We start from the raw sequence: 246,048 nt of genomic DNA, 5'->3' as shown, positions 1-246,048 counted from the left end.
CTGCTATAATTATAATTTGCTTGATAGCCAGGAAGTCTTTCCTGCACTGCAGCTAATTTGCTGCTCTTCGAGGATGTTAATTTCAGATTTGCTGAATTCTCAGTCAATACTGTCTCGATTGTTAAGAAAAGTTTTTTTTTTCAGACCATTAACACCTCTGAAGACCCAGTATGAATTGCTACATTTTGCATATAACTAGGTCAGTTACCTACTTGAGTGGGTGCACAGATTACAATCTTAGAATACCCTGAGTTGGAAAGGACCTAGAAGGATCACTGAGTCCAGCTCCTGCCCCTGCACAGGACAGCCCCAAGAGTCTCACCATGAGCCTGAGAATGTTGTCCAAACACTTGAACTCTGACCTGTTCCAGTGCCCAACCACTTTCTGGGTGAAGAACCATTTCCTAATATCCCACTTGAAACTCCCCTGACACAATTTCATGCCATTCCCTCAGGTCCTGTCCCTGGTCACTGGGGAGATTGGTGCCTGTCCTTACCCTCTTGAGGAAGCTGTAGGCAGCTATCAGGTCTTCCCTCAGTCTCCTCCAGGCTGAACACACCAAGTGACCTCAGCTGCTTCTTGTATGGCTTCCCCTCAACCCTCCACCATCTTCATGGACCTCCTTTGGACGCTCTCAAACAGCTTTAGATGCTTTTTATATTGTGGTGCCCAAAACTGCCACAATATTCAAGGTGAGACCACCCCAGTGCAGAGCAGAGCGGGACAATCCCCTCCCTTGACTGTCTGGTGATGCTGTGCCTGATGCCCCCCAGGACACGGTTGGCCCTCCTGGCTGCCAGGGCTCTGCTGACTCATGTTCCACTTGCCATCGAACAGGACCCCCAGGTCCCTTTCTGTGGCACTGCTTTCCAGCATCTCATTCCCCAGTCTGTCTGTACATCTGGGGTTGCCTCATCCCAGGTGCAGAACCCAGCACTTGCCTTTGTTAAAATTAATATGGTTGGTATTGATTAATTTGTGTTAATTATTAATTCTAAAGTGGGAGGAGTTAACTATCTTTTTCTTAGTGTCACATTGGTTACTTCCAGACATGGGGCACTTCCCTATGTCCATTTAAAATTCAGATTAGATTTGTGGTTTGACAACATATGCAGCAGGGCACTTGCATCAGAATAAATTGCTATGGTACTAGATTTTTAGATTATAATTATTAATATTAATATCTCTGTGTACTGCTTTGTATACACTAGCAAAATTAAAAGTACTAATAAGAAAATACAGGCTTACTGTCTTGAGGCAGAGAATCTTTGATTGATATTGAAGAAAAAAAAATTGTGAGAATTGAGAAGCAGATGCTAAATATTTTTCACAGATCAGTCCAAGTAGAATGGGGGGTTTTTCTAGGGACATATGTAATCAGTAGAATATACAATTCTTTTGTTCATTTAAGTAGTCTGAAAAAGAAAAAAAGTACTATAGGAAGTATTTTATTCTGTCAAGATCATATTGAATTTTTCTGCTGACTTATATTAAAAAGAAATCATACCATCTAAATGTAATATTCCACCTAGGTTTTCTGAATGAATAAGCTATGAAACTCCCACAGAGAAACTTCATCAAGGTAAAAACCTACGCCTAAATATTACTTTCCCCTCAACCAGTCTGGAAGTTCAATAGGCAAAAGAAGAAATTTCCCGAGGATTTTATTTCTATGGTAAATTAATTCTCCCCTCCTTAACTGCTGAAGGGATTATTCCTCTTCTTGGTGTAGGCAAGTCCTTAGATTAGCAATGAAAATCTGTGGCGATGATGTTTCGCTTGTGTAGCAGCGTGAAGGAGTTCTGCTGTCCGAACTGCAGTGGGAGAAACAGTGTGTAATCAGGTTAGTGTGAGAGAGGGGAGAAGTTGCCTTCGGAGTAGCAATAACTTCATAAAAGCCCTTTGCCTCAAATTCTTCCCCTCCCACCTAGTACTTGCTGACCACAAAAAAAAAAAAAAAAAAAAAATAAGAAAAGGCAAAGGTTTTGGCTGCACAAAAAATAAAATGACAAACCATTGTACCATGTGGGAGTTTTGTCCCCCCAACCCCTTGTGATTTTTCAAGAAGAAGTTGGACATGTGCTATAAATCCAGGATGGATGAAGGCCAGGATATTGTTTCTTATTAGACCTCTCCTCCAGAAATGGAGCTTAAAGTATTCCTCAAGAAAGTTCTGTTCCCAAGGGATTTAGCTGGCCCTTCCTTGGGCTGGCAGGAGATGGGGAGAGGAGTGTTGCAGACTGATAGTTTTTGGAAACGAAATACCAGGAAAATGTACTCTGGAAGTATGCAGGACAACTAGCTAATATTTGTGATGGGGGAAAAAAAAAGCAACAACAAAAACCCCCCAACTTTCAAGCATCTTCAAGCCTTCAGAAATGGTTTCCAAAGGGTCTTTGTGTGGTCTGCTTCATAGTGGTGCTACCTGCTTACAGAGGTTTTTGAAAGGAGGGGAACAAAAGGAGTTAAATTGAGAGCAAACCTGTGAAGGCCCTGCAGACGGGATCCTGGGCTAAAGTGGAATGAGAACCACCTGTTAGTTACAAATCAGAAATTAGTGTTGTGTTAGACTCCGCGACATAGTTGACTGTTTTCTGTTGAAGATCAGTGTCACTGGCCCTTCCGTAATTTAGAAATCCTGTCTATTGTTGACGGGAGTAGGGAGCAGCAGCGAGCTTTGACACACAGTTTACCACTTCCCCACCTGGTCAGGAAAAGGCAGTTTGCAAAGGCAGCAAGGTGCTGCCACTCCCCCGGGTGATGATTTGAAGCCTGGCTTCCCTCCGGGCAGCGCTGGCTTCAGCTGTCTGCAAAGGGCAGGAGAACTGCATACCGGTCGTTTGGGCTGCCCAAAGGGATGCTCAAGAGGTAAAACACAAAAGCCTTCAAGTTCCTAATGTCTGTGCCGATGTTGGCTGTGGTAGAGTTAATTTTCTTCACAGCAGCTCCTGCGGAGTTGTGTTTTGGATTCGTGCGAAAGAGTTCCCGGGGTGAAAGCTCGGGGGCTGGTTTGTTGGTGCCGGACGGCGCCGCCGCCGCGCCCGCTCTCGGTCTGCAGGTGGTGCTGCGGGCGCGGGGAGCAGCGGGTTGGCCTTGAGCGAGAAATTGGGTTCTGAGAGGGGGGGGAAAATCAGCTCTTCGCTATCCAGAGTATTCTGGTAGCAGCTGGGGGAGGAGAAATGCATAGAAATGGTAGAACTGCTGCGCAGTAGCTACTCTGTGCTTCCCAATCAGAAACCAGTTTCTGTTGTTCTGAGTAAATTCTGTTACTCTAAAAGTTGCTTTTCAGACGCACTGTCCTGTGTGCTTGCCTGCTTAGACATACGCTCTCTTTTTACATGCACTTTGCCTAGAGATTGTTTCCAAAAGCCAGTTTTTAAGTACAGTCAATGTTTCCTGGGCTGTTTTTGCCCCCTGGGGACACTTGTGACCAGAGCACAGAGCCAGGACCCCTGAGATCTGGGTTCTTGTCTCTGCTCTATCACAGACCTGCTTGAACAGCCTCAGGTAAGTCTCTGCCCATTCCCAAAGCCTTCCTACACAGGCTCTTGCTTGCAGCCGTGTTGTTGTGCTTTGTTATAAATTAGATTAGATTAGAGATTAGATTAGTTTAGAAGAAGCAGACTGGAAAGAGAACCTCCTTTCTCCTCTTTATGCTCCTTATTTCCAATAGAAAAGTGTTCTTTAGGGCCGGATTCCCTCCCTTAAAGGGCCAAGCAAATGAAATTCTCACACTTCAGCTGTTACCTCAGCTTTCAACTTGAATGTTTTAAGTAATTTTATTTTCAAAGGTGGTAAAAATTTCTGGGTAGAGGGGAAATTTACATTGATCCAAAAACCACATGGAAATCTTAAGCAGACATAGAGAGATCATTTTAATGTTGATTTCAAGGGATCTAAGCTCCTGCTTTTGAATTGTGTGCACTGCAGATGCAAAATTAATTCAATGTTAAATTAAAAAATGCAAATAGATCTGATTTCAATAGTTTTTACAAAATCCCCTGCAGAATGGAAAAATGGAAGAGGTATAAAAAAAAAAATTGAAAAGATACCCAAATGGAGATTCTTTTTTTCAGGATGCTGTTGGTTTGCTAGCTTGAAAGACGTCTTAGTGCAAATTTTGCAAACCAAAACTCTTTCAGAAGAGCTTCAAAATGCCAAAGTGCAGCCACTGTGCAGGATCACATCCAGGGATCTGTGGTTAGTGGAAGGTTGTGCACCTAATGCAAGGTAAATTATACTTTTCTCTGCTTTCCTTACCCCTGCTAATTACACAAAGCACAAGAAGATAATCTTGTTAACTGTGATTATTCTGACTGGGAGTAGCTAGTAAGCACATTAATTAATAATAAGAGCAATTTATAGGCAGCAATTACAGAGAGGGAGAATTTTCTTCAGGTCTGTTTGGCTTTCTAGAACTTCAGACCATGTGGTCATCACAAGGTCTTTAATTATCTGGACTATACTTGTTTCTCAGTGCCTTTTACCCTGACCAAACGGGGAACATTTTTAAGCAAAATCATCTTTACCTGCTAGTGATAGAAAAAGAGCACTGCTCTGATGAATGCCTTACACCAGCAAACATCAGTAATGTTGCATTCAGATGTCTGGGTGACTGCTTCACACACAAGAGCAGGGGATTTCAAGGAAGCTCAGCAAGTAGATGGAAGGAAGATGATGGAAGTGGGGAAGGATTTTTGCAGAAACCTCAGAGAGGGAAGAAAGAAAATTAAAGAGATGGTGCAAGGAAAGTAGCCAGGTGAAGGAAAGAAGAAAAAACTCAGATAAGAAATGGAAGTCCATTGGCAGATAAGGGTTGATGGGTACACTTAGCATTTGCTGTGTCTTGACTAACTGGATAATTGTCCTTTTATGACATAAGCCTTTTTTGAGAGGGTGAAGAAGGGGAGAAAATTATCCTTGCAGGTATTTTAGATTATACGATGTTACAATATTCTGAAATACTTAGAGCGCTTAGGGCTTTGGTTTCCAAGTGGTTGTGGATTCTACTACCAGCCCCTCTGGGGAAGAGTTATGGGGTAGCACACCCAGCTTCTCTCCTTTCTGCAGGGCAGCTGCCCCTCTGGGTGCTTCAGCATCCCCTTTGTGCACTCAGCCAGCTCAGCAAAGCATGGCTGGGCACTTAAGGGTCTTGCCTCATGCAAAGTATTTGCATCTGTGTTTTGGTTTTGGTGTGGGTTTTTTGTTTGTTTGTTTGTTTGTTTTTGTAATTAGCGCAGTCAGGCCTTGATTTTTTTTGTCACACCAAATACTACTAATTGCAACACTTACTGATGAGGGGTCACCTCCTCTGCTGTGGCTCCTGTTGCTAGACTTCTGCCTGAGAAGCTGAGACTCGCAAGAGGGTTTTTCTCTGTGTCACGTGTTTTGAGGCTGAACAAGCCTTCATTTTAGGTGCTTACAGAGGTTGTGGTGCTGGGTGGTTACCAAGTGTCTTGGTGAACTTCAACAGCTACGTCATCCAGCTCTGCTCCTGGGTAGCAAGGAGAGCGTTGAGGTGGATGTGCACCAAAAGCCATTTGCAGGGTATCATGCTCCTTGCACGCTCCTTGCACGCTCCTTGCACGCTCCTTGCATGCTCCTTGCACACATCACACACCAGGTTACACTCAGAGTAACCTGGCTTGCCCCGCTGTGGTCCAAGTCACCGTAGGGGGAATTAAGTACCAGTCCTTAGTTTCTTGTTGCTGCCTGGGCTCGAGCAAACAGCAGCTTGCTGGGAGACAGCTGCCATTAGCAGGGCTCTCCACGGGTTCCAGACAAGGCTTAGAGCCTGTAAATGGTCACTCTTAGGAAAGCACAGGTTTAATCCTCTGGTTTAAGGTCAAAAGTGTTGAGTAAACCTGCAAAAAAATGATCAACTCACAATTGGTAATGCCAAATCATCTCAGTGCATGTGTGAAGGTACTACCTGAAATATTTCTTACAGTTTTACAGTCCATACCGTAAAATGTCACCCAAATAAATGAAGCCTGTAGATAGAAGAAAAATTCTTGAAATGTTATCTTTATGACTGTTTAGCATTTGCACTGCAAGGCATTTTGTCATGTGCTTACAGTCCTAATCAAACCTGTATTTGTGGATCCAGATAAAGACTAATGCAATTTTGAAACCACAACAGCACTGCTTGATGAGCTCTCATCTAATTCACAGTTTACAACTGCCAACGGAAAATCCTGGGCTGGTTCTCAGGCTGTGTGTGCACGTCCCTTGGAATCAGTGGGCTGGTAGAGTGTGAACTGGTGAAAGAAGTCACTCTGCTGCTTCTCTCTTACTGCTGTTGTTAAAAAATGAAACCGTGGGAGATGGGAGTACACCAATTCAAATTGGCATACCTGACCTCAGGATCTAAATCAGACTTAGATGGCTTATAAATAATTAAAGACAGCAAAATGTAGTCAGAGTCTCAGTTTTGAGCTATTTTTCATCTGGCACTGATGGGCATGTAACCTCTCTCATGCAGGTACCATGGGTGCGTAGCTCCTGCCCAAATTCACTCCAGTACTCTTTACCTGGACCTCAGCTGTTAGACACACTGACTACTTACAATCTTCCCATAAGCGAGGTAGCAATAAAATACATAGGTGTGTGATTTATCTGTGGAGACTGTGTCCCAGGCTTATGTCTTCCTCTTCATGATCTGAGCAGAGCCTTGAGTCTCTCCTCTGGCTGCCCTAGCAAATGCTCTAAGATTAGACACAGTTCTCTGCATGCAGAGCCAAGCCTCAGTTGCGAGCCATTTTGCATTGTTTGGTGGGTCCTGTTACTAGTTAGTGTGATTTATGTTTTACTATCGCTCCTGTGAGAGCGGCATCATTGTATGGAGCATATTTACAATGGAAAGAGATTCCTGTGGCTTCACGGAGGTGGTGGTGGATTCCGTTCCCCGTTTATCTTAACTATTTTTATCAGACACTCTGGAGTGGGTTTCTGTCTCTACAGCTACCATGATGCATTCTAACATGGCAATGATTATGATCCATAAGTTACTTTCAGCATCCAGTGCCTCAAAAAGGAAACCTAGGTCCCATCCCCACCCAAAGAAATCTTTCTTGTATGCAAGAGCACTCATTTTCAAGCCAATTGCTTCTCCTGGGACAAGTATAGATGAATGGGCCCTTTTTTCTCCGATGATAACTGCAGTCTGACGACTGTGGCGTCTCCACTGGATGCCGGAGGCAGGCAAGGGTGGGATCTCTTCCCGCTGGAATTCCATCTCTTATGATGAGAACCCACTGGCAGAGCTTCCCCTCCAGTTTCTCTAATTTCGATCTGTAGTTCTTGTGCCTGTCTACACACAGAAGAATAGACTGTGCTGCTTCTAATTAAGAAGATCATTTCGAAATATCTCTTGAACCCTTGACCTTCAGGATTCCCTCAGACAACACCCCTCTGATTTAGGTAAAGCTCTCTCATGGGTAGCCACTCTTCATGTGAAAATAGGTAGGGTGTAGTATTTATACAGTTCACTTCTGGGTAGTTGAAACTGCTCTTAATTGCTCATGATTTCAATCCAGACAGCTGGTTTGTTTTTCTGCACCACTCCCACAGGAGAAGCTGCATTGCTCCATGCCTCAAACCCCCAAAGGCCTGCTGGTTTGCATAGCATATTGTCTATCTACCACATTCTCAGTAACACTTGACTGAGTAGTAAAAGCCACCATGGTTTGTTCCAGGCATTGAGATGGAGAATAGACAATATGTAAAGCTTTTTGGCTTTGAAAATTTGGGAATGATTGCACTGGGAGCTGAATGAGCACGAAGAGGGGAGGAAGCAGAGCTGTCTTCTGGGGCTCTGAGCAACACGGCAGACCTTGTTAGGAGGGTAGATGTTATAAAACCTCTTAAATGGTAATCTGAGGTTAATAAGAATTCACCTTAGACTCAGACTAACTCTCTGAAGGTCAGAATAGATATACTTCATTGCTGCAGAGCACACTTCACCAGAAAATTATGTATGAGTAGGTAGATCCCAATGAACAGCTAGCAAGCAGGAATGGCACGAGAAAGGGAATGACAGGAAATGTGGTTAATACTTTTCCTGAGAGACTGTAAGAGAGAGTGTTAGAAGCAACAATAGACCAGGTAATCACAAGAATGTTGTAAACAATCAGAGGCCAGGTAATTACAAGGATGTTGCAAACAACTTAAACACAGCAAAGAAGAAAAAGACAGACAAAAGGAAAAAGAATCTGCTCTGTACACATATCTATATGAGTGTGTGTGTGTATGGCCTTGTATATAATAAACCTGAGTAGAGGACCAGTAAAAGCAGCAGTACTCTTGAAAGGAAAAGATTGATGAGTTGGATATTGCTGTGGAACTGAATGTCTCATTACAGACAGTGAATGAAAAATGGTCTCTGAAAATGGGAAAAAAAATGAGAAGGAACTGAAGTAAGATCCAGGCAGCAGGAAATTCAAAGCACCTACATATAAGTGGAGAAAATACTCCAGCTGAATCTGTGGGACCACAGCACTGGGCAATAGCCTCCTCCTGCTCCATGACCCTCGCTGTGGGAGCAGCCTCTTACACATAGCTGAGCTTGGGCCCAGGAGGAAGGTCTGGACCGGGCTGCAACAGAGGTGGATGTGGGCCATTGCATTCAACATGCAGCATCAAGCAACCACAACCACAGAGCTGCTGCCTCCACTGCTTTCTGAGAGTTTCACTCCCAGACCCTTGTTTTCTTAAGATCAGGCAAGATGAAGCTGGAGGCAGTGTGTGATGGAGTCTTCCAAAGGATAGTCAGTCATACTTGGTTGACCTGATGACTTCCTTGGGCTTTATGTTAGGACTTCATTTTGCAGGCAGGGTGAGCCAGGAGGGCTTAATCTCCCCCCTTCACAAGAGGGCTTTACTAGCCCTGTCTGTTCAGCAAACCTGGCAGCTCCCAGCCCTCAGCCAGCTCCCACTCCCTCAGCTGTGTCTGGGGAAACAAGGCACAAGGAATAATTAGGGCACAAGGAATAATTCAAATCAAGCAAGACCTAAGTAGTCTACAGCAGGAACCAGCAGTGTGGGACCTTTCAGTTAATTTGTAAGTGAAGGAATATCTGTCTCTAGGGCAGACCCAAAGTCCCTGACAGCAAGAGAAGATGCCCAGTAGTTTGAGCTTTTGGCTGTGCACTCCTTGTGGGTGCACAAACTTTGGTGCATTGTGGTGTCTAAGGCACATACTAAATGTGGCATACATGATGTCTCTTTGGACGGCTGATTTTGAGATGCATTTACGAGAAACTTAGTGGGTTAAACTGGGAAAAAAAAAAGTCAATGCAGAAAAAGGACTATGTCTAAAAGAAGCTGGGAAAAAAACCTGACAGATCAACAGTAATGTTAATAAGTTTTAAATGTAACACATAGGAAAGCAATGGAATGAAAATGCTTTAGATAGAAAAGGAGTTTATTTGGATCATTCTTCTAATACCTATCCTATGCCTTTTATGTTTGATTTATTATACAAGGTGAAATGTCCTCATTTAATTTTTTAAAAATGGCTTCATGCACATGAATTGTACCATCCACCCATTTTTTAAAAAATAAAAAAAAGTCTTTTGTAGCTAGTGGTTCTATTAATTTCGGAAAGATGATGGGAGTTAGGGGAAAAGGCAAATACATACATCTGCTGTGTATGAAAATCATTGTGTTGTCCATTTCTTATTTATTGCCATCTAACACTGTCTTTAATGGCAAATGCTCATGACTGCACAACTACAGAAAATACCAAGGAGACAGAGTACACTCAGTAAGACCCTCCAGCCAAACTGAAACTCCCCATAAGATCTCCACTAATTAAAATCTCTACAGATGGGTTCCCTTAATTGTAGGAAGTGGAATACAATCCCTATAATTAACTCTTCACTCAAAGGCTTTTTTTTTTTTCCCTCAGCATCTGGGAAGAGCAGCAGTGATTATTCAGCACCTTGTTGCTGGAGTCCGTGATTGAGTTTCCAAAGCGACCCACTTCCCAGGGCCCCACACCAAAACCAGCCTCATCCCTTCACTCAGACTCCCCCAGAAACTGCACCACGCTGCACTGAAAGGTTTTTGTCTTCGCATGGATCACAACACCAGTATCCACTATCACAATGCCCATTTCTCTTTGTCTTGGAGGGAAATGTTGTTTCTTCTCTAAAGTATTTTCTGCCCTAGAGAGCTGGAGGGTGAGCAACTCTTCTGTGCTGCAGTGCAGGGAGAGATGCCAAGATGTGGAGAAAGTGATACTGAGGGACAACCGAAGGAAGCTTGCTGTCCCCCTTGGAGCAGCAGGTGGTCCTTCGGCAGACCTTGCCTTATGATGGGTTTGTGGAGCATCTTACAGTGTGGTACCACCAGTCCATAAGGACTGCCAGCCAGTCCTGTGAGAATTTATGCCTCTGTTTCCAGGGCTTATTGTCTCTTCTAGTAGAGCTCTTGCATTTTCTCTCTGCTCCTGTACTTAAAAACCTTTGTCCAGATCCCACAGCATTTTATGTCCTGGTTACTACCTCCTTCTCCTCTTCCATCCCACTATCCTCTTGTTACCACCCTTATTTGTGCACTCTAAGTTCTATAATTGCTTCAGCCTTTCTTGTTCAGAGAGTTGTTTTCCTCCATTAGCTGATCCACTATGCAGCATTGAATCCCATCTGCTGTCCTGCCTTTTCTTCTTCCATCTCTTTGAGTCAGTGTGCCAGAGCAGGGCACAAAATGACCTCTTCCCTTTGGCAGCTGTAAAACTGTGGGTCTTTTTTTTTCTTTTTTTTTCCTTTCTGCTGCAGTGACACAGTGAAGAAAACTTCCTAAGAAATGCAAGGTGGTGCCAGACAAACTGAAAATTATGTGCTCTGGCTCCAGGCTGCCCAGCATCCTTGATCTTCTGGGACAGTTTGTGTGCACTGATGTTGGTAATGCAAACAACCAAGACATTGGGTATGGACAGCCCCAGTCCCTAAGAGTATGGTAACTAGTACCAGGAGCAGCTGCTACAGTGAGTATTTACACACATGCCTTATCCTAGGGTTAAATTGTCACCACTGGTGTTAAATGTCCTTGGTCTCTGCCATAGATGAGCCACAAGTATGGAAGAAGCAGTGGCACTTTGCACATGGTGATTTTCAGCACTGAAGCAACGTATTTCTGGCCATGGATCAACTCGCCTGAGGAGGACCTCTGCCACTTTTTGGGAAAGCAAGGAGACAGCATCTGGAGAGAGGTAACATGGTAAGGGAGTTTTGAGGGACCCGTGGGCCTGGAAGTAAAGCAGGAGTCACTCTGCAGATTTCAGCCCTTCCTAATATTGGTGTTGTGGACATTGGAGGATCCATGTCTCCTGAATAAAGAGTAGCTCTTTAGAGGCCACGTTCCTCTTAGAGCTACTTTCTGACTGCTATGACTAGTGTGGCTTCTGATGTCTTGCCTTGGAGGATCTTCCACAGAGACCCTTGTTCTTGGGGCTCACAAGTGTGTCAGAGGTGCTCTCCAGGGAGCTATGGGAGTGTGGGACCAGCTGCAAGGCTTATGTGCATGGTGGCTGCAAAGGCTTCCTTGGAGAGTTGCAGCTTTTCCACAAAAGGAGCTCAGAGGGCTGCCTTCCTCTCTTCCAAAATTTCTAAGATGAAGGTCTGCTGGAAGTTCAGAGCACATCTAGGTCACAAGGGCATGTGTCACAGACAAACAATTCAGGAGAAGACACGGTCTTCTACCTAAGGTAGGGGCTGCAAAACAACATAGAGTCTTGCCCATGGACTTGACTAAGAAAATGTATCTCATGCAACGGCGGCTCTCTGAGCCAGCCCTGACCAAGAGCAGCACATTCAAAAGGGAAGAATATGTACAGGCAGAGGGGCACTACAAAAAAACCAGCAGATTTCCCTTTCTACCACTCAGTATTTCTTTTACTGCAGTGTGTGAGTACAAATCACTTCACACTTCTGCTGAAGGCATTCCCATGTTGTGCAGCACAGCACTGTACAAGGCAGATGGTTAACTGCTGCTTCTCATGCTTATCAGGAAAGAAAGCCAGTAATTGAAATAATGATTGTTTAATTGCTCATACACTTTCACTTTGGTCTGCAACAGCATTGTCAGAGTTTTCTATCTATGGTAGTTGTTTTCCTCCTGATCTTTAGGATGAGTTAGTGTTAGGAACCCAAGTCTGCTTTTAATTAGTGTTTTAAAAAATGCTTGGGTTTTTTTCTTGGAAATAACTCAAGCTTTGGTATCACTGGAGTCGCTTGCTCCCCGGAGATGAGCTGTCAGCAGCTGTGAAATGCTAGGGTCTGCTGGCTACTGTGCAGCCAGTTTCAGGCATTAAAGAATTGCACATTTTGCTCATTGTAGCCAAGGAAGATATATTTCAAACCACAAAGATTCACCTTTGGACCAGACAGTGCCTTTTTGAATGTGGAGCAGGATCCCTGTGCTTGTGCCCACATAAGGCACTAACCTGCAACTCACGGGCCTGAGCCTGGTTCTACACATTCACATATTCAAGAGCAATTCAGTCCACATAAAATTTTCAGAAATTATGAAGGAGGCCTCAGACTGCATCCTCAAAAATTACATAGCTACTGTACAAGCCTTTCACTGCAATTCAATTTTGAAAATGGGATATGCCTTAGAAAATAAGGAAAGGTAAGCATATTTGTGCCTTGTAAAGCCATGGGGCATCATGCCCCATCATCACACTCCTTGAAGATGGTGTACCCATCCCTTTTGCTCTTGTGCACAGTATTGTGGCTGTATAGAATTCTTTATACCTAGTTTTTGGGCAACAGAATTTATATTCTGCTCTGCTATCAGCTTCTCTGAGGTGATGACTCTTGTTCCTTCCCTCTGAGAGCCTGTAGGAATAGCAGTCCAAACCATTGCTTCTGAATCCAATGTTCTTAACAAAAAGAGTTCATTTGTTGGGCAGAGGGATTTGTAGAGAAATGCAAAACAATCTTTAGGGTTCAGCAGAACACCCAGGTGTACAACTTAGTAGAGAGAAATCTAAGAATGTGTTTAAGTGCACTGCTGGGTTGCTGCTATAACCCCTCAGTCACCAACAGACATGCAGATAGGGAGGCACCTGTCTTAATTGCACAGAATATAGGATAAACAAGACAAAAATCCCCCAGTTTTTGCTCCCTAGCACTGGGCTGGCTGTAAGCTGAGTCTCACACTGCTTCCTGTGGTCTGCAGCAGTCCAAATGTGCCATAGCCTTCTATCCTCCACATTAAGCCAGAAGTGGTGTAGAGGCACAGGTTACCTCCCTCCAGCAGGCAAACCCTGGTGCCACTGGAAGCCCTGTTCTCTGAAGGGCTTGAACTGCTTAAAGGGCAGGACTTGGGTCAGACTTGCTTCTCCCTGACCTAAACAATGCTTCTGAACATGCTTAAAGTTGGGCACATGGCTAGAGAGTATTTTTCTTCATTCACTGCTTGAAAGAAGACTGACACAATTTTTTGAAAAGCTTCTTCTTCTACCAAGTCTATTTAATCTGCAGGGATACACCCAGCAAGCGATTTTTCTTTATAGAGTTCTGCTAGCTATTTCAAGAGATTGCTTCATGCAGATTGCTACCTCAGTGAAGTTACCTTGCAAATCTTTGTGATGATCTAATTAATTTTGCTGAAATCACTTTAGAAGAAGCATTTTCTACATAAAGGCAAGGTACCCACTGTCACCCAATGAATTTTTAAATGTTTTTTCGTTTTGCTTCAACGGTCTTTGTTGTTGGGCCATCAGATAACATGATTGGAATACAAACTTTTCTCTCTACTGCATGTGTAAGAGTGTAAAACTAAAAGTATTGATTCAATTGTACACTCAGCTTGTGAGAGGCTGTCTGGTAGCTGCTGCTTTTCTACTGCTTACCAAGTGAAAAGCAATTCTGCTTAGCTCTTCCTGCAGAAAGCATCCTGCTGGCTTTTCACACCACAGGCTTGTTCCCATGTCTCCAGAGTCAACAGGGGGTTCATGATTGATTTAATTTTTTTCTTAACTCCTTATTTTGTAAGGTATGTTGTAGGCAGTAAGGTGATGCAGAATCTGATCCTGTTTGTACTAAAGTCAGTATACAATGCTAGTGGATTTTGATGTCACTGGATTGACTGATGCAACTAATATATTAGTTACATGAGTTATATTGTACCTATATTTGCAGGCTGGTGTAGACCATGAAACACATCTGTCATACTTGCCCTGGCATAAGCATAGACACAGATTCTAGTCTGAAATCCTTAGTCATAATCATGTGGGAAATCACTAGGCACTGACATACCAACTCCATGAAACCAAAGCACAGCCTGGCAGTTCTCCTGACATCAGTAATTCAAGGAGTGACCTGTGAATACCCAGGCATCTCCACCCAGAATTATTTCTTAGGTGTAAAACTGCAGGCTGAAACCATCCTATATGAAAGAAAATATGGTGCATGAAAACGTGATGATCTTTGGACATTTAACTTATCAGCTTTTGGGGTGGATACTTGCCCTTTCTACTGATCTCTCAGGGGAATGGAAACTCTTGGGTTTTTTTCCCAGCTTTGTCCAAGTCAGTGCTGTAGTCAAAGGTAAAGATAAGTTATCTGAATGTATTCACTTCTCATTTGAGCAATGTCAACTTTAATTGTTTTTCGTATACCAAATTCATTTTATATATTTAACTCTGCTTTCTGTTTTGCTTTCTACCATTGATGTATTGCAGCAGATATGAGCCTGACATAGAAATGCAAGAAGGAAAAGCCTTCAAGGGGTTGGTCCTTCTGAATAGTTTGATTTGTTGACATCGTTCTTTATCTTGACTTGCCCTCCCCTGACAGCACCCAATCTCTCATATGAGACTTGTTCCTTTTTATATTCCTGTTGGGGAGAACTGTGTGCAATGGCAATTTTTTTACGAGGGCACTTTAAAAAATGTTCATGTACACTAAATGAGCTCTTCTCAAGCACAGACCATTTGGTCTGGAAGGGGAGTTTAGGCTGGGAAAGAAGAAATGAGACTAGAAACATTGGAGAACAGCAGTACTTGCCACTAACTAAATGTAGCTGGAAAGATAAAATGGTTTGTGGAAGTAACTCCACTCTATTTACCCTTTTTTCAAAACTCCTGGGGCCAAATCTGACCCATTAATATTTTTAAATTTGTGAACTTCCAGTGGAAATATTGATGCACCAGGAAGGCAGAGACTGACAGTCAGTGACTCATCAGTGTTATTTTATAGATTGCCTCTCCTCTTAGCTCTTCTAATTAAATATTCATTTCTTGGAAATGCCCTCCCAGTGCATCCTTGCTGGTTAATTATAATTCCTTCACCTTGACTCTGAAATGTCTCCCACAGATCAAAGGCAGTGGACTGCTGCACCTTACCCAGGAAAATCTTCCACCAGCTCCCTGGGCTCGTGGAGGGTGACATTGTGCCCCTGAGGTTCTGCCCACTGGGTCCTGCTCAGACTCTGCTGGTTTTGCTGTCAGCTGCAGGGAAACCACAGCAGCCTCTGCTTGGAGGAGACCCTCTGTCTTCATCAGTGCTCAGACTCTCAACCTGCAAACTCAGTGAAAGCTGTTGTAATTGGAAGAGGATTAATCTTCTGTTAGTGTGAACTGGAGCAATGGCGTTTAATTAAAACCCAAACAAACAAAAACCCAAACCACAAACAAAATCAATCCACATGTCTTCTCCAGCTCTGCTTATATCTTTCCATGTGAGCCTAGGTCAAATGTAAGCAAAGTCCACACAGATTACATCTATCACTTTTCTCTGATCAAGTCAAGCAGATACCCAAACAATCTTAGTCTGATGCGATCTGTCTTTCTAAAATTACATTGCATTTTTATCTCCTTTCATTTCTGCATCTTGATTATTATTTCCTCCAATATCTGTTTGAAAAAGTTGTACATGATAGAGGTCAGACTATTGAACTGTACTTTTCAAACTATTTCTTTCCCCAGCTCAAGATGTGCCCCCAAAGTCTTTCAAACCCTTTCAGTCATCTAAGTGCCTGCACAATTTTCACTACTTCTTATATGTTAACAACGTTGCAATACTTATGGAAGATATGCATAACCTTGAACTGCCAGTATACACAGACTTTCTGGCTGTTCAACATCAAATTAAGTTTTTAAGAAATTGGACATGATGCATTTAAGGCTTTCTCTATTACCATCCTTACATTTGTGCTTACATTGTACTGCCATTTAATCAATAGTTAACTAACATAGGCAAAAATTTTAATCTGTTTCATTTACTCGAGTCTCTCAGATCAATAGAAAGGATCTCCTGTTTTTTTACTTTCCTATGCAAAAATGTCATCACTTATTAATCAAAGGAGACTAGATTTCATTGAATATCTGACTTCCTGCATTACGATAGAATATGCTTAAATGTTAAAGATGCACTCTTTCTTAAAAAGCATGCTAGAGTAGCTTTTAATTGCAATATGAAATGGATCTGCTGGTAAAGCCTAGATGAGTGTAGGCATGAAAAGTGGGCTGCAATGCTTTGACATGCAAAGAGCTTTAGCATAAGCACCAGAAATGTGCAGAACAGCAGGCTACACAAATGTCCTGTTGGACTTCAGCAGAAAGCCTGGAGGATTTCTCTGCTCCTCTGGGGTGCACAGCGGGGACGGTCACCACTGTGCAAAGGGCAAACAGACTCCAAATCCAGATCATTTTTGGAAGAAGAAGTGGGGGGATGACAAAAGCTGAATTTCAAGGCTGAGCGTTTCTTTCCTGCAGACATCTCTGGTACCCCTCACCCTGGCTAGCAAAGAGGTCCTGGGAATCCTCAGCCTGCCGGGGCTATGCCAGGGCTGGGGCTGCGGGGGGGAAATGGGGATGTTTGCCAGACTGGGACTCAGACCTTGCCTCAACTTTCAGCAAGCAGCTTCCAGTATTTATTTTAAAGCTCTGTTGGCTTAGTTAAAGCCATGCCTGTCATGATCATTATGTTCAAAGGCAAGCTAAAATGACTTAAAGACACATTTAGGAGGACCATGAACCCTGTCAGAATCGATAACTAAGGCCTTGCTTTCTTCATTATTTTCACATGCTCAATTTATTGAATATGTACAAAGAATGAATTGGAAACAAAGTGCTGTATTTGTGAGACATTTAAATTATGTATTAGTAGCCCGAGACACTGTGGTTAGCCATTAAATAAATAATTGTAAACAGACCAATTCAGAATGATCCATTTCTATATTTACATTTGTGGCCTAAGAGAGGAAATGGATGCTTTTCACAGAGGAAAAAACATTCATCATGGGGTCTTCCAACTAAGGTATTCAAGTGCTTGTAAAAATGGAATTTGAAACATAGTATCAAATGGGTTTTCAGCATCCGCTAGAAGTGGAAGGCATCCAAATTTCTTTGTGTTACCTTTTTGGTTTTTATATGATGTATGTATTAATTTTGAGAGAACTGTAAGGACAGTTTGTTGTCTGGGCTTTTTTTTTTTTTTTTAACAAAATGGTTTTCTGTTAATTAAATTGGAATTCATCCCATTGAAACTCACCTGCCACAGAGCTCAGCAGGCAGGAAAAGGCAGTCCTGCTGGTCTTGGAAACAGTAGCAATGTTCCAATTAATTGCCGTTGGACCAGAAAAAATGGCATTTCTCACAACAACCTCATGGTTTCAGTGTGTGCACTCAAGTGTTTGTGCATTTCTTTTTACAGCTGCAGCTCCTCCTGGAGTCGTGAGAGTCCTGCTGCATTTCAGTTGTCCTTTTCAGAAAGAAAAGAGAGGAAAAGTTTCTGCCTCTAATTGTGGATGAGATTGAAAAAGGGAACCCTTAGAACTCAGGCATGAGGACGTAAGTAGAGAGGTAAGTAGACTCATCTCATAAATGCTTTTTTGAGTCCTTGTCTCATAAATTTGAGAGACAGGTTGGTTGTAGTGCAGCAGAATCAGGCCCTGTTGTTTGGAGCTCTAAGGTCAGTTATGCAGGTGACTTTCACAGCTGATGAGAAGTTAAATGCACACCTGAAATGTATCTGCCTCAAGCACGTGACTGAAACAAGACCTAACTACTTTGGAGTATCCTATCCCAGGGTCTGTTTTGGCAAAACATTGCGTCTTAAAGAACATCTTAATGTAAGCAAAACCTAAGTTAGCAAAGTTGACACAATTTTCGGGATCCTGCTCTGCTTTTTCGTGATTTCATCATTTATCTAATTTACATCTTAGTTGGGTTGAGAAAAGTAAAATTCAGAATTCAGTTTCTTTTTTTTTTTTTCAGAGTTTCTGGTTAATTTTGAATTTTCATCTGCATCCCTTAGCACAGTGCTGTAATAGCAGCAAGTGCTCTAAGGGAGTCCTTGGCCCAGGGGTTTACTTTCCTAGGGGAATATGTACATAAAAGAAACATCTTTATTGTTTAAAGAAAAGAATCTTAACCTGCTAACTTCCCTCCAATCTTACATGCTGACCTCACTGGCTTACATCAGCTGAAATCTGAACTCATGTGGGAAACCTGAGAAGCTGTATCTAAGCCTCAGAAATAGGTCCTCCTATATTAATACCTTGTAAATAGGGAAACAAGCTGTTCTTTGGATGGAAGAAAAATTGCAGAGTTCTGTATGTGAATGATGGATCTGTTACACTTGCACAATTTCAGTAAAGATTCTCCTGGCAAGAAAAATGCTCTGGGAAAGCATCCCTAAAAAATCCAACACTGCCAATAGTGTCAGCCATTCAAACACCACCTCTGTGTATGTCACCGTATGTAAATCCGGCATAAATGTTTAACTGAATATTTCTGCTATTTCCCTCTCACCCCAAGAGCTGTTTGCATTAGCAAACAAAGTCTGATGTTTATGTACACAGTCACCCACTCTGTCTCGCTCCATCATTTAGCTTTTATTCTGGAGAATTACCCTTTTCAGGGATGTGAGGCTGCAACGCTGCTGTAATAGCTCCGCCGAGGGATCCAGCCTCCCAAAAGAGAGCTGTACCAGTGGGGTTAGTCAATAAAAGCTGGGTCAGTGCACTTTAACGGATACTTAAAGTTCTTTTAATCAAAAGCAAAAGGCACTGCCGTGGTCTCTCTGTGATTGGAAGAGACAAGGACAAGGACAGAAAGCAGGTCTCTCACTCTCTCTGCAGGTTAATCCAGGTAGAACTAGAATTGCCTTTACAAGAGAGGAAAAACATACTGCAATTAGGCACTTGGCATCCATGCAGTCCTGGTGAGCAGAGAAGTCCACAGTGGCTCATGCAGGTGGGTACTGTGTTTGTTCCTGGGGGCAAAGCCATGGCATTGAGGTGAGAGGTTTCTTCAAGGCTGGAGAGATTCTGGAGTAGAAGAGGGGAGAAAAAGGAGGTTTTTGTGATGCTGCACTTGTTGCTGTGTCCCCTGGAGCCCTGCACATGGAACCAAGGAAACCGCGCGACACGGATGGAATCTTCAACAATTTTCTCCTCTCTCTGGCTTGTGAGTACTGTTGTTAAAGTAGACTCTTTCCAGCCATCTTACTCATTGCTCCTACAAACACAACAGTAAAAGTAGCAGGATTTGCCTTCCTCTGTCTTGGAGTTACTAGGAAACTTTATTTGTTCCCTTGAATTACTGTCCAGTCTTTTGTTGCTTATAAATCATGTTCCTTGACACCAAAGGGGAACAGTTTATTGGGGCTCCAGTGTGCACCATGTATAGTCCTGTGCTCAGATGTTACAGTGATGGGCCATATTTTATGACTCAATGGATAGAAGGAGCAGGCCATATAAATATGTAAGAAAACCTGCAGAGTATGTCTGTTGTTCTTCACTGAGTTAGGGCTGTTTGCAGGGCAGTGCTTCCTTACTGTGGGATGTTGTACTTTGTGCAGAAGGATATGCAACATGGAGGGTGGGGGGTGGTGTCCATCAGATTTTGCTAGGAAAGGCTCACCTTGGTGTGGTTGGCAATGAATGGATGATGAACCTTCCACAGAGACCTTCATGCAACCATCAGCAGGCAAGCTGTGAAGAGGAAAAAGCAGTCATTTGAGGGTGGCACCTAACACGAATAGGTGTCCACGCAGCCTTTGGCCCTGCCTTGCTCCAGTCTGGTTTTGGGGGTTGAAGCATACGATGGAAACCAGCCCAGTGGCAGCTCAGGCTATGGCAAGGGCCGTCTCATCCCTAGATAAGAAAACCCACCAAGGCAAAGTCCCTGTGGGCACGAGCATAAGTGGTTTTACATGACGGGCACCCCGTGGGGTGGCAGGGTGCTGGGGGAGTCAGCAAGGTGGCCGTGTGTGCCTGGCAGTGGGAAGCCAGCTCTCTTGGAGCTGGGCAGTTTTGCCACTGATTTCAGCAGAGCTGGGATTTTGGCACTGGCAGTGCTGCACAAAGGAGCACACTCCTGATCTACACAAGCTCAGCTACTCTGAGAGACGGGTGTCCTACCCTGGTTTAGAGTAAAAATTTGGGGTCTGGAGACAGCAGACAAAGCACAGAGCCATGGTGAAACAGAGCTCTGTTCTTCCATCTCTAGACAAACAAAAGTCCCATTGAAAGCAGTAAGACATTGAGTCCTCTGATTGAAATATATATATATAAATACATGTAAAAATTTGATGTATTACTGTTTCAGCTCTACGTTTTCCCTTGATTTTAATTTTCTGTGTGGAGTTGAAATACAGAATGCTCCTTCACAGCTTATTTTCAAAGCCTTTTTTTGACTTTCATATTTAAACTTATTTAAGGCCCTTAGATTTTTCTCCCAGCTGTGGAAGGCAATGACAGGGAGAGACAGAGAGATACAGAAAAGTCAAAGACTCTTTTACAAAACTGAAACCTTTAAAGAGCATCCTTGAAATATAGAAAAAACCCACAATAAATAATGCTTCATTTTTTTAAAAAGAAGTTATCTTTTTGAGTGAAGCTGTTTCCCATTTTAAGAGTATGAAATAATCAAAGTGTGTGCATGCATAATTATGCTTTGTCTCTACACCTGCAAGTCTTATGGGGATTTTTTCCTGACTTTTGCTCCTATTTTCTCTCTTAAATTACCAATCAGGCCCTGCTTCTCAAGCAGGTACCCTTGGAAAGGAGAAATGCCTGAGCTTATGCCAGAATCACTGTCCTTGTTCTTTGGCAAAATCAGGTTTCTGACATGTGCCCCAGGCAGCACATGCCCTGCCTAGGCAGTTGACTATCTTGGGGACTTTGTCCAGCAAGGGTGGGTGTTGCTCTCTGGGGTTTTATTTCCTTCCTTCCTTCCCTGTAACTGATGTGACTGCTTCACGTTTTCTTGTTGGGAGAAAATAGCCAGGTTTGTGCATTCAAGCAAATTTGTGCAGAAACAAGCAGTGTGCATTCAGATACCTCTTGGACATCTGAGCATCTCTGGGTGACTGAAGCTCTCTCATTAATGGGGCTGCAGTCCTGCTCTCACCCCTTTGCAGGTCTGGGGAGCCCAAAATGCCTGGACCAGCTTCTTGAGCACAGCTGGCGGAGGCAGGTTGCAGATGCAGCAGCTTGTGCAGCATTTTTTGGGCTTTAAATCTGAGACTGGGTGGGGGGAGGCTCCTGAGAGCCCTTTGAAGACTGTGAGGTGAGGGAGTCATGACGACTAGCGACCTCTGGCAGCCTGGAGATCATCTCCCCTCTGTAATCTATATTGCTGTAAGATGCTGATTCACTGAAACTCTTTGCAGACATTTGTCTGTTTTAGTAACTGTTCACTTGAGTGACCAGTCATGAGAGGACTCAGCCCTGACCTGTATTGTGCAGACCATGATTTCACCCTCCAAACCCCACGCCCAGGTAAGGTTTTGCTTGCTCTCCTGAATGCCTCAAGAATTTTGAATGTGCCAGATATCATCCTGGGTAGGGATTGGCAATGTCTGAAATTACACATTTCTTTTTCCCTCTCAGAAAGCAAAGTTTCATTTCTTTATTTGCCAAAGAAATAGGGATTTTTTGTATTGCAAAACTTAATTCATTGTATCACATTTCTCCTCTACTGTTCTTCCTCCTCCAAAAGCCTCTTTCTGTGTAGCTTTTCAGAGGACTCACTATATTAATGTCACTGTCTGTGCTAGATTTGTAAGCTCAGTGGTCAGAGAAAAAGGCAGGGAAAGAGGCCACATTCCTCCAGAATGGACACAAAGCAGGCTGGTGCTGGGGCCACTCATCCTTACAGGGTGGACTCTCTCCTGAAACGCGTTTCAAATGCTGGAAGCTTTGTGCTCCAGCAGCAGCAGTTTGGTTTACTTTTTCAAGAGTAAAGAAAGAAGCTATTAAGAACTCTGGGGGGTGTCTCTTAAATATTGAGGTGCAAGTGTATCGATCAGACAACCTAGGGAGTGTGGAGGTCATCCTGGATGGTCACTTCCAAGGCCAGTTGTTCATAGACCCTTCTCAGCCTGCATAACAGGGAGATTTTATTCCCTTGGAGGAAGCTCCTTTAGCTGAAGCTGAGAAGGACAGCTTTCCACTGAGAAAGCTTGGAGCATCACGAAAGGCTACTTGGGACCTCCTGCCAGCAGCTGTGTAGCCTCCAGGTCAAACACAGGTGACTTTGTTGGGTGTCTTTCCTGAAGCTTGGGGGCATAGCCAGGGATACTGTGTTTGTAAAACACCGTGATAATACAGGTGGGGAGGGTGGTGAGTTCATGTCTTCCTCCTTTATTTTCTCTGTATGAAACATTTATTTGTGCAGTATAATTAGTGGGGGTGCATGCAGGTGTCTACAATCTGGAGCACACCCAATTAAGTTAAGAGACTCAAAAATGGGCTGTGAGACTCACAGAAAGCAGGTAAGGGAAGGGCGAAATGACTGGGAATAGCACCCCAAAAAAGATCCCCACTGACATCCACTGCTCACAGATTGCCGAGTCCTCCTTGCCTCCCAGAAATACTCTGTTGCAGTAGCAGTGTAACACACTGTATGAGGAGAGGCAGTACGAGATAAAGGCTAGTGGGCACCATGGAGGAGTTTGCCCCTCACTCATGGAATGGACACCTTTTCTGGTCCCCGGTGTCAGGGCAGTGACCCTTAGCTGTTTTCCACTACCGTTAAACTTTGATCCCACTGGCCAAACCTATCAGAGTTTGAGATAAATTCAGGAGCCTCAAAGTTAATTCTATATTCTCATCAGATTTATGAAGAGTCTCATTAAATCAAGGAGTTGGGCCCAGCCAGGGATCCACTAAGGGCTCCATGCTCATAGCTCAGTCCACCTGATGCTGATCCAGCATCTTGCCCATCCCTATGGCAGTGGAAGCAGAGGGTAGGAGCTGATTATTGCTGGGATGATGAAGATTGTTGGGAAATAAAAAACGCAAGTCTAAAGAAACACAGACTCCATTAATTTCACTGCTTTTTAAATGAGGGTAGGAGAGAAGGGGGAAGAGCAATCATTAGTGGGATGCCTGTGGTTATTAGGACAAATACACTAGAGCCACGAAATTAATATTCTTAATTGTGTTAAGTCTCTGGATGTTCCTATTCAGAAGTCACTTTTTTTTACTCTCAGATCTTTTGCTAGATTGTTAAAAAATAATTAGAGGGGCCCAGCTAGAGCTCAAGGTGGTCAACCATGTGAATAGGACTGTACATGAGCAGGAGCTCATCAGGTAAAAGCTGAAAAACTAGGAGAAAAATCTCAGACAGGTCTAAAGAAAGTGTTTCCAGAGCCCAGGAAAGGAAGAGAAGCTGAATTTTCTGCCTATATATGAAATACATCTCTCCAGCTAGATCTTTCACACAGATTACCCTGGAGGGGCTGTTGTAACTTTATTTCTTAAGTGTGTCAGAGAGACTCTTCTAAGATAGTACTTGTATTTCCATTCCCTTTTGTGACAGTTGCAGATTCTCAGCATTGCTTGTTATGAAGTCTTGTTCTCAAGTGTCTTTTAAAGAAAGCCATAGAGCCACACTTATCTCAATTTCTATGGGGACTTGATAGATTTTCTGCATGCTATACAACTCTCAGCATCTCATGAACAACTCGAGTATTTTCAATTTAAAAATGGCACAAACGCGCTTCCCAAATCAGAGATTGAGACATGACATTGAAGGAGTCAATAAAAAGTTTGGGTTTTATTTTTTGAAAAAAGTAAACGTGCTCTGCTAATTCAGGCCATTCAGCTCTGCCTAGACTGTAGGTTACAGGACAGGGCATGGAACCCATTTGTCTCTTTGAGACAGGTATTAGGGTCTTTTTCCAGATCACTTTAAGCTGGGATCACTTGTAATCTTTTGTGTAACAGCACATCAGGGCTCCATTTGAAATTGGGCTTCCTTGGAAGCACTGTCGCACAGCCTCGTAGGCACTCTCTGCCTTGAGGATCTTCTCCCACAGAAGTATAAGGCAAAGGATGTCAGGGGTAAGGAAGGACCCACCATGTAGCTGGTGAGCCTGGGTAGCTGAGGCAGGGATAACATCAGGAACTTCCTGAGTACCAGCCTGACATCTCTGCCAGCGCTACCCTCTAGCAGAGCCCCCATATCACTGTGGTTGAGCTGGTGGTGGCAGACACAGGAGCTTTTGCTCAGCTGCTTGCTGGTAGAAAGTTGCTCTTTCTGCAAGACTTTGCTGCTCAGGCAGAAGGGGCTGACTTGCTGATTTGGAGAGCATTGCTTTTGCTGATGGACATGCCCCGGGAGCAGCTCAGCTGATGGTGCTTGCTTCCCTCAGTCAATCTAAAGCAACATAAAACACTGTGCCAAGCTGCCAAAACACTGCACATCTGCCAGGTATTATAATTAGAAGTAATCAGGCACTGGAGAGGTTCTGCTGCCTGCATCACAGCATGCTGCAGAAGGCACTGGTATCCATCCACACCAGCTGCCCATTTGGGGCACTGCTTTGCTGCCAGAACAGCTAAAGTTAACCCTTGATTGTAATGTTGTCCAGGCAGCAATAGTGCACAGACTGGGCAATCAGGCAGTGAATCCCATCAGTTGCATGGGTGTTGCCCATGATGCACTGGATTTAATATCTTGCCATAAGGTCTTTTTGGTGCATTTTGGTGAGGTGAAATTAATGGGTATAGAAAACATCGCAGTCAATCCCAAAGGATTGAAAGCAAAAGCCCGTGCAAGCCAGAGCAAACATGTCATGTTGCCAAAAGCTGTTTTGATATAAGAGTCCTTGGTGCTTCTGGTTCTGTATGCAGCAAGCCTACAGCTCCTTTGGTCTCTTTGTTTGTTGGATGAGCACGTGCTGGCCTCGTTACCTGGCACCATTGTGACTGCTGGAGGAGCTCTTGTTGCATTTGATAAATGACATACTGAAATACGACTCCGTTGTTCCATGCGCTTTCATAGTAAAAAGGTGTGATTTTCAATTCTTGGGCAACTTTCTGTATCCCTACAGGAAGAAAAAAAATCAGGGAGCTGATTTTCCACAAATCCTGAAACAAATCAGGAGTCTTCCTTCTGTACAAAGTGTAGTAAAAGTGCTGTAAGACAGAATTCAGTCAGAGTCCCTTGGGGCTTACTTGGCAAGTGGTGTGCTAGAGAAATCCCCCTGAGCCAACCACTGCTTCTTGGAATAGGAAGGGGAATTTAAATGGCATTCGTGAAAATGTTTCATTTGCACTTTCAGTTTCAAGCTGCTGCTCATTGTCATGCCATCTCAACCTCCTTACTGATGGTCTCTTCTTTCCTTCATGCCCTTATCTCTGAAATTGTTTGGTCAATTAGCTATTTATTGTAACCTTTAGTCCTTTTTCTTAAAATTGGAGTGTTAGATATTTGTAAGTACTTGTGCATTGCTCCTTCTCATCTTTTCCTTGCTCTGAAGGCATTTCTTAGCTCTGTCTCGCACTCAGACTCACTTGCTTTGTAACGCTGGAATACAGCTAATGAGCACTATGATTTTTATCCAAAATAGTGTAAGTCATTATTATTTATTTTTCCCACTCCTACTGTAATTTTTGAGCTAACAATCATGATACTATAGTTATAATCGAGGTTTAGTTTACATATAATGTTCTTTTATGAAAAATACAATTTGTCTTCTACAAACTTTGCAACATTTACTCACTGAATAGAAACAGCACTTTTTTTTTTTTTGAGAATTTTCAAATATATCTTTTAATTAGCTTGGAGTTAAAATTAGTTATAGGTTTTGCCCTTTAAGAAAGTTAGTACTTGTGCCAAATCTTTTACTGTGAGTACTCCTGATGTCCGAGTAGCACAGATAACTCACACTCTCCATACAAAAAAATGAAATCTTGGGCCCGGGTAACACTGAAAAATATTAGGTTGTAAATATCCTAATTATTAAAAATTGCATGTAATCACTATAATTATAGCAGGTTAAAAATGGTCAGCTTAGATAACTCTTAGGTGAGGCCATTTGAGACATCAATACTAAAGTCACCTTCCACCGTCCCGTGCGTACAGCTGATTGGTGTGATCTGACTCAGACATCTGTAATGAGGAAAGTATTTGGGTGAGCAGGGACCCATGGACCCAGGAGTTACATGAAGTAGCTCTGTTGATCTGAGAAGCTTTGTGGCAGCGTGCTGGCACACAGGCTTGCCCTGTATTGGTACCCCATGGTCAGAGATGCCAGAGCAGGGGCTGAGCAAAGGGTACCCCAAAGCCCTGAATGGAGAGTTTGCAAGGCAGCTGTCATATCATGCACAGACAGGGCCATGGTTGGGTACCCAACCATGCTGGCAGAGGCACTTCTGCTTCAGGTTGGTAGCTTGTGGCCGGCATTGTGTTGGGCTTTTCTTAATGACCATCCCTGAAGGTGAATTCCTGGACTGTGCAAGATTTGAGCTCTGTTTTGTCCTCTGCCTCTGAGCAGGTGAATCCCCATCTCCCACTTCTAAGATGGAACTCTTCCTTACCCTGCTGAAGGCTAGTCCCCCAGCCAAACTTGTCTTGCTTTACACAAATACTGCCATATTCCCTGTGGCCCACAGAAAAAAACCCCAAGTTCCTAGGGTGAGGATTAAGATCTTCCATCCAAGGTAAAGAGGAGTGCGATTGTTTTCATTCTCTATTCCTGCAGATGGTTACTTATTTTATCTTGAGTATTTACAAAAACAAGGGCTGGAGTCCCATTTCTGCACTGTCACTGGCCTGGGAATGTGAAGGTTTTCCATGCTGAGGGATGCAGCTTTAAGCCATGATGGGGGAGCTCAGCCTGTTGGGAAGCTTGTGCTGAGCTCCCAGGCATTGGGGATGGTATCCAGACCACCCCCATCCAGCAGGGGTGTCCTCTGAAGTACAGCAGTGTCAGATGAAAAGGGAAAGGCATTGCAGCACTTCCCCTGGAGTCCACACGGCCCTCCCTTGATGCCTGAGGGCTGCCAGAGATGAAAGTGCAAACTGTTGCTTTAAGGTGATTGGTATGAAATATAAAAGGATTAGTAAAATTATTTTGTAAGAGAAATTATTGTTGACTTTCAAAATGGTGGATTAAAATCAGCAGCAAAAAGGCAAGGCTTGCCAGAGAGTGATGTTAACTGGATAAAACCATCACAAGACAAACAAGGTACAATTTAGAGAGCCCATGTGATGCCTAGGCAAGAGATCACACTGTCATGGGACAAAAAACAGTGGCTCTGTATGAATGGGTCACTTGATATGTCATTGAGCCACTCTGGTTTTCATTGTGTACCTGTGGTTATTGTAGCCATCTGAGCTACTTGTGTAGGTAGTGTAAAATCATAATAGTGTTAACAACAACAGTTGAGATGTTGTTTTATGTGATGAAAGATGCACATAGCTCAGTGATCCTTATGTAGGTCATCATCTGATCGAACCATAGGTCTCTCTATGTAAATTGATCCATAAATTCCAGATGCTGTATGCTAGGATTTGTTACTAAGAAATGTCCCAATCCTGCAGGGTGAGAATGTACCCAGTGTGGCTGTGTGCAAAGGTGGCATGATTTTGGGAGCACAGATGCTGACCTTGCTGGGGCCAGGGAGGGAGAGGATCTCTGCTGTAGGCTGCAATAGAAACAAGTACAGTGGCCTTCTCTTCCCTGCCTTGTCTTTACTGGCAGTGTGAACTCATTCAAATTGTTTTCCCAGTTAAACTGAACAATAAGAATTAATATTAATAATAATCTAGAAGGACTGTAATTACTTCTCCTGCTCTTCCTCAAAGTTAGGAGTCTTGCTAGCCATGTTTACCTCAAAGCATTCAGATTTCTTTTTTGCACCTCAGTAAAAGTGCACAGACAACCACGTCTCTGTTCTGGCATGACAATGCAATGAGAAAATTGTATCTTTAAATACCAACTTAATCTAATCTGGGACAAAAACAATAAAAGGCTTTAATCATAATTGCATGGTGCCTGCAGGCTGTCACCAGAGGGCAGAGACAAGGTTGTTCATTGCCACGTGTGGATAGTTTAGAAATTAAATCCCCTTTTCACAAAGGCAATAAATTCTGTTCTCACTTGTGTCCTTTCCAAATATTTCAGCTCTGTAACCAGATAGCTCATTTCATCAGCATCTGTCAGAGACTTGCTCTTGCTTCTGTCAAGCTATGTACAAAGGGGCAAGGAGAAATGTCTTTATAAAACTACACACGCTTGACTTTGTAACATCACAACTTACATGTAACACTAGCTCTAAATATAAACAGGAGACTAACTTTTCCTTCACAGGGATTTTTCCACTGTTTTGTACTTGTGGTGTGCAGACTCTGAGGATTCATCTCACCCTGGGTACCCACAGCAAGTACAGGGTGGGGGTTTTACTGGGAATGTATCTTTGAGCAAGAACTGCTCTCATACAGTATGTGTAGGAAACTGTGTTATGGTTTCAAATGAAAAGAATAAAGGTTTTAATTCCCAAACCAGTAAGGTACAATTTGTACACTGCCTACCCCATGTAGGAAAGGCAGATTCTAAGAACTTCTCTATTTTCCATTTCCTAAGTTGGAAAGACAGCAAAGATTTTGAGAGCATCAGTGGCAGCCTATGAATGCATTTTTGTTCTGGTGCATATAATGAGGTTTTTGGCACCAGAAAACCAGCTCAGTCTTAGACACTGAAACAAGGCACACCAACCTTGAGGAACCCCACCCCAGCAAAGCCCTGGCAGCATCTGGTAGTCATTGACTTGAAATAGCTCTGTCAATGTTTCTGCTTGAGGACTGGCACGTGGAAAATCCTAGTACAGAGGGGATGGGCAGAAGTGCCTCGGACTGACAGAGAAAGAGAAATGCCTTCCACCAAGGAATAGGTACTCTCTGGAGTAAGAGGCAGAAGTAGGAGACTTGGAGTCCCTGGGTTTCCTGCAAATATCAGGGGCCTAATGGCAGCATGGGTACCTGGTGGCAGGGAGATGTGCTCAGCATTCTCCTTTTCTACAGTTGAACACCTCCTTACTCCTTACTCCTTACTTACACCTCCTCCTTGTGATCTACAAGTAACTTGGTTTTGTTTAGGAAGAGGTTTTTAAAAGTTTTGCAAACCTCCCTGGTTGTCTGGATAGTTAAACTGCAAACAAACATCTAAGGACTTGCATCTTGGAGAGGCTGGAGGTCCTGGATCAGATGATGCCAGGCAGGAAACATGTATAAGAGACCAGGATTACATACAGGATCTGAGTGGTGCTCATAGCCTTGGAAGGAACAAGGCAGGCTGGCTCCTAGGGACAGCATGGGAGTAAAAGAGGAATTAATGAATCCTAGAGCACAGATTAAGTAAATGTAATGTAATGTATCCTTTGTTTTAGCATAAAATAAAACACTCAGCTCTGTGTGTATTCCTCTCTGAAGAGGGAAAAAAGATTGGAAAAATCCACAGGTTAGAAAGGATTTCCCCTGTGTCTGAACTCCAGTGATGCAGAAAGATGCTTGATGCTATTTGCAGTGTATGAGGTTTGCAGTATTCCCAGATCTTAAAATCCACTGCTATGCACAATGAAAACAAAGCAGCTAAACTGAAATAGGACAATGCCCTAAATGTGACACAGAGGTCTCATAGGAGGCTAAGTGGGTATGCAGCAAGCAGATTCAGCATCACCAATGACAACCATGTTGTTATAGCTCTGTGATCAGCTTTTCTTGACATCAAATTCCCTCTTGCTCCTGTCTCCTGCAGGTTTGATGATGGGCGAAGGCGTCAGCCTGTGCAGAAGCTCAGTGCACAGAGGAGCTTGGCTAGAAGGCACTGCAGCAAAAGAGCAAGAGAACTGTGGCTCTTTCAGCATGTCTGGTTTTAGGGAGCTACTGGTGCAGGATGCACTGAGAAGCTGAGAGAAAAGAGCAATACTTGCACTCTTGCAATTCAGGTACTGATGTTTCCCTCTCCTTCCTGTCTCCACGCTGCTGCTGGCCATGGCACTAATGCCATCACCAGAGGGTGTGTTTTTCCATGCTACCAGCTTCCAGATAACTCCATAGAGGGGAGTTGGTCCAAGTAAGATGCAGAGGCTTGATCCTGCTCTCTACTTTCCATTGATCCCATTGTTCAAATAGCTAATATGATGAGGGATCAAATACTTACATGTTTCTGATCTTAAATTTGTGATCAGGAACAGAATAAAATATATATGTAAACTTACTCTTTAATCCATACTCCTTTTTGGTCTCCTATGGACTTAATCAGAATACAGTCTTTCCCCACCTTACACAAGGATATTTTATTCTTTAATTACAAAAATATTTATACACTAGCTCAGGCAATAGAACGAGGGAAGAGGCAAAAGTCTTGTTAAAGCAGGTTACAAATATATTGTAGGATAATGCTGGTTTGTCCTGCCAACTCATGTTCAGACTCTGCATTTATTTATTAATTTTTACATCTTAAACCTTAAATTTTTGTAAGATAATCAAACTATAACACTCTAATCATACATACATGCCCACAGTTTTAGATTATTTCACAGTCATGATATTTAATCACCTTAGAACAGAGGCAAGATAGTTTGACTGCAAGTAACTATTTACTTCAGTGCTCAGCCAGGCTTGCATTATTTCTCAGTGCATTTTTCATGCCAAACGTTTCGTGCTTAGATTTTGGATTATTGCAATGTCTGTAGTTTTTACCCCAAAATGCTGTCTCCCTTTAACTATACCTTAGTGCAGCTTTTGTTTGGGGAAAGCTATGTTACACAGAGCAGGGCTGATGATGAACTGCAAGGAGACTGAAGAATGCTGCTTATTTTGTTGTTGCTTATTTTAGCAGAACTGAGCCCAGTTTATCTCTTCTTGATTATAGACTGAATTTCTGCTCCCACACTCTTGGGACACCCAATGCTTCCAGAAAGTTGCTATCTGTCTTCTGAGGTGGATCCAGAGAGGTAGGCAGCAGACACCTGCTGCCAATGAAGTTGGTTTGTGCCAGGTACCACTAAACAACCAGGTTTGGTATTTATAATTGATCTGTTGGGTCTGCTGTTCATCACTTCAGTGCAAGGGCTTAGCTGGAGTTAAACCTTCACTCAGCAAGTGTGGAAACACTTCTAATCAGAAGCAGGAATCATTAGACCAGCTTGCCAGATCAGATTAGGAGCAGTTTATATGACTATTGTAAGTATCATAAAGTGCCTGGACATGGGAAACATCACTACATAAACAAGATACCCCTGATTTTTTTATTATTTTGGCCTGCAACAGTGAAAAGCATTTGAAAGTCCAGATCCTTTGTAGTGCTAAATATCCTCAACTCCAGTTGCACTCCCTGAAAGCCAACATGCTCAGTGCCTCCCCAGGAGGTCCATCTGTGGGGTAAGAGCCCCTCACTGCTTTCTCTGCCAGTGAGAAGCCACTACCACCCCAAGGATGGAAATTAAAAGAGCAACCTGACTCCATCAAGAACAGCAAGACATTCCTTGTATGTGAAGTTACTTCATATTCAAGATTTCTACATAGCTGTGCTGCCACTTACAGAAACATGTTTTCACAGCTTAAATGCATTAACTCCTGCTGAACCTCAGATCTCTATGTAGGGTTTGACATGTCTTCAGGAAATCTTCAGAACCCGTACAGGAATATATGTGAACTAAGCAGTGACAGGAAGAAAAAAAAACACTCCTTGAAATTAAAAAATAACTGAATTTAGATCAAACACATGGAAAATCTGGCTTTTGCCCTAGAAGGTTAATCACTATTTGGAATTTTTTGCCGTGGGAGATTCCTTGTGTGATTGTTGAAATGCGAGATCAAAACCTAACATCATCTTTTGAGTGCCAGTGTCGCGCCTGGATAAAAACAAGCTAGATCAGCCCTAATGATATTTGCTCCCAGACATGCTGCTGAAGCTCTGGCTACATTTGGGATAGGAAGGAATTTCCTCATGTGGCGAACTGGCAAAACCTTGGAGTTTGTCTCGTTCTTGTGCATTGCTCAAGGACCATTTTTTGGAGTCTTGTTTCACATTCTTTGACTTTCTGCAGCCTTGTGATCAGAGCTGAACACTCGCCTTTTCCCGTCACTGGGCCCTGCTTTATTTCTAGCTGTTTCCCTTGCTTTACCAAACAGGTATGGATGGATCTGATTTTTCTGCTTTACAGAGATACTCTAGCAATGGCAAAAATAATCTGCATTATTGCCTATCTGGAAATAAACTGGAGAGAAAGGAAGAGGGCAAAGAGAATAATAAACTGCACAGTCAGCTGCAGCCTTTGACTTCATTCTCTGGAAAACAAATGAATTGCAGGATGCTCTAGTGTGCAGAAGTATGGTCTTCTGCACCCATGGTATTGGGGCAGCACTACATGTAAGGAGCAACCTTCTGCTTTTGTGTGTGACTAAATCATTGCCAGGCCTATGAAACTAAGGAAATATATGCTAAACCTCACGGTTAATGACAAAATTCCTTTATTATTCCCTTGCTGTTACGTTGATGAAAATTGTCTGTAAGTCTGATAGGTTCTTACAGCACACTTGATTATTCTTTTTATTTTAGGCACGTTACTTCCAGGCCTTTATGAACAGCCCTAGTGCTTTCTTTCAGTGTTCTCTAGCAACCTGCATATACTTCAGCCTGGCTTGAAGCCAACATGAGACTTGGTACTGGACTCACTGAGAGTGAGCTTTGACTTGGGTCGAGTAGAGCTGACAACTCAACCCAACAACAGCTACTCGAGCCTATGTTTCTCTAGCTGTTTTTTCTCTTCTGGAAAAGGAAGCTTATTTTAAATAGTAGTCTCTGGCTTGTTGTACACCTCTTTCACAATCCTGGTGGTGATTTGGTAGGTGACTTGAAACCTACCAAAACTAGACAGCTATGTGAAGCTTGTCTTATGAGCATGTGAGAAAAGTGAAAATTGGAGCCCAAAGAGAAGGGTAAATTGAGTAATTCCTCCCAAAGCGATATTCACTTTGGCATGTTGTAATAGTAAGCAACATTTACATTAGTTTAACACCTAATTCCGTTAGTTACAGTTACACTGAGGGGTGTGTGGGGAGTTTTCCCAGATAGGGCACTGCCGTCCTCCCTTCGCTCTGTCGCCTTGGCCGTGCATGTTTGAGTTTAATGTCTTCGTTGTTCACGGGCCACCCTGTGGATCAGAGGCCGATGAGGATGCCGGTGCAAGATAGTAGCCCCCCCACACATCCAGCAGGCACAACTGCAGCTATGCCACCAACAAAGTGCTCATTGCTGCTGTCGGCTCCACCGTCACTTGGCAGGGAAAGATTAAAGGGCTCTTTTACAGGGCTCAGCTGATCATACCTAAATCCCTTTCACTTAGCTCTGTCCTGCTGCTGCTGCTGAAGGCAGTAGCACAAGTGCTTTGCCTTCAGTCTTGCTGGAGTATGTCCTGCTTGGTCAAAAAAAGGTGTAGGCTGTGATGGTGCATGAGGCAAGTGGAGAGGCAGGAGATACTGCTCCTTTCATTGTTGTTGTATTATTGCTCATCATTTATCATAACTGCTGTTTCACTGTTAATTGCTGTTCATCTGAGGAATGTGCATGGAGCACATTTCCTATTTGAAACAGAGAGAGAGGGAGCATCTCAAAAACCCCTGAGGATTTTTGAGATCACAAACCTCAGAAAGATAACAAAATTAGCCCACATAATTCCCCTTGATTTTCTTTATGCCTGCAGACAAGGTTAGCAGCAGCCCTTGTTTCTGAGAGCCTGCTTTGTCTCCTCTACCAAGGAACCTGGAATGGTAAGTATTAGGTCTGATTTATTATTGTATATCTTGTTTTTCTTATGGAAAAGGTGGTGAAATTAGAAACTATTTACATGAAAACATCATAAATTACAAAGACTGGATACTGAGGGAAATTAATAAAAAACAACTGCTTTTTCTTCATCGTTAACTAAAAGTGTGACCTGAAGACTGTCCCTAACTGACTCCTTTTTAATACATCTCCCCTGTAACTTGAGTTGGGTGGATGGCTTAGGCAGCTCCCTTGTGAGGTGAACAGTGAAGCCCAAGCTCGGTGAAACTGCACAGTGTGGTCTCTGAGTGTGGTCTGTAATACAGAGTTGGTGGCTGAGCCACACTGTCTGTCCTCAGACGAGTTCCTCTTGAGTTATGGTAACTCAAGCAATTCCGACCCTTTCCTAGATGCCAGCTCTCATCTATTCCTGGAATTAAATTCTAGACTAGTAGCATACACTTCATTATAAAAACATCTATTTGATCTCCAGTTTTTTCATTCTCATAAAGACATGTGAATTTCTCTAATTTCTGTTTGATTTTTCCCATGCACCCCCTGCTTCTCCCACACGTTCTGACTTGTGACAGAGGCACTTCTGTGATGAAAGAAAGTAGGACCTCTTCATTGGAAAAGGCAGGCATGATCTGGATGCTTCAGAGGATCATCTTGTAAGTAGCTTGTCTTTATTGTCTCATTATGAACATGAGTCCCTGTCCTTGTTAATCTGGTTGATTCAAGAGTTAGGAATGGGGTGCAGTGATATCGATGGGTTATCCCTAGGGCTGAGGAATGAGACTACCCATTACTTATATTTGAAAATCTCAGTTACTTATGTTCTTAGCAAAAGCTCCTAATTTTCTCAGCTATTTCTGTATACTCAGCATAAAAGGATTGCATAATGGACCCAGCGACTCCCACAACTATTGTTTACATCTGTCAGCTAATCCTTTCTGTGAGTCAGGCGTGCCTACTGGGTTGGGCACTTGATTTGGATTAGAAACTCATTATGATGATGATGCATATTGCTCAGCTGCCTGGAGGCTTCAGCAGGATTATGGCCACCTTGTGCTAGGCAGCATGCAAACCTATAGCTTGTAGTCTACTGTTAGAGCACCTTCACCCTAGTTCTGGATTTGACCCTATTTCTCCTCATGGCCCTTGGGGTAAGATATCTAATCCTGTTCTGTTTCCATATCTTTTCAGGGGAGATGATAATTCATTTCCTACTGTCAGTCAATGCCTGTAACCACCTGCTTTTGGAGGAGAATGCCAGGATGATGTCACCCAAAGGCCATAGGGAAATACTGCAGCGCAACTGGGAAATACCATTTCCCCTGTTCAAGTGCTTCAGTGAAATGGGTTTTGCAATGGGAATTTGTGCCTTTTCCAGCAGTGCTGCTGCACCCAGAGAATATGCAAGATGAAAACCACAGCAAGTCTTGAGTTGCACCAAGGCTGTTAGCAGCTGTGGAGCTGCTCGCTGAGCACAGTAAGTGCTGTTACAGCTTCTCTCCTCACTGGGCTCCATGTGGCCCTTGTTGGATAGCAGGCAGACTTCTCCTCCCTGTCCTTTCAGGGTCTAGGTGTTCCCACTGCTGCTGTGCCAGGTGCCAGAACACCCTGTCTGTACTCCATCTCTGCACTGCCGTGGCCACACATCTGTGTCTGCAGTTAAGCCTGAGCCTTGCTTATGCCTGCCATTCAATCACTGGGGGCTACAGCCCTACGATATCGCTCAAGTGTGAACCTTGAGAGGGATCAGCTGTCTTTCCTTATAGTTTCAGGCTGGGGCGAACTGGACTGGATTTTATCACCCCATAGAAGTGGTGCTACTTCTTGTCTGTCCTGGGTGCTTTGCTGAGGTAGCCATACAAATAGCTTGGGACAATGGAGCTGAGTCACGTACAGATGAGCCCTTTGAGGGTTCCCTGCTACCCCATTTCCCTTGCTGGGTATAGTGCTGGTCAGTGGGGCTACACTGCAAGATGCTCCTAAAGAGGAACAAAGATGTTTTAGGCATTTTTCAAAGACAGCAGCATTCCTCAAATAGAGGAGCAAGTCTGGTGCTTGCTGAGGAACTCTTGAACAGCTTCAGCTTTGTTTTCCTCTTTTCTAAGCCTGGATCCTTTGTCTACAAGTTAATAACAATGTGCTGGCATTGTCAGAGCCATCACAGGCTGGAACTGGCACTCACTGGGTTATCTGGTGTTGTGAACTTTTTTCTCTCATGGGAAATTTGAGACTTTAACACTTATTATTATGTACCTCCTTATGTGAAACTGCCCGGTCTGAATCACTTTTGATAAACTATCAGTAGGAGTCTCAACCATAGTTAAGCTCTAATCAGTTTAATTAAAGTAGATCACTGGATAGAGAACCTCTGTGAAATGCTCCCATAGAGTAGAAAGCTACATTGTGAGTGCTCCCCTGAGTAATCACCAAAAGCTGCTATCAGCAGTGTAATCAGAAATGACTGAAAAGCTTAACCTGAAAGTCAGACATCAACACGTGGCAAAGAACAGATGAGACAAGAGTTACCGAGAACTAATCGCATCCACAATACTGTGAGAGTAACTGAAAAGTAAATAGAGAAGGCACTGTAAGGTGGTCCTAGGCACAGGTCTGTAGGAAACTGGGCTTCATTAGGTTTTTTTTGTACAATATGGTTAAGGTTTTTAGATACTAGTTCTATGCTATTATAGGCATGAGGTCAGTCAGTTAGTAAAAACTTTGTTAGCCAAAGCAAAATTATATTTAAAGACTTTCTGTAGCTATTCCATTCTACTTCTGTCCTGCAGTAGCTTTTGAGCAGTACCACATGAATGAGGGTGGATATGAGAAGCTGGAAAGAGATGGTGGGGAGAAGAAACCAATTAGGGTCAGCATGGAGTTTACTTCTTGCTTCTCTTACACTGGTGTTTTAATGGTGCTGGTCACAGTGGTACGGACTACACCAGGTCACCTTTGGGGACCCAAACACATTTGATAGATTGATTTTCTATCTTCTATAGTTTTCATTTTGTCTTCACAAATTAGTGTTTATAGAAACTAACCAGAGATTAGATTAGTGCATTGCTCCCATGGGATGCAGACTTCAGGGTTTAGGCAATGCTCTGTGGCTAACAAGAGCCAACAAGTTATACCTGAGTCATTCCCGTGGGAGAAACATGTCCTTGACCAATGACGACAGAAGCCAGCCAAGCATCCTCACAGGAGATGACAAGTGTCGACACAAGCACAGTCATCTCCCATTGTGTTTAACCAAGCAGAACTTGCAGTGAAAAAGCCTCAACTGAGGGGATCAATCTTAACATTTCTCCTAGTGGTCATATCAGGCTGCCAATGAGATTAGAAGGATGACACTTAATGTAGCCTTTTGGTAGCCGAGCAAGACTTATATTCTTAGCATAAGCTTCTCAGGAAAAGCTTCTTTTATTTAGCATTTATCAGTTTGATAGTGATGTTTTATTACATTGATAGCCATCCCCAAAAAAATGTTTTAATGTCCTTACCTGTTTCATACATAGACATATTCCCAGAACAAGACTGGAGACAAACTGAGTTATACCTACTTAATTACGCTGACATAAACTTAGTGCAGCTTCCTTTTTGACCAACAAAACAGGACCTATTTTGCTTTCTGAAATGCTGTGTTTCTTTCTTCTGGAAGCATATGGTGACCACAGATCTGTGGACTTTACTCAGGAGAAGCTCACGGTAAGCCTAGCAGGATTTCTGGCTTGACCAAGAAATTCCAAATTTGATCATGTAGGGTAAAACACACTGCATTTCCTCAAACATGTGTTTGGTCCACTCCCTTCCCTCCCAGATGAGCCAAGCCAGACACATTCCTTCTAGGTGAAATAGCCTTTTGTAAACTTTGGGGTTTTGCCCCACAAGATTCTCAGGTATACAACAGGATAATGCAGTGTAAGCACCCTAACGGTGCCTGTAACGTGCACTATGCAGAAGAGTCTCAGGGTGTTGTACAATGAAATTCTACAATAATCTTAGTAACGAAGAGCAATTAAGAGCAGCAGTTAACCTATATTTTTCTACCCTACTTTAGGTGTCAGCTTACACCCAGGATTGCAAATACTAGTTGGAAGTGCATCACACTGTCCAGAGGCATAATTACAAAAAGCTGTAGTTGTCTTTATCACAAAGTTTTAATTAGCAGGACACATTAAATAACCAGCTGATACAGATCTTAATGAATCATTTATAGGCCTACATCTAAGATAATTATATGTAGCTAGTCACACATAATCACTCACATACTTCTGGGCTCATGTGAAATGGAATATGCATTGTCCTCATGTGAGGTAAAGGTGAAAGGGACAAAGACAAAACTGGGGCAACAGCCTACTTTATCCAAACAGCTTGTGCCTGGACCATTGCTGACAAGACTGGGAAGGAAATACAGATGCTTAGCTTCAAAAAAAATCCACCTTGAAGAAAGGCAGGAGCTATGAGTTCTTGAATTGTTGACTGGTTTTGGTTTTGTGTTTTTAAATCAAGGTGGTTGTCCCAGCTGGGCCCTTTATGTGGTGCTGCTCAGGAATGAGAAGAGGACAGATCCACACTGTGTTGAGGACATGGTTTCTAGGGCAAGCTGGGACTGGTGTCTGCAAGCCATGTCATGCTGTGGCTCCCTGGCAGCCTAACCTGCCCTAGATGTGTTCCTTTTTTCTCCAGCTGCACTGCTTGCCCTGGAGCATGGAGAAGCTCCTCCAGACCAATCACCACCCCAGCAATCAGGTCTCTGGTTTTACCAGCTTTCTTGCTGCTTAGTATGTCTAGATGAAAAAGTGGGAAACGTGCCTAAACATCCAATTGCTCCAGGGCTAATTTTTGCTCTGAGATTTTCATGGCGTTTGTTTGTGACTGCTCCTTGATAACAAAAAAGAAGTATATGTTGCCTATGTGGCCAAGTGAAGGAGGCATGGGAGCAGTTGGCTGTGAATTTGTCATTGCTGATTTCTGTAGAGCTTGGTAAGCATATGCACATAGCATGGTTAAAGACACATAAACAAAGAAAGTTGTGGCGTAAGAGGTGTAACACACCCCTCTTCCTCCCTTTTGCCTAGAAGATGCAGGTTGCTCTCCTTAATCAGACCCAGTGGCAGGATAGTTAACTGATGGAGCATTGCTCATGGAACTTGTTATTAGGGGAAGTTTGCCAGGCTCTGGGATGCATATATGGGGCATGGTGCCAGTCCTGTATACTTCAGCGGGTTTCTCCCTCCCATCTGCTGTGCTGAGCTCTCTCGTGTACTTGCTTCTCCTCTCCCTGCCCTGTGGGCTGCCTTGGTATCCATCTCAAGTCCTTGAACAACTTCGAGATGTTGGTTTCTTCTCCTGGTTTTTATCAAATAGTACTTCAGTGACAGATTGTATTAATACACTATACTCAAAACTACCCCTGAAAAAAACCCCAAACTTCCTGCACTAAGTAGACATATTTGTCCATGGTCTTTCTTGCCATGTCTGACTTGGCTTACTCTGCTTAGTTGAAGCTCCAGTTGAAGCAAAGCCTATGTTTGTCTGATTGCAAGGCAAAACCTAGCAATAAACAAACCATTGCAAATGTATATTTGAAAAGATTAGGAGAAAAGTATTACCAGCCCATGCAATATTGTAATCCAAAGTACTTTAAAAGCAGCATTGAATAATTTTCTCAATTATGTGCAAAGTCTGCTTTTAACAGGTTTCCCTGGTTCCCTAGCATCAGAGAAACTCTGCTGATCTCTGCAAAACTTCTTTCAGTTTAAGTACAGAGTTCCCCTTAAAATTAGAGGGCTTTTAAGAGTTAATATGTTAGTCTCCTGATGCACCACAGCAGGCGTCTGGAATACATCTTACTAGACTGTTTACACTGTGCTTCCTTTCAGGGTGGTTAGAGGCAAGGGAGCACTTGTGGCAAGAACTGATGTGGTGAAGGTTTTGACAGCATCTTTCCACACCTAGTTGTTGCCTTTGTGGAGGAGGGAGGAGCAGAGGCTTCCAGTATGGCTCTCAGTATTGCTTCTCAGCTACTTCCCATCAGGGGAGGAGTCTGTTGCAGAGCAGGGTGTGAGCCCATGCTCAGTTTTACATGGCATGTCCAAGGTGGCAGAGGTTTCCTTTGCTGCCTTCTCCTGGAAGAAAATAAGAAACCTGGTGAAAGAGGTTTACTTCTTCTCTCTCTGAGGCAGAATATAGTTTGTATGAGGTTCAACTCTCTGAGCCTAGAGGCACCTATACCAGAGAAGCATGCCACATGCTCCATCCAACAAGGCAGCTGCTGGGAATTCTCTCAGTGTCATGTCTGACAGCAGCCTACGTGCTAAAGCTGACAGTCACTCTGGACGGATGGTTGTAATAACTTTGTGCTTTCTGGCTGTCACTGTTTTTATCCTCCCAGCCCCTCCGGGAGGTAGGGAAGTGCTGTTAGTCATTTTATGGGGAGAAATTGAGCCGTGGAGTGATGAGGCCACACAGAGAGTCAGCGGCAGAGCCACTCTGCTATCAGACCCTCCTCTCCTTCCTTATCAGCTCTGCCTGATCCGTGTGCATAAGTAGAATATGTGGAAATGGCTCCTGAGTGACTGTGAAGAGTGGGAAGGGGCCAGGGAAATGGGATGAGCAGTGCCTGCTCCTGACACCAAAACTGGGCTGCCTGAAAGCCCTCGGTACACTGAAAGATGACATATTTGCTCCAGGACCATGTTTTCAGTGGAACAGATTTTTTACCAGTTCTCTTGTTAGACTTTCAGTATTGGTTTTGTAGCCACTGCCAACTCTGTCTGGGAACAGGTCCATGTTTACTCTAGATCCACAGCCAGAAATATGGTGATCTCTGGTTCATGCTAGTGTGTGGTTGTGCTGAATGCATCAAAATGCGTCATCAAGAGTCACCAGCTACATAAAGTATGAGCTGTGGCAGGGAAATCAGAGAGTATATAACATAATATTGAGGAGAGTAAGAGCACTAGAAGCAAGAAACTCACTTCAAACACTCTGAATTTTAAAATCACTGTATCAGAAGGACACTTCTTAAAGTAAAATGCCTTTTTGTGTGTGTGTGTGTGAGCTGTGTTTTGATTTCTGAGCTGGATCAGAAGTACAGTTTATTTTACCAAAGCCAATGGTACCAATTACAGCCTGAGACTTTCAGAGTGGCACGCGGGACTCAACCACACATCTTCCATTAATTATCTCTTGGCCAAGTTAACTCTGCGCAAGTAATATGTCACAAGCTTTTTTTCTGTCATTAAAATCAGCAGATATGACCTTGATCCTTGCTGGGAGCACATCTTCTCAGTAAGAAGATGCTGTTTTATCGGAGGCATTTTTCAAAGAATGCCATTTTAATGTCAGGTTGTGCTGAAGGAGAGTCCAGCTCCTGCCTTTTCAACCTCCTGAAGCAGGAAAGAACTAAGAGCCCGCACTAGCCCTCTTATCAGTTCAGAGCCTGGACTAAGGATGTCTTTGCTGACCTTCTCCTCCTCTTGGTAAAACAAAGAAATTACCTTAGTTTCAAAAATCTGACAGGTAGGTACAGCTGGTAGGTATTAGCACTTCAGTTGTATATTGATAGAAGGCAAATAATTTGGCAGCTGTGGTTTTACTTGCTCGACTCCTGGTGTATATGTTCATAAAGTTCTGGGAGCAAGTACCCTGGATTCCAAATCCAGTATTTTGGCCTCCATGGTAAGGCAGCTTCGCCCTGGAAAAGGGTGTCCTTTGCCCCTACGGCCACAGTATGGGATCAGAGTATTGAACAAGGACTTGCCACTGTTGTCCACCTTCAGAAATTGTTTCAGCTTTTGATGCTCCTTTTCCCCTCTCACATCCTTCCATATAAACTTGCGGGGCCAACAGGCACCTATTTCCAGTGCCCACCTCTATGCATTAAAAACTAACAATGCATTAACTGCTAGTAATGACAGTTTGTGCAGCAACTTGCTCCACCACATTTTGATTCTGAGAAGGAGAAATAAAAAATGCTCAATTTGGAGTAAACCCATAACATATGTGAGGTTGCCATTTTAAAAAGAAAAGGTGGAAAAACCCCATCCACTGGTGTTGGCCATATCCTTCTCTTACCCTTCACAAAAAGCAGTGCTGACAGAGTGCAGTGTCAAATAGATGTGTGCATCCCTCAGTCCATCTGGCTGTCCAGTGCCTCTAAAGACAACAGCTGGCCTGAAAGTGGGAAGGAGGTAACCTGCTGAGTGAAGGTGTCCAGATAATAAATTAGCCCCTCAAAAAACTGAAAACAAGAAAGAAATTACACTGTCCAAAAATATAAGATAAAGGGGAGAGAATTGCACCATGTTAAGCAGCCCCTTCTTTGCGCAATTATTACCAGGCATCAGCAGCAACACAGCAGGTTTTCACCATCTCCTGGGTGGTGCTCCAGCAGGATGGACATGGAGACTGTGAAGCAGTGAGAAATACCTGAGCCTCAGCATTTTAGAGGTGATTGTACCTGTGTGGGTTTGTCCTAACAGACACCAGCTGGAGAAGGTGCCATGTGGCTCAGGTGGGGTCTGCAATCCTGTTGGGTTGCTGTGCTCATTCAGGCAATATTGGTGGAAGGCTGCAGTCAGAATTTCTTTTTGTGAATACCAATGGGTTTATTATTTTTTTATTATTATTATTATTGGAATAGACACTGAGAAAGTCTGTTGGGTTTTTTTTACAGCAGCTATTCTGAGACTATGGAAAAGTTGACTTGGAATATTTGCTCCCCTGGCTGTGCAGGCACTGACGTGGGCCTTACCCAAGAAGAGCTTCATGCAGACAGAAGCCAGCTGAAGTCAGAGCAGCTGTGTGTAAGTGTGGAGTTTCTTCCTCTCCTGGAGTCACAGTAAGATCAGAGGTGGAATTGTGTGCCAGTGCCTGCAACCTATAAACATGCCTTGGACCGTTGTGTGTATCTGTGTGGCACAGGGACTCTGAATTGCTTTCAGTCCAGAGGATCTCTATCCCTACACTCATCCACAGCTACAGGCACAGAAAAACTATCAATATTTTGGATTGACAAAACTGCAGAAGCCAAAAGCTTCTGTTTCAAGGCTGTCAAGGATGCATTTTGCACTTCCTCCACACGCTGCAGAGCCTTTCCTAGAAGGGCTCTGTGATCTGCTGCAGCAACACTCTGGGACTGGTTTCCCACTCGATGCCACAGGCATAAATGTGAGTGCAGATGAGCAAAGGCTGATAATGTCTTAACTAAACCCACAGGTGAAGAAATAACTATTTGGCAGGAGTGTCTTAAAGCAGAATACAGTAAATATTCTGGTGAGGTGAAACACTACAGCAGTGGGAACTGTATACATTTGCTGTATCCAGTGAGAATTACAAGAAAGTAAAGATTTGGGGAATAAGAGGAAACTGTTTTTAAGCTGATTTCTAATAAAATAAGGCTTACGCAGTCATATGATCTGTCTCTCTGTGCCCGCTTATACCCTCCCTCTTCTCCTCACTAACTTTTGCCTCCATCAGGGTCACTGTTCACTATCAAAGACAGCAATGATCCTACGAGGTCTGTAAACACCAGCAGTGCATGGGGGGAGAGATTTGGGGAAATGCTGCCTGTGGACGGTCAGCATTCACACAGTTCCAAGTTCTGCTAGAGCCAGTCCTGGCCACGGCCGACCTCCCTTCAGTTGCCCCAGCTGCTGGCTGATATAAGGGCTGATATAAGCTTCCAGTGATGGTTTTCTACCTTTTCCCAGGGGAATAGCCTCTGGTTTTCTCTGCTTCCTTGTGAATCATAGAATAATCTTCAAAGTCTAAGACATAAGTTGGTTTCATAGATGACTTCCAGGCTTATCTTAGTGTCTGTTTTAATCCAGGGGAAATATTGGTAGAGTCTGAGGCTGACGTGGTCTCGCCTGGCTCTCATGCTCTCAGGAAACCAGTTATCAGACAGAATTTTAATGTCTCTTATAGGTCATATGAAAGACTAGAGATATCAGAGGGAATTCTTAAACGGACTTGTTTTGAGTTTTACACTGTGTATTTTTTTGCCTGCTTTAGAAATGTAAGCCCTTGCATGCTGCAAACCAGTTTGGCTGATGGATGCTATAGGAAGATCGTGCTGGGACAAGCTACCTCCACTGCTGTTTCTTCCCAAGGGGTGGGTTTGCATTTGCTGCCTGTGCCATTAACCTGACTCATGGGTTGTGCTCCTTTTCTGTGAAGGAAAGGGCTGCACATGGCACTCACTACCCCTTGTCCTCCTGGATGGAGCCGTCTCTGGATTTCTGGCTTAAAAGCCGAGTGCTGGCAAGGGGACAGAGGAAGGTCAATGATTAGTAAGGGGATAAGTAAGACAGTAGCTTAAGGTAAAGCTCCAGAGAGCTCACAGTCACCATTACGAGGGACAAGCAGTGATGTCTTATTGACATATCTCATTAGAAATTGCTGGGAGCTACTGGACTGGACAGTCTCTTCAAATGCCAGCAACCCTGGGGGAGCTGGATGTAAATGTTGTAATTGATATAAGGATGGAAGCTGCTCCACTGCAAAGTGACATTTCAGATATTGTGGGAATGGATGATCTGAAACATCCTCAGTGAGATCTGTTTCCCTCAACTCTTTTGACTCCTGTCAGAGGTGCATGTTTGAGCTTTTCTCTGGGCAGATGGCTTCTGCAAATAGAACTGGCTTTGAAATATAAAGTTTTGCTGAATTCATTATATGCCTTCTGACTTCAAAGCTTTGTACTTTCCTCTTTAGTTTTAAATAGAGTCACTTGGCTGCCTTCAGGACTGCTACATTTGAGGTGGGTGCTGCAGTGGATGTCACTGGTGAAGTGCAGCAGCAGTGTTTGGTTATTCAGAGTGCCCTGAGCAGCTGTGTGCCTGTCCAGGCCTGCATCTCACCTCTGCCCATATCCAGCCAGGAGGTACGTGATTCCTAAAGCTACATGGGTCTTAGGGAGCCCTCCCTTTCTGGGACTTTCTTGTTTTGCCCATTCCTCGAGAGGGGTGGCTGCACTAGCCTGACCCTGCACCTCCATCTCTCCCAGGGTGCAGGGCGCTGTGCAAGGAGGAGGATGAGATGAAGTGGGGGCAGTGTTTGCAGCAGCAATTGTTCTGCCCAGCTGGGCATAAATTCTCTTCATTGAGGACTTCACAAGAAGCTGCTCTCCAGGAAGGGAGGATCTTTATGAATTAATCTTTATAGAACCTTATATTGAATTGACCTGGAGCGTGATGGTTTTCCACCTCAGATCAGCAAGTGGATACCACTAGTCAGAAATTACTGTAAGTATAAAGTGGTCATCATGACTTTGCTTTCACTATATGTACTTCACTTCAACTGAAGTGATGAGTTTTGGGTGTCACGTCTCATTTACACTTTTGAGAAGTATTGGAGCCACTCAAAGGGATACAAATGGGAGAACTTTCTCTTTGTATCTGTTTGCTACACAGAGAGATGACATTTTGATGGCCAAAGGTTTTCTGGGAAAGAAAATGTTACTTTGGAAACTGAAATGTCAGCTTAGTCAAATTGTTCATAAGCACAAAAGGGGGGAGAAACAAGCACCCAAACTTCAAAGCAGCTGAACCATTCTTTTCGACACCTTCTGACTTGCCACAACTTTATATCAAAATTTTTCAGGTACAGTTTGAGTTTTGAACACTCAAAGCCAAAATGTTCAGACAATACAAAATGTTTGCTTCACCCACAAACTACTTTTGTCATAACTTTTTTTTTTAGAGCTAGCGTCAAACTAAAAATCTATTATTCACCTGCTCTGGTTGACCAAGTTGGAGACAAAACTTTCTAAACAGAAAAGTGTTTAAGCAGAAAAAAAAGTTCTTCATCAGAACCTCATCTCTCAGCAGCTGGATCCTTTGTGGATGATCTAAAAGAGCAGAGTATTACAACTTCCACCATTCCTCCATATACTCTTGAACTGAGAAGCTTTTGTGGCCTTTTTGTCTTATCATCAGTACATTATAAAAAATGTCAACTCTTTCCAAACCTTTATTGTTTTATTGGAAGGATTATACTAAATTTCAGCCCTGGAGTCAGTTTATGTGTGGTTTGATCATCTGTTCCTCCTTTCATACAGATGCTATCAACATGGACAGCAAAGCTGCCCTGTCACACAGGATTAATGGCAGAGTGTGGTGTTGCCTGTGGAACAGTAATATCGTACCATATGAACAAACACCAAAATTGGAATAATTTTTCTAAATGTTTCAGCATTCTAAGTACAAAGTAATAACCCTGTCATGAACAATATTTACTGCTCTCTCTTCTGGCTGTGATGGAATTAGTGGCAGTCTCCTGGGAAGAATTGCAGGTATGTCAGTGGTGGAAACACAGCATGTGCTTGTATTAAAGCAAAAAGCAAACAATTCCCTTGGTTGCAGTACAGGGAGAGAAACTTAATACTGCTTGGGAAATCAGTACTGCTTTGAATATAGCATTTGTTTTGTTTTCCTCATGAGAAGGATAATGCAAAAATGGGAGATATATATATATATATATGTATGCATATGTATTTGTATAACAGACAAAGCATGTCGTAGAATCCAGTAGAAGATGAAAATCAGAGTCTGTGAAATCTAGAATTAGGGCAGGAACAAACAGTGGATGGTGAGGAAAGTCTTATTGAGTACTCTCTGCCTTAATACAAAATCAAGGAGGAGCCTCAATGAAGGATGAGGCATTACCAGGGTATGGGGAGGTTACTCAGCCATTTTTCAAATTTGTTAAACTATTTGCCTCTAGGTTTCCATGTGTGTTTGTTTTTAGAGACATCAGCCAAAAGACGTTTGATGCTGAGAAAACTGTAAAAAATCTAGCTCTTCCTAGCTGCCCCAAGGTCACTGCTTACACTGTTTAAATTTTGGAAATGTCAGGTCGAGACACTTGCATAGAAAAAAATAGATGCGCAATTACACTGTTTATCCTATCTACTCAAAAACATGTGGAGCTCTAGTCATCTTTGAAATAAAATCTTCCTCCACAACATATTGCTGCCCAGTAGCATGTGTTACAGAGCATATTTAAGACTTCTTTGGAAGAAGCCAAGATCAGACACTGCCAGAAATCAGATATTCAATTAAACGGTCTCATGCTTCAAGCCAGTATGACAAGGGTACCTCTTCGTGAAAAAACTGCTGCCGTGGGAACAACTGGGAATAAATGATTGCAGAGAGAAAATTTTTACATTAGCAATGTGGTCACTTGCACATACGTAATGTGCGGATCTGAAAAGCACAGACGTGAATGTGTGCAATGCTTCCCTTGAACACTCTTCTCTTCCAGCCTCCAACCATGATCTAGCCTGACCTGGGAAAATCAGAGGAGATGCAAAAAGTGGCTGTATTGAGATGACAGCTTTGCAAAAAGCAGCTGTGCTCCAGCTATGGCTTTCCAAGGAGCGGCTGTGCTGGAGCCATGACTTTGAGTGTTGTTTTTGACAACAACGCAGGTTTGTGCCTTCACTGCTTCCCCACCCTTCTCCTCATGTAGCTATACCCACAGCTGACCCAGCATTGAACTGTATCATGGAGCAGAGCTCATGCCCTGCCCTTCCTCTTTTGCTTTCTCAGAGTTGTTTTGCCCACCAGCTCAGCTTCCTGGTGCCATTTGTGGCGCAACCAGTGTCCCCCGTGTGGCTGGGGATTACTGTGCTGGGGCAGGGACATACCCCAGGGAACAGAACATTTTCTGTGCCTGTGGGTGGATGTGTGAAGCACTGGTTATTTTATTTGCCTTTGGATCTAACTTTCTTGGTTTAGCTATTGTCAAACAACTGAAAGGACTGACATTAGCCGCCTGGTTCCCATTAGCAAAGCCACTGTTAAATCCTGTCGCAATCACTTTGTTTTCTAACATGTAACTAAAGGCCTTTTTACCACTTCTTTACATGACTTTCTACAATCCCAGCCATGCAAACAGAAATCAGGCATATGCATCTTGCTGATACTGGTATTTTGAAACCCTTTCCAAATACTTTTGCCAGTGACTGCAGAAAAGCTTTTATACCAGTAAGAATGTGTATACTGGGCTTTCTTACAGAAGCTGTGAGAGGGACACAATATGTGCTGCCGGGATTATTCTACCAACTGAATAAATGTCATCTCTTTTCCAAATAAGAAACTTGGGCTATGGTAGGAGATTTGTTTCAGTGTTTAAATATATTCTACACATCCTAAGTGGGAACTTGGTTCCTTCGTGGGGAGAAATGCTGGGATATATGCAGACAAAACACTCCAGTATTTTTTTTATGTGGCAGGTTTTGACTGTCCAATATTGTGCATGCTTTTTCCTTGCATGAATTGCCTTTTAAAAAAAAACAGAAGCTGAGACCAAGGGGAAGATGTGAGGCCTTTACAAAATCTCAGGCTGGACCTCCGATTTTGAGCCACATGACTGAAACTCTGAATCCTGGACTTTTACCCCCACACACCCTGTTGTTCAGGAGGATGATTGGGCTGTTTGAGATGATGGGTTATTGAAACCAAAAGCCTCACTGAGATACATAGTACTTCTATCTGCTGGTGTGTCATTGGGGTATTTTTCCTTCATAAGATGAAAATGTACCAGGAATGACAGGTTTCCACAAAAAATGCCCTGGGAAGGACTGTAATAACTACCTTGGCACTTAGGAACCAGCCTGTGGCAAGCTTTGAGTGTTCCCTGAAGTGCAACGTCGCGTGGACCCTGATGAGCTTGTCCTTCGAGACAGCTACCATGCCCACCTCGCTGTGCCTGGTGCAGTTACCACAGATGTACTCTACAGATGGTGAACCCAGGGAGTCCATCTCCTACATGCAGATCCGGATGCCTGAGCCAATGGGGCTGTGCAGCGAGTGCAACATCCTGTGATTGCAGAGACTGTGCAGCAAGATTCTCCACTGGTCTCTTTATAGAAGAAAATATCCATATAAACCTACTCCTCTTCTTCCTCAGTGTAGGACTTTGAAAAAGACAGAGTAGTGTCTGCCATCCCTCTAGCTCTGTGCCTCCTGGGATGGGAGCTGGGCAGTGCAGGGTCATCACAGATGCTGGTACTCACCACCTGGGGCGAGCCTGTGGCAACTGCTCTCTGCTCACCAGTGGGTGAAGCACGTCTGTCGCACACTCTTGTTAAAAATGCAAGAGTTGGGACATTGGAAGAATGAAATCAATGCATTTCTGTTTGAGTACAGTAAGTGTCTTTTGCTTCTGTGGGTAGCTCCTCTAAGGCTTTAATTGGCGTTGACAGGTGATGACTGTGGTGTAGAGCGAGGGCCGGAAGCAGACAGTTTCTCAGCCACAAAGTAGTAAGTGGATTTGGACTGGCTTTTAGCACAGCAGAGAGTTAAGCTGGTTTCTCCTGAAGTTTTCCTAGAAAAACCTTGAATTCATTGTCCAGTTTGCCTCTTTGCTTAATGAAGTACAGAAGATGTTTGTTTGAGCTTGTATGGAGGTTAGTTTGAGATTTTTCTTTTCCATTGTCAGCAAACAGGACAGTGCTTTTCTTCCTAGACAATTTTTAATTTTTAAAACTGATGAGTGCCTCATTTTGACAGAGTGTTAAACATTTACATGTGCTGGTAGGGTGCCTTCTTCATATCAAACTCAGATGGCTCATCTGCAAAAATAATCTCCAAAACAAACTGAAAACTATTCTCTTCATATGCAGAAAACTTGGTCAAAATAACTTTTTCCCTTCTGTGATCAAAGCAGAAACTATGTAGTCTGGTTTGTGCAGCGGGGTTAGATATTTTTTTCCTCCCTGTAACATAGCTTCAGACAGTTGTCAGCCAAGAGATATGTTTGGATTTTTCATCTCCGTGTGGATTTGTGGGAACACATGCTAGGAGACCAGATCAACATTGTAATAGTGCCTGCATTGATCTAACACAGTGTTTATGTGGACTCCAGCCATCATTCATTTCTTCTCTAGCATACAGATGCTATAATGGATTATTTTGTGCAATAATCATGATAGTACTTAGCTGTTGTCTAGCATTTGCAAGGCATTTTATGAAGAAGGTCAATATAATTATCTCCATTTACAGCTGGAAAGCAAAGGCACAGAGACATGAAGCACCACGAGGTGCGAGGGTTCAGGGACTTCTTAACACTAAGCCAAAATTAAGATATGAACTCAGATGTAGGAGGTGGGCTGTCACCAACACCACAGAGCTTCTGTGCTTGGGGGTAACAAACTTCACCCATTGTAAGTCTGTGGAGAGCTTATCTCACTGCATTAAACTCAGCTGAAGAAAATCACAGGATTAGTCTTTAAACCATCTGTGCTTACAAACTGGGCCCCACCTAACTTGTGCAGCATATGTTTAGCAGCCACTTATGGGCACTTTCCTGCACACAAGCCCTGCCTGCAGGGGACAGGAGCGCAGGCAGAGCATGTCATTAGCTTTTCCCTTACACAGTTCTTGTAACTACAGGATAAAACTGTGTGTGCTTAACCCACACCTCCTCCCAGGCCGGGAGTAGACTCTGTCCTGTATTTACAGTCTCCTCCAAGCATCCAGCAGCTGTCAAGTGTGAGCCCTTCCCAGGTTTCAGGTACTGGAAATGTTATTTTACCTTTGCAGCTGACAATACTGTATGCCGAGCGTTGAGGTATATCAAGATATACAACAGAGAACTCTGAAAGGAGAAGTTGCTTGTTTGGACAGGTATTTCAACAGGTTTCTAAATAAAATACAGGTCATTTGACAGCTTGTGATGTGAAGCAAAAACGGTTCCCAGCCTTTCCCCCTGCTTCTGCAGTGCTTGCCTCCTGAGCCTTTAGGCATCTGCAAATGCAAGAAATACTTGAAATTACAAAAATCGGAAGAGGCAGTTTGGTATCTCATATTTCTTAAAGTACACAAACCTCCAGTAGGTAGCTGGCTGGATAAAGTGGATAAAGCATAATCCCTGTGGACAACATAAATAGTTTGTCTACTCCTAGTAATGGAATGGAAAGAGGGAGAGAGGGTGGAGAAAGCAAGAATTATGGGTCAGTTAAAGGGAGGGATTTCCCACAAACATTTTATGATTTGCTCACAGCTTCACCATGTGTGAAATCAGGAGTCTATAATAACTTTCCAATTCTGAAAATATAGCTATTCAGAAGCCACAGTGAGTTCACAGGAGATGTCTGCTCCCATGTGGAGCCCACTGCCCTTGTGGGGTGAGTCCTCAGTTTTATGAAACCAATCATAACCTCATGCAACTGCATTCCCCAAAGCGGATAGCTGGCCTTTCCCTTTCCATCTTTCTGTACCCCTAATTTCTGATTCGCGAAGTCAGGGCCCTGCGTGACGATTAAACAGGTGATGAAACACACCTCATGGCAGAGTTCAGAAACGTAAACTTCCAGCAAGAATGTTCCCTTGTCTCTCCCATGTATCAAGATACAGTTTGTTGTTGAACCTGGTGGTGATGCAATATCTGTCTTCAAGGAAAAGCATTGACAGCAATATGAGTATTTCTGGAGTTAGCTATTATTAGATTTGAGGCAAGTTGGGTGGAGGTTTTTTCATAATTTATTTATAGGCATTTCAGCAATACTTTTGGTCAGTGAAAGAATGAACAGAATGCTGGAATGTTAAAAAAAAAGGAGTTTTGATCAACTTTTGAGGGGAACTGCGAGGAAAACATGCAAAAGAAGTAAATGCTGGGACAAAGGAAAGGGATTGGTACAACACTGTTCAGTTCCTCAAATGTTATTTTATGCCAAAATGCCTAGGTTTTGTTTTCTTATTTTTTAAGAAAAAAAGCCACCAACGAAACTTCATATTAAAGTGACTTCTTCTGTGTGTTTTTCTTGGGATTTGCCTACAACAGAAATATCAGGGAACTCAATATCAGGGAATAATTAGTCTCTCATCTTAATCATGCTTTGCAATTGTGTAGGCCTGCAGCTCACTAATGCTTTCCGCAGTTATTGCAGAGGGAAGGGGAAAAAAATCGTTGCCTGTTTATATAAGAAAGGAGTGGTGTTGGGATCCTGTGTGGAAATACAGCAAGCATGGTTGCACTGTGAGGATGAACTCCTGCAAACAGCCAACAGGTCTGAGCACTCTGTACCTTGAGGAGACAAACTGTCATTCCTGAACTACCAAGTAGGAAGAGCATTTCATTAGTGAGAGACAGAGGGAAGCAATTACTTAAAATAGTAGAGTAACTTAAAACATTTTTATGCTGGACATCCTCCCAAATGAAGACTAAAGGGCTGGCTAACTTGACAGTCACTGCTGATCTCAAGCATGTTTGTCACTTTAGATTTCACCTTCAAATTGTTCTCTCATATACCCGTGCATATATCCCTCAGGCAGGTTTGTTGTGTCTTGGGTGGGAATAAAAATTACCACTGGCTGAACAGACTCTTATGTCTCTAGCCTCTGGAAAGCCTGCTATTCCTGTTTCTTTTAGTTCTGATCAAAACATAGTATGTATGTATAATCTTACTGCACATAAAGCATGCAAACACTGTTATGCTTTTTGGAGTGGTGTAGTGCATTGTGAGAAGAACCTATATTTGCTTGCTGGGGGCTACCTGCATATGTATTCTGCTTGGCTCTATATATGCTTTTAATACTACCTAAGAGTAAGCAAGACAGAGATGCCAGTCCAGTCCACCAAAAAGGTTTGGTAGCATCTTTGTATTCTTTGAATTTGCAGCAAAGTAAAGGTTAGGTTAGTGTTAGGGAAGCTATTTCAAGCAATAAGACTATTTGGATTGAAAACAGACCATCCAGGAGAGTTGTAGAGTCTTTGTCATGGATGGTTTCAAGAAAAGAAGAGTTTTAAAACCCCTGGCACAATTCATATAGAGGTTGCAGTCGATCCTCCCTTAGAACAAAGGACAAGATCCAACACCTTGTAAAGACAGTAAATACTTCTGTGTTGGCTGTGCAGAACCAAGCTGCGCTTCTGGTGGTAATGCCCTTGGCTGGTGTGGAAGTAAGGGTTTAAACTGAGGGACTGCCTTGGGGACTCTGGTCCTGTCTCTGCAGTGCAGTATCTCATCTTGCATAGCCACTGATGACAGACCCATGAGTAACCAAGAGATTACAAAGTCCTCTGTCCCTCAGCATAATCTCCACATTTGTGGCAAACAGCTGTTGAGAAACTTTCCGAGATGAAGATTGCACATGCACCATTGTGTTTAATAGTTACCAGTGTCCTTATCCTCCAGGAATTTGTCAGATCTCTTTCTGAAATTATTTGTGCTCTTGGCCTCCAAAATGTACCACGGCCATGGGCTCCACAGCTTCATTATATGAGGTGAGATTTGGTTTTGGCTGGCAGTTTCTCTGAGCATATTCAGCTAGTGTCTTCTGAGAAATCCCAAGTAATTGCTCCCCTCCATGTCAGGCACAAGTCTACATATCTCTTACAGACTCCCAGTACACAGAGGCATTGGGACTGCAGGAAGAAAGTTGGGAAGCGTTTTTGAGCTCAGTGGGAAGTTGAAGGTGCTGCTTTTGCACAGCAGAGGAATACAGCTGGGTGGTTGCCCTTGGCTAAGCAATAGTCAGCTGAAATATAGGGGCAGCCCTTTTTTTTGGTGTTTGCAAGAGGAGAAGCTGATTAGCTGAATCTTGCCTCTCTGTGGGGCAAGAGCTCCTGCTAAGTCCTTGCCAGGGGTCCTAATTCAGCTTGTTGCTGAAATCAGCAGGATGGAGCTGATGAGGGAAAAAGCGGGTGATGTGGCATCCGGCTGCCACGTGTTCTTCCCTCCCACTCATGCTGGAGGCACCACCAGTGCCTCCCTTCTAGCTGGCAAGCCGGTGGCCTCATTGCATCACTCATTCCCACTGCTTTTAGAGTTGTATGTGTTTGAGGAGCAACACCAGAGTCATCTCCCTGAGCCTGCTTGTCTAAACAGTTGGCAGCAGTCTCCCAGTGGCCCTGCAGGGACGATGCTACCTGATGCCAGCGCTCTGTTCCTTCTTTGACGGGTGTCTCCTTTGCAGCAGGCTGTACACATGGTGCAGCCCCAAAGGCTCCTGTGCCAGGGATGTGCATTTCACATCTGCTTTACTGGTACAGGATTACAGCCTTGCTTTGTAAATTAGCCCCCTGTGATTAGAAACATTAGTACTCCGACTTCCCCAGCAATATAAGCAAGGCCCTCAAAAGGCTTGCAGCTTGTTCCTAGCATTTGGAGATAGCACTGGGAGATCCTGCGAGTGCTGCTTTTGATCTGAGCTGTTATTGCAGCGAAGCACACTGAATTTTGAATAGAGAAATTGCATGGAGTGGCCTGATCCTAAGCACACTCCTGTTCTGTCTGGCAGCCTGTTTGCTGTCATGTTTTTCCCTACTGCTGTCAAGAAGATGCAATTTGCAGGCAGTTGACAGGGCAGGGAAGGAAAGAATTTCGGAACTTAGTGCTCTCCCCATAAAAATGCCAACTTCCCATTCACTTAAATTTGCCCTAAGCACCTTTTTAAAGTGTGGCTTAATTTCCTCCTTTTAAACTTTTTTTTCTGGCACGTATCATCCCACTATGGTACTTAATCAGTCGCTGTCTGAATTGTCTGTAAGGATAATTGATGTCCCTGTCTCCAACAAGCTGAAAATTGTTTCCACCCAGCCTTTGACATATAAAGGGACTTTGTTTTCTGCAGTGGGTGTTCTTGTCTAATAGGCAAATGACCCTGGCTGTAAGGCTTGCAGAGTGAAGTACAGCTGCAGACACCTGTCTTTCCTCCCAGGCCAGGAGAGGTGTGGTGACCTTTCCGGATTAAAGTTAAAGACTGTCTCCACAGCTCATCCCATGCAGGCACTGGACAAGTTGCAGGGGTGCATTTTCCTCCAAACTGTTTGATCCTGTATTTTCCCAGGGCAGTTTAAAGAATGAAGTCACCCTGTCCAAGAAGCACTTTCCAAATAATGCTGAAACTCACTTCAGAATGCAACAGCCAGGGTATCTGCACCTGAAAGGTGAAATCCTTCAGGTACCAAAAGATTATCGGAGATCCAGGTTGGTCATGTTGAACTGATTTGAACTTCTAGCCCTTTCAATGAGAAGGTAATTAGTCTTTTGAACAAATGAGTCAGAAGTTCTCACTGCCACTTTTGAAAGTTTAAACCAGCCTGATGCTGCTGACATGCCTGTGGTGTGCCCATGTGTTGCAACATCTTCTAAACTGGTAGTGTGACTGGGAATCAAACTGCCATGTGCAAGGTTGCTACTACAAAATAAATCTCTAGTAAGGCCCAATGAGGTTTTGCTTTCTGAATTAAAATAATAAAAAAACCCCAACCTCTTTTGAAGTATAAACTGTCACTGAGTCAGCAATATGAATGTCTGAGTCTGCAAGGAGCCCGAGACAACTGTCCACTTCTCATTTATCCTCTGCATCTCAATGCGTGGTTTATGTTGTAGCCTAAAAGTGATGCAGCATCTAAGACTGATGCTGACCTCGGGAGCACCGGTATTTACAAAGGCTGGTGAACAAACAAACCACCCAGCTCACTTGTTCCATTCTCCTTGAATGCCCACCTTATGTTTATGTTAAGCCCTACAAACCAATTACTGGAAAATTTCCCAAACTTGAACTTTCTCCAAGTTTGACCTGCTGTCTGTCTCGTATACTCAGCATACACAGTTGTGGCATTTTGTGAGAGCATAAGGACAGAGTCAGATGAATGGAGTTTGTCAGAAAAATAACTATCCCCAGGGGTTTAGTCCTGATGGTGCCTTCCTTCTCCTACCAAACTGAAAGGGGAATTTTGAGCAGTCACTGCACTGAGGTGCTGAAGACACCAGAGGGCTCTACTGCGAGATGTACAGCTGGATCGCCACGAAGTCCACAGGATTTTGCTCTCGAGGTATGCTCTCGTTTTTGATGAGCCACCCTTCAAGGCTGGCTGTTGCCGGCAGTGTGGGCCTCAGTGTCTTGCTTGGGACACGACAGTGGCTCAAGTTGTTCTTGTCCTCAGCTCTGCTATCTTTTATCAGGGTATGATGGTGTTTGGGAAATCTGTGGAAACCTGTTGTGCATAGCGCATCTTGTGGAAGGCCCAGGGCTATGCTGAGAAACAAGTTTTTGACAACACTTGATTTCATTTGGAAAGCAACCCCTTCTTGATGTTTTTGGTGGTGTCATAGTTCTCCTCAACCTGTTTGACAAATGAGCCTACCTGTAGTTGTGTTTGTGCCTTTCCTGTAGGAAACTGATGTTGGAGGAGTGCCAGGCTTACTTGGACAGGGAAATCTCTTACACGACTTGCCTTGTCTGCTCAAAAATTTTGGCTGCCTCTCATTGGCATGATAAAGGAATGTGTTTGCTAGGCTTTTATCCTTAAAGGGATAGAATTTCACTGGTATTTTACGCTTAAAAGGATATAAGATTTCTTCATAACCAGAGCACACAAACATATACATTCTCAGTCTGTTGCCTGGGATCTTAGGCAACTCCTAATAAAGCTAAAGGCTTGAAATGTAAGATTAAAATACATTAGTCAGGGATACATTGTTTTATATTGCACAAAAAAAAATCTTAGTATGGATAGGAAACGTGCCCTAAGCCCAGTACAAATCTTACTTGTCAAAGCCTTCATGATACTTAATGGGTTAACGTCAAGAATGTCTAAGGGCTTTATTGTACTTGTTTTAATTACTTGGAAATTGCTCTTCCTGACTCCAGCGATGGCTGGGATTCTTACGTGGCAGTTTCTGCTCGATTTCAAAGCATCTTGACTGTCTGATGAGATGCGTGCAGTGCCTGCGCTCCCTGTCATTTGTTTGTAGCGATATCAGGGATCTACTAATGTGAAAACCCAGTGCGGGCTGGAGCGGGACTGCAGTTCGTGCGCGTGAGGAACAGCGGGGAGATGTAACAGAGACGTGCTTCACACCGTGCTCTTTCCAGCCGCGGGGACAGAGGACGCGGTGTGTGGGGACACAGCTGGCCGCGCTCCTCCGGCTGCCGGAGGGGCCAGGGCCGGAGTGCCGTATCCCCGCTCCGGAGCGCGCACAGTCCCGCCCCGGGGCGCTGCCCGCGGCCCCGCAGCCCCCGCGGGACGCGCCGGACGGGGCCGCGCCCCCTCGCGGCCCGCGCGGCCCCGCGGAGCCGAGGGGCGGGGCGGCCGGGCAGGACGCCGTCCCATTGGCCGCCGAGTGCTGTGCTTTGCATGTCCCCGCCTCCACGCCGCCCCATTGGCTGCGAGCCGGCGGCGCTTTGCATAGCCCCGCCCCCCCGCGCCGCTGGCCGGCGCTGCGCTGCGGTGTCGGGCCGGCGGCGCAGTGCAGGAGCCGGAGTGCGAGCGGGAGCCGGGCCGGGAGCGGGGCTCGGCCGGCGGCAGCAGCAGAGCAGCACCGCCGCTTCGCTGCCGTCTGGCGGAACGGGGCGAAGCGAAGCGGCCGGCGGGTCACGCCGCGCCCCCTCGCTGGTCTGTCCCTCCCGCGTTCCCGTGAGCCGCTCCCCGCCCGGGTCCCGCGGGTGCAGCATGAAGTGCGGCGATGGCCCGGAGAGGTAAGACGGCGGTGAGGACGCTGGAAGACCTGACGCTGGACTCCGGGTATGGTGGCGCGGCGGACTCGGTGCGCTCCTCCAACTTGTCGCTGTGCTGCTCGGATTCGCACCCCGCGTACCCCTATGGAGGAAGCTGCTGGCCGCACCTAACTGACTCCATGCACAGTCGGCACAACAGCTTCGACACCGTCAACACCGTCCTAGCGGAAGACTCCGAGGTGCTGGACTGCGCGGGGCAGCAGTGCTCCCGGCTCCTGCCCGACCTTGAGGAGGTCCCCTGGAGCCTGGAGGAGGTGGAGGCACTGCTGCTGCCGCCGCCGCCGCGCCGGGAGCCGCGGGCGCCGGGCGCCGCCAGCCCCGGGAGCCGGGATGCGGCGGCGCGGCTCTCGACGCTGGTGAGCCGGGCGCTGGTGCGCATCGCCCGGGAGGCGCAGCGGCTGAGCCTCCGCTTCGCCAAGTGCACCAAGCACGAGGTGCGGAGCGCCATGGAGATCGTCCTGGGCTGGACGCTGGCGGCCCGCTGCACGGCGGCCGCCCTGGGCGCCCTCTCCCTCTACAACATGAGCAGCAGCGGCGGCGACCGCTTCAGCCGCGGCAAGTCGGCCCGGTGCGGACTGGCCTTCTCCGTGGGCAAGTTCTACCGCTGGATGGTGGACAGCCGCGTGGCCCTGCGCATCCACGAGCACGCCGCCATCTACCTCACGGCGGGCACCGAGAGCCTGTTCCGCGACATCCACGCGCGGGTCCTGGCCGGCCCTGCCGCCCCGCTCCCGCCGCCCGGTCGCCCTCCGGCCGCGGCCGCCGCCGCCCCGGCCGAGAAGGAGAAGGAGGGCGGCGAGGCGCCCCGCTTCACCCTGGAGGCGCTGGAGCAGACGGTCAACAACGACCCCGAGCTCTGGGGCTTGCTGCAGCCCTACCAGCACCTCATCTGCGGAAAGAATGCCAGCGGTGAGTGAGCGCGGCCGCCGGGCGGGACCGGGCGCCACCGACCACCTGTTGCGCCGGGCGGGCCCCCGGGCGCTGGGCGGGCCCCGCCGCCGCACCTGCCGCCGGGGATGGGGTGGCCGCGGAGGCAGGAGCGGGCACCGCGGCGCGGCTGCCCCTGCACGGCGGTGCCCGACGCGGGCAGGATGGAGGGGAGCTGCCGAGCATCCCCCGCCTGGCTCTGCCGGGGCTGCCCGGCCGCCCGCCCGCCGCGGAGGGATGCGTGTGGGTGTAGGGGGCAGCTGGCCGGCGTGCCGGCGAGGGCTGGGTGAGAGACAGTGGTTCAGAGCTTCAGTTTTCCACAGGAAACGGCAGAAGCGCAGCTGAGCGCTCGCAGGCGAGATCAAACTTTGTTACATATGCAGTGGTTTGGCCAGCGATTGCGCGGTTGGCGCTGAAATGCAGTCTTTCTGGACAGATTTCATTCATGTTGCTGCATGTTTACCCAGAGCCTGACACAGATGCAACACGGTGATGCATCAACTTCCTGGACATTTTTTTCCCTTCGCTTTTTAAGCGAAGAATCCAATATTTTTAATAAGTTATCTTTCGATAGAGCAGCATTCCAAAGTTGACGTTTCTTGTTTCAGCTCCCTCTGTTTGTCAGGAAAGGGAAAATGGAACGAGCCGAGTCTCGGGGAGGCAGAGTTAAAATCGGGTGGTTTTTTTCTTACCTTCTCATAAGCGTACAGAGGCACATGCAAACACTTTTATTAAGCTTAAATTCAAAATACCTGTCAAGCTGAGATGCAAATACTGGAGAAGGGGAGAGGAAGGAAACTGGGAGAACAAGGATAACTGGAAACCTAGATCAGGTCTACAGATAAGCCTTGTTAAGTTGTTATAGCCACAGAGGATGCATTACAGCTAATTATCTATTGTCTTAAGACACCTTCTATGCCATAAGAGACCCAAAGGAGGATGCCAAGTGGGAGTGAAAGAAAAGGGCAGATTCTTCTCCCTGGTGTAAATAGACGTGGTTTTGTTATACTCCTCTGGTGGTTTTACCCCAGCAGTGGATGTCCTCCCCAGAGGCTTCCCTGAACCTCCCCTCCAAACGCATCCGCAATCAGGGGCTTGTGTTGTGGGACCCTCGTGTGTTATTCCAGCGCTGTCGCAGGCAGGCATGGCTTCCCAAGGAGTGCCACCGTTGTTTTTTTCCTTGAGTCCTGCTACTGTGCCTGTAGGTTTCAGATGGCACTGTGTTGCGTTTCTGACATTGCAGCACTGGCTGTGCAGGCTCCTACTGAGCCTTTCATTTTGTTTTGCGGCTCTCTCTAACTCCCTCTGTATCAGCTCAGTGGATTTAAATGAACTTCATTCTGACCCTCATTTATCTCACTTCTAGGGGCTCAATACACAGTTTTCATCTCCATTTTGTTGTAGCTTTACCTGCCATGAATCTCCTTGGTAGCTTAGTCCTGACTCGAGCAAATAGCATTTTTTAAAATTTTTGAATCAGACTCTAGCAAGTTGTCCATTTTGTTTTGCCTCTCTCCCTGTGTCTCCCTCTTCTCATGCAAATGACTGTAATTTTGTTTTGCTTTTTATCATCTTATACAATGAAGTTTGGCATCCTGTTAAATATATTTAGAGTTACAGGTGCAAGCAAGAGCCAGGCCATTTTTTACTGCTGTTTATGTTTATTTAGATTTAATCCAAGGGCGTGTTGCATGCTCTTAAGTACTTTCATGGCAACTAAACCAGCCATTAGAAACCTTCAAACACACCAGCCTGTTTCTTTGCCAGTGAGATATATATCTGTTTATATAGTCCTCACCATTTTGATGTCTCGAGTGCTCCCTGGTTAGTTGCAAACGTTTCCTTCTCAGGCACTTAAAAAAGGTGGGCAAGTCTGATGTGAGAGATTATTTGACCTGCTTGAAACTATTGGGGCAGTCTGTGGTAGGAGGCTTGGACTGCTGGAAGCTACATCTCAGTATAGTGGCTTAATCACAAGCTCATCCTTCCTCTGTACTCAGTACTTGAAACACCATGATAACGCAACTTAATAGGTAACAGACGTCTCACATCTATCTACTTCAGGAGAAGAGACAGGTCTTGTACTCTGGAGGTTCAGTAAATGGGGATGTCATTGCCCAGCTGGGTGGCACGTGAACACACAAGCACTGAAATCAGTGTGTTTGGTCCATCAGGTATGAACGAGAAGTGATGGTGGGTCCTTTCTGGAGGTACCATGGCTGGTATGAATTGAGCGAAAGTGGGGGATGGAAAGCAGTGCAAAAGCAGATTCCCTAGCAGTACCTTGTCTGCAGGCAGGTTTCTGGGGGGAGAGGTGCTGTTTCTCTGGGAGGCAAACGTCAAACCTTTAATAATTTTCCAGGCTAAATCCAGCACCTTAAAGTCCACCCAGACAGTGAAACAGGCAACCCGTGAAGATCATGGGATGCAAGTATGTGAGGAACATGAGTTTGCGCGTGATGTAGTTCAAGATTGCTTTAATACAGTCTGTGAACACGAGTGTTGGGGAAGATGGTCTGAGAATCTGCAAGACACAAACCAGCCTTTCAGGGCTTCCTTGTAAGTTGTGGAGAGCGTTTAGTGGTTTCGGGTGAGGTTTTTTAGCCTGATGTCATACTCGGTCATCTGGGAAGCTGCTGAATAAGAACAGTATTGCAAGATAACCTTCTCCTTCCTGTAAATGATGGTCATGCTCCTTCAGATAAAGATGTCTGAGCTGGTTCTTTCCATGAGCCCTTGAGCCTGTGGGTCTTCTTTTGGGTACATCTGGCCCGAACTTGTACAACTGCCTCAACGGGAGCCCTGCTCTCCGACAGGAGCCTGCTCATTCCTCTTGCAGGCTTGAAAGCCTGTGGATGAAGGTAGTGGCACTTCTTCATGTGTTGCAGGCAGCAGGACACATCTCCTTGATACGCCTCTTGATAACCTCTTGTGTGGGACAAGGAATAGGGGTGACAAAGGAGAAGCAGGCAGTGCTGTGGCAGCAGTCCGCTGCGGTATGCCATCAGCTGCTGGCATATTGACTGAGCTTATCTTTCCGATTATTATATCTTAAAGAATAGACCTTAAAAGCACTCTGAGGTACTAATTTACACTCCACTCCCCCCCCCCCCCCCCCCAGATTTTAACATCATGGTTGAATGAAAATTAAAAACTTCACGTTTGGGATTTCACTGACACTTAAATGTTTCAATTACGAGCTCTGTCTGAACAGCACGGTACACGTTTTACATCCTATAACAGTTGCACAGAGTGTTATTTCCCTTGGAACAGTGGGAGCAAAATACTATGTGCTCAATGAAAGGCAGTAAAAGCTGGCACCTCTGTGGTTTAAGCAATATTATTTTAGTTTCTTTATTGCTCATCAAACTCTTAGCCAGATCTAAGAATTGCTTTGAAATGAATGGGGAGTTTCCACAGGTCTTGGATTCAGTGCCAATCACAGGAGTAAGTCCATCTATGTTGTTTTAACAGGAAATGGCAAGTCCAAGTAGCACAAAGTCACCTACACTGTATTATGAAGGTCCTTTTTACCAGGAGGAGGAATGGATTAGACAACACTTAGAGTTAAGAAAATGGGGTTTTCCTGTTTCAGTCTTAGGAGTCTCCTTATCTTATGTGGCAGGACTCATGGTGGGAAGGGCAGAGGTCTGGAGGGGCACAGACAGGGAGGTGGGGATCACGGAGAGGAATTTTCTGTGTAGCAGCCAGCATGCACAACTCTGCCTTGTCTGTTTGTGTACAGTTTCTAAAAATAGTTATTTGGAACCCAACTGTGTCACTGTGGTTTCTTCCCCTTCTTAATATTATTTAGAGAAGAAGACAAAACAACTAGTAAGAAACCCAGGATTAGATCTGGCTCGGTTGACACGTGTCAGCTAACCTCAGTTTAACCTCAACCTCTTCTAATCCAGGCAAATTTCAGGGACTCTGAGCAAATGAGCAATACTAATATCTTAGCACAGCTTAACCAAATCAGTAAATGCTTTTAAGTTTTGATACATATGTATACGTATGTGTGTGTATATAGAGACCATACCCTTCTTTTACTGGAGAGCATACTGTTACCTGTTACTTCTCTGCTTTCTGTTGTAATTGTACCATTCAGGATGCCATTGTGGCTTTAGGGGCAATGTAAAAATCAATCTAAAACTTATTTCAGCGATGATGATAGAGGAATATTTGTGCATGAAATGGAATTTTATGCCTTCTTCTTGGGCTTTGTTTAAACTGTGATTTCAAGAATATCCTTCCCCCCCCATTATATTGCGATCATATTTTTTGCTGGTAAGAAAATAAAAAAAGAATACAGTTAAAGTTTCTTATATGTGCCAGTATGTTATACTTGGAGGTCTTTGCTGTTAACATTTTTCCCATCTGTTCCAGGGCACTTGAATCCCTTGCCAAGAGGTTGACATAAGTGGTGGTGCAACAAACAATGTGTATTTTTTACTTGATTCTCTTATCTGTTAACCTCCCAAGCAAACTTCCACAACCTCTCTGAACAGGTTGAGAATTTGCTCCCTCCCTGCTCCAAACTGTAGAAGGTTGTGCCTTGTTTGTGATTTGTGACTGCTGATGCTGGTGAGCTGGGATGGCAGTGGGAAAACTGTGTTCCTTCTCTGTAATGGGGTGAGTTGCTTGAACAGCTGGTGTTGGCAGAAGCGGGACAGAAGGATAATCAGCTCGTTGAAGACCTCCGTTGCCTTGAGAGGACACCTTGAGAAGGAGCAGTGTTGGGATGGGGAAATAGAGACCCAGTGGGAGGTTGAGGTTTGACTGACTGGCTGATGAATGTTTGTTTCCCTCTGGATGTTTTGATTCATATAATTGTTTCAGTTATGAGTATAACATAAAAAAAAAATAAAAATCCCAGAAATGGTTATACTAGAAGCACCCAGAATAATCATAAAGCTGATGTTTGCAATATGATTATTCTCTTTGTCATGTTGGAAAGTACCTTAATAGCATTTATAGCCTTGGCCACGCCAGGGAGTTTTTGGGCTGCAGCTACACATTGCTTAGTTTCTGATGTAAATGAGGTTTTGGAATAATGGTTGGGAAATGTGACTGTGTGTATAAGGAGCGTGTTAGGAGAATAATAGTGTAATTTTAGCAGTATATTGGGTTCCTGGCTTCTTTGCTGAATGCTGACAGGCTTCATGTAGTCTTTCAGCTGTCCTGTGAGCCTGATGACAAAAGGCAAAGGTGAGCATAAGGGACAACTTTGGTCCTTTTCCTAATGCTACTGCAAATGCTCTTTCTTCTGTCACTGCTCAAAGTTAATATAAATGAAGAAGACACTATACTTAGTGTGTTGGTGTTTCTGCAGTGCATGACATACCAAGCAGATGGTTATCAGTCATTAATCTTTGATGTTGTCCAGAGTAAATACCCAGTAATGCAGTGGCTGGGGACATCTACTGCCTGAACCTTTTCTTCCTTGTTCTGGTTCTGGTTCTAGGGACTGGGTTCTCCTAGCTCAGAAGTTGGAAGAAAAACTTTATGGTCTTCCTCTCAGCTTTCCCCTATTAAGGTGTGAAAGGAGATAGCCCTGCTTGATTAGATGACACCAGAGGAGGAGGGAGCTGTTTCCTGTAGCTGATTTTTTCCAATGCTCTCATCTCCCAAACCTGTTGTATGATCTTCATTGTGTGCATCAGTGCCTGTTCACTTTCCCAGTCTCATTCTAGTTTCAGTGTTTTCCTGCTGCCTTTCTCTGTCTCCCGGGGGGACTGTCTTGTCCACCCTCAGCAGCGGTGCTGTCCCGCCCATCCCTCCATCCCAGCACTCCCACTCATGGTTGTGTCTGCAGGATGTTTTCTTTTGTCCAGAGCATAGGATGCTTCAGCAAGGCATAAGGAAGAGGTAGGGATTGCTTTCTTTTTTTTGCTCTTGTCCTTGTCTACTTCCTGACTGAAAACATATTGCACCATCCCCATATAAATCAGTAATTGTAATTGTTATTCATCTGGTAAGTATTTCAAAGGTTTTAAAAGATGTACAGATGAAGTCAAAATGACCCCAGGGCTTGTGTGGCCAGCTTAACCTTTGGTTACCTCTCCAGAGGTGTTCAACTGGGCAGCCTGAAAAAGACCACGGACACTATAAAGGACTATGCCTGCCAAAGCCTCACATGGGGCTCTTGGTCCATCTTCACTTTCAGGGATTTCCTGCAACAAAGAGTTTATATCAGTGACCACATTTGTCTGGCAGCACGTAAGCTTCCCATTTTTCTCAGAAGGTAATATAGCAATCCTGCTGTTGTGGGCTGTGAGGAGATACAATCTGATGGCCAGTCACTCTTGGCCATCAGATTAGGCCAGGAGGCTGCATCTCTCCCCTTTAGAAGCAGAAGAGAGGAGGCTGTTGGTCAGGTGAAATGAGTCAGTGAGAAGGCAGCTGTCAGCTCATTCTGACAGCAGGAGTAAGGGGCATGTTTCTGGGAGCAGCTGAAGAACAAGGAACCATCTTTGATGTGGATCAGTTCAGCAGCTTAGATGGGGCACAGGCACTTGTGCTGACACCTTACTGAGGCTTGTCTCAATTATTTTAATTAATTTAACCTGATATGCTCAACTCATCCTTTTGATCCTTACCATGGCAGTTTGTGGTTGAGGAAAAAGTTGTACAGCATGGCTTACAGGACATGACCATTTCTTGGGCTCTGTTGAAGAGGTGCCTGTTATCTTGATGGTATTTTATTCTCTTCCTTGATTTCTAGGCTGAATTCATAGTAAGCAGTACCATTTTTTGGTGTAATCATTCCTGGAAACAACCCAGGAGGTTTTATAATATGGTAAGAGGGCTGTTGGCATCCTGCAGTTAACTACATGGACCAGCTGAAATGGTGCTCAGGACATCTGAAGTTTCCCACGGTGATTATCTTGGCTCATCACTGATAAGGAAAAGAAATTGGCTTTGACTCGATTTAAACAATACTGAATTGGTAATAAGGAACAGGAAGAAAATTAGACCCCATGTACCAACAGACCTCAGGATGGGTGATCGTTCCCCTGATATGAATGAAGCTGGCAGAGGTGGATAAGGGAGGAAGGACTTGTTCACCCCAGTTGATTCAAGGCCATTTAAAAGCACTGTGTTAAACCTGGTGTAAATCCACATGTGTTGGTGGTGTGTGGCTGACTTGTCGGTGAGTCTGACAGGTCTGCCTGGTGGGGACTTCGTTGGTGTCATACTTGGGGACTGGGTTCTTCTGACTGTTGTGCTTTAGGCAGGGATGGATGTTGATCCTTGAAAAGATACATGGAAGCACAGGAGACAGGTATAAATTTCTCTGGTGTGGTAAGGCAGCTGAAAGTGAAAGTACAGGGAGGGATCAGTGCTGCAGGATGTGTGGGAGGCCGGGATGCTCGCCAGGAGATAGGAGCACACGGAGGCGTTGCAGCTGAGCTGTGAGGGACTGGTAATACCTCTGGGTCAGCAAATTCACAGCCTTACGTGGCTTTTCCAGAGCTCTTACGTGGATAGAACTTGCTCATGTGAATAGCACATGGACTTCACGCAGCCATAAAGGTCTTGGGACAGACTGGTGAGTGAGCAGAAGAACAGGAACCCCCAAAGATTAGAGAAGAGGCCTCTTCAAGGATGCAATTTCTGTCCTCGAGTGCTGTGGAGTAGCACCTGGGCCTGCAAGAGTCCGAGGCTTTAAAATTAATAAAACCACCCTGTTTTTAAATTTCACTGCTGTGAAATATTGCTCCCAGGTGGGGGAAGTGAACAGGACCAGGGTTGCAGCAGAGGTATGGTGAATGCATTTGCATTTTCGAGTTGGTCAAATTATTGAAGGAAACTTTGCATCCCGCAGTGTTTTGCAGTTTCTCTGGCCCTGTGGTAGCTTTGGATAAACACTGTTGGGCTGTAGTGCCTTTGCTTTTATGTATTGTGTTTGGCTGTGAACAAGGAGTGCTTTTTCTTGCAAAGAGCTGAGCAAGTCTTGCAATCCCCTCTCTGGGATGTTACCTGGCAGGGGTTTGAAAAAATAGAGATCGTGGGGCTGTGGGCCATATGCACTCCTCACACTGCAGGTCCTTCACCCCAGATGAAGCATCTTCACTTCTCTGTCACCTGTAAGCAGTGAAAGTGGCTGGCAGCAAGGCAAGCTGCTGCCAGGCAGGTGGACCAGATGCCTGGGAACCGATGCTGGACCCCCAGCCCTTCAGTGGGAAGTGCTGCCAGCAGAAATGAGAGATTTCAGAGGTTGGAGTCATTTTGGGTACCTACTGAGATGCTTTTTTTGTGGAGAATGCTAAGAAGATTTATTTTCTGTAATTCAGGGGCATTTCTTTGCATGCCAGCATATCACAGAAATTAGCTTGACTGAATCAATCATTCACTGTAAGTCTGGATAGTAGATTATTTTACTCTGGGTTGCAGTATGGAAAGACCACTGCTAGGGTCTAGGTGCAGCTATTTCTGATGCTGCTGTTTCCCTTGATTCTTATAAAATAAGGATCATAAAACTCAATACTTCAGAAAAAGTATCTTTGTCCTACTTCTGTTATTTCTCTAGTGTACATTTTGTGCAGAGCAATGTATGATACAAGGTGTTCCAAAGGTACTGGCAAACTCATTCCTGTAGTCCTTGCTTGGGCAACATTCCCGCTGACTTTGGTGGTAAGGACAACCTGTCAAACACCAGGATAAGCTCTTGCATTTGGTAACAAATTAAAGAAACTTCTGAGTCAAAGCTGTAGGCCCAGATTTAGTTTTGCTTAAGATAAGCTCTTCCAAAATTGAAGATGAGTATCAGTACTTCAGTGCAGATAGTTATTCCTAATTTGAGAGGATTTTTTTCCCATTGTTTTACTGATTAATGGTGTTCAGCTTTAAAGACTGCTCAGCGCAGCCTGTGAGGCCCTGTGCTACCTGGCTAGCCTATTTCCGCTGGCCCACATAAGAAAAATCCTAAAAATAGTCCAACAGTGTAGGATTTCAAAAGTAAATTAGATTTTAAAAATAAGATGTTCAGTTTAATTATCTGACATGCTCTCAGTAAGAAGCAGGAGGAGTTTCAAAATATGCACGGAAAAAAACCCAATCCCAAACATAGCTGTCCCTCAGTAGTTAGGACCTGCTGTTGCTTTGCTGTTGTGCTTTACCTGTTAACTAGGTCTTCATTATACAATGTGCTCACAAAAGGATTGACTTATGCATCAAATGTTTTTGGAGAGTGAAAACAGTTTTGCAAACTGAGAGAGTACAGGGGCAGACACCAGTAACGTGCAGACTATTTTTAATGAAAAGTTCCTGCCTGCGTGAATGCATACGACGCCTTGCTTCCATCTTAAAGAGCATGTTTGGTAAACGATGGGTAAGACAAGGAGGAGTAGTTTCAAATGTTTTACAGGTTTAAATGTAGGAATGAGATAAACACCTGTATAATGTAGAGGATGCCAAACTTAGGTAGCAATGTTCTCGCAGCAGAAAGCTGGGAGCCAAGATAAGTAAGTCGGTGACGCTGTCTGTCTGACATGCATCAGCAGTTAAAATGTGGTGGCTGAATGCTTCTAAAGCAAGATTAAATACAAGAGAAAAATACCTTAGCCAAAGCTTATTCTCCCTTAAGCGTACAGATAGTCTAATTGATCTTCAGGAAGGATATGGGCTGTCACCTCTCTTCAGCCCATAGAAACTGCATATGCGTGGGATAATTGGCAGGTTTTATAAGGAGACCTGTGGTGATGAGAGCTCTCAAACCACCAGAGCAGATGGGGATGCTGATGTCTGCTGACTCTGCCTCCTCTCTGCTGACCAGGATGTCATGGGGAGAGAAAGGCATGAGATGGAGCTTGAGGTTGTGGAGAGACTCGAAGTTATCAGATGGATGGAAGAACACTGCCTTATCAGGGCTGGTGAGGTTCTAATTACAGACTTCATGAGGTGTGAGGCAGGAGCTGGTGAGTCACAAAGTGTTTTCTAAGGTTTTGGGCTGGCCTTGGACGGTAAGGCGTCAGCCACTATTGCAGATGACTTCTTTCATTTGGAGGGAGAAGGCACAGCCAAGGCAAGGTTTTGTTTTGGATGTCATCCTGTAACCCTTACCCCTGCCTTTGTCACCTTGAGATTAGACAGCTCTGATTTGCCCAGCCTAGGGCTATGCTTTGGGACTCCCTGGAGTTTGCCTGGAGTGCTGCTGTCTGCTTAATAGCTGCTCCTCCTGCAAACAGTGCAAACACACCCAAACTGTGAAACTGGCTACAAAACTGGCTGCTGAGCAGATTTAGACCTGTACCATTGATTGCTTGCACAATCCACGTTGCATGCTTCTGACAGTGCTGGCAAGATATTCCTGTCTGGAGTGAGAAGGTGGTGTGGGCACACGGGGGTCTTTAGGGTTGGGATTCACACATTTTGTGGTGTGATAGAGTCTGAGTTGGATGTGCCTCTGGAGAAAACATCCTTTTTGGGAGCAAGAACAGCATTTAGAGGGAAGAGGGGTTAGGAAAATGAGGACTTATTAGTTTGCTCCATCCCTTGACTGTGACTTGAGAACCATCACTGGGATGAGTTCTGATCTTTGTACCTGTGAAGATTTGTAGTGCTGCTGGCATTGCATACACGCTGAAATAGTTGTTGATATTTAAACACATGAATGTTGGCCACAGCATAAGGAAAAATGAGAACAGTTCCCTGCATCCTCTGAGCCTGGAGTAATTTGTTCAGTTTTAGTAGCCTGATTTCCAGAAAGAACAGAACAAATAGTGGAAAAGATAATGAAATTTGGGGGGCCCCAAGGGGACCGTTTCTCTATGTTGATAGTCAACTGGAGTGGTGTTATTCGGCCCAGAAAGAAGGCACCCAGGGGGAAGCTATGATTGCACCATGCAAGGGAGTGAGTGGCAAAGTGGAAACTGAGCAGCTACTGAATTTTTTGCAGAGAGCCAGGATGCAACACTGAAGGAGTAAATATAAAGTAACTCTTCTTTTCACAACATGTATTGGGGGTTTGTGGAGCTGTATACTGCGTGGAGTGATTGGGAAACAACGTGCTGGGATTATGCACATGGAGACTGTTTCTAAAGATAATATTAATACTCCATCTTAATAATTGCAGAGGAAGTACTGGTTCATGTTTTAGCCAAAGCTTTGCTTGGACAGCTTTCCCAGGCATTCTGGAAGATGTGGTGGATGTTTCTGGCCTCTGTGCTTCAGAGCCATTTGCTGCTGATGGGCACTCTATAAACTGAGGCTACTTCGTGCAGTATCCCACAAATAAACTTTATTCCTTTCAGTAGTCCTGTGGATGAGTAAGAGCTCACTGTTCTGAGCTTCTTTCATTATAACTTCTCTAGGATTTCGTTTGCAATTTTGGCATGGGCAAATCTTCCTTCCCTGGGTTTCATATGTGCTCTCTTCGTTAGGAGTGGTGACCTTCTGGATACAGCTCCTTTTCTTTCCCCTTAACTTCAAAGAAGTTCAGTATTTATGTAAGCTGCTTGCTTGCTAATTTACTACTTTCTGGCATAATCTCTCTCGAATGCCTTTCTGAAAATAGTCTGTCCAGATGAAGTAAAAATATTCACAGTTGAAGTTGAATATTTAGAAATAGCTGTAATTTTAAGTTGTATCAAATAGAAACCCACGCCTTTGCATGTGATTAGGGACAGGTGTTTTAACTTTTTGTGCAACTGTTTTTTAGGTTAACTGGAATTTTTGACCTACTGGGAAAAAAACCCAAACAACCAAACAAACAACAAAGCCACTGAATTTGGCATCAGGGCTATAGTGCTGTGAACTTGGTGTAAAGCAGAAAGAAGAATGCAAGGCACCACTTCATTACACTGGATTGTTGCATCAATAATGTAGTAATGTAATGTCTTGGAGGGAAAATAATGGGCTCTAATGATGTAACCAGTGTGTTCACTGATACTGTAGCACAATTAATTGTGGCTTTCTTGCAGTTAAGTGCTGCAAACAGTTTCTGTTAAAAGTGGATGCAGGGCATTTGAGCTTAACTTCCTCCGTCCAAGGAGATCATCCCCACTCTGTGGGTCTCATCATTGAAAATGATGGGAGTGAGTTTCCTTGTTCATCATGTAATGGCTAGTGCATCATAGGCTGGTGCTTTGCTTTCTTAGACCTGTGTTTTGTGCCTCTCTGATGACAGTGGGGACTGAGGTGGGGGAGAAGTGCCATGGAGGGGCTGTGGACTTCAAGGCTTTGCTCCCGTGTCTCTCCCGATGGGATTGTGGTTAACCTGGACTGAGATCTTGGTTGGAGGTCTGTCATCTTTCCAACATCACTGAATTTGTCTGAGAGGCTGGTGGTGCTTGCCTGAGCACTGTGCACTCTGGGAAGGGTTTGATCTCACTGAGAAAGGCAAGTGGTGGCCCCTTCTGTGGTACCCAGACATGGTGTGGGGAGAAGGCCCCGAGGGAAGGCTGAGCAAGCCATGAGGCAGGATGGACTACTGAGACAGTGAGTAGACTCCACCCTTTATTCAGTTGTGGCCAAAACTCAGGGGTGGAGGATGGTTTCATGTTTGGGTTGGGTTGATGAGTGCTGTTTCTTTGCATCATTCAACACACTCCTGTGTTGCTTCTCCAATGTGTGACAAAAGTTCAGCTTGCTACCAGTCTTCCCTTCCATGGGGCAAAATGATATAACCTCTCCTAAATCTCTGGTTTCCATAACACTTGCAGTTGTCAGTGACCATCCCTTGTGCTGTAGTCCTTGACCAGAACTGGTGGAAAGCTACCCTTCAGCTGGAAGGTTGCTGGGGGATAGTGGAGGAACTGGCAGGCACATGCAAAAATATATGAATGTATTTGCTTAGAAACTAGGTAAGAAGTGGAACTTCCAATTTTGCAAGAATTTTGAGAAATAGGTCTGCATGTGCTCATTCATATTTTTTGTGAACTCATCGAACAGTCATGCTCTTGTCATGTACGGGACACACAGACTTACAGGAACTGCAGCTCTGGCTCCTGACATCGTGGTTTATAGGCACCCCCAAGGATCCTGATGTCTTTGGCAGACAAAGCTTTTGCTGGTTTTGTATTGGTGGACTCCGAGATGTTTTCCTACTTTCTTTGCTATATATTATTGGGGGGTGGGGTGGATACAGAATAGGAAGCAATAAATTGCTTAATGTACTTTATAGTGGACTTTTGTCTCCCACTTTGAAACTGATTAGAATGTTCATGAAGAGATTTTAAGTGACAGTTTTTTGTTGGAAGATTTCTTTCTTGATATGAAATGAAAGAATGGTTCAGTTTTATCTTTTAATTTGTTATAAAAGAGCCCAGATGATACGTTTAATCATCTTATAACCACACACTTTCAAAACTGTGTTTATCTGATCTTTTTGCCACAGAGAATAATTGGTTTATACAAAACTAAGTATTTTCTGGTAGCAGGTTACTTGCTTTTAAATATGTATGTAGCAGGTTTTCTTTAAAAAAGATTGTGCCAGAGAGAGGTCATACTTCAGTTCACGCAAGTGACAGCGAGCGTTTAAAAAGTGGGACACTGCAAGTAGCATAGAGAAACAGTCCTAGGTATCCATGTGGTTTGACTGGGACTTACTGGGAAGTTTCACCATTTACTTACCTGAGAAGAGGAGCTCTCCCTTTCATGGGGATGTGCAGTAATTTTGCTGGTAGCACTTTCTGTTAATAAACGTTTACCTCATTACCTGAAGGTGCTATGTACAGACAGACATTTAGTGTATTGTAGACTACTTGTAGCCATAAGTCCCCAAGGGAATGGCAAACTAATGGTGGTGGTGAAGCTTCCTCCCTGAGAACAAGGGGGAGCTTCTTATGTGCTTGGGCCATGGGCCAGGCTTATTTTTTCTTAGATTGGCTACATGAATTTGGTGTCAGCTTTCTTCCAAAGAGTACAAAAATCATAATTTATTTTATTTATAGAGCTGTGTGATTTATACCCTGAGATATGTCTCAGTGGTTTCAAATTACAGAGAAGGATGGAAATACTGGCTGATTTTTCCCTTGCCCTGTCTATAGATTTTTAGCAGCAGGTCCGAGCCTAAAACTCTGCAGCTGGTAATGAAAGCACAGTTTAATTTCATGACCTCAAGTATTGCTGTAAACCTTTTTGAAATTTCTGCTTCCTAATATCTGATGAGGACATCCTGCAGTGATCTTCCTTAGGCTTATCATTACTGTGAGAGAAAGTGTTCTTCAGTTTCATTTAGGTCAAATATATCATTAGGCAGATCTGGTTGTTGAAGAGTGGAAAAGTTCCACTGAAGTCAATATAACTGTGTTTTTAAAAAAAGGGGAAAAAAAAGAACAAAAAAAAAAAGAACAAAAGAAAAAATCAATCCACCAAATGAGTCTGTGACCTGGTATCTTCTCAAGTTATTGAGGGCTGACCTAGAAAAGATGTGTACATACTTGTGCTAATCCCCATGTTTTACTGTGGTTTCTATTCCTGAAGTTGCTTGTTGGAGAAAAACATATTTGAACTTCTCTTCTTAGACAGTTTTCAGCGATACCAGCCTTTCTGTCTGAAGCTCTGCTGTTGATGGAAGCTGTCCCTACAACACATATGCTTGAAATGCCTCAAAATGAATGGCTGGTGGGGACATGAGCAGGTAGTATGTCACTGCTTTGCCATGCCACCCATTTGTCAGGGCAGCTTAAGGGATGGTATCCAGATCTAGCAAATATGCTACAGCCTGTTGCCATCAGGTTGCCCAGTGCCTTCTCCTGGTGAATGCGGGCAGTTCTCTGGCAGGGAATCGCTTCAGGCAGTCTTGCTGCCTCTGGGTGCTGGATAAGCTGTCAGCTAGTGCAAATTTGCTTCTTTTTTACATGTGTAAATGTGCTGTTGGGAAACACCACCTCCCTTGAGTATGCAGGAGCCAACCTTTTACTTGCGGAGGTATTTCAGTCTGGGAATGTTGAGATCTGCTGTCAACTCACTCTTCATACAGGAGAACACCAGTGGGCAGGTGCTGGAGGTAGTTTGATGCTGCTTGTTTTGGTGTACCATCAGCTGCCTGACTGTGGGAGCTTTTTCCCCAACTCTTGGGAAGTTGGAAGGGATGTAAAGTAGGGGTGGGTACTGCCTTCACATATGGAAATGGTACATCTCCTGGCATGCCCGGCCTGGCTCAGTGCCCTGCACCAGCCCTGGGCTCTGCCAGGTGGAAACCGTGCAGAGATGCTAGGGAGTTGTTGGGGTCTCTGTGCTCCCCTTTTTCTTAGCTGTGAGTCTGGGGATGCCAGTGGGCTGTTAAGGAGATGCTCTGGTTGGTGTCTAGCTCTCTGTGAGCAGAATGCCCAGCTTTAATATTTTCAAGGACAGCATCATGAAAGCCTAGTAGAAAGCAAAAGTTTAAGTGCTTTGACTTTTTGATCTCCCTTGCAGAGCCAGACTGCTCCTTTCAGCCCCATGTACTGAGTCTACAGTCACTTCTGAAGCCTAGTTGCTTCCAAAGACCTGGAGCCAAGAAGAGGGTCTTTAGAAGCCTTTCTGCTCAGGGGTGGCCTTTGCTGCCAGCACCGTCTCCTCCTGCTTGGCAGTGCTGGGAGGCTGTTACAGTCCTCTGGGAGGTTCTCTCAGGAGGTGCATGAACTCTGAATGTTTTCTGAGACTGTAGCAGGGCCTCTGTGCAGCAGCTGGTCACATTCGGAAACTCTGCACCTTTTTATGGCAGCAGAGGGAACCAGAAGGCTTAACAAGTCCTGTTGGCTCCTCCAGAGAAGGAAGGAGGGATTTATGGTCTTTATATAGAAATAATAAAAAGCCAGATATGTTTTCTGACTTGTGCAAAGTGAATGTCTGAACTTGGTGGAAACTGAGGAGAGATTTGTCTGCTAGCATTGTCTGCTATCCTGCATGCACATAAGTAATTCCTTGAGAGAAAGTAAGAGTTAGGGGAAGTGGCAAAGGGTAGATCCCTGCAGGAGTAGCAATTTACTGCTCTGGAAACATGAATCACTGCCCCTTCTGTTCTTGCACACATACACTGAATGTTGAAAGACACCTGGAATTTGAACAACATTTCAAGCCACGATGTCTATCCAGAGAAAAATACATAGACAAGAGGGAATAACCTTGCTCTCCTGAGAAGGTGCCATTTGGGTGTCAGGATCAATACCAGTTCCTGAAGCAAAACAGACAGACAGACTCTTCCCTTGCAACATTTCCTCTCTGGAAAGGGCATGTGCCTGTGAAGGTACAATGTTTGCATTGCATGGATATGAATTTGACTGAAATTTAAATGTCCACATTTGTATTTGATTGATTGCTGTCTGCTAGCCAGCAGCACTGTGGAAATTAAGAGATCTGTTTGACCAACTAAATTTAATCTCAGGTTTGGTTGCTCAGGAACGCTGCTGTGAATGGCTTCCATACCCACTCAGCACCCCCCCAAAATGTGGTTAGCAGATGTCTGAGATCACATCTTCAGTGGGGCCAGCTGTTGATATGCCTCAAAGGAAAGTACGCAGTTGTTAGTTGCATGGGTTTGGCAAATGATACTGTGCTGCCTGCATTTGAAAACCTGGATCAGCCTCTGCCTCCATGGTTTGCTTGCAAGGTGTTGATGGTACCTGAGGCAGTGCTGCTCCACCCCCCTGTGGGGTATGAGCTGGTACAGCTTCAATGAGTACAGAGTCAGGCCTGTAGCAAATACAATTGTCAGCAAGCAGTGAGGGTGTACTGTGAATTTGGAATAATTCGGTCCTTGCAGTATTTCAATGACGTGCCTGTAATTGTTTCTTTAGTCGTTGTAGATGTCTGTGTGATTTGTGATCTGTAACAAAAGACAAGGGAAGCAGGAAGGAGTGAATAATGTTCCTGTGACAAAAGTACTGGCTGAATTCCTGTGTGGAGTGAGTTCTGGAGGCTCCTTGCAGTCCTCTTCTGTCACCCTGCCCCAACTGAATTCCATGGGAATTATTTTCCCTCTGTCTTGCTGTTCCTCAAGTAGTGGCTGTATCTTGAGTCAGATAATCCCATGTTTCTTGTTAGGATGGTTATGGGCCAACTACAGGTCTGCAGTTGAGGTTAGAGTAGGTGATATGATATTAGGTGCTGCCCTCTGCCCTGTTCACTCCTGCCTCATCTTCGTCCTCAAGGATAGATTGATTTTGAGATTGAAACCCAGAACAGGGGAGGATAAAACCCTTCCACCCATATATAATATAATCTCTGTAGAGCAGTACAGTCAAAACACACAGTGTATCTGCTGCATGGTTCTCCTCCCACTCCTGTAAGGCTGCCTGGAGGAAAGGATCAGGGTTGTGTGGTGCCCTGGGAGGTTGTAGCAAATCTGTTCACTGAGAGCTTCACCAGTTCTCAAGGCTGGTTGCTTATTTTTACCCATATGTTACAGGAAAACAAGAAGGTTGGCTTCTGAAAGGCAGGCATTTCTACAAGTGAATTGTCTTCCCAGCACCCCTCTCTTACTTCAATGCGTAAATAGTGGAGGCGAAAGCAGTGTTGAAAAGCTATCAGTGGGTGCAGAAAACATATAAAAGTGCTTTCCTCTGTACTCAACAGTAACAGGAGCTGGAGTGCATTTGACTGGAAGTGATAGCGGCAGCTGCCTCTCCCAGTGCTCCTGTTGCGATGTCCCTTCTGCAGTCAGTCATCCAAGGCACGCTGTGACACAACCTTTTGCCTGCATCAGTGTTATATACCTTCCTAGTGATGTCCAAGGCAGTACTCCCAGGCTCTCCCACCGAGCAGCTTCTTCAGAAGGTTTCTGCTTTACTTTAGTTTTGGATTGTGAGGTTTCATTTAAAATCCACAGAAGTAGTGGAGCAGATTTGGGGTTTTTGCCTGAGATGTAACATCCAGCCTGGATGTTCCTCAACTGTCACCGTGATGCATCCTTCAAATAAATTTCTTAAACTAAACCCGTTGCATTGGGAGGTCCAACCTTGTGCCTCTTTCACCAAACAAGAGGTTGCTGGAGTGACAGAGTCACATACCACATGTGGTGCAGCATGTTACAAATTATTGTGCATGAGCACAGGCTGCCCCATTCCATACATTTATTTTCATTTGTTACTAATTAGGAATTATCGTGCTGCTGGTGGTCTGTGGTGCTCCACATGTATCATCCATAGTGTAAGCATCTGTCAGAAGGTGATGTTCAAAGTAGAGCTGATCTCCCATCCTATCTCCCCCCCCACCTCCCTGCAATTCCCCCAAATTTGCAGACTTCCCTGGCATGTAAAATGCCTACAGGCATAGCTGTGGAGAGTTACAGGTAGCCAGTGTTGCTGTGATTCATAACCTGATGCAAAGGAAAGCTGAGAATGCCAGGCTGTGCTGTTCAGTCCAATCAAGAAGTAGAAGATGGTTTGAAAATGGAAAGCGAGCATGGGTATACATGGTGAATTCTTGAAGAGGACCTGTAAAGTGCTTTAAAAATGGAGCTGTCCCTTTAACAATATGCAAACAGCAACAGGAAAGGGAATATTTAGCCATGCACTTCATTTATTTATTTATTTATACCTCCGAAGCTCTCCAAAACAGCAGCAGTGGGCTGTCCCTGCTGTGCTGTGGTGCCCCAGGATGCTCTGATGTCCCTGGTACCCCACTGGGTGATTGATCTACCCCATACAAGTTCTGTATGGTGGCAACTGCATATTATGAGAGGGCACAGCTTAACATGGGCTATGATAATACTATTCTGTATCCTTTTGAGATAATATATACAGAAATGTTCTTAGAAATTTTGAAGTGTTACTCTTTCTAAGCAGTATTTTTCCGTCTTTCCAAATCCATCCTTTTTCTAGTGAGTGGAGAGGTGAAATGATTGGAAATAATTGTCTTAGCCATATGGACCGACAAGCCAAGAGGATGCACTCCATGGGCTGGTACTTTAATTTCTGGGTTCCTATCAGTGCCACTGAAAATAATTTTCTCTTTAGAGGCCCTTGGTTCTGCTGCTTTGGGATGACATAAAATGTGTCTGTAGCATTTAGTAGCTTTTAGCTTTTGCAGTTTCTTTTGATGATTGAGTTGCCGTCATTTTCTCTTGATACCTCTTCTCATCTTTCAGCTGGGAAGAAACGTGTGTTGTGTAGAGGCAGGGGAGAAGCCATAAAAGTTCTTTCCTAACTGGGACCACAAAACTTCTGATAAATTAGATCTATTGAGCATGATCATATGGGTTAGACTAGCTATTAACATCTATTAACATCTGACTAAGCTGGGGAGGTGAAGGGAAAAAGCAGATCACTGCTGCAGCACCCGTGGAGGGCATGAAAATGATCTGGGATGAGTGGTTTTTGTCTCTGCTTTGACTCACTTCTATGCTTCATGAACGATTGTCAAATATGTATTGTGCACCAAGTTTCTTCAAAACGTCATCACACCTTGTGGCTGGCTAAAAGGGCACAGTGACCATCCTGAAAGTCTGTGTACTGTCACTGAAAGATACACGCTGATACAGGCTCAAACTTATTAAAACCATATTTCCAAAGACTTTCCCTTCTTCTTAGTGCCCTGCTTTCCCAGTTTGTGGCCTGCAAGAGCCTCCAGTCTTAACCAGAGCTGCGGCAAATTGCAAAGACGTAGGATGTCGAGATCGATGGAGCGGAGCGGGGGTACCCTCCCCCTGCAGGTCGTTTTGTGATGTGACTGGTAGGACAGCCAGTGCCGAGGTCCCTGTCACCAAAGGACCTGGCTTTTGGAATCCTTGTGCAGAGATTTCTTAATAACATGTGTCCAGTGTCTCCCAGTGCATCACCTGATGTTGTTTCTAAGCCTGCATTGCCTGGCTTTCTGGGAAAAGCGCTTGTTCTTTGTTCTTGGAGAAGCAGAAGGAGTCCCAGGGACTTCACTGGGAGTGGAGATAGGCAACTAAAAAGGGACGTGGGGAACAGCCCAGCTTTTGATAATCCCTGATTAAGCTACTTGGCACCAGGCTTATTGTCTGAGTTGCTGATACAACAGTTGGAAATAAGCCTCTGTAAGGCCTGGGACTTCCCAAGAAGTCAGGTTAAGCGTAGAAGTGCTGCAAATACACCCCCTCAGCCATCACTCTGGAAATGCCTGTCATCTCCAAGCAGTGGGGTGGGAGATGAAGGTATTTTCACGAGGGCCATGAACTCTGTAAAGAATGGGTGAGTCTGAATAAACTTGTTTTCCCATTCCTGTCTTGACAAGGTAAGCTCCCTTTTAAAAACACAGAGTATACAACAGGCACTTGTAGTTACTTCTCCAGAGAACAGAAAGGACTGTGTTGTGGGCCCTTTGATTGACGGCTGCTGTGGCAGCCCTGGTCTGGTTTTGAAATCCCCTGTAGCTTGCTGGAGCTATTGAGCAGGTCATGCATAAACTCTGGGAAATGCCAGGTGTTGATCTTGCAGGCAGTGTGTCCCTTCAAAGCCAAGGGCATGGTAGTGTGGAGGAGCAGTCCCCTCTCATGTGTGTTACACACCAGCTGTGAGGCAGAGGGACAAGTTGGGTGTGATGGGGAGTTTCCTGAAGTGAACAGTTCTTAATTACAGGATTATAGGATAGTATGGTTTGGAAGGAACCTTAAAGATCATCTGTTTTAAGGGATAATAATAATAATAATAATGTTGCAGGGAGCTGTTGCTTGCTGATATGTTATTAGAATTGGTTTATTTACAAAGTACCTCTGCAGGCAGCGCAGGCAATGTCAAATCAGAAGCAATTTTGAGGTAGGGTGCCAACAGAGAAGCTGTTTGGGCAGGTGCCAGGAGGCCCAAACTCTGGCAGTTTGGTCTGGTACTGTTTTACCATAACCTATAGAAATATTTATTTGAAGCTGCTTAAGACTTTTCATCTACTGTGTTTTATTCCCCCCAGCCTTGCTGCTATATATTGCTATTTTTCAATTATGTGTAAATTGTCTCTACTTCCTCTTCTCTCCCTGAACTATAAATGTCCTCAAAGCCCCCCTACCTCCTGAACTTGCTGATCCTCTTGGTGGCATCTCCTCAGTTGTGCATCTCTTCCCCTCTCACCCCCAAGCCTGCAGCCTTTGCCACAAATATGCACCTTTTGGAAGGTTTTATCCTTCTTGAGTATATGTGTCTCCCTGGTCTCCAGGTTTATTGCATGGTTTCTCTCAGCCTTCCCCCATGTTGGTGGTTCTCCATCACCTGGTGACCTCCTTCAGACTCATCACAGTGAAGTGGGTTTTCTTACCAGACTGTAAGAGGAGGTCTGGAACAGATGCACATCAGCTCCTTTTCCTGCTATCAGGTGCTGTTTGCTATGTTTTTAAAATATGATTCGATCATGACATTTGCTTCTGGTCTTTAATTTTTGTTTTATGAAAACATCCTGTGTCAGTGTTCTTCATATGATAGCATTTAGAGATCTAGTGGTTCTGTGTCAAGGTTGTGCTGTAGGAACTTCTTCCTTTTCTATCAATATTGTAAATAAAAATTTTGTATTTTGTGAAAATATATAAATGTTCTAAGTTGTCAGCTGGCTAGTTAGCCCACGTTTCTGATACATCTGGGTTATTTAATCACACTAACAGAAGATGAAGATGTGGATCTGCAATTTGTGTAGGTGACTGAAAATCTCCAGGCGCGTTCCTGGTAGGAATGCTGGTCTCCAGTGGAGAGAGTTGGCGTTCTGAATTTGGTTTGGTGTTCATCTGAATCAGTCTTCATAACTCTCTTCAGTCTGGCAACTTGAGTTCTGACCATGCTCAGTGATTTATTTATGGCTCCTCTGGCATGAGTGGCAGTTTGCTTTCCAGGATGAGCCATAGTCATTCTTGTGTGTTAAGTCAGCACCTTTCCTAAGAGCATTCATTCACAGTGGGAAGGGATGAATCCAAGGCTGGTTCAGCCTTGGGTTGCAGCTCCACTGAGCTAAATACATGGCAGCAGGTTGAATGTTATCCAGATTTACACCAGCATGGTTGAGTGTAGACTCTGACATAGGTCTTTCCCATTCCCTCATATTTGTGGGATTATTGTTGAAATCTATTCTTCAATGTTTGTTTCTAATCTCATAAGAATAAGAAGTAAAGATTGCTTAATTAATCTAGGATTCATTCTCTCCAAGACACTTTCATGTCTGGAAGGCATTCAGGTTTCTCTGAACTTTTCTTCTACTCTTTCTGTTGGTTTATGTTGTGAATTTTATTTCTTCTAATACAGCAGCTGACTGGAATTTCCTAACTCTGTGTCTTATCCCATCCCTGTGTCATACCTCTTTTTCTATCAGCTGTTTATCTCCAGACTACTTGTATCTTGCTAGTTCCATATGAGCTTCAAGACTGCTCAACAGCAGTTTTATCGTCTTGGTATATATTTGGTTTCTTTAGATCCCTTCTGTGCATGTCATTTGGTCTTACTGAGTTATAAAATGGTAGGCTAAATTTATCCCTTAAGTCGATTGACTTCGGTCATAGACGTTTGCTATAGAAAGAACTTGGAACATTGATTAAATGGATATACTTTCACATTTCTTCTTACTTTTTTTCCCAGGCTTCTCTAGATTATGAATTTTATCTCCTGTTAAATACTTTTGTGTCCTTTGTACAGAACATGTAGGGAAATAACTACTGAGTGCTTCATCCATCTGGATTCTTGTTATATGATCCCCCTGCCTTGTTGAACAATAGACCCATTCTCTTGCCTACATTTTCTTTGGTTATATTTATAAAAACATATACCTGTTTCCCATTACTCTTTCAAGCTAAAAGCAAAACAAACCTCGTACTGTTTGTCCCCTTAACATTATACCTCATTTTACCTGCAGCAGATATTCAGACTTCATAACTTCTTTTCTTTCCTTTCCTCTCATTTCTTTTCTCATTTGAGGAATGAGCTTGCTTCATGTCAAGAGGCAGAGGAGCCATTTATTTTGACCCACTTGTTTCTCTCTAGCAATGGAATTGCTTTCACATATATCTCTTCTAGATTACCCTTCAGGATATCCCAGCCTTTGCATTTTGAAATGCAGGTCACTGTTTTCACAATTTTTTAGTTGACAATAAATTTGTTTTTCCAAATAGAGATAGTAAGTCCCTTCCTTAGTACTTGCAGAAGGGTCACTAAGATTTTTCTTCTAGGTTTTTAGTAAACACTTCCCTTCTAGCACCAAATTAGCATTACCTCATGTCTCATTGCATTTCCCCTTGAAATGTGTTATCGTTACCTTCACAGTTCTCAAAGTCCTCTGACCTATATATTACAGAATGGCAGGTCTTTTCCAAGAGCTAGCTCAGCAATTAAAATTTCCCACTGGCACAGATGGTTATGATAATAGGACATCATATACTTATATATAGAGAAAGTGAGAGAGGAGAAAGAGCACTCCTACGTTTTTCAAAGCAGTTTACAAACATTAGCTAATTAACCCTAATAACAGCTCTGCAAGGAAATTAAATGTGATTATTTCCATTTTATAGATGGATAAACTCAGGAAAGTAGACTAAGTGACATGCCAGAGGCCAACCAGCATAAGATGTCATTAATGAGGGGTGGGATGAGATCTGAGGACCAAGAGCCATCCTGGCACAGCCGCTGTTCAGTCCAGCAGGCTGTCGAATGCCAAGTGAGATCTTTCCTGAAATCCAGCTGGTTCATACCTTTTGTATGGCTTCAAATTGTCCCCGGTGTGCTCGTTTATTTAAGAGAGAGTTAAAATTATTACTTTCAGAGCTTGTCCTTGTCTGCACGGCTTGCATTTGTCATTACCCTGAAGTCAGAAGAGGTGATTGGTGCTGGAAGTTTATTTTCTATCCACGTTTTTTTGGTGATGAAAACAGGCACATTCGTATTGTGGCTGCATTGAGGACATCGATCTGATTTCAGTGCAGGGAGTTCCAGTACCATTTTCTACACTTGGCTGCTGTTGGAGTGGAAGTGCAATCACTGAGGTTGTTGTCTGAGGCTTTGACCTGCTTGAAAAAATGTTTAAGTAGTTGAGCTGTGAATTTTTATTTAGTTTGAGTGACTTTTTGGTCATTTCATCCACTTCACCCATGTGGAGGAGGTGTGTGTCCCAGCCTGTGAGTGGAAATTGTGCTCTAGGCATAGTGCTCATCCCGTAGCAGTGCAGGGGGCTGTACCCTGGACACCTGCTCTCAGCACCTCGTTGAAGCAGTGGGGCAGCAGCCTGCTTCCTCTGGGAGGTGTGAACAAGGGGCTCAGCTATTTAACACCTAGCAGTTTCCAGGCCTGCCTGTGCCTTAGTGTATCCTCAGCTTAACAGGGCTGCAGATTAGTAACTCATCGAGTCTTGTGGCTTTTGTTGAAGTTCCTTTATACAGGGGGAGTTTGAGGTGATGTCAATATCAGATTCAAGTGGGCAGTGCCTTGAGGCTGTGATGACTCTTTGACATTTGGATAGTTCCTAGGATTTGAATATAGATCTTGCATTTGGTCTACCTAATGAAATAAAATGTGTAATCCAGTTGCACTTTCTTAATCTTTTCTCACCTTGCCTGTGAGTTTTGTATTGTGAGAGGTGGATAGAAGTGTTGCATCGTGTTATCAGCTGCTATTTTTAACCTGCGCAAGCAGCACCGTTAATAACCTGTACACTTGCAACGTTCCCTGGAATGTAAGTCTTTCAAATAACCTTCATCTCAAGAAGCACATGCAAAGTCAGATGCAGAGGTCACAAACATTTTGGAAAAAGGTGGTGGAGTTTTAAATGTTGGTTGCTTTTTAATTTCAGGTAACCATCTGGCTGAACACTTGAAAGTGGGGTAGTACGGTGTTAATTCTTTCATTATCAGTCTCTGTCAATAGCAATAGTGAAACTTTTCCTTGGGGAGTTGTCCTGGTGAGGGCACAGCACGAGCATTTGAATTGGAAATGGTTGTGCTAGCTGAATTTTTCTGTGCCTAATGGAAACTACAGCAGGGAGGCAGGGAGCTGGAGGAATAAAAAACAACACACATTTCTTTCTCTGCAATGCCACTGTTATAACTTAAAATGTTACGCAGCCCAGTCTCTCTCTCCTTGGCTTTCCACCCAGAAAACAGGGAGCAGTGCAAAGCTGTGCTGGGTGATGAAGGGCTCTTGCTCACTGTCCCACCCCTCTGCACAATAGAAATGCTTTCTTACCAGCAGGCATCTGCAAAACCCAAAATCCTTCCTAAAGCAAGCACTTTTCCTGTGCCAAGGAGCCAAAAACTGTGTGTGGCTGCATATGCTTGGGACATGTCCACGGGCTTCCCTCAGTCCCTGCTGCTGGGGGAAACCCATCTTGCCTCCTTGCCATTTCCCTGGGAGCAGGGAAAGCTTTGTTTTTGTCCTGTGTTTTAGAAGGAGGAGAATGTTTCTGGGAGTCGGGAGCAGGGGAACAGAGGTGGAGACTGTGCTCCCCATGAGCTTGGGAGAGGGCCGGGGGCTGAAGACGCCTTTAAGAGGAAAGTCCACCTTGTGTTAATGATCCTTGCTTTGTGCTGGTCTCCTTTGTTTAAATGCCTTTGGCATAGGGGTAGAATTGGACTTGATAAGGCTGAACATGGATTTGGTTCATGAAGGAACGTAAATCTAGCAATGCTGCTTTCAGAGGAGCCTCTTTTGGAAAGAGATTTCCTTACACCTGACTGTGTTTTAGTTTGTTTGGTTTATTATTTCTCAAAATTCAGCATCTGAAGTTATTTGCATGTATTAGGAACTACGTGTCTGCTGGCTGGTGGCAAGGTCCTGGAATGATGTTACCCTTCTGGGTGAGCTCTGTGTGGTGAGCTGGCCTTGTGAGATGGTTGTACCACCTGAGTCAAAGTTTTTCATCATTTTCGAAGAGCAGTATCATGTGCAAATCCCTGCTTGCTTTACCTGTGGTTTTAGCACATGCCCTAAAGCTTCCCTATGTGCCTGATCCCTGGGGAGCTGAATGTCCGGCTGGGAGTGGTTCAGCGTGCTGCAGCAAATGGATATGTAGAGGCTATGAAAGAGCAACGTGCTACAAAGCGGCATCACAAGAATACACGGGATTAGAAATGGTCTCTGGAGTTGCTGTTTATGTGCTGAGCTAAATTAAGGTTTCTGAAATTCGGAGCCAAGAGGGAAAGGGGTTTACTGGAAGGTGTAGCTCAGAAAAGCTCATTACAGAAGTCTCAGTAAAAAGGCTCTTAGGAATCTGGTGGAGTGGTTATATAAAATATTGAGGAAAACCAGACAGTATTCTCAATTTTGCCCTTAAATATGCTCCTGTCTTCATTAAAGTCAGCAGCAACGTTGCATATACATCTGAGGTCAGGGTTTCACATATTAAAAGAAGCAGGCTTAGACTGTTTATTGTTGGTGTGCAGATTGACTCTGCAGGGGATAAATGCAGTTTATTTTCCTGTGGTGTAGGGCAAGAATGCTTCAAGGAATTGCATACACCAGCAGGGGCTTAAAGGAAAATCTGAAAAAATACTCACATACTTAAAAAATTAAAGTACAAATAATAATTTTATTTCAAGATTAGCATTACATTTTTCATTCTGCAGAAAATTAAGATTAAAAAATTGCTTTTGGAGTGGCAGTAATGGATTGGTTACATAGTTTGAGCAGATCTATGCTCAAGCTGTGAAAAATCTTGAGACGTGGCTGTATAGTGTGAAAGAATGTTGACACACTCTGTGAAGTTTTCCATGCGTTAACAAGCGGTTGAAGGAAGAGTAAAGTGTACAATACCCAGTTATCTGAAGATGGCAAATTGGGCATGCTTTTCACATGGTGGCAGCAACTGTGAGATGGAAAGTGCAGGAAGACCAGGAGAATGAAGAAGAATGGGCAGCTGCTTGCGATGTTGGAATTAGCATAGGTGTGTGGAGTTACTAATACATTTTGGGTGAAAATAACTATCAGACAGAAATTAAAAAGAGATTATTAAAATGCAGAGGAGCGGAGAAAGCCTGAGGATACCTCACATAACTAGCTAATCAAATGCAAATATTCAGTTTGATGTGCTGCAGAAAGCAAATGTTATTTGCCTTCCAGGACTACAAGAGAGTATGTCCAAGAGCAAATAATGCATTCTTAAGTGGACCTGCTTAGCATTCCTGTCCGCTGGGGTAAAATAAGCTGGTTTGTACTTGAGGCAGCCTGAGAAGGAAACTGAGGTCCTTTCTTGGTATCGGTTATGCCAGTAGGAACAAGCTTTGGCTGGAAGTCACACTTAAGCTGACTGTACGTTCTTCTGTCATGCAAGCAGCATAAAACTGAAATCACTTTGGCAATGGTATTTTTCTTAAATATATGCCATTTTCAAAGCACTTGGGAAAGCAGAGGAGGAAATGATGTAAGGTGTCTTGATTCCGAGCTGAGGGAGCACCCTGCTGATCCGTTGCTTTGGTGCTTGGGTGTGCTCCCAGCTTTAACAGACCCTTCTCAACACGTTCCCACCCCTGTCATGGATGGGTTAATTCCTACTGCTATTGCATGAATGACCTGATAAGGGAAGCTTTGCTGCCCTTTTTTTTTTTTTTCCCCCTGCTATGCTCACAGGGCAAAAAACCTAAGAGGTCCTCTATCTACCCATCAATGGCGTGGAGAGACAAGTGCTAAGCCCAGAAAGTAGGGCTTTTGAGGGTTGTGACCAGAGTGCCAGCAAAGGCTTGTTATTTTTCTTTTCAAACAACCTCACATTTTGGGTGCATTTGCTGATAGTATGTGCCCTATGGCCCCTCCAGTCATTCCTCCATGCTTGCATCCTGTAAAGGTCACATCCCCTCTTCCAGGGTGTTCACAGCTGGTGAAGATTAAGTTATGAGTGAGTTGTTCTTGGAAAAGAGTTATCTCAAGCCCAGTAGTCATTTCCAGCAGGGGTTAACAGAGTTTGTAGGCTTCCTATTTGAATCTGGTAGCATCTGCCTTTTCACACATGCCAAACAGGTAGGTTTACTCTCTGATTTTATTCACACTATAAAGTAGCCCAACCCTTTGGTTTATGTCTTACACTGGAAACTAAAAGCGAGTGGTGCCTCTAGGAGGTTCCTGTAAAGATAGGTTGATAGTGTGGGATTTTGCTTACTCATTTATGATATTGCAAAATGTTTTGAATGAAATGTCAATGAAGATATTAGTAAATACCTGTAATACTGTTGCTTTGTTGATTTGCAGTTAGCCAGTTATTTCAGCAAACCCACTGACTGGAGGAAGGAGGTTTTTGTCTCAAAAAGCAGTTTGAATGTGTCTATATGGGTAAGTGAGCGAGTGAGATGTGATCAGCTGTTTGATTTGTATTCTTCTCTGCTATCAACCCATCTTGCCAGTATTGCCCTCCATGAGCACTGGCCAGGCTGGCTGTGACACGGGGGGGAATTTGGTGGTGCATAAGGAGCAGGAGGGACCATTGTTTTTCCCCTGGTAGTACCACTAGGAACAGCATAACCTTCAACCGTGTGAGACAACTACTGCCAGTCCCTTTCTTTGTGCCTCCTAAGCTGAAAACCTGTCTGGGATGCATGCCTAGTCCTCCTATCCTCAAGATGGCCAAAATAGCTGCTGTGTGCTATGCTGCCTGCTGAAGCCTGGCTGCTGCTGGCAGGACGGGTGATCGCTCACCAGCAGAGATGGATGGACACGGTGTTTCTGGTGATATAGAAGAGTCAGGGCAAACCTGTGTGTGTAGGAAAGTGGTCTTCATGAAATTAGGGAACATCATCTTCCTGCTGAGACCAAGTGTACCAGGGTGAATTTATGCTGATACTTTTGGTCTGTGTTTGGCTCTGCCACCTGTGAAAGCTTTGCTCTTTCCCTGCCAAGTTATGGGAAAACAAGCACTGATAAACGGGAAAGTTGTCCTTGAAGAGAGCTTCTTGTATAAACTGTTTTAATTGGTATTCTGTGATTGGCTAGTTGTCCTCCAAGGTCACTTGAAGGAGAGATTGAGGAGGAGGAGGATGAAGGACGCCTCCAGACTCATTTGGAAAAGATCCCCCTGAGTACAGTACCCAGGTGCAGGGAAAGCCACGTGTGTGCAGAAGAGATGCACTTACATAACCGGGAGGTGGGACTGAGGGCCTCGGGCTGGGCAGTGCTGGCCACACCTGGGAGGTTGTGGTCACTCAATTAATTGTATGAAAAGCAGATAGTGCTTTCTTGGAGGGGAGCTAACTTCACACCAAGGACAACGTTGCCTTTTGGCGGGGACGCCTGCCAGTTTGTGAACTGAACTTACTGACTCTCCAAGGATGCAGCTTCTGCTATGGGTAATTATAGGCATGCTAGGTTGGTAAGATAACTTTATGGGCAACAGCTGGGTAACTGGGGAGGTTGTGCTGGGGGCTTATTTCTCTCCTCCTTCCTCCCTTTTGGGTTTGTTCATTTTGTTGGCCACCTCTTGGTAATAAATATTGGGTTTTGTTAAGCTTTTAACGGTGTCATGTTTTCAAGATTCAGTATGGTTTTGAACCCTCCCTAATATTCAGGTCTACACCAAGGATAAAAACATGTGGACATAGAAACTGTAAGATTGATTTTTTTTTTTTTTTTTTCCCTCTCTCTTTTCTCTCCCTCAATCAGCTACTGTGAGAATGTCTTTTTGCTTAGTCTCTTTTAACCCCTCACCCACCCCACAAAAAACAAACAAACAAACCCCAGAACAAAACAAACAAACCCTTTCCCTCCTCCCAGCAACAGCAGACAAACTTCAAGTCAGCTGTGGGGCTTTCTTCTGCTGTAAGATGAACTTTCTTGCTGGGCAGCTTTTGTCAGGCACCTTGAGACTCTTTCAGGTTCACCTGGTGCTGGGGATTGGCTCTTCATCCAGTCTCCACGTTACATTGCTTCTCAACATTTTCTCCAGTTGCAAGGAATATTTCTATCTGTTATCATCTTCATAAGCTCCTTCATCTTATCTTCAAGCAAAGCACAGGATTGGCATCCCTGTTAGACTGAAGGTTTTTGTAGGACACAAAGATGAAGACTTTTCTGAGATACTGAGGCCTGATGCATTCGCAGAGCACTCTGTGTTTTGAGCTATAGAGACCAGACTTGCAGGACGTTGGTGTGATGGAGCACCCACCTTGAGTTCCTCAGGGTTCAAGTAGGGTCCACTGGAAATCACATTTTATTTTCCTTGCAGTGGGGTGCTTCTCTCCTTCCTCCCACAGCCCTAAGTTTAAATCCTGCCCTCAGAGCCTACTGCAGTGGCAACAGCTGAAACATAATTAAAGAATATTTATTCAAGAAAGCCTTTCAGGGACATAGAAAAACATTTGAGGTGACTCGCTTCCTTTTCAATAATTATGTGTGAGTGTTTTCACGTATATTGAGGAATGCTCTCTGCAAGAGGCTGAAACCACTGCTGACAGCTCTATCCTCTGTATTCTGATGCAGTGTTCAGATAACTCCCTCTACTTCGAAGCAGATTGCATCCCGAGAGAAAATCTCTCTGGAAATGAAATCGGGCAGCTTGACTGTATCATTTTATATTGTCATTTGAAAGAATCGTTTCTCTGCAGCTGGGACTGTTCCTCTGAAAGTAGTGGAGGTTATAATTTACTTAGCTCCAGCAGGGCAGGGGATGCTGCACAGCCATACGCACAGTCTTATTGTTTTCACAGCGTTGAGCAGCACCATCTTCTCAAATTCAGAGCCTAGGGTTTAATACAGATTATGAGAAATGGCAACTTTGGCAAGAAAAATAGAATAAAAATGTTAATATGTGTGCCTTTATAATTCCCACTTGAAACAAAAATTAACCTCCTTCCGCTTTGCAGGAAAAAATTTACCAAGAGAGGATCTGAAGAAAAGATTGTTTTATTTTTACTTAATATGCTATGGTACATTTAATTTCTTGTTATCAGTAACTGAAACTGAATTGCAGTTGTCAAAACAGGCGGAGCTTGTTTCGGATACATATAGAAGGGTGTCTGTGTCTATTGAGTTAGTGCTTGGTCTTGGGTGGTCATGACTGACCACCAAAAGTCCATCTATTCCTCCAGCCTCCATGGACAGCATTCATGGTCACTCGTAGTCCAAGCCAGCTCCTGGATATGTCACTGGAAAAGCTCTTGTTGACTTAATTTGGAGCTGGCTTGGGCCCCACATTTTAAAGATGCTGCAGGGTTACTTGCATGCGGGGAGGGATGGGTCCTGATACTCCGTGCTGAAAGGAACTATTTTAGTTTGACATCCAAAACCGTGCTGCACGCTTCATTCTTGAGGGTGATGGGAAGTATTTTTCTCACTGGCAGTGCACTGGGGCCGGGGAAACATTCCTGCCCTTCCTGCAACAACTGGCAGAGGAAAGCACCTGCTGGGGATCCCATTGCCTGGCGTGCTGTTACTCCTGCTTTAGTCTGTCAGCTGTTGTAACAGAAGTTACGCTTACTCGCTGCTGATGCTGTGGGATGGGATCAGATTGCTTCTTACGGGCTAGAAGACTCGAATGCATTGGTAGATGCTCCCATATATAGTGTACTTTCTGCTTGATAGATAAGTGTCCCAGCAAGGTTACCAAAATAGTGCAAGAGTGGAAGGTACGCAACCAATGTGCCAATGTGGAATGTGATGGCTCCGGAGATGAGTGCAACCATGCCTTGTCGGAAAAGTCAATTAGAGGTCAAGGGAGAAGGACCCAGGTATGAAGAGCTGGGAATATATGCCGTACTGCAGCTCTGCAGGCAAGGCCTCTGGGCCAGAGAAGTGGTTTTTGATGGACATATGGAGAGGATGCAGCTTGGCAGAAGTCAGGCGCTGAATCAGATGAACCCCAGAGGCCTAATCTCCAAGGAGCATGCCATGGCCATTGTCAAACTCTTTCTCTTTGCAGAACCAAGGACAATCGACAGATGAAAAAGTACCACAGGAGCTAGATAATACTTTCAGTTCCAAAAAATTAATTTTTACACAGGTTTACATTCAACAGGCTGATATGTGTAGAATTTGAGTACAAAGTTTTTTTGCAATGAAAGATAGGGTTGTTGTGATCTGATTTTCTTACTTTTCTTCTTTTTTTTTTTTTTTTTTTGTTTTGTTTGATTTTTGTATTTGACACAAGTTGGCTTTTGTATGAAATGACTGACCCATTGCAAGGGTTCTGAAAATGCAGGTATGGGTAGACATAAGCATCCCTAACATACTTACATAAAAAATACAGTAAATACATGTGCATGCATAAAAATGTTCATAGTAACACATATTTATGTCAATTTAGGAAATTGTGACAGTAAATTCTGTACATTATTAAAAAAGTGTGTTGTTTCCAGTTCCAGCTGGCTAAATGCAGTGTTATTTTTTTCTGGCTGAACTGCTCTGGACTTAAGTCCAATATTTACACACATTGCTAATGCTAGAAATGATACAATCCTATTTCAGAGCAGTTTAGTCATTGATACCAGTGTAGGTTCACAGAGGTTAGATGATGCAAACATAAATCAGCAGAAGCTGGGCTCCACTGAGAGTTTAAGTTTTCAAAGCCCTGGAAGGCACTGGCAGTCATCTTAATGTGGAAAACTAACACACAGACCATAAATATGCTGAGTGCAGTGCTTTTTGTGGCCATGAGCAAAGCATATATTTCTTTCTTTTTAAAAAGGAACTACTTGTATATGGTTGTGCAGCATTTTATGTTGTCACTGCCAATCTAGCTTCCCTCTGTCCTCCTTCTAAGCTGTAATAAATCCACCTCTCTGTTCCCCCATTCGCTCACTTGATCTTTTTGGGGGACCCAAATATCATCGTACTGTGCTTAGCGGAGGTAAATACCTGTTTTGAAATGAAGCAGCAGCTTAGGAGACATGTCATTCAGCTACAGCTTGTATGATGTGTTTGCACGATCTTCTGAGCATGGTTTTCTCCCATCTATCCAGCTCGCTTTCCCCTCCTGTGGTTTCATAGCCCTCCAGAACTAGTAGGAAGTAGTTACACGTATCCCAAGTAACCATAAGTGATTTCTCCACTTTTTTTTCCCTGTGCTTTCCGCCTGAAGCACATTTTTCTGTGTAGATTTTTGGGTTTTGGGCTTTTAGCCTGGTTAGGGGTAGGCTTGCTCCTATTCTAATTTAAGTAAGCTCAACCCATGCTGTCATTGATATGCTCTCAAATCAGACCTTGTAATCTCTTGGCTGTCTTTGGGCCACATCATGAAGTTTACACTGAGGATGAAATCGATAGGCATTTGCCCAGAGGAAAACCTCAGGGTAAAGTTTTTGCAGGGTGAGCTTGTCATAGAATTTTTTAGGGTGGAAAAGACCTTTAAGGTCGTCAAGTCCAACTGTTAACCTAGTACTGCCAAGTCTCTTGCTAAACCGTGTCCCTAAGTGCCACAGCTACATGGCTTTTAAATACCTCAAGGATAGTGACTCGACCAGTTCCCTGCGCAGCCTGGTCTGATGCTTGACAGCCTTTTTCTTGATGAAATTTTTCCTGATACTAATTTAAACCTCCTTTGGTGCAACTTGAGGCTGTTTCCTCTTGTCCTGTTGCTTCTTACTTGGGAGAAGAGACTGACCCTCACCTGGCTACAGCCTCCTTTCAGGTAGTTGCAGAGAGTGAGAGGGTCCCCCACGAACCTCCTTTTTTCCAGGCTGAACAAACCCAGCTCCCCCTCAGCCACTACTTATTAAGACTAGTGCTCCAGACTCTTCACCAGCTTTGCCCTTCTTTGGACACACTTTAGCAACTCAATGTCTTTCTTGAAGTGAGGGGCCCAAAACTGAACATTTTTGGACTTGAGCTGCAGCCTCACCAATGCCAAGTACAGGAGGACAATCATTGCCCTGGTCCTGCTGGCCACACTGTTTCTGATATAGGCCAGAATGCCATTGGCCACCTTGGCCTCGTCCCATCAATCCAGCCTGTCCCAATCCTTTGTGGAGCCTTCGTGCCCTCCAGCAGATCAACGTTCCTGCCCAACTTGGCATTGTTTGTAAACCTTCCTGCACATCCTCCCACGTGAAGTGCCACACCATGCCCTGTTTGCCTGCGCTCCGTAAAAGCTTCTTCTATACCTGAGGAGGGAAGGATGGGGGGCTTGACCACCATTCCCTCTGCCCCACTCAGGTCCTGTAGATTGCTGTCACACAAGCTTATGGGCTCCCAGGGACTCTCTCAGCAACCTCCGAGGTTTCCCTTGTTTAGAAAACCCCTCTGTGTGCAGATAGTGCAGCAATAGAGCTGCTCACCTTGTCATATCATGTGTAGGAATTGAACCCTTCCTTTTAAGACAGTAATCACGCTTTTGTGATTTGAACCAAGTGTTTGTCCTTGCCTTCTAGTGCTTTCTTTTTTCTGTTACAGAGGCTTTTGATTGAATCCTGACTGCTACACTTGTGTGTGACCAGGAGGGTCTGTCTATTGTAGTGCCTCACCGTGGTACCTAATGCCCTCTCTGTCCAATATCTTTAATTCAGGACTGAAGACATTACATTTATCTGCCTTAGCCTTTGGCTACTGAGGTGTCAGACCCTCTCTTAAAAACTGGAAAGAAGACAGACAGCCTCTATAAAAGTGCTGTGATGCACTTACACACCATGGTACTCCAAATAAATCAATGTAAGAGCATAAAAACTGGGCTCTGTATCATAAATGTGTTTTGGAGACAAACTCATTAGATGGGCAATCATCTTCTCTTCTGTTTTTTGGTTGTGGGGTTCCTTTTTGGTGTGGGTGGTATTTTTTGGTTGGTTGGTTTGTTGTAGTTGTTGTTGTTATTTTTATTTTTTCCTTTTTCTTTTTTCCTCAAAAGTTGTTGAAGTAGCAGTGTGTTTGTAGGCCTTTTGAAATACCGGTACTTATGAGCCAAGAGAAAAGATTATGTGGTGTGCTTCAGTAATAAGTAGCTCTGACAGAAAGATGTAATTGTGCTGGGGCTTCTGGTGACCTCATGAACCATATGAGTGGGCTTGGGGTGGCTTCTCACCACATGCCTCACATGGGAGGCACTTCGATTTCACAGTTGTATTTGAGAATTAAACCAACTGTACTTCGATCACTTCAGCTCAATTTTTGTCCTGCTTCTTACTTGCAGTTGTCTCAAACCTTCCCCTTCTTCCATCCAAGGGTGATTTGAAAGTGTGCTGTATTTCAGTATCAGGAGACAAACCTGTACACTGTGGGTCTTCAGCTACTGTTTTCTCTTGGCAAAGCCATTTCTGTCGTGATGGCCCATCTTGTTTTCTTCACCAAGCCCTCTGTCTGTTGTCCCTGTGCTTCCAGTTACACTCCTTTTTTTGCATTTGCACTGCTGTGCATCCAGATGCTCTGGCAGCATCCTTTGACCCTTTGATCTAATACAGTTTGTGAGTGACAAATAAGATTAGTTTTTTTGACTTTTGGGAGAGCCAGTGAATGGCTGCCACTGAGAAAAGAGATCGTGGCACAAGGCTTCATGACAGTGAAAATCAATGGGCATCCCTTTCTGTAGGCTGCCAGGTGTGAGAAATGTGGTTTTATGCTCTTCTTGCATACCAAGCCTCTGCTGTTACCTGCAGATGGAGCGGGTTGGTGTAGTAGTAGCTCAGCTGGAAGCAGTTCCATACATAAGACTTGCCCAGGGATGGGGTTGGGCTGGTGGGCTTCTGTGTGGGATTTCCACCAAGGTCAGTGGGATTGCTGGGGTGCCCCGGTGGGAGCTGGTTCCTACCCCAGGTTATATCTGGTTAACCAAAAATATGACTTCAAACCAGTTAAATTTGAATGTGAGTATTCCTGGGCTGACTGAGGGCTGCCCAGACCAGGAGATTTGTATCACCTGAGCTAAAGTGGTCCCTTTTGCTGGTTGCCTTGAATTTGGACACAAATTATGTGTAAACCTAGTGATGGGAATGCACATGGGGGGTTATGGTCCAGGGTGCCAATTTCTATGGAACTTCCACCGCATTCAGTATGCTACCCAGTAGGTTGGGTGCAGCTTTTGTGTGGTACTTAACAGAGCTGATAGCATTGACTGCCTTCACTTTTTGCACTTCCCTCCCTTGTTTAGAGGGAGAAATGGCAACTGTGAGCTGATATATATTACTTTGCTTGAGTAATGGCAAATACTGGTCTGCATACAATCTGTGCTTTGTTCCTTGGTTCAAAATTTCCATTTTTCCCCCCAAGGTCTACTGATTTGTAATGCGAGTTGTGGCCCTTACTGTAAGCTGCCTCCCTGTCAGGAAGAACCCTGGTAAGCAGATGCCTGCTGCTCTCAGCTCTACCAGCTGTTGCGCAGGCTGACAGCTAAGGATATGTTTTGCATCTTCCATGGTGAGCATTTCATGTTGGGGCGTAATTAGCATTAATAATAATTAAAGTTGGGTAAAGATAATTTATACGTCTACAATGCATTTATTTTGAGAATCTCAAAATACATGTAGTTGCGGGCTAGCAACCTGGAATAAATCTTGATGCAGCTGGAGTTGATGGCTTTAACCCTGCTGTTCCCTAATAAAAAGCGTGGGAAAGCTGGAAATAGGAGCCTGACAATTCTGCTCCTCAGCAGCAGCAAGTTCTGGGTAGCACCCCTTCTACCCCTACAAGGTTGCTTGGTATGGATCTTATTTGATATGTATTATAAAAGCTCTTGTGAGGATCAGTGGAGATCCATTGCACTTCCTGCCGAGCACAGCTTGGGCAGGAGGTGATGGCAGCCCCAAGCAGCCCCAGTCCCAGCAGCCGTGTGGGACTGCCCTGGTGTGTGCCCGCCCTGGTGTGTGCCCCTGCCAGCAGCCAGTGCCGGCACCCCCCTTGTGAACGCCCGCAGGCTGCCTGCAGAAGTGGGTGCTGCTTGGTGGGATGGCAGTGGTGGAGGGATGAAAGCGAGTGGGGGGCCATGGTGGGGGCTGCTCAGGAAGAGGACAGTATTGGCAGTGATCAAACCCAGTGCTGCCTGTCACAGCAGGGACAAAGCTGGTGTGCTCAGCCTGGTTCCTGCCACGGGCTGTGGGCTGTGGGCTGTGAGCTTGGTGGAGAGTATGCAGAGCAGAGCTGTCACAGCCTCGTTTTGTTTAATGAGCGAAGCCTTGTGAAGGCAGAGATTCTTTTATTGGATCTGTTCTCTGTGGTTTTTTCCTAGCACGTAGCTGTGCTTTACGTGTTACTTGGAAGGCTGAAAAGCAGGATCGTGTCTATTTATTAATCTCTGCCTAATAAAGATGACTACCAGATATGTTCTTTGGCCTTAACAAAGAGGTATAATTAGTGATGAGATTAGACATGACCCAAGAGGAGGTGCTTTGCCTAGGAAAATATTCAGTGATGGCATATAATACAGTCTGTCTGAGGCACCACATCCTCCCTGGGGGCCTCGTCTCGAGCTGAGCAGTGACCCTTCCCAGCACTTTGGTGCCGTAGGAAACACAGGAAGAATATTAATGATAAAGGGATACACAAAGCAAGCTTTGCCTCAGTCAAACAACGCACTGCCAACCTAAAATTATTCAGCAGAAGTTTAGTTGGCAAAGTTAATAATTTATGGCTCTGGCTGATAGCACCCCGTGCAATAGCAGTGTGTTCAGCAGCCCCAGCCCTGATTAAATATGCATAGACTCATTGGATGCAATTTCAGTGCAATTAGTATATGAAGCCAGAAGGAGCTGTATCATTTCTAGAATTGTACTAAAAGACTCTGCTAGTTATTTCATGATAACATTTTACAGGGTAGTAGTTGTTCCACATCAACTGTATTTAAGTACAGTGGTTTAAGGAGCGGCTGCCTGCCGTGTTATGTGCTATATGAGAAGACAAGTACTCTGCATGTCACTAGGCACAGAGACTGCTTGGAAATACTAAACTAGTTCAGGGCTAGAGAAAACTTCTTGCAGTACATCTTCTATCCTTGTGCACTGGATTTGTGTGTGCTGGCAGGGGTGAGCACAGCCTGAGGAAAGGTTAGATCAGAGAATATCATCGGTCTTGTTTCTTTTTCCTTTCTTTGCTGTAAAAACGCATGTATCATCCTCATCACAGACTTCTGAGTGCCAGGTGTAGGGGCTTAAATACTTGTGGAAACTGTTTAAATAAGAAAGGGGAGAAAATGGCACTGGACATTCCACAGTCGGCGTTGGCAGCATCTGGGTGTGTGTCCTGGCGAAACACCAGCTGCCCCAACAGCTTTCCTTCTGGAGCCACATCACCGACAGTTCAGATTCATCCATCCCCAGCACAGCCAGCTCTGCAGATGGAGACAAGTCTGACCAGTTTGTGCCAATTGACAGTCTGGCTTATTCTGTCTAGTGACCGAGGAAAATCTTTCCTCTTCTCTGCAGTTTCCTTCATTCTTTTCTCGTCTCTCTCCCTTTGTTCCATTGTTGTTACCCCTTCTCAGCACTGGCTCCCTTTTGCCTTCCTTCTGGCTATGTGCTCTTCAGTCTGGTGAGCCACGTTGCCTGAAGCTACTCCAGCTTTCTGTGTTTGTGGTGCGTGTGTTACTGTTCTCCAAACTACATAATTTTACTAGCTTTTCACCTAATGGTGACTTAAGATAACCCTCAGAAGGGTTGGATTGTGTTTAGGTGTGGAGAGTCACTTGCACAAGCAGTTCCCTATAAGCAGGTTAAGGGAGAATGTGGGCTCAGCAGCTCAAGACTAGAAAGGAGCATGAAGGGAGGTGTGGGCTATGGATGGGTGCATGTTTTGTAGCCTTGGACTCTAAACCTTGCAAATCACCAGGGCCAAAAGCACTCCAGTGCTGTGGCAGGGAAAGCCAGAGAAGAAGTGGGCTTTGAAGATTCGAAGACTGCAGGAGAGCATCTAGTCCAAGACCTGGCTCGAGGCAAGACTGTCTTCAAATTTAGGTCAGTTTGCTAAAGGGCTGTCCAGTCAAGTGTGTTAAATTGAAAGAGCATGAAAAAGAACCTGTGTTCCTGCTCTGCAAATAAATGTGTAATTCAGCTGTTCTGGCCAGTGTAGGTAAATTGTTCAGGCCATGGGAAGAGCTTTCATATTTTGGTTGGGTAAAAATTCTGAAGATGTGCAACCTATATTTACTGGTATGAGTTCAGACAGGTGTCTGCTCACCTGCTTGTTTGATCTTGGTGCCTTGTTGTGTCTGTCCGGTAGAGGCCTGGATTTGTGTTATTTTTTGCAGTGTAATGATGTGGAGAGAGGACAGCTGTATGGTCCTGAGCACCAGGCTGAAGCTGGGGGCTCTTCGTGCAGAAATTTGGTGCTTGCATTCTTGTGTCTAGGTACATAGATAACCTGGAAATTTAGGGTAGCTGAATGCCACCCTTAATGCCTCTTGGTCCCCTTGAATATTCAAACCTCCAGCTTCATCCCTTGGCTTCCCTGTGAGTAATTTGAGGATAACAGAGGTGTCTGTGTCTCAGAAGTGCTGGCAGAATTAATGGGTGAGTGTTCGGGAAGTGCTTTGAAGAGGAATGCATGAGAGTGGTGGTGGTGTTGCGGGGTGGCAACTGGTATTGGCTCTGAATGTGCAGAGGTTTAGGATGACTTGAGCCCCCTCTGGCAAAACTGCAGTCCCACTAATGTACAGAATCATCTGTGCCGCCTCAAAATAAGCATGTGCCCCATTTTCCACACCTTTTACTAGCCTTGCAAGTGCAAATGTGACTGCTGACACAAGTTGCTTCTCTGCCTGCAGTGGCCTTCTGATGGGTTACAGGCACCAAGAATGGGTTCAGGAATGGTACACGTGCCAAACTGGTACTCAGTCTAGTTTTTGGAGCCCAGGAAATGCAAGACCCTTGTGGTAGTGCTGGAGTTTAACATATGATGTCTAAGTCAGCTGAAAACACCTGCAGAACCCCAAGGAGTCACTGTGTTGCTGGTGCTTTGGAGAAAGGCCGTGCAGGTAGTTTGTTTCACCACGGCCACAGTGGCATTGACCTTCATCAAGCATTTAGTGCTTTTCACCGTAGAAGGTGTTATTCTCAGCTGCAAAACAACCTCCTTTGAAGGAGGGAGGTGTTGCTAGGAAGATGCAGAGCCCAGGCACTAGCCAGTCTATTGGGAATTGCATGGAAACGCTGCAGGAGCGCTTGAAGCTAATCCTGTGTATCTGCCTGCTGGGCTCATCTTCACTTCCCCCTTTGCCCCCTTGGTCTTTGTTGAGAGACAGAAAATGGAGTGATAACTTGAGTCTGTCCCCTTTGGGTGTCAACTCTCAAGTTCAATGATGGAGTTTGCGAGTGGCTGATGGTACAGTGAAGACAAATCAAAGGAGAAGTTTGGAGCACAGGAAAGGGGAATGAAGAGGCAGGCCAAAGGAAGGCAGAAAGGGAATGATGGTGCAGGACTGAATGTCTTTTTGCTCATTTATGTCAAAGAGTGACCCTTATAAATCCATGTGGCAGGATGTTGGCTGCCACTTACACATTAGGTCTGTGAGGGGAGTCTCAAGCAAGGAGGTAGAAGGAAAACCATGGCCTGATGAAGAGAAAGAGAATTTGTCAGAAAGCCAAAAAGAAAAAAAAAAAAGCACATCTTAAAAGTTTGGGCTAGAACATTTGAAGCTCATGGGAAATTTTAATTAATGCATCTGTTTTTTTTTTTAATTTATAGTGATTGGCTTTTGGTATCTTAAAAAATGTCATTTGTATTCAGTCTATATTTTCTACTGCATGTGTGTTTTGTTCACATTCCAAAAAACAATTTAAACCTGTACATTATGAAAAACAACTAGATTCAGCTTTGCATCTCTCTGTCAATTATTACTTTTTTATTTTCCCTTAGGAAAAGATTTCCCATACTTTATTTTTCCATGCTGCTACTTCTAGAGAATCAGATCTTTAAAAAAAATTAGCTATTGCACATCTGGCCATCAGTAGCACTTGTGTGGTTGTTGGGTTCTTCCCCAACACAGGAATTTCCTTGAGTTGTAACCGAATGAAATCAGTGTGAATTTTGTGTGTAAAGCTAGTTTACAGATACTAAGTATTCTATTTGTTGTTTTTGCTCTAAACTACTACTTTAGATATTCTTACATTTTCAGAAAGGTCCTTCCTTGAAGGAGAAATCATAAATAATGAGGATTTCATGGGTGTTGAATGAATGGAGACTCTTGAAGTAAGGAGAATCCTGTATAGAATTCCCTCGTTTTCCTCCTGCGGGAATAAGTTGCTTTTTTTTGCATGAAGGATGGGAGGTTACAGAAATAGATTGCCCAAAAGGGTGGGTAGGGAGTTAGCTGCTCCATTGCTTTACAAAGCATTTAATAGCAATTTGTAAAGCTGAACAGTATTTCTCTTTGCAGTGTTTTTTTGTGGCAAAATTCTCTGGTTCAAAATAGCCTGAGAGTTTTCCTGAACATTTTTATAAAAATTAATTATTGCAATTATTCATTAGGCGAGGCATTCAGTAACAGAATGAAGTATATATGTAGGGAACAGATTATTGCCTTTAAGGCAAAGATATGTTCATATTAAGTTTTGCATAAACATAAATTGATATATAATCAAGTAGACCAGTCTGTTGAGGTTCTGCATATTCAACAGCTCTGAAAGAGAGGCTGGTTCCTGTCTTCCATCAGTCTTCAACAATGGAAGCATGTAAATCATTTTTCCATGAAAATTAAAATTAGAGTTGCAACATTATTAATCTAGTTATTTAAAACAACTTTTCTCAAAAGCAAGGATAAACCAAGGAGCTATTAGTTAAATACTTGCCTTCAAAATCAAACCAAAACAAAAAGCAGATTTTTTTTTTCCAGTGGAAAGCATTGGTTAGTTGGGGCCATGGGAACTGTTTATTTAATGATGTAACTTTTAATATAGTGGTGGTTTAAAAGCATTGTGTAGGAAGGATTTAAATACCTTTTTATTTCTAGACTATCAGCTGATAACTTGAGTGTAAACAGGAAAATTTGAGTTCTTTGTCCACCCAAAATTACACCATCGTGTAACTAAAGTGGGGTTATTGTGGATTGCAAGCAGGAATGGTAGATTTAAAAAAAAACAAACCACCACTGTTAGCGTTTTTTTAATTCCAAACCGCAGGGTGTTTTTGATTAACCAGTTATTCCTGGCCTCTCAAGGGAGAGCTGGAAATTCAGAGAGAGAAGAAATAGCTAAACAGATGGAAGAGATTGACATTGTTCTGTTTCACATCATCTGAATGGTGTTGGGGACAGAACTAGTGTAATTGAAAATGTGACCGCAAACTCTTTCTTTGACTGTAGATTTTAAACCTGCTTTCCTTTTGGGCAGAGGAAGCAGCATTGAAAGCATGCTGCTGTTGGTATGTAAACTACGGGTTTTTTTTCTTTTTCAGTGCTGTTTGATGATGAGGATTGTAAAGCTCCCAGTTTAGTGATGTAGTTCTTCTGTCCCTCTTGAATAGTGACACTACTGCGAGCCTCTGTGATTTTATTGCTAGTGTTTTGGGGACTGTTTCCTTACTCCCTGTAAAGCCTCAGCTACTGCTGTGGGATTTCAGAAGAATTGCTGGTTTCATTTCGTTTTCTTCCTTTCCTCGAAATCCATCCCTACTACACATGCCAGTTTTTACATGCTGTGGCAGTGCAAAAGATCTCAAAAATATGAAGCATATGTGCTCCAGAGGCTTAGAAAGCTGACAGCAAATAAAAAGAGTTATGGTTTGAAAATATATACACTGGGCTTTTTCATCCAGTTGCACATTAAGGGGAAAGAGGGTGGCTGGCAGATGAAGTCTAAAACTTTGCAGTCAGCTGATCTGAGCCCCTTGACCCCAGGTGATGGTTGTGCACGTCAGAAAAACTTTGACCAGGCAAATACAGCATGTTGGAAGAGGTGCTGGGGAACATGTTAAGCATGAACTTCACATTTTGCTATAAATGCAGTTTAAACCATCTTTTATTCAAATAATAACCCTTAGCCACAGGTGCCTCTAAAACATAAGCTTTGCCCAAGGATTAACTAATCAAAATGTACTGGACTATCATCTAGTTTATTCAAGCAGGTTCTCCAGGTCATGGAGAAAATGTATGGAGGGATATGGCAGGACATTTCTGCTTGTGCTGTAAATGCTGAATGGATTTTACACTGGTCTCAGCCTGGAGAGGCTGTCAAGACCTTGCTGTCTTGGGTGTTCTCAGGACCAAACCTGTGCAGAAGCTTTCTTTGTCACATCACCCCAAGATGTGGGTACCCATTTTTCCCTCATATGTCAGTGATAAATTCATGCTGGTGGAAACAGCTGACAGAAAGATTCACGTGCCATTTAAACTCTTACTGGAAATATCAAAACACAACTTGATGTTCTTGGTGTGTATGGGTGCATTTGTCACTTACTCCCTTTTTCTCCCATATTCTTGTTAAGTGAGAAGCAGCAGTAGCTGGTAATCAAAGACATGAGAGACATTTGTTATTTGAAGACTAACAACCTGCTGTACAAACCAGTGTCTTGAGTCTGCAAATAAAGGAATCTTAGGAGCTGCCAGGATATCATACAGCACTCTTAAAGTGCTTTTACCTGGAACTTGACCTTATTTAAAACAAACAAGGTCATTGCTGGTAAAAAGGATGGAGACAAGTCTGCCAAAGGAAATGAGCGTTTTCTACCTGTCACGATTGCTAAAAATACACAAGTAAGTTGTGGGAAAACTGCATTTAGGCAATAAAGGGTCTGTAGAAAATTGTCGTTTATCTACAATATTCACTTAAAGGGGAGACTCAGTGATAGAAAAAGTACCCTAATAAGCCTTTCTGGACTGCAGTTCCTCAAGACATCTCTAGGGTTACTTTGACATGGTGTTGGCTTTGCTTGCTGTCTCTGAGTCAGGCTGTTCTCCACCTTACATCTTAACACAATGTTGTAACAGCTTTGTGATACTGTGGCCCTGGGTGCCAGGGCTTTTGAGCTTTGCTGGCAGCTTGGTGGGATTAGCCAGCAGAGGCACCGCTTCTTCGGATTTATTGATTGAATGTGGATACAGTGGCATTGCTTTGGGAGAAGCATGTTATTGCAACTTTTTGGCAGAGACTGTGTGCAGTATCCACTCGTAAGGTCTCATTTGGGTGAACAAATAGGTCCTGCCTCCTCCTGGCACACGAAAGGATTCCCTGGTACTTGTGGTTTTGCATAGTGTTGAGGTCCTCCAGAATGGCACTGTGTCTGTAGATCTGTGTGGTACATATACGCAGCACATGTTGATTTACTCCAAGAGAATGTGGTCCTTAGCATGATGCTTTCTGCTTTGGAAATAACATATTATCTGTAGTCTGTGTTGCGATTTTGGGTGTGTGCTTGTGTTTCCGAGTAAACATGTTTCTTTTCCTCATGGCTACAGGGAAGAGGTACTATTTTTGTCTTTCTGTAAGGCTCTTTGCCCATCCCACCATGACATTCTTCTTCTATCAACACTGGTGAGGGGGTCTCTTTAAATTCAGATTTTCCCAGATATGTCCCCTTTTTTTGGATTCGTGCTCAATTTGAGAACTGTAAGAGTCGTGCTCAGTTTGAGAACTGTAAATCTGTCCTTTTTCCTGACACTCTCGGGCATGTTCTGATGCTTGGAATTGTCTCTTGTATGTGCTGAGACCATCTCCGTAGCTTATGCAGAGAAGTTACAGTGGATACATAGAATATACAGTGCATGTGTGTTGTACTGCATATCTGTGAGTGTTGGACGTGAAGCATTCAGTGGTGTGGGCACACAGCACACTCAGAGCTTCCCAGGAGCGTGGGACTTGCTGTGCTTGTGTGGGGTAGTACTGCCCCTGCAGGGATGCATGATTTGGTGAAAGTTGACCTGGGATGTAAAAATACCAAATCACAGCAGAGGTTGGTATAAGGGCTTTGGTTGTAAGTCAAACAAAGAGCAAAGGAATGAATTTCCCTTCCACATTTATGGTCTGTACATTGGCTTGCCAGTTTGTCCACACTGTGCTCAGTGAGGGTAAAGGGAGCCCTTGGTCTTCAAACTGGAGAAAAACTTCATTGAATAAGGATGGACTTCGGTCCATGCAAAATAGTGAGTTAGCTCTGAGTAACCTGGGCAGTCCTGAAAGGGGCCTGTATTCTACCAAATGTGTTTTAGAAATTAAAAAGGTGCTTGTTGATAGTGTTTAAAATGAATTCTATTGTGGAGTGACTGGACAAATAGCTCAAAACTGGTGAAGGAGTGAGCAAAGAAACAGCATGATTCAGGCAGGAGGAAATATTTAAACATATGGAGTATGAAGGCATGTTAAGTACAGAGTTAGAGACCCAGAGAAGAGTCACAGGCTGAGGATGGGTTGCCCAAGTGTTCCTGTGGTGTGGTTCTCAGAGAGGACTGAGGCTTGAACCTCCATCTCCAGCTGTGAGAAGTCTCCTTAAAATAACCAGTTGGGTTGTTTTTTTTTTGTTTTTATTTCAGAAGTGGTCCTTGATACTGCATACTTCTTGAGTAAAAAACACCCTGTACATCAAGGAGATGATGTATTATGCTTCTTGAAAGCCCAACCTCTCCCAGTTCCCTTGGAGTTGGCATCCCAAGCCACAGGTCTCCAGTGAGTAGCAGGCAACTGCATGTCAGATGCAAAGCAGGGTAATTTATTGTGCTTGCTTCCAAAAATGCTGCTTCAGTGCTATATTAACTTATGGATACCATTGTTAATCTAAATGGATATTCTAGAAAATAGTCAGAGGGGATCAACAAAAAAATGACATTAAAAAATATTTGGAAGCAGAAAACTTGCAATAAAAAAAGCTGAGGATGAGCTTTGTGCAAAGAGACAACTGAGGAGAGACACAGTACCTACAAGCACATAAAGAACAGTTTTAGAGCGGGCAGGGATCAATTATTTGCAGTCAGTTGGGACATAAATAGTGATGAATGAAGTGGCAAGAGAAAAAATAGGTGGAATGAATGGTAAAAAGATGGAAATGGCTTCAGGAAACGCCACGGGGCCTCCACCATAGATGCTGTAGACTTCTTGAGGCAGGGGTTGCCTTTTGCAGGACACAGCCAGTGGGTACCTCCCTAGGTGGCCCAGTGGTAGAAATTATTTTAAGCCCAGGTATTGAGGAAACACTTGGGCACTTGCTGGGCTTGAGTGCTGGAGTCTCACTGGTGGCAGCAGGAGCTCAGTACCTGGTTTCCTGAGTCATGGCCCAGTGACATTCATCCAGAAATGTAACTCTTCAATTTTTGTAAGTTTAGATAATTTCAAAGTGAGTTTTTAAATGGTAAAATGAACCCAGAGCACTGAAGGAGATGTTTGCAGTGGCAGCTGGAGCTTGAGGCATTAGTTCCATGTCAGGAGCTGTGTATTTAAAGACCCTCAAGCTGGGCTGACCTTGTAGTCAGTGGAGGAGCGCAAGAGTTGGAAGTTGTTTTCTAATGTGTCTGGAATCAATCTTTGGGTGCCATGGATATAAGTAGTTACTGAGATGGTGACTTGGTCAGTGGTGAGGAAATGCTAGCGATAGAGAAAAATTAGTGGTTTCATTTATAATTTTTGAGTGTTTCTTTTTCTTCTGTAAGCATGGCTCCCACAAGCACGCCATCATCTGAAAGAGCCAAAAAGGTCTTTATGGGCTGGGGACCAGAAGAGGTAGGAGCCATGCTCTCTGCAAACAGGTACACAGATTTTTGTTTTTTGGTGGTTTGTTTTTTTTGAAAGTTCAGTTTGCTTTTAGAAATGAATGTTGCTCCCTCAGAAACCTGTCCACCAGCTCTTCCCACAGGGCTCTTGCCTCTTGTCAAGGAAAGCACAGCACCTTAATGCTGCTCTAAACTAAAGTTGCCAGCAATGTAGGTGTTGACTTCACCTTAAGCTGGATGTTACTCAGGTCATGCCTTTGGTAAGAGTAGGTTTTCCAGTAGACATCTGACTTGAAAAGGTGTTAGCTATTATCCTAGACATGCATTTGCTTGTGGATAGACTTTTTATTTTGTTGGTACCTGCCATGCTAAAAGCCGGGTTTTGCTTGCGGAAGAGTTTGTGAGCTTGTGGGGCCAGTTGGAGTTTCATGGTGTACATGTCTTTAGGAGCATGTAGCCATGCATGTTCGAACAAACAGCCCTGCTCAGACAAAGATGTCCCTCTGCATCGTGCTTCTTCTGGGGAGGAGAACAAATGGGTGAGAGATGGTAGTAATTCAGCTTCAGCAAACACAAGAGTAGAGCGCCTCATGTCAGAAATCGCTACAGATTGGTGTGTTTATCAGTATTGACCCAGTACGTTCACGGCTGCACCCAGACTTCATGCCTGTGGCAATTACCAATCATCTCCCCTTGTTCTTCTGTTTCATTGTGAGCTGCAAGAACCAAGACTCAATACCTGATCACTGTTGTAGAAGGCAAGCTTGTACTCTTTAGCATTTCTCATCCAAATGCAGTTATTCTGATTGCCACATTTCAACCTTGATGCAGGTGGTATTCCTTCTCTGCAGAGCCTTTTAAATCCCCTCAGCGCTGTGGCTCATGTTCCTATGGGGTAGTCCCTTGATTTTGAATTTTTCCCATCAAAGGAAGCCCTGGGCTGAGTGAAGGTCTTTCAGAGTCTAAGCTATTCAAACTTAAGCATGTGCCTTTGTCCATTGACTTCGGTATAGCATAAAATCACGTGCTTTGACACCCAGGAAGACCCAATCATTTCCTTGGTGAAGATGCAGCATAGCCTCGAGGTGACAGAGCTCAGGAAAATGGAAATTACAGCATCCATGCTGCTTTCATTCCTTTTATTTTGTATCTGTTTTCCTTGACACTACAAATACTCAAAACTTCATTATATTGGAAACAAAACAAACCAACCTATTCTTTATTCATGAACTGATGTCTGTTTGAAATCTCATGGGAGAAGATTTAAAAAAAACCCAGACCCATCAATTCCTTTATTTTCTTGCTGGGTGCTTTTTTACTACTGGTGCTGCTGGTAGAAATTCCACAATAGGCACTGTAAGGAAAACATGTTTCGGGAGATTTCCCAATTTAGCACTGTGATTCAGCAGGATCCTAGAGCAGGGGCCTTGGTGCATGGTGGAATTAGAGCTAAAATCAGACAGAAGGGAAAAACACCAGCAGAGCCTCACTCAAATTGAAAGCAAAGTAATTTGTGATTAGTTGTTAAAAGCAGCTTTCTCAATGGATTTGTGTATGCCTGTGTTACCCACGCAAAGAAATCCCAAATCTCTCCTTGACAACCCCCCTGTGTCCCCTATTTGTCCCTGTGTCCCCAGGCTCCTTCCAGCCCCCTCCTGTCCTCTGCGCTGCAGGCAGGCGAGAGGCAGTGTGCCCGCTGGCTCCTTCTGACCCTGTGTCTCATTGTCAATTTTCATTCATTTTGGGGGAGCCTTGACGTTTTGGAAACCTTGTTCTGTCCCTCGGACGGGGCTGAGGGTGGTCATGGGTTCAGAAGGGACCTCAGGGGAGCCGGGAGGTGTGAGACTCCCTACCCTGGGAGAGCAGGCTGCCGTTGAGGGGCACAGCCTGGGTAAAGAAGGGGAAGACCATTTGGGAAAATTCCTGTTAGGATTGAGAGGCAATGATTAAGCTAATGCAGTCAGCTAACCATATTACATTTCCAAGAAGGAAGTGGAAAATTAAAACGTGAGCTTTTCTGTCCTGTATTGCAAAATGTGGTACAGAATTATAAACAGTAAAATTTCACGTGAGAAAAAACATCTGAAAGTGAGAGATTCAGCTATCAACGCTGATTATTTTTCATTTTCTATTCTCTGAAATTATGTCTAATAAAATTTTTTAATTACCTTTTCAATATTGTGCTTTACATAATAGTTTTACTTTTGAGGCCATTCTATGTTTTTCCGCTTAAAAATTATCTCTTCCTTAAATTTTTCTCTTCCCTCATGTTTATTAGGTGCTGTTGAGTCAAGCATCCAAAAACTATTTATTTGTTTGTTTGGTTATTATAGAAATTATGTAATTCAATGTCAGATACTCTGTATGCATATGAAATAGAACTAAGTAATTTCATCCTTCGGGGATATAACTGTTCCTCTGGAAATGAAGAGAGATGGTTGTTACATTGCACAGTTAGCCTGCATGCCTTGATCCTACAGCAGCCACAGAAGCTTGAACATCCAGCACCTTACGGGGTTGCTCAGGATCTGGCAGCACAGGAGCCTGACACTGCTGCCTTTTGCTCTAAGCATAAGGTATTGCTCACTGTTGGAGGCAGAAATACCAACCCAGTGACCTGCTGTGTTAAAGTGAAGCACAAACTTCTTTTTATTTGCTAGACAGTTTCTTACATGTTTATAGCGACCGTGCTGCCTCTGCCTCTATAATTTCACAATGGAGTAGGCAGTGCAGGTAGCAAACTCTGCAAATCAACTCCTTTGACTGACTTCTTTGTGCTTTGGGAGTTTGTAAACTGTTAGCAGATTGCCAAATTGTAATCTCTGTGCTGAAATTTCCCAAGAAGGTCAACCAAACCGATTTTATTTTTGCGTATTTTATTTATTTTGAAGTGGGAGGGAGTACATCCAAAATAGCTAAAATATTTCCAAGAGTGAAATTAAGAGGAAATAGGTTCCCTGGCCCAGGTGAGATATTTTGGAAATAAGGATTTGGGTCTGGCAGAGAAGCTGCCTGTAGCAGCCACGCCTCCTCCCCATCCTCCTAAGGATCTGCACAAAGTAGGTGAATTGCAAAGCCTTGGAAAAATGTTATGCTGGGAATGGACCAGGATTTGGCCGCTAGCTTCTCCCCTAATCAGTGTCTCTCTTTCTCCACTCTGCTGTGCAGTGGTCATCCCTGCTGGGGGCAGCCCTTGCTGCTGGGCTTCTGGTGCCTGGGGCTGGCAGGTGCCTTGCCTTACTCCTCAGCTCTTGATGTCAGTGTCACAGAATTGCCTGTGCGGTGTCACAGGCTATGGTGGAGCTGCCCCTGATGGGATCACCAGGCTGCTGGGTGGTGCTTCCATTCTCCCTGAACTCCTGTTTCTGAGCTCTTGTGGGTTTTAACAGATGTATGAAGTAACACACAAACGTTGCATGCCTTTTGAGGCAAATTGATCCTTACTTAGGTAACCTGGGAAAGCCATTATTTATATCCACAAACCTTTCATGCGTTGTCTGCCTCAAGTGCATTTCTCGTTCAGAGCTTTCTCCGTTTCAGGGCTCAGGTGTCTGGAGTTCCCCTCTGGCTGCTGCAGTCATGGCCAGCGGGTCAGGAGCTCCTATCCCTGAGCAACTCGCTTTGCCCTTGGCGTGGCTCGTGATCAAACAGCTGTTCTGCCTGCTAAGAAAGGATGTTTTTATTTGTAGCCTCCTTGTGCAGCCTGCTCTCATACCTGCCCTATAGTCTCTGAGTGTGATCAGCAAATTGGGCAACCCCTGCTAGGGCGGTGCTGTTCCCAGCTACTGAGCTACTGCAGAATCCCGTCACAGCACTGTCTCTGCTGGATTAGTTTTCTTCCTGCAAGAGAGATTTTTGATATGTGTCTGTTGTCTATTTCACGGTCCTGTTCTCTTGTGCTTCAGCTGAGAAGTGCAGTTACTTTGCTTCTGCAGTTTTCAATAACTGAGCGATAGGTTTGGTTTTGCGGGTAAATTTAATTTTAGTGTACTGGCCTAGTTACATAAGTGATACGAATCCCTCTGGATCTCTCTTGCGGTTGCTTGTATTTACTACTCCCTTCAGTTTCATGTCATCAGCAATTAGCAATTTTACAGCTGGTTTCTCCAAGTAATTTATAGACACTATGAACAGGGCGGAATAGATACTGAAAATTTGCTGCATAGATTCCCACTGACTTTAAATGTACTACTTTTTCAGGAGCATAGAGTAGTTGACTGAGAGGTAATAGCAATATTCCCGTCTCAGGCAGCGTGTGCATGCTGATAATCGGGAGGTAGTCCAGCCATAAATTTTAGTGCAAGCACTGGGGAGTTTGGTATTGATGCTTCTGAATGTTTCCAGCTGAGTATCTATGCTGTTATATATATACACACATAAGCTATTGCAGCTGAATTAACTGCAGACACTATTGTCAACATCACCTTGTAGGATGCTTGCAGCGAGATACTTGCTTAATTCCTTCCTTTGGGAGATAGAGGTATTTCTTCTGCTGCTCCTTTGGAAGGAGCACTTAGGGCAAGGATGCTGTATCTGTGTTCTCCACAAATAAGAAAGGAGCAGAGATCCTGAGAACCACCACTTTGAGAACCACTCAAAGTCTTGAGTTTGGCAGCATGAGGAATTAAAAAAGAGGTGGAGGGACATTTGTATGGAACTGCTTGGACATGTCTCCTGTAGCCAAAGCTCTGGGGAGCAGAACCTGCTGAGGACTAGGCTGTTCTTCCACAGAGTGCCATAGCTGCTGATCCCTTAGAGAATACATCACATGAGCAAGCTCTGTCCCCCAGGAAAGTCCAACCCCGAGTTGTTTTGCATCATTGCATGTAAAATCCACGACATTGCTGACCTCAAGGCTGTGATGGCGGATGTGAAACTGGGGAGATGACTCACTCCATCTGGTAATTCAGGCTGAAAGCTGGTGTTCCCCAACCTTTCTTTGACATTTAAGAGTGTCCCCCTTCCCCTCTGACGAAAAGTAAACTCAGAGTGCCTCAGCCAGTCTCACTATTGCTGTCGTGTCAAGGACTTTCTTTATACCGCAGGCACCAAGGACTCAGTTAAGACACTAAAAGCTGAGGGTGGAAAATAGTGGGAGGGCAGGTCCCTGCCCAACTACTCACTCTTCTTCTTCAGAGGGCAACCTGTGCTTAGGGAGATTGTACTGCAAGCCTTTATTCTGAAGGGCAACAAAACATATCCGTTCTTGTGGGGAATATTAAATGTTGACATTAAGCAATAATTTAACAGATGTTAGAAGTTTTTAGTGAATAATACATGGCTTCCCCAGTGAGCCTCAGATTATCTAGGGACAAAACTCTTGCCTCCTCTCTTGGTGAGAATGAGATGCATCTTGGGTGTTGGATACATCAGTAGAGACGCAACTGGGTACTTGCCGATGGAGAGCAGCAGCCTGCCCTCTGTATCCAGTGGGAAAGCGTTATGAGCATGACAAAATTTGTTTTGAATGTTGGCAAATTTGTCTTGGCCCTACCACCATTCAAAAGGAAAAAAAAAATATCACACAGACCTGCTCTTTGAATGCAGTGTGGATATTAGATAGTTCTAATTGCTTTTCTCTGCAGTATGAAAATAGTGCCCTCCCTACCAAACACACCTGTTATCACTGGTATTTTCTTTTTGCTTATCTGTGCATAACTGTGCTGTGTTTTCCTGGTGACATTTCATACCTGCTTTTGAGATTCTTTTGTTTTTCTGCTTTTGCTTTACTTCTCAAAAGGGATGAGAAAAATTCAACCTTCCAAGGTACAGATAAGCCTCTTAGCATCATAGTATCAAAAGAGTGATTAAAGGAGATTTTCAGGTTCTTTTTCTGGTTGATTTTCAGGTCCTTTTCCAGTTTTCCATTTGCCTAAGTAATTTCTCGATCGTAGAGTTGATTCTCTTGAGTTCTCAATTGATTGGAGCACTGCTGAAACAAAGAGCAAGACTGGCAAAATTGGTCTGTGAAAAAGCACCCTGATAATTTAATAAATAGCATAGGTGGAGTGTTATTTGAAACCCAGCACACATTTAGTTCCTCATAAGCTTCAAACAGCTGTATCAGTGGTGGTTTTGGCCATTTAGTCCAGGAAATTCAGGCACAGGCACAGTCAGTGGTAGCAGTGAGGAAAACGTCTATAAATGTATAAAAACACATTTATATATGGTTGCCAATACTTTTAAGGCAACAAATGTCTAGTTTCCGAGGTTTCTCTCCGAAGTGTGGGCTCAATAGCCTGCCTTGTCAGACGTATGCAGATTTACTTGTCCTGTATTCATTATCGCATCCTGCCAGTTAATGGGTCACCTCGGAGGTGCTGGAATGTCCTGCCTGAAGACCATTAGCGAGGAGCACACGTGCCTCTCAGCCCCACACACCTGCTTCTGCCCAAAACCTTCCCTGAAGCAACGCTGGCTGCACCCGTCAGATGTCAAGCACTAACGTGGGACTTATTAGTGTATAAACCCTGCACCTCTTTAGGGTTCCCCCGCCACCCTGCTCCCCCTTAGTTTTACGTGACCTGTGGGAGGCTGAATGCAAACAGGGCCAGACCTGCCAGGGGTCAAAGGAACTAGGCAATCAAGAAGACAGAGTTTTCCCGAGGGGTGTGGACTTGCTGGCTGACAGCTGGGATAATGAAACTGCTGGGGAGAAATGTCAGCTTAAATGAGAATGTGTAAAAAACCAGTTATTGCAGCAGGACTAGCGGGCCATGGCCCTTTGCAGGACAACACGCTGGTTTGGTCTCGCCAGGGTTCGTAATGGTTACAGGGATGATTGCTTGCCAATGTAAATAGTTAGATAAACAAACGTATAGGAGAGTGACTGTGGATGTGAATAACCCCCTCTTTATTTAGAGGATGTGAGAATGTGTAGCTCTAATCACATTTGCTGGGGAAGTGACCGCAGGGGAGATTTGGGTGTGATGAGGAAATGGAAATGTTTGCCTGGAGGAGAAGAGCAGCTGAGCACCATGGCACAGGAGCAGGAGACCCTGCCAGAGGGTAGTGCCTAGATCCGTGGGGCCGAAGGGCTTTGAGGCAGTTGTCTCCATGTTGCTCCCAGGGCTGAGGCTGTGGGGGCAGAGCAGTGGTTTTCGTGACTGCAGGCAGCCCTGGGGACCCAGCTGGCGAACAAGGGGAGGGGTTATTTTTTTGCTTTCCTTCCCCTAGCAGCCTGGCCAACCTTTACCAAGCCGTGGGGGTTCTGTGGAGCCTCCTCCCATTGCCTTTCCCACCACTTGCCCACAAGGGTGATGTGGGGTGAAGCATCGGATTAGGACGCTTTTCTGCAAGACTGGTTGAAAATCAAGGGCAAGCTGAAGCTCAGCCAAAAACTTAGCAGTTGTGTGCTAAATTTGTAACCACTAGGAGTAAGGGTGCTTTAATTCAGTGAGTCATCACTTGTTCTTATTAAAGAGTCTGTGGGGACAGCTTTTCTGGCACATGTGGCAGGGTTGAGGTACAAAGGGGAGCTGCTGTGGTCTGTAGCCAAAGAACTGGTCCTGAAGGTATTGCACTAACTGGTGGAGCTTGGAAAGGCATTTTCTCGCAAAAGGCCATTGATAACCCAGGACCAAACAAGGGAGACCTTGTCAGGAACTATGGGGTTGTCTTAGGAAGGTCTTGTCTGCAGGCTAGTGCAGGGAACAGATCTATCCTGACTGGGCGTCCTGTGGGGCAGGAACTAGGGTGCCGCAGCTGTGGGATATGGGAACACAGGCAGGATGGGTGTGCTGGTGGCTGCATATCTTTCTCTTCCAATTTCCCGTGCTAAGACAGGAAAACACAGGTTTTCAAATCAGAACATGCTTTCCAGTCATCTTTTTCTCCCCTCACCATGGCAAGCAGAAGCTTGTAATTTACTTTCTAGAGTTGATGCCCAAGTGTGTATAAATAGATGGTGTCTGAAGGGAAGAGCTTTAGAGAACAGTGTTAGCTGTGCTTTTTGAGAAGTTAGCTACTGTTGAAATACCTGGCATTATCTAAGTGCAGTTCAAGTTTTTGATGATGGGTAGTATTCTCCAGACTGCAGAATTAGCAATAAGATGTGCTGTGGGCATTACCAGTCTCTTGCTGGTGGTGGTGTTGGTTTTGTGTGTGACATTGCAGAGCAACCCTGCTGAAGTTGAGGTGCAGTTCCATAATGTTCAGTGCAGGTGTCATACGAAACACAGACCTTCTCTAAGTAGCTTATGCTGTTGATTTATTAAATTAAGAGTAATGATTCTCTTTTGTCCTGTTTTTGGCTTTGCAGCTTCTTGATATAAAACCCATTGCTGAGTTATGTTTTCTTAGGGTCTGAAATCTTGTTGTCTGTGTTGTTATTTTCAGTTGTGAGAGAATAGCCAAGAAAATCACTGAGCAAAGCTCTTGAAAAATTGGTGCCATCTGACTCTAGTCTGTACTTTAGTTGACTTATTTCAGGTCTAGAGGTTTGGTAGGAGACATCTTCAAATAGACATTTAACATAGATAGTTGCATTCAAAATAAGCAAATGTTTGCCTGAGCACTGAGTAAAGCTGTATTAGATAAGTGAAAAGCAAGGTGCAACACTGTGCAAGATGATCTAAAGGAGGCATTATTATAGACTTATCTTTTTATCCAGTAACATTTTGCATGAAAATTAATTACATGTAACTACATAAAAAGCTAAACTGATACTCACCTAATCTTCATTGCTAGTTGGAACTCCAGATAACTGTATTATGTTTGGTAACAGATTGATTGACCTGATCAAGGCTTATGTATCTCTAGGATAGAGGCAACTGAATTGTCATTTGTAAAAATGCCAATATGATTATATCATATCCCATAGTTCATAGGTGATTTCTTCAGTGTATTGCCTTTCATTTTCCATGGCTAGCAGTAGGCACAGTATTAATGTGTCCATAGTTATAATACAGCCTTTATAGGTGTAGGAGTAGGTTCAGGAGTCACCACATTCTGTACTGCAAGTCAGACTCGGAGAAATGATCCAGTCCATCAGAGTGAGCAATGAAAACCTGAACTAAATTAGCTGTCAACTTATTTTCTTTTTTTAATGTTGAGTTGATGTCTAAAACCAGCACATATAACAGCAGTATCCTTAGGAAGATGAGCAAGAATGATGGAAAACACAAACTTGTACATAAATTTCTTGGATTCAGCGTATGCTTGCAACTGAGAGGAAGTGAAAAGCCACAGGGCACAAAGTGCCACATCTTTGTAGGTGGTCCAGAGCTGCAGTATTCAGACAGGCACTCAGGTGCTTTTTTGTTAATCATTTTCCTGTAGAAAAGTTTAAAGATTTCAGGTACACAGAGTAAAGAGCTCTGGAAGTTCCTTAGCAAAGGCAGCTGCAAGAGGATGATAGAACTGAGTCTAATTAGAATGTTTTTGGCACTTTTCCTCTAAATAATTAATGATACTTAAGCTGAGCCATTTTGCTGAGATGTTTTTATCTCAGGAGCATTATATTAGATTCTGAGATTCAAGATGGCCTCTCTCATCATCTACCACCTCATCACTTGTAAGGAGGAGCTAAGAAGTGTACTGGGATGAGGAAGGAAAGAAAAAGGGAAAGAAGTAGAAAATATATTCTGTACTGTCTGTTGTGTCCCATGTTGAGTTTCCCTGCTGCTGGTTGTGCCTGTACAGCTTCCAACTTACCAGACGCAGAAAGATCCCAAAAAGGTAAACTAAATTTAATTCTCAGCTTGCAAAAAAGTATTTTTCCTGGGGAAAAAAAGAATTCTAATAAGCAGCTGCTCCATCTTAGCCAGCTTAGAAACCTTGGGAACTGCCTTGAAGGATAGTATAGATGTATCTATATCCAGTGGTTTGACAGGAAAACGTCTTTTACCATGTTGGCAGGAGTGATCCCTTGGGTAAGAAGAGGAAAGCTAAGAGAAATCCATATTTTGTGGCTATGTTTTTCCAAATAATGCAGCACGCAGTAAAATCTTACGAGGTCAGAGAAAGTTTTAGATAAATATGTTGCCAGATAACTCCAGCAGCTAAAACAGGCACAAAAATAACAGCTCTGTGGGCAATCTGGGGATTGAAACATATTGAAGGTTTCTTCAGATGGCTAATCTGAAGACATAACAGGCATGCTTATAAAATAAGACATCAGAGGCTAAACCTTCAAGGATAAAAACAGGGGAGCAATCTGTCTGCATTTGAGAGCCTGCTGCTGAAAGGTGGTGCCAAGGAATGCTGGACCAGAAAGCTGGTTGCCTAGAAGGATGGTGGTCATGTTGCATACAGAGACTTGGATGGAGTAGCTGCATGAGAGTTTGTTGGTAGGTGGCAGGACCCCGAGAACTGGGATCCTGCCAAAACCTGTGTTCAAAACCATAGAGGAAAGTGGTACCCAGTGTGAGCAAGTGACGTCTTCCAGGAAAAGCCCAGAGCTGAGCATCGTCACACAATGCATGCATGGCATGCTGCTAAGTCTTTGACAAACCTAATACACTGGTTCAGTGTTTCTTTAGCACAGTGTATATAAAGCTTTTGGTGACAAGGCTCATACCTTGGGTTCATCTGGAAAGTGTTCTTAAGCAGAAAGCCACATCTGGCAGTGAGTGACCTTGGCTTATAACAACTGGCTTTCAAAAGGTCTTTTTAAAAGTGTTGCTAGTGTGCAGGGAGTGATTTTTTTTCTTTTTTTAGTCCAACATATTTCATAAACTTGGAAATGAGGCTCCAGAAATAAATATTCTTTTTGAGCTGTCAGAAAGTTTCAATAGTTGGTTTATCAAATCTGTACCAGCTCTATAGTGAGCCTGAGAAATGATGATTTGGGGTGTTATCTCCTTTCCCAAGCCTCCATTTGCACTGGAGCAGTATTGTCTTGTTCTCTGGGGACAGCAAACAACATGAGCACGTGCTTGGAGCAGATGCTACTGCAAAGGTAACTGCACTGTCATTCCTTTCACCTGGAAATGTACTTGTGATTTTAGGATTAAATTTGGGTGTAAATGTTACTTGACCTCTTTATAATACGCCTACATGGCAAATTCTTCTTCATTTTTCATTTTATTTATTTAAAAATAGATGTCCTCTAATACAAAATAGAGAGCAGGCAGAAGTAGCTGAAACGTTGCTCATATCATCCCATGGTTATAAAAAAAAAAAATCCTTAGTTCCCGTGTTCATGAATGGTAGCTTTCTAGTCTTCTAAACACACATTTTTAGTGGAAAAAACCAAGACACAGACGTATGGATCTGGAAGCTTCTGGCAGCCACTTCAGGTCTTCTGTCAGATAATTTCAGACCCATGTTTTTCCTCAGTGAGTTATTTTTCAATCCTTTGGAATCTTTGCTATTCTTCAGTTTAGGTAAGATGCTCTGTGACCTCAGGTAGTCATTAAGAAGTCAGTGATTTATATCAGCTGGAAATCTCATGGCAGTTAAAATAGTGTTGGGAGGATGGGAAGATTGCGAACACTTTCTCTGAGGTGTCTGTACCTCCCATCACCACGACCTGACTACAGGCAGAAAACCAAGCTCTGTCCGCCTCACTTCTCTGTGTAAAGTGGGGATGTCACCACCTGCATTGGGAGCCTGGTTGATGTACTTTGAGGTCCTGAGGCATAAGGACACTTTTGTCTGTGTATTTGTCAAAATCTTGTTCGCATTCTTTCACCAATATTATGTTTGTGTTTAGCACTAAACAAGCAATGCATATTTTGTGGCTAACCATTTATGTGATAATGGAGTCATGAGTTTGCCATCTTGAGTCTAAGCAATACCAACCAATGAGAGTGTTGAAGGCAAATTGTGTCCTTCCAAACTTCAGTCAGCATTGCCCTCCCTCCTGTCCTCACCCACAAACGGGAGGAACTCCTCTATTCTTGATAATGGCATTCACCACTTCTCAGTCCAGGAATCTGTCATAAACTCATAAGAATAGCTCAGGGAATTATTTCAGAAGTCTACCCCCTTACACCCACTGGGCTATCTTTGCCATATCTGACACCGTTTGCGTAAAAGTCTTCACTGTGGGAAATTCCACAGGCTTCCTCAGCAAACCTGCCAGGTGTTATCTTTACCACTGGAAAAAAGCCTTCCCTAATGCCTAAATTAGATCTTCTTTGCTGCAGTTTGAGTCCATAAGTTCCTGTTCTGTGTACTGTCATTGTGAAGAACAAATCGGTTTGTGTCTTATTTGTGGCAACCTTTGGTGCGTTTGCTGACCTCAGAGCAAATCTGATCGCTTCACTTGTCACTTGCAGGTCCAGATCTTTGATAATTCTTGTCTTCATCAAAATATTTTCTTCAGTTACCTGACTTTTTTGTTCCAAGTGCAGGTGGCACAGATTTGGGGTTTTTTGGGTAACACTGGTTTGTTAGATATGTATGAGTTCTATTAAAGAGTGTGTTTGGTTGACTGAAGTAAGTCGTGAGTCTTGAAAACTTTCTTTTGTAGACTTGGTACTATCAGTTGCCATTCTACTAATTCCTTATGTCCTTATTTTACAGTCCTGCTTTAAGAAATCAGGCTCTTATTTTTGAAGGTCAAAGCTTTTAGGAATATCGGTGATCACTTGTTTCCTTTTGAGATAAATTCTGTGTTTTGTTTCCAGTTTCAGATGACAGCAGTTCATCGGCAGGGGCGTAACAGTATTCATGCATAAAAATAAAGGGCGTGGGGGAAAATCCTAAATGTCCAAACATCTCATGATCCGGTAAACTCTGGATTCTCCTTCAAAGTCCATGGTAGTCAGACGTTAACCTGACCTGTCCCCCAGGGGATTTACTTGAATGGTTGCTTTGCTTCCCAACCCATTTGTGCGGTAATTTCCAAACTGTCTTTTGCAGTTTACAGTGTATTACCTGTGAGGTCTCTGCAAATGCTCGTGGGCATTCAACTGAACTGTGCACCTGTCCTGTCACTGGAAAGCTTTTAGGAACTGCAGAACATGAAAGGGTTAAAACTACCCTTCTGTTGCCCCAAAACTCCCTCCTTTTTCTGAAGTACACAAATGCTGCTCATATTCTGTAGTTCTAAGCATCTTTCTTGGAGAAGCACTTCATCATCAGACAAAAACCCAGTTTTAGATATGTTGATTGTGATAGATCAGTTGGGATGGCTATTGTTATTTAAGTTCTTTAATGTTCACAATGGACAACATCTGATAACTTTATTGTTAGCTGTTCATTAGATGGGGTAGTAAGGCCCAGAGTATTTTGTGGGATGAGATTTTTTTCAAGAGCAAATGTAGCCATGATTAAAAATAATTTTTTTTCTCCTGTATTTTTTTTCTCTTCTGAAAAGGAAAGACGTTTTAACAATAAGCATACATTTAAAAATAATGCCACGTGAAGACCACTGATATGTGTGTGGAGTTGCACTTAAATCATTTACCAGACTATGCAGGTCATAAATGACTCCCTGTCGCTCTGAAAAGCTGGTTTTCAACATCCTACAATAAAATTATTCACAAGGTCACAGAACATTTGCAAATACTCACAAGGTACCATTCATACAGAATGGCAGGTGAAAAAGGAGTAATAAATAATTACGGGCTCTTTTCTCTGCCTTGGTGAGTTTGGGATTGAGACATGGCAGCTAGCTGGCAGATGTAAACTGAGCTAAAAATATTTGCATAAACGATTTGTTTCATGGCCCTGAATGTTGAATACACTGGGAAAATGTACAGCCTCTTTGAAGATCATTTGAAGCACATAAGAATAAATATTAAGGTAAATAATGTGCAGCTAGCAATTGGACAAGATTTAGGTTTTGCAGCTCTAAGAGGCAAGTGCTTAAATATCCTTTTAATGTGCAGATGAAAAATCTTGACTTATAGTACAAATTTTGAAAGAGTGAGGAGGTTTGTTGAGCCTTTAGGAAGTCTTGTAAATCTCCAGTAACAGGGGGCTTGCCACAACACTAACAAAAAGACATCAACATGTCCAGGTGCATTTATAGAGTGTTTTTATAAGGAACGAGTTCTCACTTGACAGAAATGAGGGGGAAGTTACTCGGGCAGAGGAGACACAGTGGTTTTCTTCTCTCCCTGTCAAGACAGAATTGATGTCAGAAGCCACAGTGGAGAGTGTTCAAAACCCAGTTGCATTCTCCTAATTTGCTTGCCTAATTTAGCTACAGGTAGTGGTATCTCGGTGCTAGGACAGGAGAGATGGGGCCTCCCAGACATCTGCAGGTTCCTACCCCACCTTTGGCAGCACAGCTGAATTTTAAGCATGAGGGAAGTGCCTTGCTGAATCCCAGGGACTTGCTGTCCTGGCATATGGGGAGGTGAGTTGGAAAGAACTCTTGTAGTGACACTCAAAACCAGCAGCTGCTGTTTGGCAGTCAGTATTTATTTGCAAACCCTGAAAAGCTGTTATTTATCCTGATTTATTTTTCTTTTTTAATTTTAAATCCTGCCCTGTGAAACTGATGGCTTTCAAGAGCAGTCAATAATAGTTAGATGCATTGGCTAGGGGGGTGTTTGATGTTTTTTTAAGAGTGATGAGGGTAAACAGATGGATATGAAAGTTGTCTATAGAGAAACTTCAAAGTTTTTCTTTGTAGGAACGAAATCTGCAAGCTGGCACTGGAATTAATCACCTTTTTTTTTTTTTAATTTTTTTGTACAATTCTTATAAGCAGACTGTGACTGCAGGAATGCTTTGGTATTCTTTTGGGATGCTGTTTTTGTTGTTGTTTGGGAATTAAAGTTTCCATACCTGTAACTGACTTCTAAACATGTAATTTCAAAGAATACCATAAATTTCTTTGCCTGTTGGTATTGCAGGATTGAGGAAGGATTCAACATGAAGTTTTATTAACTGTAGCCTTAGCAATTTCAAAGACACCGGTTGTGCTGGAAGCTTTTCTGACAGGTCTTATTCATAATGGCCTGAATGTGTCCAAGACAGCGTGATCTATAGCTTTTAATCAGCTAATGGATTGAACCTCACAGTGAAACTTGGCTATATTCAGACGGGTTAGAACAGAAAGGATTTTGCAGTTTTACAATTTTCAGTCTGGGGCAAGTTTCTGAGGGAAGCAGCAGCATCATTCCTGGCGCTGGTGAATGACAAAGCGATGTTATAACACAGAATAAAAGATGGTGTTTAGCTCAGCTTCAGCAAAGCCTTTGCCCTTGTCCTGGTTTAGGGTTTTGGATCTTTATATGGCTGTATTTTGGTCTGGCTATGGGTAAGAGCAATTAAGGCAGAGCAGAGGGAGATTACCACAACTAAGGCATAGATTTCCATGTCAAGCTTTATAGTCTGTGCTTTTCTCCTGGACTGCAAGTTCAAACAGGTACAAAAGGCCTTGTAGAGAAATAGGCAGTGATTGAGGTTGCCACATTTTGTCCTGGTGCTGTAGCACCAGGGACAATGTGCTGTCAGGGAAGTCCAGCTGTGGGAGATTAAGGTATGTGGGATGCATGGCCAGGAATGGCACCTTTGAATTCAAATCCAGGCGTGTGAAGTGTAGGCCCCTTGAGACCATTCAGTATCCATCGGATGTCTGAAGCAGTGTACTGGAGTCTGTACAAGTCCCCTTGTCAGAACTTCTTCATGTCTGAGAGCTCTTCATGTTGATTAACGAGGTTGCACGTTTCCATATTTAGTTCTTATGTCAACTGTTTCCTTTTGTCTTTTTGTTCAAACTGCCAAGTCTAGGAAAAAGAAAAAGTAAAGAAGAAAAAAAGGAAGAAAAGAAAAATAAAAATCATACAAGTTGATTTAGGTCTTGAGGAGTAGGAGTTACTAAGTGATATAGAGGAGGAGTCATTGTGTTCTGAGCAGAATAAGAAAATGAAAATTGTCCTGTAAATATGAATTCACTGTCTATAACGAGTGTGTGATGTGGGTGCCAAGCTCTGTGCCAGTAGTTACAAGGTAAGATGAACCTTTCTCTCTTTTTTTTTTTTGTTTCCCTCCTTCCAAAAAATAAGTAAGGTACTGACCTCAGTATTGGCCAGCACCACCGCAGGAGATGCCCTGGGTGGAGATGATGCTGTTCCCAGTGACACTGGTGTAGACTGAAGCTGACTTACCTGCCCTTCCAAATTCTGTGCATGTAGGATAAAACAGACTAACTATTAAGTGTGATACTCATACCTGTCACTGCACAGTGATTTTTTTGTCTTTTGTTTTGTTTTGTTTGTTCGATTTTTGGTTTGGGGTTTGTGGGGGGGTTTTTTAAGTTTTTTTGGTTTGGTTGTTGGGGTTTGTTTGTTTGTTTGTTTGTGTTTTTTAAAGAGAGAAAAAGTTCCATTCCTTGTTAATACTATTTTATTTTCTTTAAATACTGGGTGGTTTATTTATTTATTTTTTAAGAAGAAGTTCATCAGTCTCTGCAGAGTGGGGTGCTGAGATGACTTACACAGGCCTGTCCAGCACCCAGACATCCCATTTAAGTCACAGGGAACGGTGTGGTGTTGCTGATGGGAGTGGGAGCATCCTGACCAACTCCCCTTCCTGTCAGGAGCGAGGTGGCTCTGTGCAGTAGCCTTCTGGGGGTGATGTCCTTCTCCCTACTCATCCCAGTGTGCAAAGCTGGACTGAAGCTGTAGCAGAGGTGGAAGCAAGAGGAGTTGGTTCCCAGGGTCTCCCAAGGGGTTGGTTCTCTGAGCTTCCTCTGTACCTGGGGAGGCTACCGCAGCACAGGACAGTCCCTGACGTGAAACAAGCAGAGGGAGGGTGCTATGGGGACAGGGCTGATCCCCTCCTCACTCCCAGCCTGCCTGTCATCCCCCTGCATTTTGGCAGGTGATGCAGGAGAAGGGATAGGTCGTGTGGGGAGCTATGGCAGTGCAGACCCTTACTCTCCCGGTCCCACTGCTGCGCCGGGGTAGGTGCCATGAGCCGGTGTTTAAAGGGGTTATTTTACACACTGTTGCTGTACAAGCTGGAACATGATTGAGCCCTTAATTAAAATACCATAGTTGGGGGCCGTCTGCTTGTAGCAGCCCCGTTTTCCCGCATAAGAAAGGCTCATACTAGAGCTTTGCAGGGAAACCACCCAGAAAGACGGATTTTAAGCTGTCGTGGAGAAACTTGTCTTTGCAGATCATTGTCTGTGAGCCGAGGTAACCTGTGCTTGAGGACCAGCCCTGCCGCCAGCAGGGCTATACTGAGCCTCACGTATTATATGGGCAGGCTTTTTTGAAATGATGGGTGGAGAAGGAAAAAGAGCAGGAATAATAAAGTCTTTTTCCACACAGGACAGGAGTGAGTCACAGCCCACCTTTGTTGCTGCTGTGACTGAGCATTTGCCTGGCCTAGGAGGTATGTCACAAGGAAGTGAAGTCACTGTATCAATGAGCTTCAGATAAAATGCAAAGGGAGGGAGCACTGGTGGGTAGCAGGGAGAAGGTGGTATTTCATGGCATTGCAAATATGAGACCCATGACCAGTGGACGTAACAGTGTCACATTCAAAGGCTGCAGCAGATCCGACATGAACTCTCTCTGCCTTCAACAAATTATCTTCTGTAGAAGAGAAGCAGTGTTTGATGAAGTGGCTCTTTGATTTTGAATGAGAGTGAGCAAGTGTCTATTTTATGAAGAAATTAAAAAATTGTCCGGTATAAAATTCTCTTGAGTGGAATGGGTATCACTCATTGTGGATGAGCTTTCATGAGAATAAGGTTTGTTGCGCTTGGTGGAGTTGAGTGATTATTATGGATCTCCAACTTGATGTGGCACAGGGTGGGGAGACCTGTTTGCATCTCTTGTGTTGGGAGAACTAGTATACCTGGGCTGGCTAGCCACTGTTTTCTTAGGAAGCCATATGTAGAAAAACTTGATTATGTTTTGATTTTAGCTTGTTCTTGCTTGTCTCAGAAAACTGTACATCAGAAGCTCTGCAGAGTTTGGCAGTGGTAGGGGTTGGGTGAGCCCGGGGAACCTCTGCTGATGGAGAGGTAGTCGAGGACCAGCTCACACCTTGAGTCCAAGGAAGCCCTCGTGCCCCCACAGTGAGGGGATGGCTGTGGTGGGACTATACACTGTCACAGGCTGAGCCCAGTGTACTCATGGGTTAGAGTGCAGCAGGTTTGGGTAGGAGCGAACCTGCTAAAATCCCACATTGCGCAGCTGCTGTAGCTGCACCTGAGCATGAACGCCTGCTGCTCCCAGCATCCAGGCTCGAGCTCCTAGTTTGTAGTTTGGAGGTTTCCCAGCATCCCCCATCCCCTTGCTGGATTCGCCCCAGCTCTGTGCGCTTCTTAGCGAGAAAGTTAATCTCCTGGTGAACTGAGAAGCAACTGAGCAGGGTGGAGGGCTGCAGAAAGCTGCATGGGTGCAGGCTGAGCGTAGCAGATGTGTTACTGGCCCTTTGACAGTGTGGGAAAAAGCCTACTCGTCCATCAGGAACAGGTGGGTGTGTGTCACCTGCAGCCGCTGAGGCTGGTGTGCATGGGGGTGCCTGTGCTGCCTGTGTGTCTGCCATCTCTCTGCTACAGGCAGATGGACAGTGAACCCTCATCCTCAGGTGTAGCAGTTCTCCCATCTTTGTACACGCCACCCACCTATGAGAGATCACACTGGCAGGCAGATAAGGCTTGAATATTCACACTTCATGGGAGAGACTGGTCAGGGAAGTGGGTGGGTGTGTGTGTCCCAAGGAGTGTATCAAAGGTACTGCTCTTCTAGAGGATGGTTCTGAAAGTGGAGATTTCGGCAGACCCTCTCACTACTCGTCTCTGTAGGCTCCAGCTGTCCTGTTACCATTATCTTCAAGGAGTGGCGTGCTGGGGAGGTGACAGAAAATCCTTTACCTTGGGAAATTAGCAGGGGTGGGATTTGTACCAGGGCCACAGGACAGCTGGACTCTTCCTTAACCACTCCCAGAACTCATTTAACACCAGGTGCTTTCCCTTATGGAGATAAATGAGATCTAAAGGTAGCTTTCCTAGCTCTGATTTTTGCATATGGGGACCTTATTATTAACATTGAGTTGCTGTGGGTCTGTATTTGTGTGCATGTTTGCTAACCATCTGTTAGCATGGCTGGTTTTGTGGGCACTAGGAACAGTTTTTAGGTCCTGAACTGATATAAATGTGTAACCCCCCAGTGTTTTTATTGGGAAGATGGTGCCTGAAATATATGGGTGGAAAGTGAGCTGTGGGGTCAGGGAGTGCTGGAGAAACCTCCAGGGTGTTGCAGGAAAGTGCAATGGGTGAGCAGAGTTGGATAGAACATCCCTTTGACTAAGGGTAGGGTTGGGCTTGAGTAGACAGTTGTGGAGTCGTCCAAGGTTGCCTGTTCAATCTTCAGCGCAAACACTGAGATTTGCCCCATTCGAGTTCAGGCGCTTGACCACAGCTTTGGAAGGAGGAAGTGAATTTTCTACCACCATCTCTGTGAGAAGCAGCAAGGTTCAAGCCCATCTCTGGAGATGGCTTCATCCAGCCTTCGTCCTGCCACAGAGTGAGTGTCTTCCTCAGAAGAAGGTGCGCTCTGGGGAAACCAGGGCTGTGGTGGAGCAGATGCCTTGGGGCTTCGCCCTGCAGATGGCAGAGGAGCTGTGGTGGATGTGTTTTCAGGTTGCTCCCTTCCCTGGGGGCTTGGGAGGAAGACAGAAGCTTGAGCCTGACAGAGGTAGGTGGAGCAATTATTGGAAGTACTGTTAATCTTTCTTTAATTAGAAGACATGCTAAATTAAAAGGCCCAGGAGTGATCCCACAGATGTCGGCTTACTGAGAGATAATAATTGATGTGAGAATCTAATGTTTTACTAAGCTTCGGATCTGCATTTGATAGCATTGTTATGCTTTTACATACTTAACTGAAACTGAGAGAAGCTTGACCCAAATAGAGAGCTCAAGCTTTGTGTTCTGTCTTCTTCAGGACTTACTGGGTGGGTTTACTCAAACAATGATGATGATCATAACAAAAAGGAGAAGTATCATGATCATCTGTCGTCTGTAAGCTTGGAGAAAATAACAGCTAGATTTAGAAACCTCTGGAGAACAAATCTATTTTTGATGGCAACTGTGGACTTAAACTTTTGACTGCAGCATCTGTGGGTAAATTTCCAGGAGGATAAATCCAAGCTGTGGAGGCAAGATGTGTTTGCACAGAGCAGACAGCCCCTTGCTTTGGGCATCACTCAGCAGAGATGCCCTGGCTCCACTCAGCAGCAGTCAGGAAAATCTGCTATCTCCTTTTCAAAGCACATCAAGAAGTTTTTCTCATTCTGTTCTGGTGTGGTTTAGAAAATTCCTCTCCTGCTTTGGAGGTGGGGGCTGACTGTTAATCCCAGGCTTTGTCAAATCCTTTGTCAGTCCTTCAGGATGACTCACTGCTGCAGTCCCATCCCAGTGCCTCACCATGTTCTCTTGCTGTGGGACCTCAGCATAGCTCTGAGTTTATCCAAGTGCAGTGTGGGGCATCATTAGCACACAGCAAGAAGCAAGCATCAGGTCCTGATTTGGGGACTTGCCTTTTATATAAAAAAAATTAAGTCATCTATTTTTGAGCATGGGAAAGGACCTGTGCTTTCCTTACAGTTAGTAGGGAAAATCAGCTCTTCCTTTATGGGATGTTGGTGAGGCTGTCCCTTAAGCAGAAGAAATCTCTTCATATACAAAAGAAGAGTCTCTGTGACTATCTGTAGAGAAAATAGGAGAAGCACTTCCATTTCTCTTGAGGAGAAGCACAAAGCTGGGAGAAGATGATGGTGTTCATGCTGAGGATCTCTCAGGGTGCTGGATATGTTACAGCTAGTGATGTCGTCAGCCTGGATGTTATGCAGAAGTAAAGCTTGTGGTACATGAGAAGGAAGCTTGTGTATTTTTATGGGCCTTTGAATTTGACTTGAAAGCGCTTTCTATTACAGTATGAACCTGAGGAATGATGCTAGAGCAAATAAAGATAATCATGGCAATTTTATTGTTACAAGGAAATAAAGACTTTTCTTTGAAACCAGCTTTTCAATATAGTAACACATTCAACCCAGTGCTTTTTCCAACTTAAACCAATTTTATACTAAGTATACATCAACTGTGATGGAATTATTCCCAGTTTACATTGGTAAGTGAGAGGAAAATCAATTGCAGTGTATCGACCTTGAAATGCACTAATTACTTGCTGTGTCGAGCTGGGTGCAGCAAAGAGCTGCTCTCTGTCCCACAGAACTTGCTTCCTTACCCCTCCTCTCATGGCAGCCATGGACGTCTGTGGTTTAACTGCTAAACCAAAGTTTTTCTGCCCATTCAGATGAAGATCCTGACCCTGGAGCTCTTCTTTGGCAGTTGGCACCATGACAAAGGGCAGGTGCTGCTTTCACAGGCATCGGCATGGCCGGGTCGAACATCCCAGGGAAAGAAAAGTCTGAGAGTTGCTGTTGGCATCTTCCATTTGCCGTGCAGCCCCAAAGAGGAGAGTCCTGGCGGAGCTGAGAGCCAGGACAGAAGGGTGATGAGTGGTACCTGACTGGTCCTGCAGCTGCCACAAAATGAACTGGAAAACTCTGAGGCTCCTAGGGCCTCATCCCAACCTCAGAAACACCACCGTAATTGTTCGGCTCTGGCAGCACATGCACATCCCTTGCTTTCTCCCACTCACCTTTATTTAAATTTATTTTTCCTAGAGAGAGGGAGAATATCTGACAGTTTGGGTTCTATTTTTTTAGAGTTGCTCTTAATCTCACTCAAGCATGATGTGAAACCTGAGGTTGTATCCAATGTTACATAAATAGTTAACCCTTCTCTCACATGCCTGTTTCTGTGTATGGTATATCTTCAGGTTGCAGAAGGGTGTTTTTTCTCTCCATGTTCAGGGGCATATGGTCTGGGTCAGACACAGGGTTAGATACAAGAAAAAAGAGATCAAACATCAATTCAGTAAAGCATTGCATTTAATCCTGTGCCTCCCCTTGATGACAACAACAGCAACAATTCTTGTAGTGTGACTATAATCAGTATTTACCATCTGAAATTTAAGTGCATACTTTTGTTCTTGGCTGAGTCAATGCCCGATTTTATAGGTGTGTAGCGGAAGGGGAGGAGTGCTGACTGAAGAGCAAATATTGCAGACACTCTCTTACCTCATCGAGACCTTTACATCTGTGTGCTCACACTAACTGGGGTCTCACCAGCCTTTCACCCACGCAGCCGGGTGGCTCTGACAGCAACATGCCACCCTGCTGAGGGTCAGGGGGTGGTTTCGCGATGCTCTGCTGGGTGGTGGGGACCACGCACCTCGACAAGGTGGTTGCTTGCAGAAACTGGTTTGTGTTTGCTTTGCACTGGCCTGTGCTGTGGTGACAGATCTGAGGCACAGAGCAAAAGCATTCCAGCAAATAAAGGGCAGCTTCTTTTAAAAAGCCTTCAAGAAAAACTGTTGTTGGTAACCATATAGCCTCTAGAACAAGAACCACATTCACCTTGTGTTTACAGCAAAGGCTGCTTGGCTATCTGGAAAGTACGTCTTCCCTTTTCATCTCAAACACAAGGAAGTCCTTTCAGTGTGTCGGTTGAGAAAGAAAACCACAGAAGTTTCCTCTTCTTTCAATGTACCCTGCCCAAAACACACTTTCAGGAAATGCTTGTTCCTGCCTGAGAGAGTGCTGGAAGCTCTGCAGTTTGTAGCACAAAACACATGAGGCTAGATCATTTTGCAGGCTGTCCTAATGCAACCCTCAGTAGTCCTAAAATGAGGAAATTGAGGCTAAATAACATCGAGTAGCTGACAATAGTAATTTAAAGAAGACATACCAATAAGCAAGTTTTCCATCAAACCCATTCAGCTAATTAAAACATTGTTAGTCTTGCTAATTTTAGGAATGCCAGCCTGCAACTTCTCGCTCTTTGTGTAATCTGTAGAGCCTTGTTGTATCCATTTAAAAATATTCATTACCTGTATTTGTATTCACAGCTTTTTCTTTGCTCTTCCTTGGGAGAAGAGTGCAGGTTTTCTGTAAGTAAAACAAACTTTCAGGTTTTCACATGTTTTTTAGGGAGGCATCTGCTGGCCTGGCTTTCCACCAGCAGCACTGAAGAAAAGAATTAACTGGTAAATTAATGTATTTTCTCCCGTGGTCAGAGACCCTTTATCTAACTTTGACTAGAGCACTGACTCTCCATCAGTTTATTTTAAAGCCTTTCAGCATTTCACATTCAGTGAAAAGTCTTGTGTTAAGTAACATAAACCAACATCTCCTTTTCCAGTCAGCCATGCGATTCGATTGTTTTGTGTAAGTTCTGTTGCAAATGTCAACATTACGAATTGATGGCGCTTTGCTTGTCCGTGACTGATGATGATTGATGTGTTTGGCGCACTGTATTTGTTCATAATTCATGAACTTGCCTTTCTGCCTGGGTTCATATGTGGGCCAGAAGTTTACAGCTGTGTAATAAGGTGGCACTTGAGCAGTTGCCATCCCTACTGACCTTCTCTGTTAGAGACAAGTTAACTCCTTCTGTTAGAGTTAGAGACAAGTTAAGATTGTCTCATCTCGTTTACAGATGTGACATTCGCATCACCATGGGGCAGGAAGAAGGTGCTTCTGATGGAGATGTGGTTTGTGATTGCTCACCTGTTTGCGTTTGAATTTGTACCCAACCCAGGTGGCAGAGCGGTTGAAGCCGGGGTCAGATGTGGATGTCAACAGGCAGCGCTCTGCCAGCCTCTGCTTTCCAACAGATCTGCAGCGTGTTTTATACACAGGCAGGCTCAGCAGTGAAAGAAAGGAGTGTTTCTGCATTACAGAGCCCATTTCTGCTCTTGTTCTCATTGCAAGATCTATACTGATGGTAAGCAGAGTATACTGATTTTAGCAGAGTTTTCTCGCTTTTAACCCAGCTAGTGACCTTCAGAGTGCCCTAATCCACACAGTACGATCTCTGTGCAATATTCTAGCCAAATTACTCATCACGGTGGTACAGTCCCCAAAAGGCTTTAAATGATGCATTAAGCAATGCAGTAGCATCTGCCACATGTGGTTCTTCCTCTTGGGGATGTTTGTGGACGGACAGCTCTTTGTTTTGCTTTGTGCTTTGGAAGGACGGGGATGTCCGTGTGCATGTCAGTGAGAGAGAAGTGCATGTCACTTGTGTTTTCATGGCTGGTGGTAAAGAGGTGTGCTGGGTGTCAGAGTTGCAGTGTTGACCTGGCAAAGATTTTAAACTCCTAAAGTGTGAATAGCAGTGGAGAGTTCAAGGAGGCACCTTAAGCATCTACCTGGGTGACAACCTGATTACTCAGCGCCTTTTGGGTCTGAACCTCAGCAGCAGAGTTGTGGAGATCTGTGGGTGCTGAAAGCAGTGGAAGTGAAGCAGTGTTTCTTGTGCAGCCTCTAGCAAGGAATAAACATGGCAAAGGGTCAGTGGACATCCAGAGCAAGGTCTTCATCCTGTAGACGTTTAATGCTCCATGGAGCCCTGCTGGAGCCTGTTGGGCTGTTCTTTGGAGGCGACTGGAGAAGGAGGAGCTTGCAGCAGAGGAGGGGCACAGCCACCATGCTCTCCGTGCCTCCCCACTTGCTGTGCACCTGGCCATGCAGCATGATCCTACAGTACCACAGCCTGGGTCCCACATCTGGTGTGGGAAGGGAAGGGAAGAGTAAAGCCACTGAAACCATCTGAGCTGCAGCGAGGCTTTCCTCTGGTGACATGCAGGAATGTTGATGTGACAGTGTGGGCATGCATTACCCTCCTGGTTCACCTGTGAAGTGAACACAGTGTCACCCTGTGACATTGTGGGCATGCATTACTCTCCTGGTTCACCTGTGAGTGAACACAGTGTCACCCTGTGACATTGTGAAGGCTGCCCTGGCATTGCTATGGACCTTGTGAAGGACTGCACAGCGCCCAGGGGGATGTGAGCGCTTGTGCTGTGCAGTGTGACAGCTACACGTCTGTGTAGACAACTTGCTATTAATATATAGTCTTGTGTGCAAACACCTCTTTAAGAACTGTTATCCTTAATCAGCAAGGAGGTTAATAGCACTGAAGGTGCTTGGTCTGGAAGAAAAGCAAGGTGCAATTATGTCGTTAGTGACAGAGGGAGATTTGTGAAGATCAAGGTTTGCCTTAGCAAATTCACACCTGGAGCACGGGTGGTATTTGCTTGAACCATCGGTGTCCAGGATGCTGCGATAAAGAGCTGTGATTTTGACTTGTACCTGGGGAATCATAGAATGGTTTGGGTTGGAAGGGACCTTACAGATAATCTCATTCCAACCCCCTGCCATGGGCAGGGACACCTTCCACTAGACCAGGTTGCTCAGCGCCCCATCCAACCTGGCCTTGAACATTTCCAGGGATGGGACATCCACAGCTTCTCTGGGCAACCTCTTCCAGTGTCCCACCAATAACACTGACAATAGCCCATATACCAACTGAACCTTGGTTCTAGTGTGACAATCACTGATTTTATTATAATGTTATCGAGAAGGTTCTGCTGCTGGTTGCATTACAGTAGGTACATTTTTTGCATTGAGAAAGACTAGCCCCTTTCTGTAAAAGCCCAGTATCTTGTGGGCAGATATGGAGTGGGAGAAGACTGGAGATTGGACATTCCCACAGCTGCGTTGTCCAGGGCCCCTTGAGTTGGTAGAAGTGGACCCCAGTTTTTCCCATTTCAGGCCAGTGCCTGAATACTGAGATGATGTTTTTTAATGAGAAAGCAAAATGTAACGGCTCATGGAAAAGCATATCATGTCTAATACTGACAGATGGATTGCAGTAGTTGTTGGGATCCAGGGCTTGATATTTCCTTGAGGATAAAGAACCTGAGTGAGTTCCTTGATGAGATTAACATCTCTGAATCAAACCTGTGTACAGCAGGAAAAAATACAGATTGCCAGTTATTCTTGCTGAGATTAATACGTCTGAATCAACCTGGTGTGCAGCAGAAAAAATACATATTGCCAATTATTCTAGAACAGAGACAATATTTCAAGGCCGATTTGGAACACCATCCAAATAATTAGTCGAGTGTTTCTGGGTCTCTGCATCCCTCCTGGAGAGCAAGGAATAGCAAAACAACCCTCTGAAAAGGAGCAAGGTGGTATAACCTCTGCATCAGTGAGCTTGACTGGTTTACCTCAGTTCAGCCCATTACCACTTCAGTGGCTGCATTTCCCGCAGTGGTGGATATGAGAGAGACCTGTGGGAGGTGCTGCAATGCAGAAATGTTTAGCAGGGAGGGGGTAAAAAAGGGCTGTATTTCTTCTTTTTTTAGCCAAGGGAGAGAGAAGTACTTTTATAAGGTTATGCCATTTTCTTCAGTATTTGAGTTTCAAAAAATCATTATCCTCTTGGAAGAAAACTCAAGGTAGCTCCGTCAAGAGCTGGAAAATTCAAAGACCAAAGGAAAAATTTAACTTTATCCAGATGTATAATTCCTTGTGCAAGGGCCATCACAATGACCTGTGTCCCTCCTTTATCTTGGTGGAGCAGCTTCCTTGAGTGCAGGTGACATAACTGCTGAACTGCCTTCTCAGTATACGTTCCTTTGTATTATCATAATCTTGAGAAAAATGATGAAGACAAGGCAAAACATGCTGGCTAACCCAGACACAGTTAATGCACTGCCATGGAATTGTGTCACAAACTGAGTGATTCTGAGGTTATGTTGTAGTCCATTGTGGAGATATTTAAAACCCCGTTGGTGGCAATGCTGGGAGAAATAAAGGGTTTAGAAAACAGAATATAGCTTCATTTGGCATGGAGTAGGTGTGAGCCATATGGAGTCCAGATGTTCCCTATGCCTTCTGAAAAAGTAACAAATCCAGAGTCACTGAAGGAGGAATTTCAGACTAAACAAATGAGAAAAATATGTGGCCGAACACAACAGAGCTTTTGAGCACAGCAGTCTCTCCTGGCTCTCTCACCTCTTTGCCATCACCCCATTTTGGTGCCTTCTGTGGGAATTTTTTAATATAATGTAGTGAAAACCACGTCTTGATAGGCAGAATAGCGTCTCAGCATCTCTCTGCAGACTGAAGTTGGCAAACAAGGTGAGGTGCTCCATTTTGAGGAATAATAAATAGAAAATGTAAAAGATTTAAAAAAATCTGTAATTTTCTCACTCCTTTCTTTCAGCCTCACTATTTTCTCTTTATATCCTCCGTGCTGAATGGAAACTTTTTATCAATAATACATAATTTGCATTTGCAGCACATTACCTCATTTGCATTTTACTTGTCAAGCAACTTGAATACAAAGAGATAGAGGTCCCAGCTCTGCAAACATCTATATGTATGAATAACAGTTCAATTAAGCAAAGATATACATATGCATGTGTTTTCAGGGCAGAAACCTGTTTGCTCCTCCTGAGGTTAATTTTGGAAGTTTAGGGTTTATTCATGTAGAGAATAGAGTCCCTGTCTACACCTAAAGCCATTCTTCATGAAGTGAATCTGCTTTGTGTTTGCATAGAAAACAGGTTTCCTGATAATTTCAGCTGCTTTTCTGTACATGAAAAAAAAACAAAGGATGATGGAAATACCTGTGACAGGTGGTGTTTAGGCATTCAGGACCATATTCCTCAAAACCCTACACCATTGTTGCCTAGTTCTGTGTCAGCTGTACTTTTCTGCTAAAATTACCAGATCCTTAAACTTTGTGTTACCTCTGGCTGTACCTCTATTACCTTTGTGTTACCTGTGCCAGTAGAAGCCCCTCACATAAGTGCAGATATAAAGGCAAATTATGTCTGTTGTCAGGGTAATTATTTTGGTTTGGGTGTACAAGGGGCTAAAAGAGAGGTGGAAATGTAAAATTGTTCTCTGGTTGATTGAGATAATCTGAGTGTTAGGAAAAGCTCATTTCTGTAAGCTGTGTACTAGGAAGATGCCCCCGTTGCTCACCTGCTCTAGGAGTGTGTCTGGTGTTGGATGTACCTTGTAGTATATTTCACCTTCCCCTGACCTTCTTCTGAGGGAAGAATAAACCTAATCTGCTGGAAAATGAGTGAGGTCTCCTGGAGTGGACTCCCTGTAAAAGTAGCAGCCTCAAGTTTAAAGCTAGCAGCCTCCATCTGCCCTAAGTGTATATGTATGACAAAGTATAACTGCAGTATCTTCTTGTCAGGTTCACCTTGTCCAAATTAAGAGAAGAAATTGGTTTTCTTGAGGCACGCTCCCAGCATTTACTCTAATTAGACTTCCTGCTAATGTGAATGCTCAGCAGTGTTTTGCCTTTGCAGATTACAAAGCTAATGGGTGGACGCTGCAGCTAATGAATGGCCTCCTCAGTCTTCTGTGAGCTGAGGAAACCACCACTCAACTTGGAGGATTTGGCCTGCCTTGCAACATTTTGCACTTCTGGATAGCTCCTGAAGCACAGGTACCGCCAGGGGCCAGCTGCTCCCCTGGTGTCAGTGCCACCACATGCGGTCGGGAGAAAATGACCTTGGACCCGTGAATGCAGGCAGTCACGGCCAGGGTGGTGGCTACCTACTGTGAGGGTCAAGCCATCGGCAGAAGTCCTTTCCCTGTGCCAACTGCCCTGGTGTTTTCACAGCACCTTGCCAGAAATGCCCCCCCCCCGGCAGAGCTGTTGATCGCCTGGCTGGCCTGCCCCCTCCCCAGCCCCTGCGAGCTGCAGAGCCTGGCCATTTGCACGGCTGGGTGACTCCGTCTCCATCCAGGAGCCGTCATGAGCAGATGGAGACAGACTGGTGCGGTTGGGCTGTTGGGGACACAGCTGGAGCCTGGAGAGGATGAACAGTTTTCTCAGCCGGAGGGAGGGATGGAAAACATCTGGGGTATTCGCTCTTGTGTGCTGTTGAGGTGCAAAAAGACCAGTGATGTAGGTAATTCTCTCTAAGGCTGAACCACTCATGTTCCTTTTGTTCTCTCTGAATCAAACAGAAAACAGCAAAAGAAAGCAAGGTGTCGTAAAAGATGAGGGTCAAAGTACATCTTCTAGAAAACAAGTAGCTTTCAAAGAGGTGCTTCTAAGGTTTAAAACATTTTGCTTTTTCATATGTCTGTGCTGCTTTATTAAGATGCTTTTAATCTCAAGCTGGAGTTTTAAGTTATGCTTCCTCGTCTAGTTAAGCAAGGTGTTGTTTTATTTGTACTTTCAAAGCTGTTGGTGTCAGTTTTGGCTTTTTTGATGTCCTGATGCATGTGTGCCAGAATTGGAGCAGTATTCAGCTGCTGTTCTGCCAGGAAACTGGACTCCAGAAATTCCTTTGTACTCCAGGAATTCAATCAACAGTTTTTCTGATATTTAGGCTGTTTGTTTACTACATGCATGCTCTAAATACATCCACAGAAGTCTATTGTAGTGTAAGCACCTTTTGGTCTGGAAGCATTTACCTTCTAAAGGTTATGAAGCCTTAAATATTCACTTGGTCTGTTTTTGGTATTTAGTTGAGAGTTCCTGAGCTTGCAACTACACGTGGAAATATGTGGAAGGTGATCAGAAGGTCAGTTTAATGTCTATTGCCTTTGAAACTACAGTTGGGGCCCTGTTTTCTGCATTGGTGGCATTCAGGAAAAGAAATACCATTAGGACATTCTTTTCTCTTGTCTTGCACCTTCTCGGATTTTTGTTCGTTAGTTGTTTCGGCAAGGTGAACTTGTGCCATTGATCGTATGGGAAGGTCAGAGAGGATCATTAAATGAGTGAAGAATTGCCACTGAGGACGCAAACACCAGTCTAGATTCAGTCACCCTACTTCTGACCTCAAACACGAGATTTGGGATGGATGGACCCACAGGTGGTTCTTCAGGTGTTAAAAGATTGCCACAGCAGTACTGTAATGCTCATCACCCTTTTCTCTTGGTGACCCTCATCCTTGAAACTTGTGCTCTCTGTGCTTTGTAAAGGTCCTCTTAAATAACTTGTAATAACGCAAACATTTTTACCTGGGATTAGAAGGAGTCAGCAAGCTCCTTCAGAGGATTTTAGCAGGAGAACTGTGTCATGTGATTCAAGGAACCGAATTCATAGTCACTGGGAAGTGCTAATGATGGTGACAGTGAAAGACAGTGCTTTCCCTTGGAGATTTAATGATGGAGAGAACAAACCGAAGGCTCCCAACCTCATGCTGTCAGGGTCCTTAGAGACGGCAGACAAATCTTTACTCAGTGCAGCAAAGAAAAAGCTCTTGGACATCAACTGTCCCTGAATTCTCCAGGGTTTTGTGCTGCCTGTTAGAGCAGAAACTTGCACAATGACCCAGATGGGCTATTTAATGAGGTGTTCCTCTAATGAGGGGTTATCGTTTTAAAGCTGAGCAAATAAAGTGTGAGATGCAGTTTCAGATGGTTCCTTTTTTGGGTTGTACTGGGTATTTGACTGTCCTATAGTTGAACAGGGGAAAAAAAAGTGAAGAAAAACTCTGGCATTGCCGAGCAGTATTTCACAAAAGCAGATTTGTTGTGTGTTTCCAGAGTCCCTGGAATATTACCTGTTATAGATGGAAAATATGAGGGGGGGGAGTTTGTCCCAGGAGAAGGTACCGCTCTGTAGATGTTCAGCCAGAGAAAAGGTGGCTGACTGTACATCGGAAACACTTGGATGTGAAGCCATCCATCTCAGTGACAGGAGGACAAGGAAACACAGCAGGTGTTTGGGTTTCTTTTTCTTTCTTTGTTATTGTTTTTCTCTAGAATGATGGACTAATCGCTGTAGTCTCCTGTTATTTCTGTTTTCCTTCCAACTTTCTAGTAGTTTTTGCAGGTCTCTCTTAGCTTTGTGTGTATGAGGGGAAACAAACAAACCACCAAAAAACCACCCCAAAAAAGCCCCTGAATCAAAACCAAACCCAACCCCCAGAAAACTAGTAGTGGAATAAAACTGTGTGGCAGTGTGCATGCACAAGAGAACAAAATTATGATTACAGTAGTAAATTTAATCTGGCAGTTCCTAATTTTAGAATACATGACTTTGTGACTTTAATTTTCTTTGGTGTGGTTTGGGCATACAGTTAAGTATGTTGTTGCAAAAAATTATGTTTTCTGATGGAACTGTGTGTGGAGTATGAGTTTTTGAATTATCAACCAAAAGTATTAATTGGTTTCTGTAGTTTGTTACCTATATATTGATGAGTAGAATTGTTTTCCTGCATGTGTGTGTCTTTTGAGTTTTTAGGATTCTTTGATTTGTATATAGTGCATACGTTAAAATATGTGCAATTTTTGTCAGCCATGTAATAGTGGGCTGTGAAGTTTAATTTTAGTCCAGGTCATGCTCACACTGGTCACTTAAACACTAGTGGATTGTTAGTAGATGCAGTATATTATAAGGTGTAGACTGCCTTTGCTGTATAGGGAGACGTACATTGCTTTAAAAATTCACTCTTTTTTTAAAGTTAGCCTTTATATTTTACAACCTTACAATAAAGGCAGATGGTATGTGTATGTAAAATATTTATAGAAACATAAAAATTGTAAGAAACAGAAAAGAAGGAATCCCTTCACATCACATCTCATTTCTAGTTGGTAAGTGTCTCATGACTTTTAAGTATCCCTCAATTTGTAGTGTAGCTCTGTAAAACCTTTGGTTGAGCCAAGATCAGTTACATGAGGGGACAGAATTATTGCTATTCCTCCGTGTGCTTGATTGTGGGCAGTTTTTTTATGAGCAGTGGTTCCAGGGGTGCAAGATGGGGCTGTATTTTCGCACGTGCGATGGCACAGTGGCTGCCCCTGATTGCTTGGGACAAGGTGTAGGGCAGGGCCGAAGCTGTGTTGGTGCTGCCAGGTCCTGCTGGTGGGGCTGTCAGCTGGCAAAGCCTGACCAGCAAAAAGCCCCAAGGGTAGATTCCATTACACAAGCAAAATTACAACTTTTTGGTGTCGGTATTTCTGTGGCCAGGATCTAACGATGCAGCTATCTATATGCTTGTGTAGTTGAAGATCAGGAGGAACTACTCCAAAAAGCCACCTGTGCTTGCAGAACTTCCAGTGTAATTTCCACTCCTTCCAGGGTTCCCCCCTTGCCCCCTGCTGTCTTCTGCTTAATTCCTACCTCACTTGCAAAACGTTTCTACGCTCTTTTCTGAGTAACTCTACAGATAAGAGACAGCCTTGGAGTAAATCCTTCTATCTTATTAATTCGTTTTATGCTATACGCAGGTTTTTCTGATACATTTGCTCCTAACATCATTGGTCTGTCTGTATCATTCACAGATTTACAGCTTTCTTGCCTGTATATCAAGGCAGGAATAACATTTTGAGTTGAAGACTTGTAGTCTTCAAGAGTTTGAGCCGTAGATAATTTTTTAAATTAGTGAATCCTATTTAAGATGCTGAGCACAAAAATCCTCTTTTCAGTTGGTGAAATTATTCCAGTTGACTGTGAATTACAGCCAATTACTGTATAAACTGCATCATTTCTTCTAAGATGGAAGTTGTGTTTTAATCACATTTTTTCCTCTGCAGGAGTCTGCTAACCTCATTGTCCTCCAGTGTTGAATCCAACTGTTGGCCTTAGTTGGTCTTGCATTTTGAGTAGGATACCCTTGGAAGACTCGGGGACATCAGCAATGGCTGATGGATTTTTAAGGGGACAATTGTTAAATCATATATTGTTCCATTTATGTTTGTTTTCCTAATATTAGCAGTCAATTGCAGTGCCCAGCTACACAAGTGTGTGATTTCTTGCTGATCTGACACCAGCCTTTGTGTTGAACCCTGTACTTAAATCTACAGTTACTTTAAGTATTCAAGCTGTAGCTTGGTATAAAGGCTTGATGATGTAATTATTTTTGTTGGCAAGCCTAACACTTCAAGATGTTCCAGAGTGAATAGTGATGGAGTCTGTCAAGTGTGTTCTTGAAATCTCTGAAGTTTATGATGAGTGAATTTTGCCATTCGGTGCTTTCTTCAGTGATTAGCCTTACAGTGCAAATCTGGTCAACACATGAGCTTTCAGGTCAAATTGTTCTCTCCCTTTGTCTTTCAGTTTATCATGGATATATTTCTTTCATGTTTTTTGCTAAAATGAGTTCCTTGAGTTAATAAAATAAAATAAAAGTTTACGAAACTTGATATAAAGTTCACATGAAATGACAGAGAAAAGCATTTCTGAAAAAAAATTACCAGCAAACTGCATTAAAGCTTGCCATGGAAAATCTTGCCAGCCTTTTGTGTTATCAGGAGTACCTGTCACTGAGACTGGGCATGGCTGCCAAATGTTGTTTCCAGCAAAGTCTAACAATCCCCAGATGAATTTTAGGTTAAATTACTTGTAAATGCTTGTCTTCCACATGTATTTTCAGCTGGAGTGGTTAAACAAAGGCTTTGCAGAGATAAGTGTGTTCTGCTGTGAGGTCTTGTTTGGAGGGGCTGCACATCTTCTGAACGGCTCCCTTTGCATCTGCTGCTTCCCGTTGGGATTTAGGAAGTGAGTCATTAGCAAGTTGCTGAGGAGTTCTAGTTCTATCAAAAAAAGGAGAAAGGGGACTGGATTTTCCTGAGCGTTTTGCTCAGTGGTCAGCTCAAGTGACTCTGTTGGTGTTATTGTCATTTTCACTGTAATGATGGAGAACTTGTACATTATTTTTATGGTAGAATTTTGAAAAACCAAAAACTAGATGAGCTGACAATAAAAAAGTCCTGCCACGTCTGATCTTTATTGTGCTGATGATAAAATCAGTATGTGTTTTGCCTTGTCTGAAACCTGTTTCCTGTGGGCTTCATCTGGTTAAGAATATTCTGCTAAATCAGTGGTTGGGTTAAAGTCATTTATCACTGTCTCGTGGTGGTTTTATTAAACTTCTCTTAAGAATGAGCCGGTGATGCGTTTACATTTTTAGAAAAAGCTGAAACCAAGGAAATGCTGTGACATCCAAACCCAAATTTTGAAATTGCAGTGCTGTGTATTAAATTTAAAATCACCATGTTTTACACAGTCATTAATTTCTACTAAGTTTCTTGTGGCATGTTTGCATTCAAGGCGTGACCTAGATAGGTGGTTCTGCAAAGCACTGGGGCTTGCCAGTCCCACCAGCCAGCTCTGGTGGTGAGGGGTGGTGGGACTGTGCTCCAGCACTTGGCCCGCAGCCCCTGTGGTTCTGCCTCTGTCCCCAGACCTGCAGGGATCTCTCTGTGTTCATACCCATAAAGCTCAAAGTGTTGGAGAGATTTAAGAAATAATGGTGAAGTCATGGAACAACTTGCAAAAAATGATCTCTTGTCTTGAGACTGTTGCATGAATTATATTTTCATATTTCTATAATCTCTGTCAATACAGATGCCTTTTGGTAGTGCTGAATTATTTTCACTGTCTTCTCTTTCACTGGCAGAGGCCTCAAGCTTTTCTTTGTTGTTCTTCTTTAACTTTTTTTTTCTTTTTTCCCCCCACAAAAGATGAAAGACAAGCAGAAGGCTTTGATAGATTTAGTACCTGTAAATCTATGAAAGGTGCTACTAAAAATCTCAGACTGAATGGCTGAGATACCAGTGAGGATCCAGTTAAAAACCATGACTGATGTGGTCAGTAAAGGTCTCTGTCTGTTTGATGGTTTTCCTAAAGCTGCAGCTCCTAGGAGCCTGGGTTTTCTTGAGAACTTTTCCACTGACATACAGGAGAATGTAATTTCTGTTTTTCTCATTTGAAGAGATAAGTTTGACAACATGACTAGAGCAGAGCGTGTATTGAAAGCTGTGGAAATAAAGCAGCAAATAAAAGAACTCCAGTTTTACTCATAAAAATTTATTTATTTTTAAGCCAATTTTGGGGCTTTTTGACATTTGGATTTCCCAATAATGAAATGTTTTAAAGTATCTTTAAGACTGTTAAACAGTTCTACTCAGCTACTTCATAACGTTTCACTGCCCTTCAATATTTGCTCTGTCTGATTTGAAATGTCTGTACTTTGGTTTTGGGGGTTCCCCCCCCTCTCCTTTAACTCTCCCAGATGAGCTGTGCAGTTTGGTGAGCTCTTTAATGAATATAAAGTGTGCTTTTGTCCTTACCGCCTTCTTTTTTTTTTTTTTTTTTTTTTTTAACAAGACACAGTTTAAAGAATTGAAATATTAGACATCTGGATTTATTAAAGTCACAGTGTTGGGTGAGGGGAGCATTTTTTTTAAGAGCACTTCATTTTCACCTCTGGATAGCCAAGTTGTCTTTGAAATGTCCCTGAGGAGCAGAGTGTGTTACCTTGTGCTACCAAGGCCAAGTCCTCTGCTCGTATTTTAGTAAGCCACCATGAAGAAGCTCCCATTTTCCAGTTTCAGTGTTTCTTTTGAGAACTGATTTGTTGACAAACCTATTGAGGGAGCTGTTTACGTGGCATAGTGCTTCTCAAGTTGCTTTCCAAATGTCACTGAAACAAGCTTCCGTGGCATCGCTGCTTTTACTGAGGGATAAACAGGGGTATGTGTTGGTCTTTTCGAAGGCCAGGCAGGCATCCGTGGCAGGCTGTGACTGGAGGTGGGAGTCCGTCTCCCAGCTCATTTTGGAGAGGTGCTGTGGGGGCTTGTGCTCACTGTAGAAGGTCACTGGACCTGGCAAAAGAGCAAATTCCCTGTGGGAGCAAAGCTTCTCTTCCCGACCCCAGTGCTCCTGTGCAGTATGCTGCTCTGGATAGTTCTCATTCTTCATCACTATAAGTGTTTTGGGCTCATAGTTAGGGCTGATTTGGAACCATCTGTGATGTAAATAAGGGGCAGTGCCCCCAGTTGCAGTGTACAGCCAGGGTGAAGCCACTTTGTGTGGCATCAAGCCAGAGCATTGAATGAACCTTCTGTGCGTTAAAGGCTCACTGGGTGCATGCTGTGGGCTCCCAGTGGTTGTGGAGGTGGGCCTTGTCTTGCTGCCTTTGCCCAGGGACTGCCTCACACTCAGCTCTGTCCTGCTGCCAACTCTTCTACTTCTTATAGAGAAGGGCATTTGGGCTGGTGGATTAAGACCTCTGAGCTCTGGTTTCGTTGCAGATACTGATACCTCTGCTCCTGTTCAAGGCAGCAGATTTGAAGCATTGCACCTTAATTGTGTAAACTGAGAGAGGTCTAACCGTTCCCACTGGAGTCATGGAGGCCTGAGGAAAATTAACGCTCTAATATTAGTTAATGGCTTTCAAGATATATATTGAAAATAAGAGTTCTAAGTATCTTGGTAAATATTGTTTCCTTTATTACAGCAATGTATCTCATTTTATGGGAGTCATTTGCTGTAGCATTTAGTTTGTGGTGATAAAGCAAACCCATCAATGTGCTTTACAAACTCCTGCCGGCACAGGGCTGGTTTGCACTGATGGCTCTTCAAAGCCAGAGGATGCTCACCCACACGCACAGCTACACGAGCGAAAACCGAGCCCATTTCCGTGCCTGCTGCAGCCACAGCCTGCAAACCACACAGCACCTACAGATGTCACGTACGTCCCTCGGCGGGACGGAGCACATTGTTCTGTTCTCACAGGCTGCAGTTGCTGCAGAGCCCTCCTGAAGTGATGAGGAGCCAGCCCCACTCAGCAGCGGTGCTGGTTTCCCTGTTCTTGGACTGGCAGTGGTGCGGCTGTGTCATCGATCTCCATGCTGTTCCCCGGCTGCCCTCACAGATTCCCGGCTGTAGGCTACAGCATGTGGAGATTTGGTCAGCAGCCAAGATAAACCAGTGGAGGGAATTGAATAAAGAACGTGTGTTGGCATATGCACAACAGCAGCACATACCGGTGGGGAGGTGTCCCTGTAACAGGATTTCCACGGGCAGCCGGCTCATTGGTGTTTGCCATCAGCCAAGTCCCAGCACAGCAGGCAGTTTGCATGCCTATGGAGTCACCTTCCACATCCAAACCTCCCCAGACTGCTCAGCTCAGTGGCAGCTTTTCCAGTGTGTACCACGGGAATCTGCATTCAATACCAAAACAGGATATTAGCTGAACAATTACTTGTTATTAGTCAAGTATCTTGCACCATGGGGTTGTTAATTCAGGGGGAAGTGTGGCATGGGGTTGTTAATTCAGGGGGAAGTGTGGTCGCTTAAGTGTTTGCCAGAGCTTGTGTGGCTGAGATGATGTGCTGCACAAGCTGGGGCTTGGCGGGCCCTGAAGACTTCACGGTCAGTAGATGAACTGCCCTTATCCAGCTGAGGGGTGACAAAAATGTGTTTGTTTCCACCTAGTCTAGGATCATGGATTGGAAGGGACCTTAAAAGCCCATGTAGTCCAATCCCTCTCTAATGAGCAGAGACATGTTCAACTTGATCAGATTGCTCAAAGCTCCATCCAACTTGACCCTGAATGTTTCCAGGGACATACACCACCTCTCCGGTCAACCTGTGCCGGTGTTTTACCTCTCGTTGTAAAAAAATTTTTATCTTTATATCTAACCTAAATCAACCCTCCTTCAGTTTAAAATCATTCCCCTTTGTCTCACCAGACCCTTCTCTTCTCCAGACTGCACAACCGAACTTTCTCTCTGTCTTCATAGGAGAGGAGCTTCAGCTCTCCGATCATCTTCGTGACCTCATCTGGATCTGTTTCAGCATGTCCACGTCTTTCCTGTACTGAGGACCCCAGAGCTGGATGTACTACATCTCTGTTAATATTTTTCTTGTCTTTGGACAAAATGTTGTCTTAGTTGTTGTCTTGAATGTTGTCTTCATCCAGATAAGATCTGTGTGTTCTAAATGCCCCCAAGATGTGTAATCTGTCTCTGCTGTAGTATTACGTATTTTGAATGTCTCTCCTTGCTTTGCTTCAGAGAAATTTCTTGGTCAATCAGCTTTTGAAGCGCCCAAATCAAGGTTTGCTGTACGGTTAAAATGAAGTGCAAACTGATGTTTGTTTCAACAGACACTTTATGTGGTGCTGCCAGACACAGCAGTCTGTTGCTATTGACTCATAAAAGCAAAGAGGATGGTAGATCACATGAATGTTATCGCACACTCAGCTGTCAGTTCATTCCCCAAAAACATGCAGAGTGGCTTAGTGTAAGGATTATTTTCCATCATTTATATTTTTATTGTTTTCCTTCTCTATTGCTGCTTGCATTAATCTTGTATGTTGTATCAGTAAACCACAGTTCACGAGCTCCTTATCTCTCTTGTCTACATCATATTGGTCTGTGCTGACTCTTGAGTTCTTGTGCCTAAGGACATTTTAATCATACTTTCACGGCACATAAAAGCTGTTGCTTCATCTTGCATAATTCCTATGATTCTGAAGTCACCATAAAAATATTTTACTCTTTTTCTCCTGAGAGTTGCAAGCATTGTGTGTATCAGTCATATTTTTCTTCATCCCTTGCCATGATGTACAGGCCCCAGAATGTATTTTTCAGATTGTGAAGATCAGGGCTGTGGATGCTGAGAAATCAGTTCAGGGCAGTTGGTGTCTACATCTGCATCTTGTTCCCTTCTCAGAGCATGCTGGGGAAAACCATGCTGCTGGACTTGTCCTTTCTGAGTCAGATCCCTTCTGAAACATTTTTTTGCTTAAGAACTCCAGTGGTTGGAATTTGCAAGTGGCAGCCTTATGAGCAATTAATAACCAAAACCAAAGGATAGTTTCCAGTTCCTCTTTCCAGCTCTCTCTGAAGAAGAAAAACTTGTCTCAAAATTTCCAGTTTCCATCATGATCAGGGTCATGTCCAGGTTACTTGGGGATCTTTAAATATGAACTGGTAGAAATTTAATCTTTATGGGGTTGAATGTAGGCTAAAACCTGTATTCACAATGTTTGTAATTTTGAGAACTGGTTTAGAAGGCTTTCAAATTGTCACATTGTCATTGCTTTTGCTGAGATTGTTACGTTCTTCTCTTTAAATCATTAGAGTTGGAGGCTTTTTTTTGTCTGTTGACACTAAAGTTTGTTTTGAATTCAAAGTTGCAAATAGTGGCTGTTTAAGCAGAGGTGGCAAGAGAACATATTGTCATATGATAAGTCAGAATGAGTGGCATGTACACACGCAATTGATTTCAGAAACCAAATAGTAACATGTCAGACTCCCTAGATAAGTTTAATGGGCCAAGAATACCACCTGAGTGCTGAACAAAGATGAAACTGTCTGAGGCGGGAACTCAGATATATGAAATGATAAAGTTTCATTGCTTTCATGTGCTCTGGAAATACCAAGAATAACAATTCCACATGGAAAAAGAAAAGATGCTCGCCTTTTTTGTCAAAATTACTCTTAATTAAATGTGGTCTTTAAGTTCTCATACTGAAGGCTTTGCCCACTGCAGCCATGTTCATGGTGGCCTGCATATTTTGGAATATTACCATTACAGTACCATACTTCTCCACTGGCGGATGTGGGGAGGAGTGAGGTTGCTTCTACATCTACCAGAGTAAGAAGCAACTTTCTTACACAATAAACCATTTTGAGTGTTCACTAAATCCGTTGCTAGTCACCTAGAGACATGATTAATGTAAAGAATTTGGCCAAAAGAGCTGTCTTTCTTCATTATACAAACCTCCCATCAGAAAAGATGACCCATGTGTGACATGTCTTTCACGTGTGGTATCTATGTAACTTATATCTATAATGGTTCAAGACAAAATGATAATTTCCAATTTAAATGAACAGTTTATCTTTGCCTGTGCATAGACTAGTTAGGCAGTATATTTTGGTCTCTGAGTGCTTTAAAACTTAGTGTAAAAGACTATAGCAATAAGAGAAATTGCGCTGATTTATTTAGTGCAGTATTTTCTTGCTGATGGGTTGATGCTCTGTGCACTATGTTGAGTGGCTGTCAGATGCCTGTGTGGCAGCGTCCTAAGCCCTGTACTGTGGCTTAGCCCCCTCTCAAAACCAGATGCTTTTAGAAGAAGAGTTAAATCCTATTGCCTGTTAACTTTGGAGATGAAATGAAAGCATAGATAAACAGGGGACAGGCATCATAACTTGGTTTTTTGCATGTTGTCTGTTGGCTCCACCAAGCATCCACCAAAAGGGGTCTCTGTGTGGAGGTGGCCCTGCAGGTATCTTGCTCCACAGCCAAGTCTAACACCTATTCCAACTCTTAGCAGGGAGAATTACTTCCTTGATTACATATTTCTGGGCAAATGAGCACAAAATAAGTGACAATTTTCCAACAGAGGGTACTCTCTGGGAAGTCGGGTGTATACAAATGCCTGCTTTAATTTCACATTGTGTGTGTGTGTGTGCGCGTGCGTATATCTATCTGTATATATATATATATATATATATATGAAGTCTATTTAAATCTGTTAATGAAGCTCATAGATCATTCTTAGCCTGCCGTAAGCAGTCCCTGTGACCAGAGTCAATGGTAATGTGTTGTCTGCTCATGGCTAGAGACCACAAATCTACAAACTATTTAAATTGCAGAGTTCTGCCTTTTCACTAGAATAGAATTAAAATAATTAATTACAAATTTATTTTCTTTTTGAACTCAAAATTTAGTCCATTTTTGTTCCTTTTCCTCATGACATGCAGCTGAGGCAATGAAAACTTGCTTATAGTTCTTGTAGTGTTGTGCACTGCAATTAAATTCCATGGTGTGTTTTTATGCTGCGAAATAGTAGTTTTCATTGAATCTATGTCTTTTCCAAATATTATGAACTTCATAATTCTCTTGTAACTCCCTATGGTTCATATAATTGTTAATATTAAGAAATCTAAACCAGGGAGCATTTTGTAACGTTTATTCATAGAAAATGTAATTGGAATAGGTACTACTTCAGTTAGTTTAGGAGCTGTAACCACCTACTGGAAGCAGTGGCTTCTAGGCTGAACCATGGGTTTAGTTTGTTGCATATGTCCGTTGTAGCCCTGGAGAAGATGCTCAGGAATGAGTCCCAGGGATGCTGAGAGCAGGTGGCTGTCATGAGCCTGGATGATAAAAAATGAAGTGGAGGTCTGTATGCAAGCGAGATGAGAGAAGACATGATGCCACGAACAGGCAGCTATTTGGGGACTGTACTTGAGTGAAGGAAATGGAGTTTGTTTGACTGTTGGGAAAATGGAGTTTGTACTGGTTTATTATTTGGGGATTTTTCCTCTCTAGTCTTTTGACTTAAATCAATTTTGAAGATTTATATTCAATTTCTGTGTCCTTCATTGCATATATTGCTGCTTAGTCAGCTAATCAGTTATATAATGCTGACCCACTGAAGCCCTGTCTGGAAGTTTCCAAATACCATTTGGTTTCTTTCAGTCTGCTTAAAAGAGAAAAGGCTAAATAAAATCAGATGAGATGTAGCTGGCGAGGCAGTTACGGCTACCTGCTGATGATCATTGTACATCCCTGATTTCAGTTGCTTCTGCTATGTGCCAGCAGTATTTAGATTTTTCTAGGGCAGTCAGTTTCCCCCAGATGATTTTAAAACACTTTTTTTTTTTTTTAAATTTCAGCAGAGTTATCTCAGCTGTTTCTAAGACCAAGGCTGTGGGGGCAAAACTAGTCTGTGGTTTGTTCTTCAGCCTAGTTTTGGTGCTTGAGTATTTGGTGAAGCTGTGCTTTGAGGTGAAGCAGCTCCACAGGGCAGCCGAGGCACTGCTGAGGATTTGTCTCAGTCCCTGCAAGGGCACCAGTGGGAAGATGTGAGCCCACAGGGAATAGAATTTATTCAAAGCAGAGGATGGATAAGATGCGGTCATGTCAAAGTCATGCCGAAAACCACACTGAACCACAAAGATAAAATAGCGAGTGTGTTTATTCATTAACTACTGTCTGTTCAGTGCACTGGAGAAGGGTCTGACACAGAAATGATCATATTCCTTTACTGCAGGGTTTTTGGTGTTTGTTGATCTGTGAGTGTCCTAGTGTCCTAGGTGAAATAGTGGAGATTAATAATGCAGAGGTTCAAATCTTCAGATTATGCAGAAAAGAAAACTAGGTTTGACCTTTAACCACTCTGAGAATAAATGTGCAGCCATTTCTGTCTGGGAAAAGTAATAGAAGGCATAATTTTAAAAAAATGTATGAGATACTTTAGGAATTAACTGTAATCTTTATATAAAATTCAAAATGTACAAATGCATACTCTGCATGGATTAAAAAGAAGTATTAAACCTCTGTGAAATAATTTTTAAGTCTTTTTTCAGACAAAATGGTAGCTATGTAATGAGCTTAGTCACATGAACACAGTTTATATTGTAGCTGGGTGGGGAAGAGTGTGTCCATCAGTTCATCCAATTCAGTAAAACCTGAATTATTTGAAATGGGTTCAGCCAGCCAATCTGTAGGTCAAGTGATCATAAATGTGTGCTAGCAGTATAGTCTAACCTCTCTTCTTGTAAATTATTTTCATTGTCTGTAATGATTTTGCCATATATATATGTATATAGGTTAACCTTTGCTGGTCAGAACTGATTTATTGTTGTAGGTGTCGATATCAAAGGTCTGAATGGTGAAATATGTGCAATTAACAGGCCATTTCTACTTAGTGAGCCAAGTAAAATTCTGGAAGAACGTAAAGGTTACTTTTAGAAAGGACTGTCATCTGGCTGGCATCCAGGGTTTCCAGTCAGTGAAATTTTTAGGTGAATATTTGACTTTAAATATGTGGCAAAAATCCATTGAAGCACATGCTGAAGGCAGAAGGTTACTCCTTTACTTGAGGGTGGGAGATGGGTATCTTGGTCCCATGCAGGTCACAGCTGTCAGTCCCTGAACTCAGGTGTTTGCCGGTGAAGACATCTCGCCTGCTAGGGATACCCCAAGTAATGTACCAGACCTGGCTGTGAGGGATGGAGGAGGCTGTGGGGCACGTCCTGCTGTGGGGTAGTAGACAGTTCAGGAGATTGCCATATACTTCGTGAGCAGGTGGTTTTTATCCTGCTGTGATAATCAGTTTGCGTAATGCCATCCTTAGCAGGGTGGGAGGGAGCATAGTAAATTCTTGTAGTTATGGGATACTACCCTAAAGCCAGTAAATAGCAGTTTGTGTTTCTAAACCATCTTATCATTCTTTACTTTCATTAAGCACGGGCTTTCATGGTGAGGGTGGAGTGGCTAATCTGATATTCATCTGTTCAAGCAGTTGAAAGGAAATCCTGATTAACCTTTACTGTGGTCTCCGAATGCTCCAATTTACCCAAAAGTTACTCCTTGGGGGGCTAAAATCCCGACTTTTACTAAATCAGTAAGAGTTCTGCCAGAGCTGCCTGCATTGTCCTGCTGAAGCATGGCAACGTGCAGCAGTGCTGCAATTTCATCCCTATGTATCCATTGGCTCAGGGGTTTCATTGCAGTGCCTACATGTCCTGTGTTTTTGGCTTTAATGCTCTGCTGACTGCAGACTAACTAATTTTATTTGTTTTATATTTATTTTACTAAAACACATACCTTAATACCTTCCCAGAAATTTCTGGGGCTGATAGTTTAGTTGTTCAAAATTGAAGGGTGGTGATGATTTTAGCTGCTTTTTGATACTGTGGTAGCATTGCCTGGACCAGAGTCCAAGGTTTTGGCATTCATGGAAGGTGACAAACAGCAAGCACCCAGCTCTGCAGAAACAGGTGTCATTCTCCCATCAACTGGTCACCTCACCCTTGTATGGTCAGGTGTTTCAGCAGTTTGAATTGCAAACCATCCTTATCTCCTGCAGGTATGGTTTTTGTAAGCTTTTGCATGCGTAATTGGCTCTCAAGTGCAAGGCAGTGAGTGCTCCATAGACCACAGGCTCCCTGTCACACTCCCCTCCATCTAGTTTCCAGCTGCTTCCACTTGTGAAATGCAAAGGGTGCCATTGGTAACTACGCTGAGAATGCCCCGTGCTCAGTCTCAGCACAGGGCATCTGCTCGGCCGTGTATTATTCATGCAGTTTTGTATATGCTGATGGTGTTCCAAAGTGAAAGGAGGAATTTTTGGCAAGCAATTCCTTCTCCTGTAAAAATCATACTGATCTTTGCAAATATGGAAGCAAATGGAGGAGGTGTTTTTTAGGGCATTCGAAATATTCTTGCTAAGTGTATTGTTTAGTATCGGTGCAACTGCTCAGAAATGGAAGCGCATCAGTGGTTTTGAGATGATGTGTCTCACCCTCAGAAGCATCTGATGCATGGTGCCTATGGCAAAGGAATGGTGGCACACAGAGAGAGCAACGGAAAATATTCTCTTTTGGATAAGGCATTTTGCACTGCTTTACTATATCTGCAGTACCTTGAACAGGAGCCTGTTTGGATTGTAGGTCTCGCAAAAACGGGGGATTACGTTCTTGCGTGGGGTTACTCATTTGCAATTTAACACTCAGTCTCTCTTCTCAAGAAGTCCAAACCAGTATCGTTATAAGAAGCTTACTGCTCATATGTGAGAATGTCTAATTAGCTGCTGCTGTTTTGTGTATCAAGTACTGGCGGAGACTGGACTGGGTTAGGAGAGATGCCGGATCAGCACTGCTGGGCTTTCGGGCTGTGCCCACGTCACAGCTGCTGAACAGGAGTCTTCTGTCATGGCTGGGCACTTCAGGGGCCTGACGGTAATGAATAAAGGAAATTACAGGCTCTGGGAAAGCATATTAAACTGTGAATCACCGAATCCTCTTGTTTTGCTGCTATCAGCTGACTGGTCTTCTTCCATAAAATAAAACTCATTAACACATTCTTAGTCATTTTTGGTGACTCAAAGGTGTAGACCTTCTTTGAACTCTGTCTAACAGGGAATTGTGCTTGTTTTTAGCCAAACCTGTTTTTGCGTGAGTTTGTACTCTTGTGCATGCCCAGAGTCCGTGTTTATACCAGAGCACATCCTTTCCTCCTTGAGTATGTGTCTTCTGTCTTGCTGCAAGAGGGCATCTCACGGTTAGACTGGGTACTGCCAAATCCACATTTGTCTGAGCTTTCTCATTTGCTGCCAACATATTCATCATGCTCTTTTCTTCCATCAGATTCCCCATGACCTCTCAACTTCTTCTTGGGTCAAGACACTGGGGGCTGCATGTGTTATATTTATTTGCATGTAGCAGAGAAGATGATACGGCATTTTTAAATTTTATTTTTTGTGTCTGGATGCCTCCTATCAAAGAGTGATAGAAAGCCTTTCTCAGACACATTGCTAGTTCCGGGGCAGCATAGCTTAGATCAGGGTAATCTCAAGATGATGGGTACTCAACATGAAATAAATGCACTGTGTCAGCTCTAACATCTCTCTGCCAAAAAAATCACAACTCTCACTGAAAGTTTTATGGTCACTGTGACAGTGGAACAACGTGACTGAGCAGAGTGTGTGCTGTTGTGCAGTTTTCCTATTGTGAAGTTGATAAAATGCTTCTTCGTGGCCAACAGGGAGAGCAGTGGTGAAAATCACAGGTAGGTGAAGGCGTAGGGTGCACATCAGTCCCCTCACTGGGGAACAGGAGGGGAATACGGCTCTTGCATCAGCTGCAGCTTGCTGTGTCATCACAGTGTGTTGTTTGTCCATCCCATGGATGCACTCTGGAAAGCAACATCTTCTGCTGCTTTGCCCTATGGCAGTACAACGAAGACCACTTAAGGGAATGGGGAGAGACCTGGGGATGAGCATGAGGAGATGGATCTCCATTTTTTCTTTTGCTTGAGGAGTGTCTTACTTCATGTTCACTGTTTTTGTAGTTTATTTTTGCGGCGGTTTTGAGGATTTTGAAGTTTAGCAATTAATTTTGGCAGGACTAAGACTTTGTTTTCTCTATATCCTAAGAAAAATAAATGTAAAGCTGTAGTTGGTGATTTAGGAGCTCAGTTTCCATGTTTAGAGGGATCTAATAGTCTTGATTCTTTTCTGTTTTGTAATATGTAGCCTAAACAATCAAATCCATCCTGTGTTCCACTTGGTTGTGCACCATTTAACTGCTTGGTGCTAGCAGAATATATCCTAATTTACTTGAATTGTTGTTACTTGTATGCCATTTTAAGCAGCAGTGATTGCCACTCATTATCATTAGGCAAAAACTATTGCCTTTGGAAGGATCCTAATAAGGAGGATGTCCCAGTTAAGTAGAATATGTTGTGCTAAGAAACTTGGTTACAAGAAAAGATGTCACAGTCACATGTTGTAATATAATTCTATTATCTCGTCTTCCTGTAGCATCTGCTCTCATATCTCATGAAGGTGCTCTTTGCTTTGGATGATTTAGTTCGGCTCTCAGTTCTTTAATTTGTAAGCATTATTCATTTGCTCTTCTACTGATTTTTTCCAGGAGAGAAAGGGTGATCTCTTGTGGTTAAAATGCATAGCCAGAGGCCTTATGGTCTTTTCCTGGTTTTCTCTAACATTTCTTATTTCACCTTGAATTAGTTAGTAAACTCTCTAATGCTTTACTTTCACTTTATCTACAAGTTAGATGTGAATATTACCTTATCTGCATAACGCCAGTGTCTTGAGGCAAAGTGCAAAGCTGGTAATGCCTATTAATGTCTTTGGGTAGTAGGCGTTAAAAGACACACAAAGTAGTGTCCCTTTAGTCTCTTGGGTCTGATTCCTATGCTTGTTCCGCCCTTCCTTGTTTGGGCTGCTCTGCCTACTTTAAGGCTCCAATTCCGGAAGCTTTACCTCACCACCTGGCTTTCCCAAGTGCTTTGCATTTTCTCCATGCAAAGCCACTCCCTGTTATTTAACTGGGTTGGAATGTGTGGAAAGAAGACACTTTGTGCTCCTCGCCTTGAATGCTTTCCAGATCTTCCCTTAACTGAAAGCACTGGCTGATATGATTAGCTTTAAAATTTTCCCTTTAGTCTCATTTCTGTAAGGAGAAGTCAAGATGTTTTCCATCTGCCTTGCCAGTCAAGTTGACAGGCTGAGCCCAGGGATGATGGTGCAGGTTGTTTTAAGAAATGGAGACTGTAGAGTTTCTTTCCAAGTTTGAGCCTTGACATAGTAGTTTGCATCCCTTTCGGTTCACCAGGTCCTGTGCATTGGAGCTGGGATGTTGAGCTCATGGTGCTGGTGATTCCATACTGTCCCACAAAATTTGCTGTGTATCTGGATGCTACATCATCCTCACATATTCGTGGTTGCCACAATCACAAAGTATGGGGTCAGGAGAGGTTTTCTGCATGTTGGAATACCAACCATGTGGGGCTTGCACCTAGTTAAAGTGCTTTGCTGTTGCAAAGGCAGCTGGCAATACTTTTGACCCTTTTATTTTTTTCCCATAGACCTTTCCGTTGTAGATCTCAAGAATGCTCCCTGATGTTGGGAACTACTTTGCTACATGACCTCGTGGAAGAAAAGGTTTTTTTTTTTTTTGATTGGATGTTTTGTGAGCTCTTGAACTTCACATGGATATTTATGAGAGCAGGAGACTAAAGATTTTCTAGTCTGATGTTCCTGTGTAAAAAATAAAAAAAATATGATGACTGAGGGGATTTTCTGCTCCTAAAGGTAATCCTCCTAGGTAAGGTTGGCATTTACTTGAGCAATATAACATGCAACACCATGTACTGGGGACAGATCAGGTTTAACTACCATTTTCAGGCTCATTTTCTATAGCAATTTGCTATATATCTGCTATATATCTATATATCTGTATATATCTATATCAATCTGCTATGTATATATCTATATATGTATAATCTGTCCTGCACACATTCTATAAATTCTTAGTAGGACTTCTTGCCGTGGGAGTATAAACTGTTTTCCAGATATACACATTTGCTTAAGATGTAATAGATAGATAAAGAGGGAGGTCAAAGATAATTTGAATTATTTTCTCTTTAAAATAGGAAAATTAAAGAAATTAAAGAAAAATAACAAGAGCAGCAAAGCCTTCATGCTTTTGTCTACACTCTAAATTGATATAAAGAAGTCTGGCACTCTTTCTGAAGGAATGAATGGTGAAATGTGCAAGAAATATTTTATAATGTTCACAGCACTTAAATTTTTAGTCAAAGCAAACACATTTGTGTTGGGTTTCTGCTAGATGCCTCAGCCATGGATCATCTGAATCACATTGTTCAGTGGGCATTTTTATTAATTTAATGTCGTTGGAATTTTGTTTTGCTTGGTCCATGGGATTTGAATACTAAAGGAGAAGGGAGGAGGCAAGGAATTTAAAATGTGGATGACATTAGGTGTTGCAGACTCATGAATGTAGGCAGTGCAAACTTCTTGTTTGCTGTGTTCTGTCACTTTATCTGCAGATATATATATATATATATATAAATATAAATATATATATAATTGAATTCAATGATAGTTGAGGTATCATTTGGTCTTGATGATTTTGCTGTATGCTCAAGCAGTAGCTTGATTAAATGTTTCAAACTCCTTGAAATACAAGTAAAAGCTTCAAATATGGGAGATGTGTGGTATGTTTACAATGGGTGAGAAGAGGAAGGTTGGAGCAGTAACTTCAGACATGCAGTAACTGAAACTGCAAATTTAGGTCCCAGATCTCTCATTCTCTTTCTCCTGGGATGGACTCACAATTGAAAATGCTGGTTTAGGTGGCAAAGGTGGTTTGGGACTGACGTACAGGATGTTTGAGCATGCAATACAGCATTGCCTCATACTTTATTACCTATCCCAAATAAAAAGCCTTGCTGTTTTATTGCTTTGCACATTGTGTAATCATTCATGGTGGTATACAAACAGCTGCTTGTCTTATTTTTTGCTGGTTTGCCCTTTGATCTGCCTTTGCATGATACAAATAGCTGTACAGTGCCAGGAGCAATACATGGTCCATGGAAAGCCAGCAGCCTGTACCTGAGAGAAAGTGAAGTCTGCTGGTCCTGGAGTATGGGCATCATAAATGCCAGCACTTCAGGAATCAAATGTTTGGCAGCAGCTGGTATGTGAATAAGTGCAGGTATCTGTCTAAATTGAGGAACAGTGGAGAAAGCTTAGTTATTTTTAATGATTCCTCTGTATTTAGGTGAGATTTGGGCTACACAACCCATATTTCTCCTGCCCAGAAAAGCTGTAAGAGTCGCACCGCAGCTGCTGTGTCTGGTGTTGGAGTTGCTCTTGACTATCAGGTCCTTCAGGCTGTTTTGCTGGGGAGGCACTGAGGACATCTACTGGGACTGCTGCTGGACACTGAATTTGGGATGTTTGTGTGATGCACACACACTTCTGTCATGCTGCAAGGACAGCATTAGGCAGCTCTGCGACAATCTCTGAAAGGAGTACGCAGGAAGGCATGTATTTCTGTGCCAAAATCTGCTTTGCAATGGAGGGTGGTGCATCAACCAAGCCCAAAGAGGTGGGAATGTGCACAGGAAAACTGGAAAAGAGATACGAGGTACTCCGGTCTTTGGATGACTTTGCTTGAAGGTTTAAAATAACTGCTTCTTTTATAAGTCTGGGCACTTTCAAGTCTTCACTTTTTCGTTTTGTGCCATACTTCTCTGGTTTGGGATTTTCAGGTCCTTAGGGACTGAGCTCTGGCTTGTGTTTCAGCTGAGCCCAGAGGGCAGGAAAAATGTAGAGTGTATTAATTGTGCATCAGATTTTCTCTGTGATGTTGTTTTTTCTCTAGAGATTTGGGAGGGGGAGCATTAGGAGCTTTTTTTTTTTTTTTGGCATCCTGCTGATTTTAAAATGTATGCATTTCTCTTCAGTCTTTTACCTACAGTTTGCAGGGTACTCTGAGGCCAAGAGCTAAGTGAATAAAACAATTTCGGGTATGGCTCATTCTGGATTTGTCTCCTTGAAATCAAGTCCTAGGCAGATCCATGCCCCAAGGAGAGGGTACGGGCAAGGGGGAGCACCAAAAGAAGTGACGAAATCCAAATACACTTGAGTGCTTTGATTGCCTTGCCTTGCTCCAGTGGTTCACAGCAGTCAGAGGTGCAACATAGGGCTGCCGTACGTTGCTGGGTGGTGCAGAGCTGCCAGGGACATACTGAAGGAGTCTGGCCCTGTATTCATCAGGCAACAACTGACTTCTTAATTTCCACTCTAGTGAATCAGAAGGAAGAAGGATAAAATAATGGGCAGAGAAGCGCACAGGGTTCAGTAACTGTGCAGAAAGGAAGGACATGTAACAGTGCCAAGTTGAGAGAAAAGACAGGTACTGCTGTTCATTTCTGAAGACACTGCACAGAAGTCTTTGGTGTGGAATGACAGGTAGCATTGGCAGTGACAGCAAGAAAAGGAAGTGGGGGAAAGTCCTGGTTTTCAGGCAACTGGAAACTTGAGGTCCTCACCTGTTTTTCAAGTTTAACACAATACGGCTGAAAAAGCAAGTGAATTAACACCAATTGGCAAAGAATTAAAATAAGGAAGTTGAACTGTAGCCAAACCAGTGAAAGCTTTTTAGATGTTTCTATCTATAAAAAAGATATTTATAATCACAAAATGTTTATTTTTTCATCTCCCTCCTCAGTTTGGCATGCTCTCTTCTTCCCTGCTGTAGCCTTTCATCAGAAAATTTGAACTTTACATCAAACACTGATAAAAAGAGAGTGTTTTTTTCTTCTAAAAAGGCATTTTATTCACTTTAATATTTTGGGGGGGGGAAAACAGTTGAAGCTAGAAGATTGGCAGAGTTGCATGCCCAAGCCATAGAATTCCCTTTCTCTATACTTATAGAAACAGATTTGATCCAGCAAAATTATAAGTTATAAACAAATCTTCCATCACCCCACTGGTCACTGGCTGTGGTCAATTATAGTTTTGGAGCTGGCATATAAGTATCAGATGTTTGGCTATTGTGTGTCTTTGCTAATCTCCAACCCAAGTGCAACCCTTTGGCATGATACATCCTAGAATTTGTTACATTTTCTAACAATGGCACATTTTGCATTTCATTTGCGCTTTTCCATCCAAGAACCTAAGAATATGCTCCCCTCGCCAAAGAACAGAGTAATTAATCATCAGGGCTGTTTGTAAGGAAAAGGCCTGGCTGTGGGAACAGAGTCATAGATAAAGCAGAGAATAAAATGTCTATATCCCACTGCATAAATCACTTGGAGAAATGCTTTCTGTACATATTAGAATTTTAAACAATTTGGATTTTATTTGTAAAATTATCATAAACAGGATTTTTTTCCCCCCACACTTAAGGTGTGTTTTTGCAGAAAAATTATCCAATTCATATTTTAAAGATGCCATAAAGCTGTGCTCTAGTTTTTTTTGTTTTTAGAAATCTCTTAGAATATTAGATCATTTTCACATCTGTTTTCTGCAGGGAAGACTCTTCCAATTTTGTCTTAATTTCTATCCATTAAAATTATAAAGAATAATCTAAAAAAATTTGATAAATATTTCCGAGAGAGTACTTACTAAAATATGCAGGCAATCCTGCATTTGAAATCCAGGTGTTTGTACTTCTGGAGATCTGTACATCCACGGAATATAAATGTCGATCAGTGCGCCAAGTGTTTAAGTGAGTAAGCCACTGAGTGAGGGCAGGAGAATTTGAAGAGCTTGTTTGATAAGCTGTTGTTGCTTTTCATTCCCTACCTTTCTGCTTTAAGTTCTTCCCTCCCTTTTGCTGTGTCAGATGTCCTGCTCTTTCTCTCCAGGGCGCTTCCTCGTGAGTCGTGTTACTCGCTCATGACCTTCTACACATGCATGGGGTTGTTACAACCCTGGGACCAGAGCCAGGGCTGGGAATTACATCTGTTCCTGCTCCTCTGTCTCCAGCATTCAGACTATCAGGAACTTTGTTCTGGCACTGCTGCTGTGTGCAGAGGATGATCCTGGTTTAGGTTGCTGTCTCATGGCCATGGTTGACAAGACTTTGGTCTTGGTTTTCCCAGTGTATACCCCTGCTTTTTCTTTTGAATAGGCTCACTGAACCTGTGTCACCTCTCTCCTCTCAGAATGGGTGTTTTTAGATCTGTGCTGCAAATATAACTTGTAGACTGAACTGTTTGCAGGGAAGAGACAGATGTGAGGAGGGAATCCAGGGCGGTTTGGTGAAGCTAACAAGATGTCTGAGAAGCATCTCCTCTCAGGTGAACTGCCTGGTCTTTCAGTGCTCCAAGGCAGGGATGTTTGTGGGGCTGTTTCATAACTGAGATAAACAGGTTAAGGTAGCTATTCTGCCCTGGACCTCCAATGTTATACCTACTGGCAGAATTATTGGTCAGTAGCGTTAGATGTTGTATATTTACTGAGCTGGGAAATTAAGCAAGTTGTTCCCTTGAAGAAAAACACTAAATACATACCTCTTCCTTAATGTATTTTGCAAAGTCTTCTTGGCCTGTAAGGGCAGAATCTCCTGTCTGTGCTTAAAAGAAAAGAGTAGTAAAAACTAATGGAAAATACATATTTCCTACTCTGGCTTCTTTTCTAAGGTAATTGTTGCACATCATGCATTTGGAGATAAGATGAAATTTAATCATCATAAAGAGGTAGAGTTCCACTGCCTGGGTCTCCACCTGTGTGTGTCCCAGAGGGACTGGGAAGATGATAGCCATTGTGAAGAGCATAGCCATAGCTGACTGTTCCCAGACCTTAGGAAGGGACCAGAGCTTGCTCTCCAAGCTGGACCAATGCATCAGTTACTCAAGGATGGTAATGCAATGTTTGCTCTTGTAAATAAGTTCTGTTTTTTAGCGTGACAATGATTTTGATGAGTAGATTTATGCCCTCTATCTATTCCTGAGGGTTTAGATGTTGTGGCAGAAAGTGACTTTTGTGCCTGAATGAATGTGTATGTAAATCATTTTACTGTCAGTAGCTTTACTTTTGCTCTGCACCATAAAAATTCACTGCTCTAAGGGCTTCTTCATAATGGGCTTTTGAAGTCCAAGCAGTTCAATTGCCAGGAGCTGTATTTACAAAAGAAATTCAATCAGCCCATCAATGACACTTCTAACATCTTGATACTGTCTGTTATTTTGGCAATTGACAGTGGAATTCCCCTTACAGGAAAATCCTGTAAATGTATCATGTCTCATATATAATTTTAAAGCCAATCTTGAAGAATTCTGAGATACCATTAGATACAGTTTTCTAATAATTTTGTGTAGGTTTGGAGTAGTTTCTAGGAGGCTTCTTTGGAACCCTCTTGAACTCCCCTTTGGGCAATCCTCTTAGGGTTTTCTGTAAGAATTATCCCTAGAGTGACGTTGTCATTGACTTGTTGATATTCAGAAGAGCTAACAAGGGCCACTTCTGCATGAGTCATCTGTGACATTGAGTTACAGTTGGTTGTCTTCGAGCTCTGCACACACAGGCTGTGTCTTGGAATGTCCCCAAAACGATGGGGTGGTGCCAGCAAAGTCATCCATATTGGCTGAAATTACATCAGACTTCTCCTTTCTTTTTTTCCACTGTAGGTGTTCTCTGCCTGCCGGACAGCTTGAACCTTCACAAAGACCAGCAAAGGTCAAACAAGCCTGGGGAGGTGCAGATGTTCAGCCAGTCAGAGCTAAGGACCATCGAGCAGTCTTTACTTGCTACGCGCGTGGGGAGCATTTCTGAACTCAGTAAGTATAAGGCTGTCAATAACATTTGGATTTCTTTCCTGAAAGTAAGGCAAAGCCAATTGCATTTTCTGGCTCTGCAGAGGAGAGATGAGGGGGCATATGTAATGTTGAAGGAGGCACTGGGGCAGATCTAGCTGTGTTCATGCTCCATGGTTAGTTTGGAAGCTGAAGCCATAGGAGGAAGGAAGTCTTGTGCAGACTCATAGCAGTGCCTATGGCTTGTTTGCATACATTGCTCTCAGTTTTAAAGGTGGAAGATGCTTCATTTCATCTTCCCTATGTTCTATTTGAGAGCACCTCACAGCTTGGCCAAACTTGCAAACGTTTTTTGTATTGGTGTCCTGTCTCATTTCAGTGGGATGTCTGTTTTATGATGGCAGGCAAAAAGCTGAAGGCTGCAATAAGTACAGGAAATATGGCCACACGTTTAAGGCAGAGTTAGTTCCACGTGTGTTGGAGAAGATCCTTCACTTGCCTTTCCTTCTCCAGTTTCAGCAAAAGAAAGCCCCACAACTCAAACATGCACCAGAGGAATTTACTCCTGAAAGATAAATTACTTGCTATTAATCAAAACACTTTTTAAGAAATATGGGAATCTATGATATTTGTCAAAATCTGAAAACTTTGCTTTTGGCACAGATAAATGGTAGAAGACAAATCCCACGTGCATCCTTTTGTGACATGGAGATAAATTACCAAAAGTGCTTTATTTAAACTTTCTTTTTATTAAGAGAGAAGTGTTCCAATCAGATGTTTGTAGTCTAGTTAGATATAGAAAGCTCTGTGTGGGAAAACAGTACATTTAGACAAATTTTTTTATGAGATTTGTGAGAAATACTGTCGACCATTTTTTTTCCCTGAGGTCTGTTATAAAATTTTGGGGAAAAATTAGAAAGTACTCAAATACATGAAGATACAGGCTACCCAATTTACTGTTATTCCTATTACTGACTTGTGTGTTACCAGCATCATAAAGAACATGTATAGGGATCTGATGTTCATTTTTTTGGCACTTTCTGTAGCAATGCAAGTCTCCTCTGTAGGTCCATCATATCACCATGGCTCAGTTTTGTGCTGTTCATGAGCCATGTGGATGCACCATGAATGTTTGTCTACAAGCCACAAGATGAATTTCTGTTTTCAGCTTGCTAATTTTAATTTGCTCTGGTGAAACGTCAACAAGCCAAGAGCACTTACATGCCTTAGTGTGAAGTGTTGCTCCGTCTCTGGAATCAGGTGTTTGGTGTTATTCAAATTAAGTAATTTATGCTCATTTATTTCCACGCATATGAAACACGCAACAGTACAGTCTGTGTGCCAACTAAATTATGCATGATACAGCTCTCTTTCTTAAAAGTACATATGGTTGGGTTTTAACAAATAAGTAATTTATAGATATTTCATGGTGGATGGGGGTTTTTAATTCTGGATTTTTCTTGGACCTTTGTACACAACCCGAAAAGCCAGACTCCTTAGTTAGAGCACCCTCTCCTCTTTTAAAATCTGATTTCTAGAAATCTGTCATCAGTGAGTGTCCTACCTTACATTCAAATCTTTGGTTGGTAGGGTTTGCTTTCTGTACATCTGTTGACTGCAAACACAGGCAAAACACTCTTCAGGGTGGCCAGTTCGAAGAACAGAGCGCATCAGTGGGAGTTAGATGCAGCTGTCGGAGATGTTGGCAACTCCGGCAGGCTGGTAGCCCTCCAGAAAGCCCTCTGGCCAACTGTCGAGGGATCCTCCCTGGCCCCTGCAAGCAGATGCATGTTGGGGAAGCAGCAGTGGGAGGAGTGGTAATTGGCAAAGCTTGCAAGGCTGGATATGCTCAATTGGGTAGAAATCTGTGCTGTGCAGCAGTGCTGGTGCAGAGTTCAAAACCAAGCTGTGAAACGTGGAGGGAGGTGCAGTGTATTGGTGGGCAAAAACTCTCTGATTTTGGAGGAAAAATCATGAAATGGAAGGAGAGTGGAGGGGCGAGGGGATACAAGTAGGTTTGCTATTATTTGCTCAGTGCTTGTGTGTCTGTCTCTGGCAGCAGCAGCAGCTGTGAGCCAGAGGTTACAGCAAAACCTCTGCCATGGAGGGCAGATGAGGAACCATAGTGTGGGGGCAGTAATGGAGAGCAGTGGGGAGAAGCTGGGGGGAACACCTGGGGATCATAAAGGCAGGGAGGGTGTAGGCAAAGGAGGTTTTATTGCTGCCTTGGTGGTGTAAGGGGGATGGAGAGCTTTAAAAGTGATGTTCTGGCAAGCATTGACATGGAGAAAGTGAGATACGAGGGAAGGATTAGATACGGAAGAGCCTCTGCTTTTGTGAGGATGAATAAAGGTGATGAGGGAGACTCTCTGGATAGAGGGAATTAAGAGGGATAGTACTTGTGAAGAGGGGGAGGAGGTAGCAACCAGAACTGAGAGACAAGGACAGAAGCTTGGCCTGTGGACCAACAGAGTGGGCAGTCCCCAGGCATGTGTCTGCAATGTCCCATCGGCTTGCACTATCCCAGGAGCCAGGATTTCACTTCTGTTCTCTTCAAAAGGGCACAAAAACCGTGGACAAAGACTGATCTTGCAATAAAGCAATTTAATTTTATCTCAGGTAAAAAGAATATCTAAAAAAGGAGTTCTAATTGAATGAGATTTCCTGTAGTTTATTGACATCAGTAATTAAAGTATTGCAAGTATGCAGAATAACTGGAATTAACAAGTGCCTGCTTGCGGAGGAAAGGCTTCCCCTGCTCTTGGTTCTACTCAGCATCTTTGCATGCAGCAGCTGCCGAGCTGCTGGAGGCTTTGAGAGTGGGAAGTCAGATCTGTCCCCTGAAAGACGACAGCTGGCAAACAGGGCCTGTTTTGTGCCCAGCACCTGTATTTCAGCTCACGTTGTCTTAATTTCTTCATGGTCTGTCCCAGGTGAAAAATCGATTCACAAGGTGAAAAGCCTTGCATCATGTGGTACCTTCACCTTGCCCTTCTTGTGATGGCCCTCATGTGTCTGCACCCTTTGTTTTTTCATGCATTCTGTCAGTGTATTAGAAAAGACCATTTGGGTGAGCTATGTCTCTCGGGGGGGGGTGACAGCAGGCAGGAGAATTTTGGGAAAAGGTGGGATGGCAGACATGACCACAGAGAGAGGGCAGAACCCGCTGGGAATGCTGCGAAGGAGGGTGTCAACCCAGGCTGCCACTGGGAAGTCCTCATGGCCAGACAGGTGCAACTGGATTCGTGGATGCTGCTCTGGTCCCCTCCAAACCCTGCGTGCCTGGTGCTTCTGCTCTCACCTCCCAGGCTTAGCAGGTAGCAGGCTCTGGTCCTTGCTGGGACAGCCCTGCCCTGGCTGGTGGTGGCCAGGTGAGATAGTGCCACTGGCCCTGGGGAGCTCTCCTGAAAATAGGATGAAGAGGTGATGTTGCTGACTTAGGGGGAAAAAAAAAATTCAAAGGAAGGCTTCATCTCCAAGACTTAGGAGGAGAATGTAAATAGACACCTAATTCCACACCGCAATTACAGCCGTGCTGCGTGATTCCAAGGCAAAGACTTAAAAAATTAATGTGAAACCTTATTCATTAAAATATAATGAATATAGCACAAAGTTAAGGAACAACAATAAATCTGGGCTATGTTATATTGGCATTTAGTATTCAGGAATTGTAATTGCCTAGTACAGTGTGTTTTAAAATAATGTAATTTCATTTGAAATGCTTATTATATAGAGAACATTGGGAAGAACTGAAGCACAGCAAAAATAATAGGATTTTAAACAGTAGCCTCATAGTATTTCACTGTTGAATCTTAGAGAAAATATTTCACAGGACTTTTTTTTCCAAGTTTTTTCCTGAAGTTTCCTGTATTTCTAGACCAGACCTAGAGGAGAAGGGGAGTAGATCTGTTTGGCTTTTTTTTCATAAAGTTTTTGGGATTCATCTAGATTTCTGATTCTTCTCTTTCATTTCTTCCCCGTTCAGTTGGAGAAAAATAAGTAGACTGAATAGAAAAAGACAGCAATATTAGGGAGTGCTTTGGCTGTGGAGAGATCCCAAGATACTGCCTTTTGACCTTTGAATATTTTTCCTAACTTCTTTATATGAGCGTTTGCAATCCACAAACATTTACGTTATATTTGACTGCATAACGCTCCAAGACACCTATTCATCATCCGTCTAAAAATACCACTGCTGGCTTGGGGACCAAATACAGAAGGGATGAGGCTCACAACTGAAGGTCGTTGCCATTTTGCTGGATGAAGGAGGACTCTTTCTCTTGCGTATGCACGTAGGTTGTAACAAGGAAGAGCAGAGCCTTAAGGTGCACTGGGCACCAATCCTGGCACCAAGAAATTCTCCTCCCTCACTGTACTTTACTTGGGGTAAAGATGGCCAAGCTGGGACAGCCACTCTGTGCTGAGGTGCATATGTAGGGCTGTAGAAGGTTGTGTCTCTCAAACATCACAGAGGGATAAACAGTGGCTTAGGATGTCATCCAAAGCATGTCTCCATGTATGTCTTCAGGTTAGAGCAGAAAACCTTTTGGGGCTTGCTTTGACTGCAAAGATGGCCAGTCTGCTATAGCTTTCCTGGGTGAGCAGTTTGCCACCCAGGCTTGCACAAACCATTGTGACTGGTGGTGGTGTTATTACTCTGAGTGTTAACCACGACAAATAATCGTTTTTATTTTAAACTGTGATAATCTGAAGATGAGGATGCGACTTAACACTGCTGATCTTAGAGGGTTTTTGCCTTTGAATGGTGTTTAACTGAGAGCAATTCCCAGATGTGATGTTCAGGCTGGTATTTCCTCCCTGTCACCACTCAGGTCTCAGCAAAGTTTCCCTTTTTGCCACTGGAAAAATGCCACCCTTCATCCCCTCTTTCCATTCCACATCATCCTCTCTTTGCCTCCGCAGTTCTGACTATATATTTCCAAAATAACGGCCTCCCAGTAGATCTTGGCATGCTTTTAGGGATGAAAGGAAGGGTTACTGCTCAAGTGTAAGAAGGAATGTGATTGCACATACTGATACTGTTTTTCATTTCTCCTCAGAGCCCCAGCTGAGGAGATGATGAAAGTCGGCATCCCCTCCCTTGCCTTTTCATCTAGTCTCAATCCTCTGCAGCCAACAGGAAGGAGCACTGTAGGAGCCCTACAAATTGATTCATGTGCTCTGAATAAGAGGTTAAACCTAGGCTTAGAAGCAAATACCAGGGTAAAGGTGCTTGCTGTAAGGGTGGCATCTGAAGGAGTGTTGTCACAAGTGCTCTGCTTATTTACTGCCAGAACAAAAGCCCTGTTTCTCAGATATGTTTCTCAGACTAAGCATCACCATAGAGAAAAAACAAAGCTTATTCCCTGTGAACAGTTTGGTTCATGCAGCAAGCACAGTGCTGAGCTAAACAGAGGTACTAGCCAAAACCTGCAATTCAGGTGGTAGTGCTTCCTTCAGCCTAGAGTTTGGCCACAGACTGACAGCATGTGTGTCACCTCTCCAGATATGGTGATATCCAGTTTTCAAGGGCCTTTCACTGGTTTGTTGTACAAGATCTCTATGTCCTAGCTCTCCCACCACTTTCTGGGCCTTTAGTTTGCAATTCCTCCTTGCTGTTATCCACAAGTCATCTGCTTCATCTGTAAAAGTTGAAAAGAGAAGTTGTTAAAATGCTCCTCAACAGAGAACCCCCAGCAGAGAACACAGGACAGATTAATGCAGTGCTTAAATGCTAGGTAGTTTCTTCCTTCCTGGTTGCAGGCTTTCCTAGCTGCTACCCTGTTCTCCTTGCAGCCCTCTCTGAGAGATGGACCACAGCCTCTGTTGGCTGTGTCTGTGCACAGGAAGGGTTGTGGGTTACTTAATAGCCCCAAACAACATCCTGCTTTTCTTCCCCCTGAGATACCCACTGTCATAAGCCATAAAGCAATATGTTTATTTATGAGTTGAAATGAAGCATGAGGGAGGATAATTGGAAAATACCAGCCTGCACCCTACTCAGCCTTTATCTTCCCTTTGACTGCCCTGTTGACCAAGGGAGTGGATTTCTGTCTTGGGTCACAGGGGCTGAACAGGGGCAGCTGTTGCTTGGCTGGGTCCCCATCTGCTGTCAGCACTCCCTGGCTCTCCCCATGGGTGAGACTCGGCCCCCGTTGCCTTCTTTGCGAGGCGAGCTCAGGCTTGTTTTGTTCCTCCAAGGCTTCTACCTCGTGTGTTTAAGCCCTCTCAGGTCTGATGGTTAGAGGCAAAAGGCAGCGCCATGGTGCGTGGGGGATACTGAAGCGCCAGCCCTCCACCAGCCTTACCCGAAATATCAATGTATTGGCTCAGAACTCTCTCATTTACATCACCTTTGAGGTACAGACTCCTGTTTCCCCCAAACCCGTGCATCACAACACACTCGGGATTCAAATGGCATTTTCCTTTCCTTAGGTTTGCATCCTCCCTGTCCCTGCTGTGCAGAGCACAGGCAGTTGATCAGGCTAGGGTGAGCGCTCTTCAGCTGGCCTGCTAAGCAATGGGAGGCTCTCAAATTCAGAGTTTCAGGATATGGGTCTATGTCAGGCCAAATTAAAACCAGGAATGGTGGTCCATAAGGCAGTGATGGTCTGCAGAGGGAATAGCTCATGAATAGCTCATCCAAGTCAAAGCTTGTTTTGTTTGAAGTTGGTGTGGCTTAAGGGGAATCAAACACAAACATCACGCTTGCCACGTTGGATTGGAGATTTTGAAGGTAAAAATGTTGTTTATAATAGGTATATGAACATGAGAAAGTTTAATTATTACTGCGGGTTTTTTATGGGCTCTATCCAATCCCTAATTTATCAGTCTTCAAAGGCTTTGCAAACTCTAAATTGCATACAAACACTTACTCTGTAATATAAATAGAAGCTTCTTGTGATGGTGGGGTAAGTGAAAATAAAAAGGTTAAACTATCTGTGGGAGGCCACAGGGAAGCCACTGCCAGGAAATGGGCTGCTCGCATCCCAGTCCTGTCTTCTGAGTTCTGAGTTTGGGACCACAGTTCCTTGTTTTGCTCTTCTATGGGAGAGATGAATGGCTGTTAGGAGAAGAAAAGGTTACCTGGGGTAGCAGATTCACACAGGGGCACAGTGCGGGCCAGCGGAGGTGGCAGAGCTGGGGAGGTGTCTGCAGGGTGAGCTTCAGCAGTGAAGTTGTTGCGTGTGGGATGCCCTGCTGAGTGTGGGTTATGGCACCCCAAGTGCACCCGCAGCCTGAGGCAGCTGGCTCTACAATATGGAATTATACTGTGTGCCAAAGAATGTTTTACCTTTATGTTTGAAGATACTTTGTGCTAAGAGCATGCACACAGTGAAATACATTCTAAGCACTTTCTCGTGTGCAGCCACCCTAGCTCCATGCACATTCTTTTCCTGGTAGAGATGAGCTGTCTTGAGTTAATGATGGAAAACCTCCAGTAAATCATTTGAGGATGGGTTTTGCTTGAGCAGTTTTTGCTCAGCTGACTTTTGAAACATAGAGATTGTTGTACCACCGGAGGCGGAGGAACATGGAGGAACAGCGCAGCTGAAATCCAGAGCGTAGGGACATCTCAGGCGGCTGACTGAGCGGATGGCTGGAGGCGGCTGCTGTGGTACAGGAGACACAGTTCATCTACTCACATTCACCTGCATTGATGTGCTCACAGATGTGTGCTGGGGTGAACTGTAGGAATGCATCACTTTGCTGCAGAAACCAGAGGCAACAGAGGTTGAAAGGGAAAGAAACTTAGCTGCAGTTTGGGAAAGATGCAGAATGGCCATTGCTACCAGGTAGCAGTCTGATTAAATAGACCATGATTTATTATCAGGGTTATAATTCAAGTCTTCAATACAGTTTCCCCAGAGCTGGTCGTGAGCAAAACCATAGATGCAAGACTTTTACACTGAAGTGTGCAATTAATCCAGGTCAAGAAAATGAGTTTTGCACCTGTCTTACATGCTTGTAAGGGAGACAAACTTTGTAAACTACTGACCATGATATGAATTTGGCAGGTCCCTGATGGATACTCCTTCTTTCCATGGTCAAGACACAGGAGAATGTTAAGAGCTCTGAAAGACAGGCACAACTCCAGTCTATGGCTCTGTCCCCCTCTTTGCGGGAGAAAATGTTCACCCAGGTAGCACAGCAAAGCAGTAACACTGCTCCTATCAACATGCCCCAAAGCAGGGCATGATTCCCAAGCACAGGCTACGCACACAGGAGTCATGGACATAGGAGTCATGGACAGCTGGAAGGATGACCAGACAAGCATTATCAAACTGATGGGTGCTGCCTGCAGGATGCTGTTACACTAGAAACATGGCCTTCAGCTTCACACAGTGCCCTAATAGGACGTTAAGTGAAAAGAGAGCTGTGATGGAAACAGATCCTCCCTCCTCTCTCCCCTGGATTTTGAAGGAAAGACACAGGTCAGAAAACTGACGCTTGTTTTCAGCGTGCAAAAGTATCATTGTGAAGTTGTTCTGGTAGTTTTAGAACACGTTTTTGGAACAAGAAAAACTCGAGGTAGGTCTCATAGGGGAGCAGCTGTGTAAGGATCGGTCCAGTGTCATTCACCTCAGGGTCGTGGCTGTGCAGGCATGCACCCAGCTGAATGGTTTTGGCTGTTAAAGTTTATCCCTCTGAAAGCAGTTAGCCTGCTCCTAGGCAGGCAGGTTTGCATGATCAGGTCCATCATGACAGATCAAAAAATCCCACAGGAAGCTTCTCAGACATGGGCATTGGGCATCTGTCATTTTCTCTCTCTTCCTCCTCTTTTTGCTTCCTCTGTGCCCTCCCCATTCCAAAATTGGAAACAGATGTGTTATTCTTTAAACGTTGGGCTCTCAAATAGTAAAAGCATTGATAATAGCTTTTACTGAAGCCAAACACATTAAAAAAAAAAGCTTCACTGGTCACTGCAGAGAGGGCTCAAGCTGCCCACTTGCGTGCTGTATGTTGTTATATGTTGTATACCACCCCCATACAGATGGGAGCAGCTTCACTTTCCCTGTCACATCATATCTTTGGCTTGAAGTCAGTGAAGCTGTTCCTTAAATATTCAGTATTGCCTTAAACCAGGCCCATGTCAGAACATGCGCATTACATAATATTTTCAATTCTTAAATCAAATGTATGTGGACCTTGCATTCACGAGCTGTCCTGAACTGACAGCAGCAGCAATGAGTGAACCCTGCTTTTATTTAATAGAAGGGATGAAATGCTGGCAGCTGCAGTGGCAGCTCTCCACGCTGCAGTGTAGGGATGGTTTCGTGGTTTTTTGGTAGCCAGTGTGCAAGGCACGGCGTTTCTCCTCTGGGCTGAAAAGCTCCAGTGTGGAGCCACATTCCTGGAGTCCTTCCCCATCCAGAATCAGGCCTGCAAGGCAGTGCCAGCCTGGGGCTTGCCGTTGCCTTTGCTGCCCTCTGGGAACCTGGCCTCTAGTTGTGGCTTCCCAGCTTTGGCAACAAAAATGTCCTCAAATGTCCCCCCACTTTGGTCTTCTTTTTCTTTTTTTCTTGTGTTTACCCTGCACAATGTGGTGTCTTCATCTGCCTGGCTCTGCCTGCAAAGCAGTTTGTGCTTTGGCTCGCCTGGCTTATGTTGCATAAATTACGGAAGTTTTCATTTAGTTTAATTTTAAAACAAAACAAAATTGGCAAGGTCTCTTGTCAGGCAGATCGTCTCCCCAGTCTGTTCCTCAGGCGGTGGAACAGGAGTGAGAATTTGCTCAGTGGAGAGCAAGGCAGGAATCCCTGCCGAGCCCCTTGGGCCATGATGCCAAAGCCCTCGGGAACCTCATCCATGGAGTTACAAGGTCAACGCAGCTGCTGGGATTTTTATTTTTGATGTGTTTTTTTTTGGAAATGATGCGCTGAGGAATTTATTGGCCTTTCATATGTGTTCAGTTGATACAGCTGAGACATATTTTCAAGGCCAAAAAAATGCAGAAGAGCCAGCAGTGCTCCAAGCAGGTAACCTCCCCTTGCCGAGCCTTTCTGTGCTGAGCATGGCTCTGAAGAGCAGGCATGGCTAACACAAAGTGGTGAAGGGGGCTTATCTCTGTGTGCTTGGCCACAAATTCAAGGCTGCCCTTGTTGTTCAGATATACCACAGCTTTTATATCTGGCAAGGAGAGCATGTGTGTAGGTTGGGTTTCCCAGATGAGACTTGAGTTGGCTGATTGCTGGAGAGCAGACCAGTGAGTCCCTTCATGAAACTGGTTTCACATCCATGGGCTTTGAGGTGCAATGGCTGGAATCAAAGAGAGTTTCAACTCCTGGTATAGTCTTTGGAAGGAAATGGAGGAGCAAAAGCATATTAGCAAGTAACAATAGAAGGAGCGAAACCTGGTAGGGATTGAAAACAACACACAAGCACCTAGAACCAGATGTTGCACTATGCTACATTTTACAGAATTTGCATAAGTGCTACCATACAGTGTGTGCGTGCGCCTGTCAGCTTCCTCGTGCCTTCTTGGCACGGATCCTGGAGCCCAGATATGCTAAGGCAGTCTCTGCCCTGAAGAATTGCACTGTAACTGGATGTGGCTGGAGGAGGCAAAGGGCAATAGGGCATGTATTGGATTGTTTGAGATTACACCGTGGAATAAAACAGATCAGTGGTTCCTGTCCTGCCTCTAGTGCTCTGCCTGTTGGGCACCAATATCATAATGGAGCTCTTTTTGCTTATTTACTCTTCTCTGTGAAGCTTGATGCTTTACAGGTATTGATTATTTAAGCTTGGAGTTGACTCTGATAAAGAAATGTTATAATAATTTTTAATATAGAAATTACTTCAAATGTGACCAGAGATAGCATAGCAAAGGAAGACAGCATAGGCAAAAGCAAGATCTAAGCAAATCAGTTTTTGGTATAATGTAATAAATGAGGCTTAAACATAAAAACCATTAATTCAGTTTTTGTGGTATGAATTGGTTTGGTTTTCTTAAGAAGCAGTTGAGAAAATACAGAATAAAATGGTGAACTCCAGGTCCTGTTGATATGAGTGGGAGCTTTGCCATTGAGCAAGGCTCGAGTTCCTCCAGCCTTTTATCAGCAATGAGGCTTAGCTGCCCACCCTGCCCACGTCACTCTTGCTGCTGCTTTCCCTCCTTACTCACCGTGCAGCCTCCTCCAGTCCTGGATGTGTCATTGAAGTCATATCACCCCAGCACTGCGGGAGGAGTAGGGTGAAGTAATGCTACTGCCAGAATCTAGGCCTAACTCACATCTTGATTTTTATTCAGAGGTGTTCTCTGGTGTCTGCTGTCTTAATCCACTGAAATAAGACTGGCCATGTATTTAATTTTAACCACATGCTTCAGTGCTACAGTGTCTTGGGTCTGAACAGGCTGAATTTAGTGCTTTTTCTCTGCCTTTGCTATTATTATTAAAGCTGGATGTTGCAGCCAGTACTTTATGCAGTTTTTTTTCCTTCTGGAGAAAGAGAGAGGAATTTACTATCAACAAGGCTGCTAGCGGTTAAATTGGCCTGTGCTAGACTTGGCAGAGCACATCTGCTGTGACTGGAGTGGGCTGAGTGAAGGGGGTCCCAAACTTTCCTGCTGCTTCTGATTGTCTGCAGATAATTTTGTGCAGGACTGGGGAGTCATCTCAGCAGCACATCTGTTCCTGCTGTGGACCTGATCCTGCATGCTTTCTGCATGCAGTTCCTCTTGGAAATTATAAGCATGCAAGGCTGCAACATTGGTCCTATCATGACAATTTCCTGGCAGAGAGAAAAGAAACTATTTTTAAATGAAAGCTTAGAATCAGAAGAATATTGCAGAGTGCAGCAAAAAATTGTGTCAAAACCCTGAAATCATGGACTCGGCAGTTTCCTCATGCCAGCGGTTTTCTTCTCTTCATGGTTTAAAGGCTATGTTTTTGGAGGACTGGGCTGAGATTTTTCTGAGAGACATTTCTATTCCCCCTGGTACACATTATCATAGCAGCAGCAGCAGCACTGTCTGTGTGAGTCAGGCTGGAGAGAGGGGATGCGCTATATTCACGGGGGTGGGATTTCGCAAAAACCCGTAGTTCTGCTGCGCACACAGTCAGAGTGGTTCTCCTTTAAGTTTGCCCAAGATTTCATTATCCCTCTTCCCCACCCCCCATATTGGTTTTATATTCCTACCTTGGTGTACATTTTAAACTTTTCCTTCAAAGTTTCATTGCTCTGTGGTCCTTGGGAAAAGCAAATAAGAGAAAGTGCGTGACTTCTTCTTAGCACGGGAAAATTATGTCCTCTTTTCCCCATCACTTGATTTTGTATAGATTAAGAATGACCCAAAGGGCTCTTGCTCAGATTTTCATTTAAAACAAACCAACTGATTAGATTCGAGATCATTATTTCCCCCAAAAGCACTCTCAGAGTGATTTGAACATGTGAAAACAGGCAGTTTATAACCACAATTGTTTCCCTGCCTTTGACAGAGTGGTCACTAGTCAACAAAGGTAAAATTCACTGCCTCAGAGGGAGATGCTTTAGTTAATTAGTTACCATCAGTGTTGTGCTAAGAGACTCTCTGCTGCTTGCCCATATATTTGCTTGCTAATCTCACTGGCTGGCTTTGCTGATCCCAGTCCACTTGTTGTGCTGGATTCCCATATATTCCCTGCGAGGAAGTGGCCTAAACCACATTGGCACAGAGGAGACAATGAGCATCTTCTTCTTTGGCCATTTTCTGTGCTCTGGAAACCTGAGGGGCTGGGTAAAACCTACTTCACAGGTTTTGCTTTTCTGCTAACGTGAGGCTTTCCAGGCCTAGTCTGGGCTCACAAAGTGGAATTTTGGTTGCACATTTTTATACTGATTTTAACAATATTTTTCCCCTTTTTTCTTCACCCACATGCACATTTGCATGCTCCTGCAGTGCTTTGTGCGTTATCTGACTGCCTCCTTCCTCATTCCAAGGAAGGAATTTCCTTCCATTTCCCTGCCACTCTCTGACCAGGAGCATGTAGCTTTTGGTGCTGCTCTGCATTGTCCCCACTGGTCTTTTTTGGGGGCTGTGGGGTTTTGGCATCCTCCAAAGGCTGCCAGTCGGTAGCTGTGGTCCTGGCCTCGGCATACCAGCTCTGCCAGTGGTGCTGAGATGGGCCAGCCTAATGCTGCCCACACACCATATTTGCAGAAACATGTCTCCTGCAGGCCTTTGTGGGCTTGTCTGCGGCCTGGGTATGTCACACCTCACCATGTAAACCACCAGGCAATGTTCAGCCTGGTGACGAGCAACACACAGGATCCTGTCCTACCCTGTACTGTTTGCATATGTGAGGTTAAATGGAAGGAAAAAACAACCCAACGTGCCTTTCAGTTTGCAAACTCAGGGGAGAGGCAGCTGAAAAGCCTGGCATTTACCCAGCTTTTGCTTTTTTCCAGGCGACCTGGTGTCTCGAGCAATGCATCACCTCCAGCCCCTCAATGCCAAGCAGCACGGGAATGGGACACCAATGCACCAGAAGCAGGGATCGTTCTACTGGGAGCCAGAGGCTCTCTACACCCTTTGCTACTTCATGCACTGTCCACAGATGGAGTGGGAAAACCCCAATGTGGAGCCATCAAAAGTCACGCTGCAGACCGAGAGGTAAGAGCCACCGCACGGTGCTTAATGTTGTGGTGAAGACGTTTTGTTAATAAATCAGCCCGGCTGGCTAATTGCTAATTACAGCTTGCTCGTGAGAGGCTGCAGAGCAGTCTGGTTTGGTTTAGGATCACCTCTTTGAAATCCGTTTCTCTCGCCGAACTGCTGCATGGCCGAACCAATATATATCAAAAGTGACACCCAGTGGCTACATACAGCAAATTGGTTCCAGATGTGCACTTGAGAGAGATTTCCTTTTCCTTTCGTTGTTGCTCAGCTATTCTGTGTTTTGGAAAAGAAAATGAGAACTTCTATTTCTGGCCTAGCAGGTTTGGGTTTAAATGTGGGGGGGTTTTCTGCATGCTAATATGGCTCAACAGCTGTGACTGGGGAAGTGGAAAATGAATAGGGTGTAGTGTGTAGAAAGGAGAAGTCATTAAAGATAGTGGGCTCCAACCGCACTGAGTACCCGGGCACAGGAGTAACCTCAGGGCTGCTCTGGCCAGGGACGTGGCAAGTTCCAGCTGTGCTGCTGTTGTCCCTGCTCCGGGGATGGCCAGGGCAGGGGAGGCACACCTGGAGCCCTGCCATGACTCAGGGTCTGATGTAAGGTGAGAAGGAGATGCCACTGAAACTGGCAGGCAGGTGCCATAGTGCAGGGCAGCTCTGCACCCAGGCACTGCAGAAAGCAACCAGGACAGATTGCTGACCAAGAAAATAAATCCATGTCCTCTCAAAAGCCCAGCAAACCCTCTAGTAACACAGGTCTCCAACTGTGTGCTATTTCCCTGCCACACTTCTCACCAGCTGTAAACCCAGGCATCCCCAGAATGGATGAGAGAAGTGGCTGGTGCTGGTTGGTTGGAAAGTGATGTATATTACTTTTTAGGATGGGTATTGTGGTGATGCAAATGCAAGCTGATTTGTCAAGTTGGGTTCCACATTTACATCCCAATGTATGTATTGGGGTGTACGTGTAAGCCAAACTCTGATGTGCACGTGTGCCCCAAGAGCTGTGCATGTGTGGCTTGGTTATTGTTTCAGTGTGAGGTCTGCATCTCAAAAGCAGCATTTGAGGATGTCATTGTATGTGTAGCTGTAAATGGTATATAATATGATATCTTAATTGACATACTTTTGTATCACTCACAGAAGACCGTACCAGATGAAAACCTGGCATTAATGATGTTACTGGGAATTTTGCCATTTGCCTTTGGATGGCATTTTGTTTCCTTTCAAGTTTGGGTCTCTCCATGAGCATGTTTGTCGCTTTTTGTTCTGTTATTTCCAAAGAAGGAAAAAAAACAGAAGGGAAATGACGAGAATCCAGAATTTTATTTTTTTCTTCTAAATTATTTTTAATTTCATGATTTGTCATCCAGCCTTGCTATTGTGGAGGGCTTAACTCGTGTCCAAGAGTGATTAGTACGCACAAAAAAAATTTAAAAAATTAGAAAATACCTTCACCTGATCCATAGTCCCCATCTGTGGGCGTAATGCCACTGGAACTAGAGGGAACGCAGGAGTGAATAATGCTGAGCCTCTGGTTTTGTAAGGCTTCTTCAGACTTCCCTGTGCAGAAGTGAAAAGGGCAGGAATATTTTAGCACTTGCTTTAATAGGTTTTCCTTTCTCTGAGGTCGCCTAAATACAAGTCCTGTTCCTTAGAGCACTTGACATGCTGATTATTTAAAGCGATCGTTCTTTGCTTTATTTTGAATACTCCGTCTGGCAGGACGTCTTCCTTTGGCAGGGCAGCGTAATGCCTGCGGCGTGCGGTGAGGGCCGGAGCAAGTACTCAGTGTTATTGCCAAGAGCTTGTGGTCACTTTTGGAAGGAGCAGATACATCTCCTGTTGCCTAATCAAACATGCGTTAGTACTTAGTGCTGGAGTGGGAGCGACGCAGGGCTAAGTGTGAGCCCGGATATTTCCATGGAGCTGAGTTCTGGGCGTTTAATCAGCTGGATGTAACCATCCTGTACTGCTCAGAAAGGAGAACAGTGAAGCTGACTTCTCTTTAGTGCTCTGAGGAGCCTTACTGCTCATTTCCCACCTTTTGTTTTTTACATGCAAGCTTGCTTTGTGGTCCATGACTTAATTCTAGTGGTTTCGGTTTCCATGATGTGTTTTTGTGCGTTGCGGGGAGATGGGTTTGTTAAACATGACACACTTACATGCAAAAGATTTGCAAGAGTTGTGGCATATCTGTGTGACATATTCCCTCTCCAGCTGTGGCAATGGCTTTTATTTTGGAAGAAGCCCAGAAGGAAGCAAGGAGGTCCAGGCATCTTTCCCCATCCTTGGCCTTTCTTGTGTCCCTGCTGATGCAGAGAATCCAGGACTGTATGGATCTGGCTGTAGGCAGTATTTTCACGAAACAGGGGTTGCCCTTGGCTCCTGTGAAGCCAAGCTGGCTACTGACTTGGCCCCCTTCTCCCTGATAGTGCAGGCCCAGGGTGGAGAGGGTTGTGGGATGCAGTCAGAGAATTCTGACAGCAGTTGAAGGGCTTGTTGGCATCATAAGACCGTCCCATTCTTCCCACCCGACACCAGCCCACCTGGATTTTGGCTGAGTTAGGGAGCTGCAAAGGCTCTACACGTCCTTCTACAGAAGCTGAATATGGGAGAGGAATCCAGCATGGTGGCATTGCTGCCTGGCTTAGCACTTTCCAGCTCAGAAAGCAGTACCTCCCTCAGAGTCTTGGGGGACGCATAAAATGGGATTTTTACCTTTGAATAAATCCAGCACTTTGTTTCTGGGGAGCCTTTCTCTGTGTTTACTCTTCATGGAGGTAAAGAAATGAGAATGCGGTATGTTTTAATAGTGTTTGTCTTTACATAAAATAAAAGGGAAAAATTATATAGCAAAACTTGTTGCAGGGGGGAGTCAGCTTTCATGGGAGGGGGCTGCCTTCATGGGAGGGGGAGGAGGTGGAAAGAGGCCAGGTTTGCTCAGAAAATGTGAAAAACATTCCCCACCTTCTAAATGCCAACAAACCCAACTATAAGATGGATGTGTGATCCCCTCCTGCCCCAAATTCATATTCTTTCAATCTGGTCACTTTGGCAGAAACTCTCTGATTTTTTGGCACCAACACAAGCCAGTTCTGCTGAAAATGGGTACCATGTAGATGGCTATTTTGGCAGACATGGAGGTACGGAGAAGGGGTGGACCTGTTTGTGGGGTCCCCCTTCCCTAATGCACCCAGCCAGGATGTGATGGAGCCATTTATCTTGTGCTGGGTGTTTCGTACAAAAGCAGTGCTCCTCCAGTGCCTCCACCTGCAGCGGGTGCGAGTTATTTAGGTTTGTTCATTCTTTTGCTTTCCCAGGAATTAAAAAAAAGAGAAGGAACTGTAGATGAGGCTGCTGTTGCCAAGATTTCTTTCTTGCTTGCTGCTTCTAGTTTAATAAAAAGATCTGTCCCGTGGTTGTGTTTTGCTTCTCAGCCTCTGTAATGCTTCTAAAAATATTGCAAGTAATTTCTTGAGCACCGGAAAGCGCAGAATCTGTAGTTGCAGATTTGTGTCATGATTTTTTCCTTAAGTGGTTCCTTACCCACTTTTATCCACAGCTGTATTGACAAAGTCCTCATTACTTCCTAACTTGCCATGTTCCCCATTAACAACTCATTGAGAAGCTGCAGCTCAGCAGCTCAGCCGGTCCAGAACCACCCATTAATTCTGCTCACAGACAGCAGAGTTCCTTCTCCAGTGCTTCCTCTGCTGCTGCACCTTGCAGGAGCATTAACTCCTTGTACCACCTGGCAGCCATTAGCTTTTCTCCTTGAATCTTAATTGAGTTGATGGATACGTGTCTGGTTTTAACCTTCTTTTTACTTTTCCTTAAATACTATTCCCTGTATGTGGAGCAATCCCTTAGGAAACACGTGTCCCTGCATGTGTATATGTGTGCAAATTGTAGCCTGGAATCATCTGTGATTGATGGAAAGAGTTTGAGTTATCATCTGAATTTTGTTTCGTGCTCCGGATAGTTATTAGTGTACCTGGCTAATTAATATGATGCAGCCCCCTTAATGAGAGGAGTGTTCTACTGCTATAAAAAAATTTGAACTCTTTCAAAACATTTTCGTAATTGCTACAGCCGTGTCTGCAATACAGATTATACCCATAGGACAATTTCAGTAAAAAGATCACTAGGGAAATGTGTCCCTGATCTCAATTATTTTATGGTACAAACTCATGGATAGGGCAGTCTTCAGCAAAGACCACAGAGAGTGGAGAGAATGGTGGGTAATGCTAATGAGAAATAGGTAAAGCACTGGGAATATGGAAGTTCTGCTATGAAACCTGAATGAACCTGTATATGCAGAAGGGATTACATATGCTTGATGTGCCAGTATGCCATAGTCCCATGTAACCCTATCTGTTTTTATCCACTGTTTAATTGGAAACTTTACATGGTAAAGCCATAGCCTTGCTGAAGTCAAAGTTCAGACTAGAGTTGATTTGACTGGGAACCACTGAAAAGAAATCCAAATACATCCTTACATAAATCCTCTAGGTTTGCATCCTAAATATCAAACCTCCCTTTTTGAAAATCCCTTCAGCAATGGTATTGGCAGCTGCCTGCAGCGTGTGAGACAACACATGTCACGAGAAATAGTTCAGGCAGTATTTGTAGCTCGGCTGTTACACTGCATATCCTTGTTGGGCTGGGGTTGTATTCTACATCTAATTTATCCAGCTGGACTTAGGATGTCCATGGGAAGGCTATAGGATTTTTTAAATAGAGAAAATTGTGTGCAGCCCTGTGAGAACAGCACGGTATCCAGGCCGTTCTGTGCTGCACTCCAAATGCTGGCGTCCCCTCAGGGGTTTATGCCACTGCCAGTAGTGTCAAATCTGATGTCAAAACTGCCAGTGAAATATCTCCCCGTTGTGGTTGCTGGCTGAGTCATCACTTTGACTCAGTTGTGTTTCAAGTCTTGGTCTTTAATGTTTTCCATGCAGGAGAGGCAATAGGGACAGCTTGTTCCAACACTGGATGCAGGTTCAGAAACCATGATTTGCATATACCTGTGTGTGGACTTGGGAGCACCGATGATCTGGTGCTCAAAAGCATGAGGGTCAACCCTCCCTCTGCCTAGGCGGGTCTCCCTGAGGGTGACACACTGCTTGTGTGAGAGCATGGAGATTTCACCCTTCAGCCTGGACAAAATGCAGAATTGGTTTTATCAGAGACTGGCTGCTTGTGTCACCCTTATCTGAACTTCTGGGGTGGCAGAGGAGCTGCCTAGCATGGAGTAGCTGCATGAACTCAGCGTGGAGCATCAGTCAGCATTGCTGGGTCTCTGGGAAGGATTGGGACTGGCAGCTTTTTGAAGGCATCAAAAAAGTATTTGCTCTCTCTGAAGACAAAGAGCTTATGTTGTAACTAGAAATGAATTTTGCAGCCCAGAAACCTGTCTAAAATGTGCTCTATACATTGGAAAAAAACATGCTTTTCTATCTTTCAATAAGGCTAAAAGTGGACTAACATTGCATATATAGTTTAATCATATGTTCTAAATTAAATCTGTCAGAACTGTGGAGGCTTTTCCATTTATATGTTGGGATTTTCTTTAAAAACCACCCATGAAAAACATGAACTAACAAAACAAATGTAAAGAGCTTTTTACGGTGTTAAAGCTGCTGACTCATATGTGCAAGAAGAAACATCTCCCTACCTTTATCTAGATAGGCTTTTACTTGTAAAACTACAGCCTTATGCTTCTCAGAAGCACCTTTAAGTCTTGATTGCTTTTGAAAATTTAAACAGCAGCGATCTGTGTGTAGCAATTTTCCAGCCATTGCCACAAAGCTTTGCAGTCAGCACTCCTTGGCTGGAGTGAGAAGAAACTCAACACCTGTAACATTACCATCCTCCTCAGTAGCTAAAGGATCCTGCAAACAGAAATCATCCAAAGCAGTTGTAACAATTGAACCGAGTTAAAGCAAGGTCAGGTCTGTTCAGCTGTGTCCACTTCAGCTGGTGAAACTGAGGGAGGGACAACAGGAGGTAGTCGTGGGAATTCATGTCCAAATAGGATTAGCCCTCAGGAATTTGTCTGTTATTGTGATACAGACTATCAAGCCACTCCCCTCCCTAGAGTTTGATTTAATATAGGCAGCGAGTGTGCACAGGTGGCAGGGCAAGGGCTCCATAGTTGTCTGAAAAAGAGCAGTGTGAAGTGCCCCTGGAAATAGAGAGGTTGCTGTGCTGCACTTGAAAAGATTATTTTTTTTTTTTATGAGCACTGTGTTTGGGGAATCTCTCCTGTGTGCTGATGAACTCCTGTACCTGGAGCGTGCTGCAGGCTCTACTGTGAGCAAGGGGCTGGTGGGCTGTCCAGGGTTGGTGAGCCACAGCAGTGTGGGAGGACTGAGCTTGGCTGAGGAGTGTTCAAAGGTGATGAATGTGTCATCGGGAAGGCAGTTTAAGTCTGCACAACAGAGGAGGTGGCAGGCAATAGTTCCCCGTTTGGGACTCTCATCATCTGGCTAAAACAACTGAGGAGTCACCCCCACAGTGGGAATGGGGAGAAGGAAGTGAGACAGGACACTGCTTTCCTGGCAAGGGGGGTCCTGCCAAAAAGGTGGATTACTTGCTATAGGGGAGAGGGAGTGGCTGGGGAGGGGAGGAACTGCTCCAGCTGCTGGGAAATCAGAAGAGAGTGGTTGTGTGTGTAGTGGCTCTGCCCTTGAAGGACTGGGCAGAATGCAGACTTTGAAGCTGGTCAGTGGCCAGCAGGGAGTCTGCACCCTGCGAAGATGGTAGGGACAGTGAAAAACCAGGACCAGGGGTTCTTTGGAGCTGGGATTTGTCAGAGTGCTGGCCCTACTGCTTTGCAGCTCTGGCATTGCAGCAGGTGGTGTCCAGACAGGAGCTTCATCCATCTTCTCACAGACCCACGCAAAAATAATGAAGCATCCTATTGCATTTTATGGTGCACATTTCTCATGGTCTTTCATCTGACAATTTCTCTTGTTTATATAAAGGTATACTGCCACCGATAACAACAATAACAATAACAATACTACTTACACTAATAATAATGAAAAAGCCTGAGTTATTGCATATGCATGACAGGACTTTTAATATCTCTGTGTGTCAGCAAGTGAGGGATGGGAATGGTGGGCAGCCCAGGATGGCTGTGTGTGTCTCTGGAGGGAGTGCAGGTTTTAGGCAACCCCTCGCGTGGTTAAGATGGTGTGATTAGGGAGGATTATGCGTTATGTTTAGTTCCCCTCCATAATAACTGCTTTTCTGATGAGCCATTCTCTAATTTGAAGTGCCCCAGAGACATTAGCCCCACAAAAACCAAGATAGGTTTGATGTCTGATTGGATACGGAGGGGTTGTTGGCCCCACTCCAGAGGGAGGGTGCTGGCAGGGCAGGGAGCTGGGATGTGTGAAGGGGATGCGGAAAGGGATGTCTGATAGCAGGACAGGAGAGGAAGGCAAGTGGCTGTCCCTTGTGAGGGAGTGCCAGCAGGTTATTACCTGCAGATGTCTTCAAGGCACAGGAGCTTATGAGTCCTCCAGCTGTCCAAAAATAGATGTGAGAGGAGCACTTGGCAGCAGGAGGAAACAAGGAAGGATGCTGCGTGGGAAGAAGAACCAGAGATGTGAAGATTTGTGGAGCACTCATAATTGCCTTTTCTGATGAAGGCATGCTCCAAGAGGAGCCAGCTACCCCCTTGCTGAGAACAGGGGGACAGGGCCCAGAAGGGTCCAGCCCTCTGGGATCTGCTTTATGTTGGCCTCCTCCATCCCTCCTCCACCTCCCAGCTCTTTCGCGTGGGATGGGAATTGCTCTGTGCAGAGACCTCTCCCTGCTTCCTGATCTGGCATGTTTTTCCATTTAGATGTCAGCTCAGGAAAATACAAGTCTGTGCCAAAACCCATCTTTTTTTGGGAATACTACTTAAGTCCATGCTTAACTTTGAACTGCAGGGAATTAAAGAGGATGGAAGCATGCGTTTGAAGTTGAGCACAGGTACAGAGATGGGCTGGAGGAGGAGGAGGTCAGAGCACTCACTGACCTGCAGCCCAGGTAAGGTGCTTCTGCAGCAGTTGAGCTGCTCCTGACTTTCCATGTCCTTGAGGCAGAAGCCCAGCATGTTCCTACCATGGTTAGATTAGTTTAATTAAGACATGCTTCCAAAGCATATAACTAGGTGACTTACTTGCTATTTATCTGCTCTTGAACACATTATTACTGAACTCTCCTGGTTGTTACCTGCCTTTGTACCAGAGATAAATCAACATATACACCAGTGATATGATGCATTTGCCTAACCCATTTTCACACAGTGCCATTTGAGAAGTGAAATATTTCTTGCTGATGTCACATTGTCTTGTGGGTTGTCACACCCTTATAACTTAGTGTTCCTCTTTCTTCTTTGGCACACAAGCAGTATTTAAAAAAAAAAAATCCCCTTCATGTGGTGCATAGGCTCTTGAAGGGTATTTTTAACCTATTGCACTCAGACATATTTGGTTTTCTTCTCAAAATACAAATTCCCTGACATGCTGAAATATGCAGTGATGATTTCTCTTTCTGCCTTGGAAAAAGGAATCTAATATATTGTGAGTAAACTCTGCATCCTTATCTAGGACTGAAATTGGACTTGATAGAAAATTCCCCTGCTTCTGCAGAACACCAGTTCTCTTCCCTTTTGGGATTTATTGCACCAAATAGCCATGCTCATTTCTGTTTCTCTGTTGAAGCTTGCAAGTCTGGGAAAGGAAAAAAATGCAATTTTATAGTCCAGTTATCTCGGTTCCTGTAGATATTTTAGTTGCTCTGCTCCTTACTGTGGTGGGGCAGATTTTGTGCTGGGGGGTTCTGACCTGCACAAGAGGAGGAAAAGTGTGAACTGCAGAGTCCCCTGCTCAGCCACAGCTCTCTGCTTTTCTGGTCCCCCAGCAGATGTTATAGGAAGGCTCTGTACAAGCCTGTCTTCATTTCTCTGATCCAAACTGTGTTCACTCATGCAAAACATATCCTCGAATTGAGTTTTCCTTTAATTGTATTCCTAGAACCAAGTTATGTCTGTAACTACATGCAGTTTTACACTTCCAGTGTGATTTGCAGCTCCCTTTCTGCTGTTTGCTCAGCAAGTGGTGAAAAAACTCCTGCTGATCACTTGTCCCCAGCTATTTAATGCTGCAGAAGAGGGTCCTTTCTACTCCTAAGATGCCCTGGGGAGCAGGTCACTTTCTAGGAGCAGCTTCCCCACTCTCCCTTCTCTGACTCCCGCCACCCTCATGACAAATGAGCTGAGTTATGGAAATCGTTTCACGGGAGCTGTGGGAGAAGATGTTCCGTCCTTATCTGCCTCCTTACGTGGCCTGTGGCAGGTCTGGGGAGAGCAAAAAACCTTGGAAACAAATGCAGCCTGGTCTTGAGGTGACGGCAATGTGTTTGAATAGAATAATGATGAAAGTGGCAAGTCGGCCAAAGATGTCATATTTCAAAAAGAAGTTGTTCGTTTAAGTGCCCATGAGATTTGGGAACCCGGTGTCCTCGGGAAAGTTAGTGGCCTCAGGGTTTCTCCTTCCTTCGGCACTTTTGAAATATCTCATCCCTCCTCAAGAATATTAATATCAGAGCTATGTAAAGCCAAGTCCTCAAAAAGGGAAATAAATGCAGAAAGAGCTATAAATAGGAAAAGATATTCCAGAATCAACATCTTCTTAAATAATTTTTTTCAGCGTAGATCCTTTTGAGGTAAAGTTGTATATTTAAAATGTAAAATATTTGCCTACTCTGCACCTAATACAGGCATTTTTTCCCTTTTTCCATGAAAAGGGACCGCAGAAAGAAAGGCAAGCAAGAGACTTGCAGTGACCTTCAAGGTGTTCAGCTGCAGTTATTTTATTAGTTTTATCTCTGAACTAGGACTCAAAGCTATGGTTCTCATTTAAGTTTGGCATTTTTCTCTTGGTTCCCAAGTAATTTTTAACATAGGTGGAGCAAACTGTGTGCTGCATGCTTCATCTAAGGCTTGTGCAGCTCTCGCTGGGGCACAGAGCTGCGCAGGCATTGTGGAGTGAAGGACCATGTCTCTGATAGTGCCCAAACTTTGCTCAAGGTGAGGCTGTGGCCCAGAGTCCCACCATTCACTTTGGGGGTTGGTTTTCTATATTTTTGCTCAGTTGGCAGAACAACTGGCACCCAAAGCTGTAGCGGTTTATTACTCCTAAAAGTGAAACAAAACGGTCTTGATTTCTGACCTCACTCAAAGATAACCTTCACATCGGCTGCAAAGTCCCCCACTTTCCGTGCTGAGCACAAGGTGCGCGTTGCATCAGCAGGAGATGCTGGAGACTTCCTTGTGCATCCCCTCTCCATCCTTGGCATCTTGGGATGGGGGCATCCCCTCTCTCTACCCAGGTTCATTCTCCTATCCCTGTGGCAAAGTGGCAGGGGAGCATACCCAGGCCGGTGTGTCAGCCAGAGCAGGACATGGTCCTGTGCCAGGCTCATGCCCTCTTTTTGGGATTACACTGTGTGAAGGATGGGAGGAGGGGAAAGAGGGCTTGCCAGGCGGGTGCACTGACCTCACAGGAGCCCCATAAATGAACGTGGCTCATAAATCTCACTCTTCAAATAATCCTGCTTTGGTGACAGGGTGAGACATCTTCATTTAGACCTACTTGAAAATTGCTGAGCTGGTTTGCTCTCCCATTCTTTCATTTTGCTTGATCCCTTCTCTCTCTCTCTCTCTCTCTCCATAAATATATATTCTCACATATATATGCACACGCACACACATGCACTCCCCTGGTGTCTCTTTCTCTCTACCTGTTATTTCCGTGCCAGGGTACTGTAGCATTCATGTTTGTGTGCTTCCCCAGGCCGTTCATTGTGCTGCCTCCCCTGATGGAATGGATTCGGGTTGCCGTGGCTCACGCGGGGCACCGTCGCAGTTTCTCGGTGGACAGCGATGACGTACGGCAGGCAGCGAGGCTCCTGCTGCCGGGAGTTGACTGCGAACCTCGACAGTTAAAGTAAGTCCACAAAACGCAAATCGGCTGCTTTGTGCAAAATGTGTGTCTCTCTCTCTTCTCCTAGTGAACAGCGAGCAGGCAGGCAGGCAGGCAGAGGGCTCTGTTATTGCCTGGAGAGGCGCATGGATGCTCCGGCTCGTCACTGTGTGTGTTGCAAAATCAGCTCCTGGTATTTGCTCACATCCGTGGATAAGCTGGTTGAATGGTAATGGGTACCTGAATATCTCACAGCTGGATCGAGCCCCTAATCTGCTCATCAGAGCTCATACGGTGGTGGTTTTTTCTCTTCCTATTAGATTCTGCTTGCTAATGAGGGGCTGAAACCTTCTGCTAATTGTCTGCTTCACGTTGCTTTGCTATAAAGTACTGAAATGTAATTGGCAGGGCTGCAGATATTTTTCAGGGCTTTGTTTTCAGCATTAATGCTTAAAGGGCACATTTAAACTTATAGGTAAGACTACTTCTTGCAGTAAAACTGTATTTTTCATGCTAATGTCGGTTCAAATCAGTTGTAAATGTCAGCTTAGATAATTTGACTTTTTCACATATCAGATGTGACCTTTTGGTTTTCTAATGGAGTCTTAAAGTATTTATTGCCGGGATATGTTTTTAGTGTCTGTTTTGCCTTATTATTGTGTACTTGTATAAAAGTACGATCTAGGGCCATTCTGGAGTCAAGAACATGTTTGGGTTTGATTTTTATATGAAAAGGCATTCTGAATCCGCCAAAGTAGAAATTGTTTACTGCTATTGCTTCACAAATTTGTACCCAAACCCCAGTTTTCAGCAGTCTGCCTGTCCGTACAGCAGTAGGTGCATTCTTTCCTGCAGCACAGAAAGCAGAGAAGTGATTCCCGTGATTAGCTGTGACAACCTTCATCGGAGCAGCTACCTTCTGTTGGCTCTGGCCTTGACCTCCTCTTTCACCAGAGAGTATAATACTTTAATTCGAGATCTACATAGGCTTTTTATAGTCGCAGCTATTCAATATTTAATTGAAGAAATATGTTGAATTTCAAAAGCCAAATCTTGAGCGTTTCACATTTCAAACCTTGGCTGTAATTGCTTCCCATCTCGGCCCTCATTTCCAGAAGTGCTGCATTCTGTGTCCCTACTGAAATGTCAGGACTTACAGGTATAGGTACTACACACTGTCTGAAGACCTAGCAGTTGGTTCTGAAAAGGCACAATTAATTTAATACCTCTCCAAGTATTCAGGCAGGATTGCAAATAAGGCAATAATGTTTCTACCCTACATCCTCTGTCTTAAAAATTAAGGTAGAGACAGTTAAATATCTGTGAGGATTAAAAGAACTTACAGTATACCACGCCTAAAGTTGTATTTTGACTCTGTGTGTGTGTGTGTATATATATATATATATAAAATACCATCAACTGTTAGACAATTTTCCAGGAGTCTCAAAATAATTTGAACTTGTAGAGAGTTGTATTATACTGCAGAAGAATTTATTAATTATGGGGAACAAATCAAATCAGCATTTAGTTTATAAGTTGCCAATAAGAATTCATTTTACAAAGAACACAAATGATTGCTGTTGTCCTGCTTGTCTTGCAAGTGGGAATGAGGCTGAAGAACGCAGCATTTTAGAGAGACCAGCCTTTGCAGTATGCCTGTATTTGACTGCAGGGGCCCAATTCATCCATCCATTGATGTCCCAAAATTACAGTCTCCCTACAGTGCTGACAGAGGTCTGCAAATGAGTGTTCATGTGCTTTGGGTTTTATTTTAAGGTCTGTGCCTACTGCCAGTATAGTGCAGCAGGTTCTTTGTGTAGCTGCAAATAAGACCCCGGCTGTCTGTAATCCTGAGATCAAAGGAAGAACCAAACTTTTCTGAAGAATAATGTGAGGATGTTAATTTGAAACTTTGCAGCTTGTAATTTTTTATTTATATTCAGCAGACCCTCAGCACTCCTGATTTTCATAAGCTAAACACGAATCCTTCATGCCTCCCCATTAGGTAGGGCGCCTTTCCAACTCTCAGCTCCTCAGTGAGCATCAGTTCCATAAATTCAAACACTGGATGGGGGAATACAACTTTGCAGGGGATGGCTTTTAAAATAAGCTGTGTGACAGATGAAAGCTGGAGGATTTTAAATGCAGTTAGTTTGATAAATTTTGTTACTTTTATGGTAAGGGTTTAGCAAGTAGAACCTTGAAACTGGTTCAATTTCTAGGCTTTTCATTCACGGTCTTCTTTAGTCCCTAAAACATAGAGACCTAAACCCCAAAGTTCCCATGGTCCCATGTGATAACTTCATGGGTGTTGTGTTGATTCACAACCTGTCATTGCAAACACGTAAAGCAAAATTATCTTCCATGCTGGAAAAACTTGCATATGGGCAGAGGGAGAGATTGGCAGGATCTCAAAAGGCTGTGAAGTTCAGGATCAGTTTGGATAAAACCCAAATGTTCAGCTTCTTATCTGGACTACAGCATGGAGGTCTCCCAGCAGATTCATGTGACACTTCCCAGCACAGTCACATACTCCAGCAGTGAGGTTCCTGATCTGTGGCTGTGTAAATTGTCTCTTCTTTTTTTCTGCCTTTCATTCCTCTGTTCCACCCTTTTTCTGATCCTTTCTAAAAAATCCATTGCCTTAATTTCTTGCAATGTTTTCATCTCCTGAAAGAGGAGCTGTGCTTGCTTTGGGCAGAGGAGTGAGGGAAGTTGGAATCAGTCAGGAGCTGCCTGTATCCTTCCTGACTTCTTTTCATTTTACAGCAGCAGATGGGCCAGAAAGTTTCTTCCCTTTCCCCAGCTTTCAGAGATGAACAGGCATATAAATGGTCACCTTCCCCCAGGAGAGAAAGCTTTAGACAGATCAGTTGTTTCCACCTTTTGCAAGGAGCTAGGTTTCACAGATGGATTGAGTGCTGGATGCACAACAGCTAGCTGAGATGGCAACCCAAGTTGTGTCCAGGATATTATCACAGTGGGAGGCCACAGTTATATTTAACTTGTACGCAGGCCCTTTGGGCCACCTGGGGCAGCTGTGTGGAGTCAGTAGAGAACTGTGTACAGGGTAGCTGTCTGCTGGCATGAATCTGGTGAATGTGGGTGCTCTGCTCCCTGTTCTAGACCTTGAAGACATCAGGGATGAAGGTGATTTGTTGTCAAAAAGGGACATAGTGGTAAAAACTGTGTTGACCTGCCTTTCTGCTGCAATAAGGTAGCACCAGTGTTCAGTCTGTACTGGAACTGCCTGGCTGCAAACAGATGCCTGGTTTTGGCTTCTCCTTATAATCACGTCTGCAAGAGGTACTTTTCTCCTTGCTTCAGCTAAACACAAGAAGCTCTTTGCATGTCTTTCCTTCCTCCATTCTGCTTAAAACGAATAAAACCCAATGTGTTAGACATGGTGGGGAGGATTGCTGGTGCATGACTACATCTGGAACGGGAGGCTGACAGAAGAGGAACAGAGAAAGGGAGGAGCATCCTGTATTGCTCAGCACGAAGACTGTGCTTTTTGTCAGAGTCAGGGGCTTCGTTTCTGGTGGCAACATATCATGACAATCCTGGAGGATGTAAAGATGCTGGAACACCTGTGAGAGGTGTGCATCAGTGCCAACAGAGGCTATCACACAAGAACTTAAGTGAATACTTTGCCTCTGGTTTTGGGGAAGAAAATCCTGTTGGAAAAATAAATCACAGCAACAAGGTTATGAAAATGGAAAAACAGTAATCAAAAGAAGAGCAAATTATGCAGCTTAATGCACTCAAATCAGGATGAACAGATAACCTCTGTCTCAAAAAAGAGAAAAAGCTGCCTCACAAAATGAGGGGGTCAGAGGGAAATATTTTTAACAAAGCCTGGAGTGATGCCATAACTCTAAGGATTAATAATAGTAATGCCCAACATTTGAAAAGGATGAAAAATGATCCAAGGAAAATTCCAGGCTGTTAGTGCAAGGCCTTTGAATGTTTTTTCAAGCAAAGACTGATTAAAGACATGTTGTTGAGGGAAAAATGGGATAAAATGTGACACAGATTTTCTAAAGATAGATCTTGCCAGGCTAATCTAATAACTTTTTTGATAAGATAACTGATTTTCTACCCCAAGGAAATTCAGAAGATTTCATCTATTTGGACTTGAGTGAAGATTTGATACAGTCCATGAAGAGAGCTATTAAGATGGAGAAGATGGGGGTTAGAAAAGAAATTGGAAAGTGAGCAGGGGCTGGCTTCAAGAGAAGTGGCAAGCACTGGGTTGGCTGAGATGGGGTTGCAAGCTGGGACCTTCAGCTCTCATTCTTAAAAACTGGTATTTTTTAATTTTCAGAAAGGGTTTTGGCACAAATCTTAGCAGTGTGCTCATGAAGCTAAAATTTGCTGATGCCATGATGCTGAGAGGCATTGTCCTGACAGAGGAAGTTTGGGAAATCATCCAGGAAAAAGTGGATGACCTTGAGGGCTCGGACAAAATAAACGAGATGAAATGCAGTTTTCCGCAAATGGAAGGCAAACATGTGGAGATTAAATAGAAAAATACATACTGCAGTGTATTTGTAAGATATACACTATATATGCAGAATAATATATACTATATTGAGAGCAGAGTATTGGAAAGGTGGTGGGAAAGGCTTTAGAGCAGTATTTAATCTCAGAATGATTGTAAACCACAAAAGTGGATTTTTCCTCAGCAATGAAAGAAGCAAATGTATTTTGAGGCTGCATCGGGAGAGGTATTTCCAGTCGAAGCAGGAAAATTTTGATGCCACGTAAAAGTGGTAGGAAGTGATGTGGAATCACAAATCCTGTGTCCTGGTCAAGAAAATATTCACTTTGGACAAGGTAGAAAGAAATGGGCTGGGGTGATTTGATTTTTGACAAAATGTTCTCGTGAAGGCAGACTAGAAGAAAGGGGCTCACTCAGCTGGGCGAATTGGGTGTTGAGGGAACATGCGGCCCTTCTCCAGAAATACATCAGGAGTAAACACCATGGAAGGAAAAATATACTATTTAAAGGACAGCATGGACACAGGAGTATGTGAATATTAGCAAGTAATGAGTAATGAAAGTGTAGATATATCCAAGCCTTGCTGCAGCATAGGACCAGGTTTATTAACCCTCCAGTCCCATACGCTCCCTCAGCTGCTGCCCTTCACAGTCTCACCTAGTGCTCAGAGTTGCATTTACAGCTGTGATCCAGAAAGGTCTCTGGGCAAATGCAGTGTCTGAGTGCCTTTGAAAATCAGTCTTTAATTGAAAATCAGTCCCGATTTCCAATTAGCCTTGTCCTGGGAATACCTAAGTCTGCTTTTCTGTCTGGGACCATCCCTCTTAATGAAGGCTCTTCAGGAAAATAGGATTATCCATCTGAAGAGTGAAGATTATTTGACATGAGAGCATCCTTGGCTCATTCTAGAGAGTTTTCTTAAAACTGTAGAAAGGGGAAAATATGGTAATGGAAAGGGAAGATGTGTTATTTTGTTCTTTCAGAGCAGGCTATACCATTTGCTGTGTCATCCTAATACTATACCACACATATGCAATTCGAACTTGAAAGTGAAAGCAGAAGAGTTGTATTTAATGTTTTATTTATGGAAATCTTGTGCTTGTACTAGAGCATGAAAATATAAATAGACTGTAATAAATAGAGATTTGAAGGCAGAAAAATATTTCCACTGTTCTTTGCTCTCTCTTAAAATGTGCTGGGTAAGGGGCTGAGTTTCTGGAGAAGGAGAGAGAGTATAAAATTGCGAAGAAATTCTGCTGTTTAATTAGATATAGCCACTTTTAAGTAGGGACGGTTGGTAGTTGCCAGTTTTCTTGAATGTTCTTGTTCTTCCCACAGATTTTCACTACTGCTTTAACACCAGCCATGGCTATTGCTGTAATTAGATAGAAAAACACAAGCAGTAGCAAAGAAGCTACTTGACAAAATCCAGCAGTTCCCTGGGGCAGATGGTGCCAGCATATGAAGGAGATTTTATTACTTAAAAGGTAGAGCACAGGTTTCCCGGGGTGAATCTCAACCTGTCCTGCCAACCGTCTGCTGGAAGACAACAGTAATAAAAAAAAAAAATACTGGAAGGGGAGGACCTGGTCCTCATGTTCTTCTTCACTTTTAGGGGAGAATACACTTGCATTTTTGCAGGCTTTAGAATCAAGCTGCCTTTTTCCCACTGCAAGCAAGATCATTGCTGCCGTTTCATATGCTCTGTTCCTTTTGTTACATTCCTGAATATATTACATTACATGTCCCTTTATTACATTCCTGAATATAATAATCAAGATACAGGTAACATACTGTCTTCCACTCATTAGTGAAGACTTGTGCTCTCTATTTATATGAAAGATGAATCTGTACTGAAGTTTTCCAATGATACCGTGGCCTTGTTTGGAATCTGAACTCAGATTCAATTTTGAACATGTTTCCCGACCTATATACGTGGAACTAGAATACTAAGACTGTTTTGAAATACAGATTTGGTCTTGATTTGATAGTCACATCACTTTTTTAATGTATTTTCCAGTATTTGTAACCAGTTTAGTCTCAGACTGTTGACAAGAATAAGAGGTTGGATAATAAATATCTGGAGTATTTATTTCTTTTCTTAATTTAGCTCCTGATTAAAGTAAATGGAGATCTTCTATATCTACATTAAAAAGTAGTGCTCTACATCACTTTGATCAACATGTTTGTGTTTACATTTCGCTCTCTCCAAAACTGAAAATGCAAATCATTGTCTCAGTATAGTATTTATATATATTGCAGGTCTATTAATATCAACATTATAGTCCTTTTTAAAGTACCACATTGGAATAGTGCTCTCAAATTTAAATTGTCTGCTGCTCCTACTCTTGCTGTTTGTGTCTGTAGTCTCAGTGAAGAGCCCCAGACAAGGAACAAGACCCTTTTGTGCTATGGGCTGTGCAACCCAGATCAAAACGGCAATCCATGACCCCAAGAAATTCAGCATTGCAAATGCATGTATTCTGCTGGCTAAAATATGACTCCTTCCAGACTTCAACCAGCTGAATTGTAATTTCTGACTCAATACCTCATTCATATTTAGAACAGATTGAATAAATTCCACAGAGCTAAAGCAATGGACTTAATTATTAGATTATCATTCTTTTAATTGAAAGGGCTGGTGATCAAGTCCCAGGTGGACAAACAAGATTCTGATGCTTGGCTATCAGTGTGATGATCTGTTCCTTTCAGCAAAGGGGAACGTTTGTCCTGCTGTTCAGTACAGTCTGCACTCCATTTCTTTTAAATCAACTGCATCTACCAGTTACGATGGAAACACTTTGCCTTTGAATCATCCATTTTCCCAAATGTATTCAACCCATGAGTAACTTATTAAAGATCTGCACAGACTCTATCTTAGCCAGTCTGAGTGAAAATGAAAAAAAAAAACCAAAACCAACTAAACCCTTGTGTTTAAACCGCTGCTGTAGAAGTGCTGCATTACGTTTTCATAATGGGAGTTTGGGAAAAGGAAAATAGTTTTCTGTACTGCTAGGACCCATTACAAATGAAGAAGATTATCTTTGACTCCTTTCAGAGGTCTGAGTATTTCAGGATATGATAGAGTGTCATGGTCACCATGCAGTGTTTGACAGTGACCATTTGCAAATAATTAATGTTACCATGGCATTCCCCATATAAAGCCACGGTAAATTTAATTCTGTGCAGTGGCAACACTGTAATGATCTTGAAGATAACTGCTGTAGAGGCAATATCTGTGAGGAATTATAAGAGGACTTGGAGAAAATTGTATTGCATTATAAGTTAAAAATGTGGTCACAGCTTTACTGCAAATATAAAATCAAGATTATTTCACTTGTTTCTATTTTTCCTATTATTTATAAAGGCAATTGTTTGCTTAATTCACGCTGCGGAGGGACCTGCTAGAGAGATGACAGTCTGTGTGATCAAAACTCTGAATTAAAAGGGGTGGATTTGCTGTTGAGCACAAGGACTAGGATCAGTGTATATTATTAATTCAATTTTAAATCTCACTTCTGGGAGTGGGACTGTGTGTACAGTGGTGGTGGTGCCAAGGAGCCTGCCCAGCCCCACAGGAAATAGGGAAATCCAGAATGGACTCTGTCTTTTTTGAGAGTATCACCCTCAAAGGATGTTGATCAGTCCTACCTTTGTTACTGTATTGCCTCTGGGAGACCTCAAAGTTCACCTAACCCAGCCAGCATCTGGTGTGGTGATGTCCTGCCATCCTGAGACTGTCCCTTGGTAGAAGAGCATTGGGCCCCATGATCTTTTGCTTCTCTCATCAACCTTCCCTGCCCCTTCGATGAAAATGCACCTTTTCTGCAAGTCTTGGGGAAAGGATGACCTCTGATGAGAATGAAACTCATCTGAAAGGATAAACTCTGCTGGCTGGCAGACTGTGGCAACAAACCAAGATGGCCTTGGGGGGACATCGTGCTGCTGAGCTGGTGTCAGCCTCCTGTGCACTTGGAAAGATCACAAAGACTTTTTGGCAAAAGGGCCATGAACTGACTGTGCAACTGGGGAGGTTTCCAGCTCTCTTTGCACTTATGCTCTCTTCCCTTGCTTAGCAAGCACAGTCTCACAACTCTAAAAAGTGACCCTATATATATTTAGCTGACTTAACTGTTCCTCCTCAGCCTTATTTTTCAAGCTTCTTGCCATCCCTTTCCCAACTCTTCATAGCTTGTCAGTGTGTTTGTTTCAGTCCGAAGTTAAGAAGTCTTGATCAAGTCAAGCCTGGGTGTCTATTCCCTTCCTCCTTTTTTTTCTTGCATTCTTTGATGTTTATGATTCTGAAGGGTGTCCATGATGGAGCAGTATCCCTTTATACAGTGTAATACGGAGCAGACACTCTCTGCTTCTTTTGGAATCAACGCTATACAGTGAATGGGATGAAAGAGGACTTGAGAGAAAATGCAGCACTGTGGTGGCTTAAGTTTGATTTTTGATGGGTTTAGGGTTTTTTTTTATTTTTTCAGTTTTCATTTTGAAATGTTTCTGCTCAGTCTGCCTACTGTACTGTCTTCCCAGTTGGCTTTCTCCAGTGTTAAAAGTGATGCTGTGTTCTTCTATTTGTACTTGTAGTTCCTGATCATTTTTGATGTCTCGTCACTACTTTTTATCAGTACGTGTTAAATCTCCTTTTCTTTAACTCATTCACCTCTCTGGCTTTTTGAGACGTTGCTGTGCTTTCTCTTCTCATCCTCTGTTCCTTTCCCTCGAGTCATGCTCTTGTTCTGTTAAACTCACCAGTTTGATCACTATCCATTTTATTAATCAACATATGACAATGGGGTCACTGACAGTGGTCTATATCAGATTTTGCCATATAGTTTCCTTTGCTATGTCCCATAAATTGGGGCTGTAACTCACAATGGGTCCTTTTTGGGGTATAAAAAGGCAGTGGGGCACTGGTAGTGGTACTAAGCTGTGGTTTCTTGTTTTGTGGTACTTGGTGTAGATTGGACTTTGTCATCCCAGGCACTCCTGCATCCATGTTATTGTTGCAGTGTTTTTACAGCTGTGGTATCCTGGAGCCCTTGGACCAAGACACTTATCCCCCCAGCTGATTAAAAGAGTACTGATTCACTGATACTCAATATCATCAGGAATTCATGGGTTTCCTTCCTTGACTATAGTAAGCAGGTAAACTGACATGCTTTTAGGAGACCAGAGCCAATTCATGGAGGAGTTCCCAGTGAAGAAGCAAGTAATTTTTGAACCCATACCAGTATAGAGATCTGGGCATCCCATACATGGTAGGTGAGATAGGTCCGTGTTGGTCTTTCCTTCCTTGTGTGGGTGTGCAACCCAGGTCAGAATCTGGGTTTTTTAAAAGAGGAGATCATCAACTATGATATTTCATGCACTGAGCTGGGCTGACGTCAGTGAAACTCTGTCTGTTTCTGCCAGCACTGGGTTTGACCCATTTTATTCAGTGTAGGTTATATACCTCAGTAAAAATTATGAAGCAGTGACTTAACACAGGCGGTGATTCATAGTGACAGACACCTCTGCAGAGAATGTCTAGATCTTTCCACTTTGCTGAGGACCCATCTTGTTTAGAGCCCGGAGTCATCTGAGAATGGCCAGCTGCAGCTGGAAGGTCCAGACTCTCTCTCCATGCACCAAAACCCCCACCACCTAACTTCTGAGCATGCTTTATCTTTGCCATGCATTAAAGGAGGGCACAGATGATTTCCAGCATCTCGTGGATGGGGGAAACAAGCATCAAATGTTGCTGTAGCTCTTGTGTCAGAAATGAGCCATATGGTGTGAATGTGTTTAGCCTCAATTGCTCCCATGGATCTCAGTGTCAGTGAGCTCAGCCCTGCATATCTGTGCTGGTTTTGCTTTTTCCTTAAACTCGGTCAGAAACTACTGCAGAAACCCCAGCCTTGCTATGCATTGCTTTCTTCCTCTCTCGTGGGCATATCACTGGTGCAGAATCTGCTACTGCTGTTGTGGTGTGTTTATTGTGACCGAGTGTCGTGCATTAATCTTGCAGCATACTGTTGTGATGAAACATCATCCTTGTTCCCCTGAGTAGTGATACTCCAAGCATACCTTGTTTGCATTCTTAGGACATGAACTTTTTAGCAGTCAAAGCCCAAACTGAACACGTAGAATGAACATCAACAAACATCTGTTGTCCTCCAGACCGGTTGTGGCTCAGCACAGCAGAGAGCAAGCCTGAGCTCAGATGCCAGTTTCAAACCTGCACAAGCTTTGATCAAAACACTTTGTATTTTCCATCTCACTTTCCTTCCTCTGTTGAAAGAGGAAAAGTGGTAGCTATTGCTACATACCACTGCTTCTATATAAACAGCATATTTGTTACATGCTGCTGTTAAATATTAAGCAGTGTTATATATTTTATAAAGCTCTGATAAAGAACTTTGAAGAAGAAATTTAAATTATAATGATGTGCTGTTTGTATTTTTCTTTTGATTTGCTGCCTTTTTTTTAAATATGAAATAGAAAACAAATATTTGATGTATGCTTGACTTTTTCACTTTTGATCTCTATTTTGGTTTTCCTTCATAAGTAGCCCCTCATTTTCTGACCTAGCATTTTTGTAGAATGAAAGCGGTGTTTTTCCAAACAGTCCTTTATCCAAGTTCACAGCAAAAGCACTGTGGATTTGGACTACACCCTCTGCTCCAGACACTCCTCAGCATGAAAGAAAAGCAAACCTGTCTTTTAACAAGATGAAACCAAGTTGGATAAACATTAGGTTTGAATTGCCTGGCTCTCTCTGGAGCTGTAGATTCACATCTTGTCAAAATAACTCTTAGGCCTTCTTTTATTTGGAATGGATATCAGTTTACAGTTTGAATAAGACCTTAAAAGAATGATATCTGATGTGTCAGACACAGCCAGCAAGGATTTGCAGTGCTTTGCCACGATTACCTGGCAAGATTGCCTTGTCCCCAATTGCACGGTGGTCTGATGTACATGTGGCCCTGCTTAAGCAAGGGAGTTGGACCAGCTGACTTCCAGAGGTCCCTCTCAACCTCAGCCAGTCTGGGATTCTGTGACTTACCACTTTCTGCTCCAAAAAGGCTTCCCTCTTACTGGAGCTATGCTGTAGGTGTTTGGAGTGACAGTATTTTCTCTTTGTTGTATTGTCAACAAATGAATTATACATTCATTTGATGTAAATTCAGAGCTTACTGAAGTCACTGAAAGTTTTCAGAGATCAGGGGAACTGGATAACCTTGCCATGCAGAGAAAAAAACCCCTTGCAGTGAGAATGTATTGTGCATTGCTTAAACAGGGAAACAAAATCAAGTGCAAGCTGTGCTTTTTTTGCCCAGTTTTTAATGAAATGTATAACTTGTCCCATGAAGGCGAGACCAAGGGCAATCTCCATTAGCTTGCATTATCATTTTCCATTCAGCATTTCCCTTGCACATACAGGTCAAAGGATGTGTGCATGACCTAAATCCTTCAAAGACAGGGCAAAGTATTATTTTCCTAGGGACAGCAAGGTCTGTCTTCTGATTGTCTTCTGAGGGAGTTTATTTCTCACATCCACAGAATCGACGACTGTTTTTGTGCGTCTCGGAAACTGGATGCAGTTGCCACTGAAGCGAAGTTCAAGCAAGACCTCGGTTTTCGGATGCTCAACTGTGGCCGAACGGATCTGGTTAAACAAGCCATATCCTTGCTGGGGCCAGATGGGATTAACAGCATGAGTGAACAGGTAACAGGATAGAAATTTAAAGAGGTAACTGTGAAATGTGGGAGTTTTGTCTGCTTATCACAGAAAATGAGCCCCAGCTTTCAGCTATTCATAGATAGGACCTTAATGCTTTTCCTGCATTACTTTGCATTGAGTTAAAGCACTGACAGGTGAACATCTGCGTTAAGTTGGGTCATTTTGAGTTGTATTGATTTGTCAGTACTGGGGTAACTCAGCATGAGTGCGACTGCACCCCTGAAATCTTCTTAACATTGAACTGAGTCGAGTGAAGCCAGAAGATCCCAAGAGAGCTTAGTGTCGATCTGAAAAAATTGCTTCAATGCCACAAACAGTGGTGTGAGACAGGGCTTTGTGAGGTGAACATCCTTGCACTGAACGCTGCTCCGGGATCTGCAGCGCATTTCATGTGCACCACAGAACTCTTGTCAGTAGACAATTAATTGCTGGCACTCTTTTACTGAGTTCAGTGCAGTTTGAACTGCCCTTGCAGGAGTGAAAGTATCTCAGCAGTTACCCCTCCACTGGTCATTATGGCCAACATCCACCAGTTGAAGAGCCTAAATTTCCCTGGAGCTACACCCCAATGAGGCTGGTGGTTGTGTCCGGGGATAAACCTGCCCTCTGCAGCTACCTGGCAGCAATCTGCTGGACTGTGATGCTCACTGAGGTCAGGCCATGGACACTAACATTTCCTTTTGAAATAGAGCACCCTGACTTTTTTGGTGCCCCTGATGATAGTTCGTCACTGCATGTTCTCAGAGCTGTGGCATCCTCTTTGGTAGGAGCCAGGTGGCTGCCACCTCTGAGGTGGTCACTTGGGACAGGAGCTGGACTGTTCATGGACTTAGGTCTTCTGAGATGAATGCTGTTCCAGGAATGTGAGTTGCATTTCTGTTCAGTAGCTTCAGTCTGAGTCAATATTGTGAATTCATCTGAGAAGAGCTTTAGAACAGGGCAGTACTCCCCACAAAAGAACCCAGTTTTAGGCAGCTCATTCCAAGGTTCATACATTATACTTTTTAAAATTATTATTTTAAGTTAGTCTCAACCTGGAAACTTTTCACAGCATATTTCCTCTGTCCTCCAGGCTGAAAACTGGGAACACTCTGGCTTGGTTCATCAAAGTACCTAATCATATGTTTAACTCTGAACACATGCTTTTACATCCTATTTGGGTGAAAGATAAGCCTGTGCTTAAATGGTTCACTGGATCAGATGTCCCACATCTTGCAGGACAGAGCCATAAGTGATACAAAGCTGAAAGAAAGACAGTAATTTTGTATTTTGCCAAAAGCCAATGCCCTTTGTGTTGACTGTGCACATCGTTGCCGTATTCCTGTGTGTGCTTCGAACACTGATGATGAGCTCATTAAAAATCCATTCCTCCCATATGCAAAGAGAGGGGGGTGAATGATGCTGCAGAGAAAGGCTGAGCTGCTGGGCAAGCCTGGGGGGACTGGCAGAGGCAAAAGCAGCAGGCACAGCAGTCCAAGGGAAGGGGAGGTTAGAGACCTCATTAACTCTTTAAAACCCTGATACTGCAGCATGATATTCTGGGCCCCTTTTAGTCAGTTGTAAATCCTTCTTCAGCATCAGCAGGATCAAAACATCTTGTGTGGTTCCCAGGCAGACCCTTGGCTCTGGGTGTTGCCACAGGATTCTTCACCATGGCTGCCTGTGTGCTGGGTCTTGCAGGGGGGAGCCCTGGCACCCAGTTTTCGAATTCTTTTTCTACAGATCTGATTAGACCCCCTGTGCTGAACACTTGACTTAATTATGGAATGATGCCACTTACAGAAATTGAAAAAACAGTTGAAGGAACATGTATTTAATTTTAAACTGCTATCCTATCCTTGTGTTTCAAGGCACAAACACAATTTTTTGTAATTCTCATGGTCCTGTTTGTTCCTGTAGTGTTTGTTGACTGCCAAAGGAAATGTTTTGCTATTGACTGTAGCTGAAGTAATTTCAAATTCTCTTTGCAAGTAACTTCAATTCACCCAAGAACTTCCCTTGCCTGGGGTGTACTTGTTTTTTCTTAATAATGGTATGAGGCCCCAAGTACCTGTTGTTCCCTTACTCTGCATTTCCATGAGTACACTGCAGATTGGATCCTGGGAAATGCTCAGTGTGTTTCAGGGAGGATCTAAGGACCTTGTAGGGACAAACCTTAATTTATATTGTCTCTACAAGAGCAGCCCTTCCATACATAAGAACCCACTACCTTTAGCCCTGCATACAGACAGGAAAAGTGGGGTAATTCAGCAAAAATAGTGGTACTGGGCTCTTGCTAGGGAAAGCATTGTCATGGATCTGTATCTGGCCAGACTGGGTACCTCCAGTTCCTCTGAAAATCACTTCACAGCAGCACTGAGGTTAAACAGCAAAGGGACTGTTGTCTGACCACAGATTTACTGGGGGACCTCAGCATAGGCTAAAAACATGCATCAGAGGTATCTGTGTGCTTCAGGAGATTTACTGCAAAACAACTGGTGGCTGTTGGTCAACACCCCCTACTGTATTTAATAAGCAGCTTCTGCTATTACAATTTACTGTAGATTTAATGATTTTTTTTCATGGTTTCATCTGGATTCATTACCACAGCCACAGTAGTACTTACCTTAAGGGAAACGGTGATCAGCCATAGCAGGTATTTCAGATTAATACAAATTGCATTGTCGTGATTCTGTATAGAAGGGTCACTTAATCTGCTTTTTCTCCAAGAAGGGCCTTGTTTTCCCAGAGCCAGCAACTTGCAACAAAGCTGTCTGGCATTTCATTTAAAATTAAGTCCTTGTTTGCTAGAGAGTGCTATACAAAGCCTTGACATTTCCAGCCCCTTACAGTATCCGTGTTGAAAAAAGTGTGCTCAGATCTAACCTATCTTAAAAGAAACTTGAGATGTTTTAAAGGCTCTTTCAGTAATTAAAAAGTTAGATTTTATGACACTGTGATCGTAGAAAACTGAGTAGAATTACGGTCTTTTCAAAATACCAGTGGAAATAATAGTTGCTTTGGTGAAAACATTTCTCTGCTGAGGCCCCAAAGACAAAAATACTCATAGTATATAAGGATGGAGTGAGGCTGGCATGCCTAGTTTCCACTTACCATACTGAAGGTAATATGAAAAATACAAGCAGTCAACGCAAGTGACAACAAAAATGGAGATTTTTACAAAAATGGTTGGCTTTTCCTACTCTGAGAGGCCTGAGTGTAACAGAGGTAATGGCTTTCATTGAATACATATTGTTAGTCTTGATGATATATACTTGAATAATTGTTTTAAAAAATTGAAGAGAGTTCTGTGTTAAATTTGTCAATTCCTTTGTTTTTTAACTCCAAAAAATGAACTAGGGCATGACTCCACTGATGTATGCTTGTGTCAGGGGTGATGAGGCTATGGTGCAGATGCTGCTAGATGCTGGAGCAGATCTAAATGCTGAGGTGAGGACTTTTTGTTGGTTGTATCTTTGTTCTGTTGTTTGTTTACATCTTAAACTACCCCCTGAAACTGTAGCAGAGCGAAAATCCCAAGAATTAAAAAGAAAATAAATCTGTGTTATCCTGGATGGGACCACTTGAAATGAATAGTGAAATCAAATGGCATTAGGTTAACATTGGGATTCACTGCATAGAAATGGTCAAGTCATCAGAGTTAACCCACAGGTAATACTGATTTAGTTGTGTTTGCACACTGCAAATGAATACGGGCATTAGCACTAGCGTGAAGCGCAGCTCTAATGCTATTGGAAGGACTCCCTGAATCTCATCTGGGTTTAAATGAAGAGGGTAAAAGAAACACCCATCTGATAACCTGCAAAAGCTCGAGCATTTCTATGCATAGGGATGTTCCAGGTAAGCATCCCCAGCACACAAGTGCGATGTACGTTCCATTGTTTTGTTTTACAAAGTGCCTTGGGCTAAAAATTGTTGGATGAGGAGCTTGAAGCTTCCAGAATATTAATGTCTTTTTGATGAATGCACATCACAAACTTACACAATCTGTCCACCAAACAGATTGTGCTCCAACTCTGTGCAATGCAGGTATGTACATTTTAAAGAGCCGTTTGAAAATCCACGAAAGAATTATTTGTTAACGATTCTAGTTTCAATTTGTTGAAGTCATGAGTAAATTAAGCTGTCTGCTTCACTTATCTGTGTTCCATCTGTTCTCTTTGGACTTGAGTGATAAATTGTAGTCACTGCTTCAGACAGACGTTTTGCACTTTTGAAAAGTCTAATTTGAAAGTAGAAATGAATGTCACCTGTAGGATATTGATAGTCGTTACTATCGTGAAATCAGCTGCTGATTTCAGTTCCCCACATTCAAGCACACCACCAAGAGCTGACAATAACTGAATACTTGAACCCCTAGTGAGCCCAAAGACTGGATGGGCATAGAGAGTGAGCTCTCCTTTAACCCTGTCTGTGGCTCAGACACGAGATGGCATTATTTGGTAGCTAGGATGAGTTTTCATTAGGAGCAGTCCTTCCAATTGCTCCAGTAATCTGTCAGACTTGAATCAAATGCTAATTTAAACAGTTTTGTCTTCCTGAAACTGCTGACATCTGAGAGAACAGCTCCAGTGAGGAATGTGAACCTCCTCGATTCATTACTGTAGAGTGTTTGCTCTAAAATCAAATGAAAACACTTTGGGACAAGAACTGTGAATAATTATGGCGTGCAATTATAAGATGATTTGTGCACACCACAACCAACTGTGCAAATTGGGCAATTAAGGCAAAAAAAAGGCAAATCAACCATGAACAAAAATAAATACTCTGTCAGGTGCCTGCATAATTTTCCCCCTTTCACTTTGCAAATATGTTTCCAAAAGTAGCCTAAAATGCTAGGCACCTCCCTTTTTGATTGCCCATCTTTAGTGAAAATGGACTCTATTTCCAGATGTGCTGAGAAGCTGCAGTTTGCTCTCTAGTCAGTGGGACCTGTAGCTGCTCAGCAAACCTCACCCTTAAAAGCCTGGTCAACCGCAGGTCTTTTGCAAACACCGTGTCGGCTGGAAAGAACTCTAAACGAAAAAAAAAGGAGCAAAGGAGTTAAAATGACTTCATTTTCTTTGCCATTTTCCATGGACTGCCCCGAACAGTGGTGGGAACATGTGCTTGAGGAGGAGCTGGATGCATTCACTAAACCGTGGTCCTGCCCATCCTTACCCTCTGCTGCTCTTACTCCACATCCTAAACCCCAAGGCTGGAGCTGCTTGATCCTCTTCCTTCTGAGCAAACCCAGACCCTGAGAAGCCCTGTGCCTTTGTTCAGAGGCCAGCACACTCCCCCTGTTGCCCTTCGAGGTCTCTCCTTGGCAAATCTGGGCGATAACAGCCAGGTGCTGGTGCAGATCCGCTCCTTTGGCAAGCTATGGGATCTGCATGGGCTCTTCAGATTTTTCCCTCATCCCTGTCCTTGGGACTGAGGGCCCGCTTTTGGCAAAACACTGCATGTGGGGCTTGGAAATGTGAGCTGCTAATGGAACCCAATATTTAATACCTGGTCCTGTTCCCCTGTATGGATAAAGGTACTTCAGAAAAGGTAGTGAAAGCATAGCTGGCTGGTGAAACAGAGAGACAGTGCATCTTTTAGTCTGATTTTAGTCCTCTTCTGAAGATCAATAACAAGATTTTGAATTTTAGTGTCACACTCCATCTCAGTGTGCAGTCTCGAATTGCAAACGTTCATTAGATTTTACCATATCTGTGAACCTCATCAATATTAATACCCCCATCTCTAAGACAGGGAAACCGAAGCAAAGAATGGTTATTCATCTTCCCCAAGTCTACATTAGAAGCACAAGGCACTAAGGCGTAGAAAACGGAAGGAGCAATCTGAAAAATAGCATTTTGTTTTCTAAGGGTATAGTTTGCATCTCTTTTAACTGTCACCACCCTGCACTTTTAACTCAACTCAGACAGGAGAAGGCAGTAAAAAGCAGTTTTCTTTAAACATTTCTGAAGTGACACTCTGCCCCATTGCTTCTCACATCTCTTTTTCCTCTGGTGAGAGAGGAGGAGTCTGGAAGGATGCCTGCAAGCTCCAGGGTAGGGCTTGTGATGTGTCCTTCATGATGGCAGTGACAAAAGTCATACTGATTTAAGTGCAAAGAAATTTGGCTGGGCCTGGAGCAGTCCCAAGGCCTGGGGCTGTTGATACATGGTCTGGAGAAGTCAGCGGGAGTGTTCCTTAGCTTTAAGTGTCCTGATCCATCCTTGCTTCCCCAGTGTGTGCTGTTGTAACCAGCTGTGGATGTTTTGCCCTTGTGCAAAAGAATCTGGTGGCCAGTGGTTTAGGTGGAGCTACAGTAGTTGGTAAAAGACTTCATTTGGTAAGAACTCAATTCAAGCTGTCAAATCAGCATGAACAGTTTTAATATTGAGAAAAATTTTGCAGGAAAAATACGAAGCCAATCATTTTATAAAGCACCTTTCCCAGGTTTTCTATTTCACTTACTCCCTCACATGCCTGGCTTTCAGGCAAGTTGAATTTTGTTACATATAGCTCTTTAAAAAAATAACTTTAATTTGTTTGTAGGTTGTCAGTACTGCTCATAAATACCCATCCGTCCACCCTGAGACCCGCCATTGGACAGCTCTGACATTTGCTGTGTTGCATGGACATATTCCTGTAGTTCAGGTATTACTGTATTTCCCTACCTGCATCTCATTCTTTTTTTTTTTCCCCTCCTCTTCAGTTCTAATTACATCCATCTCAAACCAGCATCCTCTTGTCATACTCATATTGGTTACTTCTGCTTCTTCAAGAGTGTACTGATATATAATAGACTTATTATGTAGTGAGTACGGTGATCAAACTTTAACCAATATGAGGCTTAAGTAGGACAATTTTAAAGCAAAGTTGCACCAAAGAAAGTCTGACAACTCCTTGTGCTCCTTCCTGACCACTTGTTTTATATGTTTGTTTATTCATTCATTGCACTTCCTTACACTATAATACTCTAGCAAACACAAAACCGCTGCCTTGGTTGGAGAGAGGTGGACAACAGCCCTTGTGCTGCTCCAAAGGGGGAGAAGCCCTCGCTCTCCTTACCCCATTGAGGTGTCGTGTGGGATATGCTGGTTCTGTGCTTTGGCATCTCAAAAGTTGAGAAGGTTTATTCTTCAAAATAGCTGTGTCTATGACACACTTAATGAAGCACCAAAACTGTGAAGGCCTCAAGACAGAAATGGCCAAAGGAGGGGCTGGAGGACAGGCTCCATCCTGCTCTCCTTGGCCACTTTTGTTTCCAGCATTCTTGTTATTTATTGTGGAAGTGTCCCCAATGGAGACCACAGCTTTTGGACTTATTGCTGCAATTGGTTCTTAAGAATTACCTTTCTTTTGACCATGTCTTTATATAAAAGATGGAGGCAATTGAAATCTGATCCATTTTTGGATGGTGCTGGGCTTCTAGAAGACCATGAAGGAAGGATGCTTGTCGAGCTAATTTTCTTCCATCTTCAGTGCATTACTTCCTAACGCTGACCTTACCCCATTCCCACTCGAAAACACTGGGTTACACTTTTTTGGCTCTGAAGTTGGACACTAGTGCTCCTGGTGTTCGGCAGCGTAAAATGAGCGAAAAAAGGAATTAATTTGTCTCTGTGAAACAATGGGCAGAATTTGCATGTCACGTGTCTCCATTTTATCTGGTTTCAGATAACAAGAAGCATTAGATTCTCATTTGTCACTGTTCATGAACTCCGAAGATAGTGATACCCCCAGTTGCTCTAAATAGTGAATTTTCTTTCTAGCTGTTGCTGGATGCTGGAGCAAAGGTAGAAGGTTCCTTGGAGCATGGAGAGGAAAATTACTCTGAAACTCCTTTACAGTTGGCAGCAGCTGCTGGTAAGGATTTTTTCCTCCCACTGTAACAATTCCTCGGCTGGGATCTGTGGTTTAGGTGAGCAAATACTGGATTTTAAAAGAAGTAAAAATGTACCTCTTGCCTTGCAGGAAATTTTGAACTCGTCAGTTTGCTGTTGGAGCGAGGAGCTGACCCCATGATAGGAACAATGTACAGGAATGGCATTTCCATGAATCCACAAGGTGACATGAACTCTTTCAGTCAGGCTGCTGCACATGGACACAGGTAGAGTGGGAACAAGTCTAGTGGCATCGTTCAAGTGCTTATTTTTTGCCTGGGCATCCAGTTTGAGCAGACGGGTGAAATTTCTGCATGAACAAATTGAACATGCCACCAACTGAGCAGAGATGTAAGGCTTTCGGTTAGCATGTGAATTAAACCAGTTGGTGGTACAAGCTGCTTTTTGATATCTGATGTAAAAAAAGGAAAAGAAAGGGGACTCCTCGTGGTGCGTTCAATGCAGTGGTTGTTAAATGGCAGCTGATATGACAGCAGAAAGGAAAGCCAAAGACATTCCTTCTGAATTTCTTGACATATTTCTCAGGTTTGAGTGAATTGTGTCTGTACTGCTGCAGCCTTAATTTCCGTTTAATAGAGTTTCTGCATCTGTGTTTACTGTAAAGTCCTGCGTGTCTTAATGTTGTATGTATGCTGCAAATTTAAAAAAAAAAAAAGTAATGATGTGAGCACCTGGCATGCATGATCTTGCAACACTCAGGAGTTGACTGCAGTTTAATGAATTAGTATTATGATCTTCACGTTCCTACTTTTCTGATTGTAGCCATCCAGAGGAACATAGATACAGGTTAGAGACAGTACCTGCCGTCTGTTTGCTTAGAGATGAGCTGCCAGTCTAACAACATGCTAACAGCACGTCAGGGCGGGTTCACACAACACTGCCCATCTGGAGCCTGCAAGGGATCCCTGGGACAGAGAGGACAGTTTGGTTATTGAAGTCTCACATTCAGCCAGCATGAATGGGAACCACATGCCCGAGGAGGACCTGGGCCTCTCCTTGGCTTGGCTGCTGGCTGTCCATGTCACAGACTCTGGCTCTTATATTCCTACCTGTATACCATTCACACACATGCCTTCCTCCTTCCCTCTCTGCCCTAAATTTGTTTGGGACAGACCATGCTGGGGTCTTAAGCAGATGCAGGGAGGACATCAGAATACAAGGGAGGAGGGCTCCAGGGAGCCAGCCTAGTTTCTCTTTTCACAGCTGCAAAACCACGAGAAACATTGTTGAGGTTGATGAGGTTATGCTGGTACGAACCTGAGGGCTTTGTTATTTGATGGCCCAGCTGGATCAGCGGCTTTGTAGAGTAGTCCCAGATGTGCTTGAACCTGCCCTGACTGGCCTTGTTGAATGTCTAGCTGCTCTAGCTTTCCCAGACCGCTTTGAGTGTTAATCAAGTGGTGGTGCTTTTGGTAGCTCCAGGCAGCTCCCTTCTCAGGTACCTTCCATGGTGGAAATCCTGAGAGCTTGTCCAGAAATACCTTGGCCTTCCCTGATTGTTGAAGAAGTTTTGAGTCATGTTTAGCTCACAAGTTTCTGTCCCCATGAGATGCCGCCATTCATGCGACATCTGTACGGTTCCTATCCCGACAGCAGTGACTTGCAGATGTGTCCCAGGCAGTGCAGATGGGCTAGCAGGAGCTGTGCTTGCCTCGGGTCTGCTCTCAGCTGGTTCTGCCATTAGTTGGAGTAATTTCCTTGATAGGTGTCCTAACTTGCCACGTCACAGCAAGTACACCCAGTGCAACAAAAGCCTAGGCACTAACACTGCTCTCCCTTTCCTCTCCTCTCTTGCTCTCTCTCCCTCTCTCTGTCATGCTGTGATTGACAGGAACGTCTTTCGTAAACTGCTTGCTCAGCCAGAGAAGGAGAAGAGCGATATTCTGTCACTGGAGGAGATCCTGGCTGAGGGAACGGACTTGCCCGACTCGGCAGCAGCTCCGCTCTGTGCCAGCCGCAACAGCAAGGCCAAACTGAAAGCCCTGAAGGAGGCCATGTACCACAGCGCCGAGCACGGCTATGTGGATGTGACCATTGACATACGGAGCATAGGTCAGTCCTGCTGTCCTTTCTCATCCTCGCCTGTGGAGGGACCACTATAAGAAACACTCTCGATGGGCTGTTGCTTAAACCGACCGCAGTCCCATCTTCCTCACCTCTTTTGGAAGCAGATGATGATGGGAGATCTGACAGGTTCCCAGCCCATTTCAGCTCTACAGCACAGCCTGTTCAGGGGTCACTGGCTCTTTTCTGCAGGGGACAGTGGTTTCCCCGTGCAACCTTCTGTTCTGCTGCATGGCAGAGCGTCAGGAAGGCTCTGGGGCAGTGTTCAGCTGCTGTGGGCCACCTCCTACAGCTCCTCTTTTGTGTTCTGCTGTAAAGGAGTCCACCATTAAAACAACTTCTATTTTCCGAGACTTGTGAGCCTCCAAAGGCAGGAGCAGGGAACTGACTCCTTGGTGTACCGGCTCTGTGGTGTGCCAGCCCCTCAGTGAGGGGCTTGATCATACCAGCCTGCTGGAAAGTCACTTCTGCCTGTGGGGAGGGTGGCTGGGTAGTGCAGAGGGAAATGGATCTGGACTGTGTATTTACCATCCCATTTATCTGTGTTCAGAGAGACCCAACTGCCTGGTGCAGTGCTCCAGCCCTGGGGACATGGGCTTGCCAGTTGGGCTGAGCAGGCAAAGATCTGGAGATGAACAAGAGAGTGGTGGGGGTGGTCTCCAGGCATTTAACATTTTCTGAAATGGAAGGAAAAACCTTTCATTGCCAAACACCAGGCTTGTGTTTCCTTCCACTCTGTTCTGCAAGAGCAGAAACTAGGTCACGTCCAGCCTCAGACCTGCAGAGGTACATTAGCTCCATGTGCTTTCTCGCTCAGTGCATGGGAGCAGTTCCCTTTAACTTCCTGGAGAGTGATTCTGCCATGACAATCTACTTAAAAAGGCTGATCTGTTTAACTCGCCCAATGCAGTTTAGGGAAAATACTAAGGATCAGGGGAGGACAGGGGGTAGCACTTAAAGCAAGTTTTAATCTGAAGACCACCAGTTTGAATCCAGGTGGGTAGTGACCAAAACCAGGGCTTTTTACCATTTAATGGCTCTCCAGGGCCACATTCAAACAAATAAGCTAGTGTAAATCTAGTTTCCAAAAGGCTTTTGCTACGCAGAACACCACAGCAATTACCACAAATTGGCAGTCTCAGCAGAGAAGCTGGAGGCTAGATGAGCAGAGAGACCACAGTCCTCTCTCAGCGTTTGGAGGAAAGCCTCTGTAGCATTAAGTCTGGGATGTACTGATAACTGCCAGCCTTCTTAATTAGGGATAAATAGGAATTTGATCTCTAGTGTTATTTGTCAGTTTTGGCGTAAAATCTAAACGTGAGTAAAGGTAAAAAAGCAGAAGGGCACGTCCGTTCCTGAAGCTGGGAATGAGCTCTGTCCTCTGTCCGTAGGTGTTCCCTGGACGCTCCACACGTGGCTGGAGTCTTTGCGCACGTCCTTCCAGCAGCACAGACGACCCCTCATCCAGTGCTTGCTAAAGGAATTCAAGTCCATTCAGGAAGAAGAGTACACGGAGGAGCTTATCACACAAGGCTTGCCTCTGATGTTTGAGATACTGAAGGCCAGCAAGGTAGGATAAATTGTGCGTTTTAAAGGAAATCAGCCTTATTCCCATCCTGTAAGACACAAAAGCTTGCAATATTATTTTTGCACAGCTCTCCCAAAGCTTGTTTAGACTGCACACGATTATTATTATCTCTGTTATGTATCTCTGTTTTTTTCACTGTGGAAGCATGGGTTATAAACACACAAGCTAATCACTTTTCCTGCTAGAACAGCTTAATACTGATGTTAGCAATAAGCTGGAGAGACAACAGAAGCCGTTGCATAGTGGTGAAATTAAAGTCAAAAGGGTCACTGCAGTATGGCAAGAGATGTTGATAACTAAACCAACCCAAAGAGTGACTTTATCCAGCTTGTTTTACAGGACCATACAACAAAGCTAGTATTCATGTTTACTTCGGATTTCTTTAACCTCTCACATGACTTTCTCTTCCCTTCATGTGGGATTTGGACTCATAAACTTGTGGGGAGGCTGGTTTCTACAAGCACAGAACAAGATAATTTTCTTAAATCTTCTGTGTGAGTGTTTGTTCTTGCAGTCTCCTCAGATTTATTTTTTCAGCTGACATTTTCTTAGCCAGACAAATCAGACTAACAAAACCATTTGAGGGAGGTACTGTTGGGTTTGTAAATATAATGGCAAAAGGGATGATCATGGGGCTGGCAAGGAGAGGAAAATGTCTTACCTAGTGAAGAATTTAAAGCTTTTTATAACCAATAGTCTCTTCTCTACTGGTCCCCCTGACAGTCAGTCCCTCCCAAAGAATGCCATGTCAATTTTACTGGTCCCAGAAAATCATTTTAGTGATGAAAAGCATCAAAATTATTTGATTGCTCTTCTTTTTCCTCATGCACTACAATACATGTTGGTATGGTCTTCTTAACTGAAAAATAAGTAACATTTCTCACCCAACTCTATGTGTAACAGTAAAGAGCAAATAATTTTTAGCATCTGAAGCAATACTCTAAATAATGTGGAAAAGGGGGGAGGTTCTGGTATAGGCATGCAATACTAAAAGGTTCCAGACTTGGTATAGCTGGTGATGGCCTACACAGATGTATTTCTTGTATCTTGCTGCAGAAGAGGGCTTGGACTAGAGTCCTGAGCAAATCGCAAATATTTGTTCAGCATTGTTCTGACTTTTGCTCCCACAAGCTTTGCCTTTGCAATTAGTTTGTATTATATGGGTATTTATGCAGAATATTTGAGATAGGTTTTAGGAAATCATTCCAAATCCTAGGATTTGTAGATTTCTTGTTCTGAACTCACTTGGGTTAACGTATGTTCATCCAAAAACTACCAGCAAGATACCGTTTGGTTTGAAAGTTGATATAAAACTAATCATATTGAAAACTTCACAGAGATTAAGTTTAGGCCATGTAATCTAGGATGAGGGGTGATTTTAATTGCTTTTCTCTTGGGCGGCTGAAGCCAAGGCCAGCGATCATCATTAGGATAAATTATTTACATGGGATTATACCTTTGGTACATATCAGACTAGATCTTCCAGAGTCTATTGTAGGAGACCTAGAAAGAAATAAGACTGCTACCTTCTGCTATGAGTTCACTTAAAACCTAAAATATGGAGGGGCGAAACAACTGAAGTATCACAAAAAGCACTACATGACAAAGAAGAAATCTGTGCTGATCTTTATTCCTGCCTCTGGGCCTGGGAGAACTGCCTGTCTTCATGCATGTTCACAAACACACACTCATACAGTGTTTCATAGTCTCAGAAAAAATAATTAATCATTCTGGGACACTGTAAGGGTTTACAGATTGTCTGCAAATGTTATGAATTATTGCAGCAGTCTTGTCCAAACGGCCTCTCACAAAGCTCTCCCAGACAGAAATGAGGAAAGACTCTATGCAACCTTTTGGAAGGAATCTAAATAAATTCATTTGTAGGAGAATGAGCCAGTAAAAGTTCTCCCTGGTCACTCCATAGAAGGCAGCTGAAGAAAGCTGAGATTTAAAGGATCTTTTGTTCCCCTTCTCTGGAAGGGCTGAGAGCAGAGATTGTTCTTTATGTATACCCACAGAATGGAAACCTCCTCTAAGAGGTGCAGAAGGGCCATAACTGTGGTTCACATCCCTCTCTTTCGACAGCAAATTGTAAAGCTCTGCATTTTGTAGAGCTGTGGAGAGAGTAGCTTGATTTGCCCACATGGACATCCTTTTCCCTGTGGGCTGGAAACTTTGAGAGAGATTATGACTCTTGCTAAACATCACAGTCTGGCCCAGTACATTTCCTTAATGAGTTTTTCAGGGCAAAAAGTATAAAATAAGCAACTAGGAAGCAGAGAGCCACTTAGCAGTTCTTGGCTGATGTAAAACAAGATGTCCCATTTGCTACATATTGTGATGCTCGGTATATTTTAATTGCGTGGCAACTTGCACCTAATAGAAATGGCATTTTGCGTTCCTATAAATAGTTCCAGATATCCCATAATCTCAGAACAATTTACTAATATTAATGAGTTGAGACATGGAAGATCTTATCCTCCCTTTACCAACAGGGAAACTGAGGTAATTAAACAGGCAGATTTTCAGTGCCTCATAGAGTGACAGTTCCAGCCTCAGAAGCTGTGATGACCTGGATAAGGCAGACAGCAATTTATAGTTTTGAGTAATTCGGCCAGAGAAACTCCCCCAAAATTGCATGGAAACATAGGGCAGGTCTCAGGGTAGGAAGCAAGCCTTCTGCCCACATCTTCTACTTTGCACTGTTGCACAAAATGTTCTTACAGGTTCTCAGGCCATGCAAAAAAAGCCAAATACTATAGATATAAAAACATTAAAGAGAAAGAAAGCAATACCTACAAGAACACTGTCAGATACGAGAAATCCCTTTTGTCTTATAAATGCCTGTTTCTAGAGGATACAGATGTGAGGGTTTATGTGGGAGCTCTGCCACGAGCCAGCACTGATGCTGGTGTCCTGTAGGGTGGCAGGGTGGCATTCCATTCCCATCTACATGCCAGGATGCTGACAATAGAAATAAAAATAAAATTTGCAGAAGTCCTGATGCTGTAACACAGAACGGCAATACAAATTGGCAAATCAGGCAAAACTGGCCTATATTTTTGAGTTGAAGTCCCTAGTTTTATTGCCTTTTATCAAGCTGCAAACTAAGTGGGGAAGAATAGTGTATGAGTTGCACATTGCTGCTGCACTAAAGCCTTGGAGGAAGTCTTCCAAAAGCACAAAGGTTTGATAGCCAGTTCCTGGTGGCTTCCAGTGGGATGGAGCTCTTGTCATTTCCTTTCATCCCTTTAAATGTCTTTATTGGCTGCATCATTGAGAATTACGTGGGGAGTGGAGAAGTGGCAGTATTTCCATGCTGGCGAGGCAGACCTGTGAGAACAGGCAGAGAATCACTCTGCAATCGCTCCCTCCGCGGTTCCTGCTGTCATGCAGTGAACTTGGGTCATTACCAAACCAGAGACCAGAAACAGGGTACTCTGGAGAAAGCAGCATCTGTGGAGAAGACATGGAGAGCTCAGTTTAAGGCACTTTCCTAAGAGCAAGCAAAACTTAAATCAGGAAAACTCTGACACTAAAAATGTCAGTGACACGGTGATAGTTTTGGGACACCAGATGGGAAGGAAACATGCTGCCATTTAGGGATGGATTGAATCTGTTTGGCAGACAAGGACACAAACATAACCTGCTAGAAGTGGTTTAGAGAGGGCTGTGTGAGGCAGAAGCCAGAGAGACACTTCTGGGATCAGGTAGCCTCGAGCTAAACTGTAGTTGTGCTGTAGCGCAGAGTCAAATCCCTCAGAGCTAAGGTGACACTGGAGGTCTTGTTACAGAAGAAGGATAGGAAGATGCAGCTGAATTCCTGCCTGTTGGTATCTGTGTTGTGCTCTTCATGGTCTGGGAAACCTCCCCCAAACTCCTTACTCAAAGCTCTCCTTTGCCTCCAGCTGAGGTTGATGATTGCATTGCCTGAGCTTGGCTCTGAACTTGGTTGCCCTCCTGCCCCGCGTCAGAGGACCATATTTTCCCGAGGAGTGGAAATGCTTGAGGAGTGCTCCCCCCCAATAGAGGCTTTAGAAAGAGCTGTGTGGAGGCTGCACCCAAATCTATGGGCTTGTACAAGTGCCTGAGGTGAGGCTCACAGGTCAGCTCTTCTGGTTTTGCCGGAATATTCTCTTGAGGATAATGTGCTGAACGTGCAGGGATGTTTCTTTGTCCTCTCTATACGAAAATCCTGGAGCTGTTCAGTTTGATCTTGACATTTCCACAACCTCAAAAGAAAGACTCAAAACTACAACCTTGGAAGTTAAACATATCTTGCCTTTGGAGGAGTTTGGTTTTAGGTTTCCAATCCAGAGCTCTGCCTAAGTTTGAATTGTCATTCAAATCACCCAGCTCCATCCATGTAGATGAGCCAGCACCACTGTCAGTTGTATGAGATATGAGCCAGTTTCATCCTCTGCTTTTTCTCCCTACAGTAATTTACATCAGATTGTCCTTGGCCTATATTTTTGAGAAAATATGGAATTTTTAATTCCAAATAATCTCTCTTACAGCTTTTTCCCTTTCCCCCATAGGGAAGGGGAAGGTAGTTCCAGATAAGGAGCTATTTGCCATTTCTCTGGATCCTTTGTCGGCATGCATCGCTGAGGTGCATGTGTGAGTCCACGTGTGCATTGAGCACATGTGCTGAAGCACTGTCCGAAGCTCCTAAAGGTGCTTCACATCAGAAAAACTTGCCTTAGGACTACGAGTATTTCTGCTAGTGTATTGTCTGATTCAAAAGCAGCTTCAGAAGTCATAGGAGTGATCCTTCATTGCCATACCTTTGTTGCATTCTGCAGCTTTCTCTTCATCCTTCCTGTCCATTTCTGTCAGTGCCAAGATCGTTTATTTCAAAATTTAGCCCATTAGTGAGGTGTTGATCACACTGTGCAGCCAGGCTTGTTGAAGGGTGCAGGAAACTACTTTGCAAAGATGTTTCCTCAGAATTTAAAATTCCTGCAGAGTTTTCCAACCTCTACAAACGCACCTATAGGCAGCTGAAGAAACATGCAGGAGTTCACAGGCTGTTTGAATAACAGCCATCAGGCTGGTGTTGACAGTTACTGAGAACAAATAACAATTCAGAACAATAACCAGTTTTAAAATTCCGAAAGGATTCAGGCATGTGGGTATCTTGAGAAACCTAGCCTATATACTTTAAAAGCTAAAGTACTCTTTCAGTAGTAACTTAGCCACTTGGAATCCAAAATCTCTTACAAAGTAAAGTTTTGGGGTGTTTTTTTAATATATCTTTTAGAAATAGCACCATGTAGCCTCTCTCACAGATGCAGTAACTACTGTTTCTGTCTCCAGCAGACAGAAAGCAGCAGGAAAGACTGAAACACCTGCCTGTTGTGTTGCAGGAAGATGTTCAGAAGCTGAAGTTTGAGATGAGCATTCTGTCTTTCTGTTGCTGTGGTTTTTCTGGATTCGATTCCTCTAAAACAAATGTTGGAAGAGTCTCCTCAGAGAATGTCAACAGACTGAGCTCATGTGTCTGTTCTACAAAATCCGGGCATGAGGGTCAGCAAACATCAGTGTTCCCCTGAGGTCTGCGTGTGACCTAGAAAGTGACACTGGAAGATGAAGGAGCTAGAAAATTCCCCTTTTCTTCCGTTGCTTCCTGATGGGCTGAAATGAATGTTTAAGATGGGTTTGAGTAAAGCTGTGTCTTGTTGCATGAAGCCAGACTGCCCTGTTCTGCATCAAGGGCTAAGGGTAGAGAGGAGAGGTAAACCCCGCACAGCACTGGGGCAGGCACTGTGTCATAATCATCTCCCAGGGGAAAGCCCTCCCTTGGGAGAGTGCTGTGCATGCTTCTCTTGCCTGGAGATGATCAGGAAAGACTCCTCTTTGCTGGGCAAAATTTTAATTCCTTGATAAACTGCTTTTCAACAGAAAATTCAGAGTTTATGGTAATGACAGGTTTCATTAGGGTATTTGTTTCCCACATAATATTTTACCTTTTTTTGAAAATTAACACCTGAAAATGGAATATTTTGACTGATGACCGAAATACTTCAGCTGAAGAAGAATGTGGACTTTCCACAGAGGAGACAGACACACCAAAACCTGCACTAAAAATAACCCTGAAGACGTCCCAGGATGCTAAAGGGCCAGCTTATGGGTTCCATGGAGTGGCTAATGCCCTTTTGTATGTCAGCTAGTGCCCAGCCAGTACTTGGTGATTGATCTTTTGGTTGGGACTTGGAGTGATTTTGTAAGGCAGGTTTCACTGTTCTCAAGTAATTGCAGTGATCTGTAACGTTGCCCGTTGTCATTTGTAGTACTTCTGTGTCTAAACAGTTCAGAGTAACCAGGACGCAAGTTATCCACACATGTACATCGTGCATTCCCCGCGTGAGATGTGAACGCCAGGTACTGAGTGGCATGTTAATAACAGAGTGTTAACCCCATCTTGGGATTTCATAACACAGATTCATCTTCATACTAACTCAGGCGTGATTTTTTTTTCCTATCCTCTCCTACCTTCTAAAATGTTTCCCTGCCAGAGGCAGGAGCCGTTTCTTCATTTATAATAAAAAAATGCTGTGGATACGACACCTGCCCTTTTCTGGGGCTCTCAGCCAGAGATTAGACTGTGCCTGGGAATCTGAGCTTTTTACATACAATGTACAGCTATGATATAAAGAGCCTTTTGAAAGGGAGGCTTGGCAGCTTTCCCAGAATCTAACGGAAGGGTCCATTTGTGCCTTACCTGTGATTAATTCTTTTCCGTTTGTGTTTGCGGTGGAAGGGCTTGAGCCCAGCACTAACAAAACCCATTTTGTTATGCAGTTTGCTGCCGCTAACTGTTCCTCCAACCTCTGGGGCTTCCCTACCTTTCCGACTGTTGACTAATGTTAATTATGTGTATGCTGCTTAACCATCTAGGAGTGACCCTCTGAAGTGGCATTTAATCAGTTTCGAGGCAGTTGGCAAAAGTGAATTATGCAAGAGGACACCTAGGCAAGGATGGAATAGGTTCTGAGACAGAAAAAGAAGGGCTCAGAGTTTGAGTGTTCAGGGCTGGGGGTCCGTGAAAAGCCCTCTCTGTTGCTTCACCCTTAATCACCTCTTTCTGGGAAAGGGGAGTATAAATAGGGGACTAATTTGAAGGTATCTCAGCCTGTCATGGATGAGTCTTCAATGAGCTCAGGGTATCCTGAGACTCTACCACTGCTGGAGCAGCTGCTGGGGAATGCGTGTCAGATGGGTGACTAGAAACAGCACTTCTGCCACTCTGCATTTAGCAGAGAACTGCATCCCCCCAGCATCCTCAGGACCAGGGAGAGAAAAGATACCTTTGCTAGTGGCCCTGTCCCTGAGCAGTGTTATTTCTCAGCCTGCTGGGAAGATATGTACTAACAGGCAGACACTGGGCTCAGAAGAACAAGTGTGCTACTTTTCTGCCTTAATATGGTGAGCTTTTGGTTTTGGGGCTTTGTGGTAGTCGAATTTGAGGGCCTGGGAGACGTAGGTTAAAATGGCATTAATGGAGCTGAGCTGGTGAGGGTAACATCAGTAGAAGGAAAACCCAAAGTACTGCTTGGGATATAAGAGGTAAAGAAAAGCAGCCTAACTTGTTACTGCTGTAGAGGACAGCCATGTGGAGGTGGTAGGGGGTCCATCAGCTGGTAAGGAGAACTAAGCACTGGGATTTGAGCAGTCTCTGACACGTGTTTTACCCTGGAGAGTTTGGAGCGTAGACATGTATCTTGCACAAATACTGGAGAAAACTGGCTGTGTATTTCCCAGCTGTGCCCAATACCTTGTAGGACCTCATCCCAGAATAGCTAGGCTGGATTGAACAGGGTAAGCTGGAATGGAGCTAGCTCTCCCAGGGTGTGTGCCGAAGTCTAGAGGAGACTTTCCTGAATCCTGCCATAGACCTTCATCAGATGGACATTCAGGAAAAAATATCCCTGAACTCCCCACCCAGGTCTTCACCTCTTTTCAGATCAATCGACTAGTCATCTCTGGTCCAACAACTTGAAAGCCTTAAGCTTTGCTTCAAAAGAATTTATGAATTCCCCTCACAGTTCAAGTGCATTCACCAGGAGTGGGGAATTCCTTTAGATCTGTGCTGAAGAATGCTTTTAAGTCAGGAGACTGCTTGTATCTACAAAGCAAAGTTGCTTGCTCACCAACGAGCTCTCTGCTGGAAGCACCATCTCCCTCAGAAGACTCACTGTTGTTCCCTGTTCCCTCTTGCCTATCTGTAAACTACCCCATGGCTAGGTAAATATTTTTATTATATCCTATGCCAAGCTTTCTTCCCCCTCCCACAGAAGAAGATGCAGATCGGCTCCCTTTGACTGCGATGAACGCCCATGTCTAAGAGGAAGCTGGCCTCGCTCCAGCTGTCAGCCTCACACATCCTGGCACAATGTTTTCCAACATAAAAGTGTAGCAAGAAAACAAACTCTGGTTTGCTCCTTCAGTGTTAATATCGCCGCCCACAACTGCTGCAAGGAGCTCGTACAGCTGGGCTTTCACAGTTAGGTTGATGGGATGATAGGATAAACAGGGAAGAATTATCTGTCTTGGTGCTTGAATGGGAGCTTCTGAGCATGTCAGTGTGGACACTGTGCGAAGGGGAAGGTTGAATCGGCTGGACACATCCTCCTCTCTTCCAGAGCAATGCTGGTGTCCCAGGTCATGGACTTTGGCAGTTGTTCCCAGTTACTTCACAGCCAGCCTAGTTCAGCCTGCTCCAAGAACAGGATTGAGCTTCAAAAACCAATTTTTTCCCCATATATCCAGTTGCAGACAAAGTATCCCTTTTCTCTCTCCTGTTTCTGTCTGATTTATTGGTAAAAGCCAGCAGAGGCTCTGTGGGGAGCAGACCAGGGCCACAGCCCCGTGAGCTTGGCTGCATGCTGGGGGGTGTGTGGAGCAACAGTGTAATAGTTTACCACTCCCTTCCCTTGCTGCTGCTTTTTAGTAGTGACTCTAAATGAGCACATGCTTCAGCTTTCTTGCTGAGCACATTTTTTGGCCTTTGGGTGGTATGAGATGTATTTACTGTTATCGACAGAAGCCAAAGGTCTTAAACCTCCTCTCTGCCAAATGAGATCAGTGTTCTGCATTGGAGGTCTGAAGCCACTGTCTGTCTGATGGCCCTGCGTTCTTTGATGTGTCCATCCTAAGGTCTCTTTTTATCTTTGTCCCATCTCTGTTCCACGTCTTGGGGTTTTTAAGCATCTCTTGCAAACGTATCACATCTTGACCTAATTAGAGCTTAGTTTATACCACTTTTTTCACAGGCTTGTGGGCAAGGTGGCTTTTTAATGGGCTTGTATCTGCACACCACAGGCTTAGTGCCCCATTGGTGACCCAGGGATCTGGCAGCATCTCACCTGTGTAGGCAGGCTCCCATGGGATTGTCTGCATGCGTGACTGGTTTGTCACGTTGGTTAGAGTTATGAGCAGGGATCCTCTTCTCCCACTTGCCTGACTGGATTTGGCCTGTTCTTCTCTGATCTCGGTGCACCTGGATGTCCTGGTGTGCAGTGCTGTGGTTCGGACTGGTGAGTTAGGCCTCCAGCTCCTAATGAGGCACTGAGAAGTCAATACCCAGATATTCCAGCAGCGCATTCCCACAGGCACCCTGGAAGGAGGAGATGCATTGTCTTTATTGATGTATGTGTGTGTTTTGAAAAAGCTATTGCCTAGGCACAGCTGTGGCTGGGACTGATGAGTTCATGGAACCCAGTAAAACCTCAGTGACACAGACAGGACCAGTGCCCCCTGGCAGATTCGAGGAGGAGTTTCCAGGAGCTCTCCTCTTCAGTGCAGTTATTCTGCTTTTATTCACTGCAGGTGAAGGGTGACCATTACTCTTCCAGTTCTCCTCTCTGGAAGCTTCCGTCTGCTCTAACCATGGAATTGTCCCCATCTTTGTATGTACTGACTTCTTAGCATCTGCCAGATCCAACCAGGAGCTGCCCTGCTGGTAATCAGTGTCCCTCGGGACACACTCCTCCCTGGCTGACTCAGTCAGCCGTGGTGCTTCGGCACAGCCCTTCCGAGCAGAGAAGAAATTACTCTTTCTGCCCTGTCTGTCTAAAGCTTTCCCTCCCAGCCCTCCCGGCAGCTGAGTCACTTCCTTCTTTAAATCTGGCCTTAAATCTTCCTTTTCTCTTCACCCTGTGATTCACTCCCTTTGTGAAGCGCTTTGCAGAGCTCCAGCGGGAAGATGCTGAACAGTGAGATGCTCCTGGAGTGAGACATCCTCTGTGTCTCAGAGCCACAGCAGTGAGCCTCTCTCTGAGGGCTGGTCCCTGTGCCGTGCTAAATGGTGACTCTTAGTGTCAGTATTTCTCTTAGATTAGCATTTCTTTCAATGCTACATCTGACGTAGTAATAGGAGCCAACTCCTGCCTGCGGGTGAGTGCGTGTAATTTCCTTTGACATCAGCATGTGCCTGTGAGGGAACAGCTCTACCCTTTCCCACCCTATTTGATTAGATTCAGTAAAGAAGTCATTACAGCATCTCTGCCACTCCTCCTTGTCCCTCGTGGGATTTAAGGAGCACCAATGAAATGTGCTTAGAGCAAGGAAAGCTTCAATTTCTGTTCCTAAAGCTTGGAAATACTTTTAGTATAACATCTGTACTCCTCAAATGTTTATATTATGATTTTTTTTTGTCCCTCACCTGCTTATTTCCTTGGTCTTTGATCCTCTCATATCTAAGTATCTCACCTTTTCACAGTTTCATGGTGTGGAATGGAATCACCAACCAACAGGGTAGTTAAAAGATGTCATCATAAGTTAACAGTGTGGCACCGTTGAACCTGTCTAGACTTGCTCTGATTACCAGCAAAGTGTGGGATAAAATTTGCCAAAGCTTTAAATCCTGCTTTCATCTGGAACTTAAGCATTAAATCCATTTCACTACCCTTGTATCTTAGACGTATAGATACTCAAGGTGCTTACGAAAGCCTCCTGTGGGTGCCTTGCTCTCAGAGTTTAGGCAGAAATGGGTAAGGCCAGGGAGCAGACCTGGTTTGGTGAAGGTCTGGTGGCTTCCTCAGGACAGTGGTGCCTATGCCGGTGCCAGTGGTGTAAGAGCATGTTAATGAAACATTTGGGATTGAATGAGTGACAGGCTGTGATGCTTCAGTCACTCTGTAAGGGAAGGGTCTGTCTGTGAGACTGTTGCACTTAGAGATGTGTCCAGGCTGTGCAGCTGTATCTGTCTGTAGCTCTGGTTTTCTCAAATGTGACCAGTGACCATTTTCTAAAGAGCAACAAAAAAGTCATTTTCCAGCATAGTAAGTATGCAAATAAAATGAAATCACTATTGTAAAGGAACTTTGTTTTTGCAGAGGGGATGGAGCTGTGGAGTTTGTTAGAAAAACAAGATTTCTCATCCAAGGAAGAAACTTTTTCTTTTAAATGATTCCTACAGGAAACATAGCAATCAAGTAAATGAGATCTGCAGTTTCTAACAAATGCTGATAATCCCAAGCTCTGATGTTTAATAAAGGTTCAGCAATCACATTTTTCACCTTCAAAACAGGCAGCTCTTGAGAACAACTTAACATGTCCTTTGCATACTGATTTTATGTTGCATACTAAGCTTACATGGCATGTGTTTGTTTTCTTTTGCTTAGAATGAAGTGATCAGCCAGCAGCTCTCTGTTATTTTCACTCATTGCTATGGACCCTACCCAATTCCAAAGCTGGTTGAAATTAAGCGCAAGCAGACCTCCCGCCTAGGTAAGTGTGACTTGAAGATACTCGCTGGTCCTCCAAGGAGAGCTGTGGGAAGTCTGTGTTACTGGCCAGGTGCTTGAGGGGGCCACAAGTCAGAGAAAAACCTGAATTTGAAAGGCAGAACTAGAAAAAGGAAGGGCTCCAAACTTAGCCTGACCTGAAACTCCCGCTGAAATCAGGAGGGTCATCAGGTGTGTTGAAGTGGGACTGTAAATCTGCAAGGATTTGTCTGTGTTGCTAATTAGGCTGGGATCCAAGCCTTGGGCCTGGAGCCAAGCATCTATCCAGATCACAGGCCACTGTGTCTGGCTGCAGGTGATGCTGCAGCAGCACAACCCTCCCAGCCAGGCCGACAGAGCCCAGGGTGGTTTAATGGGACTGAGAGAAGACCCAAGCAATTTTCCAGGACCCTCTTCCCTTTCCTTCTTGCACAGGGAGAGGGGTGTAATAGGATATAAATGAGCACAGGGCCCTCCAGCATCTGTTCGGCTGCAATTTGCATTGGGTAGCAGAGCTGGGAGGCTGTGCCAGCTTCACACAGCGTTGAGGGCTGGCTATCATCTCAGCAAAGGTCACCACGGACTTCAAAGCTTTGAATTCCCTTTGTTTGAACTCCATGTGGTTGTCTGAGGGGCTTCTGTCTCAAGCTGTCCAAAATAGCTTTATGGGCTTTACTCATTAAAAATAATATCCTTCTATTCTATTGTCTTCTTCTGTCAAAACAGAAAAATATTCAGTTACTGGCTTTTTTGTTTCCTGGTCTTTGTGATTCTAGATCCCCATTTTCTTAACAATAAAGAGATGTCAGATGTTACATTTCTGGTGGAAGGAAGACCGTTTTATGCACATCGAGTGTTGCTATTTACTGCATCACCAAGGTAAAATATATCTATATTTTTCTTCTTTTAAACAAAAATAGAAAGTGGTTTTGTGGTTTTTCTGGGGGTTTTTTGTTTGTTTTGCTGCTGTTACAATTCTTTGAAGGCTAGTGGCCCAATCTTCAAGTTTTTCCTAAGCAATGTTTCTCCACAGCTTTTTTCTGGTCGATCTGCCAGATATTTAACAAGTGCTCCTCTTACTAGATTTCCACCCAGTAAGCAATCCATGCTTCTGGCCATGCATCTGACTTCATTCCACTGAGGCACATTTGCATGGAGCTCGTTGCTGCATCCAGCTTGATTGTACAGGAGTCTTAATATTTTGATTCTTAATAATAATTTATCCTATGAGTGGCTAATTCCTGCCTTGCATCAGTTTAGGCAGTCTTCAGGAAAAACAAGTTACTATCACACAGCTCACTGGCAGCATTTGACAGTATCCAAAGGCAGTACTTATAGTCTGTTGCCTGTGCTCAGAAGGCTGAATACAGGTTACCCAGTTAAACCCAACCTTAAAGTGGCTCACAGACTTTATATGTATGCAGCTGTATAATTAAAGGTGTGCTTTTAAAGAAATTTAGCTGGCCCTCTGTAAAAGCTTATTTCAAGATGTGGCAAGGACAAACCACTGAGTTTGGATAATTTGAGCAATGTGGGAATTGATGCTAGTCGTGCTGCCAACCCACAGCACAGAGTAAAGAGATTTGCATAAAGCAACTGCAATGTCTCACCCTGCCTTCAATTAAGAAATTGATATTTTGGTTTAGATCTTCTTGGTAGATGTACAAGTATGTTCCAAACTCCAGCTTTAAGCCTACTAGCTTGTGTTCATAATAAAGTTTGACACTAGTGAAAGCAAGTAAATTGTTATCCATATTTTAATTAATAAAATGCAGTCATTATATGGAAAAGGTTACCATCCAGCAAATGCTGGTCTTGATAGATGAGCTGAGCTTTGAACTACCACTGGAAGGTCAGATGAATTATCAAAGAGACAAAGTAGAAGGGCAGATGTTTCTGGCAGCACATTTCCCATTTTCACCACTTGATCAATGAGAATATCTGGTTTTGAGAAGTAGATTGTTACATATGTGTACATCTCACATAAATCTGCAATTATTAACTTAAAATACATTTTTTTTCCTGAAACTTGTGTCTGAATTTCCGGTTTTGATAATTAGGGAACAGCAACCTATCTAGTTTTCTATCCTGCCTCTTCTTACACAATTGTATTGAGCTTGCATAGAAGCATTAAAAGTCTTAGTTTAGTTGTTTTATGTTTGTTCCAAAATACTTTTTAAAGCAGCATAATGGACATAGTCCAGAATTTAACCTTCAAAAAAGGAAACTGTGCAGGTTTTAAATGTTGCAAGTCTTCTAAAAGGTCATGTTGCCTCCAAGAAAAAAAATTTGGTTTTGTGGTATGCATCTTTACAGGCTCTGAATTTCCAATGTACATTTTATTCTATTGCTACACTAGATATATTTTTCAAAAATTTCAAATTAAAATCTCCTAGAGAAAGGCTTCTTCCTTTTGCTTTGAACTTTATGTCAGTGTCTAAATCTTGATGCTTTTTGGTGACAAATCCATTCATTTCAGTGTACTGTTTTTGCAAGAGTTGGTGCCATCCTTCCTCTACACTCTTGTACTGTTTTTGCCATACCTTTTCACAGAGGAAATTGGGCTGGCTATTCAATTTTGCTCCTTTTTATTTAGGTTTAAAGCACTGCTGTCTAGCAAGCCCTCATCTGATAGTACTTGTATTGAGATCAACTATGTGAAGTACCCCATCTTTCAGGTAAAGTCAGTTCTCACATTGAATTTGAATGGAACTTGTAAGAGGAACATCGTACGTGCCCTGTGCAAATTAGTACATATGTATTTGATAAACACATAGCTCAGAGTAGTGGTTTCACGAGAACAGGCTTCATTTCCCTTCGTACACTAAGCTGCAGAGTGCTATTGATTGCAAACGTTGTTCCTGAGTGGATACAATAACATGCATTTCACTTACATGGGCTATGCAGACAAAGCACCTGATGCTTTTTTCTGTAGTTGGCTCTTTCTGTACTTAATGGACAGGCTTGGAAGAGACACAGTTCATTCCCTTCCTTTGCAGTATTCTCCAATCAATTTTTTTGCCATGAAAACATAGAGAAAATGCTTGCTTTACATACCTGTAGTGTATACATACATGTATATCCTTTCCTTCAGTTGACTCAGAGCTCAGACAGTTCCATGAATCGACTGTTATCGCTGTGAATAATTCCCAGCTGCCTACAATAACTTTAGGGTTGCTGGAAGCATCTTGCAGAGGGATCTTAGCTGGCTTGTATTACAGTGCAAAGCCTCCCCTTCTCTTTCTCATCATCCATGCATGCCCACACACAGCTGGGTGAAGATGGGGGTGCCATTGCCTGGGAAGGAATAAAGGAGTAACTATTGTATATGCTACATTTGCCTGAATCAGTGATGTACTTAACCTACGGGGAAATACACTGAAAACTCAGAGTGAATTTATCAGTTTCCTGAAAACTGTTTGGAGCTCACCAGAAAGTCCAGACAATTTGAGGATCAGGGCTGAGACATTACACTACCTGTGAAAAGGAGACATTGAACTTTGCAGAGAGACTAACCAAGTATATCTTGAAATCAGGAGGTTTGAGCCAGTTTTGTCTATAATTTTTTGGTGGTGTTGGGAGAGCCTCGGGTATTGCCTGCAGCCTTTACATCACCCCCTATTCCCTGATGTCTTGCATTGCTTTTTATAAACACTCCCTTTGTTTTATTACAGCTGGTTATGCAGTATCTTTATTATGGAGGTGCAGAGTCACTCCTGATTAAAAATAATGAAATTATGGAGGTAAGAGACATTTATCTTAATTGCAGTGTGAGCAATGCTAAGTGATCTGTGTACCATTCACCCAAGGCCACAATGAGCATTCCTGTAAGAGCCAGAAGTGCCTCACTTGGAGTGCCCAGGCTTTCTGCAGTCCTGTGGGAGACACTTGGTCTTTTTCTTTGCTGGTCACCCATTATGATAACTTTTGCCAGTATGAAGTTGACTGTCAGAGAAAAAAGAGTAGAAAAATTATCATCATCAAGTGAAAAAGTATCTGAAAGAAAAATATCTGGTTAGTGGCAAAGCTGGTGTTACCAAAATCTGGAAGCAACTCCCAGCAGCATAGTGTTTGATCCTCTCTTTCTCTCAGCCCGATAGGTGAGGTGCTCTGCTCCAGCAGGGCCAGTCAGATTCCCTCTGCCACACTCGTTACTTTTGGTTAATTAGCTCAGGCTTACATGTTCAGATCTATCTCAGCAGCATTAAAAATATCCAGTTTGGTTCCTCACATGGGAGAATTCATGGGCTTTAACTGTGAGAGAAATCTGACCAGAGTCATGGTTCAGTTGAATTTCAGTCATGTGACGATTTCCTGAATAAAACCATAATCTGTGTACTCTCTGCCACCAAGATCATAGAGTCATAGAATATCTCAAGTTGGAAGGGACCCATAAGGATCACCAAGTCCAACTCCATGCTCCTTGCAGGACTATATAAAACTAAACCATTTCACTTAGTGTCATCCAGATGTACCTTGAACTCTGGCTTGGTGCCATGACCACTTCTCTGAGAAGCTTGTTCAGTGGCTGACCACCTTCATAGTGGAGAACCTTTTCCTAATGTCTAATCTGCACTTCCCCTGACACAACTTCATTTCATTTCCTTGTATCCTATTGCTATGACACTGCTCCCTGTGGCACTACTGTCTGGCAGCCAGAGAGGATGGAACTGGTTAGGACTGAAATTATCCCTCTCCAGTGCAGGCAGTGGATTTTTAACTAAGCATACCCGCACTGGCTTTCTGAGCCATATAGGAAAAGTTCACTAATTCTCTACTTCACTCATAGTTTTGAAAGAATTCCTGAATTTCTAACCTTTTCTGAAATACGGAGTCTTACACTAGGCAGTGCAGAGGCTTTATAGAGACGTGTGTGTTATCACCTAGGCTGTTAGAAAGCCTGTGCTGCAGTTCAGCTGGCAGCTTGCTCTACTTTTGTGGCATTTCAAAATTTCTGTGACTCGAGAATGTATGACTGATTGATTGATCTGTTGATAACAGATCTGGTCACAGTTCCTCACAGTTTAAAGTAATTACAAACCAGCACATGACTGCTTGAGCCACAGAGGCAGCTGGAATAGGATTTGGCTTTATCTTTCAAAACTGCATTTAGCAACTTGCCTTATTACAAATATGATAACAAGAAGCACCAGAAATACTCCACAGAAATCTTTGCTGCAATTCATAATTGAGGCCAGCTGGCTGCTATCACATCAGCACTGCAGATTTCCAGCACTTGGATTTATTTATGGCATTAAAGTAGAGCTTGAGCAGACTGCATAGGAGAAGTCAGAATAATGTCATGGAAGTTTCAGGGTTTTGTTAGTTCCCTAGTGCTTCTGACTAGAAGCATGAGAGTCCCTTTGGGATTCACAAGATAGCTTTTTGTCATGCAGTCCTACATAATAAGGACTGTATAAAGGCCTGAATACATGAATAAGTGCTATTTAAACACCTAAACAGCTTGGCCTAAGGTATGGCTGGGTGTCGAGCAACGGAGAACCCCAGCCTGCTTCCTAAGGCAGAGCAGAGAGCCAGAGCCAATGACCCACCATGGAAAGACATAAAATGAAATGCCTTTTCCCCACTGTGAAAGGACAGAGTGGGGGCAATAGAGGAAATCTTAGCACTACTGAAATCAGTTGGAGAACTCAAAATTTAAGCCATTTTCACCCCATTGGTGTACAGAGATCCCAGAACAGTGCCAGTCCAGATAGTATAACCATAGAGGGGATGCAGGGCCAAAGAGGGAGGTCAGCTGAAGTGCTGGTGTCAGCAGAGCCATGGTAGAGCAGCGGTACAGGCACATGACACTAATGTGAATGTTAACTAGGCAGTGCCCCACACCGAGCTGGTTCCCACCTTTGCATAGTATCCCTCTGTGCACTCACTTCAGACAGTAGTGCCAGACAGTGTTTCAGCTTCTGTGGTCTAGACATTACCTTACAGCCGCTCACAAGCTAGAACAAGGAGCATATGGAGATCTGATTCCATTTCCTTGAGCCTGCTGAGGTGACAGGTTTGACTTTTATTACCTCTCTAGATTGTTAAGACTGCCCAGGATGGTCATCATCATCTGGTTTGAATTCCTCTATACTCTTGGTCCTGACCCTTCTGCTGACGTCCCCACATCCAGCCCAGGTGCTCTGTTTCAACCAGATCTTTGGGAACGGTTGAACTGTAACCTTGTTTTTTGGGAATGCAATTGCAGGTCCCTTCTTGCAGAGTCATGTTTGCAAAGTGTGAAAATATTCTTGAAGCTGCTGTTTCCTTTTTCTCTCTCATACACCCCCCACTCCTCACCCCATTCCAAAGTCAGCATGTATATCTGAGCAGCCCGTGGTGGTCTCTCCGTGTACAGCTTCCCAAAGTGTGATCTAGAGGGGACCTGCAGAGGGTGGAAGCAACTAAGCAATCTTCTCATTCTGACTTTTTGTCAGTACTTTCATGCTAACTTGAGCAGGGACAGAGAAAAAAATATAATGACACAGTAAAGAATCAAGCTCTGATTCTGTATCACTCAGCAGTTTTTGACTATTTTTTCCGTGCCTTTTGTTTTTTTTTAGCTTCTCTCTGCTGCTAAATTTTTCCAGCTTGAAGCTTTACAACGACACTGTGAGATCATTTGTGCAAAAAGCATTAATACAGAAAACTGCGTGGATATTTATAATCATGCCAAGGTAAAAATAACTGCATACGCTTGCATGATATTGTCTGTCGTCATAGTTGTAGGTCAGTTTTATGACAAGTAGTGACACATATGTATATATATTATATGCTTAGTATGTTTGTTATGTGTTTAAGATTTGTCATTCATTTACTGGGATTGACTAGCTAATAGGTACATAGCATAGTGACAGTCTTAAATCATGTAGTATAACTGCAAGGTGGCACCTTCTCACCCCCTCAGTTTGAGTGTATCAGTGTGTGCAAGACCTATCCCTTATTCATGGCAACCCAAACTGCTAAGCTGATTCAACAGGAATCGCCTAAGTGAAGAAGACACCTCTGCTTTCACCTTTCAAGCTGCATTTTCCCATTAAAATCACCTGTTTCCTCCTGCCTGGAGCCCACTGGGGGGATACACTCAATGCTGGTGACAGCTTGTCAATATATGAAAATGCCTTGTTGTGGAAGTTCAGTGGCTCAGAGCCCTGCAAGGATGGTAATGAGAATTTTATGTCTTGGAGAGCTTCTTATTGGAATCAAATTATATACTTAGCTTGTGAGGTGGCCTAAGTCATTAGACAAAAAAGCATGGCATTTTTTGACCCAGAAAACCTATTTTCACACATTGATAGAGGTTGTTGCCACATTGATTAGTTTCAGTTTTTCTCCTCCTCAGGTGTAGTAGTTAGACTTTCACTTGGAAGATGGAAATGATACACAAATAAGTGCAATGAAATATTTTTTTCTGTAACTTACATGGTCTATACAAAAGATGCATTGTGACATGGAGGTTTGATTGAACAGAGTAATCCCGCTCCAAACCCCTGCAGATCTGACCTCCATTCCCATCCTCAGGTATTTCCTACAGAGAATAGTAATGTTAGGTCTTGATGTACAGATAACATGCAATCAGTGTTTAAAACAGCACAAAGTTCCACCTATAAAAATAAGAAATGAGGTATATCTGCAGGTCCATTTATTGTAATGGGAAAAAAATTACAGTGCAGGAATCTTTTGAAAAATATTTGATTTATCTTCTAGCTCATGTAGGAATTTCTCAGTTTGTATTACTGTTAGTAAAATTAATAATTTTGGTTTAAAATCACATGTTTTCTTTGAATTGTGAAATGTGGCTGTTATTTACATCTGATTGAAGAAAATTCTTACATGGAGCATTAGACCTCTTTGAGGGACTGGTACACTGCTGGTGCTGGGACTGAACAGACCCAGTGGCTAAATTCAACTCCTGGTTTGCCTATAAGAGCCCCAGCCTGCAATTTTTTTTGTGCCTGCATCTTTCAGTGGAGGCTGTGGAAATGGTGTACTTGAGAGGTTTTTACAGTCAGTCATGTTTGCACTGATGTGGGTGTGACATTGCAGAGATAACCAAGCTAGCTGTAAATGAAACTTTGACTTCTGGAATTAAGCCACATCACCCTAAAGCACTGCATGGGCTAATTTACCCAGCTTCCAGTGAATTACCATGGCTAAGCTTCATACTGCTATATCCAGAAGGTTTCTGGGGCCTGAACTCACACATTTAAAGCTAGTTCAGATACTTCTCTATTACGCTAGAAGAGCATAGAAGATGCTTTGTCTTTTTGCTCCTGGTGCGTGTGATGTGCAGGTGATTAATCTGAGCACAGATCATTCTTTCCAGTGCTCCCATCACAGGGTAGCCTCATTTGTTTGTTATGTGAGTGGGAGATGATGTCGTGTGGCGCAAGAGGCCAGATGGTCTTGATGAGCCAGGAGAGCTCACACGCAGCTCCAGCACAGCTTGTCAGCCATCCATCTGCCTTTCCATGTTGCTCTCTGAGGTGTGGAAGAGCTTGTGATAGACCCTAGTGAGAATGGGAATAAGGTGAGCAGGCACTGAAGCCAGGAACCACCTCATCAGCCAGGAGCAGGTTTTAAGTGACCTGATGCTGTTGTAGGTACCATTTCTTGTCCTTCCTAGAATCATCATAGAATGGTTTGGATTGGAAGGGACACTTAAAAGATCATCTAGTTGCAACTACCCTGCCATGGTCAGGGACACCTTTCTTGTCCTTGCTACTTTACAAGCTCATCTGCATCTGCAGGCACTCGGGCAATGCTGAGACCTGTCTTTCCAGATGGGGAGGTGCAAGCAGGTTGGCCCAGAGAAACCTGGAGCACAGCCTTTGTCATGATTGAGAGAAAGACACGATTTGCTGGAATAACATGACATGAGCACAGACTTGGGAAGCTATCTGTGGCAGGGGCCTAGATTGTAGAACAATGTTTAGCAAGGTGATGCGCTTTGTAGTAGCAGCTGCAGGAATAAGAGTTTGAAACCCTGGATTAAAGAGCTGAGGTACTGGTAGGAAGGTCAGAGAATGTGAGTTTGGTTATATTTACAAATTAAAGCTGAATGGAGAGTATTAATATCCCTATGGACTTTCCATTCTTAAAATTGCAGTTATAGAATTTTAGAATATCAGGTTGGAAGGGACTTCAAGGATCATCTGGTCCAACCTTTCTAGGCAAAAGTATGGTCTAGGCAAGATTCTATGTGGCTGAATCTTAAAAGTGTCCAATGCTGGGAAATCCACCACTGCCCTGGGGAGATTTTTTTCAATGGCTGATTATTTCCATTTCTCCTCCAAAGATTCCTCAAAGTATGAAGTTTTGCATGACAACTTACTACAGTCATATGTCCCATCCTTGCTGAGGATGGCATTCTTGGAACTTGCTGTGTAATGTTTTCCCAAACCCGTAGTTTTAGGGTGTAACTTCTAATGTGAAATCATGGGTCTGGTAAACTCTGCAGAAGAACTCCCACCAATTTCCAAGGGAGCAAAGCTTCAACCCGTGGAATTTTGTTTTCCCAACAACCACAGTCTTTTAACATGGAATTATTATAGGAATCATCAGCATAAAATACTGTTTGATTAACTCCTTCTCCTCCATGCATTCGTATCTGTAAGTGTTACTGTGCCTATCTAAAAGGCTGAACTTGTGTATTTGTTTGTGTGCAGCTCTTATGCACTGTATTTGCTGATTGGGTTTTATCAGATTGGTTATCTTTCTCTAATTTCACTTCTTGTAGTTTCTCGGCGTCACAGAACTATCTTCCTATTGTGAAGGCTACTTTCTAAAAAATATGATGGTCCTCATTGAAAATGAAGCTTTCAAACAGCTGTTGTATGACAAGAATGGAGAAACATCTGGTCAAAATGTACTAGAGGACTTACAGAGGACGTTGGCCACAAGGATTCAGTCAATTCATTTGTCTTCTTCAAAGGGCTCCGTTGTGTAAAGCTGAGGAAGATGGTAACCCTCTGATAAAAGACCCTACAAGTTAAGTCTGCTGTTGCAGTTGCCTAAACCTGTTGCAGTTGCTTAAACGACTACAAAAAAGAAAATTTAAGAAATTCTACTTCGCATCCAAATAGTTCTGTTTTGGCCAAAGGTGCTGCGCTGGGGCTGTATCCCTGTTTGGATGAGAGAATACAGAAAACCAAGTTCCTCCATGGTTTTGAGCAAACTGGGTACAAGAGTTTCTGGTAAATTGCTACTGTACTCAAATCCTGAACATAAGCCTCTGTGGATCTTGATGCCAACAAAAGCCAGAACTCACATCAGTGAACAGCAGAAGCCCCTGCCTTGAAGGGTAGTGCCGGGGAACACCTGAATTGACCAATTAATCATTTAAGTCAGATTTGTTCCAGTGTTACACATTTAAGAACTGTATCTATCCCGGAGTCCATTATCTCATGCATTTGAGAAATGTAAGAACTGTTTTTGCTGTCAAGCAAAGATCAGCTGTATTAGAGAGTGGGTAAGACTGTTGCAGTCGAGGAAATATACTGGCAGATTTTTAGGGGTGGGAACTTTTTAAATTGTTCATAAAAAATGGGGTGGCCTTGTAGTTTAAAAACTATTTCTTAAGCTTAAAATTTCATTTTCAACAGAGCTGTGTTTGAGAATCTATGTAACATGTTTTGTTTTTTTAAATGGTAAAATGTACATTGTGTAAACATACATATGATCAAGTTTTGCTTGTATTCTTTCCTAGGGTGGTATAATCTTGCCTAACAGGCTATGGTTACACCAAAGAGGTACATTACCCAGACTATCTCTAATACAGTAGTTGGGGGGGGCAGAAGAACTGCATGCTACTCGTGATTTGGGGTTAAAAACAATGACAAACTCAACAAACATGCGTTTGCATGGTAACTGTACCTGTGAAATGTTACGTTCGTGCTTTGTTTTGCCAGGACAAATGCAATGTTACTTCTTGTCAAACTTCATTTGTGAAATTAGCATATTTTTTTATTTGGTGCGATTGGCTGTGATATGATACCCCTGGAGCTCCTTCTCGAGGTGCTGATTTCTGTTTGTTGCAGTGAAGGGATAATAACAGATCTTTACTTGAGTAATGTGTAGATATTTTGCTACTGGCCAGAGATTGTTGTCCGAGTTAGACTTTTTTAAATTATAATTAAATATGTACTATAGAATGATTCCTCACTGTATCCTGAGAATGTATAGGTTATCTACAAGTGCAGGGCTTGGGTGGGATGGGGGTGTGATTTAAAATGTCAAAGCTTTGTTTATTTTGCAGCATATTGTTAGCAAGACAAATCTGCTATGTGCCACAACGTTCCTGATGCTCTGTCTCTGCAAGCCACAGCAAGAAGTAGGCAAAGATGTTGCCTTCTCCATGACAAAGTGACATTAATATACTTACTTTCTAGACTGCCATTCAGAAAATTTAGAAGTTTTATTTTGACAGTGAATGTTAACCTCTTTTGCTTTTGTTGAAGCATCTACATCAGGTGCCCTTCCATGTTGATAGCTTTTGACATCCTCAGAAAACACAGTTTTGGCTTTTGTTATCAATGCAGTAGGAAGCTTTTTAATGACTAAGGTGTAAATCCTCCTTTATGCTTGGTCTTGTACAGTTTCTGCAACAAATTACAAAATACCTAAACTGCCAATAATGTTGCAGAGACACAACATGTCAGTCAATTACACTTTTTTTTCCTGCATAGATGTTGACACAAGATGTTGTCCGGAACATTTAAGTAATGGCAAGTTCTGTGTTGCAATTGTAGAGAAGCGCGAGACCATAGTTGATGCAACAGCAACAACACACAGGGGTGCTTGTTGTTGTTTGGTGTGCCTCCTCATCCATGGAAGCCCATCCTTCCATGCCAGTGATAACTAGGTAGCAGCAGACCTCACCCCGCAGCTTCATGGTTTAAAATAGCAAAGTTTTTCAAACAATAATCGTGATCTTAAATAGGAAGGAAACACTGATAACTCCATGCCAGTCTTTCTTCTGGTGAGTTGAGAGTATCTGTGGTAACGTTCAGTAGTTTTCTTTCATCAATAAAGGGCTTAGTAGGGCCTTTGGTGGCTGTATGTGGAGTAGTCACTGTGTTTGGGCACTCAGAGGCAGATGTGACAGAGTGCAGCTGCCTCCAAACACACTCAGTGTCCATCTGCAGCAGAGCTGTGCCAGCCCATGCCCTCGTGTGTCCCCGTGTGCTCCTTCCTGGGCTTGTGGATCAAGATGGCTGGAAGTGTGGCACCCACAGCTGCCACTTTGCTGGTGTCTGGCAAATGGTAGGAGAGGACAAACCCCAAGAAGTTGTCATACAAAAGTGTTACAGGTAGGGATTGTGGCTATGGATTTATACAGGAATAACTTTTTCCCTTCAAAAACGCTGGTAAATCCCATCATCATAGATGTATAGCTGAAAGAAACCTTAAAATAAGAGTAATAATTTTCAGTTCTTTTTTGACCAGTGACCCCCATCAGTTTTGTCAGCAGAAGAGCCAGCCTGTGTAACCCTGGCATTCATTTCTCCTGGAAGCAGCCAGCAAACTGTTGTGGATCCACAAACCAGAGCTTGGAAAGTGATTTTAGTGTGCCTCTGCTGATGTGAGGCTGGGTGAGGTCTAACTGAGCCATGTCAGACAATGTGCAGCTTGCAGGCTCTTAAACATCCAGTCACAGGGATCCATGATCTTCACCACCCTTATAATCAGAAGGTTTTCCTAAGAGACTATTCAGAATTTCTTCACTGCCAATCGAGTCACTTTTCCTTCAAGCCCTGATTGACAGGAAAACCAGATGATCTTACAAGATCTTTTTTAAGGTTATTCTATGTATGAAAGGAATTATCTTATTTGCCTCACTAGTATAGTCTTTGCTAGTTCCTTTGCTAGTGTTTTCTAGGTCTCTGACTTTTGCTGTCAGTCCCCTCACGACTTCTCATTTTCCGCATTTTCAGTACTGCACCAGGAGCTTTATACACTAATAAGCAAAGCAGGGTAACTGTTCTCTGTGGTTTATGTAAAGCATATCAGAAAATATATCCCCAGATATTTTCTACAAGAATATCCCATGGCTGACTTTGATCCAGTCTGTCTAATAATTCCTGAGGGATTCACTGCTGCCTTCCCAGGAGTTCCATCTTTGTCTGTGCATTTGTTTACTACACCTTTCAAAGTATAACACTTTCAACTTCTCTTTATTAGATTTGTTCTGCTCTAATCGGGGCAATTTCCCCACTTCATCAAGATCAGTTGCAATTCTGATCCTGTCTTCTAGCCTATTTCATAATCTCCAAGCTTTATTATACATGGCTTCATGCATGGATTCTTCATTCCATTAATCTGGGGCTAGGGGAAGGGCTCTGTTGTCAATTTAATCTGAAAATCAGTGTGAGTTTCAGTGGGTGTCCATGAATACCATCCCTGTCAGATAAGGCTCTTTTCAACAGAGCATTTTATTAGCATTTTTTTGAGACATGGTGTTATCATCTTAGAAAACAAAAAGCCTTCTGTTCCTTAAGTCTTTGTATGAGTTGCAATAATTTACAAATTTTGACGCAAAATATTGCCTCCAGTCTTGTTGAAATGGAAAAAAATGCAACATCCTTAGAAAAAACTTGTGATTTTCTTTTTTAATCATAACTTTCCAACCTGTAATGAGTGAAGGTGCCTTTCCATTTGTCTTTTTTATACTAATCCATGCTGTAATATTTGAGGACTTGCAGACATCCTGTCCCTGCCTCATAGCAGATCTTTCCTTCTGTCACTACACAGTCCTCCCTTAGTTTCCAGAATTTCCTCACATTTCCACTTTGCCTCACGTGCTGCCAGTTTCCACACTTCCCAGTTTTTTTACTCTAGAGCCCTGCTGGATGCCTTCTCAAGCCCAGAAAGGGTATCAGTGTTCTACTGAATGGGTGATTTTCCAATAATGGGCTCAAGAGCTGGGAAGAGAAAAGGATGGGGAATGTAGGAGGGCAAAGGTTTTGGACATCACAGATGAAGCTGGTATTCTTTTCATTACAAATTTCAGCACTGTCTACTTCTTTCTCAGATTTTCCCCTGATCTGTTCCTTATGCCTGCTGTCCTCTAAACACAGCTGGTGGCCAGATGCTCTCTGTTCTGGAAAAGGGCCAGGGTTCTAATGGCTAAGATTATTTTTTCCCCAGCTAAAACTTTTGCCTGCTCGACTTCAGCTCCAGAGTAGATTTGTGCAAATGTCTATTAAAGACAGAGGAAACATCTTTAAAAAGGTGTGAAGGCTTAGTAGCCAGGCTCTTATTTGCACTAATGAGAGCTGCTTGCTGAATCCCCCACATGCTGCTTTTGACACTGAGGCTTTTTCCACTGAATGTCCACAGGCTTCATACCAAACGGTGCACGAGTCCTGGATGGGCTGTAGTGTGTGGCAGGATGGGGGCTTTCAGAAATTCTGGTTTTGTTTCAAAGCACAGCACCATGTGCTGCTCTTTAAAGATTAAAAGAAGAAGGGAAATCCTCAGTTTGTAATGAAATAAACTGCTCTGAGGTGCTGCAGTGAGAAAAAAAGAAAGGGTATCTCCTCTTCCCACCTGTACCTGTCTAAAATAAGAGGAGGGTTCTGTTACAGCATGCAATGCAACAAGGTCTGTGGGGACCCAGGCATGCTTCCAGAGAAATACAGGTGGTGTAAAAGTTAACATATCCACATACTCAAGGCAATGATTAGGCCATCCTAGAAAAAAAGCCATTCTTGTCCATAGTTTAAATCCTGGGAGAAGCTGGGAACACAGAGAACTAGTCAAAGTCGGTTGCTGGTATTCAGTGTCCCTCAGGAGCTGGCTCTGTCTTAAAAATATTGCTGAAAGATGACAGCCTGAAGACTGAATTCACTAAAGTTGCCTCTGAAGTTACTGGATTTTTTTTTTTTTTTGATGAATGAGAGTTACCTGAAGTCAAAGACTTCAAGTTAGTTTCTTTGACAAAGTGTCTTTCATGTGAGGCTCTGCAACTGCTTTACAGAAATGAAGGGCCTGATATTGCTTTCATCCTGTGGCCCAGCGATGTTGAAATATATAAGCATTAAAAAAACTGCTTAGGATTTGTCCTAACATTTAATAAACTAGCTTGCAGGAAGTTAGCCTTGAAATAGCCCTGAAATAATATCTGAAACCCCATATATGAGAATATTATTAATTTTATATGTCTGCCTATAAGCACAACATTTATATCTCTAACTTGCAGTACTTCCAATCACATCTTCCACGCATTTATAGCAAAATTAATGTTATGTTATTATTTAACTTATTTATTTTGAGGTAAAGCGCTTTATCTTCAGTGGGTGAAAATTCAGGCTGCCTGCTCTGACCGGATTATCACATTTAATAGAATTGCACCTGACCCACCATTTGTAACTGGCCTCCAAGGGCAAAAAACAGCAAAGACAAGTCTTCAGCTGTGGCTCAATGATCCATGACTTCAACAAGACAGACCACTGCTGAAAACATGATGCATGTGGTGCCCAAAGCAGAAGGAAAATCAGGAAACCCTCAGAGACTAATGGGAATTTGTCAGCTGCCTTCAGTGAGGCTAAGAGCTGGGGAAGCAAGCTCAGTGTGGGTAGGAGGATGGTATTCAGTTTCTTTTTGTTGCCATTTAACCTGACATTCTTTCAGCTCTGTTCAAGGCTTCTTGCATGCAACAGCCATGGATAGCCTAGTGTGTATTTATCTTGGATGCATGCAGAGGGGTTAAAATGTGGTATGTCACCTCTTCAAAGTCAGTAGTCTCATTAGATGATGCTTTTTGTGCTTTGCTTGGACTGCTTGTCACTAAAACACCTAGGAGACAGCAGCAACTTACTGAGGTAAGAGAGGTTGCACTGGCTGGATAGGTTTAATTCTACAAAAATCTTGTGGTTTGCATACTATGTTGTTTGGTTGGCTAAATCTGTCTACTTGATGTGGATGTACCAGAACAGCAATTTTTTTGTTTCTTTTCCTTTGGAGAGACATTTTTCACCCTTCTTTGGGCTTACAGCTTTGTTCTTTCATCCTGTAGAGGTGATGATGATGTGAATGGGCATGCTTTGCTTAGGCATCCATGTTGGATGGCACACTAATGAAGAAGACTTAGTAAGGGAAGACAACTAGGTACAAGAATTTGAATGTATAACTCCAAATCTTTGCCTTAGATTCCAGAGGTATAGTGTTCACTGTTTCCTAATTTGTTTGTTCTCCAACTCAGAGTTTCCATGAAATCCAAGGGGAGGGGAGGGAGGAAGAGAGGAAGCAGCCCCGTCTCTCATCACTTGTTTGACATTCCCAACCAGCCCATTTTTTGCTTGGTCCCATACTCAGATATGACCATGGAGCTCTAGCAATTGGTAGCTTTTACTTGTCCTCATAAATATCTCCACTGCTGCAGCTGCAAGAGTGACTTTGCCTGAACCCCTTTCTGTGTGGTTAACTTTGGTCTTTCCACTTCTCATCATCTCTGCTGCTGTGTTTTCATTAAAACTTCCATTACTCGGCTTAGCCCAGTGCAGTAAGAGGCAATCTTGTTTCTTACTGCCTTTCTAAAGCAAACAAAGACAGGGAAAAAACGTCTCTGAAATACCCAATGAGAAATCATTTATGGTTTACAATAAGCCACATTAGAAAATAGAGGTGCTCAGAACCAAAAAACAAACAAAAAAAAGACTGCCACTTCAGAAAAATCCAGTGTGCTAGGAGGTCATTCTAATTAATTAAGGTCAAAGCCTCAACACCTCATATATTCTGTCAGGGACAGATTAACATGGTTCAAAACATCTGGACTTGTTCGAGCTACAGATTCAAGAGAGTCCAGCCTTAGCCCCTCCCCTTCCCAGCAGTGGATAAGTTGACTATCCTGTAGCTTACTGGGTGAGAGGCTTTCAAACGAGCCTTTCCAAAGTCTGGTTCTCTCTGTTCTGCATAGCTTTTAAAGAGCTCACAGCACATCTGCAAGCTGAGATTTGCCCCTCAGTACGGCTGAAAAACCCCTTGTGCCCCAGTGCTGGTTGTGCCTCACTGGGGCAGAAAGTAGAAAGGAGCACAGAAAGCCTCTGGAGCCTCATCAGAGTGAAAGCTGCTTTGCCAGCATCCAAGCACTCACTTGGTCAAATACTCTGCTTAACCTGCTCAAGCCTGTCTAGACTGATAGACAGATTTGGGACAGTCGGTTCAATGCCTTGGAAACTGATTTTTGCCTTGCAATTTTTGAGCCAATAACTAATTACGCTATTTGGGGACATGGTAAAATGTGCAGTCTCACTTGGTTTGTGAGTCTATCCATTGAAAAATACAAGGACTATAGGAAAGTATTTCAGAGCTTTTTGACCTGACCTCATGTTCCTGGCTAAATTCCAGTTAGTACTAGAAAAACTTGACCTATTTAAGTCCCATCAGTGCATTTTGACCAGTGCGTTGCTTCCTGTCCATATTTCTCTTGAACATCGCAGCTGTTGTACAGCCATATGTGCTGTACCAGTGGGGAACAGAGGTGCCTGAGCATTATGCATACAATAAATAAGTAAATCCCACTTTGCAAGCTAGGACATTCCTTCTGCTGATCTCTACGGCATTATGTGGAAGGTTGAATAATGCATCCCTGCTGTTTAGAGCTCCAAGATATGGTCAATGCTCTTTTTCCCCACTCCTCGCTCTGCCAACTGTCACAGAGAAAAAGGATCTGGATCCTGCATTTTTTGAAGAGCAGCAGAGAAAAACCCAGAGGAAATACCACATTCTCTCAACACCCCTTCCCCCTCCCCCCCAGTAACAGGTGGGCTACTAGAGTGTCCTTCAGCCCTGCTCCTTTGAAAGCTTGTTGTAATGTCATTTGTGCATTAGGTATCCTCAGAGCAGGCTTTTGATTAGGTTAAAGTCTGGAAAGTATCTTAAGTCATTCATGACAGAAGTGAGATCGTAAAATAATTTCATTCTAATGAGCCATGCTGTGAATTTTCTGCTTCTTTGAGATTTTTTTTGGTGTTGTGTTGTTGGGTTGGGGGTTGTGTGTTGGTTTTGGGCTTTTTTTTTAACTTGAGAAGAAACGACTAAGTATATGCAATGCTTTGGATTTTCTGTCTATAGTTATCTTTGTGTGTATGTTCAAGAGAGAGAGATGGACAGTAAATAGATCTACAGGATATGTTATGAGGCGTGAAATCATGTTTGTAATGAGATTTCTTGTTAATGGCAGTCAGCCTTCCTTGATGCTAAGCATTAATGCAATATCCATTAGTGCAGCTAAACCTCCCTCTGCTCCACTTTCCCAAATGCGTTTCACTTTGTACCTAGTTTAGCATTTATAAATATTTGATATAGGGTTCAAGAAGTAATTTACATGTTAAGACTATATGAATGTTTGAGGAAAAATACAAGTTAAGATTCTACTATAACAAAAATTTGCAAACCAAACATGAAAGCATGATGAAATTTGCCCCATTAAAATTACTGGAAGCCTTTTCATTGATTTTTCTAGTCTGTGGATTAGGTCTGTTTTCCATCTCTCTTTCATACTCTGTCACCTTTGAAGTCTTTGCGTGTCTCGCACTTTCTAAGCCAAATGCATATCTGTAATTAGAAAGCACAGTCCCGATCTTTAGATGGAGAATTGATTCACTTCTGAAGGGCTGGTTTGGTGCCTTTAGAATGGAAAGCAGCAGCTAAATGGGGAAATCCCAGCGTGAGCGTCCTGAAAAGACAGAAGAGCTAACACTGTGAGTGGGACAACTCTTTACTTCCTTTCTCCCTCTTCACATCCCCTCCCACCTGTCCCTGAGATGTCTTTGAACTTAAAGCTAGGAAAGAGAAGTAAAAACAAGAGGAAAGGATGTGGTAAAAATAAGATGGTTTCTACAACAGTACAGAACCATGGAGTTGATCTTGATTTTTTGCTGGTTTTAGGCAGACTCCTAATTTGTGTAATCTAAATGCAGGAATGGTTATGATTGTTTTGCATTTGTTATGGTTGTTATGAATTTGGGTTTGGGTTTTTGTTTGCTGCCATCTATTGTTGGGGTTTTATGGGAAGGTTTCATTTCCCTTTTTATTGAGAAGCAAATGAAAGATCACATAACCCGAGAGTAATCATCAACAAACATAGAGATACTGTCCTCCATCCCACAGCTGTAGCTTAAATACTGGTTTGTGGCTTCACAGGCATGTTTGAGGTCGTCTATAATTAACACAGGTGAAACTTTCTTCCCTTTTGCTTATCCATTTATGATGGGTAAATATAAAATAACAGAGTATGAACAGTAGGATGGCAGATGTTTTTCAGTAGAGAAAGATTATAGCTAAGAAACACAAATGTTTCTGGAACCAAATATTTTTCCTCAAAAAGACAGGCATCTGTAGCTCATTCAAAGGTGTCAGTCTCTTGACTCTGTTATATGCTTTTGAAAATTGCCTGTTATGTGCTGTTAATGTTTCAGAGCAAGCCCTTCCACTGAAGACACTAAATGAGGGCACTCGGGAATGTATTAAAAATAGAGGAGCTCAGCCATAATTTAAGGTGGCAGCTTTTGTCCACTGTGTCCAAAACTTGAACATTATTTTAATAGGTGTGTTTGTATTTAATTTCATTTGATTTTTTTTTAATTGCTGCAGCACTCTTACATTTTGTTCAAGTGCACCTAGGTTATCTTAGACCCCACTCTGTCTGATGCTGATCCTTTTAAAATCCCCAATGAGATTACAATTCATTTGTCATTGCTAGATGTCATTTTTTTAAGGCTGTACAAGGGGACGGCAGCATGTGAAACCAGCAAGTTGTTTTTTTATTATTGTATTACTCTGAAAAAGAGAAAAACTAACCAGATCTTTGTTTCTTGTGTGAAATACTCACCTTAGCTTGAGAGGACATGTGCAAAGCCTCTGCTCTGAATGCCTCGATATAATCAAGTTACAAAATGGAGGAAAATGGTATTAGAGAAAGATTTTTGAGAAACCTAACTCCAGTGGAGCAGAACATGCACTTGTTAAAGTCTGTTGCTCTCTCTCTCTCATAAAGTCAGTGGGAATCTGTAATGGGAGTTACTGCAAGGCTGTATGGTTTTTTAATGCACGAGCAGATGTAATTTCCCATCCAGTCATCTGCACAGTTGCGGTTGGTACACCAGAAGGGCTGAAGGCCAAATCCTGCTGTCATTGCACACAGCCCCTCTACTTCAGCAGGGATCATAAACATGTACTTATGTTACTTGAGGTTTTTGCTGAAGAGAAATGGGAGAGGATAGGCTTTCCTTCTGCCCGTTGATCACAGGCTTTGCGTTTCCAATGACTCTATTAGAAGCATCATATATTTACATGCTGCAGAATGAGGCCTGTGTAGGGTGGGAAAGATTTTTATGAATTTAGACCTGCCTAAGAAAACATCAACCATTCTAATTTTAGCCAAGTTGCATTCCATATCCATCTGTTTAGTGGATCAGTCTGATGTTTGCTGTTTAGTAAATTGCATCGAGGTCTTTTTTAAAGTTTCTTTGAGGGCCTTGCCTGTCATCAGCTAGTGTAAAATAGTGCCAAGGACTTACAGATATACCCTTAGGGCCAAACTGTGCTAGCTCCACATACCACAGTCCCATCAAAACCAAGGAAAGCTGGACTGGGCACAGAAATTGCAACCCCCTGATGTCCAGTTACATGTCCTGCCTCATTTCACAGAGATTGATGACTTCCTGGAAAAAAAAAAAAAAAACAAACACATGGTGCCACTTCACCTCAATTTAAAATGTATTGGAGTCAAGGAAATTATATTAGACATGACTGTAGTCTACCAAATCCAGTCCTGTACATAGGCAGAACTCCAAGGGAAAGCAATGGGAGTTTCCATTATGGAGTTTGCAGAACAAAGCCTACATAATGAACTGTGACAAAATGTCAACTTTGTGTAAACTCTCCTGGTGGGTCTGTATAAAGGTTTTTTAAGAAATCTTCATTGTAACACACCAGAGAATAATAAACTTGCACCTTGATAGAATAGCTTTATTTGTATATATTCTATGTAAATTTTAAACCAGAGGATACATGTCATTCCTTGTACATATCCGATTAGAATGATGGCAGTGCTATGCACTGCTGTTTAGGAGATCCATGTTCTCCAGTCTTGGATTTCCAACTGTAAAGGCTGCAGGAGACTGCTTGAGACCAGCCAAAACATTGGATGGATAGATGCTCACCACCCACTGCTTGGAAACGAAGGAGCAGGATTTGGAACAGATGTTGGCTATGGAGAAGATTGCTTGCCTCTACTCCTGGCTAAAGGACAAGTGCCTCCTTCGCTGTCATATCCAACAGAAGTGATGGACGGTCAAAGAGTGTGGAGGATCTTCAGGGGCCTCTTTGGAGCTGTCTTTCTTAGTGGTCTGAGTTTATAACGAGCCCACACTTTGGGTGTCACATGGGAAGGTTCCTGAAGAAGCAGGGTGTACATACATCTACCTATCTGTCTGTCTGTTATCTAATATTCCAGTGTTTCTGTATTGAATGGTTTCAGTAACCTGTAAACAAGTGATTGCTCCTGTTGTGTTACTGCTTTGAAATTCTTTGCATGCACTCTGGCATATAATTCTTTAAGAAAAGAAATTATACATATTATATATATATTGTAGCTTGCAAAATATTCATGTTGAAGAGCCATGTTTTGTGCAAATTGTACATTTATGTTGTGAGCAATATTGCAATACAAACTTTTATTAGTTGTTGATAGTAAATTTGTCACCTTATTTTTGAGCGTATGTATGTATCCCAAGCTTTCAAACTCAGGCATTAGGTCAACTACTGAAGGAGACTTTTTCTGTGCAGTAGAAACGGCACAGGCTTTCAGTAAATAGGCAGGTGTGCAAGTCCCATTCTGTTCAGTGCAAGTTGCAAGGCTGATTCTTCATGTAGTTTGTCAGGCCAATACTTCTCTTTTGCCAGTGCTGGAATTCGTGTTTGGTATGAGGACGGTGTTGCGCTCATCTATAACAGAACTAAAACCCCAACCTTGCAAAGAACAAAGTGCTTAACTCCTACTGCCCTCCGTCTCCGCAGGTGCTTCAATATAAATACAACGAGGACTTAAGGAACTTACAATTTCCTGCCAGATAGCCAATTGTTATGTTTTCAAATGTTCATGCTACATAGTTTTCAATTTAGGGGCTAGATAAAAGTGTAATACCAGTATGGCTTTAGAAAAGCTACAGTGTTTGGAGCTTGACCTTGAAACTTTTACCTGATTTCTGAACATCATTGGTGGCTTTGTTTGCTCAATGTTTACCTCTGAGAAATGTATGCTATTGATTTAAATGTTTAATATATTGACTGCCTTTTTTTGTATATTTGTTATCATAAAGGTTTGGTTTAAATGCTAACAATTGTGGTCTATTTTCAGACTTGAAATACTTACAGTTCTGTATTTGGAAGGCAAAGTTATTAATGAATATAGCAATTTGGTATTTTATTCCTATTTTATACAGCTGCCCCCATAGGTTATTATCAGATGGCAATGAATATTGCTGAACAGCAGGTGGAACTCCTTTGAGTGTGTTTATGAGCCATCTCTGTTCAATAAAAATTCCATTGTTTTCTAGCCTAGGAAATGGCTGCTGTGAGTGTTTTTGTTGTTTCTTCTCCTCCTCAGGTGTTTCTCAATGTACTTCAGACAGCAGCAGGAGTGGGCTTCTCCCAGGAACCGTCTCCCAGAAACCACATGTTTGGGATTTTACATCTGGAAGTTCTGGTGCTGTTTTCCCCCATACACTGCTGTCAGTGTGCTTACTGTGCATGAGAAGAAGTGATATGGAGTTGGTTCCCAAAAACCTTTCTCTGAGCACTGATCTGCCCTGATCTGCCAAAAAATAGGCACATAAGACCTGGGGATGGTGCTTAAAATTGAGCATTTGCAGATACATCATAGCCAGATAGTTTGGATGCATGAAGATCTGAAAGGCTGGAAGCTTGCTTCATTACACAACATTGCTGCAAGTGCATGCAGTTAAGGTTGAAAATGGGTATCTCAAAGAGAAGTCAGATATAAATAGAGGGACTTGATTAAATTTGGCATGAATGTAAAAGTAAGGTTTGAAAAAATATTTTTGTTTTACTGGTTTTTTTTTTTACTTTTTTACTTTTTAAATGAATTTACAATATTTTCTCTCTTTTATGTTTTAGTGGATTTGGAGTCAAGTTCTTTCTTCATGATGTACCAGATTATTAAGGAACAGGTTGGTTCAGGAGGCAAAAGATGGCAATATCCTTTCATGTCCTACATGTTGTGGGAGTGAGACACCACTCACACCAGACTGGGTGACTGCCCAGACCAGGATTGTGGCTCTGTCAGGTGCTTCTGGGCTCTGCAAGCTCAGCTGTCAAGGAGCAGAGTTTTAAAGGCAGCTCATAGGGAACTCCACAGTTGTCAAAATTTTGTAAGAGATGTATCCCTTGCCTGCCTCCCCAGTATCTGGGAAAAATCAAAGCAAGGTTCACAGGTAGCAATGTGGAATGATTTGTCTCCTTTCCCAACCGCTGACGCCGAGGCAATAAAAAATCATTGTTTGTGGGCATCTGAGTGAACTCTCCACTGAGAAAAATAGTGCAGTTCAGCTATAATTAACACCATTCTTCTGGGTTCTCTATAAACTCATCCATGTTTTTGCTACCTTCAGTTCACATTTGTGTTTTTGAGGTTTTCTGGACAGACATGTAGAGCCTGAAGGCTGTGGCACATGTTCACTGGGCTAATTAGGGTTTAGGACAGCCTTGCCCACTGCTGTGTTTTCTCCTCCCCAGGCCAGAAATGGGCAGCAACGTCTAAACCACCCCTTTGGCATACTACAGCTCACCTAGAGGAGCTTCAGGTTTTGTCTGGAGGCTAAAGCACTGTCAGAAGTGCGTGATGTAGATCTGCTGCTGCTTGATGTAGATCTGCTGAGTAGCAGAGGTATGTGTGTAAGGTAAAAAAGATCATTGTATGTCTCAGCTTGACTACTTAGAAGTAACATTTAAACCACTCCGAAATAGTATTTTTTTCTTGAATCTGTGTAATGGCTTATACAGACTTATTTGTAGGTGTGTAGCAGTATCAGCTAAGTTTTTCTGTGTAGACAGAGCTTTATATTTTAATGACCATGAGTCTTTCAAGGAAAGTGTTGTTCCAGAGTAGGCCTGTGGGCTGGCTATCTCTGAGCTTTGCTATGAAGATGTAAGACTGCAAGGTGAAAGATGACTGAGAACCTGGGCACGTATCCTTGCAGGCTGCCATACCCAGCATGACCCTACAGCCTGGCTACCTTCCTAGAGCTTATCAGCCCCTCTGCTCTAGGAGCCAGTGTCTTTTGTAAGTGGTAATCTCCTCCTGGAATAAGGAATGTTTGAAGCAACCAGCATTGAGCAATACACTCAGACATGGAGGAAATAAAGATGTGCCGCCATTGAGACAAATCCTGGCCCTAATGTCCCCCATGGCTCCCATGGTGCTGGAGAGGGGAGAGTCTCAGGTGTTTTGAGGTGTCCATCCGCCCTCAGAGGCACAATGTAGCCCTGCTGCATGAGCTGCTTCTCCCGGTGCTCACCCAAGTGTAGGCTGACACTGTGAACCCCTGGTTGGCAAAGCCTGGAGCTGGAGGGTATAGGGATGTCTGGGGAATGCACACAGACCCCACTTCCCACCTGATGTAAGAACGAGGTTATGAGGCAGAACTCACATCACTTGGCTGAGTTCCAGCACGTGGAGCACTGCCACTTGTGGGGGGTTTTTTCCTATACCCATATATTTACTGACTTTTCTTTACTAGTAAATCCTCAGGCACTTTATATTGTTCTGTGCTTCTTTTCAACTTCCTTCATTTTCTCTTTGTAAGCTGGCCAAGAATGGCTTGCTAGATCCTTGTCTGTGTTCTACCTTCATGTGCATCTTAGTTCTTCGTCTCCCATACACTTCTTTTCCTTTCGACTTTCTACTCCTGGGCCCTGGCAGACCAATGCATTTAAAGTTATTTTTCTCCATTGGCTGTATGTGGTAAATGCAGCTATTCTCCATATCCAGCCATCTTTTCTCCAGCTTGCTGAGAGGGCACTGACAATATTTCTTTCCCTTCCTATACTATCTGACAGCAATCATTGCAGGGATGGTGGGATCCTCTCTCTCAAGCTCTTGGCACACGTTCTAGGGAAGCAGCTGCTCTATAAGCACACCTCTCTGCCCTGATAATACATTTACTGTATACCAATTTTTACTGTATCCCAAGAAGGTTTTAATGTTTTTCACATGTATCTGGTTCACACTGAGATCACACTTATTACTAGACATAGCTAAAAGATAAGTGACAGACCTATTTTATTCCATATTAAGCAGAGAGCACTAAAAGTAATAAGATAGATCTGGGAGAATAAGCTTTAGTGCAAAGGTGTTTTATGTTTCAAAGTGAGGAGGTTTGTGCTCTCCCAGAGAACTCCTTAAGGAGATCATGGATGAAAGAAAACCAAAGTAGCCTTGTTTTAACTACCTGAAAACTTCACTTTCTGCCTAGCTATGAGTTCAAGAGTTCTTCCCTCCAGGCTATGTTGCTGTGTGCAAACGGGGTATGCCATCTCCCTTGACGAGATGCTGCCCTACTGAGATCTGATATTTCTTTGGTTTCCTCCCACTATTCATTCTCTGTGTTTCACAGAAACACCCAGGGAATGCAAATAGAAAATCAAAAGGTAACCTTGAGGACTCAGATGTCTGCCATTGGTGTTTCAAAGTCACTCTTAAGTACTCCTTTCTTTCTTTCATAAGTTAGAGGATTTCTTGATTATGTGACTTTGGTTTTAGCTGCTTAGCATCTCTGGGACTGCAACACTGGTATTTTACAACTCATTTGAGGAAACAGAAAAAAACCTGAGTGAGATGCCATACTAGTGTATTGGTCACTTTCCCCTTTTCTCATCTGAAGAGGTCAGCTGAACCACAGCCATAAACCTACAGCATAACTTCTCTCAAAACACATAAAATTCCCTTTGTTTTCTTGTTTACAGCCTGTATGATTTGCAGTATTAATCTTTTCATGGCCTTGCAGTACCTTCCAGGTGTCATACTAGAAAAGTTTACGGTGTCTGTGATAGTTTTGTGATTCAAGGTATATCAAGGTCCCTGCAGAGCCTTGGGAGCATTTCAGGTATTCCAATAGTTGTTGGAGAGCCTGCTGGAACCAGCTGCTTCAACATCACTCCTTTATCAACCAGCTCTCTTCTGTCTTCCATCCTGACTTAATGTGAAGAGGAATACTCTAGGTGCTCTCTGGGCACCTCCACATGTCCCCTAAAAAAGAAGCTGGACCTTCCCTTTGGAGGAGCTACTGACTTTTCCCACTGATCCCCTTTTATTTACCTGGTAAAACCACTCCAGTACAAAAGTTTGCTCTACTTAGCTAGGAAATTTAATCCAGCTGAACCTTTCTGAATGTTTATGACAACACCTTGAACAAGATGATTCAGGCACACGCTTCCTGCTGATGAGAACTATCCAGCATTTGCATCCTCAGGTAAATAGCAGTAGGTCAGGATGGGTCAAATATAAATCCAGAAAGAGGGACAAGTTTTAGTGCTTTTCCTTTCAGACCAGCAGAAGTCTCTGATACCAGAATCAGTGACTAAACTGAAACAACGACAACTGCTACTGTCAAGTCTTAACTTACTTTGCAGATATTCAATGGGATAAAAAGAAACTCAGCTCTCCTAATTGGAGGATAAGAATCAGATCTGAGAGATTCAAGCCCTCCTGTGTCTGATCTCTGATCTGGGCCAGGGGAGTGGAAATGAATCCTTTTAGGTTTTAGAAGATCACTTTTAGGAAAGGCCCAGGGCCAGTCCAGAACAGGCTGTGTCATTAAAATGTTTTATGACAATTGTTCTGGTCAAAGACCTTTATATTTCCACTGGATCTGAGCTTGGTCCTCACACCCTTCCCAGGACAGCCATTTTGTCTCCCATTGCAGATACATTTGTTCATGGACATTTCTTCGACCTAGCAGAGGTTCAGAGAGACTTCTGTCAGCTATACAGCCTCATTCCTGATTAGGACGGATCTTTGGGCTTGTCCCAACATTCCTCCATTGATTGTGTCACAATTCCATCCAAATTAAGAAATTAACATCTGCTTTATTTGCTAATCTTCACACCTCTGTGGCTGAGTCATCTTTGCACACTAAATATGAAGAAGGCCATTTTTTATTGGTGTGTTATGACCTATGGGCCATCCAGTTCCTTGGTGTGAGTGGGCTGGAGTGCACTAGATCTCAGTTACTATCTCAGGTGTCTGCAGGGAGCTTCCTGCCTGAGGCACCACTCTTTCAGCTGCATGTCTGTGATTGCCAAGGCACCACAGAACACTAATTTATTTAATAGAATGGTCTTTCTTTTTAAGAAGACCCAGCTGCGCATCCCCAGCACGTAAGATGAAGAGAAGTATCGGGATCGCCCAGCATTTATGGACTGGCTCTCAAAAGGAAAAAAGTTATTGCTACTAACTGCTGTTCTCTAAGCTATAATATCCATTGTGCACAATTGCTACCTATTTTTACTTTTCCATCTCTTTTTTTTTTTGGTACTTCTGCTGTTGAGCCGCACCACAATACACTGCTATTTTGTGATTATGTACACAGTGGGAGGGAAGGTAGAGCATGTGTGCCCCCTCTGGATATTGCTTCAGTAAAAGCAAGTCTGGCTCAGCTGTTTGCTCTGTGAACCTCCACACTGTAAATGTATATATCTGGAAAACAAAACAAAACAAAACAAAAAACGCCAAGATATATCCAGGAATCACAGCCACTGGAAAGTAACCTTGCTTTCTTCCTCTTGGCTGCATAATACTCCCCTCTGCCTATCCTTTGAGAGTAGCATCTGCTTTCACAAAAATTCCCTCAGAATCTGGAGGAAGACTGACAGTCAAACTGTAGCCAATTTATGCATGGGAGGACAAGAAGGATTTCTTGAACACTGTAAGAGAAGGTGACCAGCAAAGCAAATAATAACAGCCCAGCAAAAAGGCAAGCACACAAAAATGCAAGATCAGTAATTACCTAGATCTCAGGTAGGATTGGGTGCCCATGCCCCAGGGTACTACAAGGAAG

At 43.5% G+C, this 246,048-nt stretch overlaps 1 protein-coding gene across 5 annotated transcripts; it reads left to right on the top strand.

The window, feature by feature from the left end:
* The first annotated feature begins 57,251 nt into the window (after positions 1–57,251).
* Positions 57,252–241,936, top strand: BTBD11 (BTB domain containing 11). Of its 5 annotated transcripts, none has more exons than XM_032688473.1 (17): positions 57,252–58,430; positions 157,747–157,896; positions 171,265–171,469; positions 182,335–182,487; positions 194,519–194,684; positions 198,039–198,128; positions 201,231–201,332; positions 202,451–202,544; positions 202,653–202,788; positions 204,414–204,634; positions 206,038–206,216; positions 217,862–217,967; positions 218,740–218,842; positions 220,560–220,641; positions 221,638–221,706; positions 224,530–224,643; positions 241,727–241,936. In XM_032688473.1, exons 1-17 carry the CDS (start codon positions 57,470–57,472, stop codon positions 241,781–241,783), a joined length of 2,988 nt encoding a protein of 995 aa, XP_032544364.1. In that variant the 5' UTR covers positions 57,252–57,469; the 3' UTR covers positions 241,784–241,936. The 5 variants fall into 5 exon arrangements, with proteins under 5 accessions (XP_032544364.1, XP_032544362.1, XP_032544361.1 ...); XM_032688471.1 differs by lacking the exon at positions 241,727–241,936 and adding an exon at positions 240,579–241,279; XM_032688470.1 differs by lacking the exon at positions 241,727–241,936 and adding an exon at positions 227,706–229,161.
* The last annotated feature ends 4,112 nt before the right edge of the window (positions 241,937–246,048 follow it).

This window comes from Chiroxiphia lanceolata, chromosome 5 (assembly GCF_009829145.1).
Source record: "Chiroxiphia lanceolata isolate bChiLan1 chromosome 5, bChiLan1.pri, whole genome shotgun sequence".
Classification (NCBI taxonomy): Eukaryota; Metazoa; Chordata; class Aves; order Passeriformes; family Pipridae; genus Chiroxiphia; species Chiroxiphia lanceolata.
Note: the sequence above shows the minus strand (reverse complement) of the source record. Positions and strands in the feature narration are given on the sequence as shown.

Coding starts and splice junctions, on each gene's coding strand:
- BTBD11 (XM_032688470.1), top strand. CDS start 57,470: ATGGCCCGGAGAGGTAAGACGGCGGTGAGGACGCTGGAAGACCTGACG. Junction 157,897..171,264: donor GGGGAGCATTTCTGAACTCA/GTAAGTATAAGG, acceptor GCTTTTTTCCAG/GCGACCTGGTGTCTCGAGCA. Junction 171,470..182,334: donor GTCACGCTGCAGACCGAGAG/GTAAGAGCCACC, acceptor GTGCTTCCCCAG/GCCGTTCATTGTGCTGCCTC.